The sequence below is a fragment of the Pelobates fuscus genome, chromosome 6 (genome assembly GCF_036172605.1).
Source record: "Pelobates fuscus isolate aPelFus1 chromosome 6, aPelFus1.pri, whole genome shotgun sequence".
NCBI lineage: Eukaryota > Metazoa > Chordata > Amphibia > Anura > Pelobatidae > Pelobates > Pelobates fuscus.
In genome coordinates, this window is record NC_086322.1 from 28,901,216 (window position 1) to 29,171,840 (window position 270,625).

The 270,625-nt window shown below is 43.5% G+C and overlaps 1 protein-coding gene across 1 annotated transcript; it reads right to left on the reverse strand.

Annotated features, from left to right (window-relative positions):
- Window positions 1–83,369: 83,369 nt before the first annotated feature.
- LOC134615216 (vomeronasal type-2 receptor 26-like) lies at window positions 83,370–206,120 on the reverse strand. Its single transcript, XM_063459711.1, has 11 exons — window positions 206,004–206,120; window positions 192,738–192,910; window positions 184,496–184,541; window positions 169,236–169,514; window positions 144,418–145,204; window positions 130,104–130,201; window positions 128,511–128,793; window positions 127,029–127,435; window positions 99,246–99,473; window positions 85,841–85,964; window positions 83,370–84,283 (listed from the first exon to the last, which is right to left on the reverse strand). Exons 1-11 carry the CDS (start codon window positions 206,118–206,120, stop codon window positions 83,370–83,372), a joined length of 3,456 nt encoding a protein of 1,151 aa, XP_063315781.1.
- Window positions 206,121–270,625: the final 64,505 nt, after the last annotated feature.

Genomic DNA, 270,625 nt, shown 5'->3' on the forward strand with positions numbered 1-270,625 from the left:
CAGATCATCGAGCTGTAGGACAGGATGCCCTGTCTCTTCCATGGGAATTCGATCTGGGGTACGCGTTCCCTCCCCTACCTATGATTTACCGACTACTGAGGAAAGTATGGAAGGAAGGCCTCAAGGTCATTGCCATAATCCCAATCTGGCCTCGCAGACCTTGGTTTCCCCTTCTAAACAAGATGAGCTTGGAACCTCCTTGGCCTCTTCCTCTCAGCCCAAACATCTTGACTCAGGGACCAGCAGTTCATCCCAACCCCAGCCAGCTAAAATTGGGGGCATGGCTCTTGAAAAGGAGAGACTTGTAGCTCAAGGGATCTCAGAAGCTGTGGTGTCTACACTCCTTAAATCCAGAAAGGTATCAACCTCTTCCTGCTACCATAGGATATGGGAAGTATTCCGTTCCTGGTCTCTAGTTAATAGTGGGGATTTTCTTCAACCTTCTAACATCAATATTCTACACTTTCTTCATACAGGTCTGGATAAGGGACTGAGTCTTAGCACTCTTAAAGTCCAAGCTTCGGCTTTATCTGCTCTCTGCAACAAGTCCTGGGCATCAGATCCTCTAATTGCCAGATTCTTTAAAGCTACCATCCGTATAAGGCCTCCAAATAGGAACTACTCTCCTCCGTGGAATTTACCTATGTACTGGAGGCGTTGTCTGAAAACCCCTTTGCTCCATTAGATGAGCTGGGTCTGGTCTTATTAACATATAAGACATTATTTCTGGTGGCTGTTACTACGGCAAAACGCATGTCTGAAATTCATGCATTTTCCTGTGATGAAAATCACTTTCAAGTATTCCACGACAGGGTGATCTTGAGACCTAGACAAGAGTTTCTGCCTAAAGTAGTCTCGAATTTCCACATATTGCAGGAAATTGTTATTCCTTCCTTTTATCCATCTCCTTCTACTCCAGAGGAAGTGAAACTTCATGAATTGGATGTCAGGCAGTGCCTTCTTAAGTACATAGAAGTTTCTACTCAATTTCGGAAGTCTCAACAGCTGTTTGTTCTTCCGATTGGCCCCAGGAAAGGGGAGGCAGCCTCTACTTCCACCTTGAGACGTTGGATTTCCAATACCATAGTCAAGGCTTATCAGTTGAAAGACCTTGTGCCTCCTAGCAAGATCAAATCTCACTCTACAAGAGCTTTAGCAACTTCATGGGCTAATTGGGCAGAAGTTCCATCTGACGACATCTGTAAGGCAGCTACGTGGTCTTCTCCTCTCACTTTCATCAAACACTACAGACTGGATTTGGCTTCTTCCTCTACGGCCTTTGGTAGAGGTGTTCTGTCCTCGGTGGAATCTATCTAAATTAAACTTTTTTCAGCATTATCTGGTTTGAGGTTCTGTTTATTTCCCACCCTATGGTGAAGCTTGGGTATTACCCATAAGTGATGCTGCCATGATTAGCCAGGAATACGGAAAATTTTATCATACCGTAATTTTCTTTTCCTGGCTATTATTCATGGCAGCATCAGCAACCCTCCCTTTTTGTTTTTGGAATTAGCTTTGGGACTAGACTGTGGGATAGAAGGAGGAGGGACCTTTTATACCCAGCCTGGTCTGGATTAATTGATTTTGTCCTGTCCTGTTCCTGATTGGGGTGGAGCTACCCATAAGTGATGCTGCCATGAATAATTTTGCTACCTCTTGATTGGACAGGAGATTCAGCTCTTAGGATTGGGTAGACCTCTTGTCCATCACGGCTAATTAAGCTGCTTATTGATTACCAGCCAAAAAAAAAAACAGCACTTCGAATCAAAGACCAAAACAAACATGTTCTAACTTACTCGAGTCAGTTTTCACAAAATTGTGTAGCTTTGAAGCTTGGAAATCATAATTTTTCCTGATCACTCGATTTGTCCAAAACCAATCTCCAAGTCTAGTATTGACCTCAATTTAACTATCTGTTTTAATATAAAGCTTAAATATAAGCTAAATGAGATGGAGCAAAGAAAGCCCTGGTATGGGTTTAGAAACGCAGTTTAATCATTGAAAGAAAGATTGCAATTACTGCGCAAGTAGACAGAACCAATGAACTTACATACATATTAAAGTATAATTTAAACAGAAATATTACTAATCTATCTATAGATTTTGGTTTAATGAATTTTTCCCAGATTTGTAAATTTTTGTGAGCACAGAACAGGAGTAGGCAACTTTTTAGTAGTACTGTGTCAAAACAAAATCTTGAGGTCCTTTGACGTGCAGGTCAATTGAGGTTTGTATGTTATTTATAGGTGCCTCAATTGCTTTGTAACATGATTTTTGCGTGTATGTGGGCTGTTATATTGTTCATGTGTAGTTGGTAGTATTGTGTATAATACCTATGAATTTGGGCTGTGTATGGGGGCTGCTTGTGGAATTGTGTGTCTAGATGATATGTTACATTGTGTGTTTGATTATGTGTATGTGAGAGGCTGTTGGGGAGTTATACATGTGGATTGTCAATGGTGTTGTGTTTGTGAGGACTGTGCATGTTTTTGTGTGTGGTTTTTTGTATTATGTAAATGAGGGGGCAGGCTTTTTCTGCAGCTCTGTGTATATGTAGCAGCGTGCGGAACTGCCCTGGGGTTCAGTAGGGACCTGTCTGGCCAGGTACAGGTCAAGGGAAGGAGCTGTGATAGATGCTTTGCCTGCTCTACTCCTGTGTGGATTCCCATTCACAAGTGCTTGGAGGAAGTGATCTGCAATTACTTTCTCTAAGAGCTGCAATGCATACATTTAGGATTGTCCCTTACCACCTGCAATCACTGCTCAGTTTGCACTATCAGATATTTGAAGTCCCACTGGGACCCATGATAGGGCAGTGCCTGTTTGGTTCTGGTAGCCCTGAGTCCCATGCAAAGGCATCTTAAGTACATGCCATAGGTTGCTGACCCATGGCATAGGATATTTACTTTTAAATGTATTATTTATAACAATATTTATTTTTTCAAAACAGGCCTTTTCCCCGGTATTACAGACACCTCTTAGCTTTTATTTTTGCCATTGATGAAATAAATAATAATCCAGATATTTTATCCAATGTGACTCTGGGATATCATGCGCTTGATTCCTGTGGAGAAGTGAACATGGCTGTATATAATGTGATGAAGATTTTATCTGGACCTAACAAAACAGTTCCTAACTATTCCTGCAGACAGCATGATAAATTGGCTGGGATTATTGGGGATCTTTCATCGCAGAACTCTTTACAAATAGCTAATATACTGAAGATTTATGGATACCCACAGGTAGAGGCTCTTTTATAGTTTGTGATATTTGTTTTCTGATTTATCTAGTGTGCAGCAGATGACAACATATATTTGTGTTTATATAGAAGTAAAAAAATATTGTTTTGATGTGTTTTTAATATCTACTAAACACATTTGCTCAACAGAAGTAGATAGAAAGTAGGAGTAGTAAAAACTCACTAATTTTAATTAAGAATATATTTTTTTTAATATCTCCATTGACATGCTCCAATTTAAGAATATCCTTGATTCAAGTTTAATTTTATTGTTTAATAACACTAGAAGGAAAGAGAGACATAACGTTGTATACATCAATCATGGTGCAGTACTTCTTCAAAATTAAAAAAAAACGGCACCGAATCTCTAACACTATTTTGTAATGCATTTTGGTGTTAATGTCAATAGTGTACTGTGTAGACAGGGCCGGTGCAAGGATTCCTGCCGCCCTAGGCAAAGATCCTTGCACCGGTGCCTCATGCCACTCACTCACTGACACACACTGACATTCACTCACTGACACAAACACACACAGAAACTCACTGACATACATACATTCACTCACTGACAGACACGCCCACAGACATACACTCACACAGACACTCACTGACAGACTTACACACACTAACTCAGACACTCACTGAGAGACATACACTCATTCATTGACACACACACACACACACATAAACCCACTGCCAGACATACACTCACTGACAGACACACACACAGACACTCAGTGACAGACATACACTCACTTACTGACAGACAGACAGACACACACACACACGCAGACACTCACTCACTGACAGACAGACACTAACTGACATACATACACTTACTCACTAACAGACATACAGCCCCTCAATGACACAGAGAAACTCACTCAATGACAGAGACACTCACTCAATGACAGAGAGACACTCACTGACAGACAGACAATCACTGACAGACACACACACACTCACATACACTCACTCACTGACATTCAAACACTCAAACACACACCTCCCTGCGGTCAAGTGTGAGGCAGCTCCTCACTCCTCCTACCAGGTCCAGTGCAAGGATTCCTGCCGCCCTAGGCAAAGATCCTTGCACCGGTGCCTCATGCCACTCACTCACTGACACACACTGACATTCACTCACTGACACAAACACACACAGAAACTCACTGACATACATACATTCACTCACTGACAGACATGCCCACAGACATACACTCACACAGACACTCACTGACAGACTTACACACACTAACTCAGACACTCACTGAGAGACATACACTCATTCACTGACACACACACACACACACACACAGAAACCCACTGCCAGACATACACTCACTGACAGACACACACACAGACACTCAGTGACAGACATACACTCACTTACTGACAGACAGACACACACACAGACACTCACTCACTGACAGACAGACACTAACTGACATACATACACTTACTCACTAACAGACATACAGCCCCTCAATGACAGAGAGAAACTCACTCAATGACAGAGACACTCACTCAATGACAGAGAGACACTCACTGAAAGACAGACAATCACTGACAGACACACACACACTCACATACACTCACTCACTGACATTCAAACACTCAAACACACACCTCCCTGCGGTCAAGTGTGAGGCAGCTCCTCACTCCTCCTACCAGGTCCAGTGCAAGGATTTTTGCCGCCCAAGGCAAAGATCAATTTTGCCGCCCCCTCATGTCACTCACTGACACACTCACACAGACACTCACTGACAGACATACACACGCACTCACTTACAGACACACACTCACTCAGACACTCACTGACAGATATACACTCATTTACTGACACACACATAGAGAAACTCACTGACAGACACACACATACACTCACACAGACTCACTGACAGAAATACACACACACACTCACTGACAGACATACAGTTACTCAATCGATGACAGACAGACAGACACAGACACTAACTGACACACACAGACACACACTGACAGACATAAACTCACTCACTGACACACACACACAGACACTCACTGACAGAGTCACACTGACTCTCTTAAAGACACACACTGACTCTCTGACAGACACACACTGACTCACTGACATACACTCACTCACTGACAGACATACACTCATTCACTGACACACACACACACACACACACACACACAGAAACACATTGCCAGACATACACTCACTGACAGTCACACACACAACACTCAGTGACAGACATACACTCACTTACTGACAGACAGACAGACACACACACATACGCAGACACTCACTCACTGACAGACAGACACTAACTGACATACATACACTTACTCACTAACAGACATACAGCCCCTCAATGACAGAGAGAAACTCACTCAATGACAGAGACACTCACTCAATGACAGAGAGACACTCACTGACAGACAGACAATCACTGACAGACACACACACACACTCACATACACTCACTCACTGACATTCAAACACTCAAACACACACCTCCCTGTGGTCAAGTGTGAGGCAGCTCCTCACTCCTCCTACCAGGTCCAGTGCAAGGATTCCTGCCGCCCTAGGCAAAGATCCTTGCACCGGTGCCTCATGCCACTCACTCACTGACACACACTGACATTCACTCACTGACACAAACACACACAGAAACTCACTGACATACATACATTCACTCACTGACATACACGCCCACAGACATACACTCACACAGACACTCACTGACAGACTTACACACACTAACTCAGACACTCACTGAGAGACATACACTCATTCACTGACACACACACACACACACAGAAACCCACTGCCAGACATACACTCACTGACAGACACACACACAGACACTCAGTGACAGATATACACTCACTTACTGACAGACAGACACACACACAGACACTCACTCACTGACAGACAGACACTAACTGACATACATACACTTACTCACTAACAGACATACAGCCCCTCAATGACAGAGAGAAACTCACTCAATGACAGAGACACTCACTCAATGACAGAGAGACACTCACTGAAAGACAGACAATCACTGACAGACACACACACACTCACATACACTCACTCACTGACATTCAAACACTCAAACACACACCTCCCTGCGGTCAAGTGTGAGGCAGCTCCTCACTCCTCCTACCAGGTCCAGTGCAAGGATTTCTGCCGCCCAAGGCAAAGATCAATTTTGCCGCCCCCTCATGTCACTCACTGACACACTCACACAGACACTCACTGACAGACATACACACGCACTCACTTACAGACACACACTCACTCAGACACTCACTGACAGATATACACTCATTTACTGACACACACATAGAGAAACTCACTGACAGACACACACATACACTCACACAGACTCACTGACAGAAATACACACACACACTCACTGACAGACATACAGTTACTCAATCGATGACAGACAGACAGACAAAGACACTAACTGACACACACAGACACACACTGACAGACATAAACTCACTCACTGACACACACACACAGACACTCACTGACAGAGTCACACTGACTCTCTTAAAGACACACACTGACTCTCTGACAGACACACACTGACTCACTGACATACACTCACTCACTGACAGACATACACTCACTCACTGACACACACACAGACACTCACTGATAGACAGACACTCACTGACAGACATACACTCACTTACTGACAGACATACATTCACTCCCTCACTGACAGACACACACACACACACACACACACACACACAGACACTCACTCACTGACAGACAGACACTCACTGACAGACATTCACTCACTGACAGACAGACACTCACTGACAGACATTCACTCACTGACAGACTCAAATACAGACACACACACAGACACACACTCACTGACAGTCAAACACTCAAACACTTACCTCCCTGGGGTCCAGTGTGAGGCAGCTCCTCACTCCTCCTGCCTGCTGTTTAGTATGCCTGGGGCCTGAATGATGTCATATTCCGGCTCCCGGCATCACAGAGTGCGTGCAAGGGAGGAGTGAGAGACTGCAAGAGCATTCGATGTGCTTTAAAGCCATTGCGGCGTTATAAAACGCTGTAACTGAGTTGAGTCCTGGAGCCTCGGGAATATTTACCTTCTCGGCGGTCTGCTTCAGGAGGACTGCCTTACAGCTGAGAGCGATCAAAGAGCGATCACGTGGCAGGCATAGCTGTTTGCAGATCTGTCAGGCAGTCCTCATGCTGGTGAGAAAAGTAAAATGAAATGATTACACACAATACAATTGATATATATATATATATATATATATATATATATATATATATATATATATATATATATATATATATATATATATATATATATATACGAAAGCAGTAAAGTGAGCACTCCAGAGGACTTATTAAGGCAATTTATTTACAGTGAAAAAAATCGACGTTTCGACCCGCAGGTCTTTATCAAGATACTGAACAGTGTAAAAAAGTGACATTTATAGCATACATCATTAAGGAGTAATCACTTACCCTAGAATAGCTGTGCACCCCAAAGCCATGTGTAAACGCTGACCCGTGATTGAAAAGTGCCGTGCAGGTTCCGTAAGTGGGTGATGACGTCAGAAAAAGTGCGACCGGAACAGGTCGTGAACAAGCGTCTAGTTACCAAGGGAACCTGAAGTGAATGGTCATACGTGATGTGCATAAAATAACACAAGTTAAAAGAGTATGTAAGTTAAATAGAAATGGTGATGGACGTGTGTACTGATATGGGCATGTACTGTTACATGAATCGATAGTCCACAGGGAAATGAGATATACAGAGGGTGAAATGTACGTATATATAGTGATACAAAGACGGAACTCTCAGATAGAAGAACATATAAAAGAACATATCTAGAAAGTGTGAGAATGTATGAAAAAGTATTAAACAGTAGCGCAAAAAAAATATATATATGTGAAAAAATGTATGTGGAATAAAATAAAATAAAATAAAAAATAAAATGAATAAATTGCCTTAATAAGTCCTCTGGAGTGCTCACTTTACAGCTTTCGTGTCTATCTACGCTCTGCAGCACCGAGGCTTTCTCCTGGATTAACACAAAGGTAGAGTGCCAGACTTTGTACATTTTTTTATATATATATAAAGCAGGGGGGAGGCTGCACTCACCTGAACATGCATAAATGGGGTGCTGCTGAGGGCCAAATTATACAATACACACAATACACAAGATCCAGCGCACTCAACTATCCACTAAACAGCAACTTCAATGTTTACAGATTTTATTTGTTTTTTTAAAAACACCTAATCTAGGCAAAAAAATGGGGGTTTAGTTATATTATATTATCATACATTGCATAAGCCTGCCACAACGTCAATGTACCCCATCTTTGGCAGGTCCTACACTGACAGCCTAATGTCTGCTCTTATGAGATTAACCCACTTACTTGGGGAAAAAATTCCATCTGTGGCTCTCTGCAGTACAAGGCTAAATAGGGGCCTGGGATGATATATATATAATATTAAAAAAAAATCTGCACACCAGTCAAGCCATAAGACATAAGACCTGCTTTTCCCACAGAAATCCTATGTAACTAAGTAATGCAACTACTAGGTGAGGTGTTTTTAAATAAAACTATTACAATCTGTGAGATTTGAAATCATTGTTTTGTGAATAAGTGAGTGCGCTGGATTGTGTATTTTGTATGTTGTATATATTGGTCCGAGCAGCACCCTATAATTTATACATGTTCAGGTGAGTCATGTCACATATAAAAATACTTTTACCACCAAATAAGAAGTGTCATGTGAACAAAAAAAAGTGCAATATAGGATACCTTACCAAAGGGTAAACTCATTGTATATGGTATGTCATCAGCATTGAACAGCATTGAACACCCAAAAGGTAGCATACTGGTTCACAAAAGGAGCAAACTGCACTCAAGGAAAAGCAATACATATAGTGGACACATGGAATCCATAGCTCGGCACGCAATTGCCTGTACTTGAATAAAACGAAAATAAAAATAAGAATAAAAAGAGACATCCATTATTTTACAAATGTACCGTATATACTCGAGTATAAGCCGAGTTTTTCAGCACATTTTTTGTGCTGAAAAACCCCAACTCGGCTTATACTCGAGTCAGTGTCTGTATTATGGCAATTTACATTGCCATAATACAGACAGGGGGCTGCAGAGAGTTTACTTACCTCTCCTGCAGCTCCTGTCACCTCTCTCCTCCTCCGCGCCGGTCTGTTCAGCACCTCGGTCAGCTCCCAGTGTAAGTCTCGCGAGAGCCGCAGGGTCATAGTGCGGCTCTCGCGAGACTTACAGTGTGAGCTGACAGAGGAGCTGCACGGACCGGCGCGGAGGAGAAGGGAGCTAACAGGAGCGGCAGGAGAGGTAAGTAAACTCTGCCAGCCCCCCTCTTCCCCCCCACTGAACTACCAATGCCACTGGGCCACCAGGGAAGGAGAGCCCCCCTCCCTGCCATGTATCAAGCAGGGAGGGGGGACGGAAATTTTTTTGGCTCTGCATTTGTGATTTCGCCATCATAACTTTTATGCATACAGTCCGGTTGAAGGATTTCCTTTGCTTTGGAAGACATATATGTTGACATCACCAAATGTAGATTCTCATAAAGAATCATTTTGTTTCCACTAATAAGCCTAAGAGTGGGAAGATGTATGTTTTACCACACGTTTTCTACTGTTCCTTGGAAAAGCTTGGCTAATAACCTTATTTATTTGCAAATGGATCTGATAATTCTGTCTTAACTCGCTCAGATTTACTTTAACAGAGTTCATAATTTCCACTTCATTTGCCATCCACAGCAAAAAAATTGAAATGTGTGGATGAAAACGCTGTATAATAATAATATTAAATAATAATAATAATATTAAAAAAATAATAATAATGAAAAAAAATAAAATAATAATAAAAAATGTATTAAAAATTCCCACCCCCCACCAAGGCTCTGCATCACACACATACACACTGCATTCATACACACACTGCACTCATACACACACACTGCACTCATACACACACACTGCAGTCATACACACACACTGCATTCATTATATACACACACTGTAAATAAATATTCAATTAATATAATTTTTTTTAGGATCTAATTTTATTTAGAAATTTACCAGTAGCTGCTGCATTTCCCACCCTAGTCTTATACTCGAGTCAATAAGTTTTCCCAGTTTTTTGGGGTAAAATTAGGGGCCTCGGCTTATATTCGGGTCGGCTTATACTCGAGTATATACGGTATGTCAAAAACAGTATGCTATAGAAATACCGCTATTAAGCACTATTAAGTATACAATTTTGATTTTTTTTTCATCTTGCCGGCTGAAAATACGCAGACCCTCTAACCAGAAGGTGTTCATACTGTATCGAGCTGTTCAAGTCTGAAATTACACCACATCAAAATGTATATATATACTGTTAATCCAAACACACTATATCAAGTATATCAAAAATATCCACATATGGTAGCCCAGGAATGAGAATTACTTCCATGATGGCATACCATTTGCAAATGTAGTCAACCCAAGGTGTTGCAAGTGGGATATGTCCAGTCTTTTTTAGTAGCCACTTAGTCACAAACACTGGCCAAAGTTAGCATTCATAATAGTTTTTTGCATTTTTCACACAAAAAACTAATATTAACGCTAACGTTTGCCTGTGTTTGTGACTAAGTAGCTACTAAAAATGATAGAGTATACCCCATATTGAATACCCTGGGTGATGGTGAGGGGTGAAGTGTGTTGTTATGAGGGATGCAATGTGTGAGGGGTACAGTGTGTAAGGGATACAGTGTGTGGGGGGTGCAGTGTGTGATTGTGATGGGTGCAGGGTGTGTGGATGTGAGGGGTGCAGTGTGTGTGGTTGTGAGGGGTGTAGTGTGTGTAGTTGTGCAGTGTGTGTGGGGTGTAGTGTGTGATTGTGAGGGGTGCAGTGTGTGATTGTGAGGGGTGCAGTGTGTATGGTTGTGAGGGTTTCAGTGTGTGTGATTGTGAGGCATGTAGTGTGTGTGGTTGTGAGGGGTGCAGTGTTTGTAATGTGAGGTATGCAGTGTGTGTGATTGTGAGGCATGTAGTGTGTGTGGATGTGAGGGATGCAGTGTGTGAGGGGTACAGTGTGTGAGGGGTACAGTGTGTGAGGGATACAGTGTGGGGGGTGCAGTGTGTGTGATTGTTAGGGGAGCAGTGTGTGGTTGTGAGGCGTACAGTGTGTGTGATTGTGAGGGGTGCAGTGTGCAGTTGTGAGGTATGCAGTGTGTGTGGTTGTGAGGGGTGCAGTGTGTGTAGTGTGAGAGAGACTTTAAAGTTTAGAATTGTGGCCGAGTGTTGCAGGGCTATATATATATATATATATATATATATATATATATATATATATATATATATATATATATATATAATATATATATATTAATTTAATATATTTTTAGTGCCCCCCCCCCCTCCCTGTTTCTTACCTGCTTTCAGGGAGGGAGGCAGCATATTTCCTGGTGGTCCAGTGGCACTGTATTCCCGGGTTGTCCGGTGGTGCTCAAGGGACTCTCAGTCTTCACCTCTGCGGCTCTCCTGGGTGAGTGCACTTCCCACGAGTCTCTGGACCACGTGGAACCGAACATTGCCATGGTAAGCACGACAACACACTGACAGCCAGGACTCTGAGGCAGTCATAGAGGAGAAGACTGAGAGACTCCTGCCCCCTTTCCTGTTGCACAGCTCTGCAAAGACCCGGTGATCTCCCTCACCGGGTCTGTGTGTATGTAAGGGGCATGAACTCTCTGGCCCCCATAAAAGTGAAATCGTTTGGAGGCATATTTTCTTTGTTTGTTTTTTGGTTAAGTAGTGTGTGTGTCAATTAGTGCATGTATTGGTCAGTGGGAGTGTGTGTGTGTGTGCTTCAAAGGATAAAAATTATTAATTGAAAAAAAGTTTCACTCAATTCATAGAATGCTACAATGTAAAATAGTAAGTGTACAGCCTATATAACAGAGTAAATTTGCTGTCCCCTCAAAATAACTCAACATACAGCCATTAATGTCTAAACCGTTGTCAACAAAAGAGAGTACACCCCTAAGTGGAAATGTCAAAACTGGGCCCAATTAGCCATTTTCCCTTCCCCGGTGTCATGTAACTCGTTAGTGTTAGGAGCACAATACAATGATACTTAAAGGGACTCTATAGTCACCATATAAAAGCAAGAAAGACAGGTCCCCCAGCCTTCCTTCTTGCTTTTATATGTACTTTCATTCATTAAAAAAAAATTTCGAGGTGTTTTTATATTAAAAACTTACCTCCGTTCCAGCGCCGAGCTCCCCGCTAGGCCGCGCCCCCTTTTTCGTCAAAATGACGAAATCGCCGGGGCCCAATGGGACGGCTTCGCGCTGCACCAATCGGAGTTCTTCATAGAGCGGCATTGAATGCCGCCCTATGAAGAACCTGAGCGCTTTACCGCGCATGTGCGCGGAATGCGCGTTCGCGAGCTGAGCTTTCTGACTGACAGCTCAGCTCGCTTTCTAAAATTATCAATAAGGGGGGGACCTGCTGTCCCCCCCGGCCCCCACCCCTGTGCGGCGGGTGGGGGCCCTAAAATTATCAATGAGGGGGGGGACCTACTGTCCCCCCCCCGGCCCCCACCCCTGTGCGGCGGGTGGGGGCCCTAAAATTCTCAATGAGGGGGGGACCTACTGCCCCCCCCGGCCCCCACCCCTGTGCGGCGGGTGGGGGCCCTAAAATTATCAATAAGGGGGGGACCTACTGTCCCCCCCCCGGCCCCCACCCCTGTGCGGCGGGTGGGGGCCCTAAAATTATCAATGAGGGGGGGACCTACTGTCCCCCCCCCGGCCCCCACCCCTGTGAGGCGGGTGGGGGCCCTAAAATTATCAATAAGGGGGGGGACCTGCTGTCCCCCCCCCCCGGCCCCCACCCCTGTGCGGCGGGTGGGGGCCCTAAAATTATCAATAAGGGGGGGGACCTATTGTCCCCCCCCCGGCCCCCACCCTGAGCGGTGGGTGGGGGCCCTAAATACAAAGGGGGGGGGACCCTAGTTAACACTTGAAGCTGAAGCTGTCAGCTGAAGCCACGCCCACAGCAGTGCTGACAGGCTATCAGCACACAAAGCGCGTTCACAGTGCTTTGTGTGCTGATAGCCCGTCTGATGCATTCACCCAGAATGCATCGGACGAGAGGCCTTTTTAGGGCCTCTGAACTCGGAAGTCCCTCTGGTGGCCGTCTGATTGACTGCAACAAGAGGTGTTCCAAGCTTCCAATGTAAACACTGCATTTTCTCAGAAAATACAGTGCTTACAAGAAAAAGGCTCCGGGTAGCTGTAGCACTCACCTGAACAACCTCATTAAGCTGAAGTTGTTCAGGTGACTATAGTGTCCCTTTAAATAAAAATGAAATGAAAAAAGAGACACGAGTAGAGAGATATTGTCAGGTTGCTGCAAGCTAAATGGGGGGTAACCCCTATAGGTAATTAAAGTAGAAAAGAGAACAGAAAATAATATACTAGTTATCCAGAGATAAGGAGGAGAAATACCAAAAGGAGTTTTCCATTCTCAACTCTCTATATGGAGCTAGTATATTGTAAGCAACCCACATACACACTTATACAGTAAACTATGTAAATATTAAAATATAACCTTTAATGGAACCATTAAAAGAGAGGTATCAAATATGTAAAAGTGAAAAAATAAATAGAATAGGGGCTGTAATTCACAGACCGTCTAAATAGTTAATATAAAGGCTAAATTGCCTTAGTCTGATGGCAACATGAGTGGTTTTAGGTTGAAGAGTAACAAACCAAAACGATAATTTATAGTAGAAAAAAATAACACATAAATACATAAATAATATCCCAAAATAAATGGGATCCTCACAACAAAACCTATACACCACCCTGGAGATAGTTAAATGTAGAAAACTCCTAGTAGTTGCAGAAAAACATCCCAGCAGTTATAGGACCTCGAGCAGCTGTCTACTGGTATACATTAAGTTAACTGAGCTGATAGTTAGCTTTGAGAAAAACGTTTACAAATAAACCGCTGTCTAAACTCCAAGCACCCTCAGTTTCAAAACGAAAATCCTGCTCGCTAAGCGTCCCTGCGGCTGGAAATAAGAGCGACTATAATGCAATCATATCCACTAAGCTAGAAAATTATCTGGAGAGTAGTATTAGCAAGACTTCCTATCGGTCCCTAGTCTCAAACTCCATAACTAGCTGCTAAATAATTAAATAAACTTCCCGACGCGCGTTTCGACGATATTCGGCTCGTCCAGGGGAGATAATTTTCTCCAGATAATTTTCTAGCTTAGTGGATATGATTGCATTATAGCCGCTCTTATTTCCAGCCGCAGGGACGCTTAGTGAGCAGGATTTTCGTTTTGTAACTGAGGGTGCTTGGAGTTTAGACAGCGGTTTATTTGTAAACGTTTTTCTCAAAGCTAACTATCAGCTCAGTTAACTTAACGTATACCAGTAGACAGCTGCTCGAGGTCCTATAACTGCTGGGACGTTTTTCTGCAACTACTAGGAGTTTTTTACATTTAACTATCTCCAGGGTGGTGTATAGGTTTTGTTGTGAGGATCCCATTTTTTGGGGGATATTATTTATGTGTGGATTTTTTTCTACTATAAATTATCGTTTTGGTTTGTTACTCCTCAACCTAAAACCACTCATGTTGCCATCAGACTAAGGCAATTTAGCCTTTATATTAACTATTTAGACGGTCTGTGAATTACAGCCCCTATTCTATTTCTTTTTTCACTTTTACATATTTGATACCTCTCTTTTAATGGTTCCATTAAAGGTTATATTTTAATATTTACATAGTTTACTATATACGTGTGTATGTGGGTTGCTTACAATATACTAGCTCCATATAGAGAGTTAAGAATGGAAAACTCCTTTTGGTATTTCTCCTCCTTATCTCTGGATAACTAGTATATTCTTTTCTGTTCTCTTTTCTACTTTAAATAAAAATTAACTGCATGAGGGGAATTTCCGGAAAGAAGCCTTTACTGCACCAATGCCACAAAAAAGTAATATGCCGGACAACACCTTGACATGCCTCACAGCTTCTGGCACACTGTAATTTGGAGTGATGAGACCAAAATAGAGCTTTATGGTCACACCCATAAGCACTTTGTTTGGAGAGGGGTCAACAAGGCCTATAGTGAAAATAATACCATCTCCACTGTGAAGCATGGTGGTGGCTCATTAATGTTTTTAGGTGTATGAGCTCTAAAGGCACTGGGAATCTTGTGAAAATTGATGGCAAGATGAATGAAGCATGTTATCAGAAATCACTGGCAGACAATTTGCATTCTTCTGCACGAAGTATGCACATAGGACACTCTTGGACTTTCCAGCATGACAATGGCCCTAAGCACAACGTCAATCACAGTCTCCTGATCTTAATATCATTGAGCCATTATTGGGAAATCTCAAATGTGTAGTTAATGCAAGACAACCAAAGACTTTGCATGACCTGGAGGCAGTTTGCCAAGACGAATGAGCAGCTATACCACCTGGAAGAATTAGGGGCCTCCTAGACAACTATTACAAAAGACTGCATGCTGTCATTGATGCTAAAGCCGGCAATACATAATATTAAGAACTAAGGGTATCCAGACTTTTGAACAGGGGTCATTTCATTTTTTTTCTTTTTTTATCATGTTTGTTTTATGAGTGTGCCATTCTGTTATAACGTACAGCTGAAAATGAATCCCATAAGAAATAAAATAAATGTGTTTTGCCTGCTCACTCATGTTTTCATGTTACATATATTGCCAATTCTCCAAGGGTATGCATGACATATGCACCGTCGTTATTCGGCAGGTGCTACTTTTAGTTTTACCTTAAATAAAACACTGACACCAAATTTATCTGTTGGATTATAACGTCCACAGCTTTATTAATTATTAAATATAAATAAATACATTAACAATTTAGGGTCATTGTCCTGCTAACATTATATTACTATCCCCCCGCACAATACCCCTGACAATGACCCTATCTTTTGAACAATAATTAACATTCACTTAACATATAACTAGTAACCCACGGCCTACCAGAGAGGCCCCAAAACCATACTGTTAACTGTAGGGGTGTACCCAGACACCCCTACCCCCTAGGTTCGTAGCCACCGAAGAGCTTGAACCTACCAACACTCTAATCCATCTGGCCTACTCCAGCCTAGGCCTTGGCCTGTCCATTCCCAATTCCAGCTAACTCCTGGCTTTACCACGCCCTGTTCCGCCATAGCACATGACTTGATCCCTTAAGAACATGTGCGCCCCCCCCACCACCCTGAAACAGGGCCAAGCTAATCCCTTCCTGAAAGCCTAGGTTGAGCAAGTCACAACCCACGTCTGACAAGTGTACCCCGTCTCTCCTAAAATAACCCGGCAACATGTCTTCCAGTTCCCTATGCCGAACTACAATGCCCCCCACTCGCCGCACAAAGCTCGCCATTGCCCTGTTAACCTTGCCCCTGCATCGGGCCACTGCAGCCGGATCCCTGGCGTGCCGCCACGTGAAACGGGGGACCATTTCCGACCACACCACCACCACGCCAGGGACCAGGTCCAACAGCCGATCAACGTCTCTCTTCATCCGTCTAACCAGCTCCCTTTGCGGAATCAGACCCAAATCATTCCCACCCCCGTGTAACAAAACTATGTCTGGTGAGGATCCTCCGGTCAACCTGCTAAACAACGTGCTACTAAGGCTTTGCCAGCTAAACCCCCTAAAGCCGAACCATGAAATTGACACTTCTCCTCGAAGAAAACCCAGCTGTGCTCCGCTTCTCCGAACAGCAGCCCTCTTCTGAGCCCAATAGATATAGGAGTGCCCCCAGATCCACACCTTCCTTCCTGTAAAGAAAAACACGTTAATACCAAACAGATGGATTCCACTTCCATCACAGCATAACACCGCCCCTCTCACACCAGCCTGTCCGGTCTGACGTATGATCGAAAACGCAAGGATTCCCACCTCCCAATGCGTTTAATCCTCTCATCCCCCAGTCCCAACCGTGCGGCCTCGGTCGCCGCCCCAATTCTAAAGGAGTGAGTCCCAAATTGCCCAGGCTCCAGGCCCAGCTTACTTACTCCCATCCGAAACACCCTCGTAAACTGGAAACGCGACAGGGCCGAGCCGTCTTGGTGCACAAGGAAGCAACCATCACCCCCCGGGTGCAATGCCCGGTACTCCGACTGGGCACACCCCAGAACCAGGCAACCCAAACAGGACAATTGTGCAACCTTTACCAAAAATGTCCGTCTTCGAGCGGCGCAACTGAATTTGCACCCTGTCCCTACGAACCTCCACATCCGCGAGCTGAAGACCCCCAAGACCCATCTTGTTTGCGCTGACCAACTCCCCGATCTGAAATGCCCCGAAAAAAGCCCACACAAATGCCACCGTGAACAACGTTACCTCGAACGTGGAGCTGCAAATTCCCGGTAGAACCCCCACCAGCTCCCGCAACAAATCAAAGGACACTGGCCTACGCGTGTCCACAGTTTTCTTCCCCCTCTTGAATCCCTTCACTGCTTGACGGACCAGGAAGTGTTTTGTATCATCAACCCAGCCATTGAAATTAAACAGGAAAGCCAAGGCAGATAGGTGTCTGTCCACCATGGCAGGCGACGCCTGAGCCGCAAACAATCGACAGAGCAACCATAAAAGTGCATCCAAGCGTTGCCCCTCCGTAGGGGCGCTACTCACCTGAGCCACCGTCTCGTCCCATAGCTTCCAAACCTTTACGTAAGACGACCAAGTGCTCGGCGCCAGTGACCTCCTCACACAGTCTCCAAGCAGGCCGTCCCGAGTTGCCACATCACACCCGGGCACTCCTGCCCTCGGGCCTGCGCGTCCGGTGCTGCCTCCCGAAAGCGTTCTCACTGAAAACGAGACAGTGAGTCAGCCACCACATTCTGGAGCCCCGGGATGTGCCTAGCCCTGAACACTATGTTGAATTACATACAACCAAGCACCAATTGTCGCAGCAAGCGTACTACCGGGGGCGACGAGGCGGTCAAGCTATTAATCGTTATCGGAGTAGAATACCAACTCTTTGTTAGCCAACTCCGTACCCCAGAGTACCACTGGGACAACGATGGGAAACAACTCCAAGAATGCCAAGTTCTTAATCAGAGGACTCACCTTCCACGGTTCCGGCCACGCCTCCGCGCACCACTTACCTGCCAGGTAGGCCCCAAAACCAATGCTGCCGGAAGCGTCTGTAAACAACTTCATCGCGGCCGACGACACCGTCGGTTCCCGAAAGAACACTTTCCCGTTAAAGTTGCCCCAAAACTGTTCCCAAACCCCCAAATCGTCTTTCATCTCGGCTGACACCCGAATGTAGTGAGACGGCCGCCTCACTCCACTGGTTGCTTGTGCCAACCTCCGACAAAATATCCTCCCCATGGGGATCACCCTGCATGCAAAATTGAGGCTCCCCATGAGGGATTGGAGCCCTTGCAAGGTCACTTTCCTCGCCCCCTTGACTATTGCCACTAGCTGTCGCAGATGCCGCAGCTTGTCACTAGGCAACCTGCATTCCCCGAGCTCCGAATCAATTTCGAGCCCCAAGAAGCTAAGGCACGTGGTGGGGCCCACCATCTTGTCCCCAGCCAACGGCACCCCGAAGGTATGAGCCACCCGCTGGAACACCCTCAGTACCTGAGCGCACCGCTCAGAGTCCCGTGGGCCGACACACAAAAAATCATCCAAGTAGTGCACTACTGCACCCCCCGCCGATTCCATGCGCACCACCCATTCCAAGAAGGTACTAAACCTCTCGAAGTAGGCACAAGAGATGGAACAACCCATAGGCAGACACAAGTCCACGAAGATTTCACCCTCAAAGTGACACCCCAACAAGTGGTGACAGTCCGGGTGTATGGGCAGCAGCCGAAAAGCCGCCTCCACGTCCACCTTGGCCATCAGCGCCCCGCGCCCCCGCTCTCCTAACCAGCTCGACGGCTTTGTCGAATGACGTGTAGGAGACCGAGCATAGGTCGGCGTCGATGTCATCATTCACCGAAGACCCCTTCGGGTGCGATAAATGATGAATCAAATGGAACTTTCCCTCTTCCTTCTTAGGGACCACCCCCAATGGTGACAACCTCAGATTCGCCAAGGGCGGGGCCGGAAATGGCCCCGCCATCCTCCCTAATTGGACTTCCTTGGCTAATTTCTCCCGCACCACCCCCGGGTGTTCCCTGACCGACCTGAGGTTCTCACAAGGTGCACCCGGTCCCGTAGCTTTGAAGGGAATTTTAAAACCCCCGGCAAAGCCCGCCCGAAGGAATTCTGCTACTGCTGGATCAGCGTATTGCCTTAGCCAAGGCAACATCGCGCCTACTTTCACTGGTGACACCCCCAGCGGGAGCTGCGGGAGCAACCGCTCCTGTTGCTCCTCCCCCTGCGGCCGACTTACCCTTCTTGAAACACCTGTTGACCCCGTGGTTCCCGCCGCACCCTGAGCATTCATGCCGGAATCTACAGGCGGATCCCCACTTACACTGTCCCTCGTTGTAAGCCCAGCAGTTACCTTTCTTTTGACCTGCCGCCACCGCCCCCCCCGGCAGCGGTGCCGGCAGTCCCTGGAAAGGGCGCATTCTTTTGCGCCATCATTAACCGCATCCACAGCGGCAGGTCCATTTGGTCCCAGCGCATAGAAGGGTTGGCCGCCAGTCGCTGACGGAACTGCTCATCGTACCTCCACCATGCCAACCCCCCATAGGTGCGGTATGCGTCCCCAATTCCGTCTAAGTAACAAAACAACTGCGAGCAGCACTCCGGCCGCTTCTCCCCAATAACACTAGCCAAAATGCAAAAGGCCCGTAGCCAATTGCCGAAGGTCTTCGGTATCTTCCGATACCTTCGCCTTTTCTCCTCCTCCTCTTTCTTGGCGTCCTTCTTGTCCTCCTCTTTTAAATCTAAGAATTCCTCCAGGGGAAGAAGGGAAAAAATTTCCATGAATTCCCCTTTGGCAATCTTCTCTTTCACCTCCCCTTTCAAATGGCAACCTAACGGCCCCGCGAAGGACACATGTACATTCTGATGCGCAGCTTCCGCAATGTCCCCACCCATCACGTCAAGTACCCCGTCCCCCGCCGACGATCCATCGGGCTTATCAGTGGGCCTTGTTTCCTCCCCATTACCACCTGTCACTCCTGAGGTCGCCCTCTCCAAACCAGACCCGCTGCCGTCACCTGCTGACCAAACCTTATCGAACCTAAGCGGTTCCCTATCCTTTGACCATGAATCTATGAATGACTTCAAACAGTGTAAGAATGTCCCAGGGTGTGGTGTAGAGGAAGACTCACCGCTGATGCCCCTGGCCGCCGCAGGCCGCGGGGTTGCAGTCCCTCCATCCGCCATTTCAGACACTGGAGCTCCCAATAGTCGCCGACTCCTGCCCGCCTGGTCCCGCCTCGGAACCGCTGGTGAGTTACTCCGTGACCTGTAAGGAGAAGACATCCTGGGTAGTCTGCCCGAGTAGCTCCCTACCCGCCCTTCCTCCCTACGCTCTTCTCCGACTGCCCTGGATCCTCTCCTCTGCTCCGTCCGACCTCCCTTGCTGTGTCCTCCCCGCCGCTGCTCCCTGAAGCTCCTCTCCGAAGATCCCGATTCACTGCGCCTCCTGCCCCGCCTCCCTTCCTCTGACCTGGACCTCCTTCTCCTCTCCCTGGCGCTGAACCTTGACTCGCTGCGGCCTAGCCGTGAATGGCTCCTGTCCCTGCTCTCCTGTCTTCCTGACCAGCTCCTGTCAATGCTGGACCTGGTGCTGCTGCTGCGCCGCTCGTCGTCCTGGCCCCTTACTGCCGCTCCCCTGTCACTTGGCCGTGCCTGGGGGCAGCCGGATGGGCCCCCCCGCTCTATACTGCCGCCCCTTGCTTCCCTGTAGCGCGTCGAACCCACTGGCTCTCCCAGAGCCGCTGCGCCTGGCCTCTCTCCGGCCGCCCTGTCTGACTTCGCCAGGACCCCCTGGGATAGGCCGCCTGTCGCCTTCCTAGCTCCTGAAAACCTTTGAGCTGCCCGACCCGCTCCGCTGCCTTCTCCTCCCATTTCACTGTGCTCAGTACTGATCCTCCCTCCGGCCGCCCCTTCGGATCCCCTGCTGACCTGGTCTCCCCGCAATGCCTGGCGGACCGCTTGAACTATGGGAACCCGTTTGGCGTTCCCCTGTTGCCCCTCAGTGATACCGCTGGAGGTTGACTCACCAGGACGCTCCGTCTGTTGTCCACTGGCCGCGTGGGTGATGCCATCCGCAGCCGCATGGTCCGCTGGCGTAGCAGCACTCCCACTTCCTGCTGTCCCGCCGGCCGCCATTACGCGGGGCGCCTTTGGACCTCGTGGCCTCCGCTTCGCGCCCGCTGTCGCCTGCCCGGCGGGTCCGCCCGATGGCGCCCGCCGCACTCCGTCCTCCGCCGCTGTGCTCGGTCCGGCAGCCGACCCGCCGACCGCCGAAGGGCTCCTCCGCCGCCGGGCCGCAGGGGCCTCCCCTGGGCTCAACCTCTGCGGCGGCCTGGTCCTCCGCGCTGACCTCCTCTCCGGTCCCTCTGCGTGGGTGGCAGCAGCCCCGATCTGTTCATGCAGCCACGCCATTCCTCTGTCACGAACCGCCGCCCGAACTCCGTCCAGAATCTCCTCTAGGGACGCCATTACCTGCAGAAGGGAGAAAAAGAAAAAGAACTCCGCCGACCAGCCACAAGTGACAGGTCAGTGCAATTCAGATTAACTGGCTCCTCACTTAAGATGGCCGCCTATTTACACTACCTGACTCCTCCCCTACTTAGCCCCACCCTAAACCATCCCATAATTTTCCACCTGCCCACTTCCTGGCCTTGTCAAGGCCCACTCCCCTGTTTCACTGTTCCATGGGCTTCAAACTTTTGAGCACAACTGTGTATAAGCCTGTGAGGTTTCTGCAAATGCCTTTCAGGAAGGACTTTAACGTTAATAAGACTTGCCCTCAGAGTTGCAAGTTCCTTGATTAGTAATTTACCACTGCACTGCCCTGATTCCATCTGTGTGCTCTGCCTATTCGGAGAAATAGAGGCGGAGCTATGTCTGTAAAAGGAGGAGAGGAGGACTATGATAACTTCTGAAGAAGCCCAGGTCACGTGGGCAAAATGCATTATGTCACGAGGGAGCGGAGCCAGGAACCGGAGCAAGGAAGTGCCATCAAGCACTGGTCTACAAGTCGGCTTTAATCGCCAATTAAATGCTATTGTGAGATTTGTGTACAGCAAACCCACTCTTAGTAAGCAGTTTTATTATTTGTGTTAATAATTTCATGTTTTATGCTGTGCCATTGGTGTGTTCCTGGTTTATATCTCTTAAACAGTGGCTGCTACAGCTGGAACTTGCCATTATTGGGACACCTTATTGTAGGATCTAATCCCTCTCCATATAAGCCTTTCTCACCCAGAGCCATGGATTATAGGGCTATGGGGAAATGTGAGTGTAACCCCTATTAATGTGTGCAGAACCATTTAGCTAAGATCAGATGTTCTGCACTATATGTCTTTATATTTTTTTTCAGATTATTTTATGTATTTTATTGCTATTTATAAAGAGATATTATTGCTTACTATCTGTGTATAGTACTATTTCAGCAAAGCACCATTTTCTAGTTTTTGGATTTATGTCACTGTTTTAGTTGATTGCAGCTTTCACTGATTTACTTTGTGTTACAAACTGTATAATATTTAGAAGTATCCACCTTTTGGTCACTTTGCTACAAACGGAACTTGCCATTATTGGGACACTTTATTATGAGCCCTATTCTCTCTCCTTAGCAGCCTTTCTCTCTCAGAGCCAGGGTTTGTAGGAAATGTGAGTGTAAACCCTATCAATGTGTGCACAACTATTTAGCTAAGATCAGATGTCCTGCACTATATTTTATTTATTATTTTCAGATTTCTTTATGAAGGGCATTGCTGTTTATTGAGAGATTTTGCTGACTATCTGTGTATAGCCATGAACAGCACCATTTTTTTTTTTTCTAGTTTTGAGCAAACAAATGGATAGGTGGAGCCTGTAGTTGTGGGAGGGCTTATCCAGCCTATAAATTCACAGGCCAACCCTTTCACTTGGTGAGACCTCCTGGTTCAGCCCACCCACTGCTCCCTTTATTAAGCATTCACTCAGTGCGCTCTCTTTTACAGGCCTACCCAGGGGTGTATTAGCCGCGAGGCAAACAAGGCATTTGCCTTGGGCGGCATTTTCCAGGGGGCGGCAAAAAACGCCGCCCCCAAATGCCCAAGGCAAATGTCTTGTTAGCCTTGCGGCTAACAGACATGCTGGGCTGGTTGCTGGGCGGCCGGCGAGGGAGCTCTTCCCCTGAGCTCTCTGCTCAGCTCCCTCGCGCGCCGCCCGCAGAGTGAGACTGGGAGCCGGAATATGACGTCATATTCCGGCTCCGCCTCCCAGCCTCACTCTGCGGGCGGCGCGCGAGGGAGCTGAGCAGAGAGCTCAGGGGAAGAGCTCCCTCGCCGGCCGCCCAGCCTGCCCGCCAGTGCCGTCCTGCAGCCACTGGACCACCAGGGAATGGGAGAACCCCCCCACCCCCAGCATTCCCAAAGGTAGGGAGGCGGGGGGGGGGAGTAAATAAAAAAAAAAATGTGTTAATGTGAGTGTGTGTGTGTGTGTCTGTTAGTGTGTGTGTGTGTCTGTTAGTGTGTGTCTGTGACTGTGTGTGTTAGTGTGTGTGTGTGTGTCTGTTAGTGTGTGTGTGTCTGTTAGTGTGTGTGTCTGACTGTGTGTCCGACAGTGTGTCTGTTAGTGTGTGTGTGTGTGTGTGTCTGTTAGTGTGTGTGTGTGTCCAACTGTGTGTGTTTGTTAGTGTGTGTGTCTCACTGTGTGTGTTTGTTAGTGTGTATCAGACTGTGTGTGTCTCACTGTGTGTGTCTGTTAGTGTGTGTGTGTCCGACTGTGTGTGTTTGTTAGTGTGTGTGTCCGACTGTGTGTGTTTGTTAGTGTGTGTGTGTGTCCGCCTGTGTGTGTCTGACTGTGTGTGTCTGTTAGCTAGTGTATGCGTATCTGTCAGTGAATGTGTGTGTATTTAGAAGGCGAGGCAGGGGGGAAGGGTTGGGTGGGGGGGGTGTCTGAGTTTTGTCCTGCCTAGGGCAGCACAAAACCAAGATACACCACTGGGCCTACCCGAACTATAGTTTCGGCACACCACCACCGACTTATACCACCACTAATATAAATATATGTCCCCGACTACAATTTTTTTTTTGCCATTAATGAGAACATTTCTTCGCACAGCAGTATTTCCTTCTTGCATGATAAATTATATAGGCTGTATAATAATCTGAAGCATGTGTTTTGAAGATTTTTATTTATTTTTTGCTAGATAAGCTATGGGTCAACGGATCCTCTTCTGGCCAACAAAAAAATATATCCCCAATTCTTTCAGACATTGCAAAATGACAAGGTGCAATGCCATGCCATTATACAGTTATTAAAACATTTTGAATGGACCTGGATTGGTGTAATTGCAGGACGCGATGATAGTGGCGAAAGTCAAACTCGGGAGCTGAAAAGTCTGGCTGCTCTCAATGGCATTTGTATTGAATTCATATTGAATATGGAGCCAGAGAAAAGTAAAATACGCGACAAACTAACAGAGAGCAATAAGCAGACACTTAAGAAATCAACATCCAAGGTTATAGTGGTTTTTGGGTTAGTTCCCATATTGTCTCTAACTTTGGATGGAAACGAATGTATGGAAATGTTCCAAAAAACTTTAATCATTCCAGCAAGTAAGACATTACACATGTTTACTAATTGGTCAATTTTTGTAGACGTATTCAATGGAAGTTTGGTCTTTACACGTCCCAGCAAAACTATCCCAAAAATGATGCACTTTTTTGAGAACATTAATCTTCTAAACCGGCCTAATGACATGTTACTACAAGATATCTTGAGATCATTTTGTTTATGTAAAACCTCAAACCCAGACTTTGACTGGATAATAGAGACTCTGCATAAGAATACTTTACACAGTTGCAATAAGAACGAAAGTATCGCAGAATTGGGTACCAATCTGTTTAATACCTATGAATTTGAAACCCCATACCATGTGTATAAAGCAGTGTACACCATGGCTCATGCTTTGAATGACATGCTATATTACTTTTCTAGGCAAAATGGAAAAACATTCACACAGAATTTTAAACGCATGGAAGAGGTACATAATAAGTTTAATACAGTCTATTTTAATTATTTACTAAACTATCAATGACCCTGTACTGAATTAGGCAAAACCATTAGGCTCTGTATGGGGCCAAAAATATTCAATCAAGACCATTGGAAGTTAAGAACGTAACCTAAAATGTCATTTTGTGGAATGTGAGCTTTCCAGTTAAGGAGCTAACATATAGAAACATTGCTAGAACGTGTGGCAAGGGGCTGTAGTGTGTTTGGCTAGGGGCTGTAGAGAGTGAGAGAGTGAGTGTATAGGGTGCATAGTGTGTGCATAGAAGCTGTAATGTATGTTTGTGTAGGTGATGTGGTGTGCGTAGGGGCTGTAGAGAGTGTGTGTTTAGGGAATATAGTGTGTGTTTAGGGAGTATAGTGTGTGCATAGAAACACACAATGTGACAGCAGATAAGAACCATTCAGCCCATCTAGTCTACCCAATTTATAAAATACTATCATTAGGTTATCTTATATCTAGGATAACCTTATGCCTTTCTCATGCATGCTTAAACTACCTTACAGTGTTAAAGGTAAAATATAGTCACCAAAATAACTACAGCTTATTGAATTTGTTGTGGTGAGTAGAATCATTACCTTCAGGCTTTTTGCTGTAAACACTGTCTTTTCAGAGAAAATGCACTGTTTGCATTACAGCCTAGTGCTAACTTCACTGGCCACTCCTCAGATGGCTGTTAGAGATCCTTCCTGTGTCTAAAATGCCTAAAATGCATCCAAACATTCAGTATCTCCTCCCTCTGCATGCAGACACTGAACTTTCCTCATAGAGATTCATTGATTCAATTCCTCTCTATGAGGAGATGCTGATTGTCCAGGGCTGTGTTTGAATTGTGCTGGCTCTGCCTCCTTGTCAGTCTCAGCCAGTCCTATAGAGAAGCACTGTGATTGGATCAGGCTACCACTTCTGATGATGACAGCAGACTGCTTGTTTTTCTGAGACAAACACCATGCAGATCTACAGCTTCAGAATTGAATACAGTAAGATTTTGCTATATTTATGGAGGCATGAGGGGCCCAGGGGGGCTAGATGGTGGTGTTAACACTTACAGGGTAAGGAATACATGTTTTCTTGATTTTTAGGCTCACTATATCGAATTTGCATATAGATACAACTGTTAGTTTTATGTTTATTTTTGGCAATGGATAAATAAAGCCTGTTATATCATTGAATAGATGCTTAAATGGCTATATTGCAGCAATCTTCTCACACATTGTTTACTGTTGAAGACATTTCACTCAAATAATTGCTTAGTTTTATGAAATACCAAACCAGGCATTCTCACATGTGGTTTTCCTTGATTTATAATTTTACTCTAAGGGGTTAAGCCCTGGGTGGAATTGGTACCACCCCCACTAACCAATCCCCATCCGGGATAGTCTCGGTATAGGGGTGACTTAGTCTATTAATTTAGGACTGTATCAAACATTCTATACTCTAACCTTGTTTTTTTTTTTACATCCAAGATGCCTCTTGCACTTATCAACATTAAGTGCCAGTTCTATGTTCACATCATGGCCATCTATTCCTATGTCCCCATTCTTCCCTGTCATCCCAATTATTCCCACTCCTCTGGTCACTCCTACCCCTTCCACAGGTGTTAAGCCTACCCAACCTCTTCTCCCATCTCTCACCCCTCTTTAACCTTCCAATTCTCAATCGCTCATACATTGTTATTATGAGTTTCTTTCTGTTCAACAAAAACTGTAAAAACACTTTACACTTGAAGGTCTTATGGGGGGGAGAAAATTGAAGAAAATGGCCTTATAGCAGCATAGAGCTTTAGTATTCATACAGTGCTATTTACTAAAGTCCGAATGGCCCTGATTGAATGGGGTAAAACTATTCAGACTGCACAATCTGGACATTGTTGATGGAAATTACTCATTGTCTGGATTTTGCAATTCAGGCCCCGAACAGACCTGAATTTGATCTGGATTTCAGTTATACTGAATGTGAAATAAACTATAGATATCAGGTGGGAGCTATTTTAAATATTAAAGGGGGGCAAATTGCCACCCTGATGACATTGTCCACCCCTTAAAATACTAGTAACTGTGTGGCTAAGGGTCCACAATCACCAAGTCACCACCTTAAAATAAAATCCCGACCTATCGCCCAACTTTTGCTAAAAATGTTTTATAGGTTCTCCATTTTGTTTTAAATGTATATTAAAAATTTAGCACAATTACATCATAAGTCATCATCTAGTTCTGACAAGGCTCATCCGTTTATAAATTGCTACAAGGGAATTTTAATTTCCACAAGTCATTAATACATAAAAGTTAAATATAGGGATAGATAAACATAATATTAAACATCTTGGAAAGTAGCAGTTCCAGTTTATTCATATTTTAACCCCTTAGTGACACTTTTGAATCTACTTACCGTTTAGGGCTGTTTTTTTACATTTCTGCTGTGTTTGTGTTTAGCTGTAATTTTCCTCTTATCCATTTACCGTACCCACACATATTATATACAGTTTTTCTCGCCAATTTATGGTCTTTCTAAAGATACCATTATTTTCATTATATCATATAATTTACTAAAAAAAACATTATAAAATATGATGAAAAAATGTAAAAATAACCCACACTTTTTCTAACTTTAACCTACAAAATCTGTTACGCATCTACAACCACCAAAAACACCGAAGCTAAATAGTTTCTAAATCTTTTCCTGAGTTTAGAAATACCCAACGTTAACATGTTCTTAGCTTTTTTTTTTTGGAAAGTTATAGGGCTATAAGTACAAGTAGGACAATGCTGTTGCAAAATATATATTTTTCAAATTTATCAAAAGTGACATTGTTGCACTTTTATCTGTAATAAACCTCTGAATCACACGTCACATGTACGCATTTTTTTTTTAAAGTAGACAACCCAGGGTATTCAATATGGGTATGTCCAGACTTTTTTAGTAGCCACTTAGTCACAAACACTGGCCAGAGTTAGCATTTATATTTGATTGTGTGTTAAAAATGCAAAAAACAATTATGAAACCTAACTTTGTGTCACGGTAATATACCACAACACGCAGGAATAGTCCAGATAGTCAAGAGACAAGAAAACAGGATTCGTCTTACCGGACCTTAGAATGGCCGGACTTAGACGAGTACAAGAAAAGACAGAGTCCAGAACAAGCCGAGGTCAAGGGGACGGAGAGACAGCGTAAAGTAGAACAAGCCGGGGACTGGTACACAGGAGGACAAACTGGCGGATAAACAAGCAAGGATAAAGAGAGAACGGAGTCAGGAACAAAGCCAAGGTCAAGCACCAAAAAACTAACTGAACGCAACAAGCACTAAAGGGAACTGAACAGAAACCACGATAGGGCAAGGTGCAAAGGAAACAGGTGAGTATAAATATCCTAATGTTCACTTTGATTGGCCCCTGTCATATCCACGCCCCCAAAACGTGAGTGTATGGGGAATGTGGCATGACAGGGGCCAATGGGAGACTGATTCTAATTTTGTCTCCCACTGTCCCTTTAAGAGCGCGCCCGAGACACGCGGCGCGCTCTTAGTGTCAGGCGGGACACGTGACCGCTTCTTGCGGTCACTGCCCGCCTGACTGATCTCGTCGTTAATTGAGCCGCGCGCGGCTCGTGCAGGAGCAGGACCGCGCGTGGCGAGAAGAGAGGACCCCGGCCGGCCCCTGGAGAGGGTAAGTACTGCTACATTTTGGCTACTAAAAAAGACTGAACATACCCCATTTGCAATACCTTGGGTTGTCTTCTTTTGCAAATGGTATGCCATCATGGGGTTAATTATGCTCTCAATCGCAACCTATGCCATCATGGGCTGCCATACGCTCTCAATCGCAACCTAACCAATCTGGCAAATTATAATGGGAAAAAACAGAAAAGCAAGCCTTATATTTGACCCTGTAACTTTCAAAAACACTGTAAAACCTGTACATGGGGGTACTGTTATACTCAGGAGACTTTGCTGACGACAAAAATTAGTGTTTCAAAACAGTAAAATGTATCACAACAATGATATCATCAGTGAAAGTGCTGTTTGTGTGTGAAAAACGTTTTTACTGACAATATAATCGCTGTGATATGTTTTACTGTTTTGAAACATTAATATTTGTGTTCAGGTTTCAGAATGTCTTGGAAATTTACAGGGTTAAATATAGTGCTAGCAAATTAAATTCTCTGGACTTTCGGCCTGGGTTGTCACAGCAGGTCCCCCAAATTGCAATCAATAAAATTACTTAATTATGTAAAAATATTACATAATTATGCACATAGAATTGAAATATATATATATATATATACATATATATTTTTTTGAAGTCTACTTGTATATTTCTGAAATTATTTATGTAATTATGTATATGGACATATGTATATTTCATATTATTTTTATTTATTTATATATACGCATATATATATTTTATATATATATATATATATATTAATATAAAAATACAGTTATAATAAAATTATATATATACATATATAAAATATTATAATTTTTTTCTTATTTTAATTTTTTTCATTAATAATTAATTTTTTAAGAACAATATATATATATATATATATATATATATATATATATATATATATATATATACACACACAATATATTTAATTTTGGGGACAGGGACACAAACACAATAACCAATAACAGCAAGGTTACAACATGTGACACTCCCAGTACAAACAATATAATCCCTCCTCTGAAGCTGGGAGATAATTGAGTTAAACTCAATTATCTCTAGTACAGAAAATATTCAGTTTTTTTATATTTCACAAAAACACTTTAAAATACAAAAGTCATATTTCGTTTGGCCGAAACCCCATAATCTGCACATCACCAGATAGCTTGGATCTGAGCGCACAACATATTCAAAAAGCGCTCAAATCGCCACTGGAGGAAAGAATTGAGTTTGAGAGTTTCATACGAAATTAAATAATGTACAAATAAAAAGGTGAACAGGTTCCCTGGCTAATAGTGGGGGGATTTGTTCGGGAGTTCTTGTCGAACAATCTGTCGAACAGCGCTCTACTGGCTTGCCGTGACTAGAAGCAGGTGTTCGTACCATCGAGTGGCCACCTCAGAGTTCCAGGCACTCGACGACCTGCTTTCGTGCGACAAGATGGCCGCCGTTTTCTCCACCACGTGGCATTCGGTTACACACAAAGAGAGCACTGAATTCCTGTGGTTTGTTTGAACTTAATGAGCCAGGGGATGGTTGGTGTTCGGTACCTGGTTCTTTCAAATGAAATGGGACATAAAACATGAACTAAATTTCCGAACAGAGTAGGGGAATGACTCTGGGGAAGGCAAAATAGGGATTTTGTCATATATATATATATTTATGAAACAAGGGGAGGTTGGCTGCACTCACTTGAACATGCATAAATGGGGGTGCAGCTGGGGGCCAAATTATACAATACACAAGATCCAGCGCACTCACCTATCCACTAAACAGCAACTTCAATGTTGAAAGTTTTTGTTTTTTTAAAAAACACCTAATCTAGGCAAAAAATAATGGGGGTTTAGTTACATTATATGATCATACATTGCATAAGCCTGCCACAACGTCAATGTACCCCATCTTTGGCAGGTCCCACACTAACAGCCTAATGTCTGCTCTTATGAGATTAACCCACTTACTTGGGGAAAAAATTCAATCTGGGGCTCTCGGCAGTACAAGGCTAAATAGGGCCCTTGGATGAAGCACCTGGGTACAAAACCAAGGAGTTGGCTAGACTCCCAAATATATATATATATATGAAACAAGGGGGGGTTGGCTGGACTCACCTGAACATGCATAAATTGGCCCTATTTAGCCTCATCCCAGGGCCATATTTAGCCTTGTACTGCAGAGAGCCCCAGATGGATTTTTTTCCCCAAGTAAGTGGGTTAACCTTTTGTTTCAGTTGGTCCCTGCAGGCAGATGCTCGAGTCCTCTGCCTTTTCTTGCAGGTAAGTGCTGTGTGTGTTTTACTATTGTTCATTTAGCAGACATTAGGCTGTTAGTGTAGGACCTGCCGAAGATGGGATACATTGACGTTGTGGCAGGCTTATGCAATGTAAGATCATATCATGTAATTAAACCCCCATTATTTTTGCCTAGATTAAGTGTTTTTAAAAAAAAAATTAAAAAAAAATCTTTCAACATTGAAGTTGCTGTTTAGTGCATAGGTGAGTGCACTGGATATTGTGTATTGTATAATATGGCGCTTCCAGCACTCAAAAGTGCTGACGTGACCCCCAAGTTGGAGGAGTGGCTTCAGCAGATTCCAGATGGGACATCTGAGATTGCTGTCCAGAAGAGTGCAATGCTAGGGACAGCTAAGATACTGCACCAAATCTTCAGACTCTAAAGCCTCTGGTAGAGTACATGAAAATTAGAAATATACACACACACACACAAAATAAATGTGTGTGTATATATATATATATATATATATATATATATATACACCCATATATATATATACACACACACACCCACCCAGGAGGTTTGAGAAAATAAAAATATGTATATATATATATATATTCGTTGTGCAATTTTTCTACAATTTAGTCTGCAAATCAAGAATTTGACATGATACTAATTAACACAATCTGGTGTCTTTTTTTAAAGTATTTTCTAAGAAAAGTTCACTTCTATGACCCGACTGGAGAAGACATCTCTATCAATGAAAATGGAGAAATTCCACATGCATATACTATTAAAAACCATATTTTTTATAAAAATGCAACCTATTTGACCAAAAATATTGGAACCTTTAATGCATCAGCTACAGAAGGAGAGCGTCTTATCATCAATTCTAGTAAAATAACCTGGAAATATAGCACAAACATGGTAAAAACAAATTGTCTTAAATACAGATTTGTTAAACTAAATAAATATAATTGTTTCCCTAGACTTTTACTGACTGAATAAAGTGCCAATAGTTACCTCCCATCATTGCACCAAGGGTCACTAGGTGATTCAGGTCTGGTCTCCTCTTCTAATACTAATGCATATGACTGGATAATGAATAATGTGAGAGCTCCTGCTCCCACAGTAGTTTGAATCTGTTATATGTGAGTGTCTTCTGCTGGTAAAGACAACCCTGATTAGGGGAGGTTTCATGTTAGAGAATGGTTAATGCCAGGATTAGATTGCCTAGGGCATGTAGTATTAAAAGGATATACAATTTGCGAGGTGTTAATATTAAGTAATATGGTATGGTCAGAATTATTGAGTTAGGGGTTATAGTGAGTTTGATTTTGTATTTGGGTACAGGGTAAACTTGTGCACAGTACGATTGTTCTTCTGAATAAAATGTCCTACATACGTTTTCGTCAATGTGCCTGTTCGGTTCAGCCAAAATTTAGTTGTGAAAACCTATTCAATAGAGATGTCGCGAACATAACATTTTCCGTTCGTGAACGGCGAACGCGAATTTCCGCAAATGTTCGCGAACGGGCGAACCGGGCGAACTCTCATAGACTTCAATAGGCAGGCGAATATTAAAACCCACAGGGACTCTTTCTGGCCACAATAGTGATGGAAAAGTTGTTTCAAGGGGACTAACACCTGGACTGTGGCATGCCGGAGGGAGATCCATGGCAAAACTCCCATGGAAACTTACATAGTTGATGCAGAGTCTGGTTTTAATACATAAAGGGCATAAATCACCTAACATTCCTAAATTGTTTGGAATAACGTGCTTTAAAACATCAGGTATGATGTTGTATCGATCAGGTAGTGTAAAGGTTACGCCCGCTTCACAGTGACAGACCAAACTCCCCGTTTAACGCACCGCAAACAACCGCAAACAGTCCATTTGCACAACCGCAAACTCCACATTTGCACAAGGTTGGATACCAAGCTACCATGTCCCGTTCCTTGTCCTCACTCATGTCATTTAAGGTCTCTTCCTCCACCCAGCCACGTACAACACCAAGGGTCCCCGAAAGGTGAAAACAAGCCCCCTGGGATGCCTGCTGTGTTTGGTCTTCCACCTCCTCAAAGCCACCTTCCTCCTCTGACTCCTCTTCTTCAGACTCCTCTCTCTGCGTTGCCTCTCTCTGCATTATTATAAGGTGTGTTAAGTAGTACTATTCCTATCAGTTTAATCCCTGTTACGTCCCCTATCAGGGGATGTGTATATGGCATTGATTTTAGGAACCGGGAGATGGAAAAAGATGCTTGGTCGGTCCTCCTACTTCAAATTTGGGGCACTGCGCGTGCAATCTAATGTGCCACCAGATAGGAGTGGTGTGTTAAGTAGTACTATTCTTATCAGTTTAATCCCTGTTACGTCCCCTATCAGGGGACGTGTATATGGCATCGATTTTAGGAACCGGGAGATGGAAAAAGATGCTTGGTTGGTCCTCCTACTTCAAATTTGGGGCACTGCGCGTGCAATCTAATGGGCCACCAGATAGGAGTGGTGTGTTAAGTAGTACTATTCTTATCAGTTTAATCCCTGTTACGTCCCCCTCATCAGGCCTTTTTTAGTCAAATGAATTGCCCGCTGTCAGTCCCTTCGGGATCCATCCCTCATTCATCTTAATAAAGGTGAGGTAATCTAGACTTTTTTGACCTAAACGACTTCTCTTCTCAGTGACAATACCTCCTGCTGCACTGAAGGTCCTTTCTGACAGGACACTTGAAGCGGGGCAGGCCAGAAGTTCTATCGCAAATTGGGATTGCTCAGGCCACAGGTCAAGCCTGCACACCCAGAAGTCAAGGGGTTCATCGCTCCTCGGAGTGTCGATATCTGCAGTTAAGGCGAGGTAGTCTGCTACCTGTCGGTCGAGTCGTTCTCTGAGGGTGGACCCCGAAGGGCTGTGGCGATGCGTAGGACTTAAAAAGCTCTGCATGTCCTCCATCAACAAAACGTCTGTAAAGCGTCCTGTCCTTGAGGAGTAGGATTACTTTCACCTCTTCCCCTGTTAGATTCCAGTTGTGCTGTGACATCCACCTTATACGCTGTGTAAAACATACTTTTTAATTGATTTTGGAACTGCTGCATCCTTTCCGACTTGACGTAATTTGGTAACATTTCAGGCACTTTCTGCTTATACCGGGGGATACCCAGTGCAGGTCGTTCTCCTTCAGCCTTTTTATATGAGGGTCCCTCAACAGGCATGACAGCATGAAAAACCCCATTTGCACAAGGTTGGATGCCAAGCTACTTATGTCCTGTTCCTCGTCCTCAGTGATCTCTCTGAAGGTATGTTCTTCCCCCTAGCCACGTACAATGCCACGGGTACCAGATAGGTGACAACGAGCACCCTGGGATGCCTGTTGTGGTTGGTCTTGCTCCTCCTCCTCCTCAAAGCCACATTCTTCCTCTGACTCCTCTTCCTCACAATCCTCTTCCAGCGTTGCCGCAGGTCCAGCAAGCGATGCTGATAAGGCTGTTTCTGGTGGTGATGGTGACCACAACTCTTCCTCTTCCTCTTCATGCTCATCTACGGCCTGATCCAGCACTCTTCGCAGGGCACGCTCCAGGAAGAAAACAAATGGTATTATGTCGCTGATGGTGCCTTCGGTGCGACTGATTAGGTTTGTCACCTCCTCAAAAGGACGCATGAGCCTACAGGCATTGCGCATGAGCGTCCAGTAACGTGGCGAAAAAATTCCCAGCTCCCCAGAGGCTGTCTTAGCACCCTGGTCATACAAATTTTCATTAACAGCTTTTTCTTGTTGGAGCAGGCAGTCGAACATTAGGAGTGTTGAATTCCAACGTGTCGGGCTGTTGCAAATCAAGCGCCTCACTGGCATGTTGTTTCGCCGCTGGATATCGTCAAAGTGAGCCATGGCCATGTAGGAACGCCTGAAATGGCCACACACCTTCCTGGCCTGCTTCAGGACATCCTGTAAGCCTGTGTACTTATGCACAAAGCGTTGTACGATCAGATTACACACATGTGCCATGCACGGCACCTGTGTCAACTTTCCCAACTTTCCCAACTTCAACTTCAACTTCAATATGGAAGAGGATGGAGTAGGAGGAGTAGAGGAGGTGGCAGCAGGACTGCCTGCAAGTCGTGGCGGTGTCACCAACTCCTCTGCAGAGCCATGCATTCCATGCTTGTCAGCCGTCAGCAGGTTTACCCGATGCGCAGTGTAGGTGATATACAGTGTGTGCTCTGCAGAACTGTGCCAGTGCACATTGCCACTCATATCTGGTGTCACAATAGCGTGCATTTAAAACCAAAAATCTTTTTCCACTGTTATAGATTGAATAGCAGTTACTTGTCTTCAAGCGGGTGTGTCAGGCCTACAGCGTGTACTCTGCAGACCTCTGGCATTGCACATTGCAACTCATATCTGGTCTCACTGTAGCTTGCACGCATAGTACCACTAATCCCCCAAAAAATGACAGGCAGAGGCATGCCACCCCACAGGGGCCATCGTGGTCGTGGTGCTGTGATTCCCTTTGGCCCTAGAATAATGCCCAGTTTTCAGAGGCCACGTACCCTGAACTTGAAAAGTTCTGAGGACATAGTTGACTGGCTAACACAGGACACCCAATCTTCTACAGCCTCCGCTCGGAACCTTGAGGCACCATCCTCCTCCAGCTTAGCTTCAGGCACCTCTCAAGATACCACTCACTCGCCTGCCGCCACCACCAAAACTAGCACCACAGCCGCTTTACTTGGTATGTCAGAGGAGTTATTCACACATCCGTTTGAAGAAATGAGTGATGCGCAACCATTATTGCCAGAGGATGTAGATAACAGGGATATGTCTCAGTCAGGCAGCATTACACACATGGATGTACGGTGTGATGATGATGATGATGATGATGATGTTGTACCCGCTGCTGCTTCCTTTGCTGAGTTGTCAGATACAAGTGAAGCGGTTGATGATGACGATGCGTCCATGGATGTCACGTGGGTGCCCGCTCGGCAAGTAGAAGAACAGGGCGAAAGTTCAGATGGGGAGACAGAGAGGAGGAGGAGGAGACGAGTTGGAAGCAGGGGGAGGTCGTCGCAAGGAGCTAGTGGCACAGTCAGACAGCATGCATCGGCACCCGGGGTCAGCACGACAGCACGCCAATCAACGCATGCTGTGTCCACCACCATGGAATGCCGTCATTGCAGAGCTCAGCAGTGTGGATTTTTTTTTGTGTGTCTGCCTCTGACAACAGCGATGCCATTTGCAACCTGTGCCAAAAGAAACTGAGTCGTGGGAGGTCCAACACCCACCTAGGTACAACTGCTTTGCGTAGGCACATGATCTCACATCACAAATGCCTATGGGATCAACACATGAGTACAAGCAGCACGCATACTCTAAGCCGCTATCCTCCCCCTGGTCCAGCATCTTCAGCCACGTCAACCACTGCTGTCCTCCTTGCCCCCTCTCAACCATCCGCCACTCCGTCTCCCGCCTTGAGCAGTTCCCGCTCATGTGCCCACATTCATGAGTCTGTCAAGGACATGTTTGAGCGTAAGAAGCCAATGTCAGTAAGTCACTCCCTTGCCCAGCGTCTGATAGCTGGGTTGTCCGAACTATTAGCCCGCCAGCTTTTACCATACAAGCTGGTGGAGTCTGAGGCGTTCAAAAAATGTTTAGCTATTGGGACACCGCAGTGGAAGGTACCCGGCCGAAATTTCTTTTCACAAAAGGCAATCACCAACCTGTATTCGATTGTGCAAAAGGAAGTAATGGCATGTCTGACACACAGTGTTGGGGCAAGGGTCCATCTGACCACTGATACCTGGTCTGCAAAGCATGGTCAGGGCAGGTATATAACCTACACTGCACATTGGGTAAACCTGCTGACTGCTGCCAAGCATGGAATGCATGGCTCTGCAGAGGAGTTGGTGACACCGCCACGACTTGCAGGCAGTCCTGCTTCCACCTCCTCTACTCCTCCTACTCCATCCTCTTCCATAACCTCCTCGGCTGAGTCCTCTTCTGCTGCTGCGTCTTGCTCCACATCAACGGCACACCCCAAGCTCCCCAGGTACTTTTCCACATCCCGGATACGGCAGTGTCACGCCGTCTTGGGTTTGACTTGCTTGAAAGCAGAGAGTGACACTGGACAAGCACTCCTGTCCGCACTGAACGCACAGGTGGAAAAGTGGCTGACTCCGCAGAAACTGGATATCGGCAAAGTGGTTTGTGACAACGGAACAAATTTGTTTGCGGCATTGAAGTTGGGCAAGTTGACACATGTGCCGTGCATGTCACATGTGTGTTATCTGATCGTACAACGCTTTGTGCATAAGTACACAGGCTTACAGGATGTCCTGAAGCAGGCCAGGAAGGTGTGTGGCCATTTCAGGCGTTCCTACATGGCCATGGCTCACTTTGCCGATATCCAGTGGCGAAACAACATGCCAGTGAGGCGCTTGATTTGCAACAGCCCGACACGTTGGAATTCAACACTCCTAATGTTCGACCGCCTGCTCCAACAAGAAAAAGCTGTTAATGAATATTTGTATGACCAGGGTGCTAGGACAGCCTCTGGGGAGCTGGGAATTTTTTCGCCACGTTACTGGACGCTCATGCGCAATGCCTCATGCGTCCTCATTCGCCACGTTACTGGACGCTCATGCGTCCTTTTGAGGAGGTGACAAACCTAATCAGTCGCACCGAAGGCACCATCAGCGACATAATACCATTTGTTTTCTTCCTGGAGCGTGCCCTGCGAAGAGTGCTGGATCAGGCCGTAGATGAGCGTGAAGAGGAAGAGGAAGAGTTGTGGTCACCATCACCACCAGAAACAGCCTTATCAGCATCGCTTGCTGGACCTGCGGCAACGCTGGAAGAGGATTGTGAGGAAGAGGAGTCAGAGGAAGAATGTGGCTTTGAGGAGGAGGAGGAGCAAGACCAACCACAACAGGCATCCCAGGGTGCTCGTTGTCACCTATCTGGTACCCGTGGCGTTGTACGTGGCTAGAGGGAAGAACATACCTTCAGAGAGATCACTGAGGACGAGGAACAGGACATAAGTAGCTTGGCATCCAACCTTGTGCAAATGGGGTTTTTCATGCTGTCGTGCCTGTTGAGGGACCCTCATATAAAAAGGCTGAAGGAGAACAACCTGTACTGGGTATCCACGCTACTAGACCCCCGGTATAAGCAGAAAGTGCCTGAAATGTTACCAAATTACGGCAAGTCGGAAAGGATGCTGCAGTTCCAAAATCAATTAAAAAGTATGTTTTACACAGCGTATAAGGGGGATGTCACAGCACAACTGGAATCTAACAGGGGAAGAGGTGAAAGTAATCCTACTCCTCAAGGACAGGACGCTTTACAGACGTTTTGTTGATGGAGGACATGCAGAGCTTTTTAAGTCCTACGCATCGCCACAGCCCTTCAGGGTCCACCCTCAGAGAACGACTCGACCGACAGGTAGCAGACTACCTCGCCTTAACTGCAGATATCGACACTCTGAGGAGCGATGCACCCCTTGACTACTGGGTGTGCAGGCTTGACCTGTGGCCTGAGCAATCCCAATTTGCGATAGAACTTCTGGCCTGCCCCGTTTCAAGTGTCCTGTCAGAAAGGACCTTCAGTGCAGCAGGAGGTATTGTCACTGAGAAGAGAAGTTGTTTAGGTCAAAAAAGTCTAGATTACCTCACCTTTATTAAGATGAATGAGGGATGGATCCCGAAGGGACTGACAGCGGGCAATACATTTGACTAAAAAAGGCCTGATGAGGGGGACGTAACAGGGATTAAACTGATAAGAATAGTACTACTTAACACACCACTCCTATCTGGTGGCACATTAGATTGCACGCGCAGTGCCCCAAATTTCAAGTAGGAGGACCGACCAAGCATGTTTTTCCATCTCCCGCTTCCGAAAATCGATGCCTTATATACACGTCCCCTGATAGGGGATGTAACAGGCATTAAACTGATAAGAATTGTACTACTTAACACACCACTCCTATCTGGTGGCCCATTAGATTGCACGCGCAGTGCCCCAAATTTGAAGTAGGAGGACCAACCACATTGCCACTCATATCTGGTGTCACAACAGCGTGCATTTAAAACCCAAAAACTTTTTCCACTGACAACAGATATGAGTGGTGGCACTAACTGTGCAAATGGGCACAACATCCACTGAGCCTGACACTGAAGCTGGCAGACAACTAACTGCTCTTCAATTTATTACAGTGAAATAAAAAATAATTTAAATGTAAAGCTTAAGCTATTGTGACAACAGATATGAGTGGTGGCACTGACTGTGCAAATGGGCACAGCATCCACTGAGCCTGACACAGAAGCTGGCAGGCAGGCAACTGCAATTACATTACACAGAAAAAAAAAAAATAAAGCAGACTGATGTTCTAGCCCTAAAATTGGCTTTTTGGGGTGCTGTTCTTACAGCAGAGTTCAGATGAGTCCTTCAGGACTGTAGTGGACACTGAATACCCTAGCTATCAATTTCCCTATCTAAACAGCAGCAGCTACCCTTTCCCTCCTCTCACTAAGCATGCAGCTTCAGAATGAATCTAAAATGGATGCTGGGAGGGTGTGGAAGGGAGGGTCTGCTGCTGATTTGCTGGAATGTGTCTGCTGACCGTGAGGCACAGGGTCAAAGTTTGCTCAATGATGACGAATAGGGGGCGGCTCAAACCGCCCATGTGTTCGCCCGCGGCAGCGAACGCAAACACGCTATGTTCGCGGGAAACTATTCAGGACATCTCTACTATTCAATCCTATTGGTAATTATATCTCTCCACCACAAAGAAGTACAAAGGTGAATATACAGTAGTAAAATATGTGTGGTGGCAAAAGATAGCTACAGACCACCAAGTGGAAACCCCTCATACCACTCAAACAGAAATATTATAAATACATACAATTAGTGGAACACACATCTGAGGATTATAGAAAATAAAACAGAATAACATAGTATAATCTGTATGGTGAAATCTGTTATCAAGATAGAGCAATATTACTCACAAGCCCAGAGCCAAATTAGCATATGGCTCTCATGGGGAACGTAGTGGGACGCTTAATAGGATGTCCCCATCCTTCTTCTTGTTGCTCCTTAAGTTCTCTAAATGATTGCTTGATAGAGATGAGTTATGCAGGTGTATTTTGATAAAAAAGCCTTTATTGCGCTATCTCCCCAGGGCCTGAATGAAATAATGTAGATAAAATACAGGATATTACCAGGAACAGAGATTCTTTATCAGAGCATAGACTTCAATGTCAAGGCACTGTAATGTGCCGGGAGTAGACTTATCAAGCCTCCTAATTAGTTAATCCAGGTGAGGTTATTAAGGTGAGTGAATAGATTAGTGGATAGGGAGGCCACTAGAGGAGAAATTCATGAAGTTCACTTAAAGGGCCAGTAATAAACGAAAAAGTCTTACATGTCAGTTTTGAAACCTGACAGGAGCGGGCCTTCCCCAAACATGACAACGAAGACACAGAAGAAAGCACTTCCATTTCAGCTACGGAGGCCTCATCTGACTCAGAGAAAATCACCAAAACTTACTTACTACAAGCGTTAGATGCGCTATCCCAGAAGCTAATAACCACATGGCAGCCCTCTATGGACTCTCTCAGAAAAGATGTGCAAGAACTGGGCAAAAAAACATCACATATAGAATCCAAAATGGATGACTATGCCACCGCACACAATGATCTAGCCAACCATGTGGAACAACTAGAGCAAAAGCTGGAGGCCACCTGCGTAACAATCTACAGCTCAGAGGGGTTCCAGAGACCATACTTCCCGCAGACTTACCAGCCTATATACGGGGTATCTTGCACGCCTACATGCCTGAAATACCGGCAGACATGTTGCTGGTCGATCGCATGCACAGAATCCCGTGCCCTCGGTTTCTGCCTGATACCGCACCAAGAGATGTGCTCCTTTAAGCCCATTATTACCACATCAAGGAGCACAACCTCCGAGCCAGCCGTAATAAATCCAAACCACCAGAAGATGATTAAGATCTTCACCGACCTCTCGGCAACAACACACCACATGAGAAAATAATTTTCCCAAGTTGCTAACTCTCTACGTGTGAACGTGTGAACAGAATCCGTTTCCAATGGGGATATCCAATGAAAATACTAGTCACAAGAGACATTACAGTTATTACCTCTGCAGCAAATGGACTTCGCAAGTTGCAGTTATGGGGCATAACTGAACAACAGTCCGAACCTCGCACATCTCCCTCATGGAGATTGCGGCTCGACTGGTACAGAACATCCACCAAGAGAGACTGATGGCTGACACAAAGCAAGTATTCACTTCTCAAGACAACTTACAAAAATTACTCCATGGACAGACCACATCTGTTTCTATCCACACAAGACACAGACATAACGCATAACTGCCTAATATATGCTCACAATGCTGACTATACATACATAGGCCAATTCTAACATCCTGAGATGTTTGATATAAGGGCACCAAAGTCCTCCGGACACATGCCTATGAACCCTATAATAAGGTGGTTTGTATCGCTGTAGAGCAGCCACGAGGCCTCACACAATAACACTGCCTTTACTAGATGAGGTCATGAGCATAGTCATAACTATAGCTGTTAACATTACGCAGGTATAAGGATATTATATGTATCAGGATAGAACAGCGTAGCTCTACTTCTCTTTACGGTTACCATGCTGTACTAATTACACAACCTCGAGATTTCACATACAGGCTTCGATGTCATTGGAACTGACCTAATGTGTAGATTTATGTAATGCTGTATCCCAAACGGTTGCCCATATGTGTTTTATATATCATCATCATCATATCTCAGGGTCCTTTAACCTCCCCCAACCCCCCTTCTCAATGCTACTGCACTAGAACTGATATGCTTTATCATGTGACTCCAATATATTATCCACATAACAAGCATACCTACTTTACTTAAGCCCTTGGAAATTATGGCATACACATAAACTAGCTCACATTGCCCTGTACAAACAGTTACAAGCCTCAAGATCCTCAAGTAGCCCTCATGACAAGGAAACCATGCAGACCAGATCGAGGTAGAGCAATGAAGAGCCCTCAAACTAGACCATCTCCCTTCCTTCACATGAAACCTACTAAAAGGCCATGCTTATCTGCTGCATGATATTGAATTGTTTACAACTGATGCCAGCATTAGGCTAAAATAGAGGTGCTTACCCTCTGCTTCTCATCACAGTGTTAAGACGACGGGGGGAACATGATTACACGACCCTCACCACATCTCTAAATCTCCTAGAAGGATCATACAGTCTAGCCTGAGTCTTATAGCTCATGACATGGTGGTAGGTAACTTTGTTTTAAAGGTTTATTAGAGATGCTTTGAGCTACATTAAAAGATACAGTATTCCCCACACGACAAAGACTTAGCACTAACTAGAGAGAGGGAAATATAGCCTCTCAGGCTCTTTGGTATGTCCTACGACGTTTTGAAACACAATGAGAGCCCAATAGTCACCCATCAGTTGACTATGTGTTTCCATACCCCATGGTACAACAGTCATGTACCATAACCCCACGGGGAACACTTTGTAAATATTTTGTTTCCTGTTTTCCCAAGTTTTATATTTCCCTTTCCCTTTTCTATTCTCACTCTTGCGAGTCTGCAGCCCATTATGTATAGCTAACAAACTAAGGTACGACGTGAAAGTGGGGTACTATTTGACTCACACTTTCCACGGAAAGGCACCAAACTCTGGGCCAGGCCAACCAAACAAGACATACAACCAGTGAACCAATAACATAATCGGTAACCCACTGAATTATGAAAATACTGTCACATAATGTCCGGGGGCTGAACACCCCACACAAAAGACGAGTTCTCCTAGAAGGGGCAAAATGAGAAAACATAAATATACTGTGCCTTTAGGAAACACACTTTGTACATGACAAAGTACCATCCTTTGGATCCCGGGACTACCCGATCCAATACCACGCTACGTATTCTTCCAAAACTAGAGGAGTATCCTTTTTGATACACAAATCCCTTACCTTTGAACTGTTGCACATTAAAAAAGACCCCCAGGGAAGATATCTAATTCTTTACTGTAGAATCAATGATGCCACCTACATCATTATCTTTAGTAGGCATATATGGTCCCAAAGTAAATCAACGCGATTTTCTACATAAAGTGCTCAACACAATTCCTACACAGCAAACAACTTCACTGATGATGTGTGGAGATCTAAACCATGTTCTCTATCCATGTAGGGATACGACAATTTTTTAAACAGACCTCCAGAATTCAATCAATGTTACCACACTGGAAAGCTATTACCAAATTAGTGTCAGAATATGGACTATACAATATCTGGCGCACTCACCATCCCAATGACAGGGAATATACATATTACTCTTCAGGGCATAAAACACATTTATGCTCACATCAGTTGTGGATTGACGAATAGGAGACATAGTATGGTCAGACCATGCTCCGACAGATATAATACTAAAAGACACAATTAATCACAGAGGACAGGCCCCATGGCGCCTTAACTACACCCTACTCTGTGACAATGAATTTAGGACCAAACTAACAGAAGACATTACATTCTACTTTAAGGAAAATGTGACACCTGAGGTTCTACCTACATCCACTTGGCAGGCCGTCATTCATCGAATGCTAATTAGCAGATCATCATACCTGAAATGAACCACCCAGAGATAATATCTCAATTTGCTTAGGACCCTCATCTCCTACACCCCACGGATACCCTCCAGCAACAAATAAGCCAGACGACTGCACAAATTAACAAGCTACTTCTGAAAAAGATAGCTTATACTCTCCAAAAACGAAAGTTCAAAACTTATACACAAGGTAATAAGGCCAGCAAAGCCCTAGCGACATTGTTACGCCAGAAACAGGCCTAATCAAAAATACCTTACTTATACAACGTCTCAGGCGGGAAACTATACAACCCTCAGGACATAAACAATAATATTGCGGAATTCTACACCTCACTCTAAAACCTACAAAAATTACCCCATGGCACACCAGCCAACACAGAGTGAAAATCGCTGGGCCCAGATGGCTTTATAAAGACCTTCCTCCATGCTCTAGGCCCCCAATTGATAGCAACCCTTAATCACATCATAGACTCCGGTGACATGCCCTCTGACATGCTGCTGGTGCACATTACCACATTAACTAAGCGGGAAAATCACCAAACAAACCCGCAAATCTGCACCCCATATCGCTCTTACAGACACTAAAATTTTAGCATCAGCAAAAATGTATGCCAACAGGGTGTCCACTCTAATTCCCTCAATAATACCCTCTGATCAGGAGGGGATTGTGTCAGGCAGGCAAGGGGCGGATGGCACAAGAAAACTTTTGAGTCTACTTTATGGACAGCGAGCCTTGGGGGAGCCCAGGGTCTTCCTGTCTCTGGATGCTGAAAAAGCTTTTGACAGACTGCACTAGAGCTTCCTCTGGGCCATATTATTTAAATTCAACTTTACCCCACAGTTCTTGTCCTTAACCTCAGCAATCTACTCAGCAAAGGTGCAAACAGGGGGTTTATCCCCTCTTCTCTACATCATAGTGTTAGAACCAGTAGCTCAAGCAATACGGTAAAACAGCTCCAAACATGGCATCAGGGTGGGAAAGACAGACTATAGGATCACAATGTTTGCGGACGATGTCATGTTGTCTTTCACAAAACCAGAAGCATCGCTCCAAGCTTTCCAATATATCTTACAACAATATACACCCTGTTCCAAATTATTATGCCAATTCTATTTATTTATCACAAAGATTAAATATTTTGTTTTTCAGTTTAACTCATGGATGGCATTGTGTCTCAGGGCTCTTTTGATGACTGAAAACAATCGCGGACACCTGTGATAATTAGATTGCCAGGTGAGCCCAAATTAAGGAAAAACTACCAAACAAGGGTGTTCCACATTATTAAGCAGAGTCTTGCAACTGTGCCTAAACCTTCTATTCGGTCACCACTAACCAATGCTCACAAGCAAAAACGGCTACATTGAGCAGAAAAATACCTGAAGACTAATTTTCAAATGGTCCTGTTCACTGATAAGTGCCGTGCAACCCTGGATGGTCCAGATGGATGGAGTAGTGGATGGTTGGTGGACGGCCACCCTGTTCCAACAAGGCTGTGACGTCAGCAAGGCAGTGGTGGAGTCATGTTTTGGGCCAGAATCATGGGACGAGAGCTGGTCGGCTCCTTTAGGGTCCCCGAAGGTGTAAAGATGACCTCTGCAAAGTATGTGGAGTTTCTGTCTGACCACTTTCTTCCCTGGTACAAAAGGAAGAACTATGCTTTCCGTAATAAACACATCTTCATGTATGACAATGCACCATCTCATGCTGCAAAGAATACCTCTGCATCAATGGCTGCTATGGGGATAAGAGGAGAGAAAGTCACGGTGTGGCCTCCACCCTCCCCTGACCTCAGTCCTAATGAGAACCTTTGGAGCATCCTCAAGCAAAAGATCTATGAGGGTGGGAGGCAGTTTACATCCAAACAGCAGCTCTGGGAGTCTATTCTGACATCTTGCAAACAAATTCAAGCAGAAACTGTCCAAAAACTCACAAGTATAATGGATGCAAGACTTGTGAAGCTGTTATCAAATAAGGGGTCCTATGTTAAAATGTAACATGACCTGTTAAAATTTTTAAAAAGTTAAAATGTTGTTATAAGTTTGATTGAAATAGCTTTTGATTTCAGTAAATATGCTGCAAACACAACACATGACAATTTTCAGTTCTTTACAACCTATAAAGTGTTTTGAAACTTACTGTGCATATTCATTTGGAACAGTGCATTGTAAGTTTTTTATGTTTAAAAAAAATACTGTTATCATTAGGAGGTTTGTTCAATAACATTTGAATTGTACTCTTAATAGTTGATAACATGAGAATTATGCTGACTGTTATTTACATCAATTATTTAGGTAAATGAGAAAACTATAATTTGCATAATAATTTGGAACAGGGTGTAGTGTTTGCTCCTGTTATAAACTAAATATAACAAAAACGCTAGCATTAAGCATCCATACTCCAAAATCCCTGTTACACGAACTACAACAAACATACGCATTAGAATGGAGGTGTCACATCCTCCTCTGTTCTGCGGAGATGTCTGGCCTTGGCTTCTGGTATCCAGTACTCTTTTTACAATTCTTGTTTAGTTTTTCTTGTTTTTTCTGGTTTTCTATTCCATGTCTGGTTTTCTTTACGCTGGGTTTTCTGGGTTCATTTCTGTATTCCGTTCCTGGAATTCCCAGTCTCCTGGATTCCTTTATATGTTTGTTTAATGTTGCCACACCCGTTCCTTTTCCATGAATCCTTTTGTTCCAGTTAGTTCCTGCAGGCAGTTGTTTCAAGTCCCCTGCCCTTTCTTGCAGATAATTGCTGTGTGTGTTTTATTATTGTTTATTTAGACATGCATATCTAGGCAGTCTAGGACCCACCTTAATTGGAGGACTTTGCCACAGTTGGTGGGCTGCATACATCTTGGCCATTTATGTATGTCTAAATCTCCAATGTTTTACATATGTAGTACTTAGATATGTCTCCTCTTGTTTTGCCTTGTATCTCTTGTCTTGTTTTATTTTGTCTTGTATTACCAGTTCATGTACAGTCCTGTCCTGCCCTGTTCATGTTTCCCTCATGTCTTGTGTTCTGGGTTCTGCTCTCTGTCCTGCTCCGGTTCTGGGTTCTCCTAGTTTTGTCTTGTTTTCTTGTTTGGTGTCTATTCTAGTCTCATCTTGTTTCTGCACTGGATACATATCTGCTGCAGAGCCTCCCTATTCAGATCCTGGGAGGTCTGCTTCTTGTCATCTGACACCTGGGATCAGCTGAAGGTGCATCAGGGTCCTGGTATGTGGCCGCATAAACGCTGTTGCTCAACACCAGGGGGCGTGTGATAACCCTGCACCAGGCCCTGATAATCCATTTCCACACATTCACTCCTACTATCAAGATCAGGCATACTGGGTCCCGGTCATCGGACCACCACCCTTGACAGGAGGCAAAACAGCCTTATGTTTTTAGGGGTTACTTGCACGACATACCCACACGGCTTATACCAAGTGAACTATGCCAAAGTACTAACCAACATCAAGCAACAACTGATAAGCTGGAAAGGAAGATATATATATATCCTGGATGGGTAGAATAGCAGCAGTGAAAATGCTCATACTTCCTAAAATCCAGTATCGCTTTCACACACTGCCAATAAAATTACCCACTAACTTTTTAAAAGAGGTGCAAAAGATGCTTAACAAATTTGTATGGGACAATAAACGACCTAGGACTGCTGCCCAAACTCTGTATCAACCATTGAAACAAGGAGGCACGGGACTTCAGAATTTAGCCACATACTACAGAGCATCCATCCTTATCCTCTGGTACTAGCATTCCACAAACATGACTCCACACCCTCATGGCTGCAAATAGAAGCCGTACACACAGAAGGCCACTATCTTACATCCCTGGCCTGGCTATTACCACAACACAGGAAATTATAACAAGTCATTTTGCCCACTGCGTCCCTCACACTATAGGTGTTGGACAAATATAGAACAGCACACAACCTACACGTGCATCTCTCACCAGCAATGCCTCTCTGATCATTTGTCATACTAATACCTGACTTAACTATAGTCAACTGGTCAAGATATGGCCTGACACATCTCCACCAGATCATTGACAACCACACACTTATTCCATTTGAAACCTTGCAAACAGCATATCAGCTTCTCACTACAGCTGCATTTACCTATATGCAGATTAGGTCATGGATGGGGAAGAATAAGGGAACGGGTCCAAGAGATTCCCACTTTGCACGTCTCACACTGAGATTGCAAGGAAAATTTTATACCGTTGGTATATAGTACCCACTAGATGGAAACAGATATATCCCACAAAAGCAGATGTGTGTTGGAGTTCTGTCCAGTCCCCAGGTACTATGCTTCACATCTGGTGGTTGTGCTCTAAATGTCAATGGTATTGGACTGAAATTCACAGCCTTATCCAACACCGCACAGCAGTTGACCTCCCACAGCTCCCAGAAACATATATACTGCAGCTCATCCCAACCAATGTGCCACATAGGGGTTTGTACTCAAATCGTACATACCACAAAATATTACAAAGCCATGGCCAGATCCAAGATCGCTCCACAGAAGCTCAGGGCCCGGCAGCTGCACCCATGGGGTAAATGAGGGTGTACTAAGGAGGTTGATGGTAATTTATACATGGCCATCAACCTATAGGAAGATGGTTATGATTATCTTAGAAGTTTATACATAGTTGCGATGGTCACCTCTGTGCCTTGTGCGGGATTGGTTATGTTATCACCCCGTACCGGGGTACAGGTATCCACATAAAAGATTGTCAAGACTCACTCCCCCACCCTTCCTACCTTCCCTCTCCACCCAGTTTATATAGTAGACTAGTGATTTTTCTGATAAAAAGTGTGATGTGAATCAACAAATAATGCTGTGTGAGTGAGCTCAAAAATGCTCTGGAACAAGCATATCAGACTCAAGGGTAACACAGGCCAAATAAATAAGGTTTAAGTTTATGTGGGCCGCAAACATTTTTTTCATAGAAACATAGGTGTAGCGAAAGCCACTTCGCCACTGTGGTTTGGAGGGGGCTGCTTGCCCGCCTCTTACCCTGTGACTACGGTCCCTGGGCGATTTGGCCCTTTATGCACGGTATTTGGGCATACTGTGGGTTATTGGGCTGCCCCAGGATTATGGGCCCTCTCATCAGCCCATACGAAACTTAAACCCCATGGCGTTTGAACTGTGTTTGTGGCATCTAAACGCTGTTTGGATATGTTGAGCGCTCAGATCCAAGCCATCTGGGGATGGGTTGAATGTGGGGGTTCTGTTTAGTATAACAGGAGTTATGTATTTTTATGTCTTTTGGTGGTTGCTGGTAACATGTGCTTAATGGAGGCTGTGTTTGTCCCTGGATATAATTAAATCAGCTTCTCCATTGTCTCCAGGATAGAGGATTCTGGGGAACTAGTTTGAGCTTCTAAAAACCATGCTTCCAGAAGGTCAAATGCACATTTGTACTAACTTTTGAACCCCTGGTCCAATTCGTATGATTTTTGAGTATGTTGTTCCCCCGAATGGATTGATTGTCTATATGTATTTTTATGCGAATGTGATGTATATTTTGGGAGCTATGAATGTTGTGTAAAAACTGTATTTTCCCTACCTAGGATAATTGTATTTTCCTGTGTGTACAGATAATTAGTTTACAGGTAGAGGGGAGGGCTATGTGTGGGATGTAACTATTGTGTGATTGGTTAATGTACGTTACTGTGTGTGTCCCTCCCCTTCATGGGAGCACCTAATAAAAAGGGCTGCAAGCTAGCAGCCAGAGTGTTCTATTTTTACCCTCAACTTGAGTCCTGTCTCTTATTGGGGGAATCTGCTACAAGGGATTGCTATGCTAGGCATATTCCCTTGCTATAATCACTGAGCTCTTGTAAGAGCTTGTTCCTGCTTCGTTCTGAAGGGAGATAGCTGCAGCCTGCGGCTATGGTGTCTGGTGGAGTGCTTGGAGTCCTCTGGAAGCGCTAGGAGCATCTTTCAACGGAGGTACCCAGTCGGGGTGCCAGTGGATCCGTTACAATAGGTGTATTTCAAAAAGTCCAGTATAAAAAAAAAATGTTGCTTCTCTGACACTGGACGTCCTCACGCTAGTAAGGCTTCAAAGTAAACAAAAGAGGGGATTTATTTTAAGGAGATGTGCATTTGCATATAACCAATGTTTCAGTACAACTACCATGACATATTAAGAAATGTTTGGTAATGGGACTGAAATGGTGAATGTATGCTGTTGCACAGCTGTACAAAACAAATTATGTTATCTTGTTGATTTTAAAGTCCTATGTGTGTGTTCTTCACTTTAACTGAGATCATTAAACTTATTGATCTCAGCAAATCCAATTCTATCCCATAGGGAAGCATTGGGTGGCTATTATGCATGTGTGGGAAAACGCTGCGTGGCCAATCAGCAGATCCATGGGGAGTGTTCAGCGCCTCCATGCAGACCCAATCTAATACACTGCTTCCTCCCCCCATTCTAAAACACTGCCCCCAAATCCAATACATTTCCCCCAAATCCAATACACTGCTCCGCTCCCTCCACTACTTCCATCTTTCTCCATGATCTGGAGAAAATGATCCCCATCAAAACCAAAAAAAAAATGTGCGTAAGGATAAAACGGATAGCTTCCTCCAAAAATGAACAGAGAGAAGGTTCAAGTTTGGTATCTTGCGCTAGATTACTCTTAACTGCCTCAACACCAAGGTCATGATCTATAACGGTGTAGAGTGAGGTCACATCAAGAGTAGCCCAAATAAACTCATCCCTCCACTCAATACTTTCCAATTCCTGAATGAGGTGCTTTGTATCCCTCAGATATGACAAGGCTCTCTGGGCATATTTTTGCAGATGGAAATCAACATACTCAGAGAGCCTCGAGGTCAGAGAATCGATGCCACTTATTATCGGCCTCCCTGGGGGGTTTTCTTTGCATTTATGAAGTTTTGGGAGAAAGTAAAAAGTGGGTACTTTAGGAGATTCTATAAAAATAAAGGAATAGTGACATGAGATCTCTTCATACATAGCGTTACTACCAGCTCACTCATGTCTAAAGTGTCTAAAATGCACTAACTGTTACCCCCTTTCTGACACAACTTGATTCTGCTAGTTTATCACCCATGTCTACGTAACCCATATAGATTACATCTTATGAGCATCTGAATCTGTCTAAGTTGTTGAAAAGTCCGCTTCTACATGTCTTTGCTTACAAGCGGTGAGAAGGCATAAGCTCACCATACAGGCTATAGCTGGTACACTGTGCCCTTACTTATTGTTACCTCAGTTGGCTAACGCAGTGGGCATAGATAGATTAATCTACTTTAATTTTGCTTATTGGTCCTGTTTATATACTCATTTTTTTTATCTATGTTTCTCCTCATTTAATACGTTAGCAGACCAACGATTTACATATATATTTTAATTGTGTATGACTAGTACTTAAATGTTACTGACCAAATTGTGCAGAACTCGTGCCAATTGTGAATCTTGCTGGATATTTAGACATCTGCCTGAACACCCAATGGAGCCTTGTTTCATGTGAATGCAGTAACACATCCTGTCTGTTTTTAAATTGTATGCTTTAGCCAATTTGCTTCAATCATATACTTAAGCACGAAATAATGTAATGTTTTAGCTTCACCATATATGTCATGCATTACAAATTAAGCAAGGTAGCATTGCAATCTCACTATTGTTGCACTGACCTTTTCGCTGCCGGGACTATGTCCCAATATCAGACCCTGATAGTCAGCGTGGGCATTGGATGAAGGCAGGATGCCTCATGGTGGAAGGGGGTACGAATGACCCGGTTCCCTCTTTACTGATACCCCCACATGTTTTCTAAGCCACGTAAGCTACCACATAGCAGCTTTGTTTCGGCAGCCTACTGCTGTGTAATATTGCAGAAGAAAGCCTGTTTGCCTTTACTCCTTTTATCCCTGTGCCCTTTTGAGCTGCCTAGCCTGTTATTCCTAACATGTAATATTCAAATACCAATCTTGTCTAGTATCTTTCAGTTATACTGCCTTGCTGGTACCTCAAACTTCGACATATTAGCCTGAATTAATTCTGCCATGCGCGTCACAAAGTTGTCCCATTTACAGTTAATTGATTGATATACTCTACTAACGTTGCTTGTATTAATAACCTAAAATTTGTGCATTTCCTCTCGATGCTGTTCAACAGTAGATGAATAAGAGTTGGAAAATTGTTTGTGAATGCTGTTGTGGCATTTTTGATATGCGAATGTTAATTTATGCACAGCAAAAATAAAGAATTAAAAAAAAAAAAAAAAAAAAAAAGGAATAGGTGGACTCATCAATAGTGCCTGCTGTTCGGGCATTCTGTAACAATCTTTTGAGATCTTGATTGTACTCATAATTGGGGTTGGAATTAAGTTTCCTATAAGTAATATGATCATTTAAAAGTCTGATGATTCTGCAACATAATATTGTGTTGACATGATGACCACCCCTCCTCCCTTATCAGCACTCTTGATAGTCAACTCCTTTCTCTTACTCAGATCAATCAAGGTGTTACTCTCTCCTGGGGTAAGGTTTCTATGTTTGCCTTTTCTGGCCTGATCTCTTCCAAGTTTATCGAAATCCCTGATAATCATTTTGTTAAAGGCTTCGATCTGGCTTCCTCGTTCATATGGACAAAATTTGGATTTTGGTCTAAATCTCTGTAACTCCCTTTCTTTAGTGGAGTTCACAAAACCCTCACTGGTTTTCTTAATAAAAAATCTTTTGATCAACATTTTTCTAATGAATTTCTGTGCATCAACAAAAAGTTGAAAACAGTTTGGGGGCTCTTCAGGGACAAATTTCAAACCCTTACTTAAAAGGAGGATTTCTTGTGACGTTAATTGAAATCCAGATAAATTAAAAACTCCTAGGTTTTCTTCTTGCATTTTAGTTAAATTCCCACCCTTTCTCCGCTCAATCTCCTCTTTTTCCCTGGGATCTGTTGTTCTCTGAGGGGTAAGAAACGATTGGTTAAGGGCCGTTCTTGAGACCTTGGGGGAAAGAATTCCGTAATCTCCCCCTTTCTTCGGACTTGCCCCTTCCTTAAAAAATCCCTATCTGAATTAGAGTTTCGGGCAGGATATCGGGTGGTATTAACTACACTAGGGACTACATCCCTTTGAGGTCTGGGAAAATTGGGTAAATTGGTTGAAACTTCATTTCGTTTTTTCGAATTTAACAGTTTTTTTGAAGGTGTAGTCCATTTGGGTTTTGCTTCCATATGGTTAACCTTTCTTTGTGTAGGTCCTTCTCTATTTGAATTTCTATAGTTGTATCTATCATTATCTCTAAATTTAGATTTTCTATCGATTTTGTTTAATGTTGAATAGGTATTATTAGCTTTGTCTCGTTTGTCCCTAAGATATTTCTTATTTTTAGTTAGGGCAATGTTATCGTCAAGTTTCTCTATCCTTTCAAAGAGAATTTTTTCTTTTCTCTTAAAATCAGAGGTATCTTTATTCAAGATATTAGTCTCAGCTAATTTCCCCATTTTATCAGAAACCACACTTAAATTGTCTCTTTCAAAATCGATAATAATTTCCATAAGCGTCATAGAGTATCTTTCCAGTGCTACATCCCAGCGTTCAATATATTTAGATTTTTCTAATCCATTGGCAGGTCTTTTGTCTAATCTTAGACCTCTTGGAATCAACCCCTCTTTCAGGTATGACTCCAAGAAAGATACCTCCCACCATTTTTTTGTCTCTCTAAATGAGAGTTTTTCCAATTTGAAAAAATAATCATCTATGGAGGCATCGTTTCCTTGATGAATATTTTGATTATTGAAAAGAGACTGGAGCTTAGCTTCTCTAAGCTCCCTTAAGTCTGAAAACATGCTCATGACGCTCTTACAGGAGAAAAGATAAACAGTGTATTTGTGAGACAGAGGAAAATAAAGAAATATATGGCAGCAATAGGTACAAATACACCTGTGTGCAGATACAACACACTCAGTGGGTAATAGGTGAAAAACACACAAAAAATTACCCTTTGTTACATAGTATTGTAGAAGAAATACCAAAACGGCAATCTACAATACAATAATAGAGGCAGACATAGGGCAATATTGTTTGCAGAAAGATATGAATTTTAAAATAAATGTTGATTGCACTCACAAATCCAGTTTGATTGTAGGCATATCGTAACAAATAAGTATAACAGCTTCAGGACTTTGGAACATCAGTGGTGTACATAAGAAAAAGAGAGAGAATAATAGTGCAGAGTATCTCAGTAAAAGTTAACACGTTAACACGAAATCATGTACCATAGGTCCATTAGCCTCCCAAATAGGATTTGCCCACTCAAGTGCTTTATCAGTAAGCTGGTGCATAAGAAAACCCACCTTAGATCTATCAATGGGAAATGAACGTGGATACATCTCAGAGTGGAATTCCACTTGATTAAGGAATCCCCTGCATGTCTTAGCATCCCCTCCATACCTAGGTGGAGGGGTTAGATGTGCTGAAGCATTAGGCCTGGTACAGGGGTTACAGGAGGCGCTGGTACAGGTACAGGAGCTGTTCTGGATAAAAGTGTCTGGATGGCTTGAGCCATCTGATCCATACGGTGATCATGTTCTGCAAATCTAGCCTGATGAGTGGCCATCTGTTGTCCTAAACCTGCGGGGTCCATGGCCTTATCGAATGTCATGGTAATAATAGTCCAACACACAAGAATAGTCCAGATAGTCTAGAGGCAAGAAAACAAAAAACGTCTTACCGGACCTTAGAATGACTGGACTAGACGAGGACAAGAAAAGACGGAGTCCAGAACAAGCCGAGGTCAAGGGGACAGAGAGACAGCGTAAACTAGAACAAGCCAAGGACTGGTACACAGGAGAGCAAACCGGCGAACAAGACAAGCAAGGATAAAGAGAAAGCAGAGTCAGGAACAAAGCCAAGATCTAGCACCAAAAAAAACAACCACGATAGGGCAAGGTACTAAGGAACAGGTGAGTATAAATACCCTAGACTTCACTTTGATTGGCCCCTGTCATATCCACGCCCCCAAAACGTGAGTGTATGGGGAATGTGGCATGACAGGGGCCAATGGGAGACCGTTTCAAATTTTGGCTCCCACTGTCCCTTTAAGAGCGCGCCCGAGACACGCGGTGCGCTCTTAGAGTCAGGCGGGACATGTGACCGCTTCTCGCAGTCACTGCCCGCCTTCCTGATTTCGCCGTCGGATGAGCCGCGCAGAAGCAGGACCACGCGCGGCGAGAACAGAGGACACCGGCCGGCCTCTGGAGAAGGTAAGTACCGCTACACCTTCCCACACCAGGTTTGGAGCTACCAATGAGCTCGAACCTACCAATACCCTTCCAAATCTAACTGTTCTTAGCGAACCAAACTATTTTACATTAGGACAAACAATCTACACCCCATCTTCTCTATCCATCTCCCTCCCTAGCTCAGAGCTTGATACCTTGAGCTACCTGACTGGTTACCATAGCTGCATTGCTACAGCAACATGGTGCCGACCTGCACCGTTGACCGGCCCCGAGGCAGTGGGTGCCCCCAATGCACCTCGCATTCCTCTTGTGGAGGAGGTCTTACCCTTTTTGAAGCAGCAATTGTAACCATGCGCTCTTCCACATCCGGAATACTCGTGTTTGAAACGTCATGCCGTGCCCCACTTACACTGCTCCTCGTTATACATCCAGCAGAACCCTTTTTTGTGTACGGCCGAAGAGGTGCAGAAAGATGCCATGCCGGCGCCCAACTAGCTCTGCCCTTTCAGTCTCTAAATTGCCTACGGTATCCCAGCAATGTCAAGGTCCATTCTCCTTAGCTGCACTGCTCCATGGGCACTGCTACATTCATGTTCTTCATTATAGAAAAATGTAGTACTTAATTGTTTTCTAATTTCTCTCATATTTATCAATTCAATTGAATTATATTTTTTATATATTGCTATGCTCATGCGCTTTGATTTTGTTTACTGTTGTATCTGATATATAGTTACATTTTGCACTTACTCGGCTGCAGCTTATATGTAAATGCCTCTGATATTACCTATTTATTTATTTATTAATAATACTAGCTGGTAGCCGAATAGATTATGATTTCTCATGTAGTGCCTAACAATAGCATACTTTGATTTCTCGTATGCAAGCTATTCTAGTATTATGTTCATCCAATAGTACCGTACATTTCTATGTATTATTATTCCTTGGCTATATGTTTGCCCATTTTTGAGCTCACTCACACTGCATTATTTGCTGATTCAAATCATACTTTTTATCGGAATAACCTTTCATTAACAGCACTTATTTTCTCACGTTTTTTCAGTTTTGAGCTTTGAGCTCCTGTGTTCAGTGATTGCTCTCTTCTGATATGTCCTCCTCTGGCAGACTCATTTAAATTATTTAAGTTATGTATTTCTATTATTCCATTTTTTTTTATTACATAGCAACCACATATGCACAACTTTTTGAGCCTTTAAAACAGTTTGGCTCTGAAAAAGAAAGGGCCTTTTGTGGCACCTCTGTGCCTTTTGGGCAGTAACAGTACTTCTTCTGGTTATCAAGCCAGATCTTCTAGCCAAGTACATAGAATAGAAAGATAACAATGGGGAGACCAATCTTTTGCAATATTGAAATGACTACTAAAATAAAAATAAAAAAACTTCTACTACATAATAATAAGGAATTTTATTACGTAAGAAAAATATATAAGAGATGACATAAATGTTCTACATGTTTAAAAGGGTCTTTACAAAAAATGATTCATTCCATCCATAATGTTAACCTTTTTTGAGATGATAATTTGATTTTCTTTCTAAAACAAAAGACTTTAGCAAAATGCATAACATGAAAGTGTTATGATGTATGTATGTTTGTGTTCTTGTTCTGATAGTCTATTTTATAGGAAATTCATTTATATTTAGACATTACTATGCCTAAAAGTTTTAATTGCTCTAGATCCCCCTCTCCAGATGTTCTGAGGATTGTCTTCCTGGTCATAGAAGAGTTCTATTGAAAGGGATACATACATGCTGCTTTGACTGCGTACTATGCTCAGAAGGGGAGATTTCAAACCAAACAGGTGGGCGATACATCTGATACCTATTTTAGCTTGTGGGGCATGTACATTTGTGCAGTGAAGTTAAACAAATGTATGTATTACTTTTTTTTTGTTTGTTTGTTTTTTTCACAATTATTTTCCTAATGGGAATAAAAATAAATAAATAGTATATGGATTGAAAGGTTCCTCTATTTGAACAAGTTTTGAGGCTGCCAAAAAGTCCCTCCACGGCTTAACCATCAATATGGTACAAAGGAATAAAACATAACAAAAACCACAGTAACTGGTGTGTATTTGCAAGATAGCAGAAATGTATAAGGTCCTCTTTGAATTTCATAACAGGAGAGGGGGGAAAGGCTGCAGGGAGACATGGTGTCCCTGGTGTCTCTCAGTGTCCTTAGTGTCTCAGTGTCTCCTAGTCTCCCAATGTCCCCATGTCTTACAGTGCCCCCAAGCTTCTCAGTGTCCCCTAGTATAAAAGAAAAAAAAACCTTAGGCACTCACTGTGATAGATTTAAGCAGGTTTATTGGACACCACAACATTTTGACCTGTACCCAGTTCTTTATCAAGTCTCCAGTGTCCCCTACATATCACAGTGCCCCATGTCTTTCAGTGTCCCCTCATGTCTCAAAGTCACCCAGTGTCCCCAGGTCTCCCAGTGTTCCCTAGTATCACAGTGTGTCTCCATGTCTCCCAGGTTCCCAATGTCTCTCAATGTCCCCTAGTGTCCTAGTGACATGGGGACACTTGGAGACATGGGGACACATACACTAAGAGACTGGGAGACATGGGGACACAGACATGCCCCCTTTTTGGGTATGTTTGCCCCTTTTGGTAGTTCTGGTTATGTGGTTTGCATCAGTGGTCCACCCTTTTACCCCATCCATACACTTCCTGCTTTACTGGACACTGCTGTTAGGGGGTATGGATTTACTTGAAAGATGAAAGCGTGAGATTAGCATAGGGTATGTGTTTTCTCATAGCTGCATCCTATGAGTTTCCCTCCAGCACCATCTCCATCAGATACATGACGCTTGGGAGGTAGGACTGTTTTAGTGGTTTTGGTCAATAAAATTTTGTAATTAGGTCCATCATACTTGTCAGCACCAGGCACACCAGATACACACACACACACACACTGACACACATACACAACCTGACACACATGCAGATACACTGACACACATACATATACACTGACACCAGAGATACACACACTGGCTACATACAGACACACAGATACATAACCTGACACACATGCAGATGCAAACACTGACACACATGCAGATACACAGGCACATAGATACACATAATGACACACATGCACATACACACATCACCTACATACAGATACACATATATACACACTGCTATAAACACACAGATATACACAGTGACACAGATATGTACGTACATATATATATATATATATATATATATATATATGTGTGTAGAAATTGTAGCCGTATTAGTCCAGTGATGTAGATGTAAAAAACAGATACAATTTGTATCTTGTAATACCTTTTTTATTGGACTAACAGAATTTTTTAGTGACAAGCTTTCGGGATAACCTCCCTTTCTGAAGTCTGAAGCATTTCTGAGCAAGACGACACATAGAATTCAAAGTTGAGTTGTGATATAGGGGTTAAAGCGACATGAGTGTAGATAAGACACAGGTTTGGTAGAAAATAGACACCATCTTTGTAGAGGGTCATAAATATCTTTCTGAAGAGCAGAGTGAGGGGGGAGAGAGGGAAAAGAAAAACAAACAAGCAGACAGTGCAGAGGATGGTACACTTTATACATGCACACACACATAAATGTGTATATGTGAACGCATAAACACATGTACATATACATAAACACATATACATACATGCACATGAACTCATATACACAAATATAAATGCACAGAAATATATATATATAAAAGCATACATGCATATGAGTATGGGAAAGCATAGGTTAACACATAGTACTTGGTATACAGATAGAATAAACATATAGGAATGATTAAATGGTTTAACAGCAAGAATAGAGGACTAAATATTGATTTGGGATTCCTGTCCCACTACCAACACTTTACATGAACACTCTCCCAGCATTATCTTACTATTCTGTCATATGTACCAACACTTTAAAATGCATTCCTATATGTTTATTCTATCTGTATACTAAGTACTATGTGTTAACCTATGCTTTCCCATACTCATACACACAGACATAGTGACGCAGACATACCGACACACACAGACATACCGACACACACAGACACACACACACACACATAGACACACACACATACACACACCACACAAACTTTACACTTTTAAAGCCAGTTTCCTAACTTTGCAGGTACCTGTTACGGTTACCTCCGGGCTAGCTGGAGGTTGGACCGCTTGGATATACTGGTTCCCGATGTTGGAGAGGTAAGACGTCGCTCCTATCAGCATCCACAAGATTATCCTGAAAGTGTAGAATAATGCCACTAGCTATGGCACAGCTAGGATACACTATTCCCTACAAAACGAGTCGAGGCTGCGATTTGAGGGTAACACGAACTGACTTTAATGGCACTCAGGCGGGACAATTTATGCAACTTTCAGACCAAGGGACAGCCCCCTCTGGACTTGATGGTACACAGGACAATGCCATAGTTTATCCAATGGAAACACAGTGCAACATTTGAAAATGTCCCCACCTAGCTTGGAGATAATTGGCCTTAACTGTTACATTGACCTAATTATCTCCAAGCACATGGAAATACTACATTTTACACCCATAAGAAAATAACATAAAAATATATAACTTTAATATTTTAATGTGAAAATAGTTCATGCGACCATTCGCCAGATAGCTCAGATCTGAGCGCACAAGATGTATGATCGCGCTCAGATCTCACGAACGATGTGCCAGAGTTCTGATATATAAGTTTGTTCGTACAATCTTGGGCCGAACGGATGAGACAACCGGCCTCTTAGCGGGATTCGTGCAGTTCCATTGCCGATTACAGTTCCGGAGATTTTACTGCCAAGTACCACTGAACCCTTTGCTGGCAACAAGATGGCCGCCGCCTTGTGTTCAGTATGCGAACTGCGACCACCTGGGGTTAGGTACTTAGCTTGGCGTTAACTGCAGAAACCACCACTTAATTGATAACACACGCCGGGTTCGGGTGGTCATCGTTCGACAATTCTTTTGTATATTTAGTACGGTCTTCGTTCGTCTAATTGGAATATACGAACGAGACCACCTGGATTCCGATTAATTGGGCTGTGGTTAACCACAAAACGCAGCTCCTGGGCGGTTAATTGTTAGCACATTCCGCCGTTATGGTGGTCGGTCGTTCGTTAGGTCTTTCAGTGGTTTGAAAGGTGACTCTGCTGTTTGTATATACGAATGGGTAGCACTGTTCATTCGTGTATCTGAGAATAGGGAAGTATCCAAACAGTGATAACAAAATATTATCCATAGTAGTGGCACCAGTAACCAAAATGTAGAAAAGTATTGGTCTTGTTGCAGACAGAGGGGCTTCCGTAAGAGTACCTTTCCTGGGGTCCAGTGTGCTGGTTTGGGTGCTTGGGAGTTGGGGTCTGGCTGAGTTCCCCCTCCACACTGCCTCCTGGTTCTGTCTCCCTCCCGCACTGCTCATCATGTCTGTGGGAGGAAGTTACTTGCGGCCATCACTTCCTCCCATGCTGCCACTAAGGGGCTCGGTTGCACTATTAAAAGGCCACAGCACCCGACTGGGCCCCTGCTGAAACATTCCCGCACCGGGGGCCCATGGACGAGATTTTTGTTTCTTTGCTAGATGATGGCAGCTGGGCCATGGGGCAGCTGCATTGGGCCACCCAGGTGTAACTGGCCCCCGGGGCAGCTGCCCCATTTGCCCCACATTAAAGACGGTCCTGCTAGTAAAGGATTGATAAAAAGGGGCTCTATAACTTACTTGAAAACCTTTTCCTAACAATTAACTTTTATTTGTGTTAGCACATAGACATAACAAACACCGCAAACACTTTTACTGATTTAATTGAGTAGACCAGGGGAGAGGTAGTCCAGAACAAATGTAGTGCTGAATGTTGCCTACCCTCGGCTAGATCAACTAAAGATCAAATTAGCAGTGTATCTAAAACACAGCAAAGCAACTTGATACCATACACATGTACATAATACCTGAAATGTACACCTGAACCCCTTAAATAACCACATATACATATCTGCGTGTCCATATTGAAAATAATGAGTCAGTTACACACAGAGTATGCTTTTATTGGTGCAAAGCTCAAATTCATATTTTCAACCAAGCATCTCAATCCCCACCTCCCAGAAGTTGCTAAACTACAAAACCTTTGATTCTCTGACTATCGAGTGCATTACAAGAATTCTAAGAAGCTATCAAGATCTGGATGGACAGTATTTGAGATCTTTGCTCTTAACAAACAATGCAAATTATATCTTACAAAAAAAATGTACTAATTATGTTATCTAGTGTCCAGACACCATCCCAATGATTAAAGTCAAACTATTTAGGAATGGTTTGATCCCATTGTACAGCGCTACAGAATTTGCTTGCACTATATAAATAATAAAACAATAATAATAATAATAATAATAATAATAATAATAACCAGGACTCTTATAACGCTGTTGTCACAATTCTGGGAACCAAACACGCTAACACACACACAGAAAAGGTGCTGTACCGGACCTTAGAGTGGCCGGGCTAAGCACACAAAGAATAGTCAGGAGACAAGCCGAGTAAGGGGAACCAGAAGACAGAACAACGAGAAACAAGCCGAGGTCAAAGGATAGGAGAAAGTCACAAAGTCAGATAAACAAGCCAGAGAGTACGTAACCAGAAGCAATAGTTTCAGTAGCAATACTAGCAAGCAAAGACCACAACAGGACAGGGAGAGACAGGAAAGGTAAGTATTTAAACCTATTGATTAATTCTGATTGGATAATTTCCAATCAGAATTAACAATCACACGTGGGAGATATCTAGACCCCCCACTGTGATTGAGGCACTGTGCCTTTAACCCCGGGTCAGGTGGCTGACCCCGGCGTTTATGAAAATGGGTGGTCTCCCAGCGTGCAGCGTCATGCATGCTGCCGCTGGGGGATTTGGAGGAAGACACGGGCGGCATCCGTGGCTGGGAGGATGCCGCCCGCCGAGCGCATGGCAGAAAGGGGACCGCGGACGGCTGGAGGGTGAGTGCCGCGAGCGGACTGCAGCCTCCCCTCGCAGCCGCCCGAGGGATCCTGACAGCTGTTATCAAAATCAGGCCACTAATTTTGTGAACCAAGTATTGATTGCATAAAAGCAGACCCTAAAAATAATAACATGACCATGCCAGAATATTTTATGAATGGGAAGATGTTTAAGGAGTTAAATTAAAATGTCCACTTATCATTGCAAGGAAGACATTCATTAATATTTCTTTTATAATTCCATGACATCTATTTTCATAACAAGAGAACATTTTGACTAGTGCTAAGTATGATTAGCTACATAATGCAATGTACTTTATAGCAGTCTATACATCTGATCTGTAATTATTATAGCAGTCCATACATCTGATCTGTAATTATTATAGCAGTCCATACATCTGATCTGTAATTATTATAGCAGTCCATACATCTGATCTGTAATTATTATAGCAGTCCATACATCTGATCTGTAATTATTATAGCAGTCCATACATCTGATCTGTAATTATTATAGCAGTCCATACATCTGATCTGTAATTATTATAGCAGTCCATACATCTGATCTGTAATTATTATAGCAGTCCATACATCTGATCTGTAATTATTATAGCAGTCCATACATCTGATCTGTAATTATTATAGCAGTCCATACATCTGATCTGTAATTATTATAGCAGTCCATACATCTGATCTGTAATTATTATAGCAGTCCATACATCTGATCTGTAATTATGAAATGTAATATTTGTCTGTTGTGTAGAATATGTTTTCAGTCATGGAATGTGACAACACAATTTCAAAAGATTTATATCACCAACATTTTGTCCATAGTGTGATCATTTTCTAACATGCTATATCCATTATTGACTTACATTTAAATGCAAAAGTGCAATAAACAACGAGGAAATAAAGAACGGAGGAAAAAAAACACAACCTACATAACCTATTAGCAAGATAAACAACACCTGTATTTGTGTACATTGTGAATGTTAATAAAGAGGGTGAATTTTCAAGACATAAATACAGGAGAATATCAAAGTGCAATATATTAGCATTTATTGTGGATGCATATATATATATATATATATATATATATATATATATATTTTTTAATAAAGCTTATTGATGCTTCAATTGCTGCAAATGTTCTAAAAATTTGTTTCATATTTGAATTTGTTGTAGATGGATTATCCTGTCACAGGTGTCAAATTCACCAGTGGCCAGATGAAAAAAAAGAGACATGTATTCAGAAGCCTACCGAATATTTGTCCTATGACAGTGGTCCACTCGTTTTAATTTTAGCTATAATTTGTGTTTCATTGTCTGTGATAGCTACCATTATTTTATGTATTTTTATATTATTTCGGAACACTCCTATTGTTAAGGCAAATAATCAAAATCTAAGCTTTCTGCTACTTGCATCACTCTTCCTGAGTTTCCTTTGTGTATTTTTGTTTCTCGGTCGACCTGTGGATATAACCTGCATGCTGCGTTCAACCTCTTTTGGAGTCTTCTTCTCGGTAGCTGTGTCTTCACTTTTTGCAAAGACAATTCTGGTCTGCATTGCTTTTAAGGCCACAAAGCCTGGTTACTCCTGGAAAAAGTGGATGGGAGCAAAAATACCCTACTGTATAGTGTTCATTTGTTCCTTTATTATGTTTCTAATATGCATCAGTTGGCTTTCTACTTCTCCTCCTTTCCAAGAGATGAACACTTCCTCTTACCCTGAAAAGATCATAATTCAGTGCAATGAAGGCTCAAATATTGCTTTATACATTGTCCTTGGTTACATGGGGTTCCTTGCAGCTGTGAGTTTCACTGTCGCTTTCCTGGTCAGAAAATTGCCAGATAGTTTTAATGAAGCCAAATTCATCACATTTAGCATGCTGGTTTTCTGCAATGTGTGGATCACTTTTATTCCAGCTTATATGAATGTTACTGGAACAAATACAGTGATTGTGGAGATTTTTGCTATATTAGCTTCTAGTGCTGGAATTCTATGCTGTATATTTTTTCCAAAGTGTTATATTATATTGATACGGCCTAATTTAAATAAAAAAAATCACTTGCTAAAATTGGTTACTTAAAAAATGCAAAACAACAATTAATATGTAAAGAGTGATAGTAATAATGATATATTAATATTAATATTAATATGTCTAAATTATTTTAAAGGAATACAAAATTTAATTTTTATTGCTATGAATTCAGCATAATTGCTAATGTTGTGTTGTGTTTTTATTCATTTTTTTGTTAAGGTATGGGGAGGGAAGGATAAAGAAGGGGGGAGGGAATCAGTACAGGTTTGTGTGTTATCCGTTTACATTAGAGTAGTTGATGGAAAAGTTGGAACGTATACATAAATATAGATTACACTATGTTTATCAACATATTAATGGTAGCACAGCTAGAGGAATCTTCAATAACAATTATGTCTCATCATGTAACAAACCACTGGGGTCGTTTTCAGTCCTGGAACTCAGGTGCAGTAACAGCTCTCCCTTACAAGCACAATCCACAGAGATCCTGAGGTTGAGAACAGGATTTTGTTGATTCAGTGATGCACGGGGCTTTAATAAAATAACAGAAAAATCCAAGGCAAGGTATCCGAAGATGGGTCAGGCAGAAATCAGAGTGAGATGGTCCAGAGGTCAGGGCGGGTGGCAATAAGCAAAATCCAGAGAGCAGGCAAAGTCAGGAAACTAGCAAGGACAGGAAACAGACGGAAACAAATGCTAAGACTTCTGAGGCAGGCAACAAAACAACCAGGTACTGACTGAAAGGTGTGCTCTGCTTATAAAGGAGCGGCTCAATCACATAACCTGGTCTCACCTGTAGGAGGGGTTACCTGAGGTCAATGTGACTGAATGTGGGACTCAGCCCCCCCATCTTGGATGCATCATTGTCCTGGCTCCGCCCCTCAGTGACACCTTCTTTGACCTGCAGACCAGTCTCCTCATGCAGCTGCTGCCATCTTGGAGTGATATCCCACTCACTCTGAGTTTCCAGGCTGTGAATCAAGGTTCAGAGTATGAAGTACTGCAGACTGACCTCCAGGGCATTGTGGACGCCCTGGGACAGGTAAGTACCATCCGGGAATGTGACATATTACCTCTAAAATTCAGGTAACACTATCATATCACATTATCGCAGTATCCCAAAATTAATACCACATTGATACAGATACCATAGCAACATGGTTGGGTGATCCATGCTCTGGTTACAGTTATAATTATGTAGTCATCAACACCTACCCTATTTCTGATCTCTATTTATGCCACATGTCCCACATCAGCCCATCAGTTCTGTTAGATTTAAAAAATAGTTGTAAATTTAGATCCATATGCTGATTGTCACTCAATAGATATGCCAGTTCACTCCAGGAAGGGGGTTGTAAAAGATTTCCATGCTCTGGCTATGAATGGCTGTATCATTTGAATAATATGTAGAAGAACTTTTGTAATTGCTTTAGGATGCTTAATGGGAAATTCAAGTAGTAAATATATGAGGGCGGTAAAAGGAAATGTCGCCTGAAAAGTGATATTTGTATTCATGAGTTTACCGCCTTCCAGAAGGAAATACTTTTATTGAAGGTGGACCAGATATGTGATACTGTGTACCTGGTTACATTGAAAACATAAAGAAAGGGGTATTAGAAACAATGTTGTGAAGATGTGGGGGAACCATATACCATCTTTAAATAGTCTTTCTATGTTGTAGAGTAAGCGCCTAACAACGTAGCAAACCTGATGAATATTAACATTGTTTTACCATTGATGATGGGATATGGTTCACTGCAAATCAGAATTCCATCCATGAACAATTTTAAAATTTGAAAAAGGAAGGAGGCTATGTGCAGATATTAGTTTATAGCACACGGAGAACAGTTTACAATTAGAGGTTATGAATAGTGATGTCGCGAACATAAAATTTGCACAACCGCAAACTCCCCATTTGCACAAGGTTGGATACCAAGCTAGCCATGTCCCGTTCCTTGTCCTCACTGATGTCATTGAAGGTCTCTCTTCCTCCACCCAGCCACGTACAACACCAAGGGTACCCGAAAGGTGACAACAAGCCCCCTGGGACGCCTGGTGTGTTTGGTCTTCCACCTCCTCAAAGCCACCTTCCTCCTCTGACTTCTCTTCTTCAGACTGCTCTCTCTGCATTGCCTCTCTCTGCGTTATTATAAGGTGTGTTAAGTAGTACTATTCCTATCAGTTTAATCCCTGTTACGTCCCCTGTCAGGGGACGTGTATATAAGGCATCGATTTTAGGAACCGGGAGATGGAAAAAGATGCTTGGTCGGTCCTCCTACTTCAAATTTGGGGCACAGCGCGTGCAATCTAATGTGCAACCAGATAGGAGTGGTGTGTTAAGTAGTACTATTCTTATCAGTTTAATCCCTGTTACGTCCCCTATCAGGGGACGTGTATATAAGGCATCGATTTTAGGAACCGGGAGATGGAAAAAGATGCTTGGTCGGTCCTCCTACTTCAAATTTGGGGCACTGCGCGTGCAATCTAATGTGCCACCAGATAGGAGTGGTGTGTTAAATAGTACTATTCTTATCAGTTTAATCCCAATGTCACGACTACTTGTGTGGTCCAGCACGCAGAAACTATGTAAACATATACATAAGCAAGAAAAGGAAAATAAAAGGCCAGAGCGTAAACCGGACCTTAGAATGGCCGGACTAATACGCTAGAGACCGAGAATGGTCAAAGGGAAAGCCGAGGTCAAGGAAGTGAGAAAATACACAATACCGTTTACACAAGCCAAGTCAGGGAAACCAGAATTCAGAATAACCAGGGAAAAGCCAAGATCAGGATACCAGGGAATCAGATTCACAATGGATTCACTCTCAGGAAACCAGGAACAGGAAACCACGACAGGGCAAGGTACTGGGGTGACCTAGGGATTTAAATATCACGTGGCGGGCCGGCAGCCGTGACACCCTGTTACGTCCCCCTCATCTGGCCTTTTTTAGTCGAATGTATCGCCCACTGTCAGTCCCTTCGGGATCCATCCCTCATTCATCTTAATAAAGGTGAGGTAATCTAGACTTTTTTGACCTAGGCGACTTCTCTTCTCAGTGACAATACCTCCTGCTGCACTGAAGGTCCTTTCTGACAGGACACTTGAAGCGGGGCAGGCCAGAAGTTCTATCGCAAATTGGGATAGCTCAGGCCACAGGTCAAGCCTGCACACCCAGTAGTCAAGGGGTTCATCGCTCCTCAGAGTGTCGATATCTGCAGTTAAGGCGAGGTAAACTGCTACCTGTCGGTCGAGTCGTTCTCTGAGGGTGGACCCCGAAGGGCTGTGGCGATGCGTAGGACTTAAAAAGCTCTGCATGTCCTCCATCAACAACACGTCTGTAAAGCGTCCTGTCCTTGCTGGCGTGGTTGTGGGAGGAGGAGGATTACTTTCACCTCTTCCCCTGTTAGATTCCCGTTGTGCTGTGACATCACCCTTATATGCTGTGTAAAGCATACTTTTTAATTGATTTTGGAACTGCTGCATCCTTTCCGACTTGCCATAATTCGGTAACATTTCAGGCACTTTCTGCTTATACCAGGGGTCTAGTAGCGTGGACACCCAGTACAGGTCGTTCTCCTTTAGCCTTTTTATACGAGGGTCCCTCAACAGGCACAACAGCATGAAAGATCCCATTTGCACAAGGTTGGATGCCGAGCTACTCATGTCCCGATCCTCGTCCTCAGTGATCTCTCTGAAGGTATGTTCTTCCCCCCAGCCACGTACAACACCACGGGTACCAGATAGGTGACAACGAGCACCCTGGGATGCCTGTTGTGGTTGGTCTTCCTCCTCCTCCTCAAAGCCACATTCTTCCTCTGACTCCTCTTCCTCACAATCCTCTTCCAGCGTTGCCGCAGGTCCAGCAAGCGATGCTGATAAGGCTGTTTCTGATGGTGATGGTGACCACAACTCTTTCTCTTCACGCTCATCTACGGCCTGATCCAGCACTCTTCGCAGGGCACGCTCCAGGAAGAAAACAAATGGTATGATGTCGCTGACGGTGCCTTCGGTGCGACTGACTAGGTTTGTCACCTCCTCAAAAGGACGCATGAGCCTACAGGCATTGCGCATGAGCATCCAGTAACGTGGCAAAAAAATTTCCAGCTACACAGAGGCTGTCCTAGCACCCCGGTCATACAAATACTCGTTAATGGCTTTTTCTTGTTGGAGCAGGCGGTCGAACATTAGGAGTGTTGAATTCCAATGTGTCGGGCTGTCGCAAATCAAGCGCCTCACTGGCATGTTGTTTCGCCGCTGGATATCTGAAAAGTGCGCTATGGCCCTGTAGGAACACCTGAAATGGCCACACACCTTCCTGGCCTGCTTAAGGACATCCTGTAAGCCTGGGTACTTATGCACAAACTGTTGTACGATCTGATTACACACATGTGCCATGCACGGCACATGTGTCAACTTGCCCAAATGCAATGCCGCCAACAAATTTATTGCGTTGTCACAAACCACTTTGCCGATCTCCAGTTGGTGCGGAGTCAGCCACTGATCCACCTGTGTGTTCAGGGCGGACAGGAGTGCTGGTCCGGTGTGACTCTCTGCTTTCAGGCAAGTCAACCCCAAGACGGCGTGACACTGCCGTATCCGGGATGTGGAACAGTACCTGGGGAGCTGGGGGGGTACCATTGATGTGGAGCAAGACGCAGCAGCAGAAGAGGACTCAGCCGAGGAGGTTATGGAAGAGGATGGAGTAGGAGGAGTAGAGGAGGTGGCAGCAGGCCTGCCTGCAAGTCGTGGTGGTGTCACCAACTCCTCTGCAGAGCCACGCATTCCATGCTTGGCAGCCGTCAGCAGGTTTACCCAATGTGCAGTGTAGGTGATATACCTGCCCTGACCATGCTTTGCAGACCAGGTATCAGTGGTCATATGGACCCTTGCCCCAACACTGTGTGCCAGACATGCCATTACTTACTTTTGCACAATCGAGTACAGGTTGGGGATTGCCTTTTGTGCAAAGAAATTTCAGCCGGGTACCTTCCACTGCGGTGTCCCAATAGCTACAAATTTTTTGAACGCCTCAGACTCCACCAGCTTGTATGGTAAAAGCTGGCGGGCTAAGAGTTCAGTCAAGCCAGCTGTCAGACGCCGGGCAAGGGGGTGACCTTGTGACATTGGCTTCTTACGCTCAAACATGTCCTTGACAGACACCTGACTGTGGGCAGATGAGCAGGAACTGCTCAAGGCGAGAGACAGAGGGGCGGATGGTTGAGAGGGGGCAAGGAGGACAGCAGTGGTTAACATGGCTGAAGATGCTGGACCAGGAGGAGGATGGCGGCTTTGAGTTTGTGTGCTGCTTGTACTCATGTGTTGATCCCATAGGCGTTTGTGATGTGCGATCATGTGTCTTCGCAAAGCAGTTGTACCTAGGTGGGTGTTGGACTTCCCACGACTCAGTTTCTTTTGGCACAGGTTGCAAATGGCATCGCTGTTATCAGAGGCAGACACACAAAAAAAATGCCACACTGCTCAGCTCTGCAATGACGGCATTCTGGTGGTGGCAACAGCATGCGTTGATTGGCGTGCTGTCTGGCTGACCCCGGGTGCCGATTCATGCTGTCTGACTGTGCCACTAGCTCCTTGCGACGACCTCCCCCTGCTTCCAACTAGTCTCCTCCTCCTCCTCTCTGTCTCCCCATCTGAACTTTCCCCCTGTTCTTCTTCTCTTCTAGCGGGCACCCACGTGACATACATGGACGCATCGTCATCATCAACCGCTCCACTTGTATCTGACAACTCAGCAAAGGAAGCAGCAGCGGGTACAACATCATCATCATCACACCGTACGTGTGTAATGCTGCCTGACTGAGACATATCCCTGTTATTTACATCCTCTGGCAATAATGGTTGCGCATCACTCATTTCTTCCAACTGATGTGTAAATAACTCCTCTGACAGATCAAGTGAAGCGGCTGTGATGCTAGTGTTGGTGGTGGCAGCAGGTGTGCGAGTGGTAACTTGAGAGGTTCCCGAAGCTAAGCTGGAGGAGGATGGTGCGTCAAGGTTCCGAGTGGAAGCTGTAGAAGATTTGGTGTCCTGTGTTAGTCAGTCAACTATGTCCTCAGAACTTTTCAAGTTCAGGGTACGTGACCTCTGAACACTGGGCATTATTCTAGGGCCAAAGGGAATCACAGCACCACGACCACAGCGGCCTGCCTCTGCCTGTTATTTTCTTTCGATTAGTGGTACTATACGTGCAAGCTACTGTGACAACAGATATGAGTGGCACTTGTGTGACACTATGCCCTGGCAGGCCCTGAAACGCACACTCGTGAAGGAAACTGACTGCTATTATATTACAGTCCAAAAAGTTTTGTTTTTATAAATGCAAGCTATTGGGACAACAGTGAGTGAGTGGTGGCAATGGGCAGGCCCTGAAATGCACACTAGTGAAGGAACCTGACTGCTATTATATTACAGTCAAAAAAGTTTTTTTTTTTTTTTTTAAATGCAAGCTATTGTTACACCAGTGAGTGAGTGGTGGCACTGGGCAGGCCCTGAAACGCACACTCGTGAAGGAACCTGACTGCTATTATATTACAGTCCAAAACGTTTTTTTTTGTTAAATGCAAGCTATTGTGACACCAGATATGAGTGGTGGCACTGGGCAAGTGGGCACAGTATACGTTGTGAGCCTGACACACACGCTGGCAGACAATTAACTGCTATTCAATCTATTACAGTCAAAAATTTATTTTTTTTTAATGTACACTACTGTTACACCAGATATGAGTTGCACTGGTGTGACACTGTGCCCAGGCAGGCCCTGAAACGCACACGCGTGAAGGAAACTGACTGCTATTATATTACAGTCAAAAAAGTTTTTTTTGTTTTTTTAAATGCAAGCTATTGGGACACCAGCTAGTGAGTGGTGGCACTGGGCAGGCCCTGAAATGCACACTCGTGAAGGAACCTGACTGCTATTATATTACAGTCAAAAAAGTTTTTTTTTTTTTTTTTTTAAATGCAAGCTATTGGGACACCAGTGAGTGAGTGGTGGCACTGGGCAGGCCCTGAAATGCACACTCGTGAAGGAAACTGACTGCTATTATAATACAGTCCAAAAAGCTTTTTTTTGTTAAATGCAAGCTATTGTGACACCAGTGAGTGAGTGGTGGCACTGGGCAGGCCCTGAAACGCACACTCGTGAAGGAAACTGACTGCTATTATATTACAGTCAAAAAAGTTTTGTTTTTTTTAAATGCAAGCTATTGGGACACCAGTGAGTGAGTGGTGGTACTGGGCAGGCCCTGAAACGCACACTAGTGAAGGAAACTGACTGCTATTATATTACAGTCAAAAACGTTTTTGTTTTTTTTAAATGCAAGCTATTGTGACACCAGTGAGTGAGTGGTGGCACTGGGCAAGTGGGCACAGTATATGCTGTGAGCCTGACATACAGGCTGGCTGGCAGGCAACTGCAATTACATTACACAGAAAAAAAAAAGCTGACTGATGTTTTAGGACTGTAGTGGACACTGAATATACTAGCCAGCTATCAATTTCCCTATCAAATCAGCAGCAGCTACACTGTCCCTCCTCTCACTAAGAATGCAGTTTCACAATGAATGTAAAATGGATGCTGTCCAGGAGGTGGGAGGATCTGGGAGGGAGGGTCTGCTGCTGATTGACTGGAATGTGTCTGCTGACTGTGAGGTACAGGGTCAAAGTTTACTCAATGATGATGAATAGGGGGCGGACCGAACAACGCATATGTTCGCCATCCGTGGCGAATGCGAACAAGCGATGTTCGCCAGGAACTATTCGCCAGCGAACCGTTCGGGACATCACTATAATTGATAGCTGTGCTGCAAAATGTCCTTGGAATTTATTTTTTTTAATGTTGGCAACTATGGCACTGTATCAAAGGAAATGTGTTTTTTTTTTGTTTTTTTTTAATAATCCCTGGTGGAAAATAATGATAAAAAAATTATAAAAAAAAAAAAAAAAATCAACACTTTATGTCGGGGGCGGTGCTTAAAATGCGTCAGGGGCGGGGTCAAACTGCGGCGAGGGCAGGTTTGAATGTGCCCCCCTTCTTTTGTCCCTGGCACACCATGTGCCCCCCGTAAAAATGAATCCTAGAGACGCCACTGTTCATAGGTTATGTAAACCTAAAAATCTAGCCTCCAATTAACCTAGAGAAGTTATTGTTTACTTTTTTTTTTTAATCTCATTATGCAATCTGCCCAGAAACAACCACCAATTCTCTGAACAAACACTGAGCCTTAGGAATAGTTATTTCAAATATAAATAGAACTTTCTAACTGCTCTGACTGTATTATACCAAGATCAAACATATTATTTCTGAGATTCTACTATGGCCAAAGAATCAATATAATCCTGGAATTTACTCAATTAAAAGGAATAAGATATGATGGGAGGTAATGAAAGAGAAGAGAAAATTGAGCAGTTCAGGTTTTTGTGGTTTTTGTGTTTTGTTTTTTTGCTTTCTCTCTCTTCCTTTCATTAAAATTAAAATTTGAAGTTTTTATCACTGAATTTAAACTATACACTATAAAAAAACCTGTCTAATATATACAAAGATTGTTTGTTTATACATAGATTATTTTATTTACCTATACCACGTCACTAAGTGTCAGGATTTTCGCCTTGACCTCCAGACTGCCAGACGGGGTCGCCCTTTTATTGCCCGAAGAGGGATTTGAACCTGTATACTTGGCAGTTCTGAACCTGCTCTTTAACATCTGAGCCATTTCAGGACTTGGGATAACTCCTGTTTTCTCTTGTATTGCCTGCAGCACTAAGGGGCTGGACTTCACCTGGTTCAGACCTGTCGATCACTCTCCAGCTGAACCTGATATACTAATCATCAAGGTATAAGACACTGCTCCTCCCTAAGGGCAGTGTCAGTTCAATGACTCTGGTTAGAGAGTTGCTACTCCACGTACTAAGTATTCGCCTGACCTTGGATTGTGACTCGTATCTCCTGAATTCTGGCATCCTTTGACCTTGGCTTGTTACTCGTATCCCCTGATTTCCGGCACCCTCTGACCATTGGCTTACCTACGACTACTCTCCTGGATTTCCTTGTCTGTACTGCGACTACAAGCATTTACCTGCACAGCCCCCGTGCACAGATTCACAGGCCAGGTGAGTTCTACCTTGACCACCTTGGCCTGTGTCTAAATGCAAGGGTGAGCTTTTATCTCTGCATGTTGGACTCCCAGCAAGGTAAGCCTGACATATTGAACTGACCCTTATGGAGTCCACAGAGATAATGCTCACCTCCCTTGCTCAGCAAGTGTCCAGCCTGAACCAGACTGTTTCGGAACTGCAGCAAGAACTTTTATCTCTTAAAGGCACAGTACGCCCAGTTCCAGAACCGTTTGTTGTGATGCCTGACCGCTTTGATGGTTCCCGTACCTCCTTCACAGCATTCAGACTGGATTGTGAACTTCTTTTTGCTCTCAAGCCTAATACTTACAACAGTGACTTTGTCAAGGTCCGTTCGGCCATCAACTTACTTGTCGGACGGATCAAGGAGTGGGCATACCGGAAGCTAAAGGAGAAAAGCACTGTCTTGGACAGTTGGGAGTCATTTATGTCCGCAATGGACTCTCAGAGCTCTGCCTCCAGGAAAGCTACTCCCAAGCCTGCTCCATCTAACCGCAGATCGCTGTTGCCTAAAGAAAAGGACTCCTACCAAGTCCCCATAAGGTCACAACGCAAACCCTCCTCCAGTAAACCTCCTTGTACCCCTGTTTTCCCTCAAGCTAGCTATGAAACTCCAATGGACATGGAGGAACCGCCTTGTGACCCTGGTTTTCCTCTAGCTAGCTGTGAATCTCCAGTGGACAGGGAGGAACCCATGGAGATATGCTTCGTCCGCTCTAAAACAAGACTGCCATCTAGAGAAAGAGATCGAAGGAGGGCGCGTTGTCTCTGTTTTTATTGTGGTGGAAAAGGGCACTTTATCTCTCACTGCCCTATTCGCCCAACTCGGCCTGAACCTCTTCAAGTGGGTACAATTCAGCTGCACCCTGTTATTCCGGCAACACGACCTAAAAAATGTCAAAGGTGCTGTCGGATATTTCCACGTTCCGTGATGCAGAAGAGTACCCAGACTACGATGGCTGCTGATGCCAGTGGATCTCAAGACCACAAGAAATCACTACTTCCAGAAAACTCACCGATGGGAAATAGTTCAGATAATATGGTTGGTGGGACTAAGTTTATTTCCGCCTGCACCAGGTCTCTGAATGGCCCAGACCTTTCTCCACCAGTACCCGACACTGATACCCCAAGGTCCCCGACTGAGGGACTCCACTCTGGATACTTCGATTACAAGGACTTCCTCAGTGATACGGAGTCCGAAGACGAGGAATACAGTTCCCAAAAGGAACCTGTTCACGCCCAGAGTGCGTTCTTAAGGGGAGGGTACTGTCAGGATTTTCGCCTTGACCTCCAGACTGCCAGACGGGGTCGCCCTTTTATTGCCCGAAGAGGGATTTGAACCTGTATACTTGGCAGTTCTGAACCTGCTCTTTAACATCTGAGCCATTTCAGGACTTGGGATAACTCCTGTTTTCTCTTGTATTGCCTGCAGCACTAAGGGGCTGGACTTCACCTGGTTCAGACCTGTCGATCACTCTCCAGCTGAACCTGATATACTAATCATCAAGGTATAAGACACTGCTCCTCCCTAAGGGCAGTGTCAGTTCAATGACTCTGGTTAGAGAGTTGCTACTCCACGTACTAAGTATTCGCCTGACCTTGGATTGTGACTCGTATCTCCTGAATTCTGGCATCCTTTGACCTTGGCTTGTTACTCGTATCCCCTGATTTCCGGCACCCTCTGACCATTGGCTTACCTACGACTACTCTCCTGGATTTCCTTGTCTGTACTGCGACTACAAGCATTTACCTGCACAGCCCCCGTGCACAGATTCACAGGCCAGGTGAGTTCTACCTTGACCACCTTGGCCTGTGTCTAAATGCAAGGGTGAGCTTTTATCTCTGCATGTTGGACTCCCAGCAAGGTAAGCCTGACACTAAGGTAGCAAAATATTTCTCACTAATTCGTAATGTATTATTATAATATAAGGTATCTTAGAATTTTAATGGTAACTATGGTATCATATGAAATGAAAATTATAGAATATTGATGCACTCACTAGATTAATGTAATTAATATGAGATACTTACCCTATGACTATGACCCAGATCTCTACGATACCTAGACACTTCAAAGCATTTAAGGGGAATACATAATTTAGGGCTACACTTATGGATTTGTTTATGAGGAGTTGTAATGTTGGTTGCCTTTTCTCAGGTATATGGGTAGGTTTGTAGATATGTACATGTGTATATATAGGTGTCATGACAAACTCACTATTTTCTCTGTGCTCAAGACATTTCCCTTTTCTGATTCGTATATTATGTTCCCCGAACCCTATTAACATTTCCCCAGTTCGGAAGCTCCAATCTACCGAACACCGACCAACCCCCTGGCTCATTAACTACACACTAACCACAAACTTAAGTGCTCTCCCTATTGAGCATATGGAACTCAAAGTCGGATACATCCTCATTTGAACCTCGGTCGATCTTGAGTCGACGTCTTCTTCTTTTCCCGACAAGACCGGAGAGTGCTGTACAGTAGGAATGCTTGCACGAACTAGGCGAACAATTGCTACCTATGAGCCAGGGAAACCATTCAACATTGTATTTGTTTTTGAACGTTAAAGTCTTAATTTAGTAAATTAATGTTCCTGTTTCCCATTGAGTTTTTTTCCAACGACTATATGATGGACTTTATGAGGTCCTAGTCTGTTTGTATGTTTTGTGTTTTTTTAGATGGTCTTGGTGCAAGGCATAGAGGGGCAGTGCATATTTGGGATGTCACCTAAATGTATATCTTTGCATATTCAGGGGATGAACTCTCCTGAGAATAGAGGTTCGGTTGAAAAAAGTACGAAACTGTCAAGCCCTTGCTCCACTTCACTCTTACGTCATGCTCCCACACTGCGTCTCCCTCTGTCTCCATGGAGGCGCCGGCTCAAAGCACATCCCCCTGCTCCACCTTGCCGACCCTCTCACCACCGCCAACTAGCTGCAGTGATGTGGAGACAAGCGGTGCCCCATCTCATAAGCGGCACCTTGGATCAGGAGCCAGCATACCAGATGGAACAGGAGGGTCCTATGTCGCATGCGCGCTAAAACAACCCTTTCTTTAAGGGACATAAGGCGGATCTGACAAAGGGTATATTCAGGAGGCGCAGAGGAAGTAAGTGACATACCTCCCTTTTCCTATTTAAACTCCACTCCTGCTAAGACTGCTATATTCATACCTTCAGTGCCTGTCCTGCTATTTTTCCTTATGTCAACCCTTGCCTGATTCCTGACTACGATTCTGTGCCACCTGCCTTGACCTTTTGGCTTACCTGACCAGTCTTTGTCTGATACAATTATACTGCGAACCTGATTCAGTTCTTTCAGCCTTTTCTGCATTGTTGGCTTCATCTACTAAGCAACGCCCCTTGCAAAAACATAATAATATAGATGTAGCTATGATTCAAGAATCCAACTGGATTGAGACACCCACTAAATGATGACGTTTTTAAAAATATCCTATAGTATATTCAGCTAATTTATTAGGAAAGCGGAAAAAAAGAGGGGTCGCCATCTTTATCTCAAACAGAGTTAAATTTGAATATGTCCACATTTTAAGTGATGAGAATGGACAATATTTGATACTCCTTGCTAAAGTGAATGATATAATGTACACATTTCTTAATATTTAAGCTCCCAATTATTTTTCAATAAAAATGTCTGAATATATCATTAACAAAGTGGATCGTCTGCATGTAGTAGCTACAAAAAAACACAGGACATAAAACTAAAATCTATTTCACAAGGTATGCAAAATGTTTTTTCAAAAATGAACTGTTTGATTGTTAGAGAATACTTAATCCATCAGAAAAATATTATACCTTTTTTTTTTTTTATCACGTATAACACACCTATTCCTAGTTACTTTTTCTGGTTCTAAAATTTTTAGAATTTGTAAGTAGCTCAAAAATTGGTTCTATTGTCCTAACTGATCATGCTCCTTTCTTTTTCAATATCAAAACAGTTTTGAATTATAAACAGTACAATAGTTAATATTTAATTTCAACAGCATGGTGTACTTTAAAATGTTATTCAACTAGAAAAACTGATGGATGGAGGCTGGCACAGTAGCAACACAACAATCTTGCCTACAAATAGGGAAGCAGCGGTGGGCAAAAGACACCATGGATGCACTGAGCATATGCCCATCCTAATTGTTATACCACTTCACCACCACAGACCTTAGTAAAAGATGAGAGCTACCGAAACACCATTATATTATATAGGTTGGTTATCAAATACACTAAGTAGACTACATTCAAAAATCTGGAAAATGTATCTTATCCTGCATATGGATGTTTGCAATGTATATTGTACTGCAAAATATAAATGATGTATTCTGAGCTGGTGGGAAAAAGCCACCACAAATAAACTTATCCTCCCCCCTTTTTTACTTTCTGTACCCTAAAACCAATAAAAATTGTCAAATTGAAAAAGAAAATGTTATGCAAGAGGTCTTCTCTTTTTAACCTGCGGGTTAGTCTGGCTATAAAAGAAAGACTAAATAAAATTCAGGTTAATAATGGTTTAGTGAAAGAAATAGCTAAATTAAAAGATGCCACTCTAGATAAAGCTTATGACAATATCAACACATCTATTTTATTTTTTTAAAAAGAAGAGGTACCATAATAGTAATAAAATCTCTAAATATTGATCAAATATGGTTAAAAATGATCAAAAAGATAAAACTATTAAAAAAAACTAATAATGGGTGATAAAGGTTTAACATTACCTAAAGATATTTCACAGGCCTTTGTTAAAGTTTATGAATCTCTTTATAACTTATATCATATTATTCCTACAAAAGACACCATACATTTTCGGATAATTTACAACTTCCTAAGATCTCCTAGGCTAAATTAACTAATCTGAATGCTCCTTTTACAGCATCTGAAATTTTTGATATCATTAAAAATCTTAAATCAGGCAAAGCTCCTGGCCTGGATTGCTACATGGCCATATTTTATAAGAAATATGTTGATATTGTAGCTCCTTCTTTTTAGAGTGTTCGCATATGTATCACAAAATAAGATCTTTCCTAAAGAAATGCTATCAGCTTCAATCATCCTTATTGTTTAACAGGGTAAAGATTTAACTCTTATTACCAATTATAGACTGATCCCTCGTTTCTCAAATGCTATCTGTGATGGACCACCAGGCACCCTGATTGGGGGCCTCCGCCAATCGCTGCTTCCTAGCTGTCGCCAAGTACCATAAGCACCGCACCGGATACCATAAGCACAGTAGCCCCTGAGGTGCCGCAGCTTGGCTAGGGTCTCACCGTCTCTTCTCACTCTGGACCCAAGTTCCAGCTCCCAATGAGAAGAGCTCTCTTCATAGCTCTTAAAAGAGCTGGTGATTATAGCTGGTATAGCGGTTCCTTACAAATATGAGATGAGACTATGTTGAGGGTAAGCAGGAACTGTTTAATCTAAGCCACAACTGACCTTATATGTAGGTCCCCGTGCAAGGGGCACTTCCCCATGGACCTGAGAGTAGATTACAGTAAAAACATACACACAATTACATTGGCTCTCACGTCCAGGACACTCCCACATAAAACAAGATAATCCCTCCTCTGTGCCTGGGAGATAATGGAGTCAAGCACTGTAGTAAACTCAATTATCTCCAGGCACAGAAAACATATTTTACAATGACCCAAAAGTACCCCCAAAACACATGGAAATCCCACAAAAGTCATATCCCCTGATAGCCCCGATCTGTGGGACCAACATATCCAAATCACCCAGATCGGTTCAGGGGTTCGGGATTTCCATGGAAGTCATAATTTTGACCGACCGTGCACACGGTCCTATGCCCTAAACAGTTCCAGGGAATTATGGCCAACGGTCCATCTCTCTTTATGGAGTACAAAAGTACATGAATCACATAAACCTTTAAAGGACCCATAGTCTTTTGGCAGGAGGCTGGCCAGCAGGCCCATCCAAAAACACATGGCAGAGGCATTTCTGCCACATGGAGAATTTGAGTTATGAAGAATGGTTAACAAATGTAACGCTTTAGTTTGGAAAAACAGCACCTCAGAGGGGATAAGTGTCATGCTCATGATCAGGTCAGGTATCAGACTATTGCTAGAGTTAACTGAAGAGGCTTTATTTGTAGGTTTGACATTACAGCAGTATAACGTGTAGAATAAATAATAAGGAGAAGGAAAGGGAGAAATAAACATTAAGACAATATTCCCTATATAGAAAACAAACAAGTGTGCAAATAATAAAGCTGGATAAAAGTATAGGAAGAATAATAAGACCGGTATTAGGAACTATAGGGAGTAAGGGAAACAAAAATAACACCTAGTAAATACATGTGTTAAGCCAGTGGTAGTCAACCTTTTTCTAACTACCGCCCACTAATGCATCTTTTTGGTTGAAAAAATTTCCTTACCGCCCACCAGTTTTCGCGCAAGTGCGGAATATTTTTTTCGAAAGGAGGGTGTTTTAAAAAAAATAAATGTACGTACATTTATCTTTTTATTTGCAATTAATGCATGTTTATAATGTTTTTAACTTTATAAAAAGTTTAATGAGAAAACAATAAAGTAAATTGAAATTACCTTTACTAGTGATTAATGAGATCCTTGAGGTTGTAAGGAACAAACGAAGGTCTCCTCTTTCGGTGATATTCAGACGACTTCTCTGTTTGCGCATAATATGATTTCTCATCTGTGCGTCAGCTCCCCTCTTCTCCCTCCTCAATTCCCCTCCCCACCTTTTTTCCCCCTTTTTTTAACCTTCCTTATAGCAATGCCCAGTAGGAAGGCTGAGCTAGGTATCCCACTATAACAGACTGGCACACATACATACAGACATACAGACACACATACAGACATACAGACAGACAGGCACAGACACACACACAAAGACATACATACAAAGACACATACACATACAGATAGACACAAGAAACAGACACACATACACACATATATACAGACAGACACACACACGACACATACATACACACATATATACAGACAGACACACACACACGACACATACAAAGACACACACACACGACACATACAAAGACATACATACAAAGACACACACACACAAAGACATACATACAAAGACACACACACACACACAAGACATACATACAAAGACACACACACACAAGACATACATACAAAGACACACACACAAGACATACATACAAAGACACACACACACACACAAAACATACATACAAACACACACACACAAGACATGCATACAAAGACACACACACAACATACATACAAAGACAAGACACACATATATACAGACATACACACAGACACAAACAAGACATACATACAAAGACAAGACACATGTATACAGACATACACACACACAAGACACATACATAAGACACACACAGGACATACATACAAAGACAAGACACACATATATACAGACATACACACACACACACACAAGACACATACATAAGACACACATACAGACACACACACAAGACATACAAACACAAGACACATGTATACAGACATACACACAAGACACATACATAAGACACACATACACACACATAAGACATACATACAAACACAAGACACATGTATACAGACATACACACAAGACACATACAAGACATACATACAAACACAAGACATGTATACAGACATACACACAAGACACATACATAAGACACACACAAGACATACATACAAAGACAAGACACATGTATACAGACATACACACACAAGACACTTACATAAGACACACACAAGACATACATACAGACACACACAAGACATACATACAAAGACACATACACAAACAAACACACATTATATTTAAGTCACCCTCCTGTTTCCTACCTTTAAGGTGCAGGAGGGTGACTTTCCCTGGGGTCCAGTGGTGGCTCAGGTGCATGGGAGTCAGAGTTCCCACTCTGACTCCCTCCTCCTCCTTCCTCCCGTGCGGCTCTCTGTATGCTGGGAGGAGTGACCGGGGAATCACTTCCTCCCAGCAGATTTGATGTCATCACAGGGGGCCCGGTCGCGCTGTTAAAGCGCCCAGCGCTGACCGGGCCCCCTCACAATCCACATCCATCGGGTGGCCCTGACAGCATGGGCCACCCGATGGACCCCTCCATATGCGGCCCCGGCGGTTTGCCGCCGGGGCCGCAAGTGGTGATGGCGGTACCCAGTCACAGTGGTACCGCCGGCTCGCGCGCGCCCGCCCGCCTGCCCAATTTATAAAAAAAAAAATTGAAAATCCCTACCGCCCACCTGGAATCATGAAACGCCCACTAGTGGGCGGTAGGGACCAGGTTGACGACCCATGTGTTAAGCAATGTCCAGATAATGATTTTGTAGGGTTGTATAAATCAGGTAGGCAGGCTAAAGCAGAGATGTATGTTATCCAGGTTGGTATGAAGCAGGGTTGTATAAATCAGGTAGGCAGGCTAAAGCAGAGATGTATGTTATCCAGGTTGGTATGGAGCAGGGTTGTATAAATAAGGTAGGCAGGCTAAAGCAGAGAAGTAGAGTTGTAAATAATCCAAGTTGGTAAGGAGCAGGGGTGGTAGCCAATCAGGTAGGAAGCAATGCAGGTAAGTTACAGGTTGTTTCACAGGAGCCAGGATCTGAAGTCTTTCATATGAATATCAACTTCAATGTAAAGGCATCTTGCTTCGTTGGGTGTGACCATTTATAGCAGAACTTCTTTTCATGTGATATAGGTGAGTCTGAGGTGACTAGTGGCTAGGGAGGCCAATAGAGGTGAGAAACAGGTACTGCATTTAAAGGGACAGTATTAAACAGAAAAAGTCTTGCTAGTCAGGATAGGAACCTGACAATATGATAGTGATACCGGAGAAACTGACAGAAGCCAAGCACAGAGAAGTGGACACAGGTTTCTTCAGGAAGGAAGAGATTCTTTATTCGATTCACCGACCGGGGCTCAGAGGGACTAATGTCACCAAAATGCAACAAGATCTGAGCCCAGAACTGACTGTGTAAATGCATAATATAGACATATAGCTCCTCCTATAGTTATCTCTACCCACATATACTCTTTACCCAATCAGCTGAACAAAGCCTAACTTCCCTTACCTGTTAGACCACATGGCTCACCCAGAACAATGGAGGAGGGGAAGTGTTTTCAGTTTCTGCATTCCTGCACTTGCTCAGTACAGTGTTGATTGTATCTTAGCTACGTGTAACTGACTAACTGATACACCAACATTTACACATATGCCACGTGGAAATCTCGGCCTACTAAATTTAATTTCTACCGAGCTTCCACAACAATAGCATTATACAAATATATTTTGGGCCAAGACAAACCATTATCTAGAAATCTATTCATAAACTGGACTATATATAGGACACAATGTCATGCATTTAGACTGGAAGTGTGTAAGTTTTTTTACAGTAAGAAGAATAAGGATGTGGAATTCTCTGACTGAAGGGGTGGTTTTATACATATGTCGATACAGATGTTTAAACAGCAATTGGATATATACTTGCAAAAAACATAATATGCAGGGGTATAATTTTTAATCCGTGGGGTAATAGCTTCTTGATCCAAGAAGATATCTGACTGCCATTCTGGGGTCAAGAATGAATTTTTTTAAGTGCTTCAGACTGGGTTTTGCCTTCTTTTATATCAACAGGACAAACAAACATGAGAAATCCAGAACTTGACGGCTGCATGTCTTTTTTTTCAGCTATGTAGCAATGTATTATACTTGAATGTTAATTATCTTAACACATTTCTACATTGTGGTATTTCAATTATTGTCTTAAAGCGACACTGCACCTTTTTCTGTTTTATTATACGTAGTATAGATATGTTGTGGACGTCATACTAAAGATAATAAATGGAGCAAAGGAAAGAGATTAGTATGTTACATGACTTTAGTTCTCAATCCAAGCAAATAGGCTTTTGTATTCCTTTCTGGCCTAAACAATATTAGATAGCATTTGGGGAAAAATATACATCCTAAAAGTCCGACACTTGAGGTCAATATGGCAAATATCTCTACAGCCACCATGTATTTCCCTTTGGTGCTCAGATAGGCTGGGATCATTGCAATCCAAACACTGCAGAATACCAGCATGCTGAAGGTGATGTACTTGGCTTCATTAAAACTGTCCGGTAATGTCCTGGCTAGAAAAGCTAAAATGAAGCTAACAGCTGCCAGGAACCCCATATATCCCAGGACAGAGTAGAAGGCAATAACTGGACCTTCATTACACTGAACAATGATCTTTCCTGGAAAAGAATGTTTATCTAGCTCTTGAAATGGAGGCAAGATTATCAGCCATGTAATATTAATTATAATTTGAATTGATGAGAAAAGCAAAACTACTGAATTGGACACTTTCACATTGACCCACTTTCTCCAAGGACTGCCAGGTTTAGAAGCTTTAAAAGCAATATAAATCATGGCAGTCTTCCCCAAAACACAAGAAATTGCGATTGAGAAGATGATGGCAAAAGTGGATTGACGCAGCATGCAGGTTATATCCACAGGACGTCCGAGGAACAGAAATACACAGAGGTAGCTCAGCATGATGGAGACCAGGAGGATGAAGCTGAGATTCTTATTATTGGCTTTGACAATTGCAGTGTCCTTGAATAAATGAAAAATTACTAATACCACGATTGTTATAAGGAAGAGAAAAAGTGAAATAAAAGAGTAAACAGCTGAAATGACATCATTATTGTAAGACAGAAATTCCACTACTTTAGGAATACACTGATCCTTCCATTCATTGGGCCATTCATCTTCTAAACATTTGGTGCATTCCTCGCTGTCTGGAAAAGAAAAGTCAGAAACGCCTGTGTTTATAATTATGTATGTAAAATTTAAAATCACATCTTCCTATAAAACTTAATGTAAAATAATAGATGCAATTGGTATATTGTAATAATTTTCAAGATACAGTTAAATAATGAACGTGGGCTTCAAAGTGCAGTCTCTCGGCTTTAATTTGAGGATATTCACATCCAAATTGGAGGAAGGGTTTAGGAAATATAGCTCTTTAATATGTAGCCCCTCTTTTTTTTCGAGGGACCAAAAGCAATTGGACAATTGACTCAAAAGTGGTTTCATGGACAGGTGTAGAGTATTCCTTTGTTATTTATTCATCAAGTAAGCAGGTACATGGTCAGGAGTTGATTCCACCTTACCCACAACATCTCAAAAAAATACAAATGCAAACAAAATAACAAAAAGAATAGCTCACAATCGGAGGGATAGATAACACCAAATTTAGCACACTCATATATGTGTTCAGCGGAGTCTCCCAAACATAACAGTACCCCCCCCATGTACAGGTATTAAAGTGTTTTTAAAAGTTACAGGTTCAAATATAAGGCTTGAGATTCTTTTTTTTACATTAAATTTTTTTCAGATTGGTTCTATTGTCTTTGAGAGCACATGGTAGCCCAGGAATGAGAATTACCCCCACAATGGCATACCATTTGCAAAAGAAAACAACCCAAGGTATTGCAAATGGAGTATGCTCAGTCTTATTTAGTAGCCACTTAGTCACAAACACTGGCCAAAGTTAGCGTTCAATTTTATTTTATTTTTTGCATTTTTAACACACAAACAAATATAAATGCTACCTTTGGCCAGTGTTTGTGACTAAGTGGCTACAAAAAAGACTGGAAATATATTGAATACCGTAAGTTGTCTACTTTAAAAAAACATGTACATATAAGGTGTGATTCAGAGGTTTATGACATATAATAGTGTTACAATGTCACTATTGATAAATTTAAAAATATATATTTTGAAACAACTATGTCCAACTTGTACTTATAGCCCTATAACTTGCACACATAACAAAAAAAAAAAAACACAAACACTGGGTGTTTTTAAACTCAGGACAAAAATTTGAATCTATTTAGCAGTTTTTTCATTAGCTTTTGTAGACGAGTAAAAGATTTTTCAAGTAAAAGTAAAAAAAAAAAGGTATTTTTTATTTTCCACCATATTTTATTATTTTTTTTAAAGTAAATTATATGACATGATATAAATAATGGTATGTGAAGAAAGCACTTCTTGTCCTAAAAAAAACCCAATATATAATTTGTATGGAAACATTAAATGAGAAAGAGAAACATTACATCTAAACACAAACACCACAAAAGTGTTAAAACAGCCCTGGTCCTTAACATACAATATGGCCAAAACAGTCCGGTCCTTAAGGGGTTTACATTGCAGCACTAAGTGCAAAAGGGACACAGCACCCAGACCACTTCAATAAAGTCAAAATCAACACTTCACAATAAATGTGAAGTGTTGATTTTGGATTATTTTGGATTTTGGATTAATTGGATTAATTAGGATTAGCCGTACTATACCAGATTGATTAGATATTTCTCCCTCTGCACATGGGACACAGTCATAACAGCAGCTGTCTCCTCCAATCCTTGACATTTTCCTATATCCAGGAAAACAACTCTCTGTGCATTGAGACCTTGGAATCTGAAATATAAAATATATATTTATTTAGGATTTACTGCAAAAATGAACCAATTAATACAATAGAAGAAAATAATTAAACACAGCAATATACGTACATACTAAATCTCTTGTAGAATATACATGTTACCTCTACTAGTCCTGAACTCCTTGACAAAGCATGAAACAAATAAAATGGATGTTTGTTTGTATTGTGATTTTGAGTTCAGTCCATAAAAAAACAAACAAACAATGATTGGTGGAAAAAGGGACTAAAGGCTACTGAACAGTCACTAACAGGGTTATTCTTTAACCCCTTAAGGACCAAGCTTCTGGAATAAAAAGGGAATCATGACATGTCACACGTCATGTGTCCTTAAGGGGTTAAAGTGAGAATTCAAGTTTAAGGTCACATAGCCAAACTGGAAAAATTCCCTAATTAAGGTATGCTCCAAGTGCAGCTACATGGCCTAAAAATTTGAAATTCACTTTGAGTTCTCATTTTAGTTAAAAAATGTTGATTTATTTCACAGTTCAAGAAGAAGTGAACAACAGACAAAAAAGGAGGAGCATAAATACATATCTTTTGCTGCTATTTATTTTTTAGTAGGCACCTCACAAGTCAATCATGGTAAAGATGTTTGCTTGTCTAAAACTGTCTAGGAGTTCAAGGATCAGAGCAGGGCCGGACTGGGGAAAAAATTCGGCCCGGGCATTTTTTATTCACAGCGGCCCACTGAAAAGGGGGCGGGGCCAGATAGGGTGTGTCTTATCATCCCCAATGGCAAGCGCGCCCTATCTCAAAGTGAGCATGTTGTTTCAATGCTTTTCCAGGGCATGAGAAAAAGGCCCTGTATTTGTTCTGCACGGCGCAAGCAAATGTGTTTGCTTAAATGGAATCTAGTGTGTGCATGGGGGATCCAGAGTGTGTATGTCAGAAATGTAGAGTGTGTGTAGGTTGTGCAGCGTCTGTGTGTAGGAGATCTAGTGCATGTTTGAAGGACTCAGGAGTGTGTATAGGAGATCTAGTGAGTGTGTGTGTGTGTGTGTGTGTATATAGAGGATTCAGAGTGGCGCTATAGAGATCTAGTGTGTGTATATATGTAGATAATTCAGAGTTGGGTAAGGAATCTAGTGTTTGTCTGGAATTTAACGTGTGCAGTATGTGTGTGAGGGGTTCTGTAGTATATATACATGTATTGTGTATGAGTGGTGCAGTGTGTTTAGGGGTTGCTGTGTGTATGTGTGAGGTGTGCAGTGTGTGTGGGAAGGGTGTAGTGTGCATTTGTGAGGGGTGTAGTGTGCATTTGTGAGGGGTGTAGTGTGCATTTGTGAGGGGTGTAGTGTGCATTTGTGAGGAGTATAGTGTGTGTGTGTGTGGTGTGCTGTGTGTCTGGGTGCTGTGTGTCTGGGTGCTGTGTGTCTTAGGATGCTGTGTGAGGGTGTTAGGGTGCTGTGTGTTAGGGTGCTGTGTGTTAGGGTGCTGGGTGTTAGGGTGCTGGGTGCTGTGTGTGTGTTAGGGTGCTGTGTGTTAGGGTGCTGGGTCCTGTGTGTGTGTTAGGGTGCTGTGTGTGTGTGTTAGGGTGCTGTGCAAGGGTGCATGTGTGTGAGGGTGCTGTGTGTTAGGGTACTGTGTTTTAGGGTGCTGTGTGATTGAGGGTGATGTGTGTTAGGGTGCTGTGTGATTGAGGGTGATGTGTGTTAGGGTGCTGTGTGATTGAGGGCGCTGTGTGATTGAGGGCGCTGTGTGATTGAGGGTGGTGTGTGTGTGTTAGGGTGCTGTGACATAATTGCTCATATTACTCCCTCACCACAATACCATTTTACCAAAATAGAGACTACCAACCCATCTTATCCTCTCCTGCCCATATACTAGGCACAATATTTCCCTAGCTAGCCATACACATGCTACCTTATTAAGTCAACTTCTCTTACCAGACATACACACATACACCAAGCCACCTGTTCAGTCACCCATCTAGTTACATAGCATGTTTGTTTACCCATCCATGCAGTCACATAATATCCCATTAATGCACTGCACACATAAATGTAATCGCCTAAAGAAATACCCGGTTACCCACTCGTTTACCCCACACACAGTCACATGTCAAAGTCACCAATTAAATAATATGTAAAAATATGAGCATATACAACCCTAGTCATAAATGCACACATTATATGCACATATGCTATTACCTACACACATTACACACATATATACAGTATGTTGTAAAACACACATTACATATGTATTTAAAAAATAAGTAGTGACACACACAACTTACAGAATCACAGACATTAGAAAAACCCCTCCCTTCTTACCTGTAGCCTGGAAGAGGGGGTTGTGCTGCTGCCATCAATCCCTGGTGGTCCTCGTGGTAAGTGAACTCTAGCCTGTGAGGCTAGAGTTCACTCTCGCGAGACCGGGACCATTGCCATGGCAACGGTCCGGATCTCGCGAGAGAAACCCGGCGGAGCTGCAAGTTAGTGCTCCGCCGGGTCCTCCTCAGTCTGCCTCCCTCTATCCCCGCCGGCGGCCGCGTTTGATTGCATGTGGGCCGGTGAGGGAGATCTTTGATCTCCCCACCGGCCCTTCATGGAACACAGCGGGGCCGGCGCTCTGATAGCGCCGGCTCTGCATGGATCACCCCGGCCGGCCTCGGCCCGTGGCCATCGCGGCCCACCGGGAATTTGCCCGGTTTGCCCGATGGCCAGTCCGGGCCTGGATCAGAGGCACAGGGTATCTGTTTTTGATAGTGATTGTATTTAAGGCTCGATAATCCACACATGGCAGAGACTTTTATCATTCTTCCCATGCCTGCTGGAGAAGATGATGGCCTGCTTAACCCTTTAGCTAGCTTCCCTAATATATTTCTTAAGGTGTTTTTTTTACTTACTCTAAAAGGAGGAAGATATAGGCAAATGGAATTGAAGCCCCAAGGAGTAAGTCGATTGGGCAGTCGTATGGGCATCTACGGGGTAATTGGTTTGCACTTTTTCCACTGAAGACATCTTGGAATGCTCTATATATTTCAGGAGAGGCTGTTAGCCAGAAGCCAGAGAAGACCCAATATGAGTGCGAAGATTGATGGCATTATATCCAGATGTATGGTCTGTATGTTTGCCACTGAGAAGATGAATAGATTTAGTCTCCAGGTGCACAGGTCCGGTCTTCAGAGGAGTCCCATTAACCAAATATACCAGTAGAGGATACGGTATTTAATGTGTGTATTTGCTAGGAATTTGCAATGCTTTGATAAAGGAAATAGCCATTAGCTTACGAGTCAGTAAGAACAGTGATAAAGTATTCCTCATGCCCCCAATGTAGGAAAAATGAAATGGAGAGGTAAGCAGAAACTGAAGGAGCTGTTACTTTCTAGGAGGTAGAGGCAATATTCGGCTTACCCGAGAATGGGGCTGGATGAATAGGACAGTTTCGCAGTAGATGATCCCCTTTTCCACAGTAGAGACAGGGTCCCTGTGAACAACATTTCTTACGTTCTTCGTCTGATAAAGGGTGATGCACCACCCCTATTTGTATAGCTTTCCCTGAGGTTTATGTGGAGGAAGTAGTAGTACTGGTTTGTCCAGGGATTTGAGGTGGAGCAGTCTATTGCAATCTGTCAGACCTCCATTCACGGAAATGTATGTCTATTTGGGCAACCAGCATGATCAGCTCTTCCAGAGATGGCAGTATGCCAACTCTGGCTAACTCATGTTCAAATGTTTCAAACCGTCCCAGACGGAATAAGACCAGTTCTATGATACCAGTCTTGCAACTGGGATCACTTCTCTGTATTCTGTAGTGTAATCTCCTACAGGTCTTTTCCCTTGTTGTAGGGATCACAAAGTGGTACATGCAGCAGATGCAGATGATCATCATATAGGTCCCGCATAGAAGAATCAAAGGATTCCCACAAAGCCAGTTGAGGACTATTGGTATGAAGTAGTTGATGAACCCACATTTGGGGTTGACCTGATAATAAGTTGATTGCAGTGTGTACAGGAGCATGGTTTCAAGGTGAACTTTAATTCACAGACAGATCAGTCTTTTTCCCAGTAAATTTGGCTGGCATTGGGATAGCAGGTTCTGAAATTCTAAGAGGCATGGAAGGAGGAACGGAGGCAGAAGGAGAAGCATGTAACAGTAGATTCTTCCCTCTGTTGTTCATGTAGGAGAAGGGTAGCTTGACTTGTTTGCAGTTCCTGAACTGGCTGGGTCAGTGCTGCCACATTTTGAATAAGTGCAGCTATAGCCTCAGTATTCCCTGTGAGTTCCATAGTGATGGCTTAATTGTTATGTGATAACCCTCTCGTTGGTTTTGCTCGGAGAGGAACCCAGTTGCGGTGGAATGACAAACCCTTGCAAACATGACCTTCCCAGGTACTTGAGAGTAATATGGAAACCTAAGAGATAAATGAGAGTACAGATGCCTTTATTTACAGGGAAAGCGTAGAAACCAGAAAGGAGCAGGCAGGCAGTGAAGGAGCGAGTTCAAGATACAAGTTGAAGGTCAGAAGAGATCCACAAATTGAGAGCAGGATACCACAAATCACAGGGCAAAGACAGAAAGCATGGTCAAGGACAAGCTAAAGGTCATAAGCATGACCAGAAATCTGGAGCAGGATGGAAGGTGACTGGAGATAAGAAACAGAACAACCTAGCACTGACCAATTGCAGTGCTTGACTATTTGGAAGACTAGTCATTTGACTGGCCCCCACTTCCTTGCAGGCAAAGCTCCCCTCCCCCCATTTAAGAAAGGCAGGAAGTCGATGTTATGCCGCAGACCCGGCCCCTTTAATTATTGGCCAACCGCAAAAGCCCTAGTCCTCCACCACCCTGATGTCCAACAAACGCTGTGTGGGTGCCGATGAAGCTGCCACCATTTTTCCATGGCAGCTCCCTCCCGGATGCAGAGCTGGGAAGAGAGAAAAGGCGACCACCAGGACACATTGCTTTACCAAAACATATGGTCCAGCACACCTTCTTAGCAGATACAATGCTTTTATTATGCTCACTATCTGGGTCTTTTGGAATGCGGATTAAAAGCGTGGGCTGAACCTGACAGAGCACCGAGGGACATCGACATTGGATTCAGGTAAGTGACGTTAAGGGGTTGTGACTCCTTCAGCACCATGGGAGGAGGGTTGTGAGGGAGTGGGGCACTGTAGTAACGTATAGCTTTGTTTTCCTGGCATTATATTTGGGACAAAGGAGTTCATAAGGTGTGTCAGTGAAATAGACAAGAAGTTACACAGGTGTGTCTTCTTAGAGAATGTTAGTATTCAGATAGATCCGTTCCTTTCTCCAATTCCTCAGATCCCTCAGCTCATTTTTCTATGGTGCTTTTGACATTATAAACCATTCCGTATCTTGTTTGAAACTCTCACACAAATTAAAACTAGCCAGTGACAGATGATGGGCATGAAATGTTATAATGAGATTACCTCATCATTACAATATTTGATACTAGTAAAATACTGGTATTTGACCTGTTGGCAGTGCTATTGTCACAACTTTGTTTTTCAATAAACACCAACAGTGCAATGGTTAACTGTCTAAACTAAATGCATATTAACCTTTTAAATGCTTTAGCATAACTTTGTTTTGTAGCCTGCAAGCCTGGCAAGTGTAATCTTCATCTGACACGTTTTCCAATTTATATACAATTGGTCAATGTTTACAAAATACTAAATTATTTATAACCAGAAAGGGATGATCCTTTAATTCAGAAGACTTACACCAAATAAATATATGACTCCACTTATACATAGTGTCTTTGTTTCACAAAATTGTAGATTATGCTAGCTTTAGTGTACCTATAATCTTAATTTTATTAATGACAGGAGGCGAGTATTTGCTTAAGTCTCTCTTTACTAGAACTCCACAGCAGCACAGAAAATCAACCAATCATAAAAAAGTTAGATACTATAAAACTCCCCTCCCCATGCATCATTTCCTCTTTCAAACTGCGACAAGACAGAATAAAAGGCAGAAAACATCATGGGGAAGAAACGAAGTCCTAGATACAACGATGTCCACCTTCCGAGAAAAACTGTCAAACCAGATAACGTTGATGGACTGTAAACTGAAACGAGAGAAAAACAGAATCGAACAGGTTGATTAGCCAATGAAATGTACTCTGAATAAACATGCAGGTACCCAATGTAGCAACCAAAATTACCCTTAATATGTAGATATCCCAACCCTACTATGAAAACAGACATAAGAAACAAGCAACAGGTAGCAGAGACAACAAACAGTTGCATACGTACCTGATAATCTAAACTATAACATTAAACAAGGGAGGGATAAGAAAGGGTGGGAAATACTCGCCTCCTGTCATTAATAAAATTAAGATTATAGGTACACTAAAGCTAGCATAATCTACAATTTTATAACATGACAGGAGGCTTCGTATTTGCTGTTTCAATGCTCAGTTCCCAATCCAACGCGGTTTGTGTCGCTGGTACCTATTCCAGGAAATAGAGTGGTCCTAATTGGACATCCAAGTATGATAAATGACAGACGGATCAAAGAAGATGCCAGCCAACGAAGCATCTCAAATACGGAAAAAAACACCATCCATCGATAGATCCATTGTACGTGGTGTTGCGACCTGTTTCCTAGTAGTCGGTCCACGAGCTGGCAAACTGACCTATCAGTCATATCCCTGTAGTTGTATAATATCGAAGGTCAATTTCGGACTTGGGGTCGCGAGAAGAAACTGCCACCATGTCTCAACTCATGATCCGTAAGGCGGCTCCTCCGCTCGTGCCAGGATCATTCGGCGATGTGGCCTTGCAGGTAGATCTCCAATCTCAAGGAATGCGCCTAAGTCCACCACCAAAATCGCAATAGAAACCGAGGAGGATCTTTCGTTCCTTCCTGTCCTACCCGGTGAGATGTCTCATCCTAGCATAAATTCATAATGCAGGCAAGAGTGTGGCCAAACCAGCCGTATTCTAAGTGATTCCAATATTCCAAATGTACTGTGTAATCCTCGGACGCAGTAGAGACAATACTCCACAGGAAAACCATTCAGGGTTCCTAACTGAACTCGTGTGGAGGAATGGTGGTTGACTATTCTGGGAATAGGGAATTCCAGGAATGGGAAATGCAAACAGGAATGCAGATTTCCATCCAGAAGTGCCCTCGTCCAAGAGTGAAAGATGTCTGTGTAGGAGTTGGGGCACACCAGGTACCTCCATAAAGTCTCGACGATAGTGGAAAAGTAGGTTAGCGTGAATCCAACAAAACCGCTCCCGTGAGGGATAAATAGAGTATAGACGGAGGGCCCTCCATCTCCGAACCATGATCACCAGGTATGCGCTCCGAGGAGAGGGTGCAGTCCTGCCATCTTATCCCAAGATCTGACGACCGGGGAGGTCAAGACAACTGGGGTTTCCGGTCTTACCATGTGATCCATACATATGGTTTTACCTTCAGACCGGGTAATAGGCCTTCCTTAATCTTGTTACCCAAGCAAGGCAGTGCCCGTTTGCTCCATGAAGGTCTCCGTATCTCCTGATATCTTGACATGGGAGAAAACAGAAAGCAATTCCCTGTATTATATGGTGCAGAACATACCAAAAACCTGCATTCTCGCAACACCGGAGGGTCATCCGTTAGCCGAACCATCTCCAGGAGTATGTGTAAATAAGTGGGGGTCTCCCCCGTTATACCTCTATGAGTATTTCTCGCGTGTCACAGCGGTCCGGATCCAGTAGATCCATTACAGGAGATAGAATAGAGGGATCCAGTCTAAATAATGATATCTAGCATGACCAGGCAGTCCTCTAGAACGAAATCAGTAGCATGGATGACATCTCTAATTGAATGTAGGAGGGACGCCCCTCTATGCAGTCATCAATGTCTTGCACTGGGACAAGCCTGTGTGATGAACAAATGGCCGGCGCTGTAGAGCATCGAGTGTATGAGAGAGCCGCGCTCTCTACTAATGTGATTGCATACCGTGATAGCGTCTGGCTGCTAGCCTGAGCGGGCCGCACCCGTTAATAACCAACAGCAGAGTCTACATCCATGACCGGTTCTCTCTATGAGAATGTGTCCTCCAAACCTGTCCTTTGTATCCAGCCCAGTATCTGGTAGAGGTCGAGGGAGGGGCTGCGCCCTCCGATAACAAACAGTATCCGGTTCTGTATCTAAGAGGGTTCGTCCTCTGTCCCTGAAAATAAACATACTCGGATCGAGGTGATGGAGGGCCGCACCCTCCTGTGATGCAAACTAGAGTCCCTAGCGACTCAGGGCGACCAACTGCAGGGCACACCTCTTATAAATGTCAGCATAAGGCTGAGGGCAATCTTCGGAAACAACGATGGAAAACTATCAACCGACTATCTGGATCCCGTGCGTGCGCGCGGGGTCCAGGAAGACCGTTGGTAGTCTGAGGAAAGCTGTGCCCGGGAGTGCCCGGGAGTGCCCGGGAGGTCGGAGAAGGTCAAGTCAGGCCTCTCGACGACCCGAGCGAAAAGGGAAAGGAAGTCATGAAAGAACAAAAAGGCAACAAAAAACGTAGATAGGAGTAAATACACCAATTCTATCTCAGATAGAAGGCAAATAGCAGACCGGAAGGTAATAAAAGCAAGTCCCGCTGTACAGGGCCAGGAGCTAACCGAACGCGGTAAAAAAACGCCGACACCTATAAGGATTCCGGGAGGCAGATACGGAGTAGCTGGAAAAGACAAGGAAGAAACACCGCTTTCTCCTGTAGGTGTCTGAGCACCGGTCCTTGCCTGTGCGAAGTTCTCCTTGGGGATGTGTCGTCGCCGGTTTGGAATAAATTGTGGATGTGTCCAGGTCTTCATAAGAAAACTTTGTCCTTCGGGCAAGAGGTTTAGGGCCTACACCCTTCCCACCATGTTCAGAAGGTCGTATACTGGTGTCCTCCTGGACACTATGGCAATGGTGTTTGTCTGGACACATGCCTATCTCCATGTCACTGGTGGGCACTGGGTTATCCTCAGTGATATTCCCCCAGGCCCACGGGCAAAAGGGGTTCAGTACCAATAGTGTCAGTAGGGCACAGGGCAGGCAGGCCAAACGAATGGGCACAGAATGGTTAGCCAAGCGAATAGGCACCGACAGAGCAGGCCATTCTTATGGGCACAGACATAGCAGGCCGTTCTTATGGGCACAGATATAGCAGGCCGTTCTTATATGCACAGACATAGCGGGCCGTTCTTATGGGCACAGACATAGCAGGCCGATCTTATGGGCACAGACACAGCAGGCCGTTCTTATGGGCACAGACATAGCAGGCCGTTCCTATGGTCACAGACATAGTAGGCCGTTCATATGGGCACAGACATAGCAGGCCATTCTCATGGGCACAGACATAGCAGTCCGTTCTTATGGGCACAGACATAGCAGTCCGTTCTTATGGGCACAGACATAGCAGGCCAATCAATGGGGCACAGACATAGCAGGCTAATCAATGGGGCACAGTCATAGCAGGCCAATCAATGGGGCACAGACATAGCAGGCCGGTCCTGGGTTGTATTAGATATCATATGATTATATGTTATTTATATAGCGCCTTCCAATTCCGCAGCGTTTTATCATGGGCCCTGAATGAGTAATGGGGACCTCTGAGCTTGGGTAGAGTCCCCCCCCCCCCCCAAAAAAAAAATTGCAGATCTTCAGAGCACTCTGACATAGGGCCCTCAGACATCAACCCTTTTAAACAGCGTAATGTTGTGTGAATAACCTGAACCGGGCAGTCCCTAAATGCCCAGCAGGCAAATAGCGTTATCCCAGCCGCATTGGGTATAAGCGGAAGTTGTGTCAGTGACTACCATGTCCATGAAAGTAAGATGCATTGAGCGATACGCTCTTTACTGTGAAGTGGTATGCACATGCTCACACAGATCTGCTCGATGTTTCAATCATTAATATAGATACCATCCTCATCTTTGAAAATATTGTAAAGTATCAGTGCAGACTGGTCGTCACATACCAGTTTGAGCCAGATCTGGTAACCTTATATCTATGCCATGGACGGTGAATTCTCACCATAGAAATCTCCTCTGAGACCCCATGGCTGGACCCGAAAAAATATATACTATGAAGCACATGAATCCTAGATCCTAATACCTGTAACTCACAGAAATCCGTGATAGACACTGTCAGCAAAAAACTCACAGTATCCTGGGATATAGACAGTCAGCCAAACTCACAGCGATCTGTGATATACGCTGTCAGTAAAACTCACAGTATCCCACGATATACACTATCAGCCAAACTCACAGAAAACTGTGACATGCACTGTCAGTAAGACACATTGCAATCTGCAATATACACCGACAGTAAAACACGCAGAAATCTGTGATACACACCGTCAGCAAACTGCGACGAACACTCTCAGCAAACCGCGACGTACACTGTCAGCAAACTGCGATGTACACTGTCAGCAAACTGCGATGTACACTGTCTGCAAAACTGCGACGTACACTGTCTGCAAAACTGCGACGTACACTGTCTGCAAAACTGCAACGTACACTGTCTGCAAAACTGCAACGTACACTGTCTGCAAAACTGCGACGTACACTGTCAGTAAACCGCGACGTACACTGTCAGCAAACCGCGACGTACACTGTCAGCAAACCGCGACGTACACTGTCAGCAAACCGCGACGTACACTGTCAGCAAACCGCGACGTACACTGTCAGCAAACAGTGACATATACTGACAGAAAACAGTGACATACACTGACAGAAAACAGTGACATACACTGACAGAAAACAGTGACATACAATGACAGAAAAACAGTGATATACACACACACACAGTAAAACACATAGCAAGCTAAATAAACAACTGTCATAGAACACAGAAGCCTGACGTGAAGGAAATCTGATATAAAAACCAGAAAGCTCACAGCCATAACTATAATCATGTAGAAAAACCGGTAGATCTGCTGAGATCCGCCGGGGGATCCCAGCAGGGCAGCAAACGCCGAGATCCGACCGTGGAGGGAGGAGGGGCCGTGAGCAGGCGCCCCTTCTCTAGCCGGTCGGATCCACGTGGCAGAGAGAAACCCGGCCGCGTCAAGGCGGCTACGTGTGTGAGTGGACCCGGTCGCGGGGTACTCGCGTCTGACCGCGAGAAAACCCTGGGCGCCGGCTGGCTCACACCGGAGTTCGGGGAGTCAGAGGAGGCAGCCAAGCGGCTAGTCTCCTGACATCCCGAGCGGAGCGCCCGCAGCCCCAGAGGGGGGGGGAAATTCTCATATTGTAATTATATATGTTTAAACATGCAAATTATTCTTAATTAATTGTGCCTGTTCGATGGGTGCAATTACCCCTTTACATTACATTGAATGTATATGTTTCTGGTGAGACAAAAGTGGTCTTCTGTAACAAGAGCTACAGGGACACTCCACTGCCCAAATACAAAATAAATACAAATCACAGTTTAGTAGATATATTACAAGTGATAACTTGCACACATTTAATAATACATTTTTTCATTAGGGATGTATCTAAAAATATATTCCAAAATCTGCATATCTCTTGTCTGCTGCCTTTGCAAGCCATCCCCCGTTAATCCCGCCCAGATTTCTGTGGCTGTCCAACCACAGACTTACCAATGCAACTCAATGAGAAGTCTCTTCAAGGTAGGTGTTCTTGGCAGTGGTTTCCTCTTGAATTTAGCTCCACTGAGCTAGTCAAATCAGGAAGTATTATTTCCTGTTGTCTGCATGAGAGCTGTTTTAATTCCTAAAAGTGCCAATTTCTATTGAAATTTGCTCTTTTTGCGCAAAAAAAAAAGAGGACACACTCTTCACACAAAGCTTTTAAAGGGGTCTGGACTTGTTATTACTCATCTAATACTCACATAAGTTAAGTATCCGCTATTCATTCCCATAATAAATAAAAGAGAAATAAAATGTCTGTTTTGCCAGAGGGCAAAATTGCTGCTCCACACACTGAACAAAATTATAAGTGCAACACTTTTGTTTTGCCCCCATTTTTCATGAGCTGAACTCAAAATGCCTATTTGGGAATTCATTTTTCCTTCGATGATAGCAATCTGTCCAGGCCCTGACGCAGCAAAGCAGCCCCAAACCATGATGCCCCCACCACCATACTTCACAGTTGGGATGAGGTTTTGATGTTGGTGTGCTGTGCCTCTTTTTCGCCACACATAGTGTTGTGTGTTTCTTCCAAACAACTCAACTTTGGTTTCATCTGTCCACAGAATATTTTGCAAGTACTGCTGTGGAACATCCAGGTGCCCTTGTGCAAACTGTAAACGTGCAGCAATGTTTTGTTTATACAGCAATGGCTTCCTCTATGGTATCCTCCCATGAAATCCATTCTTGTTTAGTGTTTTACGTATTGTAGATTCGCTATCAGGGATGTTAGCATTTCCCAGTGACTTTTGTAAGTCTTTAACTGACACTCTAGGATTCTTCACCTCATTGAGCAGTCTGTGCTGTGCTCTTGCAGTCATCTTTACAGGACGACCACTCTTAGGGAGAGTAGCAGCAGTGCTGAACTTTCTCCATTTATAGACAATTTGTCTTACCGTGGACTGATGAACAGCAAGGCTTTTGGAGATATTTTATAACCATTTCCAGCTTTATGCAAGTCAACAATTCTTAATTGTAGGTCTTCTGAGAGCTTTTTTGTGCGAGGCATCATTCACATCAGGCAATGCTTCTTGTGAAAAGCAAACCCAGAACTGGTGTGTGTTTTTTATATGGCAGGGCAGCTGTAACCAACACCTCCAATCTCATCTCATTGATTGGACTCCAGTTGGCTGACATGTCACTCCAATTAGCTCTTGGAGATGTCATTAGTCTAGGGGTTCACATACTTTTTCCACCTGCACTGTGAATGTTTACATGGTGTGTTCAATAAAAACATGGCAACATTTCATTCTTTGTGTTATTAGTTTAAGCAGACTGTGATTGTCTATTGTTGTGGCTTAGATGATGATCAGATCACATTTTATGACCAATTTGTGCAGAAATCCATATCATTCCAAAGGGTTCACATACATTTTCTTGCAACTGTAGTGGTAGGAAAGAAAGTGTTCACCACTATATCTTTGGATATAGCTGGTTTTGCTCTATAGCACAAAATAGATTCTCTAGCTAGTGGGATGGCACCAAGACCATACTTGCACCGTAACCACTACAGAAGGTAGTAATAGTTATGGTGCTTCCTAAATGATGCCTGTTAGCACGACCACCCCCCCCCCCTCCAAAAAAAAAGAAAAAAACACAAACAAATCAGTGCATGTAGTGATCTTGATTAACAGCCAATATCACCTGATTGCGTTTGTTGTTCCATTTTACTTTTGAGGAGTTAATGAAGAGCTGCTGATCTGCGGATTGCCATTCAGTGTATAAGCCCACAATTATGTCTTTTTCAGATCCATTCTCTGATAGATATATGTGTGAAATTTGATAATGAAAGGGAAACTCGCCTTGTTCATCAAAAAAGAAGGTTTTATTGTTTTGAAATATAGCTGTGAGATGTTTAATAAACGGATAAAGCTGGAAAATACAAAGAAAATGTATATTTTTTACAAAGTGTTTTGAGTTCATCAATTCTATACTTTTTATGTGCTAATCTAGGAATAAAATCTAGCATACAAACATAAATAAACACTGGTGTCTTGGTCTCCTCTCATAATATAATTAGTAATAAGCCAGAGAGGCATCTGCTCCGGCTGATGTTATGTGCGTCCACCTACAACTACTAGAAAACACAAACATTATTTTAAAACATTTAGACACATTTAAAGAGTCTTTTTCAAGTCATAAGTAAATCAGTCAGCATTTTGGACACAGTCAATCATTGTTAACTTTAACAAATCCTGTTTAAATGTATCGAATGACTTGGGAATCATTTTTCAAACCCCATTTACTGATAGATTGTTAGAGCCCATTGTGCAGCGCTACGGAATTTGTTGGCGCTATATAAATAATAAAATAATAATACATGAATGTGTTCAAACATTATGTCTTGATACAGTTGCAGCACAATGATGAATCCTTTATTGAGGTAAATCTTCCTAACTGGAATTTTCCCTTGCTATTCAATGGTAGAATATGCAATTTGATTAGTGCTGCACCTCAAAGTTGGTTTCCCTAGTCCTCAGAGGTAGAGTTGAGCGAACCCGGACTGTAAAGTTCGGGTTCGTACCGAACATTACGGTTTTTGGACCCTGGACCCAAACACGGACATATCTCTGTATGTTCGGGTTGGAGTTCGGTGTTCGACGATTTAATGGTGCGTTTTCAAAGGCTGCAAGGCAGCCAATCAACAAGTGCTTGACTCGTGTGCCCTTAGAAGCCTACTAATGGCATGGCTGTTATTGGCCAGTGCAGCATGTGACCCAGCCTCTATATATAAGCTGGAGTCGCGTAGCGGCGGACGCACATGAGCTCTTATTAGTGTAGGAAGAGGATGCTGCCGCTGTGAGGAACAGCTTAGGAAATAATTCTGCAAACTAGTACATTAGTGGGGTGCACTTCATAACTGAGAGTCAAATAGATGCATCAAATAGTGCGCTTACAGCGCAGTTGTAAACATTCTAATTTTCCGGGTGCTAATCTGCTAAATAGTACATTATGGGGCGTGCACTTCATATCTGAGAGTCAAATCGAAGCGTCTAATAGTGTGCTTACAGCGCAGTTGTAAAAATTATAATTTTCTGTGTGCTAATCTGCTAAATAGTACATTTTGGGTGTGCTCTTCATATCTGAGAGTCAAATAGAAGTGTCAAATAGTGTGCTTACTGCGCAGTTGTAAACATTCTTATTTTCTGGGTGCTAAACAGTACATTTTGGGGCCTGCTTTTCATATCTGAGAGTCAAATCGAAGCGTCTAAAAGTGCGCTTACCCTGTTACATATCTTAGTATCATCAGCAAAAATACTTACCTTACCATCAAGACCTTCTGCAATATCACTAATAAAAATATTAAAAAGAATGGGTCCAAGTACAGATCCCTGAGGTACCCCACTGGTGACAAGTCCAAGTTTCGAATATACTCCATTGACTACAACCCTCTGTTGCCTGTCACTCAGCCACTGCCTAATCTGCTAAATACTACATTTTGGGGCTTGCTCTTCAAATCTGAGAGTCAAATTGAAGCGTCTAATAGTGCGCTCTAATAGTGCGCTTATACTTTTTGACGATTCTGCTGGCGGGGTTTCCGTGGGCCATCCACCAAGCCCTGACCCAGAAGTGGAATAGATTGAGTGCACTGGTGCACAACCACTTATGTGTCAGGATGTGGACATGCAAGGACCACCGCAGTACGTCTTTGATGATGAGGAAACACAGGTGCCAACTACTGTGGCTTTCTGCAGTGTGCAGACCGGCAAGGGTTGAGGAGTGGGTGGAAGATGATGTGGAGGATGATGAGGTCCTAGACCCCACATGGAATGAAGGTCATGAGAGTGACGTGTGCAGTTTGGAGGAAGAGGCGGTGATCACACAGAGGCACCAGCACAGCATAAGAGGGATCAGGGTGCAAAAGCTCTAGATGGTACGCCTGTTACTGCCCTCTGCACTCAGGGACCAGGCACACCAAAGCCAGCTCCAAGGAGTTACCTGGCGTGGCAGTTCTTCACACAATGTGCTGACAACAAGACACAAGTGGTTTGCACGCTGTGCAATCAGAGCCTGAAGCGAGGCATAAACGTGCTAAACCTGAGCACAACCTGCATGACCAGGCATCTACATGCAAAGCACGAGCTGCCGTGGAGGAAGCACATCAAAAACCAAGAAAGGTCTCAGGCTCCTTCTGCTTCCTCTTCTGCTGCTGTCTCGGCCTCTTCCTTCACCTCTGCAGGAACAGTGGCACCTGCCACCCCGCAAACAGAGTGTAACTGATCGACGGGCACCCCGACTGGGTACCTCCGTTAAAGGATGTTCCTAGCGCTTCCTGAGGACTCCAAGCACTGCAGCAGACACCACAACCACCGAACCGGAGAAGCATACGAATGCTCTCAAGCATATGAATGCTGTAAACAGCTGAACAGGAAAAGCATTTAATCAGCTTACACTCCTGGCAATCAGCATACAATCCAATTCCCCCAATAACGAGACGACACTTTGTTTTGAGGTCAAGCAGAACTGACTGTGCTGGCACATACAACCTCTTTTATTCCCAATCCACAAACATAGTACTGCCCACAGGGTTTTACAGAACAACCAATCAATACGTACAAATCACACAGGCACTCCCACACAAAATCCTCCCCTCTGCCTGTGATATGATTACTGAACACACTGGGTAATATAATTATCACAGACAGAGAAATACAGTTTTATAAAACATATCACAGGGACCCCAAAACATGCAATAACCCCATATATGGATTTTGGATTTTGATTTATGTTCTTCCAAAGCTAAAATCAAAGATTACATCAAGTGCTACTTTATGGCTCAGCTGTATGTTTTATTTTTACATATTTTATGTTATTTTAAGTGATTTCCCTATCCACATTTGTTTGCAGGGCACTTGTCCTACTCTTACCCCCATTTTACTTCCTTTTGCAGCCCTCTAGCCCTTTCCAGGACTTTTTTAGAGGCATTTTTGTGGCTCCCCATTGACTTCAATAGGGTTTGGGTTCGGGGTCCAGTTCGATCATGAACCCGGACTTTTTTTCCAAAGTTCGGCCGAACCTGCCGGACCCGAACATCCAAGTGTCCGCTCAACTCTACTCAGAGGCAGTGTATGGAGGAACACTAAGAACAAGGTTATTGCTGAAAGTCAAAAGGCCCTGTACAAAATAGGACAAAACCATGGGCCGCTTTACGCAGCCAGTCAGACTGAAAAATCGGGACATCTGGATGTGTTCTGTATGTAACAATGTCTAGATTTTGTAAAGAAGGAACTCTCTATAAAGCAAAATAAGCAAAAGGTGGAGAGCACTTGAGTTTCCCCCAAAAAAGGGCTTAAATATACATGTAACCAATATAAGTACACAAATTCCAGCAGCACTAAACACTAAGCGACACAAAAAGTGACACAAAACTGAAAACTAAATACCAGAAAAAAAAATTGTGAACTTGGAAACAAACTTAATCAATCTTCTGAAAAATATAGTCTGTAAATAATAATACAAACGAATATAGTGCAGACTATCTAATATGCACACATATAAATATAGTTAAAAAAAAAAAAGGGATACATCTGGGGATTTAACTCACATTTACCAGAGCCCTATCAACTTTGGCCCTGCATTTAAATGATTTTGATAGGTTTCACTGCTGGCCAAATGAGAGTGATAGATCCCACAGTTATTCAAATCCAATAAGCAATTTAATAGGAAAGAGAAGAGAAACTAGGAACCCAAATGGTGCAGTACCCAATATCTCTATTCATAAAAAAAAAAGTTAAAAACGCTTAGTTTAGTAATGATGGATATCTCCAAGGATACCCACAGCCTCACATATGCCAAAAGCCAAAGCTGACCATTAACAAACACTTCCAGGATTCGGTGCTTCCCAGTCATGTGGAGTTCGCAGATCCGTCCCTAGTCACGTTTTTCATGACACAGTTCTCTTACATTCCTCAGCTTAATCTTATAAGCAGTAGACTAGTGCAGTTTCTTCTAATACTCATCAATTGTCCCTTGGGGATATTGTTCAACCATAGACCATAGTGGCAATTGCCAAACAAAATAAAACTGTTGACGTCTACCTTTAAAAATGTGTTGGTATGAATTTTATCATCTGAAATACAAAATCAAATCTAAAAAATGTACATTGTTGTCAATATAGTTTACAGTCCACTTACTTCCCAATGAATTATAGTTAAAGGGATACTATAGTGCCCAGAATATAAAGCTGTATTTCTGGCACTATCGTTCCCTCTGCCTCGCCCCTCTCTCGCCCCCCCTCCCCCATCGTGCCCCCCTCCAGTGAATAAGAGGTTAAAAACTCTACAATGTCCTGCTCCGTGCGGGCGCTAATGTGCATGCGTGACAAATGTTGTGTGCGTATTAGACATCCCCAAAAGAAAGCATTGAATCAATGCTATGGGGAAAAAATCTGACGCTGCATGTCCACATGAAGAGCATGAGAATATTCAGCATCAGTTACTGGACCAAAGGTCCATTTTAATCCAGGAAAATGAAATGACTGAGGAGCGTTGCAAGCAAATGGGCCAAGTTCACAGTACCAAAGGATCAAATGGAGAGAGTAGTCGGGGAAGCCAAAGGTTAGGACATGTGGCACAGGTTCAGAAGCGATAGTTCAGGCAAGAGTCAAAAAGCAGGATACAGCACATTAGTCACTGCAAATCTTTACACAATCAGAAGCACAGTACAACTGAACGAGAAATCAAGGGTTAGTGGAACTTAAATAAGGAGAGGGGGCTGTTTGCCTACTGTAGCTCCTCCCTGGTCCCCACCTCCTGTCTCTTTAAGAAGCCCTGTTTTGGCATATGTGTGCCATATGATGTTCCCGAAGCTTTGCCTCCTGTGTGGCCACATTTGGGAAGCAGTGGCATTCACACAAACAAAGCTCTGCCTCTTGTTTACCGCGTTTGGGAAATGGCAGCATTGATATGGTTGGCGTGGGTAGTCAGCTGGCCTCACTGTCTGAAGAACTGTGCTTCCAATGGATCAGATATTCAAGGACTCCTCTTCGAAGGATGTCTTGAACTTCCTATTCTGGTTCCCCAGCAAAAATTACGGGAGCTCTGGAGCAGAGATGATCCAATCAGGGAAGGTATTTTCTTTAAAAGGCTTGAAGAGTGATCCATGAAAGGATAGATGGAAGCGTTAGTGAGGAGGTAGAGCCAATTGAACCATGACAGGAGAGATGATCTTCTTGATATGAAATGAACCAATGTACTTAGGACCCAATTTCTTGGAAGGGTAGGATAACTTTAGATATCTGGTGGATAACCAGACGAGTTGGTCAACTTGGTATGAAGGTGGGGTTCTCGGTTACGATCTGCATACAATTTATAGAGACGTTGACTATCCTATAGTTTTTTTGAACACAGAGAAATCCCTGTGTTAGTTGATTAACGTGGAGGCATCAGGGAGAGTGGAGGAAATGGATTATGTAACAGCAAAGATAAGCTTCTATAGTCTAATTTGTTTTTTCGATTTGCCCGTTGATATGAGGATGGAAGGCAGTAGAAAGATCTACAGAGATGTTGAGAGACTGACAGAAGGCCCTCCTGAAATGGGATGTAAATTGTGTACCCCTGACTGAGAGGATAGAATCAGGTATTCCATGTAGCCTGAAGACATGGTTATGAAAGTGTCTTTTTGGCCATGGGAAGGCCCCTTGCTGTGATAAAATGAGACATCTTGGTCAGGCGGTCGGCAGTCACCATAATGGTATTGTATCCATGCAATTCAGGAAGATCAACAATGAAGTCGACGGTGATATGGCTCCACGGTCTGGAGGGAATTGGTAGGGGTTGTAATAGACTTGCCATTTTCATGTTTAGTGCCTTGGCCCTGGCATAAGTAGTACAGGTGTTTACATAATTGGATCGTGTGTATGTTTTTTTGCTAGGCTTAAAACTGTCTCTTTTTTGTTTTGTTTCATCTGGGGCAAACATTCTTGAAAGGGCATCTGCTTATTGATTTTTAACCTTCAGCCTGTAAGTAACATGGAACAAAACCCTAGAGAAAAATAATGCCCAGCGGGCCTGTTGTGGATTGAGCCATTTTGCTGAACAAAGGTACTACAGGTTTTTATGGTCAGTGTTTACTGTTATAGGGAGAGTTGTACCCTCTAGGAGATGCCGCCATTCTTACTTGTTTCTTGGTTTGGGGTTCTGGACATTGGTGCATTGCCTGGACATTGCGTGGATCCATCTGTACTTTGCCTGGTCAGATGATGAATCCCAGGAACTCTACGCAAGTTTTTTCAAAAATGCATTTCTCTATTTTGATCTGTAGGGTAGTAGCCAAAGAAGAATCAAGGAAACAGTCACTCATTCCTGAGTCGATCAAAGCCTGGCATTCATATGTTTTTGTGTTCCACAGCAAGGAGAGAGATGGATAAGGGAGGCACTCAAGGTGGATGGTAAAAGTGTAATGTGTATTTGTTTACTCCTTGTAGATCTTGGTTTTTCAGGGCAGTCTCTTACAGTAGGTCATGGATGCACACAGTAAATGTTTTTTCTCTTTCTGCATTGCGATTCTGCAGGAGGTAAACAACCTTGGGCCAGTCCCACTTGCATGGGTTCCTCTGTGTGGTTTGTGGAGGGAAGAGACTGAAGTGACTGAAATCTGAGGGAGTCATCTATCTAGCTGAATAAAAGAGTCATCTATCTAGCTGTAAAAAAAATCCAATGAATCAGGAATGACAAAGTGTGCAAAATCGTCTTTGAGGGGTTCTGAGATGCCTAAGCGGAACTGGTTAACAAGGCCGATCTCATTCCATCGGGTGTCTTTAGCATAGCTTTTAAAGTCGGTGATATATTCTTTTATCTGTCTGCACCTTGCCGCAAGGCTCTAATGGGGGTTTGGGCGTTATCTTGCCTGTTGGGGTTGTCCCAGCGTTTAACTGTGTGGTCATTGTCACGTAGCAATTCATGTGACCATTCTTGAGGAGTACCAGAAAGGAAAGATATCATAGTACGTACTTTGACGGAATCAGAGTGGTATGCACATGGTTGTAAAAAAAACATCAAGTCACAGGACACTAGAATGGACAGGTACTTCAAACAATCACCTCAAAGTTTTTCAGGCATGTTGATCCCTGTGGTTCAGGTACCATGGACGTATCTTTAGGAAGAGTCACTAGACTGGTGGCAATCGAAGTGGGGGGGGGGGGGGGGGAGACAGCAGGCTTGCTGCACTTGCAATTCTTAGACTGCTGGAATCAGGCTGGTCACTTGTCTCATTAGGGTATCAAGCATTTCAGTCGTGTCTGCAAGCTCCATTTTAAAGGCTCAGTTGTTTTGTCGGAATCACTGCTTAGTAGACGAAGCCCAAGATGGAGGGGAGCACTGAAAGCAAATGGACCAAGTTCACAGTACAAAAGGATAAAATGGAGAGAGTAGTCGGGGAAGCCAAAGGTCAGAACAGGCAGCACAGGTTCAGAACCAATAGTTCAGGCAAGGGTCAAAAAGCAGGATACAGCAGATAAATCACCGAAGGTCTTTACACAATCAGGAGCACAGTACAACTGAGCGAGAAGTAGAGTGTTAGTGGAGTTTAAATAGGGAGAGGGGGCGGTCTCCCTAATGTAGCTCCTCCCTGGTATCCACCTCCTGTCCCTTTAAGAAGCAAAGTTTTGGCGCGCGCACGCCATATGATTCTCCAGAAGCTTTGCCTCCTGTGTGGCTGCATTTGGAGAGCGGCGGCGTTCGCACAAACAAAGCTCTGCCTCCTGTGTTGCCACGTTCGGGAAACAGTGGCGTTCATATAAATGCATCCCGTCATCGTGGCTGGTCAGGCCAGCCTCGCTGTTGGAAGAGCCGCACTACGACGTGCTTAATACATTAAGTCCGGCCATTCTGAGGCTCAGTAATACATCTTTTGTGTGTTTCCTGTTTTCTGCGTGTTGGGGTATGACTCCCAAGACAGGGTCATTGTCATGCTGAAAAGTCCAAGAGTGTCCCATGTCCAGTATTCATGTAGAAAAATGCAAATTGCCAGTGTTTTCTGATAACATGCTGCATTCATCTTGCCATCAGTTTTCACAAGATTCCCCGTGCCTTTAGAGCTCAACCCCCCAAAAAAACATCAGTGAGCCACAGCCATGCTTTACAGTGGGGATGGTATTATTTTCACTATAGGCCTTATTGACAGCTCTCTTGTGGTTGTGACCAAAAAGCTCTATTTTGGTTTTGTCATTCCAAAATACAGTGTGCCAGAAGCTGTAAGAAGTTTCAAGGTGTTATCAGGCATATTGCAACCGGGCTTTTTCATGGCATTGGCACAGTAAAGGCTTCTTTCTGGCAACTTGACCATGCAGCTCATTTTTGTTCAAGTATCATCGTATTGTTTTTTTTTGTTTTTTTTTTAAACAACCACACCATCAGCCTGTATTTCTCGTGTGGTTACCTGTGGGTTTTTCTTTGTATCCCGAACAATTCTTCTGGCAGTTGTGGCTGAAATCTTTCTTGGTATACCTCACCTTGGCTTGGTATCAAGAGAGCCCTGAATTTTCCACCTCTTAATTAGTGAATGAACAGTACTCACTGGCATTTTCAAGGCTTTGGATATGTTTTCATATACTTTTCAATCTTTATAAAGTTCCATTACCTTGATATGCATGTCTTTTGACAGTTCTTTTCTGCTACCCATGGCTCAGTATCTAGCCTACTCATCCTCATGGGAGCTAACAAATTCATTGACGATTTATACATAGACACTAATTGCAATTTAAAAAGCCACAAGTATGGAAAGTTAACCTTTAATTGACATTTTAACCTGTGTGTGTCACCTTGTGTGTCTGTAACAAGGCCAACAATTCAAGGGCATGTACACTTTTGGTCAGGGCCATTTGGGTGATTTCTGTTATCATTACGATTTAAAAAGGAGCCAAACAACTATGTGATTATAAGTGGCCTTATATGATCATTATCCTTTAATAAAATACATTTTTTTGCAGGATCAGTCATATTTTCAAAATCAATGCCAAGATTTTAAAATTTCTGCCAGGGTATGAAAACTTTGGAGCACAACTGTATCACTCTCAAGTGGAATCATTGATATCCAGAGCGAGGGTTGAAAGGGCTCTCGTAAATGTGAGTTGGATCTACAGATATACCCCTTTTCCCTGTATTTATATGTGTACATATCAGATAGTGCACTAAAAGTATTTGTGTTATTATTTACAGATTACAATTTTCAGTTGATTCATTAGGTATATTTCCAAGTGCACCATTTCTTTTCTAGGATTTTCTTTTAAGTCAGTGAACAATTTGGCATCAGATATTACTATAGGTGAACATTTAATATCTAGTGATCACCAGTCAGTGTGGTTTAATATAAGAACCACACAAAAACAAGCATTTTAGACTTTAGAAAAACAGACTTGTCTAAAATTAGAATATGCGTAAAGGAGTCATTATCAGACTGGAGCAGTTTAAATAAAGTCCAGGAGAAAGGGGATTATTTAAAAGTTGCACTACTGAAGGCAACAGAAATTGAATTAGGCTTGTCAATAAGAGCAAACAGTTAAAGAAACTGCTGTAGTACTTAGTAGAAAATAGAAAGTTAGCAATAAGTTTATATATATATATATATATATATATATATATATATATATATATACATATATGAGAAAAAGGGGGGAGGGGGGTTTGGCTGCACTCACCTAAGCATGCTTAAATGGGGTGCTGCTGGGGGCCAATAAGTACAGTAAAAATTAAAATCCAGCGCACTCACTTGTCTACTAAACAGTTATTATAGTACTGAACAATTTTCTTAGTTTTATTAAAAACACCTAATCTAGGCAAAAAATAATGGGGGTTTAGTTACATTATATGATCATACATTGCATAAGCCTGCCACAAACGTCAATGTACCCCATCTTTGGCAGGTCCTACTCTGTCTGCTAAATGAGCTTCTCACTTGGGGAAATCCTTCCATCTCGAGTTCTCTGCAGTACAAGACTTAAATAGGGTCCTGAGATGAGGCACCTGTAACAGGGAGGGGTGCAAAACCAAGGAGCTGGCTAGACTCCTAAATATATATATATATATATATGAGAAAAAGGGGTTTGGCTGCACTCACCTAAGCATGCTTAAATGGGGTGCTGCTGGGGGCCAATAAGTACAGTAAAAATTAAAATCCAGCGCACTCACTTGTCTACTAAACAGTTATTATAGTACTGAACAATTTTCTTAGTTTTATTAAAAACACCTAATCTAGGCAAAAAATAATGGGGGTTTAGTTACATTATATGATCATACATTGCATAAGCCTGCCACAAACGTCAATGTACCCCATCTTTGGCAGGTCCTACTCTGTCTGCTAAATGAGCTTCTCACTTGGGGAAATCCTTCCATCTCGAGTTCTCTGCAGTACAAGACTTAAATAGGGTCCTGAGATGAGGCACCTGTAACAGGGAGGGGTGCAAAACCAAGGAGCTGGCTAGACTCCTAAATATATATATATATGAGAAAAAGGGGTTTGGCTGCACTCACCTAAGCATGCTTAAATGGGGTGCTGCTGGGGGCCAATAAGTACAGTAAAAATTAAAATCCAGCGCACTCACTTGTCTACTAAACAGTTATTATAGTACTGAACAATTTTCTTAGTTTTATTAAAAACACCTAATCTAGGCAAAAAATAATGGGGGTTTAGTTACATTATATGATCATACATTGCATAAGCCTGCCACAAACGTCAATGTACCCCATCTTTGGCAGGTCCTACTCTGTCTGCTAAATGAGCTACTCACTTGGGGAAATCCTTCCACCTCGAGTTCTCTGCAGTACAAGACTTAAATAGGGTCCTGAGGGTCCTGTGTTGTTCTTTTGTTTTTTATTCCTCTCATTGGGTGGGTAAGGGTGGAGTAGCAAACGAGCTGGTGTTGGGGTTTCCACGCTCGGTAACCCGCAGTTTTTGCTGCCATATCACAGGTCCAACCTTCATGGGTTACACTGGGGTTTTAACCACGCTGTTTTATTCCGGAGGTGGGGGCATGAAGGGTTTCGTGTCGACGGGGGCACGGGCCGGGGGTGGGGGAGCGGGGGCGGAAGCCTGACACCCCGGGTTCTATATCTTTGCGTGGGTTTTCTGTGGTGTTTGGGGTATCTGTTTTGATTGTCGGGGGGGTGGTGGAGGCTTTTTGGCCCTGATTATTTTAGCGCGAGAGCCCGCTAGGGAGCGACGACTTAGTTCAGGTCACAAGGAAGGACGGGTAGCGGGCCGGCCCCATGGGAGTGCCACGGATGTAGATGTAAATAATATCTGGTGTGCTGCTGATAGTATCCAGTTGTTCCTAACCATAGGCAGTTAAACCGGCGACAGGCTTATCGTATGCCAATTAAAATAAGACTTGATAGTATTCGGTGTAACTAAACCCCATGGGCTTGCACTAGTACACAGCTGCTACTCTTCCACGCTAGCGAACTACCGGCAGCAAAACCAGAATAATGTGACTTCCTATTTAGTCCAGCCCCTTCAGGAATGGACATCGTGTTTTTCCCTATTTCGGCTATGATTTCTGTTTGTTTCTTGCATTGTCAGTCTAGCTTGAGTTTTAATATTAAACCAATATTATAAATGTGCAGCAGCTTTAGAGAACGCCATGCCATAACGTTTTGTTGATATGGGAATGTATGCTGTCGTGGCATTTTATATGTGTTTGGTAAATAATGTAAATGACTAATGCATAATGAAACTTCCCCTACATGCTCGAAAGTGTCGCACAAGGTTGTAGGCCATGTACCTTTTTCTTATATATTTTTCTACTTTATGAATAATCGCATTTTGTTCTGCTGCGGCTACCACCTTATGCATGGGCTCTTGTTACCCAGGTTGTGGAGTTTATATTTTTCGTTTATAGTTGGCACTGGAAAGTGCCCGAATTGGCTGGTCCATGTCCCTTCTGCCCCAGGGCTTTCTCTTCAGGTGCTGGGGGCGACAGGACATTTACCCCAATCAGGCCTGGCTACAGGTAAGACCAGGCGATTTCTGTACAAAGTTCTAATTTCCTTTCTCTAATTCTCTTCTATTCTTCCTTTATTCTACTCTCTCTCCCCTTGGCCTTTCTTTCCCCCTTATCTTCTGGGGGGGGCGGGAGGAGGCGGTCCGACTCTATAGGCGAGGAACGGGGACGAGGAAAAGTCTATGTATAGCGGCTCACCACAGACGGACACATGCCCCTTAAACTGTTTTTTCTCAATGTGAAGGGCCTGAACGCTCCCAAGAAAAGACGGCTCTTGTTTAGGGAACTTAAACGCCTAGATCCGGATATAGCTTTTATACAGGAGACGCATCTCCCCAGATCAGCTAAGTTTGCCCTTAAGGACCACACCTATAACACCACTTATGAATCAAGAGCCCTTAACAAGAGGAATGGCATAGCCATTCTAATACATCGTAGATGCCCGATTAGCATTCATGGGGTGAGTACAGACTCAGCAGGGCGTAGCGTACAACTGACAGGCTCCCTGTTTTCCCACGCGATTCACATCCTCAATGTTTACGCTCCCAATGATCCTTCCAAAGAATTTTGGGCAGACCTTGCCAACGCTGTTAACACACTCCCGAATGGTATGGTGATAGTGGGCGGTGATTTTAATGCAGCTCCTTCCCCGGCGGTTGATAGAGGGCCTTGCAGGGGACTTCCACGGTCCCACAGGAGAGGCGGACAGGACAAGCTGCTACATACGTTTATACAACAGTCGGGCCTTATAGACATCTGGAAAGCCCAACACCCGGATACGAACGACTACACTTTTTATTCGCAGCCCCACGATACGTATTCCAGGATCGACTTTGTTACGGTTACCCTTAGTCTTGCTGAGAGCTGGACCGCTTAGTAGTCTGGATTCCTATTGCTGAAGAAAGGAGAAGCTGCTTTCCAAAGTATTCCATACGAGTCCTGTAAATGTAGAATAATCCCACTAGCTATAGCACAGCTAGAATACCCTTTTGCCCACAAAACGAGTCAAGGCTGCGATTTGAGGGTCAAACAAGAACTGAGGACTGGGATGCCCAGCCTGCTTTTTATTGAGGTTACATGCAAACAGGACACTCCCAGGGGGAGGCATAAAATCACCAATCACACATTTGGTGCAACCCACACATCCCCTCAGATAAACAGTAAAACCAATTATATGGTACACATTTTCAGCCGAGTTCTGGATGTACCCCAAAACCAGGGGGTACCCCTTTAAGTCTTGCACCACTGGATAGATCCCATTCAGGGGAGCAACATATCCGAAAACCAGCCCGTTCGGATGAACGGTTCGGGAGTTATGGGTTTCCAAACTTTTGACCGACCGCACAGACTTTCTAGCCGCAAATAGTTCCACACGTTTTGGCCTTGCAGTCGGTCTCCGTTCGTACGGAAAAACTCAACGAACCCGTTGCCATCCATGGTGATCCAGGGGGTTGCTGTACTCCCCATGCGAAGGTTAATCATCCTACCGAACGGTGGGCCGTTCGGTAGGTCCAGCACAAAGTTACGGTATCCTGGAGGTCTTAGCGGTGTTCGCCTGATTGCGTCTCCGTTTTCAGTTCCGGAAGATTGCTGGCAAACACCGCTGTTCGCACGTAAGATGGCCGCGAACACATGCAAAGTCCCGAAATGGCGGCCACCTATACGTTTACACAAAGGATTCGTGCTGAACCATACGAACGGCTGCAAATAGGTCTGAAAGGTAAAAATAGTACTTAAAGGTACACAATAAAACTAAGGCTTCTGTAACAGACTTGTTTTTAGTTAACCCCCTGACTGTTTCTAGAGTTTCGGACTCCACGGTGGGGTCCATAACATGGTCGGATCATGCGGATGTCTCTGTTACCTTGGATAAACTGAGCGCGGCGACACCATGGACGTGGCGACTGAATAGTTCCCGGTTATGGGACCCGGAGATAGTTGAGATTGTCCGAAGGGAATTAAACGACTACTTCCTTAGGGAAGCCGCATCGGGGGTATCTAAAGCCGTAATTTGGGCTGCGCATAAGTCTGTCATTAGGGGTATACTCATTAGGGAAGCAACCTTAAAGAAAGGCCGAAAATCTCAATTATTGACATCGCAGATGGGTGCTCTGAGATTGGCGGAACAGAGACACAAGTCGGACCCTTCGCGTGCCAACTTGGAGATAGTACAAGATTTGAGACATGGTATACGTGACATACTTTTAGACGACACCACGAGAGCTGTCTTGTGGTCTAGGCGGTCCTTTAATGAGAATGCCAACAAAATGGACACCTTGTTGGCGAGATCCCTCAGGCCGCGTCCACGGAACAAGTATATTACGAAGATTAAGGATGCTACGGGAGTGTACCGGACAAATCCCGCTTGTAACGGACCGTTTCACTTACAAGAGGATAAAACCCAGTTTAGGCGATAATCCCCTTTTCTAGAGACAGGCACAGCTACTGCAGAACATCAAACTCCTGATCTGGATACGAAATACCACTCCGAACTGGAACAGCTGAACAAGAAAAGCATACAATCCGCTTACACTCTTGGCAGTCAGCTTACAATCCAATTCCCCCCAAGAAAGAGACGACACTTCATTTTGAGGGTTAAACAGGAACTCTGGACTGGGACACCCAGTCTGGCTTTTATTACAATAATCCACATACAGGCCACACCCAGGGGGAGGCATAAAATAACCAATCCGAGATATGGTACAACCCACACATCCCCTCCCCTTAGCCTGAGAGATAATCCACTTATTATACAGTTTAAAACATAACTTTTACACAATATCTGTAACTTCAAAACCATACATCCTATTCGCATAAAAATACATATTCACAATCAATCCATTCGGGGGAACAACATACTCAAAAATTGCATGAATCAGACCAGAGGTTCAAAAGTTAGTAAAAGTATCTTTTGGGCCCTGGCTTGCAGCATGGCACAATCTGGCTCAAACAGAAGTAAAACACCCCCCACAATGCATCCCGGCTTCCCCCCTTCTGCCCTGGAGATAATTGGAGAAGTAATCCAATTATCTAGGACTAGAGTCAGACTCCATTAACCACATGGTTACAAAAAGACAGTAAAAGACATAAAATTACATACTGATACATTTAACACATAAAACACACATTTCTACATATCCCCAGTTTAACTGAACACATAAATACCTACATAATATTTAAGACAGTATTACTGTGATATGTTACAAAGTCTTAAAGGGACATTAGTCCCAAAAGTCCCAATATGTCCATCGCTGATTTTAAAGGGCCAGTAGCAGCAATATAAATTATTACATGCCCAAATATAGTGTTTATAGAGCAATATGTCCAGGGGCCGTAGTCGCAGGGCAGGAGGCTAGCAACCAGGCTTCTCCAGTTCACAGTGGCGAAGTTGGTTTCGCCACACCGCTGATATCGCCAAAGTATTTTCTGAGTTTTACTCTGACCTATATAACCATTCGAGAGGTGACGACACGGAACCTCAAAGACAATTGGAAGGGATACAAGGTTTCCTCTCTGGGATCCATCTCCCGACACTGAGCGAAGTTGATGTGGTCACCCTTAGTAGCCGGATATCCGCGGAGGAAATAGATGCGGCAATATCGACCCTGAAGAGCCGCATCTATTTCCTCGAATCGTGGTTCAACGATCTCCAGGACGGGGGGATCATGGATCGAGACATGTCACTCGCGAATATAGTCTTACTGCCCAAACCTGGAAAGGATGACTCCCTCCCGGAGAATTTCTGCCCGATATCTTTAATTAATCATGACTCCAAGATTTTGGCGAAGGTGTTAGCGATCAGACTAAACCCGATTCTCACTAGTCTGGTCCATCCGGACCAGGTGGGCTTCGTACCGGGTAGGCAGTTGTTCGAGAATACGAGATGAAACATCGATCTTATAGAGAGACAATCTAGACTGCAAATCCCGACGTTGATGCTATCGCTAGACGCTGAAAAGGTGTTTGATAGAGTCAAATGGCCGTTTCTATTTGAAACACTACGCCACTTCGGGATGCCGGATCTTTTTATTACGACGATCCAAGCCCTATACTCAGGGCACAGGTTAGGATAACGGGAGCGAAGTCTATCCCTTTCCCACTGAGCAATGGCACGAGGCAGGGCTGCCCCCTATCACCGTTGCTATTCGTTCTGTCGTTGGAACCTCTCATGCAAAAGATGACTTATTACTGTCATTGACAGATCCGCTGGAGTCTATGGCAGCCCTGATGGGGATATTGGCAGAATATGGCATGGTGGCCGGTTACAAGGTTAACCTCCACAAATCGTGCGCGCTCCCCATCGGGATGAGCGACGCAGAGGCTATGCATATCGGGAGGGCATTTAACGTTCGAGTGGTGAAGGATCTTATTAAATACTTAGGCATATGGCTAACAGCTGATCCTTCCCTGTTACACCAACAGAACTATGTGCCTCTAACCAGACAATTAATGCGTGACTTGGAGGAGTGGGTAGATAAACCGATTTCGTGTATCGGGAGGATTCATTCGGTAAAAATGTATATTCTGCCCCGGATACTCTTCCTCTTTCAAGCCCTCCCGATCCACTTGACCAAATCCAGCTTGGGGATGCTCCAAAACAGGTCATTGGTAGGTTTATCTGGCAAAATAGGAAACATAGGACATCACGGAATATACTCTACAGGGCGAAGGAGAGGGGGGGTCTGGGGCTGCCGAATCTTTACTATTACTACGTGGCGGCCCAACTAGCTCAGATAGCATTGTGGCATACACCTCCTGACGAGAGGCGATGCGTGGACTTAGAGTCCTCTTTGTTGGGCCCGGATCTCCCCCAATTCCTCCTATGGACTCCTAGAGAATTTAGATCTCTAGACAGGGTCCCATGCCAAGCGGTTCAGACCTCCTTAAAGGTCTGGGACACGGTTGCTCTTAAATATGATCTGACTTCCACTCTGTCCCCGATGACTCCGTATTTGAGAAATAGAAATTTCCCCCCAGGTATGCAAGCTCGAGACTTTAGAGGTTTGGAAACCGCGGGACTGCAGAGACTGCATCAATTATATGACAACCATTCCGTGGTCTCCTTCCAGGAATTGAATAGCAGGACCCCACTGAGGCCTTTCGACTACTTTCGTTATATTCAACTTCGGGACTACGCCCGAGCTGCCAGGATCAAACAGGCGGCACAGACGCCTTTTACGTTCTTTGAGAGGATGTGCTCCAGGGAACAGTTTCCGAGTTGCCTCATCTCCTGTTTATACGCTCACCTGAGTACGCACACCTCGGACTGGGGGACTATTAAATACACCGATCAGTGGGAAGCAGACTTGAATGAAGTGTTGGAGGGAGTCGAGTGGCAGGAAATATGGGAGGCGGCCGCGACTTCTTCAGTGTGCGTGACCCTGCAGGAACAATCGTATAAGACCCTTTTTCGATGGTATACCACCCAGGTGACACTTTTCCGCATGGGTAAAAATCCGACGGACTTGTGCTGGAGGGGTTGCGGGCAGAAGGGTACGTATATTCATATGTGGTGGGAATGCCCGATAGCGCAGACGTACTGGAAGAGGATAGCGACATTGTTAGGAGAAATATTCGACAGGGAAGTAGAGCTAGATCCGTGGATGTTCCTACTATCGAGATCCATGGAGAATTGGTCACGAACAGAACAAACCCTCCTCCACAAAATAACCCTTGCCGCAAGACGTGCCTTAGCGCAAAAGTGGCTACAGAGTGACGCCCCTACCATGGCATTCACAAAACATAAAATAAAGGATACTTTTTTGATGGATAAATTGACGGCTCAAGTTAGGGGGACTATCAGGAAATTTGAAAAGATTTGGGATCCGTGGGTTAATAGCATAGCCAGCGCCTGAGACGCGACCTGACTCGACCATACCCGACCTAAACCTCACCACACTAAAGACATTGAGGGGATTGGTCCTCCACCGCCCCACGTGTCCCCCATGTCACAGTGGGATTGCTAACAGGGGCGCCTAGGACAGGTGGTTGGTGGGGAGGGGTTTCTCCCTTCCCCCTGGTATCGCTACCGGTATAGAGGCACCCCTCGGACCGATCTCCCTCCCGTACTCTGCCCCACTCCCATTCACCTCCCTTTCCTTCTTCCTCCTTCCTCATTCTCTCTCTACTTTTCTCTCCTTCCTCGAACCTTCGAGGAATCTTCCCCTCTTTCTTTCTCCTGAATTTCCTATATCTTGAACTATCTTTCGTAGCCATTGTAAGGGATTACTCGCAATTGCCGGGGTTATGAGGAGTCTGCAGTACCGCTAGAGAAGCGAATGCGATTGTTCATGACACCCTTAGTAGTTCGGAAATACGAATTAAAACAAGATAGTTCTTTGTTTTATTAAATCGTTTAAAAAAAAAAAAACACTTTGTGGGATGTACTGCGATACTCAAAAACGTTTCAGCATGACTGGAATTTACTGGCAACATCACATTGTACGAGCACGGACTTTGGATTGTGACACACTTGAAAACTGCGTCTGCACGGATGCCGTTGTCACGGAGTACCATTACATTGACGCATATTTACGTGCCGTATTTCTGTTTTTTATGTATACTATGTATCAGCTGTCTTGCAAAGCAAAAAATAAAGAATTAAAAAAAAAACAAAAAAACAAATAAGTCGATGGGGCCTAATGGAATACACCCAAAGTTATTAAAAGTGCTTAGTGGCAGGGCCGGCCTTAGGGGTGTGCGAGCTGTGCGGCTGCACAGGGCGCCATGGACCAGGGGGTGCCCTGTGACCGACACAGTTTGCACATGGCCGGCTGACAGGGGAGCTAAAACAGGTACTCCACCCAGGTGTATTAAAAAAAAATTCACGGGGATGGGGCTTAACAAGCGGCAGAGGCGGGGCGTATCGCAAAGCGAAGGTGGGGCTAATACATACGAAGCCCCTGCACAGAAAGAGGGAAGAAGGAAGGACAACAACCAACTGCATCCACTCCCCCTTCCAGCCATAATGGAAAGAGGTGTAACGAGAATATACCCCTACACGCAGGATCCAGCTAAACAGAAGGCAGAACAGAGGAGAGATACGTCTACCGGACCTTAGAATGTCCGGACTCGACGTATATAGGAGAAGTACAGAGTCAGGAACAATCCGAGGTCAAGGGCACAAAGAGACAGCGTAAACGAGGACAAGCCGGGGTCTGGTTCACAGGAAACAGCAAGCCGGCAAACAGAACAGACAAGGATAAAGCGAAAACGAAGTCAGAATACAAAGCCAAGGTCAAGTACGGAGGAACACAACTGAACACAACAAGCGCTAAAGGGAACTGTAGCAGAAACCACGATAGGGCAAAGAACTAAGGGAAAAGGGTAAGTATAAATAGGTTCAAAACTAATGTGATTGGCTCCTGTCACTTCCACACCCCCAAAAGGTAAGTGTATGGGGTGTGTGGGATGACAGGGGCCAATGGGAGCCTTTTGGCAATTTAGGCTCCCACTGTCTCTTTAAGAGCGCGCCCGAGACTCGCGGCGGGCTCTTAGATTCAGGCGGGACATGTGACCGCATCTCGTGGTCACTGCCGCCTTCCTGTCTGAAGCGTCGGATGAGCTGCGCGCGGCTCGTGCAGCCGCAGGACTGCGCGCGGCTTGAAGAGAGGACCGCGGCCGGCCCCTGGGAAAGGTGAGTAACGCTACAAGAGGCAAGTCTGTGTGTGTGTGTGTGTGTGACTGTCTGCCTGTGTGTCTGCATGCCTGTGTGTGTGTGACTGCCTGTGTGTGTGTGACTGCCTGTGTGTGTGTGTGACTGACTGCCTGCCTGTGTGACTGACTGTCTGCCCGCCTGCCTGTTTGTGACTGTCTGTCTGCCTGCCTGTGTGTGACTGCCTGCATGTGTGTTACTGCCTGCCTGTGTGTCTGCATGCCTGTGTGTGTGTGACTGTGTGACTGCCTGCCTGGTTGGCAGGGCTTCCATGGTCACGGTATTTTTCTGTCCTTATTCTGTTCATGTTATAAACAAAGGAGGGAATTGATAGAATATTCTTTTTATGCTTCTTGATTTTCAACATGTTAGTGAATAAGCCTCTAGACTAACAAGCTAAGTCCTGTTCATCTTAGACAGGGCGTTGGCTGTACATTCCTATACATTGGTATCCTTTCTTTGTATGGCAGTGACCATTTGTTTGTATTTTATTTACCCTACCCTATATCCTGTGTGTGTTTCTCCACCCCTTTTCTTTAAGCCCCTTTAAGAACTATGTGTTAGTACCCTATTGGATGATCCATTAAGGGGCATGCTAATTCTCATTTCATTTCAATAAAAATGTAGTCCTATTGAACCATCAACATGTGTGTCGTTCAATTGGGCTTCCCAGTACTGCAGAGGTACAGACGAAACCAGCGATTGATAAATTAAGAGAAGTCCATGGCAAATTAAGTGCTTTTAAAGAATTCTTCACCAACATAACATATGTAAAAATGTTAATGGTACCAATTAATGATCTATTAAGGTAAATATGTTATATTTTCTCACCTGCTTTGCTCAAACATCTCCACACAACCGGATGTATTACCTTGATGGATCTTTGCAAAAAATGCAAAAACTCCTATAACTGTCTGTTGCCGATTTTTTCCCTCTCGTCTTTGGAAGAATAGCCTGTTAGAGCCTGTGAGGAGACGGGGCTTGGATTTGGGAAATTTCCCACATACTCGGCAGCAAGAGAGCTGTCATCAGACTCCGAGGTAGATTCTATAAAGCCTCCTCCTAAAAGCAAAATTCAGAGTAACTATCAGGTAATGCTCTGGCACTTTTCCATTTACGCGTCCATTCTGCCTGACGTGGTAAGGCTCATTTGCATTGACATTAACGCTGTGATGCTGTACTCTGACAGAGTACCTCCACCCGTGTGATAGAATTTATCTTGATTCCAAGGCTCAAGCTTATAGGTGTCATATAATGATATCCTATATTAAAATTGACTACCTTGGACTCAGGAAATGCTTGATGCTTAAAACGACACGTAAGACCACATATGTCTAGTTCCGGGAGCAGATAGCCCCCACCTGAGATGTCTCTTCTCCAATCTTTGTGTTCTTTCTCTTTCTCGGAACTTATTTGTTATATGTACATGACGTTCATCCCTATGTCTTATCTGTACTCCTTTTACTCCCTTCCTACTACTGTCCTATCAGTATTTGCACGTAAGCACTTTTCAATGTATAAAACCCAGCTGACGAATAAAACGGCAGAGACTTATTTTGAATACCAACAGGTGTCTGGTGTCTAATTCTCACTTCTCCAAGTGCACTTGTAACAACAATTTGGGCTTCCTCTGAATATATCAAAGATCATTATTTGGATCTATATCACCCACTTCCTAGCCGCTTGCAGGGACCCTGAAACGCTCCAGTCCCAGTCTCTGAAGCTTTTCCACCTGACCAGGCAGCAGCTCTCCTTCACGGCATGTATCGTCCCCTCTGCATCATACACTGCAACCCTGCTATCAGGAAGGGGTTATGCCTTCTGCTTATTCCTCCACCTGCAATGGTATATATAGCTCTTGCCTTTAAAGAGACACTTGCAGCTGTGTCCTTGTCACTAGATACTAGGGGATCCGCGACACAGAGACCCGGGGACACTGAGCTACTTGGGGACACTGGGAGACATGGAGGCACTTGTGGATACAGACATGGGAACACTGAAGACATGGAGACACTGGGAGACATGTGGACACTGAGACATGTGGGGACACTAAAACACTAGGGACACAGACATGGGAACACAGACACTGGGAGACATGGGGACACTGATACACTAGGGACACTGGCTGGGAGGCATGGGGACACAGATACTCATAGGGGCACTTGTGGACATAGACATGGGGACACTGGGAGACATGGGGATACTGAGACACTAGGAACACTGACTGGGAGATATAGGGACACTAAGACATTAGGGACACTGGCTGAGAGACATGTGGACACTGGGAGACATGGTGTTACGGCTCCCCTGGTAGGAAAGGGGTTACTGTCATGTAAGACGTTCCCTTCCCAAACGCAGAGGTAGCTACTGAGCGCTCCATACTGCCAAACAGCAATCACATGAACCAGCCAGTCTTCCAAACAGCAGAACAAGCGCAATCCATCCGAATAATCCCCCCAATGATGAGACAAAGCGCCGTATTGAGGGTCAGCAGGAATCTGGTTTAATGTGGGCTACCTGCCCGGTATTTATGCAGGGTGATTATTTCTGATGACTTAAAGGTAGGCAGACAATGTAATAGAGCAGCAGGAAATGCTAGCAGAATGCTTGGTTGTATAGGGAGAGGTATTAGCAGTAGAAAGAGGGAAGTGCTCATGCCATTGTACAGAACACTGGTGAGACCTCACTTGGAGTACTGTACACAGTACTGGAGACCCTATCTTCAGAAGGATATTGATACCTTAGAGAGAGTTCAAAGAAGGGCTACTAAACTGGTTCATGGATTGCAGGATAAAACTTACCAGGAAAGGTTAAAGGATCTTAACATGTGTAGCTTGGAGGAAAGACGAGACAGGGGGGATATGATAGAAACATTTAAATACATAAAGGGAATCAACACAGTAAAGGAGGAGACTATATTTAAAAGAAGAAAAACTACCACAACAAGAGGACATAGTCTTAAATTAGAGGGACAAAGGTTTAAAAATAATATCAGGAAGTATTACTTTACTGAGAGGGTAGTGGATGCATGGAATAGCCTTCCAGCTGAAGTGGTAGAGGTTAACACAGTAAAGGAGTTTAAGCATGCGTGGGATAGGCATAAGGCTATCCTAACTATAAGATAAGGCCAGGGACTAATAAAAGTATTTAGAAAACTGGGCAGACTAGATGGGCCGAATGGTTCTTATCTGCCGTCACATTCTATGTTTCTATGTTTCTATGGTGGACACTCCCTGTGGGGACCAAATGGGAGACTGTGACAAGGACATTACAATGACCAATTAGAGTGTTACACGCATAGCCCTTCCCTTTAGTTACCCAAGACCCTCTGCTCTGCCCGGGAGATAATTGTGAAGTAATTAAATTATCTCCCTGGACAAAGACTAAATGCCATTTTAATTGACAATTGGAAAAGTGGTTAAAAATACATAACTTCACAGTAATGGGACATAGCACAGGCATTCAACGGGTCCCCAGATAGCTGGGATCTGAGCACACCAAAGTACCGAATAGCGCTCAGATCCTATGCACACAGTCAAATCACCGTCAAAGTGTTCACAAAGTCTGTTCTTCATACGAATGGGCTCCACGGGATGTCTATCTGGGGTATGGCTTATTCATGAGCAAAGTACCGAACACAGGGACGTTCGTGAGTCTTTACCGAAGGAGAAGGGAGGTCGGCGGCTTCAGCGGTGTTCGTGACAAATAGTGTCCGTTTTGATTTCCATGAGTTTGTCGTCAAACACCGCTGAGCGTTCGTGGATTTTAAAATGGCCACGACCTCGTGTTCAGGATACGAATGGCGGCCACCCCGCTGCAGTCACCAATTAAGGGGTGTCTGCGGTGAACCTCAACGTTCTAATGGGGCCAAGAGGTTAACCAGCAGCACACTTCTCTACTGGGTGGCCAGCCATTTGGGAGTTTGTTCGGTAGTTTCAGGGAAGCATATAGAGTCCACACAAATGGGGAAAAGCACGAACTAAACAAACTAATGAGTTAGTTCCATGTAAGTCCAAGACAGAGGGATCTGTCACACATGAGGACACAGACATGGGAGACATGGGGACACTAAGACACTAGGGAAACTGAGAGACATGGGGACACTAAGACACTAGGGAAACTGAGAGACATGGGGACACTAAGACACTAGGGAAACTGAGAGACATGGGGACACTAGGGACACTAGGGACACTAGAAGACATGGAGACACTGTGTCCCTAGTGTCTCCGTGTCCCAATGTGTATCCCAATGCTACTATGTCTCACAGCGTCCCCATGTGTCTCAGCATCCCCATGTCTCCCAGTGTCCTCATGTTTCCCAGTGTCCCCATGTGTTCCTTAGTGTCAGTGTCCCCATGTTTCCCTGCTGCATTTCCCCTCATCTCTCACTTCCCTGAGCTGTAGTCTGTCTCTGCAGGCTGGGAGCAGCTGTCTGAACTCTCTGTGCTGTGTAGCTGCTCGCCCGTGGATTAGTGAGTAGAGAGAGGCAAGGAGGGATATGCTGTAACTTTCTGTCCCTGCCTCTCTGCCCACACAGTGGCTGGTGCTGGTATTGCAGAGTAATCTCCGTTTATACTGAGAAAAATATCTGTATTTGTATTGTCGGTATTACTGCAATACCGGCACGGCCTGGCAGCCTCAAATACAGTCTGTGCTGGTAAAATACCAGTCAGATGGCAAACCTAACCTAAGAGTAGTGTGTAAAAAAAAATAAAAAAAAGTTAAAAAAGCTGCAGCTCCATCAGCCCCTATGTTAATCCGGCCCTGGTCAGAGACCTTCAGTTTAGGACTGTGGCATTCCTCATCATCCCTACTGGTAACAGGGGGAACTGACTGCCAAACTGGGACATGCTGAAGCCAGAAAAGGCTTCAGCAGATTATACACAGTAGGCAGAAAGAAATAACACCAGTGTAGGGGTATAGAGAGCAAACACAGACCAGGATGTTGCAAAGTACATGGGAGAACACAGTAAGGACCTGTTGTGCAGCACAGCATGTGGGAGCACCCAGCAGGGACCAACAGGCATGGGTGCAGTACAGTTTACTGGAGCACACAGCAGGGCAGGGACAAGCAGGCCTGTATGTAGCACAGCTCATAGAGAACACAGCAGCGACCAACAGGCATGGGTGCAGCACAGCTCATTGGAGCACACAGCTGGCAACAACAGGCCTGAGTGCAGCACAGCTCACTGGAGCACACAGCAGGAACATGCAGGTCTGTATGTAGCACAGCTCACTGGAGCACACAGCAGGGACCAACAGGCATGGGTGCAGCACAGCTCATTGGAGCACACAGCAGGGACAAGCAGGCCTGGATACAGCACAGCATGTGGGCGAACACAAAAGGCACACAGGCCATAAACCACACAACCAGAAGTGGTTATAATCTAGTGAGAAAAAGGCTAAATAAATCCTTAAGGGGAAAAACTGTAGCTTTAAAAGTTACAGGGAAAGAAATTAAAGGCTCAGAAGGGCACAAAACATGGAGGGTGAGAGAAACAATGCATATAAATTATATACATAGATAAAACACAAGGGAGGCAATCTGCACTTGACTAGCATTCAAGGGAGCAGCAAAGAAAGAGGAAGTTGAGGGGTCTGATCCTGGATTATAGTGATGGTTGTTTAAGAGGGAGTGGAGTTTGGAAGGTCTCATATTAGCATCTGTTTTTCTTATTTGTTGTTCTTTGCTGCTGTATATTAAGTAAAGAAAGAGATGCACAATATGAGCCTCCGTGTCTTGAGATAAAATTATGTTTACTAACCAGCAAATATCACTGTCTCCTTGATAATCCCAGACGAGCCCCTAAGTGTTAGGTTGGTGAATAACTTTTTAAAGTGCTTAATTTTCCATGGACTTTGATTAATTTATCAATTGCTGGTTTCGTTTGTAACTCTGCAGTACTGGGAAGCAGAAACCTGTTCAAAATAGAACTTCTCATCTTTCCTCCCTCAAGCGTCACCATCAGCTCTACCTCTTAAGACTCAATGCCTATGTGTTCTTTTTGACTCCAACCTCCCCTTCACACCTCATGTCCATTCAATCGCAAAATCCAGACATTTCCATCTAAAAAAATATAGCTTGCATCCGCCCCTGATGCCAGATCGCAGATGGTTAAGGCACTGGTCCATGTTGCTATCCTCTCACCTTGACTACTGCACTACTCAGTGGTCTTACACATTCCCAGCATGCCCCGTTACAGTCTATAATGAATACGGCAACAAGGCTTATCTTCTGACCACCCTCATCACATCCCACAGCTGCCCCCTCTGTCAGTACTTACACTGGCTTCCCATAATCTTTAGAGCTCTATTTAAAATTCTGGTACTTGCTCACAAATCTCTATGTAATACTGCTCCTATCTGACTATTAATAAACAAGTTGGCCTTGTCCAGTCCCCTATGCTCTGCTGAAGACCAGTGTTTATCCTCTGTTCATAGTCGCATCACAAACGCACTTAAAGCTGCATGGTTCCTATGGAGCTCATTTCCTTCTCCGTTCCTTCTCACCCTATCTCCATTCCTACAAAAATAATTGGCAGTTCACTTCTTTAGGAAAGCATATCAATTAAACGGCTAATAGCTTTCCAACCTCACACTGTGGTAACCACCTTGCTTCCTCTCCTGCAATTAAGTCATTAAGAAAAGCTAAGACTTTATTTTAAACTACTGTAGCAACCTACTCTTCCCCTACATGCAATACATCCTACCATTGCCTCTTGTGTCACTTTACCCTACTCCCATTAGAATAAAAGCTCGCTTGAGCAGGGCCATCAACATCATTTGTTTCTGTGCGTCCAACTGTCACGATTACTATATGATCCAACACGCAGAACTATGTAAAACACAAAGAACAAGGATAAGGAAAACCGGGCCTTAGAATGCAGGACTTTACGTAAACAAAGAATGGTCAAAATACTAGCCGTGGTCAGGGACACAGAAAGAGACAAAACGAGAAAACAAGCCAAAAGTCAAGGATACCAGAAATACTGAAAAGTGAAAATACAAGCCAAAGTCAAATACCAAAAAGAACTAGAATAGGAATGCACTCTCTGTTAAGCAACTAGTGGAAACCATGACAGGGCACAGAACAAATGCTATTTTGAGTTTAAATAACCCTCCTAAGGCTATGAATGGTTGTACATAGCCTTTGACCCCAAAATGTGCATGCTCATCATTTGCATGACGTCACATGCATGTCGGTGCCATCTTTGTTAAGGACGGAGGTGGGGCTACGTAGCTTGGGACTGCATCAGCCAGCGTTCATTAGAACGCTGCACCAGTCGGGGATCGCTCCACTAGGGTGCTGAATGGCAAGCTGACTATGTTTTTATTATTTTTAACAGCGTGACTGCATCGACTGGAGGATGTGACATTACCCCCCACTTGAAGACCGCCCATTGGGCGGGTAGGACCAGGCTTGAAAGGAAACCGGGCGTGTAAAGAATGGATAAGGCGGCCAGCATGCACCTCAGGAGCAGGAACCCAGGAATGGTCAGCAGGTCCATAACCCAGTCCAGTCAGTCAACCAAATACTGTAAAGAACCCCAAGAAATCCTGGATTCATCGATAGAGCAAACCTCGTATTCCTTGTGTCCAGCAACAACCAAAGGAGGAGGAGGGATAGAGGGAGTGGTGTATCTATTACAGATAAGAGGTTTAAGCAAAGATACATGAAAGGTATTAGGTATACATAGTGTGTCAGGAAGAGCAAGATAATAAGAAACAGGATTAATCTTCTGAATAACACAAAATGGTCCAATAAACTTGGGAGCAAACTTCATGGTAGGAACCTTAAGCTTGATATGAAGTGTGGACAGCCATACCCTGTCACCTACTTGGTAAACAGGGTTGGCACCATGCCGCTTATCATCCTGAAATTTGAAATGAGCAGGTACTGTCTCCAACGCTGTATGGACCTTAGTCCAAGTATCCCTTATATAAGCGAGATGATCATCCAATGCAGGAATAGCATTACCACAGAATACAGCAGGGAGGATAGTGGGATGACAACCATTGTTGACAAAGAATGGACTTAGACCAGCGGAATCATGGGTAGCATTATTCCTAGCAAATTCGGCCCATGGCAGTAGATCTGACCAGTTCTCCTGTGTGCTATTTGTAAAGCACCGTAAATACTGTTCCAAAGATTGGTTATCCCTTTCGGCTACACCATTGGTTTGAGGACAAAAGGAAGATGAAAATGATACCAGTTCTCCAAAACCGTGACACAAACTTAGAGCCCCTGTCAGAAACAATAATCTGCGGAATACTTTGCATTTTGCATATGAATATATGAACTACTTTGCATTTTGCATATGAATATATGAACTAGTTCTTGGGAGGAACGAAATGTGCCATTTTAGAAAAACAATCAACAACCATTAGAATGTGTTAAAGCCTTTTGAAATCGGGAGTTTGACAATAAAGTCCATCGCTAAATGGGACCATGGAATATTGGGTGTAGGAAGCGGTTGCAATAACCCACATTGCTGTTTATGAGTCACCTTGGAAATCGCACAAATAGTACATGCTTCCACATATTCTCTAGTGTCTTTTCTAAGAGATGGCCACCAAAATGATCTGGTGACAACGGACGTAGTTTTATTTATACCAGGATGACCAGCTGTCACATTGTCGTAAAATACTATTTTCTTTCAGTAAAAGGTATATAAAGGTATATAAAAGGTATAAATATTCTATCATGAGGTTTTTCACTAGGTGCCTGTGCCTGAGCTGCCATTATAGCACAGAGAAGAGGAGAAGATAGAGAAAAGACTGTAGAAGTAATAATACATTGATGGGAGAGATTTCCTGCCCTTGTTCCGCCCCTATATCAGATTGCCTCAATAGGACATTAACGTTTCTTGGACCTGGTCGGTACGTAATAATTAATTTAAAATGTGACAGGAATAGCGACCATCTAGCTTGTCCAGAAGACAGCCTTTTAGCATCTCCAATGTACGCCAAGTTTTTGTGATCCATAATAATCAGAAGTGGATCTTTAGAATCCTCCAAAAGATGTCTCTACTCTTTCAAAGCTAGGATAATGGCTAACAATTCTCTGTTACCTATATCATAGTTACGCTCTGCTGGCAACAATTTTTTAGAGAAAAACCCACAAGGATGTAAAGGAGTATCCTGATTCTCCCTCTGAGAAAGTACAGCCCCTACCCCTGTTTCAGAGGTATCGACCTCTAGTATAAAGGGTTTGCTAGTGTCCGGGTGTACTAGTATAGGAGCGGAAATGAATAATGATTTTAGATGCTCAAAAGCTTATTTAGCTTCTTTGGACCATATATGACAATGAACATCCTTACATGTCAGGTTGGTAATTGGAGCTATTACTGTAGAGAATCCCTTTATGAATCTCCAGCAGTAGTTAGCAAACCCAATAAACCTTTGGATCACTTTAAACCAATTAGGTAATGGCCAAAACAGAACAGCTTCTAGTTTACGTGGATCCATCTGAAAACCAGAGGTTGAAATTATATAGCCTAAGAACTGCACCTCTGTCTGATCAAACCGGCATTTCTCAAGTTTGCAATACAACCCATTTCTGAGTAATGTTTGCAACACTTGTTTCACATGCCCATGATAAGTCTGGAGATCGGAAGAATAAATTAGTATATCATTGAGATAAACTAAGATGAATGTATAGATATATTCTCTAAGAGCATCATTAATGAGGTCCTGAAATACAGCTGGAGCATTGCATAAGCCAAAGGGCATAACAAGATACTCGTAATGATTTTTCGTGTTAAATGCTGTTTTCCACTCATATCCCTCCTTAATTCTTACTCATTCTTTTTTTGATATAAAAATGAAACCTGATCCTGCAGGAGAAGAAGATCTACGTATGTGGCCTTTCTGTAAGGACTCTTTTATGTAGTCCTCCATGATTTTACTTTCCTGAGGTGATAAAGTATATACCCCTCCTTTAGGGGGTAAAGTACCGGGTAACAAATTTATAGAGCAATCATAAGATCGGTGAGGAGGTAAAGTATCAGTATGAACGTTATTAAAAACTTCTTTAACCTCCATATAATGTACAGGAATCTCAGTAGAAAGAAGAGTAGCAGTATGCAGATTAATGGCATCCAATCTCCTAGTTACGGGTACCATATATTTTTCTCTACATTCCTTACCCCATCCCAGTATTTCCCCTTTGACCCAGTCAAGATGAGGATTGTGCTTCGTAAGCCATGGGAAACCAAATATAATAGGACAAGAAGGGGAAGAAATTATCTGGAAGGTGATGCATTGTTTGTGCTAAGCCCCTATCATAACACAGATAGGAAATGTTTCATGAGTAATAAGAGGTTGAGAAAGTGGTCTACCATCTATGGCCACAACGGACAAAGATGTTGATTTCTCCTTGAGAAGTAAGAGGTTTTTGCTAGCGAACTGTACATCAATAAAGTTTTCTGCAGCGCCTGAATCAATCAAGGCGTAAGAAGTAAAACTTGTTTTATTATACTGAGCAGTAAGACAAAGGAGAAATCTACTTTGAGGCATACCAGGGGACATGTACATCACACCTAAGGCCGGTCCCCGGACGGTTTTTAGGTGTGCAAGTTTTCCGGACGTATCAGACAAGTATTCCTTAGGTGTCCCTTCTTACCACAGTATAAGCAGAGGCCCTCATTTCTCCTATATTGTTTCTCTGCCTCAGATAATTTCATAACCCCTAATTGCATAGGTTCAGGTTCAAAAGGCAAAGAAGGGGTAGGCAAAACTAGAAACAGAAACGCCTGTTTCTGTTTCTAGTTGTCTCCCTTGCCAATATGCATTATATAAGTGATGTAATCATTTAACTTTTCAGGTAATTCTTTAGCTGCAGTTTCATCAAGAATAGCATCAGATAACCCTTCCTAAAATGCAGTGATTAACCCACTATTAGTCCAGTCTACCTCAGAAGCCAGAGTACGGAATTCAATAGCGTAATCTGCCACAAAGTGGTTACCTTGCTTAATACGCTTTAGGGCTTTGGCAGCGTTCTTTTCTTTCCCTAATGGTTCAATTGTTAATTAAAATTCAGTAAGGAATTCCTTGTAATCCTAGGCAATAGATTTGTTACTCGCCCATAATGGATTCGCCCAAGTTAAGGCTTTACCCGTTAATTGATTCATCAAGTAACCAATTTAAGCTCTATCAGAGGGGAAATACCCGGGCAAGGCCTCAAAATGATATTCAATTTGATTAAGAAATCCCCTACATTCTTGTGCATCACCTCCAAAATGAGGAGGTGGTTATAGGGAGATAGAAGGCACCTTATATACAATAGGTATAGTCACCATAGAAGTGGGTGGACCTGACGGTGAATCTTCAGGCTGAAGATGAGCCGTACGGGCTAGGAGCGTTTGGAAAGTCTGGGCAAATTGATCGATGCAGTGATCATTGTCCTCCAGCCTCCTTTCGCAAACCAACATGTGTTGACATAATTCTGCAGGGTTAGTGTTGTAATGTCACGATTACTATATGACCCAACAAGCAGAACAGTGTAAGACACAAAGAACAAGGATAATGTATACCGGCCTTAGAATGGCTGGACTTAACGTAAACAAAGAATGGTCAAAATACTAGCCGAGGTCAGGGACACAGAAAGAGACACAACGAGGAAACAAGCCAAAAGTCAAGGATACCAGAAATACGAGAAAGTCAATATACAAGTCAAAGTCAAATACCAAAAAGAGCTAGAATAGGTAAGAACTCTCTGTTAACCAACTAGTGAAAACCACGACAGGACACTAACCAAATGCTATTTTGAATTTAAATAACCCTCCTCAGGCTATGATTGGTTGTACATAGCCTTTAATTTCAAAACATACGTGTGCATCGTGTGCGTTGTGTGCGTCGTTTGTATGACGTCACACGCATGTCGGCGCCAATTTTGTTGTGAAGCCACCTCCATGAAATGCATTTTGGCATGTTGGGATGTCTGGTACACCCTCTTTGATAAATAATTGATAAATTGGTGCGCAAAACATTTAAATGTTCTATACAAGTATTAGAATCTATAACATGTATCATAAAAATATAAACAATGTGTATAAGTGATCACTAAAATACCCTGATTGTACACCCTCTTTGAATTCTAAGGTTTTACATATCAGAACGAACAAATTAGTTAAATACAACCGCACATGAAAACCAGCACATGACATATTACACCATTTCATGATTTATTTAACAAAAATGAAGTCTACTGAATGTTTATATTTCTTCAGTGTATATTTTTTACATATAGAATGCTGGTGATTACATCACTCCCCTAATTTGGTATCCTGAAGGGAGTTAATTACTAAAAAAATTATGGGAGCTAGCTGTAGCAGACCACAGGTAACCCAAACTGTTTTCCTCTGCTAATTCCTTTCCTTCAGCCAGTCAGGAACCCTTTAAAATATCATGAGATCCATCCACCCCGCCCCCCCAGTAAATGGACAACACACCGTCCTGGAGGTACACAATTTTATGGGCTACACACGGCTTTTATGCATAAACCCCTGCAAGGGGTGGATCACACAAAACATACAAGGTCCTCTTCCAGGATCCTCCCCCTCCCTGGGTCCCTAGAGCGGGTAGGGACTCTTTTCCCTTTGTCCCCAAAGCCCGCCACTAAAGTCACAGGGTTTCTCACACCAACCACCAGGGGTCTTTTCCCCAAGAGCCTTGGAAGAAGGGACCATTCCTTTGTCTCTCAGGCACAGAAAAGAGCTGGCCCCTTTGTCCCTCAGGTTCATGAGAGCCCACCACACTCACCAGTGCCACAAAAGTGCCCACACCAATCTCAGGGATCCTCGCCCCAGTCCCTCGATGTCAGGAAACTCAACACACTGATCCCACATGGCCTTAATGCTGACTTTGAGCTGTGCCATTTTTATGATGTGATTCTCTTTTTCTAACCCCTCCCCCCCCCCCACACATTTTTTATTCTTCTTTTTTATCTTTTGGGAGAATTTTCCTTTTTTTATTTTTTTCACCTATTAGAATAGGTTTAGGAGTTTTCTTTTTTCACTTTTACTCAGTAGTATATGTTTAGGAATTAAGACTTGTTTTTTAATAAATCCATATAAAATTTAATAAGGGCATTTAATGATAATGGTTAGGTTTATTTATATTTACACCGGTATCACAGTTTGCAGTTTCCTTAAGATGTATTAACTATAGGTATTCTAACGTAGGTTTTAGAACACTAGTAAATTATGTAATGAAACGAATAAATGATTTAGGGGATCAAAACAGAAGTTGACATGTAGCATAACTATGCATATTTAAAGAAATATGAACTTATAAATAAATATGAATTTATAAGAGCATAGTCACTAATAGTCTATTCGTTCCGTCAGAACTCATCCTCCTTAATAGTGATATCTTTTAGATCTAATCTTATATATTATACAAACCATATTATAACGTTGACTTAAATATTGGGGAACAAGCAAGGACCAATTCGTAGTCTGGTTCATTTATTTATTTATTTTTTAGATTAAATTGTTTCTAACTATTTCTTAGAGAAAATATGGAATTGTATAAATCACCAAAAGGGCGTATGTACCATGTTCTGTGTTTTTATTTTGTTCTTTTTCCTTTTCTTATTGAGATTGTAACCTATAATTGTATTCAATTAATTGTTCGTTTAAAAATGCAATAACATTTACTGAGATATAAATAACACTAACCAATTAAGAGATACAAGGTTGCAGATCAATATCTGATGTGTTAACTTTACAAATGTAACTTGAAATACAATGAGGTAAATTTAAATTGGATCCGCTTATAAGGAACATCATTTTTACTAATAATGAAAATGAATTCTCCGTTTAAAACTGGAATAAACAACATTTAACGATATATAAGAACTACAAATTATGGTTTACGGGATACAATGGTATAGAACAAAATAGAAAATACATCGGCAACGATAAGACAATTGATACTGCTTTTTTGTTTTATTTTCTCTTTTCTATATGCGGATATTGCCTCCTGCTAATTGAGCATATGTGGACACTAAATATAAGATCTGACATAAAGAAGAAATGACAAGCCCGAAGTCAGCTGAATAGGAATTGATATGCACACACACGGCTTATCGCACGGAGCAACTAATATAGCCGCAAAGAGGAAAATGGACTTAACTATTTTGGCTCCCTTGAGATACCTGATATGAAAAAGAGACATGGACCGCACACGTCGTACCTGTGGGTGGTACTGAGGTGTGACGATTATTGTGCACAAATTGTTTGCCCAACGTTTTTAGCTATTTAAACATGTACAGGGAACCTTAGGACACTTATCGATTATACCCGGTTTGAAGAAGCCACGTTTGCTCTGGCGAAACGCGTCCCAGCTTTGTTTTAAAGCTCATTGAAGCTATTTTATTTATTTGTTATGTACTATATTGTATTATTAAATCAATTTGTTTTTACGGATCCTGGTTCCCAGCATCGTTATATTCATCAGGGAGTGCAGTCCCTAATCTGCACAACGCTGCTAAAGTGAGTCAGTATATCCTGACTCCTGACTTGGGACAAGTGTATTATATGTTCAGAAATATTTCAAGCAATACTGCGCAATTGGGTGTACTTTTACTATTTTTCAGACCTCCAGTTTTACATCAAAAATAGGGGTGGGTCGCCTGTACGGACCCAGAAGCTATCCACACCAGAGCTGGGTTCATAGCTCTTTGTTTGTGAGTGTGCTAATTACACAAATATAAATTATAATATGCTATACAATTTTACACTATGTATGATTATTTTTCCCAGGTCATGAACTGTTTATTTGATAGTGAATTGTTGCTCCAAAAAAACCCAAAAGGTGAATAATTTTTCGTTATATAAGCGCTACATTCTTGATTTGTTGTTACTTTACATGTGGATTGAGAGGAATTATTTGAATGTTTAGCAGCTGAAAAAATTGATCAATCAGATATTGCCTTTTAACAACCTTATAAAAAGCGCTGGTTCCACTATACCTCGATGTCAGGAGTCTTACCTTGTGGAGGAGTCTGACGTGCACAGTTAAGGCACCCTTTGCAGTTAATCACAAACCGAGGAGACTCAAGGTAGAAATCTCCAAGATAGTGAGTCAGTGCACTGGGGCTAAACACGAACAGTGCTTCCGGATATGTAGTACAGGCAAGGATAATCCAAAAGAGAAGTGAGGAATTTAATCATAGGTCAGGACAGGCGGCAATCAGGCAAAAACAAGAGGCGGGCAGAGGTTCAAACCAGGAGTCAGACGAAGAGGAACAAAACAATCTGACAATCAGGCTGAAGCAAGGCAGGGTATAAATGGGTGGATGATAGTCACTAAATCAGGAAACCAAGAACAGGTTTGCAGAGGTCCAGGAGTAAAGATTCAGACATAACAGAACACAAAGAGAACCAGAAAATAAAAAACATTTGTGGTGAAAAGGTAAGGATCCATGTTCAATCCCAGCCAGACGCAAGAACACAAGTCCAAGTGTGGCATACCAGCAGGCATGATGAGGATCATGGAGGATCATGACACTTGATTTGCTGGTCTCTGTTCGCGAGGTCCTGGTGTGAAACCCAGAAAAGGGAAGAGTCTCCTTTTGGAGCACTCATTATTACTTCCCTTGCGGTTTTACACCTAGGTTGCAAGTGAGAACGTTCTGATTAATTGGTGTGAACGTTCTAATGGGGCACTGGGGAGGTCCTCGTTCAGGTATCAAATGAGTCAGGAAACAATCCACAAACTCCCCCCAGGGAAGTGCTCATTAATTGTTTCCCTTGCAACTTGCAGTTTGATAATTATGTTGTGAAGGTGTGAAGTTTCTAAACTAACATTCTAAATGAGGTATTGGGGTGGTCCATGTTCGGGAGGCGAATGAATCACCTTTGGAGAGCAGGCACAATTTAAAATGGAGTTACACACACAATAGGTCATAAAGGCAATTCACGGACGAACCACGCTATTGAAAAGCACCATAATTTTGTATCCTAAATAGTGCAATGCCACATAAGGATACGAAATTATGGGAGCTAAGTTTTGTTAGCGGTAATTTCGTATACTGTAAAATTCATAATTTAGAAGTTTCTGAAATTTGGATGAAGTTCAATTTGTCTGAATCCAAATACACGTCTAATTCTAATAATAACCAGGGGGTCAATATGTCTTCTCCAGCCCACATCCATAAGCAGCATGTTGGTGCTCTAATATCACTAATAATCAAGGAGGGACCTAATGTTTCCCTTAGCCACAAAACATAGGTGGTGAGTGGGGCTATAAAGTATAGCGGGAGGGGTTGACATGCAACTAGCATTCCCCAAATAAAAGTAACCTAATTACACTTTCATCCTAATATTAGTGAAGAGACCTAATAAATCTAATTCCTGTAAAAAAACTTTCCATTGGACATCTTCTTAAAACATATTTTTTCAGTCACAAAATAGGCTGAAATAAAATCTGTAAAGTTCCTTAACAACTATTGTAATAAGAAATTACCCGATTCTCAAAAAGAAAAGATAGAAAACTCTAAAACTGCAATATACCTACAATCCTTACTTAACTTCAATTCCTGCTTGAGATTTCATAGAGTAGCATAGCCCTTATAAAGCCTTTTTCCACTATGAAACATATATGTGTGTATAGTGCTTCAGAACAATACTTTTGCAGAAAAAAGTGAAATAAACTGGTATGAAGAGCTTCCTCAACACTCAAATTAAAATCATATATCCCAAAACACATATACCAGGAAATCACAATAGTGAAATTGTGTGAAAAGGGAATATGATAGAATATACTTAGTATTCCACAGAAATATGTCTAATTACATCTGAACTATGTTTGATACATAAACATAAAATTAAAAAATACAACATGTAAAACATATATAATGTAGGAATGAGATAAGGTTCCACTCAACAGCCGCACTGGGAACTGTACAAAAAGTTCAAGGTTGCCACTTATTGCTACATGACCCTCTTCCCAATAAGTGGATGCAGAATTAAAAAAAAAAAGTTGTTCTAAAAAATAATTTATATAAACAAAGTAAAAAATATATTTTTTAAATATCTAAAAATGAATGTCAGTGGAATAAATGTATACAAAGTTTAATTGCATTCAACTTACCACCAAACAGTAACCTAAGGAAAAATAATACAATCAAAGAAACAGCGGTGAACTGATAAAAAGCAGACGCGTTTCGACTCTAAATACTTCTTAAAATGCTGGTTGACTTTATCTGAACCCGATATATATATATATATATCCACAATATCCACAATAACCACAATAAACACGGCGTGTTCCATTTCCAGTGTTGCCTCGCCAGTCGCAATCTTTTTCATTGCTCCTGAATGACATCCCTTATATCGGCATAATATGAAGTATCTGCCTGGAATTCTGCGTCATTGCAATCCTTTATGTGATGCTGCATTCGGCAGTGCTCAAGAGGAGTTCATTCAAAGTCTATTAAAAGAGCCAATACATATATGTGAACCTCAACATTACAGATAATCCCCTAAATAATGTTGTGTCCAATCTCAATGAAATGCTTCCATGTTGGAAAAGGAAAAAACATGTTATTGCCAATTTCTAAAAATATAGAATAAGTCAGTGATAGATAAAATATATAAAATAGATTATCTCCTAAAAAGGCAGAATAACATTATAACCAATAAATCAGAAGTCAAAAAACAATACAATCAATTACAAAAATATATATAAACATAATATACAAAACATAAATTAAACAAATATGTATAAAATAAACTTAAAAAACAATATTAGCAGGCAATGGTGGGAAGTAAAATAAAATGTATATTACAAAATTATACAGGGAGATAAAATAAAAAATAATATTAATGAAAATATATATTTAAAAAAATAAACAAATTCAAAATCTAACTTAAGACCATTGGGATAAAAATAATGTATCTAAAAAGTCCATCTACTTTCGATCTTTGCCAATTCTATTAAATTGTTTTCCCACTATGTCAGCTCAGTGTGGATAAAGCAGTTCACAGTTTTTTTTAAATGTTTTGCGGTTTGTTTGTTTTTTTTCTTTGTAAAACAGGTTTTTTTTTATTTTATTAAATATTATTAATTAATATTTAATTATAATTAACCCCTTAAGGATGGCAGGTGTGCTATGCCGTCCTTGGGCACCCGTCTCTAAATGCCAGGGGGCAGCATAGCATGTCCCCGCCATCCTATGTACTTACCCGGTTGCCGGCGATCCCACGACGGCGATCGCGGTGTTGGGACTCACCTTGGAGCTCAGAGAGTCCCTCTCCGTCAGTTTCAGCCTCCTTGAGCCATGTGATTTTGAGGACCTTGCGAGGACCTCACAATCACATGGATGGCATAGCCGTCCAAAGCAGTGCCAGCAGAGGGAATTCCTGTAATGACAGGTACTCCCCCTGCTGCCTGTAAAAAAACAAAAAATGGTTTAAAACTGTTTAAAATTGAATTATATATACTCAGATCATATATATATTTATTATACACCCTGTTCCAAATTATTATGCAAATTCTATTTAAGTGTCACAAAGATTAAATATTTTGTTTTTCAGTTTAACACATGGATGGCATTGTGTCTCAGGGCTCTTTTGATCACTGAAAACAATCTCGGACACCTGTGATAATTAGATTGCCAGGTGATCCCAATTTAAGGAAAAACTACTAAAGGAGGGTGTTCCACATTATTAAGCAGAGCACGATTTTCATGCAATATGGGGAAGAAAAAGGATCTCTCTGCTGCTGAAAAGAGTGAAATAGTTCAATGCCTTGGACGAGGTATGAAAACATTAGATATTTCACGAAAACTTAAGCGTGATCATCGCACTATTAAGAGATTTGTGGCTGATTCAGAGCACAGATGGGTTTGTGCAGATAAAGGTACATTGAGGAAGATATCTGCCAGATCCATGCATCGGATCAAGAGAGCAGCTGCTAAAATACCATTACATAGCAGCAAACAGATATTTGAAGCTGCTGGTGCCTCTGGAGTCCCACGGACATCAAGGTGTAGAGTCCTCCAGAGTCTGGCAACTGTGCATAAACCTTCCATTCGCCCACCACTAACCAATGCTCAAAAGCAGAAACAGCTGCATTGGGCAGAAACATACATGAAGACTTATTTTTAAACAGTCCTGTTCACTGATGAGTGCCATGTAACCCTGGATGGTCCATATGGATTAAGTAGTGGATGGTTGGTGGACGGCCACCTTGTTCCAGCAAGGCTGCGACGTCAGCAAGGTGGAGGTGGAGTCATGTTTTTGGCCAGAATCATGGGAAGAGAGCTGGTCGGCCCCTTTAGGGTCCCCGAAGGTGTAATGATGACCTCTGCAAAGTATGTGGAGTTTCTGACTGACCACTTTCTTCCCTGGTACAGAAGGAAGAACTATGTTTTCCGTAATAAAATCATCTTCATGCATGACAATGCACCATCGCATGCTTCAAAGAATACCTCTGCATCAATGGCTGCTATGGGGATGAAAGGAGAGAAAGTCATTGTGTGGCCTCCATCCTCCCCTGACCTCAATCGTATTGAGAACCTTTGGAGCATCCTCAAGCAAAAGATCTATGAGGGTGGGAGGCAGTTTACATCCAAACAGCAGCTCTGGGAGGCTATTCTGACATCTTGCAAACAAATTCAAGCAGAAACTGTCCAAAAACTCACACATTCAATGGATGCAAGACTTGTGAAGCTGCTATCAAATAAGGGGTCCTATGTTAAAATGTAACGTGACCTGTTAAAATGTTTAAAAAGTTAAAATGTTGTTATAAGTTTGATTGAAATAGCATTTGATTTAGTAAATATGCTGCAAACACAACACATGACAATTTTCAGTTCTTTACAACCTATAAAGTGTTTTGAAACGTACTGTGCATAATAATTTGGAACAGTGCATTGTAAGTTTTTTATGTTTTAAAAAAATACTGTTATCATTAGGAGGTTTGTTCAATAAAATTGGAATTATACTGTTAATAGTTGATAACATGAGAATTATGCTGACTGATATTTACATCAATTATTTAGGTTAATGAGAAAAATATAATTTGCATAATAATTTGGAACAGGGTGTATATATGATCTAAGTTTTTTTATATATATATATATATATTCAATCAATGTCATTGTACGTGTACTTTGATATTAATATATATATATCATTACCGTATATACTCGAGTATAAGCCGAGTTTTTTAGCACATTTTTTGTGCTAAAAAACCCCAACTCGGCTTATACTCGAGTCAATAGTCTGTATTATGGCAATTTACATTGCCATAATACAGACTGGGGGAGAGGGGGGCTGTCAGAGCTGTAACTTACCTTTCCTGCAGCTCCTGTCAGCTTCCTCCTCCTCCGCGCCGTCCGTTCAGCACCTCGGTCAGCTCCCAGTGTAAGTCTCGCGAGAGCCGCGGCTCTCGCGAGACTTACAGTGTGAGCTGACAGAGGGAGCTGCACGGACGGCGCGGAGGAGGAGGAAGCTGACAGGAGCTGCAGGAAAGGTAAGTTACAGCTCTGCCAGCCCCCCTCTCCCGTCCACTGAACTACCAATGCTGGACCACCAGGGAGTGAGAGCCCCCCTCCCTGGCCAGCTAGCAAGCAGGGAGGGGGGCCGGAAAAAAAAAATTAGTAATAATAAAAAAATAATAATAATTAAATAATACAAAAATAATAATTAAATTAAATAAATATAAATAATAATAAATAATAATTAAAAAAATTAAAATAATAAAAAAATAAAAAATAAATTGCCCACCCCCCACCAAGGCTCTGCCAGCCCCCCTCTCCCCCCCACTGAACTACCAATGCTGGACCACCAGGGAGTGAGAGCCCCCCTCCCTGGCCAGCTAGCAAGCAGGGAGGGGGGCCGAAAAAAAATTAGTAATAATAAAAAAAATAATAATAATTAAATAATACAAAAATAATAATTAAATTAAATAAATATAAATAATAATAAATAATAATTAAAAAAAATTAAAATAATAAAAAAATAAAAAATAAATTGCCCACCCCCCACCAAGGCTCTGCAACACACACACACATACACACACTGCACTCATACACACGCTGCACTCATACACACACTGCATTCATACACTCACGCTGCATTCATACACTCACGCTGCATTCATACACACACGCTGCACTCATACACACACGCTGCACTCATACACACACTGCATTCATACACTCACACTGCATTCATACACTCACACTGCATTCATACACACGCTGCACTCATACACACGCTGCACTCATACACACGCTGCATTCATACACACACACACTGCATTCATTATACACACACTGTAAATACATATTCAATTAATATATTTTTTTTAGGATCTAATTTTATTTAGAAATTTACCAGTAGCTGCTGCATTTCTCACCCTAGTCTTATACTCGAGTCAATAAGTTTTCCCAGTTTTTTTGGGTAAAATTAGGGGCCTCTGCTTATATTCGGGTCGGCTTATACTCGAGTATATACGGTATATATTATTACAATACTCTTAGTGTATGTGTATTTATGTGCATGTATATATATATATATATATATATATATATATATATATATACATGCACATAAATACACATACACTAAGTGTATTGTAATAATATATAATGATATATATATATTAATATCAAAGTACACGTACAATGACATTGATTGAATATATATATATATATATATATATAAATATATATATATATTTTTTAATTTTTTTTTTCTTGTGTACATATAGATATCCCCACGGTGATTTGCCATTTAGGCTCATCTATTGAGCATCACTCACTTTCCAATTTTCCCCAGCAGGGGTTAACAGAACCACACTCCGTTTTTGAATCTGATCACGTCACTGATGACATCACAGAACCTCGATTTCAGTTTTTCACTCCCCAATCATGATACACTGCTGTATATTTAAATGTTTTTTGCACGCTAGATAAATGTCTTGATAAAAGTCCGTTTGGACTGAAACGTCGACTTGATCCGCATATTTTGTATATATTTGCTGAATAAAAGAACTTATTTGAAATTTATACAAGTCCTTTGAGTGCACTCTTTCGGGAATATATATATATATATATTTATATATTTATATACAATATAAAATAAATATATATGTAAATACGTAAAAACTAAAATAAAAATAATAATAATAATAATAAAAATTATATATATATATATATATATATATATATATATATGTAATTTCGTTCTAACTGTATTTTAAAATGAATATATATATATATATATATATATATATATATATATATTTATATAATAATTCTACATACCGGTATATATTTATGTAATAATTTTACATAATTAGGTCATTTTATTAATTATAATTTGTGGGAACTGCCTGACAACCCATGATGGCCTGCCATTTGCAATAGTAGACAACCCAAGGTATTGCAAATGGGGTATGTCCAGTATTTTTTAGTAGCCACTTAGTCACAAACACTGGCAAAATTGGCGTTCAAATTATTTTTTTGCATTTTTTATGCACAAACAAATATTACATTTTTGAGACTGAAAAATGATGAAAGAAGAGGTCTAATATAAGTATATTTTCTAGAGGAATCAGTTTGATTGGGCTCCACCTCTCTATAACTATGGTGAGAGGAGTAAGTAGGATATTTTTATTTGGAGGGTGGATAGAGACTTGCATAGCCACCCAAGGTCTGGGACACAGCTGGTGTAAGCTGACAGGGCACTGTTCTTTTCCACACTGAAGTGCAGTCACTTACGCTACAGACTGGATAGGTGGGAAGGCTATGCTCTTCTCATCATTGCCCTCTCACTTTTTCCTTTCATTTTTTTGTCTCCTCCCCTTTTATCAAATTAAAATGATTCCTGTTGGTGCTTCTGCAGCTCCCAATTTTTTAAAATATGGCTTCCTCTGTGGTGGTTTCTCCCTGCATGGTTGAGTCTCACGGTGTGGCTACACCTGCTCTGCCCACAGAAGCAGTAGGTATAAACAAATAGAGCACATCTTTCTCTAAAACAGAAGGACAGTCAGTGTCACTTAGGAAAAAGTGAGTGGGCAGCTGACCAGCCACTTACCTCTTCCACCGGAGAAGAACAAAGCTTTCCCACATATTCACCTTCATTTTGTAACTTTACTTGAAATAATCTGACAGAAATATTCACAAACTTCTGAACTGTAGTGTTGCTGAATAAACATGAATTTTAGCAATGGGAGAATCTCAGTAAATGCCTTGTAGCAGTCATGGTGCATGTGTGTCCTTTTAAAACTTTTCCCATAATGAGTAGATTTGAAGACATTATGAGCTCGACCTTATGGCTCTTTTATATTTGCCAATTCCTATAACTGAATGGATACACCTATTGTAAATTGATAGGTGGAAACAAGTCTAGGTTCGCCAACTTCCAATCTTCTGGGACTACTCTTGTTAACAATGATTGGTTAAATAAATCTGTTAATGGTTTTGCTAGTACACCACTAAGCTCTTTTAATAGCTTTGGGTGTATTCCATCAGGTCCCATTGACTTATTTGTCTTTACTTTTGACAGTTGAAATAGAACCTCTTCCTCGGTAAACTCACGTGTAATAAATGACTCATTTATCCTTTTTCTTAACTGAGGTCCCTTTCCTTCATTTTCAGCTGTAAATACCGGACAAAAATATTCATTGAGGCAGTCAGCTAGACCTTTATCCTCTTCTACATACCTTCCTTCTTTTGTTTTTAATCTAACTCATCCTTGTTTTACTTTCCTTTTCTCATTTATGTATCCTAAAATGTTTTGTCCCCTTTTTTTACTGACTGTGCTATTTTCTCTTCTGCGTGTGATATGGACACTCTCATAACTTGCTTAGCTTCTTTCTGCCTAATCTTATAGCTCAATCTGTCTTTCTCACTGTGTTTTTTTTTTTTTTTAATTACTAAATGCTAACTTTTAGTTTTTTACTGTTTTGGCCACATCTGCAGATTTTTTACTGACAAGCCTAATGCAATTTTCTGTTTAGCAGTGCAACTTTTAAATAATCCCATTTCTCTTGGACTCCATTTAAATTGCTCCAGTCTGATAATGACTCCTTTACACATATTCTAATTTTAGAAAAGTCTGTTTTCCTTGAGCCTATTGGTATTGTTAATACATCTTACTAACTTTTGTCTATTTCTATATAACATGGGGCTACCCTATCAGAGCATAATTACATTGCTGCCTAGAAAAATGTGTAGAGTGATACACTATACTTTATTCTCATCCTTCTTGTCTTCTCTTACATTATGAACTTTTAAGTAAAGTGTTTAACTTTCTTTTTTTTATAATTCTTTATTTTTGCAGTGCATAGGTCAGTTAACAGGCTTGCAATGACATTTTTAAATTAAAAGAGACCATGAGGTTGGAAGCAAGATTGTTGGATATTGTCCAAAAATACTGCACTTAAAAATAAAAATAAAAATAACAGTAAAAATATTGATGCAAAATCTATACCATACCTAGGGGTGATAATGAAAGAGGTTATGTTAAAGCAATTACATTTCCTAGGCACTGATATTGATTACGTATTAGTCTGAGACATAAAATATAATAGAGTAACAACTAAACATCTCACACTGAGCACACTATTTTAGGCGAAAGTGTTAATGTTAGGCTAACATTGCTGATGATGTCACAAGTTATATCACTGAAAGAATGAGAAACAACAGTAAAGTAACAATATCGTAATCTATGTCTTCGGTGCATTGAGTGATTTCTTTCAGGTGTGTCTGCGGTGTGAGTTTCCATTAGTAGTCGAGGCCCAGATACTCGTCATTTGGTGTTAGACAGTACAGTGTTATAGAGGTTTTCTCCTATAATCTGTGCGACCCAGTAGGGTGTAATGCTCCTAAGCCTTCTGTACTTCGGAGCACAGAGGAAACGTGAGTGTTCCTATTTCAGAGAGTGTCCTAAGAGGGGTGTCGACTGAGAGAGTAACTTCAGTTCTTGTGGGGTGTTGGTCGGTTTGGAACCAGGGTGTTCTCAGTATGGGCTTGGGTGAACTAGTACCCCTAAACATGGGGGCTGTTGGAGGGGGGGGAGGGGGAAGTAGGTTATGTTGAGGTTAGGCGAGTGTTTAACTTTCTTTATGTCAAAAACCAACTGACAAAATATTCTCATGATAATACAAAATAATATTAAACAGTATTTCATTTGTATTATGCATTATATGTCCACATGATGTCATTTACCTGATGTCTATAGTTATAGTGTTTTATATTATTACCAATGAAATGTCTTTTGAGATATTTGTGCATCTCACGCAAAGCATAAGACATGGCTAAGACTGCAAAATACACCCGAGGAGAAACTCCCTTATGCAGATGATCCTGAGCATTTATTGAAGGTTCATTTCCAGTACAATTTCTAAGAGTGGTTCCATAGACCGTTTCATAAAATCTGTTCTTCGAGGCATTTGGTGACAAACAACCCACTTCTACTATCCATATATTTTCAAGAAGTTTGTCATTTGGCCATTTTGAGGGGTGTATACATTTAAAAAAACTTCCTGAATCAGGTAGCGGCAGAGGATAGAGTTCTATGTACAAGCTTCCTTCAAAAATGTTTATAGAATAATCTGTTAGAAAATCATTAGACGTCCAGGAAGGAGGAAAAACAAATGTCTTGTCTTTGAATACGTCATGTCCAATTAGTAAAGTCTTGAGAACTATGTAATTAGCTGAGCCATAAACAATGATAACATTTGCAGATGATTTTTGGATAGCGTTTATTTTTCTTCTTGTGTTTTCTAGATCATGACTTAATGCAGAATAACTAATTTTCAAAGTAAATGCCACACAAATACCATAATAAGCCATATACTTCTTCAAAGCCAGTTCTTCTGTCTCTCCAGTATCATCATATGATGCCACTATTCCAACCCAAGTCCAGCCAAAGTGCTTCAGAAGCTGGCAAATAATTTTATAATAGACGTTGTAATTTTGAAGCATTCTGAAAAAGTTTGGATACAGATGTCTATCATTTAGAACATAGTCTGTTGTCCCGTAACTGATCTAGGAGCACAAGAAAATGTGAGGATTTTTTTTACAAAGTATTTCCATCAAACTAACAATGTCATAAATGTCATAAATTTAAATTAAAATCTATGATTAAACTGCAGTTCTAGTTTCAACTATTGTAGTTTTTAAAACTATCAATGAATAAAATAAAAGGTGCTCTGTGTTTTAAAAACAAAAGTGCATATATGAGACACACAAGGGGTAAAACTGTAATATTGCAGCACAATATACTAAAATACTGTAGTTCAATATACAGCTTTACTACAATAAAGTGACGAAGTTTGTGCAAAATACATCAAAGTGCACTAAAAGTGCAAACACCACTCAATGTGATTTAGTGCATGTAAGTCCAAAACATAATAGCAACTTACACTAAAAGATCGATGTAGTGAAGTTGCAACTCCAAATGGGGGGACATAAAAGGGAGAAAAAATGCATATTGGGTAATATTGTAAGGCAAAACAAATAAACTTCACGAGGAATTGAAATAAAACTCACAAACAAAGAGCAGAGAAGTCTGCTCTAACTGTAATAGCCCAAAATAGGATTTCACTCGAGCCAATGTAGATACGTAAAACACTGTCTTTATTAGCAAGTGATTAAAAATAAGCAGCTAGCAGTCAGCTAGGCATAGAATATCACTGGGTCCCTCTGTGTAAAACCGGGTCCGTGATATAGTGCGACCGCCGGCTTCTGTATGCTCCATCAGGCTCACACTTCGGGGCTGGCTGTACAATCGATCGGGATACTTCCGGGAGACAGGGTTAGCATAATGACGTCTCCACCTAGACCAGCTTTATCATATCTGGCCACCCTTAGTCCTTGCCATCTTTAAAAGGCTGCCCAAAAGGGTGTGAAATCACAAAGTTCTACTATCATTAGCTATACTGAAACACTACTATTTACATATTTAAATGGTATAAGGGTAGAAGAGTAGAAGAGTAGAGAGTAGAAGAGACACACAGATCCTTTCTTACAAAATATAGCCAATGATAGTAGAACTTTGTGATTCCAAGCCCTTTTGGGCAGATTTATAAAGATGGCAAATACTTCATCCAGATTGGATGAAGCCAGTTTCAGGGTTACAGTATGATCCAGCACATAGAATTGTGTAACACAGAGGACTGATAGGTAATGTATACCGGACCTTAGAATGGCCAGACTAACGTACCAAAGAATAGTCAGGAATAGCCGAGGTCAAGGGATACAGAAAGAGACACAACAATAAGGAAAAGCCAGGGGTCAAGAATACCAGAAAACAGGGATGTCAAAAGCAATGCCAAAGTCAAATAACCAGAATTACCAGAATCAATAACGCGCTCTCGGACAACCACAAGGGAAGCCACGACAGGGCACTGAGCAGGATGAGAACTGGGCCTAAAACCCCTTTCTCTGGATCTGATAGGGTGTAAACGGCCTTTGACCCCAAAGGCAGTTACCAGGTTTCTATTTGCATAATTGCTGCTCAGCACAAACCCTGCTGTGGATTTGGTTGCTGCTCGGCACAACTTTTCCTGTCAGGACAGTAATGTTGTTCGGCACAACTTTTCCTGTCTGAACAGTAAATTCCATTAGTCACATTTTTATAAGCAGATGAAGAGTGACATTACCCCCACCTGAAGAACGCCCACCGGGCGGGCAGGACCAGGCTTGAGAGGAAATTTTGCGTAAAAATAGCGAATCTTGCGGCCAGCATGGATATCAGATGCCGGAACCCAAGAACGATCGGCTGGTCCATAAGCTTTCCAATCCACCAAGTACTGTAAAGTGCCCCGTGAAAACCTGGAATCAATTATGGAGGAGACCTCATACTCTTCCTGTCCAGAAACAACTAAGGGAGAAGGAGGGACACTTGAGACAGTATATTTATTGCAAACAAGAGGTTTGAGCAAGGACACATGAAAGGTATTAGGAATTTTCAAGGAGGCCGGAAGGGCTACAGAGTACGCAACAGAATTGATCCTACGAAGGACACGAAAAGGTCCAAGGAACCTAGGAGTAAATTTCATGCTAGTGACTTTGAGCCTGATGTTACGAGAAGATAACCAAACCATCTCACCCACTTGGTAAACAGGGTCAGCACCTCGACGTGTATCAGCATAATGCTTGAAACGGTCAGCAGCAGTACCCAGAGCAGATTGACGTTTAACCGAGGTATCACGGATGGAAGCCAGAGGGTCATCCAAAGCAGGAATAGCCATATCAGAAAAAAACAGCCGGTAGGACAGTGGGATGCCGGCCATTATTAACAAAAAATGGACTATGCCCAGAGTTGTTCCTAGCAAGCTTGGCCCATGGTAGTAATTTGGACCAATTGTCTTGAGTGCTATTAACGAAACAACACAAATATAATTCCAAGGACTGGTTAGCCCTCTCAGCTATACCCTTGGTCTGGGGGTGGTAAGAGGATGAAAAAGACAATTCAATTCCTAATTGTTTATTGAAGGCCCTCCAAAACCGTGACACAAACTGAGAACCTTTGTCAGATACTATATTGTGAGGAATGCCATGCAGACGGACGATTTCTCGTATCAAGATTAGTACCAGGTCTTGAGATGAAGGCAATTTCTTGAGAGGAATAAAATTAGCCATTTTAGAAAAATGGTCCACAACCATGAGAATGGTGGTATAACCGTTAGAACTAGTGTAACGGAACGCTGACGGATGCTCCTAGTGCTTTCCGAGGACTCCAAGCACTCTGCTTGACACCATAACTACTGCAGACTCCACGAACCACCGCAGCTTGGTTGGGGTCTTGCCGTCTCTACCCACTCTGGACCCAAGACCAGGGTCCAGCTTCCAGTAGGTTGACCTCTCCGAATTCCAGAGAGCAGGAACAAAAACAAGCTCTTAGCAAAGCTTAGTGATTATACCCTGGGGAGTATAGTGATTATAGCAATCCCCAGAGTGTAGTTCTGCAATCCCCCAAACATGAGCCAAAACTTCACGAAGGTCCAAGATGATCCGAACTTTTAATGACCACACACTGGCTTTTATGCAAGTCCCCATGCAAGGGGACATCCCACAGGGTGGGACACAGTACAACCAATCATATACAGGAAAACCGTAAAACACACCCAGCACAAACATACAATCCCTCCCCTCTGCCTGTGATATAATTACTGAACACAATGGGTTCATGTAATTTATCACAGGCAGGAAAAATACACTTTTTTTTTTTATTACTCATTTAATATTTTATACTTTTTCTTATTCTATAAAACATAGACAACATCATATGCATTACCATTTTAAAATATTACATTGCGTATTACAATTTTCACGTGTAAACATATCCAACATACAATACATTAACAATACATTGACAATAATCCAGACTGAGGGCTCTCATGAGTCAGAATAAATTTCGGTTTAATATTTTTATATTCCTGTTATGGCAATAAGATATCCTTATATCAAATGTAAGCAGGGTTTATCTATAGACTAATTTTCCTGTATAATGCCTAGCCAGTTTTTCAAAGTATTTGGTTCTTTGACTATCCCTATCTCCATTTTCAACTGGTAGATTAATTGTGATTTTACTTCCTCCCATATTGGGGTTTCCCTAGTTTTCCATTTCCTAGCAATTGATATTTTAGCTGCTAGCAATATATGGATTATCAAAACAGCAAATTGGTCAAAATTCTGAGACATATGTAGTTGTAACAGAAAATACTCTGGTTTCTTATCGATATTAATTCCTGTCCATGATTCAATATTCATAGTTATCATAGACCAAAATCTTTTAATTAGTCCACATTCCCACCATATATGTAACATTCTGTCAGGGTACCTGTGGTCTCTACCTCCGAAAGAGGTAGAGACTTAGCTGTTCCTCCATCCAGACGGCCTGATGGCTCCCTTCCCCACGGTCTATCCGGTCATGCAAGGCCGGCCGCGAGGGAGTGACTGCCTTTTACAGCATCTAGGCAGGAAGTTGTCATCAGGACACTCCTCCGGAAAGACCTGTCACTCAATTGCTGCAGGACCAATCAGGACGCCTCGGAGGCGTGGTTACTGCTCTGAACAGGGTATTTAACAGAGCTTCTTTCATTAGCTCATTGCCCTGTCGTGGTTCTAGCTTGTTCTAGTCACTCAGTGCATGTGTATTCTATTATCCCTTTTGGTTTTGACCCGGCTTGTTTAACTTACTCTGCTTATCTCTGTTACCCTTGATTCGGCTTGTCTCTCGCTTATCTGTCTTCTGTTACCCTCGACCTCGGCTTGTCTTTGACCATTCTATACTGTACTACTTACGTTAGTCCGGCCATTCTAAGGTCCGGTATACGTATCTGGCTACTGTTTGTACTCTGCGTGTTGGATCCCTGTCCCGATCCTGACATTACGACAGGGCCAATGGATCCTGCAAGTACAAACAGTCAGCTGGCTTCTCCTGATCCTAGGTTTGAAGCCATGGATCACAGAATGGATCAGATGGCGCTTGCGCTACAGGCTCTATTATCTCGTGCCAATAACCCACCAGAGGAGATACGTAATACCCCTGTTTCTCCTGTCGGTTCAGGTCTAGAGGTAGCCACAGTGGGTGCTTCTTCTCGCATTACCCCCCCAGTACGCTACGGTGGGGCTCCTGAGAAGTGTCGTGGTTTCTTAAACCAAATTAGTATCCACTTTGAATTGCAACCTCGCTCTTATCCTACAGATAGGGCAAAGGTAGGATTTATTATCACCCTACTTATTGAGAAAGCTCTGAGATGGGCCAACCCATTATGGGAGAACGATAACCCATTAGTTTATAACTATAATGCCTTTGTAGCTGCTTTTAGAAGAACATTTGACCCTCCAGGTAGAAAGGTTAATGCAGCCAGATTACTGTTGCGTCTGAAACAGGAGAACCGAACACTGGTGGATTATGCACTAGAGTTCAGGTCTCTGGCGTCAGAAGTCAAGTGGAATGAGCAGGCGTATATGGATGTATTTTTGAATGGCTTATCTGAAGTAATCCTTGATGAGGTTGCTACCAGAGAACTCCCTGAGAATTTAGAGGATTTAATTTCGTTCATCTCTCGTATAGATGAACGTTTAAGAGAGAGACAGAACACTCGAGAGAGGAACCGGAGACCTTCTTTTAGGTTAGCCCCCGCTTTTCCAAGTCCTGACTCCACGGTATCTTTGCTTCCTGAACCTATGCAGATAGGGTATACCCGCCTCTCTGAGGAGGAAAGACAGTACAGGAGAAGAGAGGGTTTGTGTATGTATTGTGGAGCTAAGGGTCATTTACTCTCGAACTGTTCTAACCGCCCGGGAAACGCTCGCACCTAAGTCTCTCTAGAGGACAGGCCTTGGGTGTTTCTATTTTGTCCTCTACTCCTAATTATAAAGATCACAGGCTTCTGCTACCAGTTTCCTTAACTTGCGGGAGGGAAGTAGTAAGGGCTATGGCTTTGATAGATTCCGGTGCTGCTGAGAATTTTATCGACCAAGCCTTTGCTAGTAAAAACAATTTCCCATCCCAGCTAAGGGAGACACCCTTGGCCGTTGAGGCCATAGATGGTAGACCACTACTAGACCCTGTTATCTTTCGTGAGACCATACCCATTGATTTAAATGTTGGTATCCTACACGTGGAGAATTTATCTCTTCTGCTCATTTCGTCTCCTTCCGTTCCCATAGTTCTGGGGTACCCATGGTTGAAAGAACATAACCCTATTATCGATTGGGAGTTAGGGGAGATACTCTCGTGGGGCCAGGGCTGCCAGGATCGGTGTTTGTGCAAGGTTTCTCCATTAGCTAATATTAACATACAGGAGAATCCTACTCAGTCCACAGAAAGACAAATACCAGACCTTTACCTAGACTTAAGGGCAGTGTTTGACAAGAAGAATGCCGATTCTTTGCCGCCACACAGGTCATTTGACTGTAAAATTAAGCTTCTACCCGGGACTATGCCTCCGAGGGGCCATGTATATCCTTTGTCTGTTCAGGAAAACTCGGTTCTAGAGGAGTATATTCAGGAGAATTTAGAAAAGGGATTCATCAGGAGGTCTTCTTCTCCGGCCGGGGTTCTTTTTCATTAAGAAGAAGGATGGCACGCTGAGACCTTGTATCGATTACCATGGCTTGAATAAAATAACTGTCAGAAATGCCTATCCTATCCCACTGATTACCGAGTTATTTGATCGTATTAAGGGCTCCAAAATCTTCACCAAGTTAGATCTCAGAGGGGCTTACAATTTGGTGAGAATCCAGCAAGGTCACGAGTGGATGACGGCATTCAATACCCGGTATGGCCATTACGAATACACTGTTATGCCATTTGGACTATGCAATGCTCCTGCAGTATTTCAAGATTTGATTAATGAGGTACTTAGGGAGTTTTAGCATGATTGTGTTATTGTTTACCTGGACGACATACTAATACACTCTAAGGAGATTGAGACTCACCATAGACAGGTCAGAAAGGTGTTACACAAACTTCTGCAACATGGTCTATACTGCAAATTGGAGAAGTGCAGTTTTGATCAGTCTCAGGTAGACTTTCTTGGGTACGTGATTTCTGGGGAAGGTTTTAAAATGGATCCTGGTAAACTCCAATCTATTTTAGACTGGCCTTTGCCCAAAGGACTCAAGGCTATCCAAAGGTTTATTGGTTTTTCCAACTACTATAGGCGCTTCATTAAGTGTTACTCCTCTATCATTGCGCCTATTACCAATATGACCAAACAAGGGGCTGATACTAAGTTCTGGTCTGAGGAAGCTCTTGGTGCTTTTAAGACTCTCAAGGAACTTTTTGCCTCAGCTCCCATTCTAGTTCATCCTGATACGACTCTGCCTTTCTTGCTCGAGGTCGATGCTTCTGAGACAGGAGTTGGGGCTGTTCTGTCTCAAAGGTTAGGGGTGGATAAACCGTTACACCCTTGTGGTTTCTTCTCTAAAAAAATTTCTGGGCCTGAGAGCAGATATGACATCGGGGAGAGGGAACTGTTAGCGGTCATTAAGGCTTTAAAGGAGTGGAGACATTTACTGGAAGGGACACTACACCCTGTTACTATTCTAACGGATCATAAGAACTTGTCTTATATTGGGGAGGCTAAGCGCTTGTCCGCCAGGCAGGCTCGCTGGGCCTTGTTCCTCACTCACTTTAATTATGTACTTACGTATAGACCTGGTTCTAAGAACTCTAAAGCCGATGCTTTGTCTCGTCAATATGAACCATCCACTATAACTGAACCACTTCTGTCCTCCATAGTTCCTAAGGGGAATATCATCGCGAACACGAATCTCAGGATTCACTCTCCATTGCTTTCTGAGATCATGAAGTTTCAGCATTTGGCACCCAAACAGACCCCTGGGGATCGACACTTCGTTCCTGCCGCTCTCCAACTGGAGGTGCTACGCTGTCTCCATAACAGCAAGGTGGCTGGGCATCCTGGCATCCGCAAGACTTATGCGCTGGTCTCTAAAGATTTTTGGTGGCCTGACTTACGCAAGGATATTAAAGAATTCATCGGGGCATGTGAAGTTTGTACTAAGACCAAGCTACCCCATTCGCTTCCATGCGGATTTCTGCACCCTTTAGAGGTTCCTGAAAAGCCTTGGTCCTGCCTGGCAATGGACTTCATTGTTGATTTGCCTATCTCTAAAAAGCAGACTGTCATCCTCACTGTGGTAGACAGATTTACTAAAATGGCTCACTTCATTCCCTTACCTAAACTCCCATCTTCGCCCGAATTAGCGGAGATATTCGCCAGGGAGATTTTCCGTTTGCATGGGATACCTTCCCAAATTGTCTCTGACAGAGGCTCCCAATTTGTTTCCCATTTTTGGAGATCATTCTGCTCCCAACTAGGCATCAAATTGAATTTCTCCTCTGCCTATCATCCTCAGTCCAATGGAGCTGCTGAACGCACTAACCAAAAAGTTGAACAATATTTACGTTGTTTCGTTTCAGAACACCAGGACGATTGGGTCGGTTTGATTCCTTGGGCGGAGTTTGCACACAGCAATCTCATTTGTGATTCTACGCATTCTAGCCCTTTTTTCTTGAATTATGGCTTTCATCCTTCCATCCTTCCTTCGGAGTCTTCTTCTCAAGGGATACCGTCGGTGGATGTTCATGTTGCCAATTTAAGAAAGTTGTGGGATCAAACTCGACAAATCCTTCTGCACAATTCTACGCTGGTTAAAAATCACGCTGACAAACGTAGAAGGGCAGCACCGGTGTTTGTTCCAGGCGATAGAGTATGGTTAAGTACTAGAAACATTCGGTTAAAAGTGCCGTCCATGAAGTTTGCTCCTCGATATATTGGACCTTACAGGGTACTGTCTCAAATTAACCCAGTTGCGTATCGTTTAGCGTTGCCTAATGCCTTACGCATTCCTAATTCATTTCATGTTTCCTTGCTAAAACCATTAATATGTAACAGGTTCTTCTCCACGATCGCCCCTCCCCGCTCAGTTCAGGTGGAGGGTCAGGAGGAGTATGAGGTCAATTCCATCGTTGATTCTCGAATCTCCCGGGGGAAACTGCAATATCTGGTCGATTGGAAGGGTTATGGTCCTGAGGAGAGAAGTTGGGTACCTCAGGAGGAGGTGCATGCTCCCCGTCTCCGCAGGGCGTTTCACTCTCGATTCCCTTCTCGCCCTGGTGTATTCCGCCCGGTGGGCGTATCTGAGAGGGGGGGTACTGTCAGGGTACCTGTGGTCTCTACCTCCGAAAGAGGTAGAGACTTAGCTGTTCCTCCATCCAGACGGCCTGATGGATCCCTTCCCCACGGTCTATCCGGTCATGCAAGGCCGGCCGCGAGGGAGTGACTGCCTTTTACAGCATCTAGGCAGGAAGTTGTCATCAGGACACTCCTCCGGAAAGACCTGTCACTCAATTGCTGCAGGACCAATCAGGACGCCTCGGAGGCGTGGTTACTGCTCTGAACAGGGTATTTAACAGAGCTTCTTTCATTAGCTCATTGCCCTGTCGTGGTTCTAGCTTGTTCTAGTCACTCAGTGCTTGTGTATTCTATTATCCCTTTTGGTTTTGACCCGGCTTGTTTACCTTACTCTGCTTATCTCTGTTACCCTTGATTCGGCTTGTCTCTCGCTTATCTGTCTTCTGTTACCCTCGACCTCGGCTTGTCTTTGACCATTCTATACTGTACTACTTACGTTAGTCCGGCCATTCTAAGGTCCGGTATACGTATCTGGCTACTGTTTGTACTCTGCGTGTTGGATCCCTGTCCCGATCCTGACACATTCCTGCCTTATGTGCCCCGCAGCGCCAGCATTTATCCGAGGCATCAGGGTACATTTTAGCTAATCTATCTGGCGTTAAGTACCATCTATTCATGATTTTGTATTGAAGTTCCACTAGGTTCAAACAGTGTACATTTTTTGTGATCAGATTTAGTGCTTTCGTCCAGTCATCATATCTTATGTTATTGTCTATCTCCTTTTCCCATTTTGATATTACTAAACCAATAATTTCTTCCGGGTCAATTTCGATTAAATTAAAACACTTTGAAACTAACTTCTTAATAGTGGTATGGTTTTTTAATAGTTGTTCCAATATTAATTGTTTCGCTGAGTAGTTTTTAGGTAAATGCTCTTTAAGATACCCCTTTATTCTCATATAGGTAAATATCTCTTTAGATTGCAACTTATATTAATCTGTTAGAGTATTAAAATCTTTTATCATACCATTGTCTATTATATTGTTAATTTTGTTAACCCCTGCCTTAATCCAACTCTGAATATTAAGATCAATAATATTTTTTTGCAGCTGTCCAAAATCAATGCTAATAAACAATTTGTCTTGTAAGTCTAGATCTTTTCTTAATTTATTCCATATGGGTATTATATTATTTAGAATCAGACCCTTATCATGATTTCCCTGTCTGGGGTTTTTTCTAAGGTCTGTCTTCCAGAAAAGAGAATATATATCCTCCTTTAATTCATCATTAAGTAAACTCTGTTCCATTTTAAACCAAATTTGTTCTTTAGCTAAATCGGATTGGGTTATTATTGCTTGTGCTATATTACATACTCTCCATGTATGATTTAGTTGTGGAATTCCCAGCCCACCCGATTTTATCTTTAACATTGAGTGATTACGACTTAATCTAGGACGTTTTTGGCCCCAAATAAATTTATTAATGATTGATTGTGCTAAGGATAGCCAGCTTTCTGAGCAGTATAAGGGTAGCATACGGAAGAGATACACCCACTTTGGGTATATATAAAATTTTATAATATTTATTCTACCCCACCATGATACTTCAATTCCCTTCCAATTATTCAAGGTTTTTGCTGTATCTTTCATTAGCCTTAAGAAATTTTGTTCCATCATGTTATTCGGTTCATTAGTAATTTCTATGCCCAAAACTTCCATGGTATTTTTTTCGCAATTAAATCCAAATTTGTCAAATAACTTTTGCTTAGTACTTAACGTGAGATTAAATGAAAGTGCAGCAGACTTACTTAAATTTAGTTTATATCCTGAATAAAGCGAATATTCCCCTATAGATTCCATGACCTTTTCCATGGATTTCACGGGGTCTCTCAGTGTGAGTACCACATCATCAGCATACATTGTAAGCTTTAATGATTCCTTCTCTAGTTCTATTCCTTTTATGGAATCGTCAGCTCTAATTTTGTGTGCTAATGGTTCAAGACTAATCAGGTATAAAAGTGGGGACAGGGGACAGCCCTGTCTTGTTCCATTTGTCAACTGGAACCATTCGGAGGAAAAACCACTTCCCACTACCCTAGCTGTTGGGACTGTATATAAAGCCATAATAGCCCTGGTGATATTACCTTGAATTCCAAAACCTGATAGGGCTTTCTCCAGAAAATCCCACCTTACCCTGTCAAAGGCCTTTTCGGCATCTAATGACAGGGCAAGGAGGGGAATCTTGCGTCTAGTTGCCAGATCTGCCACATCTATCAATCTTCTAATATTAGAAGTTGGGGCTCTACTGGATATAAACCCCACCTGGTCCTGATGAATAATACTTGTTATTATATTAGAGATCCTATCTGCTAGTACAGAAGAGTAGATTTTAATGTCACTGTTAAGTAGTGAGATGGGTCTATAATTTATTACAAGTTCCGGATTTTTCCCAGGCTTTAGAATTGGAACTATGTGGGCCTTTAACAGTTCGCTGGGGATATTTCCATGTGACATAAAGTCATTAAATAGTTTGGTAAGTGGCTCTATTATATTTCCCTTAAAGGTTCTATAAAAGCAATTACTGAACCCGTCAGGTCATGCTTTTTTTGATTTTAATTTTTTAATTGCAAATTCTACTTCATTTTGTAGGATAGGTTCATTTAATACTTTCAGTTGAGCTTCTGTTATACATGGGAGTTTAAGTTCAGTAAAAAATTCAGAGATATCATCAGTACTATTTCTCCCGGGTAGATTATATAGATCTGCGTAATACTTTTGAAATGCATTACCGATCTTCTCTGGTGACAAGACTACTTCTTCTCCATTTATTTTTAATTTAGAGATAATTTTTTTAATTTTTTCCTTTTTTAGTCTATTTGTTAATAGTTTATCCGCTTTATTCCCTTTATAGTACCAGTTTCTTCTTAAGCGTTCTAACGCAAGGTTAGATTTATTTATCAAGATATTATTAATGCTCTCTTTTATTTTTTTAATTCTTTACTAATTTCAAACGATATATTTTTTTTATTCTGTTTTTCCAACCTGTCGTAATCTATATAGAGTTGTGCCAAGTTTTGTAAGTTTCTTTTTTTTTCCTCTGTGCCCACTTTTATGAAGCTTCCCCTGATTGTACATTTAAACGCACACCAGAGCGTAGATAAAGAAATCTCAGAATTATTATTTTCTCTGAAATAGTCTTCTATGGCTTTTTGTATTGTATCCACATTTTTATTTTTTAAAGTATTCGTTCAATCTCCAGTTAGATCTAGTTTTAACAAATTCTTCTTTGATTTCTAGAATTAGAGCATTATGATCTGACCATGGGATATTAGTAATCAGAATTTTCTTGACCCTTCTAACAATATTGATTTCTGTCAATATGTAATCTATTCTTGAATATACCTGATGCGGGAAGGAAAAACAAGTATAATCCCTTTCCATAGGGTGCCATATGCGCCAAATATCCATAAGGCCTGCCTTTTTAATTGTCTCATTAAATTTTAGGGAGGATTGTTCTAACTGTCCCTTCTCATTTTTTTTAGTTTATTTCTATCCATGTTAGGGTCTAGTATACAATTAAAATCACCCATATATATTATTTTCCCTTGTTTAATTTTTTCTACTTTATTCACCAATTTATTTAAGAACCTTATGGGAGCTTTATTGGGCGCATATAGATTTACAAACGTGTATATCTGACTATTTATTTCTCCAATTATTATGAGAGTCCTTCCTTCGTCATCTGAGACTTGGTGAATTAACTTAAAATCTATTTTCGCAGATATTATAATTGCTACCCCTCTTTTCTTGTTCTTGGGCATAGAGGACCTAAAAATAAATGGAAATTCTTTTGAGCCAAATCTATCTTTGTCATTTTTCAGCCAATGTGACTCTTGTATGCCACATATATGTATTGACTCCTTCCTAATGAAATCGGTGAGGATAACTCTTTTCTGCGGTGTATTTAGCCCCCTTACATTCAAAGATGCTATTCTGAGCATATCTTAATTCTATCTGACCCCTTTTCCCTCAGCCTGGACAACCGAAAAATAACATAACATACAAGACATTGCACCCCCACATTTAACAGTAAAATAAACGGCTCCTTTCCCATAGGAGCCATAAATATCCCTGCGTTCCTTCCCCCTGTATATCAGGAGGGAAGAAATTTACAAATTAACCGCCCTATACGGTTAGGTGATGGGATATACTAACAATTTTATCAGGCGTAAAAGAGCCTGCGCGTTACCCTGAGTTCCAGCGAAGGTTAGGAAAAAAAAAAAAATTTACTTTGCAATCTTTACCAAAATTCCTTCTCTCTCCTCTTTCTTTTCCCCTGTATTATTTATCTTAAGTGCTCGTATCCAATATTATTACTCAAGGTGTGATAAACCCCATCTATTTATTGTTTTCTTTAAATTCCCTACCCTTCTCCCTTACTATTTGTACTAAGGATATCTATTCTTACGGTACTCGAGTACTCCACACCCGTGAAATTCTCTTCTCTTTACCTTGTACTACTATCGTTTATTTATGTGATATTCATAAGTGTCCTACACTCCTTCACTTCTTACCCCCTTTCTCTTTCTCATCCTCTTCCTCTCTATTTCCTTTCTTTCTATATCTTCTTTCATATTTATGTGAATTATTTAACCATATGAATTTCTGTTTCTCTAATTGTGTTAATCTCAGTTCAATTCACCTCGTGTTAATTTCTATAGAAAAAATTATATTAGCTACCCTACTTTCCTTAATTTTTTTATTCTTTGTTTCAAAACGCTTCTTTGTATAGACTGCTTATCAGTGTTACCATTATATTTCCCTCCAACCATAATCTCTCTTCAAGGGAAAACGATAGAGGGGAAAGACACACAAAAGGAAAAAACAAAAAACAAAAAAAAACAACCCTTTATAGGGCTACTTAGAGTTACCTCTTCCCGACCCCTATTCATGTGAAAAATACACTTTTTATACATACACTGTAACTTTAAAAATATGCATCATATTCACATAAAACATACATATTCAGAATCAGCATACATTAAATATAAACATAACCAAAAATCAAATAAACAAATCCCCCCAGTACATAAAAAGTTAGGTGGAAGTCCTTTATGACCGACTGCAAGCACATTTTCCTGCCCAAAACAGTTCCATAGATTTGGGCTGTGCGGTCGGTCTATTTTATGCAGAAAAATGACTAAGTCCCATTTGAACGTGCAAAGGTAAGGGTCAGCGGTGTTCGTTGAAATGTGTAGCCGATTTCAGCTGACCTCGTTTGAATGAACAAAGATGGCCGCTGCCACGTGTTGGTTTGTCGAATGGCGGCCGCTTCGACTACTTCGGCACTTCGGCTGCATCCAAAGTGCCAATTTAAAGCTGCAGAACTGCTCCAATACAATTTAAAATCCAATCTATAAAATAGTCTTTAACAGGTAATATCTTCATGGGGCATTGTTCCTAAAAGTCACAGTATGTCCCCAGATGGTTCTTAAAGGGCCAGCAGCAGCATAATATAAATCCATTAGCCCAAATAATGTTTGGAAAGGGCCATACAACCCAGGGCCATAGTCATGAGGCAGGAGGCTGGCAATCAGGCTCCTCCAACAGCCAGGGGAAAAGGGCAGCTTGTCACCTAAAAATCCGGTGACAAAAGGCATTTCATCACAAACTAGGAAGTTCAACAATGATGTCCATAGAAAAGTGGAACCATGGGACCTCAGGAATAGGATGAGGTTGTAACAAGCCACAAGGGAGTTTATGAGGCACTTTGGAAACCGCACAAACAGAACAAGCCTGCACCTATTCCTTAACATCCTTCCTGAGGGAATCCCACCAGAATGACCTCATGATAGCAGAAGTGGATTTATTAATACCTGGGTGACCAGCAGACACATTGTCGTGATACACCTTCATGATATTAACCCCTTCCCCCAATATAAAAAACAGTTTGTCCTGAGGTTTACCGCAGGGCGCCTGAGACTGAGCCTCCATGATGGAGCCAAGCAGTGGAGAGGACAATGAAAGGACAGTGGACACAATGTTACATTCCGGGGGGATGATATTGGACGTTTCTTGCTCTAGTATAGCCTCAGTATCAAACTGCCTGGACAAGGCGTCGGCCTTTACATTTTTAGAACCAGGTCTGTAAGTGATAAGAAAATTAAAGCGAGAAAGAAATAGAGACCAGCTAGCTTGTCTAGAAGATAATCGCTTAGCATCTCCTATGTAAGCCAGGTTTTTGTGATCAGTATTGATCAAAAGGGGGTCCTTGGAACCCTCTAAAATATGTCGCCACTCCTTGAGAGCTAGAATAATGGCCAACAATTCTCTATTGCCAATGTCGTAATTGCGCTCAGCAGGAGACAACTTTCTAGATAAGTAACCACAAGGATGTAACAGAGTTTCCTGGATCTCCCTATGGAAGATAACTGCCCCTACCCCTGTCTCTGAAGCATCAACCTCCAGTATGAAAGCCTTACTGGTGTCAGGATGTATCAATATGTTGGCAGAGGCAAACCGAGGTTTGAGAGTTTTCAATGGCCTCCTTAGACCATATCGTACTACTAGCCCCGTTGTGTGTCATATTGGTGATGGGGGCTATTACTGAAGAAAATCCCTTTATAAATCTTCTGTAATAATTGGTGAAACCAATGAACCTTTGAATGGCTTTCAACACAGTGGGTAAAGGCCACTGTAGAACAGACTCTAGTTTTTTAGGATCCATCTGAAACCCCAAAGCAGAAATATTATATCCTAAAAACTGTACTTCAGACTGGTCAAAGATAAATTTTTCCAATTTAGAATAAAGTTGTTTTTTTAACACGGTTTGCAGACAAAGACACATAATTCCTATCCTTTTTGTAACTAACCACTGAGCCTGAGCTAAGGAATGCATTATATAAACAAGCCAAGTGATAAGCAATGAAGCAGGGGAATGGAATGCTCTGTTTAAATGTTAATGGAATAGAAATAATTCCAAACACAGACATTAGTGACAGAGAAGAAGTAATTAATTTGACTTTCTACATTTTACAAGGTCCCATTGTAAGAAGGGTTGAAATTAAGTTTACAACTGTCAATTTTAGAAATTACGATCAAAATCGTAGCCACAAAGACTGAGGCAACGCTTTGAACTGACAAGTAAATTTAAGTTATGGTTGTTATTTTAGATAAGCCAAATTACGTCAAAATAGTCAGCAGGAAAAGTTAACTCTTTCCTGGATAGGAAGGTTTAGTGAGGCGAGACTGCCCTCTATGGACCAAATACCTAAATTACAATCTGCAGTTTTACCACACCTTCAGTTTCCTATTGGCCTTATCAACTAATAACGTACAGAGAGTCTGGCCCTTTAAATGTTAGGACAAAGGGAAGAGAGAAGTGAGTTGGTTGGAGTTTGGGCTTTCAGATTTGGACATTCAAAGAGATCCAGGACAAATATTCACTCTGGGACTAACACTCAAGAAACACTCCTGGACACTTAGAATTTTACTCTTACTTTCTAAGCAACACTATTTTTTTTACTATTACTTACATACCTCCATATAACTAATCATACACGCATTCAAGTTCCTGGGACTACCTAAGAGCATCTGATGAGAATATCTACTTAACTGGTAATTATGCTGGTTTTATTTAATTAATCTAAATTAATAAAAAATCTAATAGCATGATAAAACTGGATAAATCACGGTCAGATTTCAATATTTAGAAATCTTAGTTAACTAAAGAATATATAGTTATAAACATTCCATTCTGCAGGTGGAATTAAGAATAATTATATATTAGTGTGATATTATCACGTGTTAGCATACCGATATTTTTATCCAGGTGTATTGATTTGCTCTAAATAAGATAAGATATCTTTTTAGGCAAATTAAAATTCGGCTTATAGAATCTGGTAGATTATTCTTATTAGATGGTTCCAGGAAATAATTAATGAGCTGATGTTATTTTAATTGAAAATTACATGAGAATAGGATATTATATGCCTAGGAGGATCTAGCCAGCATTGAAAGGGTTACTCAGTTGATTTAACTGTTAGCTACGGTTTTATGGCTTTTCGCTGGACTGTGTGAAGTTTTACTTTCTGTCTGTGAAATACCCTCATAAATCTAAAGTCTTGATAGTTGATGCTGTTAGCCATTGGAATGTGTTTTAACATTGCCATTGTATTGCATACATATGTTATACTAAATATTTACTGATTATTATCATGCATGCTGCCTAATATTATTATTATATTATTTGTCACAATAAATTATGTCTATTTTTATAACAAATTGTGATTTTATTTGTATGGAATACATTTCACTTACATGATAACAATCGCTAAGATCTAAGCGAATTGAAATAGTGGGCAATTCTCGACTGTTTAATATTATCATCCCATAAATATCCCCACAGTGTCCACTTCTGGTATTAAATGCAGTCTTCCACTTGTGGTTTTCCTTGATTCTCACTAAATTGTAAGCGCTTCTAAGGTCAAGCTCAGTAAACTTTTTAGCGCCCTGGAGTCTGTCAAATAACTCAGCAATAAGAGGAATGGGGTAGACGTTCTTAATAGTGATTTGTTCAATGCCCTGTAATCGATACATGGGCGCAACTCACCATCCTTTTTAGATACAAAAAAGAATCCTGCACCAGCAGGCGAGGATGATTTTATATATGGCGTTTATTCAATGAATCTTTAATGTGTTCCTCCATTACACTACTCTCCTGAGGAGATAGAGCATAGACTGCTCCCTTAGGTGGCATAGCGCCTGGTAGTAAGTTAATGGAACAGTCATACGGTCTGTGAGGAGGTAGAGTATTAGACTGAGTCTTGATGTATACTTCTTTAATGTCTTGGTATTGTATAGGGATCTCGGGATTTTGATGTGTACTAGTGGGTAATTCAATAGTGCCCACTCTTTTGGTGACATGCAATATGCATCTTTCATTACAATCCTTACCCCATTCTAATATTTCCCCATTAGCCCAGTCAATATGAGGGTTATACTTGCTAAGCCATGGGATCCTAATATGATAGGACAAGAAGGAGATGCAATCACCTGAAATGTAATCTCTTCCTTATATAAGGCACCAGGGCCGGACTGGGATAAAAATTCGGCACAGGCATTTTTTTATCACAGCGGCCCACTAAGAAGGGGGCGGGGCAGAGAAGGTGTGTTTTGTCATCACTAAGTGCAGGCCAGGGCAGACCATGCGCAGAGCTCTGCTAAAGAGCTCTAGCATGAGAAAAAGCCCTGTATTTGTTCTGCACAGCGCAAGCAAATTTAATAACATGCTTGCACTGTGTTTCCTTGCAACTTGTCTCTGGTGTCTCTATAAATGGATACCAGGAGACAAAAATGCCAGGAAAGAGTATTGTGCATGTGTTTGGAGCCTGCTTGTGGGATTGTGTGTGTGTGCGTGTATAGAGTGAGCTGATTGTGGTGTGGTATTGTGTAATAAGGTCGGTTTAGTCGTGTTGTGTTTGTGGTGTAATGTAATGCATATGTGGCTAGGGGCTGTAGAGAATGTGTGTATAGGGGATGTAGCAAGTGTGTGCATACAGGCTATAGTGTGTGTGTGTGTAGGTGATGTAGTGTTTGTACAGAGTGTGTGTTTAGGGGTGTCGTATGTGTTTGCTTACAATAAATCTAGTGTGTGTATAGGGGATCCAGAGTGTGTATGTCAGGAATGTAGTGTGTGTGTGTGTGTGTGTTTAAATATATGTATATATATACACACATACATATATTATATAAATATATATATATATATATATATATATATACATATGTTTGGAAGTATTGTGTATGTGTGTGGTGCAGTGTGTTGGGGAGGTTCTGTGTGTATGTGAGGGGTGCAGTATGTGTGTATGATGCTGTGTGTGATGTGTGTGAGGGTGCTGTGTATAATGTGTGTGAGAGTGCTGTGTATGATGTGTTTTGTGATAGTGGTGAGTGTGATGTGTGTGTGAGTGCGATGTATGTGAGAGTGCCGAGTGTGATAGTGCTGTGGATGATGTGTAAGAGTGCTGTGTGTGATGTGTGTGACAGTGCTGTGTATGATGTGTTTTGTGATAGTGCTGAGTGTGATGTGTGTGAGAGTGCTGAGGGTGATAGTGCTGTGGATGATGTCTGAGAGTGCTGAGGGTGATGTGTGTGATAGTGCTGAGGGTGATAGTGCTGTGGATGATGTGTGAGAGTGCTGAGGGTGATGTGTGTGATAGTGCTGTGGATGATGTGTGTGTGAGAGTGCTGAGGGTGATAGTGCTGTGGATGATGTGTGTGAGAGTGTTGAGGGTGATAGTGCTGTGGATGATGTGTGTGAGAGTGCTGAGGGTGATATTGCTGTGGATGATGTGTGTGTGAGAGTGCTGAGGGTGATAGTGCTGTGGATGATGTGTGTGAGAGTGCTGAGGGTGATAGTGCTGTGGATGATGTGTGTGAGAGTGTTGAGGGTGATAGTGCTGTGGATGATGTGTGTGAGAGTGCTGAGGGTGATATTGCTGTGGATGATGTGTGTGAGAGTGCTGAGGGTGATAGTGCTGTGGATGATGTGTGTGAGAGTGCTTAGGGTGATAGTGCTGTGGATGATGTGTGTGTGTGTGAGAGTGCTGAGGGTGATAGTGCTGTGGATGATGTGTGTGAGAGTGCTGAGGGTGATAGTGCTGTGGATGATGTGTGTGAGAGTGCTTAGGGTGATAGTGCTGTGGATGATGTGTGTGTGTGTGAGAGTGCTGAGGGTGATAGTGCTGTGGATGATGTGTGTGAAAGTGCTGAGGGTGATAGTGCTGTGGATGATGTGTGTGAGAGTGCTGAGGGTGAGAGTGCTGTGGATGATGTGTGTGAGAGTGCTGAGGGTGAGAGTGCTGTGGATGATGTGTGTGATGGGTGTGAATGTTAGAAGGGATTGAGTGTTTGGGGGGTAAAAAAAAAAATAGGCATTATGTCCCCCCTTCCCTTCTTACCTTTAGCCTGTGAAGGGGGGAGATCCGGCACGGTGGTATCTGATAGGGGGGTTCAGGCACTATCCCTGGTGGTCCAGTGGGTCAGTGAACTCTAGCCTGCACCAATGGAAATATTAATGGATAAGGTTTCATGCGTTATCAATGGTTGTGAAAGTGGTCTCCCATCAATAGATTCAACAACTAGGGGTGATAGTCTCTCTTTGATACGTATAGTATTACCCTTGACAAATTGAACGTCGATGAAGTTTCCAGCAGCACCTGAATCCATCAGGGATGTGCATGAAAAGTTATTTTTGTCAAAGGCGATAGAAATGTCAAGGAGAAACCTATTTTTATTCTTTTCAGAGGACGTTTCCATTACACCTAAGACCTGTCCCCTTAAGGTGCGGTAGTTTTCCGGCCGTATGGGAAAATTGTTTCTCACATGTCCCTTCCTACCGCAGTATAGATATAGGCCTTCTTTTCTCCTATATTGTCTTTCTGCTTCTGACAGTCTAGTGACCCCCAACTACATGGGTTCGGGTTCAGACTGTACAGGAATTTCAGGGACAATAGGTCTGGAGAAACAGGGTGCTAAATGCATACTCATGCGTCTGGTCTGGTGCTAAATGCATACTCATGCATCTGGTCTTGTTTCTAGTAGCTTCTCTGGTTCTCAGCCTATTATCAATCTGCATGACAAAAGTGATAAATTCATTAAGCTTTTTGGGTAAGTCTTTGGCGGCAAGCTCATCTAGCATAGTTTCAGATAATCCCTTTTTAAATGCAGAGATTAACCCACTATTAGTCCAGTCTACCTCGGAAGCTAGGGTACGAAATTCTATGGCATATTCCAAGATAGACCGGTTCCCCTGTCTGATATGCATCAGGGCGGTAGAGGCGTCTTCTTCTCTGTCTAAAGGTTCAAATGTAACTTTGAATTCCGTAAGGAACTCCTGGTAATTGTGTGCCACACTCCTATTACTCTCCCATAATGGATTGGCCCAAGCTAAATCTTTACCATTTAACTGATTCATTAGGTAACCAATTTTAGCTCTGTCTGTGGGAAAAGATCCTGGTGAGGCCTCAAAATGATACTCCATTTGGTTAAGAAATCCCCGGCATTCTTGAATATTACCATAAAAATGCAGGGGAGGAGATAGGGAGATAGTAGGTGCCTTGTGTACAATAGGTGGAGGTACATAAGGTGGGGGTGAGGCCAAAGGTTGCAGGTGCGCTGTTTGGGTAAGAAGCGTACTGAAGGCCAGGGCAAATTGATCCATGCGGTGATCATTATCCTCCATTTTCCTTTCGCAAGCAGCTATGTGCTTACACAATTCTACAGGATCTATGGCCCTGTCATAATGTCAGGATTACAGTATGATCCAGCACGTAGAATTGTGTAACACAGAGGACTGATAGGTAACGTATGCCGGACCTTAGAATGGCCAGACTAACGTACCCAAGAATGGTCAGGAATAGCCGAGGTCAAGGGATACAGAAAGAGACACAACAATAAGGAAAAGCCAGGGGTCAAGAATACCAGAAAACAATGCCAAAGTCAAATAATCAGAATTACCAGAATCGATAATGCGCTCTCAGACAGCCACAAGGGAAACCACGACAGGGCACTGAGCAGGATGAGAACTCTGGATCTGACAGGGTGTAATCGGCCTTTGACCCCAAAGGCAGTTACCAGATTTCCAATTGCATAATTGCTGCTAAGCACAAACCCTGCTGTGGATTTGATTGCTGCTCGGCACAACTTTTCCTGTCTGAACAGTAAATTCCATTAATCACATTTTTATAAGCGGATGAAAATGTGACAGCAGGTGATTCGGCAAAACGCGTCATCTGATTAGGCGGAGACGTCATTACACTAACCCCGCTTGCTGAAAGTATCCCGATCGAGTGTACAGCCAGCCCCGAAGAGTGAGCCTGATGGATCTTACAGAAGCCCACTATACCACAGACAAAATGTTTACACAGAGGGACCCGGTGATGTTCTACGCCTAGCTGACTGCTAGCTGCTTATTTTTAATAACTTGCTAATAAAGACAGTTGTGACGGACCACCTGACACACTGACCGGGTACCTCCGTCAATCGCTGCTTCCTAGTACTTACGAGCACCATAAGCACTGTACTGGAACACCATAACCACCGCAGACACCATGAACCGCCGCAGCTGGTTGGGTTCTCGCCGTCCTCCACCCACCGTGGACCCAAGCCCAGGATCCAGCTTCCAGTGGGTAGACCTCTCCTAGTCCAGAGAGCATAGCAGGAACAGCTCTTATAAGAGCTAGTGGATATGCTCAGGGGAGTATTGTGATATAGCAATCCCCAGAGTATATGTAGTTCTCCAATCCCCCAAACATGAGCCAAGACTTCATGAAGAGGTAAAGCATTCTGTTTTAATGGTAGCCACATGCAAGGGTGACACCCACAGGCCCCCATGCAAGGGTGACATCCACATGGACCTTGTTGTGGACAGGGATACAAACTGACAAACCAATAAGAACAGTGATTAATTGCATGACACTCCCACATACTATACAATAAGCCTTCCCCTTTTTTTTAGGAGATAATTGAGTCAAGCACTATACTAAACTCAATTATGTCCAAACACAAAAAGTGCACTTTGATGTATTTTGCACATGCATAGATAATATGGTTTGCACAAACTTAGTCACTTCATTGTAGTAAACCTGTATATTGTACTACAGTATTTTAGTATATTGTGCTGCAATATTACAGTTCTACCCCTTGTGTGTGTCATATATGCACTTTTCTGTGTAAAGCACAGCACACTTTGTATTTTATTTTTTGTATGCAGTGTGTTTTTGGACCACTGCACTTTAGGTGCTGCTTCTGTTGTATTAATTAATTTAATACATTAATTAATTAAACACATTTTTTTATTTGTTGATTACAGTTTTTTTTTAAGTATTAATGCTATGAATTTATTTCCATCTTACAAATATTTCCTATTCAGTAAGCTATTTTATATGTATAAATGTACATAATATTTTAGTTTTATAGAAACATCCAGAAGTTGTCCAAGACATATGAATCCAGTGAATTAATTGAAACAAGGTAGTACTTGGAGGAGATAGCATTTAGATGACTTCTTAGGAAAATATTCCCCTGACTGGCACCAGCAGAAAAGCAGAACTAAGAATAGATGGCCCTGTTTTCTTGTCTTGGTGGCACACCATTGTTATTGATAAAACAATTAGCCCAGGAATATAAAATGCATACCTGCACTAGTTATACAATATGTGTCTAGGGAGTTAGCACTTTATCCTTTAACCTAGAAAAAAAATAAAACTCCCCAAATCTATCTAAAACAATGATCTGTGGCTTAGCTAAACTAAAAAGTAATGGTGGTAGGGGACATCCAATCATGTCTACTCTGAAGTTTAACTACTAGTTACTTATACTCTGCTTGCTGATTGTGAAATGTTCTTATAAGCCTCTCTAGCTTGTGTTAGACTTTATAATGAACTGGGCAAGATCTGATGTGAAATCTCTAAAAAATACAATTTCAGGCTTACATTTGACTAAATAAAAAATGATAAATATTGTTTTCGAAGCTACAACACTTAAGTGGAAAATAATTTCCCAATCTTGCACACTATGTGACAACTTTATATACAATAAGGCAGCCTTGTTGCATAGATATGCTATGCAGAGAAGCACAAAGTTGGTGTATCACATGTGAAAGCACATTGCACATGCCTTGATACTGCTGGTTCACATTGCAGAAACCCACTGTTACCAGGCGGCTTGGGTAGGTTCTGAAATAAGAGGTATGTCCTTGACTTACCTCTTATTATCTCCTCTCACTCCCTGTAATTTCTAACCACATATCAACTAACCTGTGTGCTCTGAGAAAACGAATTGACCTAAAATGGGCCATGAAAAGGAATAGAGACCACATAGGAGGTGAATAGAGTCTGAGAGATACACTGCCACTGTCGTCTGCATCTGCAACCTAGGCACAAGGAAGCAATGGACACTCACAATGTTCCTTGTGTCTAATCTGCACTCTAACTAATAGTGCCTTATATTCTGCTCGTTGACTGGAAAATGTCCTTATAAGCATCTCTACTGTGAACTGTACTTTATAATAGTGTGTGCCAGTAAATATTCCAAGAGGTTTAATAATAAGGTAATGAAAATATTAAAGGTTAATCAGCAGTGTTTATGTTCATGTTTATTAGTGATTATTTATCTTACAGCAGAATCATAACTATAAAATATATTATAAACATGTACAGTATTGCTCCTTTTTCTCACTTGTATACAGAGTGGGAGAATAACTGATGTCTCTTAATATAAAAAGGAGGTTTGCATGTCATAGGGAAAACTAAACAAATTTGTACAGTTATGAGACACTTCCAAAATGAGGTAACCACAGCAGAAAATAAGTTTTAAATATGATGAAGTCGTTTTAGTCACCTGTGAATAGCCATACACACTCAGAATCTCAGCTAAAGGGATTGTTGTTAGTGAATGGTGATCACCGATAAAACCAGCCAGTTTGTTATGATCCATACAGGAATAATTAGGAACAGTCTTTCTTGGCCCAGAGAGAATCTGTAGAACACTTCTTACAGCTTTCCTTGCGTCTGTACATGAATCAAATACATAATATCCCAGCGTGATGTTTCGCGAAATGAGTTTCATTGCATTCATCCTCTCGATGGCAAAAATAAAATTAAGAAGATTTAAATAACTCTGGATGACGGGACTGTAATTGGAAAAAATACATTATTTGTATTATAGACATAAACATTTATTTATTTAAAGTGTCACTGTCATGCTGAACTTACCTTCCCCCAATCGTTTCCTCTTCACTCCATCTCTCAGGATCTGTTCTTAATTTTCTCCTATCTGGTCTAGTTTTCTTTAAAACATGAGACAAAGTAGGGACTATTTTGTCTTATATATTTTTTCTCCGCTTGCCCAGCTTTGACCCAGGGGAGGAGCTAAGTTCCATTTCCTGTGGTCAAAGCAATTTTCCCACAATACTCACCTTCCTTCTGTTGCTTCATTCGGCGTTCGAACGCCGGTGAAACTACCAAATTGCGTACTAACAGAATGAGTTCATTCCTGTTAGGACGCAATTCGGGACTTTTTGTTTCCGATCGGAATTTCATTTGAATGCATGGAATACTGAACGCCGAATGAAGCATCAACAGTGCCACTTAGAGAATGCCTAAATAGCACCCTTATCCAAAGTACATTACATAGGTTGAAAATAACATTTTGAATTCAGTTGCAATATATACCTAAGTATAATACTTAGAGTAAGGGTTCCCAAAATGTAGATCCCCAGATGTTTTAACACTACAGCTTCCAAAGGCCTGCAGAGCATCATGGAAGTTGTAGTTCTACAACATCTGGGAAACTACCTTTTTGGGCACCTTTGAGGATAAATAATGTTAGATTAAAGATCATTAATTGAGTAAACAACCATTTTAAACTGCATTCACCTATGTCCAGCCATCAGTAGAGCTGACATGAGGTATAACTGTAGCAGGAATGCAAGGCGAAGAAGCACATAAGAGACTGGACACAGGTTCTCAGGAAGCAAACAATTATTTATTTTATGGCCTGCCAGTCTCAGCCAGACTAATGTCTGCAAAACACTGAGCAATCCGTTACAACTTGTGGCGAACAGAAACTCACCACATGCTTCTGGAGGGGTCTGCTAGCCAGCCTCCTGCCCCAGGACTATGGCCCAGATGTAAGACCTTGGTTCAGGACTGTGAAAAGGCTTCCTTCATGCCTTTTGAATCACCAAGTTCAGTACATTAGATGTACCAAACGGATTATGTTTGCTGTGTTCATGTGCCAAACAGACAACCGAACGAAGAGACCATCTGGAAGTGGAGTGTGTCGCTTGTTAACCCTATTGACTTCGTTAACAAGCTCTAACCACAACATTCTAAATGGTTGGCTATGTGGCCATCCTTAGCCATGAACACATGCAGCGGTGTTTGGTCATCGAGTGCATGGAACTATAATCGGACACTCGTAGGCGCGAACACCAATGAGACTTCCATCTCCACGTATGTTCAAATCCATTCGTTTGAGAAGAGCGGCATTCGGTGGGAACAAACTCCCGAACAAGGGACACAGACTAAGTGTACATGGTTGCATTCGCATTTCTGTTGTATTGTGAACTCCTGAAAGAGTCCGACCTGATTTCATGGAACTCTTTTGGGCAGGATCCTCATGTACGATCAGTCAAATCATGACCTCCATGGAAATACTGAACCCCTAGACTGATCTGGATGATTTTTGAATATGTTGGTCCCCCAGATTGGGGGCTATCAGGGAATGTGACATTTGTGGGGTTTCCATCTGTTTTGGGGGTACCTTCGGGAGGTTGTTAAAATGTATGTATAATTTATGTGCCTGGAGATAATTGAGTTTAGTACAGTTCCTGACTCAATTATCTCTCAGGCACAGGGGAGGGATTATCATGGTTTGTATGGCAGTGTCCTGGACCTGAGAGCCAATATAAGTAAAGTATGTACTTTGTTATAGTCATCTCTCAGGTCCAGTGGGGAATGCCGCTGAAATATGTTAGAGTAAATCCCTTGCATGGGGACCTGCATATAAGGCCAGTTGGGGCTGCCATTAAATGAGTTCCTCTTCACCCTAACATAGAGCCTCGTCTCATGTGTGGAGGGGACAGCTATATTCACTCTGGGGATTGCTCTAATTACTAAACTCCCTAGCTCTTGTAAGAGCTATCCTGCTATACTCTCTGTAGTAGGAGAGGTCTACGCACTGGAAGCTGGATCCTGGTCTTGGGTCCAGGGTGGAGGACGATGAGACCTGAACCAATCTGTAACGTTGGCAGTGTGGATTACGGTGGTTATGGTGTCTGGTGGAGTGCATAGGAGTACTCTGTGTTGCTAAGAAGCAGTGATTGGCAGAGGCACCCTGTCGGGGTGCTAGGCGGTCCGCCACACAACTAAACAATGCTTATATATAATAGATAACGTTTTTCATAGGTACAGAGGAAATACAAGCGTTACACCCATACTGCAGCAATTAATAACCTATTAGCAAGCCTATACTTATCTCAAAATGTATTAACTACGTATTACATATTAAGCATTCCTACACATGAACTCTGGTTCTGAATGTTTGTACAACAATTTGTACAACAATTTAACATACAACAATTAACATACAACAATGTTTGTACAATGTTTGTACGACAATTTAACATACGTTCCAGATGTTCCTGGGGCATCCTGTAGCCTCTACCACATAACCTTTCAGTCCCTTCTCATATCACAGCCTTCCAACCAAAGTTAGAAAATAGAAAGTGTGTCTCCCAAATCGAAAGCTTTATTTATTAAGTGGGGCTAATAGGGAGGTCAACACTAACATTTGGAAAGAAGAGGGCATTTTTATTACCACAGAAGGACAGACTTGTGTAGTTATTATAATGTATTTAACGTTATAACCATAAATTTGATAAAAGGACTCCACACACATCAATTCTATATTGCTACTCTAACCCCCATATGTCGTGTAAATGTGCCTATATGTATTACGTCTTCTTTAAGAATTACTGTACTTCAAATGACAGACTCCCAAATATGCTAGTTTAGATCATCAGAATTATAAAGGAGGAAATAAAGGGGTGTGTAACAGGAGAACACTCAGGGACCTACCATACTTCTTCACCAAATAGCTTCCCTAATAGTCACTAATGATATAATCAGCCTGAAATATATGACTTAGTTTAAATCATCAAGAATAACTAAGGTAAACAAAGAGGTGCATGATAAAGCTGTGCTTCAGTATAACAAACTGTTGCCTTCTACCACCCCTCGCACTAATAACGTTTGTTTACACTGTGCAGGTATTTGCGGACAAATAGGAATGGACAAGCAATGTGGATATATACAGTGTGTGTATGAATGTGTGTATGCATGTATGCACAAGGCAGTGTGTATATGTATGTATGTATATGGTAGTGTCTGTGTGTACCCATGCATCTATAAGTGTCACTCTATAGCATATCAATGTAAAACTGAGTGTGTATAGGGTGTGTGAGTGTGGATGCATATTTGTATTGGGCAGTGTGTATATGGTTATGGTATGTATTGTATAGTGTGAATGTAGGAATTGTGTGATCGCATAACTATATGGCAGTGTGTATGGACACGAGTGTGTATATAGCTATAATATTAGTGACAATCTCCTTTCATCTCTGTGCCAAATAACTACACGAGCAACAATTCATGTGAATGTGAAAATTAAATTCAGCAATTTCTATATGGAAATTCTAACTTCCACTTGAATGAGGAGTCAAGCAGTTTGAATAAGGAAACCCTCCTTGTCAGGATGACAGTTAGAGGAAATTTCTTTATGAATTCATGGACGCGCTGATTTATCTTGAAATCTGCACTTATATGAGTTGGGACAAGGGAGACATGCAGTAAACCAGTAAAGCATGTCACCAAGCTGGAGTGGTTTGGGGTCTGGTATGTCTCTTTTTTTAAGAGAGAGGAATAACGACTATGAGGGAAAGGGATTGTCAGCTATGAAAGACTGAGGGTTTATTAACAAACACCAAGTCCCAGTGAATTAAAAATGAAATTGCAGAATTTAGGCTAAAATAAATGATTTTGAAAAAGTATCCAGCCCAGCTTACAATGTAATGATTGTAACCTGAATTTTGCAATTTAGGTTTCGATTCTCTGCAGTTTGTAGTTTATTGAATAAACCTCAGACAGAATTGAGGTGTACATACAAGAGTACCAACATGAATGATATATTTACACTTTTTTTTTTTTTTTATTCACCCCCAATCTGCTGCTCGCCTTTTACAAGAGTGGAGCAAATGAAAAAGTAAAGGGAGTTTTTTTTCACATTCTCACTACAATTCTTCCCCAACACATACACTGCTCATCACACAGCACAGACTGCTCCACACATACACCACTCAGCCACAACCAGACTTCACACACACAATATCCAGCCAGAACACACACAACACTCACCAAGCAAACACAGGCACACTTACCCAACCTCCCACTCCATACATCTCTCAGCCTTCACTACTTCCCCCAGACTCCCACTATCCACACAACACTCAAACATACACAACATCCAGCCACCACACAAAACACTCAGTTGCTTCATTCACAGAACAAAGCCCAAAGTTCAGGGTGAGTGCACAGTTAGGCATCCTGCCAGGGCCTGGGCAATATTAATCCAGGCACTGCATGCCAATTTAATAGCAAAATCTGGCATTACCTGCGGGCTGCTTTCTGGTAAGTCAGTAAGTTATCTGTACCTATTTCTGCCAGACAGCTTCTTTTTTCTTTTAAAATCTGGCAGAACAAAAAATATTTATTCTCAGCAGTTCTCAGAATAAAAAATAAATTCACCTATGCCGAATTTAAGCTATGACAAAGCAGTGGCATGCAGTATTTAAAGTATAAACAGTATAAATTTGGATTTTTCCCACTGCAGACAAATGAGCCTCTCAAAAGCGCTGCAAGGTATGCAAAACAATGTATTCAAATCAAATCAGTATATTTATGTTCTTCTGTGCATGGTGTTGTTATTAATAATTGTTTCAGAGATTACAACATACTTGTCAACTATGCAGGGCACACATCAGATATCGCTGAGGGGAAGAAAACTATAAGAGGTTCCTGTAACGGAACCGCTGGCACCCCGACTGGGTACTTTCTGTTGACGGATGCTCATAGTGCTTTCCGAGGACTGCAAGCACTCTGCCATACACCATAACCACTGCAGACCCCTCAAACCACCGCACCTTGGTTGGTGTCTCGCCGCCTCCCCCCCACTCTGGACCCAAGACCAGGGTCTAGCTTACAGTAGGTTGACCTCTCCAAATTCCAGAGAGCAGGAACCAGGAACAAAATCAAGCTCTTACAAGAGCTTACTCTGGGGAGTATTGTGATTATAGCAATCCCCTGAGTGTAAGCAATTCTTCAATCCCCCAAACATGAGCCGAAACTTCATAAAGGTACAAGATGATTGCTACAAAAAACTTGCAGATAACTTGTGATTGGATAACTCGAGACAAGGTGCTACAGCTATTAAAGAAAATTAATGTAAATAAAGCCCCGGGGCCAGATGGTATTCACCCACGAGTACTTAAGGAGCTAAGTGGGGAAATAAGTGAACCTCGGTATTTAATTTTTCAAGATTCTTTTGTTTCAGCTATTGTACCGGGGGATTGGAGGAAGGCAAATGTTGTTCCTATATTTGAAAAGGGTTCAAAATCCTTGCCTGGAAATTATAGACCTGTGAGCTTAACTTCTGTGACTGGGAAAATATTTGAAGGGCTATTAAGGGATAATATTCAGGAATTCATTGGGAAGAACTTTGTTATTAGCAATAATCAGTATGGTTTTATGAAACATAGGTCATGTCAAACTAACCTAATTGCATTCTACGAAGAAGTAAGTAGAAGTATAGAACAGGATGTTGCAGTGGATGTGATCTACCTGGATTTTGCCAAGGCATTTGATACAGTTCCTAACAATAGGTTAGTCTTCAAACTAAAAGAAATTGGTCTAGATAAATATTCTTGTTGTTGGGTAGAACATTGGCTTAAGGATAGAGTACAACGAGGTCTTGATGGTAAGGTCACCTATGCCGAATTTAAGCTATGACAAAGCAGTGGCATGCAGTATTTAAAGTATAAACAGTATAAATTTGGATTTTTCCCACTGCAGACAAATGAGCCTCTCAAAAGCGCTGCAAGGTATGCAAAACAATGTATTCAAATCAAATCAGTATATTTATGTTCTTCTGTGCATGGTGTTGTTATTAATAATTGTTTCAGAGATTACAACATACTTGTCAACTATGCAGGGCACACATCAGATATCGCTGAGGGGAAGAAAACTATAAGAGGTTCCTGTAACGGAACCGCTGGCACCCCGACTGGGTACTTTCTGTTGACGGATGCTCATAGTGCTTTCCGAGGACTGCAAGCACTCTGCCATACACCATAACCACTGCAGACCCCTCAAACCACCGCACCTTGGTTGGTGTCTCGCCGCCTCCCCCCCACTCTGGACCCAAGACCAGGGTCTAGCTTACAGTAGGTTGACCTCTCCAAATTCCAGAGAGCAGGAACCAGGAACAAAATCAAGCTCTTACAAGAGCTTACTCTGGGGAGTATTGTGATTATAGCAATCCCCTGAGTGTAAGCAATTCTTCAATCCCCCAAACATGAGCCGAAACTTCATAAAGGTACAAGATGATTGCTACAAAAAACTTGCAGATAACTTGTGATTGGATAACTCGAGACAAGGTGCTACAGCTATTAAAGAAAATTAATGTAAATAAAGCCCCGGGGCCAGATGGTATTCACCCACGAGTACTTAAGGAGCTAAGTGGGGAAATAAGTGAACCTCGGTATTTAATTTTTCAAGATTCTTTTGTTTCAGCTATTGTACCGGGGGATTGGAGGAAGGCAAATGTTGTTCCTATATTTGAAAAGGGTTCAAAATCCTTGCCTGGAAATTATAGACCTGTGAGCTTAACTTCTGTGACTGGGAAAATATTTGAAGGGCTATTAAGGGATAATATTCAGGAATTCATTGGGAAGAACTTTGTTATTAGCAATAATCAGTATGGTTTTATGAAACATAGGTCATGTCAAACTAACCTAATTGCATTCTACGAAGAAGTAAGTAGAAGTATAGAACAGGATGTTGCAGTGGATGTGATCTACCTGGATTTTGCCAAGGCATTTGATACAGTTCCTAACAATAGGTTAGTCTTCAAACTAAAAGAAATTGGTCTAGATAAATATTCTTGTTGTTGGGTAGAACATTGGCTTAAGGATAGAGTACAACGAGGTCTTGATGGTAAGGTCACCTATGCCGAATTTAAGCTATGACAAAGCAGTGGCATGCAGTATTTAAAGTATAAACAGTATAAATTTGGATTTTTCCCACTGCAGACAAATGAGCCTCTCAAAAGCGCTGCAAGGTATGCAAAACAATGTATTCAAATCAAATCAGTATATTTATGTTCTTCTGTGCATGGTGTTGTTATTAATAATTGTTTCAGAGATTACAACATACTTGTCAACTATGCAGGGCACACATCAGATATCGCTGAGGGGAAGAAAACTATAAGAGGTTCCTGTAACGGAACCGCTGGCACCCCGACTGGGTACTTTCTGTTGACGGATGCTCATAGTGCTTTCCGAGGACTGCAAGCACTCTGCCATACACCATAACCACTGCAGACCCCTCAAACCACCGCACCTTGGTTGGTGTCTCGCCGCCTCCCCCCCACTCTGGACCCAAGACCAGGGTCTAGCTTACAGTAGGTTGACCTCTCCAAATTCCAGAGAGCAGGAACCAGGAACAAAATCAAGCTCTTACAAGAGCTTACTCTGGGGAGTATTGTGATTATAGCAATCCCCTGAGTGTAAGCAATTCTTCAATCCCCCAAACATGAGCCGAAACTTCATAAAGGTACAAGATGATTGCTACAAAAAACTTGCAGATAACTTGTGATTGGATAACTCGAGACAAGGTGCTACAGCTATTAAAGAAAATTAATGTAAATAAAGCCCCGGGGCCAGATGGTATTCACCCACGAGTACTTAAGGAGCTAAGTGGGGAAATAAGTGAACCTCGGTATTTAATTTTTCAAGATTCTTTTGTTTCAGCTATTGTACCGGGGGATTGGAGGAAGGCAAATGTTGTTCCTATATTTGAAAAGGGTTCAAAATCCTTGCCTGGAAATTATAGACCTGTGAGCTTAACTTCTGTGACTGGGAAAATATTTGAAGGGCTATTAAGGGATAATATTCAGGAATTCATTGGGAAGAACTTTGTTATTAGCAATAATCAGTATGGTTTTATGAAACATAGGTCATGTCAAACTAACCTAATTGCATTCTACGAAGAAGTAAGTAGAAGTATAGAACAGGATGTTGCAGTGGATGTGATCTACCTGGATTTTGCCAAGGCATTTGATACAGTTCCTAACAATAGGTTAGTCTTCAAACTAAAAGAAATTGGTCTAGATAAATATTCTTGTTGTTGGGTAGAACATTGGCTTAAGGATAGAGTACAACGAGGTCTTGATGGTAAGGTATGTATTTTTGCTGATGATACTAAGATATGTAACAGGGTTGATGTTCCAGGAGGGATAAGCCAAATGGCTAATGATTTAGGTAAACTAGAAAAATGGTCAGAGTTGTGGCAACTGACATTTAATGTAGATAAGTGCAAGATAATGCATATTGGAAGTAAAAAAAAGGACAGAGTACAGAATATTTTATAGAGTCCTAACCTCAACATCCGAGGAAAGGGATTTAGGGGTGATTATTTCTGATGACTTAAAGGTAGGCAGACAATGTAATAGAGTAGCAGGAAATGCTAGCAGAATGCTTGGTTGTATAGGGAGAGGTATTAGCAGTAGAAAGAGGGAAGCGCTCATGCCATTGTACAGAACACTGGTGAGACCTCACTTGGAGTATTGTACGCAGTACTGGAGACCGTATCTTCAGAAGGATATTGATACCTTAGAGAGAGCTCAGAGAAGGGCTACTAAACTGGTTCATGGATTGCAGGATTAAACTTACCAGGAAAGGTTAAAGGATCTTAACATGTATAGCTTGGAGGAAAGACGAGACAGGGGGAATATGATAGAAACATTTAAATACATAAAGGGAATCAACACAGTAAAGGAGGAGACTATATTTAAAAGAAGAAAAACTACCACAACAAGAGGACATAGTCTTAAATTAGAGAGACAAAGGTTTTAAAATAATATCAGGAAGTATTACTTTACTGAGAGGGTAGTGGATGCATGGAATAGCCTTCCAGCTGAAGTGGTAGATGTTAACACAGAAAAGGAGTTTAAGCATGCGTGGGGTAGGCATAAGGCTATCCTAACTATAAGATAAGGCCAGGGACTAATGATAGTATTTAGAAAATTGGGCAGACTAGATGGGCCGAATGGTTCTTATCTGCCGTCACATGTTTCTATATTTCTTTGTTTCTAAATAGGCATTGAAACCATGTATCAGTGTTTGCAGATGACACAAAACTTTGTAAAGTAATAAAATGTGAGCAGGATATTGCTTTGCTGCAGAGGGATTTGGGTAGATTGGGGGACTGGGCACTAAAATGGCAGATGAAAATTAACGTAGAGAAATGCAAAGTTATGCACTTTGGGGTTAAGAATGCACAAACAGGGGGGGCGGAGCCTGACCAGCTTCCTGAATACACGCATGGCTGCAGAGCTCCGGCAACTAAAACTGAAAAGCCACGAAATAATCGGGGAAAAAAAGTGCTCACCCACACGAAACTATCCTACCTGGACTCAGTGTGTCCCACCGAACACCCAGATACCTCACTCGAGAAAAACAGTGCACGGAGTCCAAAGATGCATGAACGTGACCTGTGGGCGCGGGAACAGGGGAGAGACGGCCGCCTTCCCCGTCCTCTCGCAAGCAGCCCGGGATACATGGTGCTCCCTCCCCCCCCCGGATCGGTGGGGGTTATCCCGATCCAACCCTGGGAGAAAGCCCGGCTACCCAGGAGACAAGCGACGAAACCAAACAGCAAGCCTGCAGCACCGGAGCAGGTCATAATGGCAGAAGCCATAAGCACAAAGCCCAAGACAACATGGGACCGTCCAGGCCCAAACAAAATGGCGACACGGACACAGCCTACCACAACTCGGACACTACAAGAGTTCTATGAGCGGATCTGCACCAGCCTTTGGAAAAAGCTTCATGCCCAGAGATGGATCTTTCAGATGGCGATAAGAGCGGTAGCCGCATGGATCCGCCCGGCAATCCGGCGCCGTCTAGGCGGGTGTCCGCTTCGTACCTCCAGGGCGCCCCCCTGCCGGAGCCGAGGACCAGCACAGGGGGAAACAGCACCAGGTTTCATGGGCACCAGCACACCCACCCTCACGCCTCAGGGAAGGTCCCGCCGACAGGCTCGACCCGCCCGCACCTCAGCGGTCCCAACTACCCTCACCCAGCAAGGCGCAACCTCACACTCGACAACTTACAGTGCCGGTCACGGCGCTGACCAGGAGCCAGAGCAGCTGGAAACTTGCGGCAGACACAGGCGGAGAGCCCCTCCGAGGCCCACAAGAGGGAGAACCTCGACTACTGAACACTGTCTAGGGGCACCGGGACTTTACCTGACTGGTGTGGGCTGAATAAAGAAGAACTCACAAACTGTCAGTCCCGAGGACTAGAACCATCTGGGCATATCAACCCACTATCACCCAGCGGTATTTCCCTCATTTTACATGACTTATTTGTTTGCTCTCTCTGGGGCATATGCCCAGCAGACCACCCATTATTGAACTCTAAGCGTGTTCACTTTTACGTTTTTCTGTTTAATCTCCCTTTTTTTTTTTTTTTGTTAGTTGTATTATGTTTTGAGAAGCCTCTTATTTTACAGTATTGCAATTGTTTTGAGCATTCAGGAAAAATGTAGCAGGCAGTGTGCTTTAATAAGCTCAGTTTTACTCCTTTACTATATGCAATGTACTACTCGCTCATGGAATCCTCTTGATTCAGCAATATAATTCACAGCAAATCGTATATATTTAGATATGACATGTTCAGCCTGCATTTCGTCAATGTTAAAACTTACCCAAACCTGTATATAAAGCATCGTCAAGTTACATTAGCCCAGCATGTCCTCTACAAGTAACGGTTAAAAATTGCTATCACAGGATGCTAGAAAAGTTAGGATCTTATACTATGACCTGTTCACAGCCCAGGGCTGAGGTGCTTCCCCAAGGAATACTCACCTTAATTACAATTGCTATGTTAGTGGCCCTCTGACAGCCCTCTGAAGCACTAAGACACACTGAGAGTTAACCAGTTACTACCAGTTATTACTTAACACAATAGTGATCATGACAAAGCATCGCAGAAGGGCACAAATGTTGATACCATCTTATTGTTTTTCTTTCTTAAGTGCAACTCTGAGGTCCAACGAAGTCAGGATGCTGCAAGCTTGTTCATTCTCTAATAGTTTATCGTTTAGACATACCTGCCTAGTTTACTATGCCTTTAAAACAAAAATGTGCAAGTTTTCCATGCCACTGTTTAACCTATCTATGTTTATATGTAAACGTACGCTGTTGTGGCGCATGACCATGCTCTGTACTTACCTGCACAACAAAAATAAAGAATTCAAAAAAAAAAAAAAGAATGCACAAACAATTTACACCCTAAATGGTAGTGAATTAGGCATAACCACACACAAGAAGGATTTGGGAATTGTTATAGACAACATATTAAACAGCAAAATGCAATGTCAATCTGCAGTTGCTCAGGCCAGTAAGGTTTTGTCATGTATAAATTGGGGCATAAATTCTTGTGATGCAAATATAAGTTTGCCTCTTTATAAATTACTGGTAAGACCACACCTTGAATATGCTGTGCAATTTTGGGCACCTGTTCTAAAGAAAGATATCATGGCACTAGAAAAAGTGCAGAGACGAGCTACAAAATTGATAAAAGGAATGGAGCATTTTAGTTACGAAGAAAGGTTAAAAAATGTAAATCTGTTTAGTTTGGAAAAACTGCGCCTGAGAGGGGATATGATAACATTATACAAATATATTTGGGGCCCGTACAAACCTTTATCTGGAAATCTATTCATAAACAGGGCTATACATAGGACACAAGGTCACACATTTAGGCTGGAAGAAAGGAGATTTAATCTAAGGAAAAGAAAAGTTTTTTTACAGTAAGAGCAATAAGGATATGGAATTCTCTGCCTGAAGAGGTGGTTTTGTCAGAGTCTATACAGATGTTTAAACTGCAATTGGATAAATACTTACAAAAACATAACATACAGGGATATAATTTCTAATTAGTGGGGTAATAGCTTCTTGATCCAAGGAGACATCTGACTGCTATTTTGGGGTCAAGAAGGAATTTTTTCCTAGTTTGTTGCAAAATTGGAAGCGCTTCAGACTAGGTTTTTTGCCTTCATTTGGATCAACAGCAAAAGCATATGTGAGGAAGGCTGAACTTGATGGACGCAAGTCTCTTTTCAGCTATGTAACTATGTAACTATGTACTATGCATGATATCTTTAATCAGCACCAAAGGGCTTTCTTTTATGCAGGTTTTACACACATAATACCGCCCACATGGTTTTGTGGAACAGCCAATCAAACACGTAATATACAGTAAAACACTCCCATTCTTTCCCACAAAATCCTCCCCTCTGCCTGTGATATAATTACAGTACACAATGGGTTAATGTAATTATCACAGGCAGGAAAAATATACTTTTTACACATTAACTATAGCTTTAAAACTATACATCTAATCTCCATAGTATTACTCAGCATACTTCAAAATCCAACATACTCAAATTTCATGCAATTTCCTCCAGGGGTTAAAAAGTTAGCTGGAAGTCCTTTGTGACCGACCGCAAGCACACGGGTTCCATTCGTGCAAATGGCTCAGTATAACATAGCGTTCGAATAGTTGAACGGGACTTAGTTTCCAGCTGAAGCGTCGAATTGGAGGAGAAGGTAAGGGTTAGCGGTGTTCGTGCAAATGTGTAGCTGATTTCAGTTCCATGGATTCAAGGGCACACACCGCTGACCGTGAATACTGAATAAAGATGGCCGCCGCCACGTGTTCGACTACGCGAACGGATGCCACCCAGCGATCGGCAATTAACCTACAGCAACCCCTCAGCCTGGGAGGTAAATTAACCCACACTTCCACTTTTACGTGGTCCGCCTGTGTACTACTTGGTTCAGTAAGCCCCATTTACCGAACCAAGTGGGAAGAAGCCATGAATACAGTATTTTAAGGGTCTGGGGACACTGTCTTAAAGGGGCACTGTTCACAAAAGTCACAATGTACCCACAGACTGTTCTTAAAGGGCCATACACACCAGTGCCATAGTAATGATGCAGGAGACTGGCAATCAGGCTCCTCCAACAGCCAGGGGCAAAGGGCAGTTGGTCACATAAAAGCCCAGTGACAAAAGGCAGTTTGTCACACTTCCTATTCAGGTTTTTTTTTTTTTTTTTACCATTTTTTGCAATTTTAAGCAGTACCTAATCATAGACAGGTCCAGCATCAAAATTGCAAGTTTGCCTAATAAAAAAAACAAGTTAAAGCAAACTAAAAAGACATCTTCATAGAAAAGGTTTTGTTTTATCAGTACATAAAAGGCGTATGTGCACCTATGTCTATCCTCTGTTCATACTCCTATATCTCATGCTCGCCTTAAAGACTTCTCTAGGGTGGCACCATTCCTGTGAAACACCTTTCCCCTCTCTGCTAGTCTTTAACCCAGTTTCCATTCCTTCAAAATCTTTAGAAATTCACTTCTTTAGGAAAGCATATCAATTAAACTGTCAACAGCTTTACCTCCCCTCATCCTGATTCCTCTACTGTAACTGTTATAAAGAAAAAAACAAAAAAAAAACACTCATTTAGTTCTATTCATAGTACTATTTATTTGCATGTCCCTGAATGTGATGTTTTGCCATCTCTGCTGGTTATCCATTCTATGGACTACGTATTTTGTTTTCTGTTTTGTGGGAGTGTTTCTGTTTTGTAGGAGTTATTTGCAATGTTTGTTGAGTATGAATTCTATGTTTTGTAATAAACTGGTGTGTTATGTGTAAATGTCCATTGTCTACAAGTTTAAATAGTAAAAAATATTTACATGTCTTTAATGCAAGCATTTAGTGTTTTTACAACAGGTCACATGCTGTGCTGCCGGCGAAAGTAAAATCTTGCATTCGATCGCTCCTGGAGATTATGTGATATTATGAGACTATGCATGAAAAGCGCTTGTTACATTTTACGTGAAAGGCCCCCCCCCCCACAAAATGATACTAATCAGATCCTGATTCATGCCTTCCATCGCACAGTGACTTGTCTGACCCTTGTGCTAGATTAGGGGAGCATTATTTTGTACAAGACTTCTTATTGTATTTAATTATCAATGCTGATTTTTTTTAATATTAAACTATGATGATGACCTTATTAATTGTTCGAAAGAAAAAAAAAGAAAAAAAGTTGTCAGTTTTTTGTAACTTATCCAAACACCTTTATACTCCTTGACACATCTTGAGCCTTCAAGAGCAGATTAATACCTACATAGTTACATAGTTACATAGCTGAAAAGAGACTTGCGTCCATCAAGTTCAGCCTTCCTCACATTTGTTTTTTGCTGTTGATCCAAAAGAAGGCAAAAAAAACAGTTTGAAGCACAATTTTGCAACAAGTTAGGAAGAAAAATTCAGTCAGATTTATCCTTGGATCAAGCAGTTATTACCCTACGTTTTGAACCCTTTTTGAATATAGGAACCACATCTGCCTTCCTACAATCCTCCGGAACACTTCCTGAAAGAAAAGAATCTTGAAAGATTAAAAACAGAGATTCACTTATTTCTACACTTAGTTCCTTAAGTACTTGTGGATGGATACCAGCAGGCCCTGGAGCTTTGTTTATATTAACTTTCTTTAGTTGCTGCAGCACCATGTCTTGAGTTAACCAATTACAATTATTCTGCAAGTTTTTAGTAGCAATCATTTGCACATCAATTGCCATGGGTTCTTCCTTAATATATATGGAGGAGAAATAGTTATTTAAAATTCCTGCCTTTTTTACCTCTGTCTTCTTAGGTAATAGATAATGATTTTATTAATCAGCCTTAACTAATAACCCGATTATGGTATCCTGGAGTCCCATGGGCTCCCTGTTCGGCTCCACCTTATTTCAATATGTGAATGACAACCAATGTATCACACCTTTCCATCTGTATTGCTCCAAAAGGGGGGTGGGGGAGGGGGGAACAGTAGCTGGAGTCCCACTGATGCAGGTTATTATTAAATAAAAAAAAGGATTTTTTTAAAAATAGGGAAAATATCACACAGACATGTTGCAAATCTGACACCCACCCCATGTGTCAATAATCATGTAGGGGTGTATATAAAAACACACCCCTCTCTGTCTTATTAGAGATATCTTTGCCAGAAGCTCATGGACGCAAGGTGAATGGTTAGTGTAGGAGCCACCTAAGAGGTTTGTCTTGACGTGGCAGGTTAGCATTTCCCTTTAATAGCCATTGGAGTAACTAAATAATCTCCATTTGTTTAAATATATGTAGGGATTTGGGAAAGAGCCCAGGTAACTTTTTCATTGAAAGTGCAAGTGCAAATGCATTTTCAATACCTTAGAATGTGATGATTAGTTGTCATGATCCTTAATCATACTTTTAATTTGTCACTTGACAAAGACCGTGTAGGTCGAAATGTTGTGGTGTAACATTGGATTTCAATAAATATTTTTTTATGTTAGCATTATCTGCTACACTAACTCCTTTTATCCTCTTGACTGTCGTCATGCAGTATAACATGGCAGTATATGGAGCAATATGTTGATGGTGAATGTATTTTGCTTGTGTTCATTTAAACCCTTAAGGACCAAGCTTCTGGAATAAAAGGGAATCATGCCATGTCACACATGTCATGTGTCCTTAAGGGGTTAAGCCGAGTTCTGTTAAATGCAACAAGGTGCCAGGAGTGCCCTGTGCCCCTCCCCATCCCCCAATATAAGGAGTCAAGCCATTTAGTAACAGTTTGATGTCTTGCTTGGGGTCCCCTCCAGTCCTCCAGTACTAATGCCAGAGATATTAAGCTAAGCCCTGATATGTATGAGAAGTTACCTGCTTAGGAACTTCTGGCTCTCTGGAGCTATTAGTGGAGGCAAACTCCATGTAAAAATTCAAACCATTCAAAAACCATTTGACTGCTTACAATTAGGATACAGCAAGCCTGTTGGATTTCTTCAATAGATAACTATAAACTGCTTAGGATGCTTACACAGTCCATAGAGGTAGACAGGAAAACTGCTACTATCTCTAGATAATCTATCTCACAATGATGTGGGTAATTCATTATTGGCTCTGAGCCTCTGAAGAACTTAAATCTGAGTTAGTGTGGGTACTTTCAAATTTGAAAGTCACTGGCATATTCCCAGAGCTAGCCTATTCATTAGGTGGCCAAGGTGGCTGCCTAGGGTCTGGGAGCTTCAGTTCTATCTGTCTGTCCATCTGCTCAGCTCTGCTCCCCCACTGCCTCATTATTGTGGTTTTAAATAATAGGTTACCACACTACTACATTTGTTAACAATCAGAATGATGCAGAAAAATATATAGTTTATCTGCTAAATAGATTAAAGTATTGTTTTCACTCTCACATTGATCAGTTCAGTTCAGGGAGTGCCTGCTCCTTTAACTGCTGTTAAGAATTCATCCCTGTTCACACCAATCGCTGCTACACCTGTTCTGTATCTTGAGGTGGTTATAACCGTCTGCTGGAATGTTCTTTTAAGATGTTCCAAGCACTCCTCTAAGCAAATAATCAAACAAGTCTAAATCCCAGGCCTCTCTATCTCTCTCTCTCTGCTTAGGTTTTGTTCTCCAATTGCTGGTCACTACAGTAAAACTGCAAGGTTGTCAATGACACAGTATAAATTACTGTGATCCTAGATAGTCCATGACACAGCAGAAACAACTGTGTTCCTAGAGGGGTTACACCTGGCAGAGACACCAAGTATGCACCGTATATTTTCTACAGCCCCTATGCACATATTTCATCCCTCAACCCTCCTTGTACTCACCTCAGTCTCCATGCTGCCCTGCACCCACGGCATCCTCTATCCACCTCATCCTCTTTACTTCACTATACCCACCTCACCAACTTGAGCCCCTAAGCCTTTCTGCACAAACTACAGCTTCTATCCCTCCATGCACCCACTACAGCGCCTGTGGGTCCACTACTGCACCTAGGTCCCGCAACAGCCCACTACAGCCAGCATTCCCCCAATGGGCCCAATACAGTCTCAATCCCTTCATGCATCTACTACAGACATCCCCACACACACTGTCCACTATCCTACTTACACATTCTGTCCCCTTTATATTCCCTATACCATAGAGCCACTATTATCCATTTAAACACACACCACAGCTCCAGTATCCCCCAGATGCCTACTACAGCCTCTACCCCACACACATACAATAGCCCCTATCCACACACACACTGCAGCACAAACAGCCCTCTCCACTCACATACTGCAAGGCTAACAGCCCTATCCCCACACATGCAAAACCACATGCAGCCTCCCTACACACACATCACAAGCAGCATTCCCACCATTGCAATAATGTATACAGCATCCTTACACACACACATACTTTTATTGCAATCACTTATATAGCACCAACATATTTAGCAGTGCTGAACAATAAGTAAAACAAGACTAACAATTCATTCTAACACAACATGTTGATGTACAGGAACACTGCATCACAAGAAGCATCCCACACACACAACTCCCCAAGTATCCTTCAAACACATATTTGGGGGGCTACTTGTATGGTTGCACATGTGGGGGATGCTGCTTGTGATGTCACCAGCAAACACAGTTTATTTCTTTATTTTAATAGGTGCGGGGGGCAGGCATGCCAGCAAGAGTTACTCTATCCAAAAATACAGAAAAACAGAGAACTTGATGGACGCAAGTCTCTTTTCAGCTATGTAACTATGTAACTATGTAACACCTTAAAAGAAAACCTGTTCCTGTTTAGGTGGGAGTCATGACTGGGCAGCATGCACATAATATCTGTGTGAGAGTAGTACAAATAAAGGAGAGGAGAGTAGTATGTGTGTGTGTGTATATACATGTATAATATGCTTCTCAGTGGTCTTACGTGCTCCCAACTTGCGCCGTTACAGGCTCATCTTCCTGTCCGCCCACACCTCCCACGCCTCACCCTTCTGTCAGTCCATACATTGGCTTCCTGTAAGATATAGGGCTCAATTTAAAATTCTGGTTCTTGCTCTGAAATCTCTACATAATGCTGCTCCCACCTATCTTCCCTAATACACAAGTATGTCCCATTTAGGCCCTTACACTTTGCTGAAGACTTACGTCTATCTTATGACCGTACTCCCACCTCTGATGCTCGTCTTCAAGACTTCTCGAGGGCCTGTGTAACTCACTTCCCTCCTCCGTTAGATGCTCACCCAGTCTCCACTCCTTCAAAAAATCATTAAAAACCCACTTCTTCATAAGAGCGTATCAATTAAACTGTTAATAGCTCTCGACTGATTCCTCTCTTGCAACTGTCATTAGTCTAATACTATCCTTACCTTTTGTGTCACTTTACCCTACTCCCTCTAACATGTAAGCTCATTGATCAGGGCCCTCAAGGCCTCTGTTCTTGTGTGTCCAACTTATCTGGTTACAACTACATGTTTATTCGTCCACCCATTGTAAAGCGCTTCGGAATTTGTTGGTGCTATATAAATAATAACATAATAATAATAATAATAAGACTGTAAGACTGTTACTATACCAGGTATCAGTGCATAAATTATAGCCCATCATGTGTGAGTGTGGATGGATATTTGTAGCCCATGGAGCAGTGCAGCTAGGTGAAATAGGCCTTGACAGGGCTATGAGACAGGCATAGGAGGTGTTAATATGGGGATTTGGCTATAGAAAGTGGGGGTGAGGTTTTAGATTATGGGAGTACATATAGCGGCCATTTTAGACCAAGACCATCTTAATTAATCCTCACTTACCTGTTTTGATCCACCCTCCCTTTAAGTAGATTCTGGTGCCCGCTTGGTCACGGCGGCGGGGGATGGATAAACAAGTTTGGGTATAGGAAGTTTGTCCAGATGTAATATAGTTTTGTTTCTCTAAGAACTGTTAGGTTTGGATAAAGTTTGGTTGGTTCGAGCTCGTCGGTAGCTCCGAATCTGGTGTGTGTAGGGTGTATCTTGGTATTCCCCTACATATTGGAACGTGGTAAATCATGCCCACGGTGGCAATGCTTTAAGTAGTTAGATGTTATTTATGTTAATATCTGTTAATATTGTTGTTTATGGGGGTCGTTTTCAGGGTTGAATTGTTAAAAGAGTTGGGGCTGAGATGTTATGCTAAATATATTGACAATGACCCTTAATATTTTATATATATTGTAATTATTAATAAAGCTGTGATAATTTTCCCAAACATGAAGTGTCCGAGTATCCTTGGGTTTTGGGGGGTTGTTAATACCGCATATGCCAAACAGGCGACTATGCATATGTCATGTATTAGACAGTATGTATGTGGTTTTGTGTTATATGGTACGGTGTGGACATAGGATGTGTGTGAGCACATGACTTTATAGCTTTGTGTATGCATGTTTGTATACATTTAAAATATCAGTTTCAACAGTCTTCCTTCCTCTCTGGACCAAAGATGTACATGGGCACCAATTCATTTGAATGTGCCCAATCAATTCAGTGATCACCAAATAGAATGGCTCCATATGAAAACTCTTACTTCCACTTGACTGAGGATTCAAGCAGAGTGAATAAGAAAGCTGTCCTTGTCAGGATGACATCAGCATTTCTATATGAATTCCTAGAAGTGCTGATTTATTCTGGAATTGGCACTTTTATGAATTGAGACAGTGGAGACATGTTGAAAACCAGTAAATCTAGTCACCAAACTGCAGTGGTTTAGGGGTCTGGTATGTCCCTTTTAAGAGAGAGTAATAAGGACTATAGAGGAGAGGGATGATCAGTCCTGAAGACTGAGGGTTTGTTCACTAAACACCAAGTTCCAGTAAATTGCAAAATGTAAGCTATATTATTTAGCCTTATTTTTACATTTGTTCTCCCCTAATATGCTGATTACCTTTTTTGCCAGAGGGCAGCAAAATAAAAAAGGAAAGATGTGGAGGGAGGTTCCTTCACTTTCTCACTCATATTCTCCAACACACACAAAACACATCCCACAGCACAGAGTCTCCCACACATACATCACGCAGCCACAATAACACTCCACACAATTCAGACATAGCACACATGCAACACTCAACCTGCACACACAGGCATACTCATCCAACACCACCACCCCACTGCATGCAGCTCTCACCTGACACTGACTGACACTGCTAAGGACATCTTTTGTGAAGTTCTGTGTCATATACTTTTTCTTTTACACTCACACTCCATTGAGTTAATACATGTTTTTTATTTTTATTATTATATTATTGGTTCTTTCAAACATTTAACTGAAGCTGCCATTTTTGTGTTACATTTTTGCACAATTGACAATATCTAGTCTAGTCCCTAATTTAGTCCTGCATAAATGCCTAACAGACCCATGCATTGGGGCACTGCTGCATTACTGTGATATAGCCAAGTGTGTTTTCAGTTGCATAATATAGGTGTATACACTAAAAATACACTTTGTAAATACACATGCAGAAAAAGTATTTCCCTAAATGTCAGGGACAAATGGCAATGTAAAAATACTCAAAATAGCCCATGTGAGATAACATGCATTGTCTATTTTATATATGGTGTAAAATATTTAATTGCTAAATTAAAATAATGGGCTATTAAATACCCAAAAGTGACAGAGGCCCAGCAAAAACATTTCACACATAAAACATCCCATACTGAAAAGATTTGACAAACCTGTACATGTAGGACATTGATGGACTCAGAGACATAGCTGAACATATACACTGCTCAAAAAAATAAAGGGAACACTTAAACAACACAATGTAACTCCAAGCCAACCACACTTCTGTGAAATCAAACTGTCCACTTAGGAAGCAACACTGAGTGACAATCAATTTCACATGCTGTTGTGCAAATGGGATAGACAACAGGTGGAAATTATAGGCAATTAGCAAGACACCCCCAATAAAGGAGTGGTTCTGCAGGTGGTGACCACAGACCACTTCTCAGTTCCTATGCTTCCTGGCTGATGTTTTGGTCACTTTTGAATGCTGGCAGTGTTTTCACTCTAGTGGTAGCATGAGACGGAGTCTACAACCCACACAAGTGGCTCAGGTAGTGCAGCTCATCCAGGATGGCACATCAATGCGAGCTGTGGCAAGAAGGTTTGCTGTGTCTGTCAGCGTAGTGTCCAGAGCATGCAGACGCTACCAGGAGACTGGCCAGTACATCAGGAGACGTGGAGGAGGCCGTAGGAAGGCAACAACCCAGCAGCAGGACCGCTACCTCTGCCTTTGTGCAAGGAGGAGCACCGCCAGAGCCCTGTAAAATGACCTCCAGCAGGCCACAAATGTGCATGTATCTGCTCAAACGGTCAGAGACAGACTCCATGAGGGTGGTATGAGGGCCCGACGTCCACAGGTGGGGGTTGTGCTTACAGCCCACTACCATGAAGAACATTTGGCATTTGCCAGAGAACACCAAGATTGGCAAATTCACCACTGGCGCCCTGTGCTCTTCACAGATGAAAGCAGGTTCACACTGAGCACATGTGACAGACGTGACAGAGTCTGGAGACGCCGTAGAGAATGTTCTGCTGCCTGCAACATCCTCCAGCATGACCGGTTTGGCAGTTGGTCATGGTCAGTAATGGTGTGGGGTGGCATTTCTTTTGGGGGCCGCACAGCCCTCCATGTGCTCGCCAGAGGTAGCCTGACTGCCATTCGGTACCGAGATGAGATCCATAGACCCCTTGTGAGACCATATGCTGGTGCAGTTGGCCCTGGGTTCCTTCTAATGCAAGACAATGCTAGACCTCATGTGGCTGGAGTGTGTCAGCAGTTCCTGCAAGACGAAGGCATTGATGCTATGGACTGGCCCGCCCGTTCCCCAGACCTGAATCCAATCGAGCACATCTGGGACATCATGTCTCACTCCATCCACCAATGTCACGTTGCACCACAGACTGTCCAGGAGTTGGCAGATGCTTTTGTCCAGGTCTGGGAGGAGATCCCTCAGAAGACCATCCGCCACCTCGTCAGGAGCATGCACAAGTATTGTAGGGAGGTCATACAGGCACGTGGAGGCCACACACACTACTGAGCCTCATTTTAACTTGTTTTAAGGGCATTACATCAAAGTTGGATCAGCCTGTAGTGTGTTTTTCCACTTTAATTTTGAGTGTGACTCCAAATCCAGACCTCCATGGGTTGAAACATTTGATTTCCATTTTTTTTTATTTTTGTGTGATTTTGTTGTCAGCACATTCAACTATGTAAAGAACAAAGTATTTCAGAAGCATATTAATGCATTCAGATCTAGGATGTGTTATTTTTATGTTCCCTTTATGTTTTTGAGCAGTGTATTTAGGGCAGGAGTAGGTAACCTTCAGGACTCCAGATGTTGTGGTCTACATCTCCCCTGATGCTTTGCAAACATTATGCCTATAAAAGCATTATAGGAGATGTAGTCCACAACACATGGGCTACCAAAGGTTGCCTACCCCTGATTTAGGATATTCTTCTTCTTTCAGGATTCACAATAAAACTGCAACTTGCATGTAAAAAAACGCAGAAAAAAAGCAAATGTATAACAAATTAACAGAGTATTTATAGGTGCACTAAATATAAAAAAAATGGTATCATAGTTGAATATAATTATATTATTCTTCTTTTGCACATATTCTTGTGTAGCACATGAAAATTTCAGCATTCACAATAAAATTGCAACTTGCATGTAAAAAAATGTAGAAAACAAATTCAAAGCACTAAATCTAAAAAAGGAATCCGGGTTGAATATAAATATATCAAAAATAAAAACGAAAAGCTCTGGTCTTTTGGTCACACATTAATTGTAAACATGCTGATCTGTAACGTATTAAACCTATGTTAATGTATCTGTGTACTAGAATTATAATATTTTGTATTAAATATTAAACTGAGTGCATACAATATAACAAAGTGCCACAAACTATCAGCATAATGATAATGTTTCTAAAAAAAACAAGTAAACACAAACACAAAAATATGCATCAAGTCTTCCTATCTAAGAAATAAAATAAAGAGTTTATTTCAAATATTTGCTTAGTATGTATAGTTAGCCCCCTATTTAGGATACTGACTTACCGCATGCATGTAAGCTGAAAAGATCTAGTGCGTATATATGAATTCACACTCATCACTGCACCGATAATAATGTCCCCATTTTTAAAATACTCAAAGTCTTCATATGTCCGTATTAGTTGTAGGCTGCATGCGGTGGCTGAATTGCTGCTCACAGGTGTAATATAAAGGATTATAAGACAAAGAAGCACCTTGTAAGAATTAGATAAAGTTGGAAATCTTAATATCATTTTATCATATAACAGGCTATAACTTAATATAATGTATATTAGTAGAGATGTTCCAGAGCCATAATGCATCACATAACACAATGAAGCATTCAGCATCTGTGTGCAGTAAAGTGTGCCCACACCATCTAACTCACTTTATATAGATAGCAAGTCATAAGCCTCTAGCATTGTAAAATTATTAATATACATTGCACTTGGGATTACAAGTGCAATTCTTTTTCTGTGTTACAGAAGACCAATAATTAATATAACTTTGACGATAAATACAGTAATCAGTATAATGTCTCTCAACCTCATCTGTTCATAACTTTAGGTAAAATTGTTCCCTTAGTGAAAAATACCATTTCATGTTTTCTTTCTTTGTGGTGGGGTAAAAACAAACACCTTTATACAATTAAAGCTAAATAGAATTTTTTTTTTAAAGATTGAGATTGACATCGTAGAATATATGCATAATATATATTTTTTGTTACAGTCCTATTCTAAAAAACAAACACCTTTATACAAGTAAAGCTAAGTAGAAAACACATTTTAAAAAAATTCGATATTGACATCTTAGAATATATTAAAACAAACAAAATTCCCCCTAAAAGTAAGGAATAAGTACAGGTGGATTGGCGCTGTAAACGAAGTGGCAACTACCCCCAGTGTCTAAAAATCACTCAAAGACACTACCAAACAATGATAAAATAATATAACAAAGTGGGGGGTGCAACATACAGATAAGAAATACAGAATGTATATACTTTATAGTAACCGTTTCTTGGGCTTAATCTGTAAAATATAAAAGTCCATACATAGTGTAAAACTGTAAATAGCAGAAGAGATAAAAGCAAAGGTAATGGGTCACTCACAATGTATAGAGCCTAAAATAGCAGGCTTGTGGTGGAATCTCGGTAAAAATAAATTTAGTAGGCCACGTGGCATGTGTACGTGCATATACTGGTGTATCGGTCGGTCGGTTGCACGTGGCAAAGATACGATCAGTAGTGTACGGAGCATGTGCAAGAATACCGGATGTAGTATTCCCCTCCTCCATTGTGCTGGGCAAGCCATGCGGTCAAACAGGAAGTTAGTTCTTGTTCGATTGATTGGGTAAGAGTATGTGTGGGTGGAGCTTATTATGGGAGGAGTTACATGCCTATATAAGGAGCCTACACTATTGTCCGGGGCTCAGATCTTGTTGTATTTCGGTGACATTAGTCCCTCTGAGTCCCGTTCGGTGAATCGAATAAAGAATCTCTTCCTTCCTGAAGAAACCTGTGTCCATCTCTCTGTGCTTGGCTTCCGTCAGTTTCTCCGGTATCATTTGGTGCATTGGCCGGGAAGCTCATCGTTCAACGGTAGCTGAGAAGCAGAGGCGTGAGACGGTCTATCTTTGCCCACGTTCTCTACGGCTGCACCCCTGAACTTCTGCGTGGACCTCCCTTTGTCTCGGCGCCACTGGTCTGTTGTCCAGGAGATCATCGGCCTCTACGTAGTAAGTGCTGGGGTGTCCCCGTCGATGAGTGTGAACTCAGGTTCAGGAACGAGGAGGTAAGACGACCGCTGTTTTAGACGGCGGACCCACTAGGGGTATTGGATACCAATTGTGCGGTAGGCCCATAAGGGGTTATTTGGAATCTGCCCCCTCCAGTGGAGGGAAGGAGCGAAGGCGCACGGTACCATAACCATGCATAATTACTGACACTGTAAATAAGTACTAATAATTGTCGTCTATGTTGTATGTTTAACACCATAACCACTACTAATTGAACTGTGACTTTAAATTGTATTCTAACCAATGCTAACCGTACTATAACTACTGTTTGTAAAGACAATGTTACTGGGGTATGTTATAGACGGGTAATTCAGATATACGGAATTATAGCGTGGGTGACCATATAGTTTTGCCAAAGGGCACAGTATTAGTTACTTAGTGACTGGTGTAACAGCTGTGTTTGTACGGGAATTCCCTGAGTGTTTTGTTGTGTGCGTTTCGCTTAGTAACTGTACCACGTGGTGCTGTTGCCAAGGGAACGGGTGTGACCGTTGGAAGAGTGTGTGTTTAGTTTCTGTTGGAGACGACGCTCCATTGTTAAGTATGGGCGCGTCGGATTCGACGATTTTGGATCCCTTAGGATGTATGATTAAAAACTTTAAAAAGGGATATACTGCATGTGATTTGGGGGTAAAGATGTCTCCAGCACGCCTGACTACTTTGTGTAGTAGGGAATGGCCTACTTTGGTTGCCGCATGGCCACCATGTGGCAGTTTGGATCCTAATCTGGTACAGCGTGTACACGTGGCTGTATCAGGTAGGCCTGAACTTTACGGCCAGTTTCCATATATTGATTGTTGGAGGCAGGCCGCAATTGACTCGCCAAAATGGATCCGAGTATGCCACGAGGAGCAATGTCACCTCATGGTGGCCAGGACTCGCTTGTCCACTAAGGCCGTAATTACGCCCATTTTGGACACGCCTCCTGAGTCTGAGATCCCCATGCCGCCCCCTTACTCCTCCTCCACCGGAAGAGGAAGAGGAGGTGCTGTTGGAAACGCTCCTCCCCTTGCCCCATTGTCCCCACCTACTCCCTCCTCTAGCTCAGAGCCCAGCCCCCTTGTTTCAAACCCTCCCCTTCCGGTACCTACCTCCGTTAACTCCACATACCCAGATTTGGCGCCATATCTAGTTTCCGGTCAGGCTCTTCCTAGCCCGGCCCGGAATATTCTACTCACCAACCTTCCCCTTAGTAAAGCTTCCCCATCCCCTTGTCTTACTACCCCTCGACCGGAACCCCTAACGGACGCATCTCTACGAAGCCCCATACTAACCCGACAACTGACCGGTACCCTCCAACCCCGACATTATCAAATGAATGCCTCTTCGATTGAGTCCTGGCCCGACACACATTAACGATGACAGCCAGATACAATATGCTGATCCAGTCTACGTCTATGTCCCTTTCACGACCACCGATCTCTTTAATTGGAAGACCTATAACTCCTCTTACACCGAAAAGCCTCAAGCCATGACGGATTTGTTTACCTTAATAGTCCAGACACACAATCCCACTTGGGCTGATTGCCAGCAATTATTAATGACATTGTTTAATAATGAGGAAAGGACTAGGATAAATCAAGCGGCAATTAAAGCGCTGGAAGAAGAGGCCCGTACACAAAATCAGGCCAACCCAGCAGCATGGGCCGCAGCCCATTATCCAAACACCGATCCAAATTGGAATGTCAATGGTGCAGACATGTGTAGAATAAAAAGAATCTCAGGCACTCACTGTGATTGTTCTTCAAGCAGGTTTATTGCAACGTTTCGACCTCAATGAGGTCTTTTTCAAGCGTGCAGACATGGTCCATTTAAAAGCTTACAGGGACGCTATTATTGCTGGCATGAAAGCTGGAGGGAAGAAGGCGATTAACATGTCTAAGACGGCTGAGGTATTACAGAAATGTGATGAATCGCCCAGTGTCTTTTATGACCGATTATTGGAGGCAAACAGTTTGTATACCCCCTTTAATCCGGAGGCTCCTGAGAATTCCCGGATGGTTAACTCTGCCTTTGTCAGCCAAGCCTATGGAGATATAAAGCGCAAGCTACAAAAGTTAGAAGGGTTTGTAGGGATGTCCATAACCCAACTAATGGAGGTAGCAAACAAGGTATATATGAATAGGGAAACCGAGACAAAGAAGGAGGAAGAGCGCAAGATGCGTAGAAAGGCAGATATGCTAGCGGTAGTGATCGCAGGCGTAGATAGAAGGGAAAAGGAAGTGTATAGGGGAATGGATAAAGGCGAGAGTAAATGGAATAGGGAACCCCTGAGTAGGAATCAATGCGCGTACTGTAGGGAAGATGGGCATTGGAGAAGTGAGTGTCCACAAAGGGAACAGTATGAGAGAGAGAGACCTAGGGCAGGATATGGTAATTATAGAGGCAGAGCGAGAGGTAGAGGAGGTCCTGGAGGGAATAGTGGTATCAATAGAGGAAGTGTTAGTGGAGACAGGTACTATCCAGCAGCGCAGAGACCCCGTGATAGAGAAGATAGGGACTTTGTAGGTTTGGCTGACACAGTCATGGAGGACTATTGATACCGACCGGGCTCCATCCCCCTTGGCCGAGCGGAGCCTATGGTCGATGTAGCAATAGGGGGAAAAAGGAGTGCATTCATGATCGATACTGGTGCTGAACATTTGGTGGTGACTGACCTAGTTGCTCCTCCATCTGGAAGAACTATCACCGTAATAGGAGCAACTGGAAGGAGTGCTGCTAAACCGGTTCTTAAAAGTCGACTCTGTACATTGGGAGGCCACGTAGTGAAACATCAATTCCTTTATATGCCTGAATGTCCAGTCCAACTGCTAGGACGTGATTTGTTGTCAAAATTACAAGCACAGATTTCTACCTAACGGAACAACATCTTTAAAGTTCAATGGACCTTCAGGTATAATGACACTATCTGTACCAAAGGAAGAAGAGTGGCGACTTTATACAGTGTTGACTAGCCAAAACCCTAAGAGTGATGAATCCTTATTCAATATACCAGGAGTGTGGGCAGAGAACAACCCACCAGGACTTGCTCGCAATATTCCACCAATTCGAATCGAACTGAAACTTGGGGTTTATCCAGTGAGCTTAAGACAATACCACATCCCACAAAAGGCCAAGAAGAACATACAATCATATTTGGATAAGTTCATACGGTATGGTATCCTAAAATTCTGTACTTCCCCCTGGAACACCCCATTGTTGCCTGTTCAAAAGCCCGGTACAGATGAGTATCGCCCTGTGCAGGACTTGAGAGCAGTCAATGATGCGGTCGTAAGTATACACCCAGTTGTGCCCAATCCATATAACCTGCTTGCTTTAATTCCGGGCAGGGCTACCTATTTTACTGTCTTAGATCTCAAAGATGCCTTCTGTTACGGACCGTTTCAGCATAAAAGGGGAAAAATCCATTTAGGCGATAATCCCCTTTTCCCAAACAAGGCACAGCTACTGTAAAAGCACCAAAACTCACGAATTTGGATATAAATGAATGCACCAAACTCCCGAACTGCATACAAGGGAATAAGGTAGCACTCCAACTGGAACCTCACGAATAGCTGCTAGCAGACGAACAGGAAAAGCAGACATCAGCTTACACTCCTAGCAGTCAATCTCCAGCATCATACAGTGAATCCCCCCAAGAACGAGACAAGGCTCCGTGTTGAAGGTCAAGCAGTGGTCTGTTTATTCAGGGCTACCTGCCCCTGTATTTATGCAGGTCTCCCACCTGGTGGACACTCCCCTAGGGGACCAGATGGAAGACTGAAACAGCAGACAGACATGTATCACTTTCGTACACACAACCACAATACTTTCCCACAATGCATCTTGGTTTCCTCCTCTCTGTCCTGGAGATAATTAATGAAGTAATTCAATTATCTCCTAAGACAAAGGCCAGACTCCATTATGCACATGGTGACACAGAAACAGACTATCACTTTAAAATACATACAGACACATTTTATACACAAAACATAGACATGTAACATATCCAGATAGCTCAGGTCTGGGTGCACATTATTAGGTGAATGGCACCCAGATCACACAAATACATTTTAATTGCCATGGAGCCAAAATCTTTAATTATACGAACAGGCTCCATGGCAGGCTATCTGGGTTACTACAGTTCACATAGATTGTGATAGAAATTCAAAGTCCCGAATAAGAACCAGGGGGCTGGAGGCTCAGCGGTGCCTGCACGCAAAAGTGTCCGCTTATAGTGCAGGAAAGCCGGGCAGACAAGCGCTGGCTGCCCAGGGAGCTCCAGAACACCGCCATCGTGTGGCGGATAGGTGTAAACGCGACCACCCAGTAACAATCAATTAAGCTGCGGTTAACCGCAGCTACTGGGTGGTCAATTGCCGGCACACGCTTGTTAAGCCGCGGTTAACCGCGGCTTCAGGGAGGTCAATAGGAGGCACACGCCAGCTTCTGGGTGGCCCCTTAACAACGCCGGCCGGCTTCCCACGGCTCTGGGGAGGCTGAAAAGAAGCTGATTGTTCGGTAGATAGAACGGCTGTGCAGAAAGGGAAAAATAAACCTTTCTGCACAGTAAAATTAACACTTTAGGTGCCGGTCCATAGTCCAGAGGCAGCAGGCGGGCAACCAGGCTCCTCCAATACAATGTGGCGAGATTGGTTCTATGTGCGAGTCCCGCACGCAGTACAAACGTTGCTAGACTATAAAGGCAATCATTGGTTTAGTAACAGCCGCATGACTAAGTATCAAGCTATGTTGTGTGAAAACCCAAGAGTGCATTTAGAGACTGTTAACACCTTAAATCCAGCTACCCTTTTGCCACAACCTACTGAGAGTCAACATGATTGCCTGGAGGTGATGGATGAAGTATTTTCAAGTAGACCAGATCTTCGTGACTTTCCCATCCAGAACCCTGATGTCCAGTACTATACGGACGGCAGTAGTTATGTGAAAGAAGGGATTCGCTATGCAGGATATGCAGTGACAACCATAGACAAGGTGACGGCCATTGTCAAAAGGAACATCGGCACAGAAGGCAGAACTAATTGCACTCACACGAGCGTTACAATTGGCTGAAGGTTTAAGAGTGAACATCTACACGGATTCCAAGTATGCGTTTTTAACCACTCATGTCCACGGAGCTTTGTATAAAGAAAGAGGATTATTGAATTCAGAGGGTAAAGAAATCAAGTACGCAGCTAAGATATTACAAGTACTAGAAGCCGTGTGGGAACCGAAAGAAGTTGGTATTATACATTGTCGGGCGCATCTGAAAGGAGATGGTGATGTAACCAAAGGAAATCGGATGGCAGATAATGCAGCTAAGCGTGCCGCTGAATCAGGAAGACAGGAGTATGTGGAACATATAGCTGCTCTTATACCGACTCCACTGTCTCAATGGACTCCAGTTTATACAGCTCAAGAAGAAGAGTGGTTAAATACTGAAACTGGGAAATACCTGGAGAACAAATGGTATCAGTTAGAAGATGGAAGAATAGTTATTCCAGCATCACTAGCTGTAGAAATTGTCCAGAACTATCACAACGGGACACATTCTGGAAGAGTTAGTATGGAAGAATCTCTCAGGAAACATATCTATATACCAAGATTGTCCAACTTGACTCAAGCCATTGTACGAAGATGTGTGATATGTGCTAAGAATAATGCAAGGCAAGGACCAGTGAAACCACCGGGAGTCCAGTATATGGGGGGACTCCCAATGTCCGATCTTCAAATAGACTATACTGTAATGCCTAAATCCGGTGGACATCGCTACCTACTAGTAGTTGTGTGTACCTATTCAGGTTGGGTAGAAGCATGTCCTACTCGTACAGAGAAAGCAGGAGAAGTTGTACGATTCCTGTTGCGAGAAATAATACCCCGATATGGACTACCATGCTCTATAGGATCGGATAATGGTCCAGCCTTTGTTCACCAGTGCCTACAACAACTGACTCATATGCTTGGTATTAAGTGGAAGCTTCATACGGCATATAGACCTTAGAGCTCTGATAAAGTAGAAAGGATGAACAGAACTATTAAGAACCAATTGGCAAAGATGTGTCAAGAGACTCAGCTTAAGTGGAATGTTCTTTTGCCCATAGCTCTGTTGCATATTCGTAGTACACCTACCAGAAGGATGGTTCTCTCACCTTTTGAAATCATGTATGGGCGTCCACCTCCCGTACTTGGTAACTTAAGGGGGGATTTGAGTCAGTTGGGAGAAGGAATTACTCGGCAGCAGGTTGTAGAGTTGGGTAAAACTATGGAGGAGGTACAGAAATGGGTACAAGATAGATTACCTGTGAATATTTATCCCCCTGTTCATAGTTATCATCCAGGAGATCAAGTATGGATTAAAGAGTGGAACAGTGTACCGTTAGGGCCTAAGTGGAGGGGTCCTTATGTTGTTCTTTTGTCTACCCCTACAGCTATAAAGGTGGCCGAAGTGACTCCGTGGATTCATCACTCCAGGGTTAAACCAGCAGCAGTAGATTCTTGGCAAGCTACAACAGATCCAGAGAATCCCTGCAAGATCCGGTTAAAGCGCATAACTCAGTCGGAGTGACGAGGAGATATCGGGATTTCAAGTGTGTTTAAAGAGATCAGCAAGTGGGTGTTTTTGACGGCCATAATAAAGCCTGACCACTTACCCACGTGTCATAGCCAGGGTGTCTCGAAGGGACCTCTGTGAAGGGAAGAGCAGAACTCCATTCCTTGCAGCCCTTACACCCTGGAAGCTGAGGTGCCATCACACGGACGAAGACTGAGGATGAGAGCGTCGAAAGAAATGCTTTTGATAATGTATATTTTTGTGATTTTAATTATTCAGGACATTACCGACACACCTAGCTGTGAGGTTTGCATTAAGACTACTATAACAGGTAATCATATTTCCCAGACCCTTATTTGGCATTCACAATATGAGTGTAAAGGATATGTGTCTAGGTGTAGATACTTGGGTATAGAGTATAGTGTATGCCATTTAGGAGTAGGAGAACCTAAGTGCTTCAATCCAGAGTATCAACCCCGTACAATTTGGTTGACCCTCCGGAATGGAGACCCACAGGGGACCCTAATAAATAAAACAGTATTAGAAACCGTACATTCTTCGGGTGTTCTGCTATTTGATGCATGTAAGGCGATATCAAGTGGTAGAAAAACGTGGAATGTATGCGGGGATCTTAAGTGGGAGAGAACGTATGGGTCTAATGATAAGTATATTTGTCCCAGTAGTAAAAATAAGTACGTAAATCCAAAATGCCCAGATAGGGATTATAATTATTGTCCATATTGGTCTTGTGTGGGGTGGGCAACTTGGGGACATACAGTAGATAGGGATATGATTGTTACTAAGTTGCCTACCAAACCATATTGTAAGTCTATGGAGTGTAACCCAGTCCATATACTTATTAATAATCCTGAACAATTTATAGATAGGTTTGGAAATTTATTTGGGTTTCAGATATATGGGACGGGTTTGGATCCTGGGACAATATTATTTATAGGGATAGAGACCGATACCGTAGCATCCCAAACTCATCAGGTTTTCCATTCTTTTTATGAAGAGAGGAGTGTAGAAAATAAGATCCCCCATAATGCTAAGAACCTGTTTATAGATTTAGCTGAAAGTATTGCTGGTAGTCTTGATGTGACCAACTGCTATGTGTGTGGAGGTACTAACATGGGAGACCAATGGCCCTGGGAAGCAAAGGAGGTAATGTATTCGTGTTCTGAGACAATTGAACAAATAATATCTTCTCAAACTGATTATCAAATGAGTGTTAGAGGTAAATCGGAGTGGCGATTAAAGACCTCCATTATAGGTTATGTTTGCATAGCAAGGAAAGGAATAATGTTTAATACATCTGTAGGAGAATTAACTTGTCTAGGGCAAAAAGCTTATGATGATAGTACAAAGAATACAACCTGGTGGTCGGCTTCAAATGTCTCAGAACCACCTAACCCGTTTGCAAGTTATGCCAATTTAAAGGACGTGTGGTTTGATCTATCTATCACATCTAGTTGGAAAGCCCCGGCAAATTTGTACTGGATCTGTGGTAAGAAAGCCTATTCGGAGTTACCACAGGACTGGGAAGGGGCATTTTTTTTTTTTTGCCCTTTTACAAAATGAAATCCCTCCAGTCACTTCCGGGTTGCCGAACAGACGCATAAGAAATGACGTAATGATGGTCCATGTATCATGACACAACGACGGAACGTGCGTCATCACGTTATACCAGAAGTGGAATTTGGCAGGAAATTTGACTTCCGGAAACATAGATTTAAAAAGGACGCCGGAAGAAGAGGACTTTATACACTTGAAAAAGACGAACTGTCGAAACGCGTTGTGTTTTTTCGTATAATATCTTTTATATTTTATTTATATTGTTATTTTATTTCAAGTAAATACTTTTTAAAGTTACAGTATTCTGGTCTACCATCTATCTTTCCTGCATCTGGGACTAGACATCAGTGTCCATAGGAAGATCGTGGGGACATTCTGAATAGCTTGGAAAAGCTGATTTTCCACATGCGATTAAGCCAGAGCCTGCTATTTTAGGCTCTATACATTGTGAGTGACACATTACCTTTGCTTTTATCTCTTCTGCTATTTACAGTTTTACACTATGTATGGACTTTTATATTTTACAGATTAAGCCCAAGAAACGGTTACTATTAAGTATATACATTCTGTATTTCTTATCTGTATGTTGCACCCCCCACTTTGTTATATTGTTTTATCTTAGAATATATGCATAATATATTTTGTTACAGTCTTATTCTAAAATTGTTTAAATGATTTATTTTACATTCAGTCTCCAGTGAATATACCACATAAGGACAAAGCAAAAAACAGAATTATGGAAATGTTGCAAATATATTAAACAGAAAAAACACCCCTTAAACATTTATCAAGGCCTTTGACACAGTAGACCATGGCATTCTTTTGCAAAAACTTAAAAACTCAGGCATTAGTGAACGTCCGCTTACCTGGTTTTGATTGTATGTTTCAGACCGATTGCAATATGTGGCCATTTCTGATAGCGCTTCCCTCTTCCAGTCACGTGTGGTGTTCCCCAAGGCTCCATACTCGGCCCGCTGCTATTCACATTATTTATAAATGATCTGCCTGTCTGCAAATCCATGTCTGCAAATCCTCAACTGTACACATGTATGCAGACGACACTGTGATCTACGCTAGTAAACCCAAGCTACCGCAGCTTGAGGCTGTGCTCCATGTATGGACGTAGCGGGGAATGTGATGCAAATAAGAATAATGGGGCCTACCCCAAATACCTCCCAATAATGACAGACACTGAATTTGGATGGAACAGGCCACATCATTTATTAAAACATAAGACTGTAGGACTCATCCAACATTTAATAAACTTTATCATTTAATTATAACCAGAAATAAATACATAAATAATCCATAACTTTACATATAATTATTAACACCTAGTGCCCTAGAGACTTAGTTTACATAAGCGTCCTTGCCAATGTAAGAGACCACATACCTATGCACCAACTTGCCCACAGGGTTCTCGCCTCCCCCCTCGTCCAATCCAAGTTCCCTTTTCCTTTCAATGCTTACCACCAACCGGCTTTTAGCTCGGTGGGCACGTCGAAGTCGGTAACTTAAAAGTTTACCCTACAGAGCAGGGGAGGTTGAGACCCGACCATGTCCATATCCTGACACCCCATGTAATAGCCCCCAAAACCTATTGGCAAGGACACGACCCCCACCACAACCCCGCTGTATTAAGCCTAAAATCAGCAAGGGCGCCACCCAAACCATCCAAGGCCTGTTCCACCACTTCTTACCAAGATTAAAAAGGTTGAGCCCAACCTCCATGAGGTGAACTCCATCACCCAGAAACACATTAGCTGCCACCAGTGCGAAAACACCCCGTGGCGAATCAGAATCCCCTTACCCTCAAACAAACCTAGAAATCCTCCAATTTAGCTTCATACGGCAGTGTTCCATGGCTCTGATTATGGGCCCGCTGCCAAAAGATACGGGAAATGACCTCCGACCAATTGAGCCACACATCATGAAACAGAACTAAAATACACACCAAGACCCTCTTAAGGGCAAACGCAAAAACCCCACATTGATATTATCCCAAACTCATTGCCCCCCAGGTGAATAACCCAAACATTTAGGCCTACCCGAATGTGGGACAGCTGAACCTGCTGCGGGAGGAGCAGAACCCATTTCATACTTCTGGCACCAAACCAATGAACCTCCGCTTCAGAAGGTGTAAAACCCAATAGCTCACCTCCTGGATGGACAGCCGCATGCCTCGTGGCTCAGAATACCTAAGAGTGCATGATCACCAAAACCCTGGGGAGGAGTCGAACCGGCGGAGAGAAACCTCTACTCAGGAGACCGGCGGACGAACATATGAGACAAGACGCCCAGATTCCCACCTCCTGATCCTCTGCACTGTGTGCGCTGTCATACCCATCCTAAAAGCCTCCAAGGCAACGCCAATCCAAAAGGAATGCCCACAATATGATCCGCAGAGTACTGAACAGCGGCAAACAACACCCCACCACTGCATGGTCTACTAGGAATCACCAATTCCCCAATGTGCCTTGCCCCAGAAATGCCAGGGAATAGGCCAATGCAAATAGACAGGCCTCGAAATTGAGAACCAGACAAGAGGGGGCAACCCACCCAATCTTGTCAGGAGCATAGTGTAGACCGACCTTCCTGCATCTGCGGAAGCAACACACCCCCCCAAGCCTGATAGCGCCTAGCACACTTTGAACGCCATGGCAGAATCTTCCCACCCACGTACCTCGATCAGGAAGCTAAGACCTGCAAAACGTGAGGAGATAGAAAAGGGGGGAGGGGGGATACTCCCCGCTAAAGTCTTGAGAGGCAGGCAGTTGAGACATCAAAACCCCCCCGGAGCATGCTCCCACCAGTCCAATCACAAAGATTGGACTGTTCGCGTGTTAGGCGTACATTAGGCATGCATGACAACCACTACACCACAGAAACACTGTCCACATCTTACCATATCGGGTCCACGAGGCCCGAGAGACTGGACCACGGACCAAACCCCTCAATCTGCTAGACCAAGCGACCACATCTCCACCAGGCACGGATCTCTTCCAGATCTGCACGTGGGACAACTGCCAGAAAATCCCAACTATTGCGAACGAGAGAGAGTATCCGCCACTACAACGTGAATGCCAGGAATATGCTTTGCCCTACAAGACACATTTGGACATAACCAGAGCCCCAAAATGCCGCAGCAAGCCACCTACTGGAGGGGAGGAGGCCATCTGACGATTGACAGCTTGAACCACCCCAGAGTGCCGCAGTGAAAAACAACCCATTTATCCCAAAACTGGGACCTACAAATGCCCATTCCTTGTGAGGCCAGAGACCTGCCATCCGTCTGGCCAACAGACAGCACAAAATCACCCCAAATAACCCCTAGAGGCCATAATCACCCACACCCAACCGAACCACACCTTGGGAAGAGGTGTAGGACCGTGTTAGAGTCCTACTGTCACCTGCCAGTAGGACCTGCCATTATACATGGCCTGGATGGAGGCCCAGACTGCCAGATCGTCACGCAGAGACCGAGTCAGACGAATGAAGCGCCGGGGTCTCGTGACCCCGGACGTCATGCAGTCGGATCTTATAGAGCCCTAGGGCCAGCCACTTCCCGACGTAAGCCGCGAACCGGATCCCAGGCAAGTGGCAAAAACCCACCACAGAATCAATTTCGATGCCCCAAAGTCCCGAGGAGATGTCCTAATGCACCTAAACCCCACAAATGTCTGACAAACGAATAATCAAACAGTATTTCCCTTGCTCCTCTCTGGGCACCATGCCCAAGGGGGAGACCAGCAAGTCCTGTAAAGGGGGGTCGCTAAAGGGACCGGCCATGCGACTCAGAGACACCTCCTTGACAAGCGTTTTCAACCACATGCGGGAAACACCAGGACTGACCAAAGGTTCTGAACCAGCAGCAAAGGGGGGCGAAAGACAAAGGAATACAAAAACCATGCTCAACGCCTTCCAACAGGATGTTGGCTGCCCAGCAGATCCTAGAAGAGGCAGATGCATTCGGTGCATGAGGCACCGTATGTACAATGACTGTCATTAAATGTGCAACAACAGCCTGACCTCTGTCGCACTGAGGTGGATGATCCTTGTAACGGCTACCCAGGTAGTGAGAGGGCATCAGCCGTTGGAGACGTCCTTTTTCCCGGCAAGTTGCTGTGTAGTAGTGGAGTTGCTTATTCCCATCCACGAGATCCAAGTGAAGAGTCAGGCATAGCTATTAAAAGAGCATGGTGGTTATGCTGTAAATCCCCTTCCAAGAACGAGACGAGGCTACGTTTTGAAGGGTCAAGAAGAACTGAATTTTAATGGCAGGTACTCTCTTTTTATGTGATTCTGCCCATGCAAGGGAGACACACACATAATTAACACAACAACCAATAAAACATAAGGTACATCCCACACATCTCCTTCCCTTTAGATAAGCTTGTAACCCAATTAACAAAGACACATTTTCCCCCATCCAAGTTTTGGCTGTACCCCAAATACCTGGGGTACATGCATAAATCCGGTATCCCCATTCTGGGGGACCAACATATAGAAAAAATCAGCTCATTCGGTTCAGTGGTTCGGGAGATATGGAACTTTAAAGTTTTGACCGACCGCACAGGCAAAGTAGCCGGAAATAGTTCCATGAATTTTGGCCTTGCGGTCGGTCTTTGTTCGTGCATTAAAAGTCCCAAAAGGCTTGCCATCCGTGCGGAACTTGACGTTCGCTGGAATCCCCATATGCTATTAGGTCTTTCTACCGAACGGCAGGGTGTTCGGTAGTTTTGGCACGAATCTTCATTGCTAAGGAGGTCTCTGTTCGGGAGTTAAGATGGCCGTGACCACGTGTAAAAGTCTCGAAATGGCGGCCACCCAGGAACTTCACAAAGCGTTCGTGGATTTCCGATGAAGACTGTATTCGCGGATCAGGGAGGTAAATTACCCATAATTAGGAAGCAGGGTGGTCCGGTGTTCGGTAGTTTACATTTGTATAGTGAATACGTTAAAAGTCCCAAACTGCTGTATAGCAACATCCCCACGAAAACAGGTAAGGATCTTCAATTTGTTACATGTTACACGGATTGATCCTTTTTCGGGTCAACTTGGGTCTGTCCGGACGACGGTTAGGGCAGCAGTTCGGTTTGACTGGACAGTCCATCCACATTCCCGTTGAACTTGACAAGCCGATATTGGATGGAAAAGTTATATGGTTGCAGTGCTAAGCTCCATCTCAATAAGCGGCCATTATCTCCAGCCACTCTATTCAACCATACTAGAGGGTTATGATCTGTAATAAGTGTGAATTCCTGACCATACAAATACAGGGTAAGTTTCTTTAACGCCCAGACCAGGGCTAAACACTCCTTCTCCACTGCTGCGTAGCTTACTTCCCTGGGCAACAATTTTCTACTTAAGTTCGCGACAGGGTGCTCTCCTCCATCTTCCCCGACCTGGCTTAGAACTGCCCCCAGTCCGTACATGGATGCATCTGTATTGACGACAAATCTTTTGTTAGGGATGGGGGCAGATAGAACAGGAGCGTTGATAAGCGCTTTATTTAATGCTTGGAAGGCTGTTTCACAAGAGGGAGACCACAGGACTATTCTAGGCAGGTTCTTTTTAGTTAGGTCGGTCAGGGGCTTAGCAATGGCGCTATAGCCAGGGACAAATTTCCTGTAATATTCCGCTGTGTCACAACTACTAGTGTGGTCCAGCACGCAGAAACTATGTAAAAATATACATAAGAAAGAAAAGGAAAATAAAAGGACAGAGCGTAAACCGGACCTTAGAATGGCCGGACTAATACGCTAGAGACAGAGAATGGTAAAAGGGAAAGCCGAGGTCAAGGAAACGAGAAAATACACAATACCATTTACACAAGCCAAGTCAGGGAAACAGAATTCAGAATAACCAGGGAAAAGCCAAGATCAGGATACTAGGAAATCAGATTCACAAAGATAAAGCACTCTCAGGAAACCAAGAACAGGAAACCATGACAGGGCAAGGTACTGGAGTGATTTAGGGATTTAAATATCCCTCTCTATGCTCTGGTCAGAGGGCGACCTCTGACCCCAAAACGTGCGTGTGCGTTGACGTCGTGATGTCACGCGCACATTAGTATAAACTTTGGGGGCAGAGCTAGAGATGGACGCGACCACGCGGTCAGCGCCATCTTTGATTTGGGCGTGACGCCCAGAGGACCTGGGGGAGCGGTTGTCGGCTCGCAGACGAGCAGGTAAGCTTGTGTTGTCGGTGAGGCTGTGCCGGTCGGGCACGGCCGTGCAACGTGGCGGGCCGGCGACCGCAACACGCTGTCCCTAGGAAAGACAGTACCTGGATCTTTGTGTGGGGCGTGGGCCAGTTGGCCACGGCCTCGACCTTGGCTGCCTCCGGTCGCTGTTTCCCACACCCTACCCTATATGACGTCATATTCCGGCTCCCAGCCTCACTCTGCGACGCGTGTGGGAGCTGAGCAGACAGCTCAGGGGTTGTGCTCGCTCGCCAGCCTGCCGCCCGCCAATGCCGCCCACCCAGCAGCCACTGGACCACCAGGCAGGAAGAGACCGCCCCAGCATTTCCAAAGGTAAGGAGGCTGGGGGGGGGGGGGTTACATTTAAAAAAAATATGTGTTAAAAATGTGAGTGTGTGTGTATGTCTGTTAGTGTGTGTGTGTGTGTATGTATGTCTGTTAGTGTGTGTGTGTCTGTTAGTGTGTGTGTCTGTTTGTGTGCGTGTCTGTTAGTGTGTGTATGTATGTCTGTTAGTGTGTATGTGTCTGTTAGTGTGTGTGTGTCTGCTAGTGTGTATGTATGTCTGCTAGTGTGTGTGTGTATGTATGTCTGTTAGTGTGTGTGTGTGTGTGTGTGTGTGTGTCTGCTAGTGTGTATGTATGTCTGTTAGTGTGTGTGTGTGTGTGTGTGTGTATGTGTGTCTGTTAGTGTGTGTGTCTGTTAGTGTGTGTATGTATGTCTGTTAGTGTGTGTGTCTGTTAGTGTGTGTATGTGTCTGTTAGTGTGTGTGTGTCTGTTAGTGTGTGTGTGTGTCTGTTAGTGTGTGTGTGTGTGTCTGTTAGTGTATGTGTGTGTGTGTCTGTTAGTGTGTGTGTCTGTTAGTGTGCGTGTCTATTAGTCTGTGTATGTATGTCTGTTAGTGTGTGTGTATCTGTTAGTGTGTGTATGTGTCTGTTAGTGTGTGTGTGTCTGCTAGTGTGTATGCATGTCTGTTAGTGTGTGTGTGTATCTGTTAGTGTGTGTATGTGTCTGTTAGTGTGTGTGTGTCTGCTAGTGTGTATTTATGTCTGTTAGTGTGTGTGTGTATGTATGTCTGTTAGTGTGTGTGCCCGTTAGTGTGTGTGTCTGTTAGTGTGTGTATGTATGTCTGTTAGTGTGTGTGTGTCTGTTAGTGTGTGTATGTGTCTCTTAGTGTGTGTGTGTCTGTTAGTGTGTGTGTCTGTTAGTGTGTGTGTGTGTGTGTGTGTCTGTTAGTGTGTGTGTGTGTGTGTGTGTGTGTGTTAGTGTGTGTGTGTGTGTCTGTTAGTGTGTGTGTGTGTCTGTTAGTGTGTGTGTGTGTGTGTGTCTGTCTGTTAGTGTGTGTGTCTGTTAGTGTGTGTGTGTGTCTGTTAGTGTATGTGTCAGTGTGTGTGTGTGTGTCTGTTAGTGTGTGTGTTTCTGTTAGCTAGTGTATGCGTATCTGTCAGCGAATGTGTGTGTGTGTGTATTTATAAGGCGTGGGAAGGGTTGGGTGGGGGTGGCGGGGGAAGGGTTGGGTGGGGTGGCGCGGGCAGGAGGGGGGCGCCTGAGTTTTGTCCTGCCTAGGGCAGCACAAAACCAGGATACACCACTGGCCTGGATTATATGCAAATAAAAGGACTGTGCCTGTAGTTTACCCTAGAGGACCATGCTATCTGCAAAACAAGGATCACAATATGGTGGAGGATGCGGGCATTGTAGCACATTGAGGGTCTGTGGGTGTGCCAGTCATCTGGTAGTCTGCTTGAGGACTTTTATTTTGTCAGACCTGCTAATCAAATAAGTAGCACTGTACCTTTAAGACTGTTACCTGCTTGGTGCTATAATGGAGGACCTGCTGAAGGCTGTGGTACAGGCAACCGCTAAACAACAAGGCACAAACAGTTTCCTGGCTGCACAGGTTAAGAACCTGAGGGACACTCAGCAGGAGCATAGAGCTGCCCTTACTGAGGTTTTGCAGATTGCCCCCTGCAGGGAGTGTGGGGACAAGGGACCCCGTAACCAAGCTACTGACATCCTGCATGAGATGACAGAGGCAGTAGAAAAGGTCTTCAGCAAGCTGCGAAGCATGGAGGCAGCAAAGCGTTACGTTGAGAAACACGCAGAAGAGAAAGAACAGGAATTAAAAGGCAAGAAGGATGAAATTGAGCCTGAAAGAAGGGATAAAATGGAAGAGGGTGAAAAGCCAGCTGGATCATCCAAGGAATAAAAAGAAAAAAGTTAGTAAAGAGTCCAGCAAAGCTAAAGGAAACAGCGGAATTGTCAAGAGACAGTGATGGCGACACTGATGACATGCGCCAAAGTAAGAAAGGTCAGAAGAATCAGAAAGGAGAAAAAAAGACTGTGGCCGAGGCCAGCAGTGTCAAGCTGGTTTGTGTAATAAAAAGTGATGTTCACCCAAGTGAACAAGTTAAAGCCATGAAAAGCAGACTGACTTGGGGAGTCAGAGAAGACAACAGCGAAGGAGCTGAGCTTAAGAGAGAGAAGCAAAGCACCCCAGTTGAGCTCAAAAATGCTGTGCACTGTTTAGTAGTAGAGGCTACCCAAAAATGTCAACCAGCTGTTGAACAGTTTGGCAGAAAAAAGCAAGGCAGAGAAGTAGTGGCAAAGACTACTGCTACAAGGCCTGGGTGCACTGACTACCTGGAACAGCTGCCAGATTCTGGGAACACAGTCATGGAATTAAAGACTGGACTCGGAATGCCTGACCGGCTGTTTGATACCGGGGCTGTCCTGACCCAGCGAGAGGCCATGACTGCGTCTCTGGACACCCCCAAGGGAGCGGGGAGACCGCCAGACAGCCCAGAGGAAAGCATTGCTGACATTGAGAGGTGGCCACTCAAGGCCGAGCAAGCAGAGGATGCCCCTGGGGAGGAAACCAGGCAAATGAAAGATGAGCTAAGCCGGAAGTCCGGACCTCCAGGAGAAGAACAGTGCTCCATACTAGGCCAGGCCAAGTATGATGGGATGGAGCTGAGATCAAAGGCTGCATTCATGCAGGAGGAGGTTGCTCTAGACAGCCTCCCTGGCAAACCACCTGAGGATATAGAGATGAGACCTGTAGCATTACCCGTAGGGAGCAAGGGAGGCTCCCAGGAATTCGCAGAACTGATGGAGGATGTTGTGGAGCCCTTCACGGAGGGACTTGTTCCAGTAGAGGATGAGCTGGTGACAGAACCAGGTCCTGAAGAGGTTGAGCACCCAGAAAATTCAGCTCATGAAGGAATCGGACGTATAAGTGATATAGAAAAGTTAGTTACCTGCAAAGCCTTTGTAAAGTTTGCATTTGAAAGTAACTTGGACATTGAGAGAGTATAAAACCAGAAGCTGCTGTGGATGTGGAAGCAGCAGATGATTGAGAGGAACTCAGTATTGATCCTCAGCCTAGATCTGCTAGCAACCAGATATGCAGGGAAACTGGAAAGAAAGGACAAAACCTGATACTGAGCCTGGGTGTAACGAAAATATACCCCAACACGCAGGATTCAGCTAACCAGAAGACAACACAGAGAAGAGATACGTCTACCGGACCTTAGAGTGGCCGGACTCGACGTATATAGGAGAAGTACAGAGTCAGGAGTGATCCGAGGTCAAAGGCACAAAGAGACAGAGTAAACTAGGACTAGCCGGGGTCTGGTACACAGTAAACAGTAAGCCGGCAAACAGAACAGATAAGGATAAAGAGATAACGTAGTCAGAAAACAAAGCCAAGGTCAAGTACGAAGGAACACAACTGAAGACAACAAGTGCTAAAGGGAACTGAAACAGAAACCACGATAGGGCAAGGAACGGTTTGTGTTCTAAGGCCGCTCGACCCGATGGGTCTGAGCTAGGGAGGAGGATATGTGATAAAGCGAAGGCAGAGAGGCCATTTAACCCCGGGGGAGTATGCGTAGTTTGTGTTGTAGGCAACACAAAGCTAAGTTTAGTTATGGGCCCCTGGGGTGGAGCATTTGGAGAGCAGGGTGGGACAATGCTCCACTCCGCAGTTTAGCGGTTTTCTTGGAAGACATAGATCCAGGCCAGGGTTTTTGGACTGTCTCCAACCTACTGCTCAGCTCCAGGTAATCAGCTGCAGCAGTGGGAATAAACCCCTCCCTACTAGGCAGGTAAGGAGGAGAATGTTTGTTTCTTTCTGGAAGGCTGGAAGCAGCAGGCTGACTAAATACTGGAGTGCTGAGAGCGGACAAAGACACTAGGTTGGTGAAACCAATATTATTTTGTTCTAGTTTAACCCCTGAGAGACAGGGAACCTGAAGTTACTCAGTGCTTAGACGAGCTAGGTTTTTGTTTAAAGGGGAAACCTGTTATATTTATGTTATATTGTCCTCCCCCCTGGCCCCCACCCCTGAGCGGTGGGTGGGGGACCTAAATACCAATAGGGGGGGACCTATTGTCCTCCCCCCCGGCCCCCACCCCTGAGCGGCGATTGGGGGCCCTAAATACCAATAGGGGGGACCTATTGTCCTCCCCCCGGCCCCCACCCCTGAGCGGCGTGGGGGGGCCCTAAATACCAATAGGCGGGGACCTATTGTCCTCCTGGCCCCCACCCCTGAGCGGCGGGTAGGGGCCCTAAATACCAATAGGGGGACCTATTTTCCTCCCCCCCGGCCCCCACCCCTGAGCGGCGGGTGGGGGCCCTAAATACCAATAGGGGGGACCTATTGTCCTCCCTCCTGGCCCCCACCCCTGAGCGGCGGGTGGGGGCCCTAAATACCAATAGGGGGGACCTATTTTCTTCCCCCCCTGGCGGCAGGTGGGGGCCCTAAAAAAAATGCCCCCCAGGTGACTAGGTGTCCCCAAACCCCTAGTCACCCCCTCCCCCCCAAAAAAAATGGTACCCCTAGCTACCCCCCTCACCCTAAAAATAATGAGGGGGGAGTCAATAACGCTAAAAACCTGTAAATAAATAAAAATAATCTTACCATTAGATGTCTTCTTTTTTCTAAAATCTTCTTTCTTCAGCCCCCAAAAAGGCCAAATAAAAAGCCAATATAACCGTCGCACTTTTTAAAAAAAAAACGAGCGCAAAAAAATTAATCCTTCTTCACCCTTCGAGGGCACGCCGCGTACTGAGCTCCGCAGGGCGGGTCAAGGCTTATAAAGCCTTGCCATGCCCTGCAATAAGGCTTAGAACACTCTGATTGGTTGGTTTAAGCCAATCAGAGTGCTCTGTGTCATTTTACACAGCGTGGGAAAATTCCAAAGAACTTTCCCACGCTGTGTAAAATGACACAGAGCACTCTGATTGGGTGGATTTCAAGCCACCCAATCAGAGTGCTCTGTGTCATTTTACACAGCGAGGGAAAGTTCTGTGAAATTTTCCCATCCTGTGTAATTTGACTCATAACTCTCTGATTGGTTACTTAATGCGACGGTTATATTGGATTTTTATTTGGCCTTTTTGGGGGCTGAAGGAAGAAGATTTTAGAAAAAAGAAGACATCTAATGGTAAGTTTATTATTATTTATTTACAGTTTTTTGGCTTTATTGACTCCCCCCTCATTATTTTTAGGTTGAGGGGGGTAGGTAGGGGGACCATTTTTGGGGGGGTGGAGGGGGTGACTAGGGGTTTGGGGACCCCTAGTCACCTGGGGGGACGTTTTGTTTAGGGCCCCCACCCGCCGCTCAGGGGTGGGGGCCGGGGGGGAGGACATTAGGTCCCCCCCCTATTGGTATTTAGGGCCCCCACCCGCCGCTCAGGGGTGGGGGCCGGGGGGAGGACATTAGGTCCCCCCCATTGGTATTTAGGGCCCCCACCCGTCGCTCAGGGGTGGAGGCCAGGGGGACATTAGGTCCCCCCCTAATGATATTTAGGGCCCCCACCCGCCGCTCAGGGGTGGGGGCCAGGGGGGAGGACATTAGGTCCCCCCCAATTTGTGTTTAGGGCCCCCACTCACCGTTTAGGGGTGGGGGCCAGGGGGAGGACATTAGGTCCCCCCCTTATTCTTGTTATTACCTGTCGTTATCCCATATAAACCTTTCCCGCTCATCCCCCCCACTGTTGGCTATTTCACGGTACTTTTGGAGGGTGGGGTCCTCTCTGGTTTCCCTCCCAAACTCCTCTCGGGTATCCCAAGCTAGAGGTCTCTCTACTGTATTGGGTCTAAGGGTCGGTTCATTTCTTAACTGGGTCTCCCATCCTGGAGTAGAGTCATCGGCAGCACGGGTCTGTGATCGAGTGGTCACTGGACAAGCAGCAGCGGTTGTGGGTAGGTAGGCTGAAGCCAGTGGGCCAATATCGTTGCCCAACACGACTTCGGCAGGTAGGTTGTCCATGATACAAAATAGAAAGTGTATACAATAAAACCAATGTGAACAAGTGTGGTAGCCAAAATGCTACAAGCCACCTGAGTGGGAAAACCCCTCACACCACTCAAAATAACATAATTAATACATACAATAGGTGGAAAATCACACTTCTGGAGAATCTGTAAGATATATAGCACACACAATAGTGTAATACAGTTAATATCACTGAACAGTATAAAATATGCAGATGTGGTACTCACAAACGTGGAGCCAAGTATGTGTGGCTCTCACTCGAAGCGCCTTGGGACTTTTTATGGAAGGATGTCCCTCTCCTAGCTGGATCACTGGTCCCACTTGATCTCCAGGATAGTTAAAAGCTGGATAGGTATGCCCGGTTGTGTGGTAAAAACAAAGGGTTCCACTCTCCAATATTTGGTGTAAAAAGATGGCATAAACAGCCAAAAATATTTATTCAAACAATATCGGTAAAATCACAATAAAAATAAAGAAAACGTTTCCTATTAAAATCACAACAATGCAAAATATATCCAGCTATTGGATGCAGGATAAAATAATAGCCCAATGGCTAAGAGTCAAGTCCGAAACGCGTTTCGCCCCTTTCAGGGGCTTTTTCAATCGGTATAAAAGTTCAAACTTCTTTTCGGCGGCTTTTTCTCCAATGCCGGCTTTTCACTTCCGGGTTTCGACGTATTCTGCCGTGGAACGCATCGATCTTCTCTCACATATTAATGCGGTTTTTCAGAAAAACAGACTGGTTTTCTGAAAAACCGCATTAATATGTGAGAGAAGATCGATAGTAGAAATCCGGAAATGCCAGAGGGGACGGAGTGGAACGCAACGATGCGTTCCAAGTAAGAGGAACGTCGAACCAGGAAGTGAATTGGAACGCAAAGGTGCGTTCCACGGCAGAATACGTCGAAACCCGGAAGTGAAAAGCCGGCATTGGAGAAAAAGCCGCCGAAAAGAAGTTTGAACTTTTATACCGATTGAAAAAGCCCCTGAAAGGGGCGAAACGCGTTTCGGACTTGACTCTTAGCCATTGGGCTATTATTTTATCCTGCATCCAATAGCTGGATATATTTTGCATTGTTGTGATTTTAATAGGAAACGTTTTCTTTATTTTTATTGTGATTTTACCGATATTGTTTGAATAAATATTTTTGGCTGTTTATGCCATCTTTTTACACCAAATATTGGAGAGTGGAACCCTTTGTTTTTACCACACAACCGGGCATACCTATCCAGCTTTTAACTATCCTGGAGATCAAGTGGGACCAGTGATCCAGCTAGGAGAGGGACATCCTTCCATAAAAAGTCCCAAGGCGGTTCGAGTGAGAGCCACACATACTTGGCTCCACGTTTGTGAGTACCACATCTGCATATTTTATACTGTTCAGTGATATTAACTGTATTACACTATTATGTGTGCTATATATCTTACAGATTCTCCAGAAGTGTGATTTTCCACCTATTGTATGTATTAATTAGGTTGTCCATGATGCCCACAGTGGTTTTCCCAGACCCGACCCCCCAGTCCAAGTGTACCTGGGCAGTAGGTAAGCGGAACACAGCCCCTCCCACCACACGTACAGCAACTGTGTGGTTAGACAAATGGTCCGGTTCCAGTTTGACTAGATGTCTTTGCATCAGGGTGATCGTAGCACCGGTGTCCCTCAAACCTTGTGTCACCTGACCATTTACTCGCACCTCTTGGCGATGATGCTGACGGTAGGCGGGTGATGCGTCATGGATCGGGTCGGCCTCATATAGGATGCCCAGACATTCCTCCGGTCCCATCTCGGTCTCTAGGCAATGGGCGGCAGAGGTCCGAGGTGAGGTGGTCTCACCGTTGGGTGAGGGGCGACTCCAGTTGGTAGCGGAGGATCCCAAGAGGGAAAAACGGGCAATACGTCCAGTGTTGCTGCACCGGTGACAAGTTGTCTTAGCCAAATCTCGGGGGTAGTTGTTGGACCCCTGAGGGCGAGACGGCCCTGGGGGTACAGGAGCACGGAACTCCGGGCGAGGTACGGTAGCTGGGGCACGATGTTCTACCTTGTGAGCAGGTCAAGGAGTACTTTGACTCACTTTTCTCATTTCAGCGTACTCATCGGCCAGCCGAGCAGCATCGGTTAAGGTGATGGGACAGCGGTCTCGCACCCAGTCCTGTAAGTCAGCAGACAAGTCCTGGAAGAAATGTTCCATTAGAAACAACTGTAAGACTTCCTCTCCGGTATCTGCGTGGCAGCCCTTGACCCAGAGGGATGCTACTCGTTGTAGCCGGTTTGCCCATTCCATGTGGGAGTCCACAGCCTTTTTCTTGGACTCCCAGAAGCGGCGACGATAAGTCTCTGGAGTCACGGCATATCTGGTGAGGAGGGCATCCTTGACTCGCTGGTACTGCAATATATCCTCTGGGGTGAGAGCTCGAAAGGCTTCGTTCGCCTTGCTGGATCGTTTTCCGGACAGGATAGTGACCCATTGCTCTGGGGGTACTTGATGCAACGAGCACTGTCTCTCAAAATCGGCTAGATAGCCGTCAATCTTATCTTCATTCTCCACAAATGCTTTAAACACTGTGAAAGGAACTTTCTTTGCCGTGTTAGTTGTAAGGGGGCCTGAACTGTCTGTGTAATAGGCTGCCGTGCCCTTACCAGGTCGATTTCGTGGCCCTGCTTCTCCCGGATCTCTGCTTTCACGTCGAGGAACAGCCGCTCAATCAGTTCTACTGACGTGGTTGGGTACATGGCTAGTCTCCTCTGCACAATGCTGTTGATGTCATTCTCTTTGCTGATCGGTGCCAGGGGTTCGGTGACTTCCATGGACCGATCCATTTAGTCCAGTTCCAGTAGGTCAGCAATCAGCTCTCTCCATGGTCTGTTACTGGCACTCCGTCCACGACTCTCCAGTAGATCTTTCAGTGTGGGTCTCTTCAGTCTGTCATACTGAGACTCCAGCACTTGCTCTGTGGATGAAAGGACCATCCCACCGCTTGCCACCAATGTAACGGCTACCCAGGTAGTGAGAGGGTATCAGCCGTTGGAGACGTCCTTTTTCCCAACAAGTTGCTGTGTAGTAGTGGAGTTGCTTATTCCCATCCACGAGATCCAAGTGAAAAGTCAGGCATAGCTATTAAAAGAGCAAGGTGGTTATGCTGTAAATCCCCTTCCAAGAACGAGACGAGGCTACGTTTTGAAGGGTCAAGAAGAACTGAATTTTAATGGCAGGTACTCTCCTTTTATGTGATTCTGCCCATGCAAGGGAGACACCCACATAATTAACACAACAACCAATAAAACATAAGGTACATCCCACACATCTCCTCCCCTCTGATAAGCTTGTAATCCAATTAACAAAGACACATTTTCCCCCAAGTTTTGGATGTACCCCAAATACCTCAGATAGCCATATTCTGGGGGACCAACATATTAAAAAATCAGCTCATTCAGTTCAGTGGTTCGGGAGATATGGAACTTTAAAGTTTTGACCGACCGCACAGGCAAAGTAGACGAAAATAGTTCTATGAATTTTGGCCTCGCGGTCGGTCTTTGTTCATGCGTTAAAAGTCCCAAAAGGCTTGCCATCCGTGCGTAACTCGACGTTTGCTAGAATCCCCATATGCTCTTTCTACCGAACGGCAGGGTGTTCAGTAGTTTTGGCACGAATCTCCAGTGGTATGGAGGTCTCAGCGGTGTTTGCCTACTCGAGTGTCCGATTTTAGTTCCAGACACTCGACAGCAAAACACCGCTGTTCGGGAGTTAAGATGGCCGCGACCACGTGAAAAAGTCCAGACATTGCGGCCACCCAGGGACTTCACAAAGCGTTCGTGGATTTCCGATGAACACTGTATTCGTGGATCAGGTAGGTAAATTACCCATAATTAGGTAGCAGGGTGGTCTGGTGTTCGCTAGTTTACATTCGTATAGTGAATACGATAATAGTCCCGAACTGCTGTATAGCAACATCCCCACGAAAACGGGCAAGGATCTTCAATTTGTTACAATCCTCCCCCACCGGCCTCCCCAAGAAAAGATGAGAAACCACCCTGCTACGGCACGGGTCATAATGGGGAGCCAGATGCCTTGTCCATCTGATCCAAGAAAATCGAGCGGCGCACCGCCAAACGTTGATGAAATTGCTCGTCACACTTCCACCATAGGTACGACAAGTGTTCCAAATGGTGTCCTGGTAGCTGAACAATGCGGAGCACTTGTGAGGCGGCTTCTCCCTAATGACACTAGCCAGATTAAAAATGCGTGAATCAAATTTCCGAAAGTCCTGGGGACAATCTCAGATTCCTTGCTGTCCTTCTCCCCCAGTGGAGGAGCCTCCTCCATTAGCAGGAGGAAAATATCTCGACAAATTCTCCCTTCCCAATTTTATCCCTAATTTCCGGCGACAGGTGAAAACCCAGAGGCCCAGCCCCGCATATATAAGCGGAACCCCACGCCACGTCGAAAATGCCCAGAGAGCCGCACGTCGCCGCAGGAACCTGAATGGCGCCTATTATCGTGCCTACAGCAGCAGTAGCACCTGAAGCCACTGAAGGAGCACTAGTGACACTAGGCAAGGGTGACCCATGATCCCTTGTGCAGTCCGCACCACTTGAGTCCGCTGCGCGGCGGACCAAACGTTGAAGCTGACTACCTAAGGGGAATCCCTGCACGCTTGCGCCCCCTGTTCCCACTGATCCAGAAAAAGCCCTAAGACCCGATGGTAACCCCACCAACGAGGGACCCCCTGACTGTAAGGAAGAAATAGTACCGTACTCACCAGCCGATGCCCGTTGGTCAACCTGCGGCAAAGGAAATGATAAAAAAAACGGCAGGATTGAGGTAAGTCCATTTTCACCTGTAACAGAGCTCCGTGTACTCCGACCGAGTACCCTCCGTTGATGGATGCTCCTAGCGCTCTCAGAGGACTCCAAGCACTGCTGATGACACCACAACCACCGCAGGCTCCACAACCGCCGTAGCTTAACTGGAGCCGCGCCGTCTTCCTTCCATCCTGGATCGGTTTCTGTCCTCCAGGACCGTGTGGGGAAGACCTCTCTTCCAGGAGAGCGTATCCGGAACAAGCTCTTAAAAGAGCTAAGTGATTAAGCTCAGGGGAATATGCAGAGCATAGCAATCCCCAGTGTGATACAGCAATTCCCTCCAATAACGAGACGAGGCTACGTTTTGAAGGGTCAAGAAGAACTGAGGACTGGGACACCCAGCCTGCTTTTTATTACAAAAAGGTACACACAGGACACTCCCAGGGGGAGGATGAAATTAACCAATCACATGCATGGTAACACCCCCACGTCTCCTCCCCTCAGATAAACACATAACATAATTATACGGCACACATTTTTAGTCAAGTTCTGGATGTACCCTAAAAACAGGGGGTACACCTTTAAATCCGTCAATTCGGACAAATGGTTCGGGAGATACAGAGTTCCAAAGTTTTGACCGACCGCACAGACCAACTAGCCGAAAATAGTTCCATGAGTTTTGGCCTTGCGGTCGGTCTCCGTTCGCACGGTGAAAAGACACGAAAATCTTGCCATCCATTCGAATCTCGGTGTTCGCTGAAATCCCCATAGACGATTAAGTATAACTACCGAACAGTGGGACGTTCGGTAGTTACAGTACGAATTTATGGAGGTCTGGAGGACTCAGCGGTGTTCGCCTGTTTGCGTATCCGTTTTTAGTTCCATGCGGTTACAGGCAAACACCGCTGTTCATGCGCAAGATGGCCGCGAACACGTGTAAAGTCCCGAAATGGCGGCCACCTATATTTTACACACGGAATTCGTACTGAACCATACGAACGGTTTTACTACTGAATTCCAACAAGGCATTTAAACATCTTCTATGTGTCCATAGTCTCTGTACAGCCCATTTAAAGAGCCACAGACAGCATAATGAAAATTCATTAAGCCCAGATATAGTTTTTAACGTGTAATATGTCCTGGGGCCATAGTCGTAGGGCAGGAGGCTAGCCATAAGTTTCCTACAATGCCCAGTGGCAAATGGCAGTTTGTCACATCACCACTATTCAGTCTTGCAGGAGTTCCAGGCGCCACCTGCTGGGAAGTTCCAGGAACAGCAGCCATATCCTGTGAGCAGAGCAGCGGAGAGGAGGTAAGCTCACACCCTGCAGAGGAGGGCAGCCGAGGTAAATAGCCAGGGGAGAGAGGGGGGACAGAGGGACCAGCAGGGGACACAGGGAGGACAGGAGAAGACAGGAGAGATAGGGGGCCAGAAAAAGAAACAGAGGGAAGTGGGGGGGGAGCCAAAACAAGAAGACGTGGTACCAAAATGGTCACAGAGGGAACAGGAGGGAGGGGGCAGAATGGAGAGAGAGGGCTAGAAAGGGGGGGGGCAGAGGGAAAATTAGGATATGGAACCAGAGAGGCCGGGGGGGGACTCAGAGAAAGGGGGCCCCCCAAGAGAAGACCAGGAGTACACCACAAGGGGGGGGGGGGGCGAGAGGGGGAAACGGTGGACAAAGGCAGGGGGAGGAGAGGGGGACCCCCCGACCATCCCTTGGTAGGACATACCATAAACCGTGGAGGACCCCGCTCTAGCCCCCAACGGGGCCCATTCACCACCGGTTGCAATTTAGTATGTTATTCAGGACACCCAAGTGGTGTGGCAAGTCTTGATTTGAAACATAAAAATAACATGTTTAGATGAGGATCGTAAATATGGCCGTATATGTCATAGAACAGATATAATTATGACCAACATTATGTTAAAGTGCACTTGACCAGACCTGTGCACAGCCCAAAGTAGTGATGGACAGTGAAATAAGATTATTAGCAGGCAGTACCATAAATTCTAACCACATGTAGAGGCCCAAGTTTGGGCCTGGCATAACTTTAGTCCGTCAGTTGCAACACTTAGCCATATAGTTACAAATGTACAAACAAGGTAGGCCCAATGAGTGCCTGCATACCCAGATGGCAGACATAGAAAATACATATAGGTACTGAGGCTGGAAGAGGCCTGGTGAACATAAGTAATGAATGCTTATCTGCTCAAAGCTGACAAGTATATGGACAGACAATAATAATCTGCAAATATGAAAAATGAAATATGGCATTGCATTAAACATTAAAAATGCAGGGTGACTAAATGAATTGCTTATGATAAAATTTATATGGCCCAATGAGTGCCAAATACAGTAAGCAGAATGCTTGAACCTGACTGAGGTATCACTATGGTGCTATGTATAATTAAAATTAGCCAAATTTGCGTTAGTAGTGGAAATCGCCATATCCGAATGAGGGCAGAATACGGACTGAACTACAAATGCCACCCTAGTTAGTGAAAAGCTGAGCACTGGGAGTATACATGTTAAATGTCATTAATAGCCCTGCCCAACGCTGGCTGAATGAACAAACTTATGGTTTTGCTATAATAAACGTGCAAACCACAACAGGAAAAGCCACGTTTGGGCCAGACGGGGCAGTGCCCCTTGAACTTTGAAGGAGGCTGCTGTTTTTTTTTTTTTAATAGACTGAGGTAAAATAAATAATTGCGTAGGCCACACAAGACCAAGACCAGCCTGTTTGGAGTTTAGGCAGTTTGTATTGATAACCTTTGAATCGGAAGTAGATGGTTCTGTACTGAACCAGGCAGTCTCAACCCAGAGGAAGGGGAGGTCTGTGTATTTATAGGGTGGATAACCCCTCCAACAACTATATATATATATATATATATATATATATATATATATATATATATATATATATATATATATATATATATATATATATATATATATATACATATATATATATATATATATATATATATATATATATATATATATATATATGTATATATATATATATATTGGAAGGCTGGGCCTGAAGTTGTGGGAGGGGCTGTGTACCTTTAAAAGGGACTCCCCGGGGGCGTGGCCTGACGCTGGAGCTGAGCAGACGCATGTAGGAGCAGCTCCTCGCGGAGAAACCAGAAACGGCAAAAATCAAACGGAATATTGAGCGATAAACACCTCTTACCACGAGCATAGGTGCACGATGTCCCAAAGACCCAAAGTCAAAACGGGGAAGTCGGAACGAGCCTCCTTTTTCGGAGTGAAATCGGCGGCCTCCAAGCAGCGTGAGGAAGAAGAGCCTTTGCAAGATTGTGGCGGCCCGGGAACACGGGAACAATCCCTCTCACCTCACTCGACTCCTACACAGAGTGCAGAGGATCAGCCACCTACCATGAGAGGAATACGAGAATTAATGACAGAATTCTCGGATAATATTCAGAAGAACTTGCAAATTCAAATACAAGCCATGAAGACAGACTTGCAAAAGATATACAAGACATTGGGAACCGCACAGCCCAGATGGAGTCCAAGATGGACGAATATGCGGAAGCACATAACAGCTTGGCAGACAAACTGCAGGAATTTGAAGACAGCCTGGAAACACATAGGCTGAAACTGGCTGACATGGAGGACAGGGCGAGAAGGAACAATCTCCGGTTTAGGGGAATTCCAGAAGCCGTTACTAACGCCGAATTACAAAATTATCTGTCAGACATGTTCCAGACCCTGGTCCCAGAAATACACCCGGATCAACTGATCATAGACAGAGTACACAGACTACGCAGGCCGAAACACCTGCCACAAACGGCGGAGAGAGATGTGATTGCCAGAATCCACTTCTTCCACGCAAAAGACAGGATCATGCGCGTCAGTAGAAACCCAGGCATGCCAAAAGAATACAGCACCATAAAAATCTTTGCGGAAGCACATAACAGCTTGGCAGACAAACTGCAGGAATTTGAAGACAGCCTGGAAACACATAGGCTGAAACTGGCTGATATGGAGGACAGGGCGAGAAGGAACAATCTCCGGTTTAGGGGAATTCCAGAAGCCGTTACTAACGCCGAATTACAAAATTATCTGTCAGACATGTTCCAGACCCTGGTCCCAGAAATACACCCGGATCAACTGATCATAGACAGAGTACACAGACTACGCAGGCCGAAACACCTGCCACAAACGGCGGAGAGAGATGTGATTGCCAGAATCCACTTCTTCCACGCAAAAGACAGGATCATGCGCGTCAGTAGAAACCCAGGCATGCCAAAAGAATACAGCACCATAAAAATCTTTGCGGATCTATCAGCAGATACACTGATGTTCAGAAAATCGATGTCGCTGATTACCTCCACCCTGCGTGAACATAACCTGAGTTACCGATGGGGTTTCCCGGCTAAGCTTCTGGTCTCCCATCAAGGAGCAATACACTGAAGCAGGGAACACAGAGACTGGGCGACTGGGGGCTTCCCTTGCCAGCCTTAGAACCCAGTACGACAAAAAGGGTACCAAGAAAGTCGCCGGAGTGGACTGTCAAATGAAGGACTGGTACCAGCTTGGAATACACGTAACTAATACTGATCTATAATGTACAGTTTGATGTTCTGCTGTTGACCCATGTTAGAAGTGTATGGAGTAGCTCTAGATGTACGATAATCTACTAATTGTTGATGTATATAATGTGGTATAGTTTCACATAAGCAGCTACGACTGCTGGTTAGATTATGACACTGCCCAATATGCCTTGTAGAAGCCCTTCCACGGGGTCTTTAATATAAATACTGTATAGTGACAACACGATATGGTGTAGAGAGAATACACTAAACGGGTCGTTAGACTAAATCAATGTTGAGTGTTAGTTTACCTTTACTGATAAACAGTTTGCTTAGATATGAGTTAAAATAGCCCTCTGGTTTCGTGGTGAAGAACACTATGTGTGATATTTTCACCTCCACTACCCCCACCAAGAGTGCCTACCCACCGGGTCAGGTGACAAGGCCCCGGATCTTGGGGCCGAGTTGGGTATGTTGCCCACTAGTTCTTACATCCCCTCCCTACCTGCCCGCTTACCCCTTGCCCTGCCCTCTTCTTGCTCCCTTTAGTCACAAAACTAATAACCCGAATAAGCTGCATTATAGCGGATATGTAATATTGATGTACGGCATTGATACTTCTATTAATACTGACACAGTGAACTACTCCATCAGAGCCCCCACCCAACAACGCATCAATGGTAAAAATTCTGACATATAATGTTAAGGGGTTAAATTCCCCGGGAAAGCGCAGGCTATTACTGCAGGACCTTAAAAAAAAGTGGAGTAGACATCGCGTGTGTTCAAGAAACACACTTTATAAAGACCCGAACTCCCTCAATTTTTACTAACCTATACCCCACACAATACCACGCTCTTTCAGACAATAAGACAAAAGGAGTCTCTATTTTTATACATAAGGACATAGCGTTTCGGGAGCAGGCAATCTCCATAGATACACAGGGAAGGTATATCGTTCTAGTGGGACTGTTCAATAATACACAATATACGTTGGCATCGGTTTACTTCCCTAACACTGGAGCGGAGAGGTTCCTGAGGCACATACTAAATGAAATTGACAAATTGAGACAGGGAGGTTTGGTGTTGTGTGGAGACTTTAACTTTATAACGTCTCCGGACATAGACTCAACTGCTAATCCACAAGGGGCTAGACGAGCAAATATAATATCCACAAGCAAGAAACTGACCAAACTATTATCACTACACAACCTATATGATAGCTGGAGAGTACTCCACCCCAAAGAGCGGGACTACTCCTTCCATTCTAAAGTACACAATACATATACCCGCATCGACACCCTCTACGTAGACCAATCCATGCTTGCACAGGTATCCAGGTGTGACATGGGAAATATAACATGGTCAGACCATAGCCCAGTGACCCTAGAGTTGCATGATAAATTTCAGTACAAGGGTAGGGGGAACTGGAGACTGAATGAATCCTTACTGCAAGATAAAAACTATGTAGGCCAGGTGACCACTGAACTCACAAATTATTTCCAGACTAATTCCGAAGGGGAGACTCCTGAGGCTACGATATGGTTGGCTCATAAAGCCGTGGTACGAGGACTGTTTATCAAGCACTCCTCCTACCTTAAAAAACGTAGACAACTGAATGAGATAGACTGCCAAAAGCAACTGGCCGTTATCACCGCCCAAAACAAGCAAACGCCCTCACCTGCCCTAGCCCAATAAATAAAAACCTTGACGGACAAACTTACCGAAATACAAGCAGCAAAAACAGCATACTTTCTACTCAAAATGAAGGCGACGTCCTACCATCACTGCGGGAAAGCCAACAAACAATTAGCTAATAGACTGAGAGAGAAACTAGCTGCAGCTAAAGTAGCATACATACAGGGCCCTGATGGTACCAAAATTCAAAACCCGTCAGATATCACTCAGGAATTTGCAAAATATTACTCTACCTTATATAATTTAGGAGACAGACCCAAAACTCCCCCCATACAGGAGGAAAATGTCAGGACGTTTCTGTCTCAACTCAACCTCCCAAAAATTAATCAAACACATTTAGATATACTACTCCAACCTATCACACTAGAGGAGGTAATTCACACGATAAAGCAACTCCCCCCAGGTAAATCTCCAGGAGCAGACGGCCTTTCTAATTTATACTACAAGACGTTTGCAGAGGTGTTAGGCCCGAGACTAGTCAAAGTATTCCAAACAGTTACAGATACGGGGGAGCTCCCTCCCGAGATGCTGCTAGCAACCATAGTTACGCTACCAAAACCTGGAAAGCCTCCAGATCAATGTAAAAACTTCAGGCCAATATCATTATTGAACACTGATGCTAAGATATATGCAAAGATCTTGGCCTGCAGGCTGGGCAAAATATTACCCTCAGTTATTCATGACGACCAAACAGGGTTTGTGGGGGGGAGACAGGGACTCGACAACACCCGGAAACTGTCCCTAATCATGGAAACGATGAGGAGGTCCGGCCCGGGCGGACTACTCCTAGCTTTAGACGCTGAAAAAGCGTTTGACCGCCTGAGCTGGACCTTCCTGCGGCAGGTTCTGTCGGTATTTGGTTTCCCGCAACAGTTCATCCAACAAATATTTGCCTTATACTGCCGACCCCAAGCCCAAGTATTGCAAGCGGGGTTTAAATCAGACCCTTTTAGGATCACAAACGGCACTCGTCAGGGGTGTCCTCTGTCACCCTTTTGTATGTACTGGCATTAGAGCCACTATTGGTGGCCATTAGATCGCACCCAGATATAAAAGGAGTGACCTGGCAGGACAGGCAGATTAAGATTAGTGCATTTGCCGATGATATCATGTTGTATATCGGCCAACCCGATAGTTCCCTTCCCCACATCATGTATCTTATTAAAATATGGGGAACTTTCATATTATTCTCTAAACGCAACCAAAACTCAAGCGCTGGGGCTAAGATTAGACCCACTGTTTCTAGCGCAGCTACGCAAAGAGTACCAATTTGAGTGGAGAAAGCACGATATCAGATATCTAGGCCTGACGTTCACTAGGAAGGCCTCTGACATGTTCCCTACAAATTATACCAGAGTCTGGAATGAGTGCTTGTCTATATTACGGGGTTGGAGTAGGCTGTTTCTTACCTGGACAGAACGCATTGTTGCACTTAAAATGTCTGTGTTACCAAAATTGCAATATGTGTTTAGGAACCTCCCCCTGAGGGCACCACAATCCTACTTTAAAGCTATACAGTCTACGCTCATTCAGTTTATATGGGGCACAGGTCGAGCAAGGGTTTCTAGTAAGTTATTATCAGCCCCTACAGGCCGAGGAGGAATGGCGTTCCCGAATGTCAAAGCCTATTACCAGGCCGCGGTGCTGGTACCCCTAATGACCCACCTAGTGAAAGGCAAATGTCCGCAATGGGTGACTTTAGAGAACTTAGCCATTAAACCTTTTATGGTCACTAACCTGATATGGCTACCCAAAAGGAGCAGACCTAAAGTCCCACTGATGCCCCTCCAACTTCAGCTAGCACTACAGATATGGGACTCACATCGAGTGAAATTTGAAACAGCTTATCCCCTCTCAATGGCGACACCCATCAAAGCCATAACTTACTGCATCCCAACATTCCACGCCACCCCATGGAAAGAGAAAGGTATTGCCTACCTATACCAGGCCTATGACCCCGGGGGGCTGATGAGTTTTGACTGCCTGAGTAGAAAATATGACATCCCACGCACTTCACAATACTCCCACATTCAGCTTAAATCATTTTTACACAAATTGAACAAGGACAGCAAAGTAGTACTTAAAAAGCAGGGAGAACTCTCGATTTGGGAACAAATTGGTACTACAGGCAAAATACCTTCAACCTTTAAGCCACTCTCAGGTTGCTATAAACTTATTCTGCCATACCAACCCCTGTCTAGCTCCACACAGGCGAACCACTGGGAGCTGGACCTTCAGTCCTCCATTGATGAAGATCAATGGAATAATATCATGTCTTCTGTTAGGAAACTGGTCAAATCTGCTTCCCTTGTGGAGCAACACCAGAAAACAATATATAGGTGGTATATGGTGCCGTTACGTTTAAATAAACTGTACCCACACACATCTTCAACATGTTTGAGATGTAAACAAGAGAAAGGTTCAGTCCTGCATATATGGTGGCGATGCCCTCGCATCACCAGGTACTGGAGCGACGTTCGAAACCTCATTGCTGACCTTACAAAAGTTAATTTACCCTTTGACCCCATGACTTTTTTGTTATTGGATATCCCCAGGGAACTACCAATAAAATTGAGGAAACTAATGTATCACATCCTACTGACAGCTCAAAAATTAATAGCCGGGGGGCGGGGCCGGGCCGCCGAGCCGAGCGGTCGCAGGGAAACACAGCTCCTGCTCAATATGCTCAATTTCTATAAAATATCGAGAATTTTGCTGAAATCAGCGACCAACAACCCCGACCTGCAAAGTACATGGGCTACCGGGGCCGGGGAGAGGCTCGCTCCCGGAGTTCCAGTCCCCCGGAGGAAGGGTCCCCTGCAGCATCCAGCGGGCACCTACCTGGCGGTGAGTGGAGTGGACGGCCGCCGCTCCACTATCCTGCCCAACGGAGCCCGGATCACAAAAGGCACATCGACTGGCCCGGTCCTGTTCCCCCCCCTCTGGACCGGGGGGGTGATCCCGGTCCATGCTCCAAACTACACGCGGAGACGTTCTCAGACCACCATGCGGCCAAGATGGCGGAGGCCACGTGTGCGGAGACCGAGCTGCGGAATCTGAAGCAGACACCAGATATCGCCTAGCAAGGTACACAGGGCTGCAAACTCGCAACCCGGTCCCCACAGCTCAAAACGTGTGGAGACTAGGTGGCGCGAAGCCCCAGAGGCCTACCCCACAAGATGGCGGCAATGCCGAGCCCAGTACCAATGGCACACGCCTTGTCAACCCCCGGAAGAGAAGTTACACCACCTGGGGCGAGAGCCACACGGAGTGCGACTCCAGCATGCCAACAACGTAGGCAGATGAAAACAAAGCAGCAGCCGAAACACCGGAATGCAGCCCTGCATAGCCACAAGCCAACCCGCAAGCATCAGCCACACATGCTGAAGGCTACAGAAAGCTAATGGAGTACCGCGCGAGCAACAAGCAGCGCCCACTGCACCACCACCTCGGGAGAGGCATGGGACCCCACAAGAACCCAAGCACGCAGAAACAAAGCACTGCCTCATCAGCAACCCCAGAGATGGAGGTGCTCCCCGCCTCCACAACGCTACGCTACACCTAAAAATGGACTCAATACACAAGCAAACAGCAAAAACCATAGGGGCATCGGCTGATAGACCGGAGCCTTCACCAGAGGGGCTAGTTTGATCTCCCACAGCCCACAGGAATCTTATACAGGACTCTCCTTCTATGTGGTATCCTAGATGACACCGGAAAAGACTACATTCCCTTGCTACCTGTCTAGAGACACTAAAATTATAAATACATTTCCTGTTTAGCCAGCACACTGGGCTGGTTGCCTGACACACTCTCACTATGCTTGTTCTGAATTCCCAAATGCTGCGGGGCAAGGTGAACTCACCGACATAAGAAACACCCACACTTACACTATGAGGGACTCCTGTACTCAGTTCTTTAATCTAAACATGATTTATTTTTGCTGGTACATGATTTATTTTTGCTTAGTATAGCTAAATCTTGATAAACCAGGCTAGAATGACACTTGACTAGTTAAACCTTATGCATCACTAATATGCCATCACTTGTGTTCTTGGTTTAAAAAATTACCTATGCCAATTGTTATTTTGTCTTTCGTTTGTATGCCGGTTAAGTTAATGCTATCTTTTTCATACATATAGATATCTCATGGCAAGCAAAGATACTACCAATACGTACCTGATCAGTTAACATCTTGATGTATAGTCGCCCACTCTGACGATGTCCATGTCTGCCTACCTAATATGCCTTGATAACACTGTCTCACCAGATAATCTCTCTCCCTATGCACATAGCAATCTGTAATGTGCCCCCTGTACCTAACCGCAGAGTTTAAGCTACCGTATTATTCTTATCATATAAAGAAGCTCTACGTTAACATTTTGTGTTACCCATCATTGAATTATATCTAACGGGACTTTTCGCAACTAAATGGTTAAAGCTTGTTTAAATATTAATATAAAAATGTGCATGTTCCTCAAATGTCACTCCCAGCTCTAAATATATTGTACTGAAGCTTGTTTACGATGCTGTGACATTCTGAATGCTTATATGTGATTTTCATAAATGCACAACCAAAATAAAGAATTAAAAAAAAAAAAAAATTAATAGCCAGAGACTGGAAGACAACTGGTACCCCTAATCTTCCAACTCTAATTCAAGATGTGGATAACCAAGCGATCTATGAAACCAGCTTTGCAGGGGTGCGCCCTGGTCCACGCCGCCTAGACCAATGGCGCTCCTGGAGACTGGATAATCCCCTGCTCCCAACTTAACACGAGATGCAACCACTCCAGTGCACGTAACTCTCTAGAATGAGCAGCCTAGCACGAGGGTAGTCAGACAATGGGCAGCGATGAGACGAGTCGATAAGCATGCACAGAATCAGGGTTAGAGGTGCAGACTAGCACAAGAGTACTAAGATCACTGTGTACCAATAAATCAATGTACGCCAAATGTAAATAATTTGCCAGTATCAACAGTGTAAATGCTTATTCCTTTGTACAACTTGTGTTATAAGATATCGTGACTGTACTCCCTCCCCCATCCCCCCCTCCTATCTTCCTTCTGTACCCAACCCCTAAACTACAAATTTCAAAAAAAATAAAAGGGACTCCCCCTGTTCCCTACTTTACCTAATTGGTTCCAGACGTACTGCTGGAGTTACTTCCTGGTTCCAGGGTGTAGCGTCTTCACAACAGTCAGCCCGACAGCTCAGCAGATCAGACACCGGCCACGATACAGCATTTGCCTGCTCTAACAGTGAGTCCACAGACGGGTACAATTGTACACCTGCAGAAAAATAAGTCCTGCGCTCACTCCCATCACTGGGCGGCTGCAATGACTACAGTACACATCAGCCCCAATATATAGTAAAAACCAAAGAAAAACAAGTTACCTGTGCTCTCTCCTTAATCCCTTCGTATTTTTAAACAAATGGAGGTTTTTTTAGTTACCTCCAATGGCCATGAGAGGATGAGCCCACCTGCCAACGTCAAGGCAGACCTCCCTAGGTGGGTCCTAACTCTAACCATTCACCTTGCTTCCTTGAGCCTCTGGCAAAAATCTCTACTGAGACAGAAAGGGGTATTTTTTTATATACACCCCTATATATTATTAACTCTTAATAGGGAACACAAGGGATGGGTGGCAATTGACAATTGTACACCGTCAGTATCATACCGGGGAATCAACACGACCACCGTGGTCCCCGGCTCCGGGTTACATATTTGCCGCACATACCTCAGACCCCCCACAAACTCACCATGGGGCACGGGGGTCTGCAGTATTCCCTACTAGAGGGGCCGCTTTGGCTCCACGTCACCGCAAGCGCATATAACGTGAGTACTGACGGGTACATCGGTACACCGTCTGTATCACAGATAAGCCACACAACCGACAGGGTCTCCTGCGGTACACCCCCCTACTCCCTCCCTCCCCCCATCGCAGGGGCACGGAGGGTAGCCTCACCAACGGCTTTCCGGGTGTTTTCCCGGGCGGCAAGCCATCAGCCGACACACTAATTACTCACAGGGGCGTAGTTTCACTCAGCAGACCTATCGGGCACGCTCCCTCCATAGCCGACGTCGGTCTATTCTGCCGGCTATGCGGGGTCACAACTCAAGCTCTGCCTGCCTCATTTGCAACGGCAGAGGGGCGGGAGCAAGTAGGCAGCACTAAGCTCACCACTCTCAGCCATACCAGGCCTCATAGAGTGAGTAATACTTACCCTGGCAGGGGGAATCAAAAGTGTTTCCACACATAAATGTCCATACTTATTAATTGTTCATAATATAGGCACATTATGGTCAAAATTAGGTTATCCTGTGTCATATCTTATTACTGTAGTTTATAGTCATTTTTACAACTCTGCTTATCAAACAATCCATGTCTTACAACGGGTGGTCAGGTTAAGTGCAGCACAATGCCACCTGGTGGCCTTGTTACACATAGCCTCTCTTAAACAGTCAATGTATCCTATGTATGTTAATTCCATTGCTATATCTTTACATATTTCTTAACAAACTGTTAGCACTTCAGGCAGTATCGAAAATTAATTTCCGAGCGACATGGGGTCATTTATGGGCAGGTAGACCAGTGCAATGTTTCTCTGACAATTTGGCAATTTGCAATGTCATAAACAAAGGCCGGTCTTCCTCCCTGATGATCATGAAATTTATCAGGAGACTGACGTGATTGGCAGCCTGTAACCAATTTTATCTGGTATGCTACCATGTACCAGGCATTTATAACACAGCTGCTGACCAGTTAGCTCGTCTTCAATTTCAGGCATTCAGGAGGTCCCTACCAACAGCCTCACCAATAGCCATGACCACTCAACTGCTCCAAGAATTAATTATGGACTAGAAGACTTGTTAAGTCATAGCAGAAAAATGGCAAAATTGGCGTTTTTAAAAATTACGCATATGACAGAGTTTTTATGTAATATAATAGGTTCATGACAGATCACCACCTGGCCAACTGGTTTGATACTACAACCTTGGTGGCTTTCGCCACTTTTTGTCACCTTAAACTGAAGCTGTCACATAACACTATCAAATACACTTCACGGGCATCCAGCACCACATGTTTTCAGCCTTCCCCAACAACCAAGGCTTCCTCACATCCTACCCCATCAAAACCATCCTTAAGGGTATATACAAAGCAAACGGTCCTACTCAACAATGTAGGTTGCCTATCGACATACAACTGTTCAAGCGTATTTCAAGCTTACTGGACACAGCACTTTTTGAACCACATACAAACTCTGTTATCAAAACAGCCATATACTTGACTTTCTACGGCTTTCTCAGACCACGAGAGTTCACTATCACGGAGCAACACGATGATATAGAATTGCCTTCGAAACTCAAACCTTTACAAACAACAAGAACATTATGTGCTAAGCTTACATTCTACTAAGACTAGTCAGTTGGGTCAAGCAGTTATTATACACTACTACCCCACCGACAAATTATGGTGCCCGGTGAAAGTTTTTGACACATACCTACTTTCAGCAACTACTCACGCATCACTCCCTCTCCTGTCACTTCACAGGGCTACCCCTACCACGTCTAAATTCATGGTATATGTACGTTTATTATTCAGGGCACTCATTCAGGATAGGGGCAGCTGTGTTTAAAACATTAGGCTGCTCCCAAGACACATATGAGAGGCCCTATTACCTAGCACGCAGCACCTGTTAAGAGTGTGGGATACAACGTGAAACAAGTTGGTGTCAAACCCTCAGCTACCTATGGCCATGCCAATACAAACAATAGGCATAGAGATCCCCACATTCACCTGGGACACCTGGAGGAGAGGGGGAATACACCACAAATACCAAGTCATTGACAAGGGAAAACTGAAAACACTACCAGCCATCCAGAAAGAGTATGCACTACCCACCAAGACCACATTCTCCTACCTACAACTCAAATCATATGTGTCAGACAAATGAAAAAAACAGTCAGGAATAGATGACGAAAAAACCATGACGACATTTGAACGGCAATGTGTGGGAACGGCGGCACTCAAGAAGACAATGTCCTGGGGTTACCAGAAGCTAGTTTCCACACAAACACACACACTAGAGCAAATCAAAAGAGATTGGCACGGGGAAATAGGCCAGACATTCTCAAATGACGAGTGGGACAGGGCATATTCGGCCCATCGAGGGCTCACGGCGTGCGCCACCCACCTAGAATTGCAGCGCAAAATCATGTATCGATGGTACCTAGTACCAGCGAAGCTACACAAAATATGGCCTCAAACCAGTAGCCTATGCTGGAGGTGCGGGAGGGCGGTAGGCACGATGCTCCACATCTGGTGGTCCTGTGATAAAATAAGCCCATTTTGGGAAGCGGTGACCCATTTGCTCCAAAAATTATTGCTTAACGCAAGGTTGGATAAGTCACAGGAGTGTCTCCTGTTTATGTTACCAGGGGGCATCCCAAAACATATTAGAGTCATTATATACCACACTTTGATATCAGCAAACTTATTGATATCTAGGCTTTGGAAAAAAACCACAACGCCAACAATAGCCGAGCTGATACAGCAAGTTGATCTAAACTGGACATACAAATTAATAGCAACGGCGCAATTTGGTACACGCCCGAGCGTACGAGCAGCTCACGAGACGTGGGGAACAATCACTACACCCACTAATACCCAACGAGACACCGACCCAAATTACCACCTCCCGCCCATAAAGTGAGCGAACAAACCATGCAATAAATGATACGTGGAGGAGTATCGAGCATCAAACCATTAACACCGGAGAGATGTATACACTAGTAGAGTCATAACCACTCGAAGACGCACAAGTACCCTCGAGAAACAACGCAAATAAGTATATAGCCATTTCAGTAATAAAGCACATCCCCTAAGCACACTGATATCCACAACCATGCTACATAAGGCAATGTGAATAACTGTCAATTTGACCAATAATGTTACAATCTGATGCATTACTAATTTGTACTAAATACATAAAATCAACCAATGTATCCCTGAACCCTGAACCCCTCTTTTTCCTTTCTATACCCCACCCCCACTCACAATGTTTTGTGAAAAGTGAACAAAAACAAAACCAAATAAACTTTACGTTTTTTTTTTTTTTTTTTTTTAAACATTAGGCTTCTGGAAGTCGTCTGCTTATGCTGTTTATTTACCCCAGCCAATATAGGAGTTAAGAAAGGCATTTGTTAAGATGTCCTCATAAGTATGTTGGTATGATGTCATGTGGTTTTCGTAATAAATATCTTTTGTAAAACAAGATTGGTATTCCTTTTGCCCACTTATTTACAGGCCTATCACACACGTCGGTATCGGCACACGTCAACCGATTTTGCTTATGAAGGTAGTTGACTTAATCTCTATTTCGTTTCCATTACTGAAATGGCCCCGAACACAATTATATATATATATATATATATATAGTTGCAAGAAAAAGTATGTGAACCCTTTGGAATGATATGGATTTCTGCACAAATTGGTCTGATCACAAATGTGATCTGATCATCATCTAAGTCACAACAATAGACAATCACAGTCTGCTTAAACTAATAACACACAAAGAATGAAATGTTGCCATGTTTTTATTGAACACACTATGTAAACATTCACAGTGCAGGTGGACAAAGTATGTGAACCCTTGGATTTAATAACTGGTTGAACCTCCTTTGGCAGCAATAACTTCAACCAAACGTTTCCTGTAGTTGCAGATCAGACGTGCACAATGGTCAGGAGTAATTCTTGACCATTCCTCTTTACAGAACTGTTTCAGTTCAGCAATATTCTTGGGATGTCTGGTGTGAATCGCTTTCTTGAAGTCATGCCACAGCATCTCAATCGGGTTGAGGTTAGGACTCTGACTGGGCCACTTCCGAAGGCGTATTTTCTTCTGTTTAAGCCATTCTGTTGTTGATTTACTTTTATGCTTTGGGTCATTGTCCTGTTGCAACACCCATCTTCTGTTGAGCTTCAGCTGGTAGACAGATGGCCTTAAGTTCTCCTGCAAAATGTCTTGATAAACTTCGGAATTCATTTTTCCTTCGATGATAGCAATCCGTCCAGGCCCTGACGCAACAAAGCAGCCAAAAACCATGATGCCCCCACCACCATGCTTCACAGTTGTGATGAGGTTTTGATGTTGGTGTGCTGTGCCTCTTTTTTGCCACACATAGTGTTGTGTGTTTCTTCCAAACAACTCAACTTTGGTTTCATCTGTCCACAGAATATTTTGCCAGTACTGCTGTGGAACATCCAGGTGCTCTTGTGCAAACCGTAAACATGCAGCAATGTTTTGTTTGGACAGCAGTGGCTTCCTCTGTGGTATCCTCCCATGAAATCCATTCTCATTTAGTGTTTTACGTATTGTAGATTCGCTAACAGGGATGTTAGCATTTCCCAGTGACTTTTGTAAGTATTTAGCTGAAACTCTAGGATTCTTCTTCACCTCATTGAGCAGTCTGCACTGTGCTCTTGCAGTTATCTTTACAGGACGGCCACTCCTAGGGAGAGTAGCAGCAGTGCTGAACTTTCTCCATTTATAGACAATTTGTCTTACCGTAGACTGATGAACAGCAAGGCTTTTGGAGATACTTTTATAACCCTTTCCAGCGTTATGCAAGTCAACAATTCTTAATCGTAGGTCTTCTGAGAGCTCTTTTGTGCGAGGCATCATTCACATCAGGCAATGCTTCTTGTGAAAAGCAAACCCAGAACTGGTGTGTGTTTCTTTTATAGGGCAGGGCAGCTGTAACCAACACCTCCAATCTCATTTCATTGATTTGACTCCAGTTGGCTGACATCTCACTCCAATTAGCTCTTGGAGATGTCATTAGTCTAGGGGTTCACATACCTTTTCCACCTGCACTGTGAATGTTTACATGGTGTGTTCAATAAAAACATGGCAACATTTCATTCTTTGTGTGTTATTAGTTTAAGCAGACTGTGATTGTCTATTGTTGTGACTTAGATGATGATCAGATCACATTTTATGACCAATTTGTGCAGAAATCCATATCATTCCAAAGGGTTCACATACTTTTTCTTGCAACTGTGTGTGTGTATATATATATATACACACACAGTATCTCACATAAGTGAGTACACCCCTCTCATTTTTTTAAACATTGTATTATATCTTTTTATGTGACAACACTGAGGAAATGACACTCTGCTACAGTGTAAAGTAGTAAGTGTACAGCCTGTATAACAGTGTAAATTTGCTGTTTCCTCAAAATAAGTCAACACGCAGCCATTAATCTCTAAACCATTGGCAACAAAAGTGAGTTCATATTTATTCATATTTTATGAGATACTGTATATGTATAAGTGTGTGTGTGTGTATATATATAAAACAACAATAATCTTGCACTCCTCCTGTGAAATAAAAATAACTTTTATTACCTTCCAGTAAAAACAGCGAAAATCAAAGTTTCAGCTTGATCTCCTCAAGCTTTCGTCAGGATACACTGTACACAACACAAAACCCCACATATATAGCATACAATAAATTGATTACTCACCACACCTGTGTTGCCTCCGATCTCATGGACGCACGGACCGTGACTGACGCCGGCTGCCCGGAAAAGCGTCAGCAGCCGTGCGACGTCGCGTTCAATGACGCGGCCAGGGGTCGTTACCATGGCGACCTATCAACATAGTGCCGAAATCATTATTTACAAGTATTATAAAAACAAATACCACTCTAGCATAGTGGATGGATGTAACCTAATACATAGGAAGTAACAGGCTAAGTGAACAGACCAAACCGATCATTTCTCTCACTCCAACGGATATGATTAGTGAGGCATATCGGAGGTGTTATAAGAAAAAGGGACATATACTGTTTAACGGACTGTTATCATAATCAGTAAAATACAGCCACATCTAATTCAAGAGCTTAATTTATAACAAAAAATGGTCCATATAAGGCAATCTGGCGACCAAAATCCCAGTGCCTATTGTACCATAGCAGAGGGCTGGAGAAGGTGCAAACTAAATCACACTATTTGGCAGAGGGTCTTTTACCTAGCACAGAAAATTATATCTATAGGCAAACAATTCTATAAAGTTTACAGCCATAGCTTGTTTAAAGTAAGTAGCCAGAATAGTGGCCCTAGAAAATACCAAAATCACGATGAAAATCTTACAATTAAATTAAAAAAATTAAATTAAATTAAATTAAGTTAAGTTATACCAATAAATGATATGGTACAATATAGAAACTGAGAGAAGCAAGGCTAATAGACACTCCCAGATTCACTGACCCATATATCCATCTACTCCTAAATAAATGAACTACAATAACGGAGGAAAAAAGGAACGTTACATGGTCATATATACCGAACATGGATCCTTAGCGTAATCCTCAATATAAACATGATCACTGTGAGTATATGGGCTAGTAGCCTATCCCCCTGGGTGGGCACCATCTCACCATCTCACATACATGATTATACATGACCAAAATACTACTGGATGTTTTAGAGAACAGAGCAACTGTATGCCTATCCCCCAGGGTGGGCATCACATTGCTTATCTCATAATACCATCCATGAACTTATAAAAATGCAGAAAGGGTGTATTTTTCGTTGAGCCCATCCGGGTATACTGTTCTCAAAGTTCTGATCCAGTATAATTCACGCTGTAAAAGCATCTTACTACGATCTCCCCCTCGCCTAGGTGGTGGTATGTGGTCAATCGCCATCAGTTTCAAAGTTGGTAGTGTATGGCCTTTCTCCAAAAAATGTTTGGCCACTGGGAGGTCCGATTTTTGATCCCTATAGGCCACTCTTATACTGGACCTGTGGTTCCGTATCCGTTCACAAAGGGGTAGGTCAGTCTTGCCTATGTATGTAAGCCCGCATGGGCAGGTTAATTTGTATACTACAAAGTCTGTAGTGCACGTTAAGCGATGCTTTATATAGTATTTGGCTCCTGAATGGGGATGAGTGAAAAATTTGCCCGGCGACATGTGTCCACACGTGACACATCCAAGGCACCTGTAGCAACCCACATTGGTGGGACTCTGCTCCTTCTGGTAGCAGTGTACGGGATCAGTCTTGACGAGTAGGTCTTTTATATTTTTATTCCTCCTGTAGCACATCATAGGAGGTTGCCGGAATAGTTCTGGTAAGGAACAATCGTTTCTTAAAATTCTCCAATTCTTATTAACCATTTGCCTGAATCGCGACGACCCTGTGGTATAGGTAGTCGGGAACACCAATCTCTTCATAGATGAATCTCTTGACCTAACTTGTGTTGAATGGCACTTGTTAAGGGCTTTTTCAAGAGTTTGGTCGTTATACCCCCGCTGATTAAACTTTTCCCACATCTCCTTAATCTGTTCTGTTGCCTTATTGTCATCGGAGTTGTTCCTCAAGACTCTTAAGAAATGTGAGTATGGTAACGATTGTTTGAGTGCACGGGGGTGAAAACTGTTAGCCTGCAACAAAGTGTTGCGATCAGTTGGTTTAGAATATAAGGTATAGGCCAACTTTTCCCCTTCTCTCATGACCCGTACATCTAGAAAGTCAACTGTGAATGGATCAGCTGTCATTGTTAGTTCCACATTTGATGTGCATGAGTTGATTGTATAGATCATCCTTTCTGCCATGTGGATATCTCCCTTGATGATCATAAAGATGTCGTCGATATAACAACCGTATACTAGAATGACATCTTTAAATGGCTCCAGTATGTATTTAGATTCAAACTCAAACATATATCCATTGGCGTACATTGGAGCCATTGCGGCTCCCATTGATGTACCCGCTGACTGTCTATACCAATTGCACTCAAATCGAAAATAATTTTGTGTTAGGACCAATTCGAGAAGTTCCATCACATAATCTACTGACGGTCCCTTGTATACATTCGAAGATGAAAGGATCGATCTCATAGCCTGGACTCCCTCTACATGAGGGATGATCGTGTAGAGGCTTTTGACATCACATGTCACTAGTGATGCCAGACCAGCAGGTAGTTTCAGTGTAGAGATTAATTTGATGAAACTAGGAGTGTCCTTAATGAATGTATGGAGATTTTCAATTGTTTCCTTAAACAGGAAATCCAGCCACTGGGCCAATGGTTCAAGAATACCTCCGACGGCTGACACAATCGGTCTCCCTGGAGGGTCCTGGAGGTTCTTGTGGACCTTCGGGAGTGTGTAGATCACTGGCGTTCTGGGATTTGGTTTTTGTAGAAATTCACAGAGATCCTGATTGATGAAATCTTGTTCAAGGCCTCTCCGTAAGATTTCATCAATGAGCTCCTTAACTTGTAACGTTGGATCGCCACCTAATTTACAGTAGGTCCCTTCATCCGATAGTTGTCTCATTACTTCGATTTTGTATTTGCCATAATCTTGAATAACAATTCCGCCGCCCTTGTCTGCTGACCTGATAATGATATTCTTGTCCTTAGCCAAGGATTTAATAATATCTCGATCTGATTTGGAGCAATTGGAGTGATGCGGGTGAGTGGTCTTTAGATGGTCGGTGGACTCCCTTTGGACTGACTTCAAAAATGTTTTAATGGTTGCCTGATTAGGCATTGGGTCAAAAGTGCTTTTCCTCTTGAATCTATTACTTTGGTCTTCCCTAGAGTTGGTTTTGTTTTTAAAAAAATCTTGTAGGCGCATTATTCTGCCGAATTTATACAGTTCGACTTCCCAATCTAATGGGTTTGGCTGGGCAGTGGGAACAAACGATAGTCCCTTGCTTAGTAGTGTCTTTTCAGCCGTTGTTAGCACCCGTGAAGACAAATTGAAAATGGGCATTATCTCCTCTGTCGTGGTGGTCTTCCTCCTACCCCAGAAGGTGCGACCCTTCTGTCCACGTCTGGTAATCGTCCTTCTTCTAAATGGGTAGTTCTGCTCTGGTGCCTGGTTTGTATACCCAAATGATCCCGATTGGTGTTCTCTAAAAAAGGCAGAGTTTGGGAATCTCTCTGCACCGTTCCCCGATAATCCTTGTGTTCAGACTCTGAGCTGGAATTTCCTGAAGTGTTATCTATGGTATAGTGTCTAGGTCTGCGGATAGGTCTCCTCTTCCTCACAAAGTTTGGTTGGTCATTAGTGCCACTCAACCACTTATAGACCCTGTGTTCCTTATAGTCTGCTGACACTTTCTCTTGTTTATCTCTTTTAAATCTAACCAGATCAGTTTTATAACTCTTCACAGTATTCTCCAATTTTAGCAAAGTAGATGAGGCTTCAGGTGATGCTAGTAGTAATGCTTGTCTGGTTTCTAGATCTGTGATCCGCCTCCTGACCTGAATCAGATCCTCCTTAACATCTTCTATGATGATTAACATCAAGTCTAATGAACATTTGTTCAAAACAGAGGTCCACTTTTTGCATACCCCAGGTTTACGTCTCCCAATGGTGGGTATATTGCTTACCCTGAAACCTCTCGGGATCTGCAGATTACGATGGTACTCCGATAAAAACAGACCATGCAGGTCTAAATCCGTTTCTCGCTTTTTCAGCCTCAATAGTTCAAAATAAATGTCACGTAATGAAGTGGTGTTAGGGAGGTCAGAGGTTGAAACATCCCATCTAATTCTTTCTGCATCAGAGTCACTGTATTGTAGAATCTCTGCCTGTTCTGCACATCCACCTGCTAGAGTGAAAAAATCATCCATGGATACACAGGACTATATAGTGTATCCAAAAAACCCAATGCAATATAGGGTATATCGTTGTAAACAAAAAAAGGGGAAAAAGCAAAATACTGATTTATAGTCCAGACTCAGAGCCTAGCTGAGAAATACTAGGGGGTGCATAGAACATCAGCAGTGGATATGCTGAATATTAACACAAAACAACAATAATCTTGCACTCCTCCTGTGTAAATAGTAGGTGCCCGGTGCTTGTCAGCCAAAATTCAAAAAAATATATCCAAGATAGCACTCCAAGGACTTGCATAAAAAATAACTTTTATTACCTTCCAGTAAAAACAGCGAAAATCAAAGTTTCAGCTTGATCTCCTCAAGCTTTCGTCAGGATACACTGTACACAACACAAAACCCCACATATATAGCATACAATAAATTGATTACTCACCACACCTGTGTTGCCTCCGATCTCATGGACGCACGGACCGTGACTGACGCCGGCTGCCCGGAAAAGCGTCAGCAGCCGTGCGACGTCGCGTTCAATGACGCGGCCAGGGGTCGTTACCATGGCGACCTATCAACATAGTGCCGAAATCATTATTTACAAGTATTATAAAAACAAATACCACTCTAGCATAGTGGATGGATGTAACCTAATACATAGGAAGTAACAGGCTAAGTGAACAGACCAAACCGATCATTTCTCTCACTCCAACGGATATGATTAGTGAGGCATATCGGAGGTGTTATAAGAAAAAGGGACATATACTGTTTAACGGACTGTTATCATAATCAGTAAAATACAGCCACATCTAATTCAAGAGCTTAATTTATAACAAAAATGGTCCATATAAGGCAATCTGGCGACCAAAATCCCAGTGCCTATTGTACCATAGCAGAGGGCTGGAGAAGGTGCAAACTAAATCACACTATTTGGCAGAGGGTCTTTTACCTAGCACAGAAAATTATATCTATAGGCAAACAATTCTATAAAGTTTACAGCCATAGCTTGTTTAAAGTAAGTAGCCAGAATAGTGGCCCTAGAAAATACCAAAATCACGATGAAAATCTTACAATTAAATTGAAAAAATTAAATTAAATTAAATTAAGTTAAGTTATACCAATAAATGATATGGTACAATATAGAAACTGAGAGAAGCAAGGCTAATAGACACTCCCAGATTCACTGACCCATATATCCATCTACTCCTAAATAAATGAACTACAATAACGGAGGAAAAAAGGAACGTTACATGGTCATATATACCGAACATGGATCCTTAGCGTAATCCTCAATATAAACATGATCACTGTGAGTATATGGGCTAGTAGCCTATCCCCCTGGGTGGGCACCATCTCACCATCTCACATACGTGATTATACATGACCAAAATACTACTGGATGTTTTAGAGAACAGAGCAACTGTATGCCTATCCCCCAGGGTGGGCATCACATTGCTTATCTCATAATACCATCCATGAACTTATAAAAATGCAGAAAGGGTGTATTTTTCGTTGAGCCCATCCGGGTATACTGTTCTCAAAGTTCTGATCCAGTATAATTCACGCTGTAAAAGCATCTTACTACGATCTCCCCCTCGCCTAGGTGGTGGTATGTGGTCAATCGCCATCAGTTTCAAAGTTGGTAGTGTATGGCCTTTCTCCAAAAAATGTTTGGCCACAGGGAGGTCCGATTTTTGATCCCTATAGGCCACTCTTATACTGGACCTGTGGTTCCGTATCCGTTCACGAAGGGGTAGGTCAGTCTTGCCTATGTATGTAAGCCCGCATGGGCAGGTTAATTTGTATACTACAAAGTCTGTAGTGCACGTTAGGCGATGCTTTATATAGTATTTGGCTCCTGAATGGGGATGAGTGAAAAATTTGCCCGGCGACATGTGTCCACACGTGACACATCCAAGGCACCTGTAGCAACCCACATTGGTGGGACTCTGCTCCTTCTGGTAGCAGTGTACGGGATCAGTCTTGACGAGTAGGTCTTTTAGATTTTTATTCCTCCTGTAGCACATCATAGGAGGTTGCCGGAATAGTTCTGGTAAGGAACAATCGTTTCTTAAAATTCTCCAATTCTTATCAACCATTTGCCTGAATCGCGACGACCCTGTGGTATAGTTAGTCGGGAACACCAATCTCTTCATAGATGAATCTCTTGACCTAACTTGTTGTGGCGAAAGCGACCTCGCCACGTGTCCTTGGAGGGGGCTGATTGCCCGCCTCTTGCCTTTGGACTATGGACCAGACTTTATGGGAATGTGATACCCCAGATAGCCATACCATGGAGCCTATTCATATAATGAAAGACTATGGGAAAGACTTTAGCTCCATGGCAATTGTACTGTGTGAGTAGGATCTGCGCGCTATTCGGTAGTTTTGTGCGTGCAGATCCCAGCTATCTGGGGATAGGTGAAATGTCTGTGTGTTATGTGTAAATGTGACTTTATGTATTTTAAAGTGTTTTATGTTGTTTTGCAACCATGTGGTTAATGTAGTCTGCCTTTAGTCCTGGGTAATTGGATTACTTCTCCAATTAACTCCAGGGCAGAAGGGAGGAAACCAGGGTGCATTGTGGGGATGTTTTTCTGCCAGCTAGAAAGGAACAAAAGATACTTTTAGTAACTTTTGAACCCCTGGTCGGATTCATGCCATTTTTTAATATGTTGTTCCCCTGAATGGATTGATTGTGGATATGTAATTTTATGTGCATGCGATGTATGGTTTCAAAGTTATGAAAGTTGTGTAAAAGTATATTTTAAACTGTATGCATAATGGGATTATGTGTCACACTAAGGAGAGGGGATGTGTGGGAGGTAACATCTATGTCATTGGTTCTTTTATGCCTCCCCCTGGGTGTGGCCTGTATGTGTGAGTTGGAAATAAAAGCCAGGCTGGATGAGCCAGTCCAGAGTCCCTGTTTTACCCTCAAAGTGATGTGTCGTCTCATTATTGGGGGGAAGGATTTATGGCATGCTGTTCCAGTTGACTGCTAGGAGTACAAGCCTATTCGTATGGTTCCTATTCAATGGTCTACAGCATTCATACGCTTGGGAGAATTTAAAGTTTTCTTGGATTCGGTGATTATGGTGTCTGCCAGAGTGCTTGGAGCCCTCAGGAAGCACTAGGAGCATCCATTAACGGAGGTACTCAGTCGGGGTGCCAGGTGATCCGTTACATTGGTGGCAAGCGGTGGGATGGCGTCCTAGTGCGAGGAGAAGCAGCTCAGAGACACTGGTAACGTTTGGAATTACAAATTGAGGGCAACGCTAGTATCCGTACAGCGCCCCTGGCTACAGCAGGATGGAATCAGCTAGTTTTTGGACAGCGTTCCATGATGAGGAGGAGGAGGCGGCCGCGGACTACAGGGATGCAGACAGAAAGGAAGTCTGGTATGATGCCCTGGAAGACGCCCAGTGGCGGCGAGGTGAGAGTCTCCCCAGTGATGAGCAGCGGCTACAGAAGCGTGTGGCGATGCGCATGTATCTATTGGGAGAGCAGCCCCTGGATGAGTGGGTGACAAGACTAGAGACCCTGGTATGGCGAGAGATCTGGCTAGACAACGCATACCAGGCCCTCTGGTGGCATACCATTCGACTTACCCCCTGGACGGCCGAGCACGACTTACCGGAGGGGGATGATTATGATGGCCCGGGTTTATTATGGGATGCCTTGGAGGACGACATTGATCTTGGCAGCACGGAGGGGTCTAGGTTTTGGGACATCTACGACTACCGGATGGGCATGTATGTCTGGGCTGACGAATGCGAGGTGAGCAAAGACATGACCCACCTGGTAACAAGGGAGTGGGAGCTGGAGCAGGACTACCAAAACCTGCTCAGCTTCGTGCAGCTCCAACCTACCCGACAAGCAGAACCAGACCTCATAGACTGGTCCTGGAGAGACCCACAGATGGCAGGTGGAGATGGGATCGAGGTCTCTCTACTGGCCCTACAGGGATGCTGGGCAGTCGGCCCAGATCCCCAGCGGCAGGTTACAGTTCAGAGAGAGGAGCTTGTTACACCCTCTCTCCAGCGGCAGCCTAACCCACCAAGGGGAGACCGTAAGCCCCACACCAGCGCAGATGGGACCGTGGTCTCTGCGCCCAAGTTACAGGGAGCTGAAGGAGCCGTCCTCCCTCCCCAGCGGCAGTGTGATTTGTTGGGAATTGGGAGCCCGGTCTCCATTCCCCAGCGGCAGAGTATCCAGCAGGGAATAGAGAGCCCATCCCCCTTTCCCCCACAGCAGGACTCTGTGCTGGGAGGAGAGACAGTCGGTCTCCCTCCGCAGAGACGGGAAGTATGCATGGGAGAGGAGATTGTTACCACCTCTCCCCAGCGGCGGATCATTAATGTACAGGGAATAGAGAGCCCAGTCTCCATTCCCCAGCGGCAGAGTGTTCTAATGGGAGAGGAGATGGTTACCACCTCTCCCCAGCGGCAGCTTAATGTACCAGGGGGAGACTGTAAGCCCCACACCTGTGCAGATGGGACCGTGGTCTCTGCACTTCCAGCACAGGGGGTAGGGACGGTCGGTCCTGCCCCCCCACAACAGGGCTGTTTAGCCAAAGGGGAGACAGTCTGTCTCCAGCAGCAGAGCTGTGTAACTAAAGGGGAGACAGTCGGTCTCCAGCAGCAGAGTTGTGTAACTCAAGGGGAGACAGTCGGTCTCCAGCAGCAGAGCGGTGTAACTCAAGGGGAGACAGTCGGTCTCCAGCAGCAGAGCGGTGTATTTAAAGGGGAGACAGTCTGTCTCCAGCAGCAGAGCTGTGTAACTAAAGGGGAGACAGTCGGTCTCCAGCAGCAGAGCTGTGTAACTCAAGGGGAGACAGTCGGTCTCCAGCAGCAGAGCGGTGTAACTCAAGGGGAGACAGTCGGTCTCCAGCAGCAGAGCGGTGTATTTAAAGGGGAGACAGTCGGTCTCCAGCAACCAGGCTCCAACCAGACTACTCCCGTGGTAGTGCTGGCAACAGGACAGAGTACCGCTGGTCTCTGCCCCCTCAGCAACCTACCAAGGCAGCCTACCAGTCCCCCACACAGCCGTGGTGAGGCACCTGAACCTGGACAAGATTCTCCCTCACCCAGGTGTAGTAACTGTTTATTGTGGGTGGGCTGCTCTGCTGTTTCTGTCTTGTGGGTGGGTTGCTGGACTAACCAGGGCACTGACCGGCAGGAGGTCAGATACCCTGTTAGTCTGGGGGGTAAAGGGGAGAAGTGTGGCGAAACCGACCTCGCCACGTGTCCTTGGAGGGGGCTGATTGCCCGCCTCTTGCCTTTGGACTATGGACCAGACTTTATGGGAATGTGATACCCCAGATAGCCATACCATGGAGCCTATTCATATAATGAAAGACTATGGGAAAGACTTTAGCTCCATGGCAATTGTACTGTGTGAGTAGGATCTGCGCGCTATTCGGTAGTTTTGTGCGTGCAGATCCCAGCTATCTGGGGATAGGTGAAATGTCTGTGTGTTATGTGTAAATGTGACTTTATGTATTTTAAAGTGTTTTATGTTGTTTTGCAACCATGTGGTTAATGGAGTCTGCCTTTAGTCCTGGGTAATTGGATTACTTCTCCAATTAACTCCAGGGCAGAAGGGAGGAAACCAGGGTGCATTGTGGGGATGTTTTTCTGCCAGCTAGAAAGGAACAAAAGATACTTTTAGTAACTTTTGAACCCCTGGTCGGATTCATGCCATTTTTTAATATGTTGTTCCCCTGAATGGATTGATTGTGGATATGTAATTTTATGTGCATGCGATGTATGGTTTCAAAGTTATGAAAGTTGTGTAAAAGTATATTTTAAACTGTATGCATAATGGGATTATGTGTCACACTAAGGAGAGGGGATGTGTGGGAGGTAACATCTATGTCATTGGTTCTTTTATGCCTCCCCCTGGGTGTGGCCTGTATGTGTGAGTTGGAAATAAAAGCCAGGCTGGATGAGCCAGTCCAGAGTCCCTGTTTTACCCTCAAAGTGATGTGTCGTCTCATTATTGGGGGGAAGGATTTATGGCATGCTGTTCCAGTTGACTGCTAGGAGTACAAGCCTATTCGTATGGTTCCTATTCAATGGTCTACAGCATTCATACGCTTGGGAGAATTTAAAGTTTTCTTGGATTCGGTGATTATGGTGTCTGCCAGAGTGCTTGGAGCCCTCAGGAAGCACTAGGAGCATCCATTAACGGAGGTACTCAGTCGGGGTGCCAGGTGATCCGTTACATTGGTGGCAAGCGGTGGGATGGCGTCCTAGTGCGAGGAGAAGCAGCTCAGAGACACTGGTAACGTTTGGAATTACAAATTGAGGGCAACGCTAGTATCCGTACAGCGCCCCTGGCTACAGCAGGATGGAATCAGCTAGTTTTTGGACAGCGTTCCATGATGAGGAGGAGGAGGCGGCCGCGGACTACAGGGATGCAGACAGAAAGGAAGTCTGGTATGATGCCCTGGAAGACGCCCAGTGGCGGCGAGGTGAGAGTCTCCCCAGTGATGAGCAGCGGCTACAGAAGCGTGTGGCGATGCGCATGTATCTATTGGGAGAGCAGCCCCTGGATGAGTGGGTGACAAGACTAGAGACCCTGGTATGGCGAGAGATCTGGCTAGACAACGCATACCAGGCCCTCTGGTGGCATACCATTCGACTTACCCCCTGGACGGCCGAGCACGACTTACCGGAGGGGGATGATTATGATGGCCCGGGTTTATTATGGGATGCCTTGGAGGACGACATTGATCTTGGCAGCACGGAGGGGTCTAGGTTTTGGGACATCTACGACTACCGGATGGGCATGTATGTCTGGGCTGACGAATGCGAGGTGAGCAAAGACATGACCCACCTGGTAACAAGGGAGTGGGAGCTGGAGCAGGACTACCAAAACCTGCTCAGCTTCGTGCAGCTCCAACCTACCCGACAAGCAGAACCAGACCTCATAGACTGGTCCTGGAGAGACCCACAGATGGCAGGTGGAGATGGGATCGAGGTCTCTCTACTGGCCCTACAGGGATGCTGGGCAGTCGGCCCAGATCCCCAGCGGCAGGTTACAGTTCAGAGAGAGGAGCTTGTTACACCCTCTCTCCAGCGGCAGCCTAACCCACCAAGGGGAGACCGTAAGCCCCACACCAGCGCAGATGGGACCGTGGTCTCTGCGCCCAAGTTACAGGGAGCTGAAGGAGCCGTCCTCCCTCCCCAGCGGCAGTGTGATTTGTTGGGAATTGGGAGCCCGGTCTCCATTCCCCAGCGGCAGAGTATCCAGCAGGGAATAGAGAGCCCATCCCCCTTTCCCCCACAGCAGGACTCTGTGCTGGGAGGAGAGACAGTCGGTCTCCCTCCGCAGAGACGGGAAGTATGCATGGGAGAGGAGATTGTTACCACCTCTCCCCAGCGGCGGATCATTAATGTACAGGGAATAGAGAGCCCAGTCTCCATTCCCCAGCGGCAGAGTGTTCTAATGGGAGAGGAGATGGTTACCACCTCTCCCCAGCGGCAGCTTAATGTACCAGGGGGAGACTGTAAGCCCCACACCTGTGCAGATGGGACCGTGGTCTCTGCACTTCCAGCACAGGGGGTAGGGACGGTCGGTCCTGCCCCCCCACAACAGGGCTGTTTAGCCAAAGGGGAGACAGTCTGTCTCCAGCAGCAGAGCTGTGTAACTAAAGGGGAGACAGTCGGTCTCCAGCAGCAGAGTTGTGTAACTCAAGGGGAGACAGTCGGTCTCCAGCAGCAGAGCGGTGTAACTCAAGGGGAGACAGTCGGTCTCCAGCAGCAGAGCGGTGTATTTAAAGGGGAGACAGTCTGTCTCCAGCAGCAGAGCTGTGTAACTAAAGGGGAGACAGTCGGTCTCCAGCAGCAGAGCTGTGTAACTCAAGGGGAGACAGTCGGTCTCCAGCAGCAGAGCGGTGTAACTCAAGGGGAGACAGTCGGTCTCCAGCAGCAGAGCGGTGTATTTAAAGGGGAGACAGTCGGTCTCCAGCAACCAGGCTCCAACCAGACTACTCCCGTGGTAGTGCTGGCAACAGGACAGAGTACCGCTGGTCTCTGCCCCCTCAGCAACCTACCAAGGCAGCCTACCAGTCCCCCACACAGCCGTGGTGAGGCACCTGAACCTGGACAAGATTCTCCCTCACCCAGGTGTAGTAACTGTTTATTGTGGGTGGGCTGCTCTGCTGTTTCTGTCTTGTGGGTGGGTTGCTGGACTAACCAGGGCACTGACCGGCAGGAGGTCAGATACCCTGTTAGTCTGGGGGGTAAAGGGGAGAAGTGTGGCGAAACCGACCTCGCCACGTGTCCTTGGAGGGGGCTGATTGCCCGCCTCTTGCCTTTGGACTATGGACCAGACTTTATGGGAATGTGATACCCCAGATAGCCATACCATGGAGCCTATTCATATAATGAAAGACTATGGGAAAGACTTTAGCTCCATGGCAATTGTACTGTGTGAGTAGGATCTGCGCGCTATTCGGTAGTTTTGTGCGTGCAGATCCCAGCTATCTGGGGATAGGTGAAATGTCTGTGTGTTATGTGTAAATGTGACTTTATGTATTTTAAAGTGTTTTATGTTGTTTTGCAACCATGTGGTTAATGGAGTCTGCCTTTAGTCCTGGGTAATTGGATTACTTCTCCAATTAACTCCAGGGCAGAAGGGAGGAAACCAGGGTGCATTGTGGGGATGTTTTTCTGCCAGCTAGAAAGGAACAAAAGATACTTTTAGTAACTTTTGAACCCCTGGTCGGATTCATGCCATTTTTTAATATGTTGTTCCCCTGAATGGATTGATTGTGGATATGTAATTTTATGTGCATGCGATGTATGGTTTCAAAGTTATGAAAGTTGTGTAAAAGTATATTTTAAACTGTATGCATAATGGGATTATGTGTCACACTAAGGAGAGGGGATGTGTGGGAGGTAACATCTATGTCATTGGTTCTTTTATGCCTCCCCCTGGGTGTGGCCTGTATGTGTGAGTTGGAAATAAAAGCCAGGCTGGATGAGCCAGTCCAGAGTCCCTGTTTTACCCTCAAAGTGATGTGTCGTCTCATTATTGGGGGGAAGGATTTATGGCATGCTGTTCCAGTTGACTGCTAGGAGTACAAGCCTATTCGTATGGTTCCTATTCAATGGTCTACAGCATTCATACGCTTGGGAGAATTTAAAGTTTTCTTGGATTCGGTGATTATGGTGTCTGCCAGAGTGCTTGGAGCCCTCAGGAAGCACTAGGAGCATCCATTAACGGAGGTACTCAGTCGGGGTGCCAGGTGATCCGTTACATTGGTGGCAAGCGGTGGGATGGCGTCCTAGTGCGAGGAGAAGCAGCTCAGAGACACTGGTAACGTTTGGAATTACAAATTGAGGGCAACGCTAGTATCCGTACAGCGCCCCTGGCTACAGCAGGATGGAATCAGCTAGTTTTTGGACAGCGTTCCATGATGAGGAGGAGGAGGCGGCCGCGGACTACAGGGATGCAGACAGAAAGGAAGTCTGGTATGATGCCCTGGAAGACGCCCAGTGGCGGCGAGGTGAGAGTCTCCCCAGTGATGAGCAGCGGCTACAGAAGCGTGTGGCGATGCGCATGTATCTATTGGGAGAGCAGCCCCTGGATGAGTGGGTGACAAGACTAGAGACCCTGGTATGGCGAGAGATCTGGCTAGACAACGCATACCAGGCCCTCTGGTGGCATACCATTCGACTTACCCCCTGGACGGCCGAGCACGACTTACCGGAGGGGGATGATTATGATGGCCCGGGTTTATTATGGGATGCCTTGGAGGACGACATTGATCTTGGCAGCACGGAGGGGTCTAGGTTTTGGGACATCTACGACTACCGGATGGGCATGTATGTCTGGGCTGACGAATGCGAGGTGAGCAAAGACATGACCCACCTGGTAACAAGGGAGTGGGAGCTGGAGCAGGACTACCAAAACCTGCTCAGCTTCGTGCAGCTCCAACCTACCCGACAAGCAGAACCAGACCTCATAGACTGGTCCTGGAGAGACCCACAGATGGCAGGTGGAGATGGGATCGAGGTCTCTCTACTGGCCCTACAGGGATGCTGGGCAGTCGGCCCAGATCCCCAGCGGCAGGTTACAGTTCAGAGAGAGGAGCTTATTACACCCTCTCTCCAGCGGCAGCCTAACCCACCAAGGGGAGACCGTAAGCCCCACACCAGCGCAGATGGGACCGTGTTCTCTGCGCCCAAGTTACAGGGAGCTGAAGGAGCCGTCCTCCCTCCCCAGCGGCAGTGTGATTTGTTGGGAATTGGGAGCCCGGTCTCCATTCCCCAGCGGCAGAGTATCCAGCAGGGAATAGAGAGCCCATCCCCCTTTCCCCCACAGCAGGACTCTGTGCTGGGAGGAGAGACAGTCGGTCTCCCTCCGCAGAGACGGGAAGTATGCATGGGAGAGGAGATTGTTACCACCTCTCCCCAGCGGCGGATCATTAATGTACAGGGAATAGAGAGCCCAGTCTCCATTCCCCAGCGGCAGAGTGTTCTAATGGGAGAGGAGATGGTTACCACCTCTCCCCAGCGGCAGCTTAATGTACCAGGGGGAGACTGTAAGCCCCACACCTGTGCAGATGGGACCGTGGTCTCTGCACTTCCAGCACAGGGGGTAGGGACGGTCGGTCCTGCCCCCCCACAACAGGGCTGTTTAGCCAAAGGGGAGACAGTCTGTCTCCAGCAGCAGAGCTGTGTAACTAAAGGGGAGACAGTCGGTCTCCAGCAGCAGAGTTGTGTAACTCAAGGGGAGACAGTCGGTCTCCAGCAGCAGAGCGGTGTAACTCAAGGGGAGACAGTCGGTCTCCAGCAGCAGAGCGGTGTATTTAAAGGGGAGACAGTCTGTCTCCAGCAGCAGAGCTGTGTAACTAAAGGGGAGACAGTCGGTCTCCAGCAGCAGAGCTGTGTAACTCAAGGGGAGACAGTCGGTCTCCAGCAGCAGAGCGGTGTAACTCAAGGGGAGACAGTCGGTCTCCAGCAGCAGAGCGGTGTATTTAAAGGGGAGACAGTCGGTCTCCAGCAACCAGGCTCCAACCAGACTACTCCCGTGGTAGTGCTGGCAACAGGACAGAGTACCGCTGGTCTCTGCCCCCTCAGCAACCTACCAAGGCAGCCTACCAGTCCCCCACACAGCCGTGGTGAGGCACCTGAACCTGGACAAGATTCTCCCTCACCCAGGTGTAGTAACTGTTTATTGTGGGTGGGCTGCTCTGCTGTTTCTGTCTTGTGGGTGGGTTGCTGGACTAACCAGGGCACTGACCGGCAGGAGGTCAGATACCCTGTTAGTCTGGGGGGTAAAGGGGAGAAGTGTGGCGAAACCGACCTCGCCACGTGTCCTTGGAGGGGGCTGATTGCCCGCCTCTTGCCTTTGGACTATGGACCAGACTTTATGGGAATGTGATACCCCAGATAGCCATACCATGGAGCCTATTCATATAATGAAAGACTATGGGAAAGACTTTAGCTCCATGGCAATTGTACTGTGTGAGTAGGATCTGCGCGCTATTCGGTAGTTTTGTGCGTGCAGATCCCAGCTATCTGGGGATAGGTGAAATGTCTGTGTGTTATGTGTAAATGTGACTTTATGTATTTTAAAGTGTTTTATGTTGTTTTGCAACCATGTGGTTAATGGAGTCTGCCTTTAGTCCTGGGTAATTGGATTACTTCTCCAATTAACTCCAGGGCAGAAGGGAGGAAACCAGGGTGCATTGTGGGGATGTTTTTCTGCCAGCTAGAAAGGAACAAAAGATACTTTTAGTAACTTTTGAACCCCTGGTCGGATTCATGCCATTTTTTAATATGTTGTTCCCCTGAATGGATTGATTGTGGATATGTAATTTTATGTGCATGCGATGTATGGTTTCAAAGTTATGAAAGTTGTGTAAAAGTATATTTTAAACTGTATGCATAATGGGATTATGTGTCACACTAAGGAGAGGGGATGTGTGGGAGGTAACATCTATGTCATTGGTTCTTTTATGCCTCCCCCTGGGTGTGGCCTGTATGTGTGAGTTGGAAATAAAAGCCAGGCTGGATGAGCCAGTCCAGAGTCCCTGTTTTACCCTCAAAGTGATGTGTCGTCTCATTATTGGGGGGAAGGATTTATGGCATGCTGTTCCAGTTGACTGCTAGGAGTACAAGCCTATTCGTATGGTTCCTATTCAATGGTCTACAGCATTCATACGCTTGGGAGAATTTAAAGTTTTCTTGGATTCGGTGATTATGGTGTCTGCCAGAGTGCTTGGAGCCCTCAGGAAGCACTAGGAGCATCCATTAACGGAGGTACTCAGTCGGGGTGCCAGGTGATCCGTTACACTTGTGTTGAATGGCACTTGTTAAGGGCTTTTTCAAGAGTTTGGTCGTTATACCCCCGCTGATTAAACTTTTCCCACATCTCCTTAATCTGTTCTGTTGCCTTATTGTCATCAGAGTTGTTCCTCAAGACTCTTAAGAAATGTGAGTATGGTAACGATTGTTTGAGTGCACGGGGGTGAAAACTGTTAGCCTGCAACAAAGTGTTGCGATCAGTTGGTTTAGAATATAAGGTATAGGCCAACTTTTCCCCTTCTCTCATGACCCGTACATCTAGAAAGTCAACTGTGAATGGATCAGCTGTCATTGTTAGTTCCACATTTGATGTGCATGAGTTGATTGTATAGATCATCCTTTCTGCCATGTGGATATCTCCCTTGATGATCATAAAGATGTCGTCGATATAACGACCGTATACTAGAATGACATCTTTAAATGGCTCCAGTATGTATTTAGATTCAAACTCAAACATATATCCATTGGCGTACATTGGAGCCATTGCGGCTCCCATTGATGTACCCGCTGACTGTCTATACCAATTGCACTCAAATCGAAAATAATTTTGTGTTAGGACCAATTCGAGAAGTTCCATCACATAATCTACTGACGGTCCCTTGTATACATTCGAAGATGAAAGGATCGATCTCATAGCCTGGACTCCCTCTACATGAGGGATGATCGTGTAGAGGCTTTTGACATCACATGTCACTAGTGATGCCAGACCAGCAGGTAGTGTCAGTGTAGAGATTAATTTGATGAAACTAGGAGTGTCCTTAATGAATGTATGGAGATTTTCAATTGTTTCCTTAAACAGGAAATCCAGCCACTGGGCCAATGGTTCAAGAATACCTCCGACGGCTGACACAATCGGTCTCCCTGGAGGGTCCTGGAGGTTCTTGTGGACCTTCGGGAGTGTGTAGATCACTGGCGTTCTGGGATTTGGTTTTTGTAGAAATTCACAGAGATCCTGATTGATGAAATCTTGTTCAAGGCCTCTCCGTAAGATTTCATCAATGAGCTCCTTAACTTGTAACGTTGGATCGCCACCTAATTTACAGTAGGTCCCTTCATCCGATAGTTGTCTCATTACTTCGATTTTGTATTTGCCATAATCTTGAATAACAATTCCGCCGCCCTTGTCTGCTGACCTGATGATGATATTCTTGTCCTTAGCCAAGGATTTAATAATATCTCGATCTGATTTGGAGCAATTGGAGTGATGCGGGTGAGTGGTCTTTAGATGGTCGGTGGACTCCCTTTGGACTGACTTCAAAAATGTTTTAATGGTTGCCTGATTAGGCATTGGGTCAAAAGTGCTTTTCCTCTTGAATCTATTACTTTGGTCTTCCCTAGAGTTGGTTTTGTTTTTTTGCCGAATTTATACAGTTCGACTTCCCAATCTAATGGGTTTGGCTGGGCAGTGGGAACAAACGATAGTCCCTTGCTTAGTAGTGTCTTTTCAGCCGTTGTTAGCACCCGTGAAGACAAATTGAAAATGGGCATTATCTCCTCTGTCGTGGTGGTCTTCCTACCCCAGGATAAGCATGAGATAAGCAATGTGATGCCCACCCTGGGGGATAGGCATACAGTTGCTCTGTTCTCTAAAACATCCAGTAGTATTTTGGTCATGTATAATCACGTATGTGAGATGGTGAGATGGTGCCCACCCAGGGGGATAGGCTACTAGCCCATATACTCACAGTGATCATGTTTATATTGAGGATTACGCTAAGGATCCATGTTCGGTATATATGACCATGTAACGTTCCTTTTTTCCTCCGTTATTGTAGTTCATTTATTTAGGAGTAGATGGATATATGGGTCAGTGAATCTGGGAGTGTCTATTAGCCTTGCTTCTCTCAGTTTCTATATTGTACCATATCATTTATTGGTATAACTTAACTTATTTGTTTTTATAATACTTGTAAATAATGATTTCGGCACTATGTTGATAGGTCGCCATGGTAACGACCCCTGGCCGCGTCATTGAACGCGACGTCGCACGGCTGCTGACGCTTTTCCGGGCAGCCGGCGTCAGTCACGGTCCGTGCGTCCATGAGATCGGAGGCAACACAGGTGTGGTGAGTAATCAATTTATTGTATGCTATATATGTGGGGTTTTGTGTTGTGTACAGTGTATCCTGACGAAAGCTTGAGGAGATCAAGCTGAAACGTTGATTTTCGCTGTTTTTACTGGAAGGTAATAAAAGGTATTTTTTATGCAAGTCCTTGGAGTGCTATCTTGGATATATTTTTTTATATATATATATATACATATATATATATATAGTGTAAATTGGATTAGCCGCATTAGTCCAGTAGACAAGATGCCAAAATACCAGAGTATTGCAGTATGCAATGATACCTTTTTTATTGGACTAATATACTATTTCATAGACAAGCTTTCGAGAGATCCCTCTCTTCCTCAGGTCTGAAGCAATACAAATGATTCTGATAGAGTTTAAGACTTAAAACAACTGATGTTAGAGAAGGGGAGGAAGGGAGGGAGGGGGTGAGCAGAAGACGTGCATGAAAGTGAAAGGTTCAGGTTGGTTGAGAATAGCCAGAAAAATGTTCAAACATTGCGTGACCAGTTGTTTTGGTGTTAGGTAGATGATAATCTCTTGTTCATCCATAGCTCCCACATATGTTTCAGGGTCTAGGTTCTCATTCCAAGAATGATTTGTTCCAGTAGCCCACTTGTCATGAAATTGACCTGGTTCCCTAGCATCTGACGCGGGCCTTGTTAATCCCGGCGATGTCCGAACCAGCATGACTCTCTTGGTTCATGCTGCTCTCATATTATTGAGGTGGGCGGGGTATATATTGTTAGGTGTCTTTCTGCAGTGGTCAGACCTGGATTTGAACCTGATTCAAAGTCAGTGACATTACCACTGTGTTATCCAGCCAATATATACACACCAAGAAAGTTATGGTGGGGGGAAATTGTGATTGAAATCCCCTTCCACCTAAAGTCAGCGGATCGTCAATATATTAGACATGTGCAATTCGTTTCGGGCCGAATATGTATTCGGACGAATTTCGGGAAATTCGGACATTCGGGTACTTTCGAATGTCCAAATAGCCGAATTGCCGAATTGCCGAAGTGACGAATTACCGAGGTCCCGAAGTTCCAAAATTACCGAATTTGCGAAGTGTCAAAGTGCCGAAGTTCCGAAGTGACGAATTGCCGAAGTTCCGAAGCACAGTTTTGCCTAAGTACTAATATACTTACCCAGTGGAAGGAAAAGATTATTACACTGTATACAATTTTAAATAAAAAGTATACAAACATAGACAGGATTCAGCTGTAAGCATTTGCAACACTTACAACAATCAAGTAACATACATATATATAAAATGTAAGTTACTTAGCCAGTCATGTAATGGCAGGAATGATTAAGTAGATAACTCCCTAATTCCCACGGTATTAGGGAGCTATCTACTAAAAGGCTGAAAGACCTAAATTGGTCTTTCAGCCAAATTTACTAACACTAAGTAAAGATTACTTAGTATTAGTAAATGATGCCCCTACTTGCCTAATGTCCTCCCCCCTGGCCCCCACCCCTGAGTGGTGGGTGGGGGCCCTAAATAATAATTGGGGGGACCTAATGTCCTCCTTCCTGGCCCCCATCCCTGAACGGTGGGTGGGGCCCCTAAATTAGAATGAGGGTGGGAGGACCTAACGTCCTCCGCCCTGGCCCCCACCCCTGAGCGGTGGGTGGGGGGCCTAAATACTAATTGGGGGAGACCTTATGTCCTCCCCCTGGCCCCCACCCCTGAGCGTTGGGTGGGGGCCCTAAATACTAATTGGGGGGGACCTAATGTCCTCCCCCCTGGCCCCACCCCTGAGCGGTGGGTGGGGGCCCTAAATACTAATTGGGGGGGACCTAATGTCCTCCCCTCTGGCCCCCACCCCTGAGCGGTGGGTGGGGGCCCTAAACACTAATTGGGGGGGACCTAATGTACTCCCCCCTGGCCCCCACCCCTGAGCGTCGGGTGGGGCCCTAAATAAAAAAAAAATAACCCCCCCTCCCACAGGTGACTAGGGGTCCCCAAACACCCTCCCCCAAAAAATTAACCCCTACCTACCTCCCTCACCCTAAAAATAATGAGGGGGGACCATTTAACTAAATACCTGTAAAAAACTGTAAATAAACTTTCCATTTGATGTTTTCTTTCTTCTAAAATCTTCTTTTTTCAACCCCAAAAAAGGCCAAGTAAAAAGCCATAATAACCGACGCAAAAAAAAAGAAAAGAAAACGAGCGCAAAAAAAAAATAATCCATCTTCACCCGGCGAGGGCTCAGAGCACTCTGATTGGTGGGTTTAAGCCATCCAATCAGAGTGCTCTGACAGGTAAATGAAGAGACTGACAGGTAAGTCTCTACATTTACCTGTCACAGCACTCTGACTGGTTGGTTTGAAATCCACCAATCAGAGTGCTCTGTGTCATTTTACACAGCGTGGGAAAGTTCTTTGGAATTTTCCCACGCTGTGTAATTTGACTCATAACTCTCTAATTGGTTACTTAATCCACCAATCAGAGAGTTATGAGTCAAATTACACAGTGTGGAAAAAATGACACAGAGCACTCAAACCAACCAATCAGAGTGCTGTGACAGGTAAATGTAGAGACTTACCTGTGGGAGGGGGGGGGTTATTTTTTTTATTTTGGGCCCCCACCCGACGTTTGGGGGTGGGGGCCAGTCGGGAGGACATTAGGTCCCCCCTAATTAGTATTTAGGGCCCCCACTCACCGCTCAGGGGTGGGGGCCAGGGGGGAGGACATTAGGTACCCCCAATTAGTATTTAGGGCCCCCACCCACCGCTCAGGGGTGAGGGCCAGGGGGAGGACATTAGGTTCCCCCCTAATTAGTATTTAGAGCCCCACCCACCGCTCAGGGGGAGGACGTTAGGTCCCCCCTCATGCTAATTTAGGGCCCCACCCACCGCTCAGGGGTGGGGGCTAGGGGGGAGGACATTACCAAGTGGCTGCAAGACAAGTTCTGAAGTTTCGAAGTGCAGAAGTTGCCGAATTTCCGAAGTGTCGAAGTTCCGAAGTGTCGAATTGCCGAAGTCCCGAATTTCAGAATGCCGAATGCCGAATTTCGGAATGCCGAACCGAAATTTTTTCTCATACACATGCCTACAATATATTGTTAAACACAGATCTGCACACCAGTCAAGCCATAAGTGTAAGGGCAGTGCTTAAAATACACTTACCCTTCAATTGCTTTGTAGGGGTTAGTACCAGACATAAAATTGGTGATACTCAAAATATTAGAATATGGTGCAAAAGTTCATTTATTTCAGTAATGCAACGTAAAAGGGGAAACTAATATATGAGATAGATGCATTACATGCAAAGCAAGATAGTTTAAAATAAAAAAAACAGTAAAAAGATAAAGTTTTAACATGATTTCATATTTTGAAAAAAATCATATTAAACGCTGAAAGGGATACTATAGAGCCAGGAATACAAAGCAGTGTTCCTTGCACTATCCCCCCTGCCTTTCCCCTCCTTCACGCCCCTCCCTCCCCCCTCTACACCCGGGTTAATAAAGGGTTAAAACCTCTTTATTTACTTATCTGACCCTAGCGCAGATGTCACTCGGTGCTGGGTCGATCCTCAGCCGACTCCGACGTCACACGACGAGCGGACGCTAATGCGCATGTGCGACAAATGCCGAGCACACATTAGACCTCCCAATAGGAAAGCATTGAATCATTGCTTTCCTATGGGAAAAATGCAGAGCGTGAGAACATCCAGCATCAGTTACCGTTTCAATTCAGAAAGCCCTCTAGTGATTGTCTGGGAGACAGCCACTAGAGGCTGACTTATAGCTGCAATGTAAACATTGCATTTTCTCTGGAACTCCACTGTTTAACATTGCAGCACTATGTGCAAAAGGGACAGTGCACCCAGAACCTCTAAAGAGTTAAGATACCATATACGTGGTATTAGCCTTTATTAATATACATGGCCAAAAATATAAAAATAGTAAAAATTATAATAGAATGTGCAAACCCAAGTGATAAATCAACATTGATAAATGTTAAAATGTCTGGAGGTAAATCACTAGGGTCAGTATCCTGCATCAGAAGGCCCCATGTAGCCTGTGTATATAGCTTTAAATGTAACAGGAGATAGGTGGGTGCCTCTTGTACAGACGGATAGGATTACTTCCTGGTGAGAGGGTAAAGACCACCTTATATCTTTAACTCCCTAGTGTGACCAATGTAAAATACATACAGCTACACCAGTGGGAGCATTTGATACAGAGACCTGTGTTCATATATAAGTGAGAGGGAGATAGTGCAGTTCAAAAGCACTTTGTACTTAAGTCGTAGGAGGGAAATGCAGTGTATATAGGAGCCAAGTGGATAAAGCTTAGGGATGACAGTCACAGTGTCCGTAATGAAAAAGGTGCATTTCGCTACCACCTTGGTCCTGTATGCTGCCGCTCGCCTATCTCGAGTGGTGACGGCTTTTAATCGTAAGTGTACGCCTTTGTCAAGAGTTGTGCGGCAAATGGAACAGAGTGTATTTAAATATGGCTATAGAGTCCTCCCTGCAGCCTAATCTGCCCAATCGGTGTCCATATCGCACCAAGGGGCTGGCTAGTGGGAGTGTCTTTTACATCACTCTTCTCAAAGGGCATTCATTGGTAGAGCCCGGGCTAACTAAGTGTTCATCCAACACCCAGGGGAGGGATTAGGGATGGTCTCTAGCCGAGATGTTTTGAGGTTACCCTGGCAACCCATAGTCACAGATCCGGTATTTGTATGATCCCTCAGTATTGAAACTACAGTTTCTGAACACGTATTAAGACGAATAGCCACTCGATCGAATAAAATCAACATTGATCCATGGGCGGAATATAATCATATTAAGAGCTGTAAATAGGTCTTTCAGACTGATATCGTTAGATATAAGTGAGCAGCTACAATTCTGTTATAACCGTAAATCAGTATGTCCAGCCATTACGGGTATCTTTCCTTAGTGGCTTGGAAATGTCATTTAAGTGCTCTTAGTATAGCTGCTTATTATAAGGAGACAAGGGACCTGGAACATGCGGACTTCCTGGTGTTAGAGATGATGAAATACAAATATATATTAAATAATCCTATTATACGCTATGTCTACCACACAGATGGATAAATGATCAGAAAAAAATATTTACAAATATATACAGGTTAGTTCCATCCTAAATTGTACACTATATACATTGAAAGTAACGTAGTCACTTGAATTGGGTCTAAAAGGAAAAGTTTCTGTTTAGATGAATGGGGAGAAAGAGAAACCTTCATTTAGACCTCTTGGAGTAAGGGTTCCAAGTTTATGAATCCATCTACACTCCTTCTGGCGTAGGATTCTATCGTAATCCCCCCGTCTTTGGTCGCGTTTGACCAATGCCAGGCCATAGAACCTAATTTCCCTTGATGTGCCACCATGGCATTCTTTAAGGTGTCTAGAAATTTGGATTTCTATGCAATTTTTGAGGGACCTCACATGTTCTTTTATCCGTTCTTTGAACGGCAGGAATGTTTTACCCACATACATAAGTTTACAGCTGCATGTCAGTAAATAAACCAACCCTGCGCTGTTACAATTATAGAAATGAGTAATTTTAAATTATTGATTCCCTTCTCTATCAGTCATGCATTTAGAATCTTGTGACATATATTTACAGGCGACACATCTGCTGCACCCGTATGTTCCAGTTAAGATGTTTCATTTAAGCCATGTAGTTGGTGAGTTCAGTTTGGTAGAAACATTATTTGGGACTAGTAAGTCACGGAGACCCCTGCGTGCCATAATAGAAGCTTTCGGACCAAGCACATTTTTTAAGTGATTGTCCTTGAGTAGAATTGGCCAAAATCTCTGCAAAGAGTTATGGACTTCATCACATCCTGTGTCATAGGTACCAATTATCCTTATGGTTTTGTCTAGAGACTTGGCTTCTCTTGGACGATCCGACAGAAGGTCTCTTCTATAGGTCTCCAGGGCTATTCTATATGCTCTTTTGAGACACTTATTTGGGTATCCATGCTCCTTGAACTGCTAGCTCAATAAGTTGGCTTTCAACTGGAAATCCTGTAAGCTAGTACAGTTTCTCCTAATCCTAAAATACTGTCCCACCGGTATTCCTTGTTTCAATGGTTTCAGGTGAAAACTATCCCACCTGAGTAGGGCATTAGAGGCAGATGTTTTTTTATGCAGGGTCGTTGTAAGAGATCCATCCTCACAGATGGAAATAGTCAGATCTAGGAAACTAAGCACCGGGTCACCAAATTCAGCTGTAAATTTCAAGTTTTCGTCATTAATATTCAGTAACGAGACAAAGTTTCTAAAGTCATCACTAGTGCCCTGCCAGACAGAGTGTCATCTATGTATCTGTGCCAGGCTAGTATCTTTGGTCTGAAATCTGACAGGGCATCCGAATTTCAGATTATCTGTTCTTCCCACCACCCCAGGTGAAGGTTAGCATATGAGGGTGCACAGGCTGTCCCCATAGTTGTACCCCTCTCCTGGTGGTAGAATTTGTTGTGGAACAGAAAAAAATTGTGTGATAAGATGAAATGTAGTAGTCTCAATACAAATTCTGTATGATCACAGTGGTTTGAGCCTCTTTGTTCCAGAAAGTATCTTGTGTGCTTAATTCCTTTTGCCATGTATATTAATAAAGGCTAATACCACGTATATGTAATCTTAACTCTTTAGAGGTTCTCCTTTTTGGAGGTGGGACCTCCCACAATTTTGTGAGAGGTCATCCCTACTCCATTTTAGTATTTATTTCTCAAAATTGAGGTCTACTTACTGATTTAAGGGTCTGACTACAAGCAAAAAGCAGAATTTTGAAAATGTTGCAAATATATTAAACAGAAAAACACCCCCGAAATATGATAATTGTTTAAGGGGTATTTGTTCTGTTTAATATATTTGCAACATTTCCATAATTCTGTTTTTTGCATGTGGTATATTCACAGTAGACTGATGTAAAATAAATCATGTACACAATTTTAGCATAAGACTGTAACAAAAAATATATTCTGCATATATTCTAAGATGTCAATATATATATATAAATATTTATGTATTTATTTTTTTATTTATTCTATTTAGCTTTAATTGTATAAAGGTGTTTTTGTTTGTTTGTTTGTTTTTACCACACCACAAAGAAAGAAAACATGAAATGGTATTTTTCACTAAGGGAACAATTTTACCTAAAGTTATGAACAGATGATATAATAGACATTATACTGATTACTGTATTTATCGTCAAAGTTATATTAATTATTGGCCTTCTGTAACACACAACAAGAATTGCACTAGTGATCCCAAGTGCAATGCATAGTAATAATTTTACAATGCTAGAGGCTTATGACTTGCTATCTATATAAAGTGAGTTGGATGGTGTGGGCACACTTTACTGCACACAGATGCTGAATGCTTCATTGTCTGATGTGATGCATTATGGCTCTGGAACATCTCTACTAATATACATTATATTAAGTTATAGCCTGTTATATGATAAAATGATATTAGGATTTGCAACTTTATCTAATACTTACAAGGTGCTTCTTTGTCTGATAATCCTTTATATTACACCTGTGAGCAGCAATTCAGCCACCGCATGCAGCCTACAACTAATACGGACATATGAAGACTTTGAGTATTTTAAAAATGGGGACATTATTATCGGTGCAGTGATGAGTGTGAATTCATATATACGCACTAGATCTTTTCAGCTTACATGCATGCGGTAAGTCAGTATCCTAGATAGGGGGCTAACTATACATACTAAGCATATATTTGAAATAACAAACTCTTTATTTTGTTTCTTAGAAAGGGGGACTTGATGCATATTTTGTGTTGTCTTTGTGTTTGCTTGTTTTTTAGAGACATTATCATTATGCTGATAGTTTGTATATTGTATGCACTTAATATTTAGACACAGATACATACACATAGGTTTAACACGTTACAGATTAGCATGTTTACAATTAATGTCTGCCCAAAAGATCAGAGCTTTTTGTTTTTGTTTTTGTTTTTCAATTTGACAATTTTTATTTTCACATTTAGGTGGGGTTAGGGTTACAGAAAGGAAGAAGGGGAGGGAGGAGGGGGAGGTTGCATAATGTATCACAGTGAGAACATATTGTGGCATATTATAACATTGTAATTTAACATATTGTGGTTTATTAATTGTAATCTATCCACTGTGCTTCGTATTGTTCTCTTGCTCGCATGTGCTGTCGGCCCACTACAGTGGGTAAGCGTTTGGTTGGAATCCCATTCATAGACATTTTTTTTTTTTAAAGATATTTTTATATGGGACATATTGGCATTAAAACTGACACATCATTACTCTGTCATCCACCACACCCTTACGTCTCATTTGTCTCATTGTGGGATGTATCTAATGTGTCTTATGGGTTACTGCGTGCGGGGTGGGGGGGTGAGTGGGGGACAGTAGAGAGGGAAGGTGGGTGGGTTACAACATATGTACAAGTGGGTTCTTATGTTCAGTGGTGGAGGCATCTGAAAGTCATCATCAGACTTAGACTTACTCGGAGTTGTGGTGCGGTGATGGGGGTGGTTTACAACCTCAGGTGGTGTCTGTCAGCTGGTAGGGTATACCCGTTCCTGGTTGCTTTGCGGGCTGGGCCTCCTTAATATGCTAAAGTGTTATGTATCAGAGTGATATGCTTGTCCCTATTTTGTTCGTATGGGACTTTCTGGCGTTCTACCTATGATATGGCTTGCTATCTCGCCTCTGTTTGGGTCATCCCTCACACCTCCCCGGTGTCCTGTTTTCCCATGGTTTGCCAGTATGTTCCCCACAATCGCCCAGCTTCCAATGTTGCTCCTGGTTTCCTAATGTGTCGGGCAGCCATCAGTTCATACTCCCAGTTGGTTTGTATTTGTTGCCTCAGCATATGGCTTGTGGGGGCAGTTTCCGTCTTCCATGCCCTAGCTATTAGGGTGCCTGCTGCTATCAGAGTTTGGAATAGGAGTTTAGCATGGACCTTAGATAGATTTTCAGGCCATATGTACAAGAGACATACCTCGGGGGTTAATTCTATTGGTATTGGTACGAGGTAGGCTAGGATTTCGCCCACCCCAGCCCATTAGGGACGTATGAGCTCACACGTCCACCATATGTGATACAGTGAGCCTGTCTCAGATTGGCAATGCCAGCAGTGGCTGGGGGTGCCATGGAATATGCGTGCCAGTCTTGTTGGGACTAAGTACCATCTATATCGTATTTTCCGTATTTGTTCGAAATGGGTGATCCATGCTGTGTTTCCTTTATGTATTGTGTGTGCCCTGCTCCATTGATCAGACATGAAGGTGCGGCCTATGTCGTTGTGCCATGCTTGGATGTATTTGTCTGTGGGCGTTGCTGTGTTGTCAAGCAGTGTTGTGTAAATCAGTGAGAAACATTTCTTGTGTAGTTTACCCTTGAGGCACCAAGAATCAAAATTGGAGATGGTAGGTGCCTGAAGGCTGTGCGTGGTCGTTTGCAGGAGGGATTTAAGTTGGAGATAAGAGAAGATTGCTTTGTTTGGAAGACTAAACTGAGTCTGCAAGTTCGGAAACAGTTTCAGATTGGTCCCTTCGTATAAGTTGTATACATGTGTGCAGCCTGCCTTTATCCACGTGTGGTGATCAAAGGTTTGGTTCCTGAAGTGTATAATGTACATTGGAGTAGCTAGCGACGTCGCCCAGGGTCCACTGAGATGGTGCTAGCGACGTCGTCCAGGGTCCGCTGAGATGGTCCGGTATCTGTCCCATATGTTTAACAATAATATGGTTGTTGAGAGCATGTCTGGCATCGCAGGTCTCTGTGCTTTTGGTACCCAGAATAAGTGGTGTAGGCCAACTTTGCATGACCAGTGAGACTCTATGGCAACCCATTGTGGTGTGGTACATTGTACGTGTGTGCTTGCCACCGTGGAGAGGATTGCGACTGTGTAGTATAGTTTTATGTCTGGGATGTTCATCCCCCCTTTTCCAACAGGTTTTTTGGGTATGGACAGTGCTATTCTGGATCTTTTATTCGCCCAGATAAATTTTGTGATGGCTTTTTGTATTGCCATCTAGAATTGTTTAGATAATGGAATCTGGAGAGTGCGGAACAGATATTGTAATTTTGGGAGTAGCGACATTTTGAACGCCGACGTTCGCCCATACCAGGATATGAAGTCACTGTTCCAAGATTCAAGTGTTTGCACTATCTCCCTGTACAGTTTATCATAGTTATATTTGTGTAAGAGGTGTGTCGTTTTGGCTAGTCTGATCCCCAGGAAAGTGATGTAGTCATCCCACCAGTCAAAGTTAAAAGAAGCCTTGAAGTTCTGCAGGGTGGGTCCTGGGAGGTCTAGTCCCGATGCCTGTGTTTTAGTCAAGTTGAGTCTGTAGTAGGAGACCGCATTGTAGTTTTGTATGCACTGTAATAGATTTGGGAGTGATATGTGGGGTTGCGTCAGGGTCAGGAGGATGTCGTCCGCGAATAGATTTAGAGTGTATGTCTTGTCACCGATAGGTATACCGTGTATGGATTGGTTTGCACGTATCGCTGAGGCTAGTGGCTCCAGCAGTAAGACATAGAGCAGGGGCGACAGGGGGCATCCCTGTCTAGTTCCATTAGTTATTTTTTAATTTGTCTGATACAAATCCAGAGTTTAGGACTCACGCTGTTGGTGCCGAGTATAGGGCCCTGACCACCGAGATGAAGTCCCCCGGGAGCCCAAACTTGAGGAGGAATTCATCAAGGGAGAGCAGTAGTCCCCCTCCCCTCGATGTTTTTTTGTTTTTTTTAATTCTTTATTTTTGTTGTGCTGAAATAGTACACATGCAGGTAAGAGGTACCCCAAAAGCAGTCCTCCTACTATTCCCACGCGTAACATGCGGGGCACAGAAAAAACAGGCACATTTTTAATATATAATAACAAGTCAGAACATTAGTTTGTGTCTATAGCTTGGTTAGGTTAAGCTGGGTCCAAGGAGCGACTGTGCGTTTGGTATTTAGATAGTGTTAGCTTGTGTCACATGAGAAGAGGACTAATCTAATCATTGTGATTAAGCTTGCTTAGAGAGTGCATGCTTGGTAAACCTAAAATCTAGGCGTAGTAGAAAGAAAGAGCGCTTCACAGAGAAAAGAAAGAACAGAAAAAACAATAAGGTTATTTGAGTATAGATTGATTGGCTTGCTGACATATGATAAAATAGTGAGGTAACAAGCTTAACTGCATCCAGTATTTAAAGTAATATAATAGATATAGTGAGTAGATAAGGCACATTAGTAGAAACATGCTCAGACATATTCTGCTTATGAAAAGGTAGCTGACGACAACAGTGATAACGGAGTATATCTTCGCTAAAGTTATAGTGAATACCCTGAAATAACATTTGAACTGTGTCATCCTGGCTAGGTCTAACTGTAACCCATGGATGGGTCGTAAATAAACAGGAAAAGAAATAGACATTTACAGTCTGAGCTGGTCTGTCAGAACTGACATATAGCTTAACATTTTAGGAGACCGTAATGAAATGTCGCTCTGGAGCATTAATGATTAAGAAGGGGTACTGGGGAAGTTACTCTGCGTGGATCAGGCCGCCAGGCGGTCTAATAAGAGTAAGGCCTACATTAAGGGGGGTGATTACCCAATGCCTACTGGTCTGCGTAGCCTGTCCAGAGGTTTAGCAGGGGACTGGGTCTCCACAAAGCAACCCCACCAGACCCAGTCTCCAGCATAGTCCCGCACTTTTGCTTCACTGATCAGTTTGCCTCCTGCTGCGTGTTGGTGGCGTCGTCGTTGTGTAGTGGGTATCGTGGGTTGCAGGCTGTGTCCAAGAGTGCGTCTCCGTGTGTATGGAGAGCCGGGACGTCGCTGGTAGGTCTGTCCATGTAGCTCGCAGGTAATGGCTTGTTTGGGCCACGTTTGTGGGTAACCCGGTGGCTGGTTTGGTCGGTGCATAGACCGCGTTTTTTGCCGCTGTTGAACCCCAGGCGTCTCCAGTGGCCCCTTCCGTCTTCGTGGAGCCAGTCGGCCCGCTGGGCGTGGAGCCTTTAGTCGGCTGTGTAGTCGCTGTTTTTGCCCTGGAGGGTTAGCTTTGTGTAGTGGGGCTTGTCGATGTAGCCTGCGCTCCAGCTCTCTCCAGAACCTCTCAAAGTGCTGGTTCAGCCTGGCTTGGATGTCGTATGCAGCCTCAGTGGGGCGTTCTGCCTCTGCAGCGTCGGCCATCTTGGTTGAAGCTTTGCGCTCCCTCGTTACCCCCGAGGCGGTCTGTGTTGCTTCAGCCCGCCTGGGGTAGCCAACGCTTGGTAGACCGGGATCTCCCCCACCGGTCCAAAGGGGGGGGTGACGGGGCTTGCTCGCGTTGTGCGTTGCAGAGTGCCTCCGGGTTGGGAGAGCGGCCGCCTCCCCCACCCGTGGTGTGCAAGGCCGCACTGTCTGTCCCGGTGTCTGCGGGTTTCGAGCGGGTCTCACATCGTCCCCCTGCATGCCCTCTGTTGCGAGGTGATGGCGATTAAACAGTACCGCTGTTTGTTTTTTTGGAAGTAGCCTTATGTCGCTTATTGTATCTGATTTGAGCGGGAGCTCTCGAGATGCACGTCTGGTCGCCATGATGGTTGGGCCCCACCCGCCCCTCGATGTTTTAAGGCTCTGCATTACGCTTAGGACTTTCCTCGTATTGTCTGCCCCCTGTCTCCCCATCACGAACCCCACTTGGTCACCATGTACGATATGGGGGAGTATGGGCCTCAGTCTCATTGCATAAAGTTTAGCTAGGAGTTTTGCGTCCGTATTCATGAGTGAGATCGGTCTAAAATTCTGTGGGCACGTTGGCGGTTTCCCTGGCTTGGGAAGGGTAACAATGTGAGCCAGCTGAATTTTCTCAGGGAGTGATTCCCCCCGTACGGCCTCACCAAAAACCTCTGCTAGCTGAGGCGCTAATATGTTTTGGAATTTAGTGTAATAGGAGTTGGCGAAGCCATCCGGGCCTGGAGCTTTGCTTTTTGGCAAGGTGTTTATCGCGTCAGCACCTCCTCCGCAGTGATGGGTCGGGACAGTGCTTCTCGCTGGTGGTCTGTCAGGGTAGGTAGGTTAATTTTGTCTAAATATGTTGCTATGTCCGAGGCCGAGGGGGTGCGAGTGGCTGGGTCGTGTTTGAGATTGTAGAGGTCGGAATAGTATCTCGCGAACTCATTACTGATATCAATTGGGGTCATTACTTTCCCTCCTGCCTTAGTGTCTAAGTATGCTATTTTCTGCGCTTGCTGCTGTTTTTTAATCTTAGAGCCAGCAGTTTCCCTGCTCTGTTCCCTTGGGAGTAGTGAGTTGCTTTAAGTCTCCGCAATCGGTACCCCGTCTTGTGGAGCGCCTGTTGGCAGATTTGAGAGCTTATGAGGGATATTTGTTCCCTCAACAACAGGGTTGTGCGGGCTTGGTTTTGGGCTGTCAGATTATAGAGCTCTTTCTGCCAATTTAGTAGTTGGGTTTGCGATTTGCGTTTGAGGTACGAGGCACGTTTTATGAGGATTCCCCGTGTGACCGCTTTATGTGCCTGCCAAACCATGTGGTGTGACAATGAGGGGTTTGCGTTTTCCTCCAAATATTGGTGTAGGGAGGCAGTCAGGTCGTCCGTAAATGTCTGGTCAGTCAAAAGTGAATCATTGAGCCTCCATGGGCTCCTATGTTTGAAGTCATAAGAGTCTTTGAGGGTCAACTCTACCGGTGCATGGTCTGACCACACAATTTGACCCACCCTGCATTCGACTACTTGTCCCAGTGTTGCGCCTCCCATCAGGAACCCGTCGATCCTTGAGTAGGTTTTATGGACTGTTGAGTAGTGTGTATATTCCCTTTCATCAGGGTGTGCAACTCTCAACACATCATAATAATAGTGCAATGTTAAAAGCTTCCCCAGGGTTGCGCATTGACGCCTAAGTGGTTTGTATATGGGACTCCTATGAGATAATGTGGTGTCCATTGTGGGGTTTAGGAGATGGTTCATGTCTCCGCAGATTATAGTTATCCCCTGTTGGATGCCTGATACCTTGCGTATTATCATGTGTAAGAAGTTTCTTTGATTTGTGTTAGGTGCGGATATGTTTGCTATTGTGTAAAGGGAGTTGTTTATCCGTCCCACGAGTATGACATATCTCCCTTCCCTGTCTACGTCCTTCAAGATTGGTTCAAAGGCTACCTGCCGGCTTATGAGGGTAGAGACCCCTTAAGATTTTGTTTGTGATGTAGAGTGATATTGATGGGGGAAATGAATAGAAAGAAAAAAGGCCAGTCAATAACGAGGACAGAGCAGGGGGTAACCCTATTAGTGGAATAGAATAAAAGAGAAAAGTCTGTCCTATGAAATATATAAATCGCAACGTATACAATAGGTGAAGAACAGTTAAAATACCCTTTAATAGAAATGGGGTAAAAATCGTGAGACCTAATTTAACGAAAAAGGTAAAGAGGAGAGTGTAGAGACACACACGAAAAGGAAAAATTGGTG

Coding starts and splice junctions, on each gene's coding strand:
- LOC134615216 (XM_063459711.1), bottom strand. CDS start 206,120: ATGACGTCCGGGGTCACGAGACCCCGGCGCTTCATTCGTCTGACTCGG. Junction 130,202..144,417: donor TCTCAAAAGACATTTCATTG/GTAATAATATAA, acceptor TTGAACCATTAG/GGAAAGAAAAGAACGCTGCC. Junction 128,794..130,103: donor TCCGTACTCTGGCTTCTGAG/GTAGACTGGACT, acceptor TCCGATCTCCAG/ACTTATCATGGGCATGTGAA.